Source organism: Patagioenas fasciata, chromosome 1 (genome assembly GCF_037038585.1).
Source record: "Patagioenas fasciata isolate bPatFas1 chromosome 1, bPatFas1.hap1, whole genome shotgun sequence".
In the NCBI taxonomy this organism is placed as follows: domain Eukaryota; kingdom Metazoa; phylum Chordata; class Aves; order Columbiformes; family Columbidae; genus Patagioenas; species Patagioenas fasciata.
The window spans coordinates 94210682-94499039 of record NC_092520.1 but is presented as its reverse complement, the minus strand read 5'-3'; the positions used below and the strand labels follow the sequence as shown (position 1 = coordinate 94499039).

Genomic DNA, 288358 nt, shown 5'->3' with positions numbered 1-288358 from the left:
CCAGGAATATCACCCTCGCTAGCATAGTCCTGAGCTGATCTAAAATGACCATGCAGGTGGTGGCACCCTCTAACTAGTCCATTGTTCCCTGTGACCATTTTCCTAAGAGAATTACCCTTTTGAACTACTCCTGGGGTGTCCTCTGGGCTTTCCAACTTTTATTCGCCTTTGAGGTTGCAGTCTCCTCTGTTCAGCCACCTGCCTTCTCTAATCTTCAGCTCTTCAGCCATGTACACGAGCTCTCAGGGTAGTTATTTTGCTGCTACAATTGTTCCACTTGAAATAGCTGAATTTTGGTGATTTCTTCTTTGCTTAGAAGTGGAGAGTCAGTATAATTTATAACAATAAATTGCTTCAAAGGCTGAGCAGCATTCCGCTTACTATCAGAAGAGTATGAGCAGCATTTTGGCAAGCAGTAAACATAAAATTCTTATGTTTTGCTGAAGTTCAAAATACATCAAGCCATCTCTGAATTGAGTGGAAATGTGCATGCATTTTAAAACTCTGCTTCAAGTTAATACTCTGTTTTAATGTTAAAGACTGCTTGAGAAGGCTATGTTTAAATTCCAGCTGTGTTAAATTCATATCCTATGTCTGAGGTGAAATCAGCATCAAACTTTTTGTTTAGACTACTTATTGGTAAGTCTTACAAGCAATGAGGAATTTAAAACACAAACCAAAAGAAAAATCACTAATGAAGCAAGTTGAGTGTCATAAGGTGTCATTTCAAGCAGAAATGCCTAGTCTACAGAAAGGCAAAAGGCCAAAACTAAGTACTTTGTTAATGTTAATAAAAAAATCAGTCTACTAGTGATTTGTGATTAACTAACTGAGCAGTGAGGCATAAAAATTCAGTAAAAAAGATGTGGTTACAAAATAGCTATCTGCTGGCACAGTTATTTTCATTTTCACAAAGCTACTGGACAGCAGGGATAATAATTTACTGCACAAAGTGCTGTCTAAGCTTCAACAAGTTTACTCCACAGCTCCAACAGTCAGTGTGGCAATATGCAGTTAATGGCTGGACAATGAAACCTGCTGGAGCTTCTGGTTAGTGTCATGTCCCCTCACACAGTGACACCACAGAGGGATGTGGGACTGGCCTTAGGAACTCCCAATTCCGTATCTTGTGCTAAATCTCTGTCTCAAAGGAGGGTGCCAAAGGGGCTGGCTGGGTTACCTTCACCTTACTGGAAGATGGGGCTTAGATGGCCAACTCTCTGTCTGACATGAATCCCATCACCTTGTATTTCCATTTATTTCTAGTCATTGCAGAAACTGAAAGCTTTCAGGTTTTACAGTGCAATGGTAACTGTATTAGCAGTGGTGCTGACATCACTTTGCTGACATTTAGCACTTACTTTGATAACTTCTTTCAGAGGCTATGGAAAAAGTTAGCTTTAAATTCTTCCTCATGACTTCTTTTTCTTGTTACTCAACATATCCTCATTCCTTCACTCAAAGGCAGAGCCAGGCAGGTCCAGCCAGAGACTGTGATTTTGCTGTAGGTCATAGGTTGCTCTTCATCAGGTTATTTCAAACTGGCTTTCTTCGAGCTAACCCAAGTCAGTTCTGCGGTTGTCCTGGAAGAACGGAGCAAACACGGTTCTTCTTTGTCCTGAAGCTGTATGAATCCTGCCACGCTCACATCAGAGCTACTTGAATGGCTTTGTGGAAGTATTTTGCACATGTGCAATTTATCCATAGTTTTCTTGAAGGCATGATTAAGAAGAACTCTTAACTGACACTTAATTAGAATGAAGCTTTAATATAATAAGTAAGTCAACAAACATTAGAGGAAAAAGTTTTTAAAGACAGGAGAGGGAACCGTGCTTCTCTCACTTAATTAAGCTGTAAATACCTAAGTGAACACACAGCAATCTATCTATACCAGAACTTGCCCAGAAAATGTTTTATCTCAGCCTGGCTTTTGTAAGGCCAGCTATATTTACATGGAAGAAACTATGTGATTTGTTGTAAAGTGGCAATTAATTAAACTTTATTTCATAAATATGTCTTTGAACTGACTTTTTGGTATTTAGTTTTATGCTAGCTCAAAGATAATGAGTTGAAGAGTCTTTTATACATAAGAATTCTGGACAAAGCAACAAAAATCAAGAAGTACAATGTAATAGCAAAATTAGAAGTATTTTTTTCACTGTTTGTGATTAATTATCTCTAGAATTACCAGCTCTATGTCATTTGGTCAAAGAAATTAAATGTCTTTCCTGTTCCATGAAACAAACACCGCATTTATGCTTCCTGAATATAGAAACAGGTTTTGCAGCCCTAATTATAAACAATTTTTTATTTTCATCTCAGAATCTACAAGCTGTTTAGTAACAACAAGTAGTATCACTAACAAGTATACTGATCACATACTGAAAGCCTCAGTATTAATGATACGGCAGGACAGAGGAGACTTTGATTTTAGAAGAGGAGTCTGACGCTGGTATCTTAGCTTGAAAACTATACTGTCCTTTTTAAAAGGTACTTCTATTAGTGTGCTTTATGGTGATGCTTGAGTCACCAAGAAGGAAGCATATTTCAGAGCAGGAGGTTTGCTACGAAAAGACAGGAAAAGAAACTGATCTGTATGCTCGCTTCTTTCTTTTTTATTTTTCACAGGAACTGTGGTTTTCACCTGAAACTAGACTGGCTACTCCTCCATCAAGCAGTATTTTTAATTATTTATCACAGAGAGTGCTACAGGTCATAACAAAGATTGGGGTCTAAGTGTCTTTGACACCATAATTCAGGAGAGCTAGTTGGTAATTTTCTAACATCATATTTCTGTAGGGAATGCTTGATTTTCCTGATATTTTCTCATTTCCCAGCAGACCATCCCAAATGAAACATTTCATTGTGGGTGACCTTGAGCTACAAAATAACCACCTTCCTGGCATCCAGTTTTTGGCTGGAGCCCAGTCTGAGATAGGTGTAGCAGGAAGGTCTGTCAAATCAAGCAGGTCACAGGTGAGATGAGTTTGGAAACATCTCATCTATGAATGTCAGCAAGGCTTAGCCATGGGATGAGTTCTCAGACCTGTCAGGACTGTTCAGGACCTTTAAGCACTAGGAGAGCATTTTTGTAAGAAATGTCAGCATTTCTAAGAGTAGGCTCCAACAGAAAGAATCTCTGGGGACAACCTAGGCTGTGATACTTGTCCTGCTTTGTGACTCCAGCCCTGGGTGGCTTGTCCATGCTGCTATACAACACTGGCATCAGAGCAGAAAGCAGTTTTCCAGACATGTAGTCCCATCTCTTACCACTAATCCACTTCTTGTTCACATATTTCTCCCATTGTTACACAAAGAGTGACACGTGGTTGTGCATAAAAAGCAAGGGGGATAGAAGACTTCACTACTTCTTAGAGAAGTGAAATCCCCATCTTTGCTTTCTTCCAAGCTTTCTGTATCATGTCTCAACCTGGGGACCACAGAAGTGGGTGTCCAGTCCTGACCCCATACAAAAGGTTATGCAAGACTTGATGTAATAGCACATTTTCTCTGATGATTCAGATTCATTCTTACCAGAGTTTGCAAAAGATGGGTTTGAATTCAACCATGTTAATAACTGTTGTGACTTTCAAAATATTTGTTTCTTGACATGTCTTCACAGATGTCTTTGTCCAAGATAGGTCTATCAAAGGGATGTTTCTCATGAGTACAAGATCCACCTAATGGATCATGTTGCAACAACCAGAATTTGCCTAATGAATTTTGAATTCCAGACCCTTCCCATCCCAGTCATAGCATGACTTTCCTTTTCATGTGAGAACAGACCTTGCAATGTCAGAAAGCAACATCTTTTCAGGACTTCAGGAAGTCTTTGGATTCAGCAGTGTCTTTCACCATCTGTAAGTTATCATCCACACTGCTTTCAGCCTTGGTGTGTGACCTATGTTTTCTTCCATTTTGGACACACCACCAAATCAGAGTGTGACAAGTCACAAGCTACAGTATTAAGCTGTAAGTAGCATATTGTGTATATTTTATGTCATAAGCTTTTACAGGCAGAGATATCACAGAGTGCCTCTGTGATAGTTCTGCATTGATAAAAATATCAGAGGAGTCGCTTGATTTTTTTTTACTTTTCTCAATAATGGAGACTAGCAATACTAAAAACACAGCTGTTCCATCTTCTTGTCAATGCAAAAGGATTAATAGCAGCACACTTAATAATATCTGTTTAATTTAATAATACCCTTTATTAACATCTAATTAAAATATTATTGCAATAACCCACATTCACAACATCTTAATAACCTCCAAATAAATGGCCCTTCCTTTCAAGCTTTTTCCGTCAGAAGCTATTGACAGGCAACTAGGCCTTCTTACCTCCATGTTTTCCTCACACGCAACCTAAATTTTTCTTCCAGCCCCTTCTGCCCCTTGCAACCCTTCCCAGCCACCTCACTGCCCCTTGGTGTTAACAGGCTTCAGGCTTTGCAAAAAGCTCTGTACCCTCCCTGGCATTGCCTTTAGCTCTGCAAAGTTAAGGTCCTCACTCTGCAAAGTCAAGGTCCTTACATGTTTCCTTGTAAATTAGTTTCTCTGTTCCTTTTCTCTTTGTATTGATATTTGCTGGGGTAGCCCTGCTGAGTACAAGTGAAGTTATGTAAAGGTATCCCCCCCACCCCACCCTTTTTTTTTTAATCCTGTCTCGTATCATGGCATTTAAAGGCTTCTCTCCACCAGGCTTGCTACATCTATGCCATCTTCTGGATGTTCAGTGAATATTTACCCCAGAACATGTCTGGCAGTTGTACATTCTAACTAACATGTAAATCTCTTTAACAAATGTTACCACTTCCTGAAATCAGTAAAGGGCAGATTAATGATATTGGAGGGGGACAAGCTTTTAGGGCCAAGGTCACAGCTTCAGATGCATTTCCTTTGTTTATTCTCTGTAAACTAGAAAAAGTGAGTGCTCTGTTTCTTGGTGAACTGTCACTTCTATGCTAAGAATAGTTACTGAATTTAGAAAAAAAATACTCTTTAATAGGGAAGCTATTTTCACTCATTTAAGTATATATCAACTGGTTTTTTGTTTTTGTTTTTGTTTTTTTTTAAATGCACTGCACACCTGTTCAGAATTTTCTTACGTTTTTTATGTAAAATGTGCAAGTTATAATTTCCTTTCCAGTATTTTCTCATCTTTTATCTCTGGCTTTCATGTCACTGTTTCATCAAGAACTATAGCAAGCCTTCTTTCAACTGTTTTAGAAACAATTGTATCTGAATGAGGTACAATTTATGATTTCCCCAGATGATGAAGGAACATCCTCATTTTGATCATTCGTTTGTTATTATTTTTATATAAATTGAAATAAAAATAATACTGTGATTTTCTTTGATAGAAGCTAGCTAGAATTCTTCAATAGTCCCTCTTGTATAGAGTCCAGAATTAGTGAGGACTTCAGTCAATAAACTAATTATTTCTTGCATATTTAAACATTAGCAACATGCTTAAATGACTTGCTAAATTGCAGCCTGGATAGCAAAGACTCAGGGAGATAATTTCAGCTTTAGACAGAGAGATGATGAATAATACTCATTACTTACGGTTTTCACTTAATCTCCCCCATTGTCTAAAGAAGTGCAAATAATTCATTGGAAAACCACAGAAATAGTAGGCAATTTCATTATTTTTCAACGCTGCTTTTAACAAGTAGGCAATTCTAGACTGATCAGTGGGGCTATGCTTCGGTACAAAAATTTATTGATTTCAAAGTCAAATACTAAACAATTCGGGTTTAGAAATTAATATCACAATTACTACTACCTTAGGAAGGTTGACTATCTCAGATATTAAAAATAAACATATAAAGAAATTGAGCTTTCATTGCCAGAAAACAATTACAGTAACTTACTGTTGAATGGTACATTCAAAGAGTAGTGATTCTTATGGTCAGTTGAAAAAAAAATAATTTTCACTCAATGATAGATTTAGATTGTGGCCAGGAATGAAAGTTTTTAAATTCCTCAATGAGAGTTAAGTTTTTTCTCAGATTATTTGAAGTGGAGAGCATTGAGATGTTACATTTCCATCACATTTTTGTAGATGAAGGATTTCAGCTATGAATCAGAAACTGTAAATTTCTGAACTGCCAGGGACTTACAGAGCCAGAACAAGCTTTGAAATCTTTTTCACTTCATGAATGGTGTCGAGTGGAAAATAACAGCCTCACACACCGATACAGGGGTTGTATGATCTCATTCAACTTGTTGAGGAACTCCTGACACAGAGGTGGCAGAACCCTTACAGAGCTTTGGAACCACTGAAATAGAGACCACAGGGACAGTCTTTGCAAGCTTTATGTGCACATACTGGGTTATTAACTTGATCCTTCTGCTTCTGTGTTCATGGTGGTTTCTCCCTAAACACACGTGTTTCAGTTTCACATTCTTGTCAAGCAAATTCCAGAAATGAGAGAGATTCATATCCCAGCTCAAATTCACCTGCAAACACTCAGATTCCTATATCCTACTTATTCTACTCCACAGATGAAGGTAAAGATGTGGACATAAAAATACTCCTGGTCCAAGTCCTGGATTTCAAGCGCATGGGCAGACAGCTACAAATCTCAGGAAACTCAGAATGATCCTCCTGTTGTCAACCTCACTGTTGTCTCAGGCAAAAGCTCAAACTTTCCCTTCAAGGAGCAGTTTGATGGCAGGCCAACCTCTTACACATTGTGCTTATTTCTTTTAATAAGGAGCTTAGCCAGCATGAGATAAATCAAGGGCAAAAATTTCAGATATTCGGTCTGCCCCTCCCAACATGCCCAGCTCCAACCATGCTAAATCCCTCCTAGACCAGATCCTGATTACACCTCATGGTATCAGGACTAGAACAATGTCATTTGCATGAGGTTCACCACCTGCAAACAAGAGAGCTTTCTAGACTGAGGCATGTAACCTAGTTAGTATACTCACCAGCACTGGTGACAGCAGTTTGTAGCTATAAAGTACAGACAGGAATAGAAAGAGAAATCCAAAGATATGTGAAAATGAAGATGAAACTTTTTGGCTGTGGCACGTGTATTCAGTATTTCAAAACACTTAATGAACTCCAGTTTAGCTGACAACTGTAGATGGAATGAACAGATAGAAGTTAAGGCCAAAATTTCTGAATCGTCTGCTTCTTTTTATGGTCTCACTAATTTTAGAGCTCACCTTTGGGTTCACATGCCAGGAACATATGCTGAAAGTAGAATTCAGCACATCATACACCTGGTTTTCAAAGAAGCTGAGCATCAAGTCTTCATTTACAAGGCAGAGCACCATGGCTGACTATCCCTGAAGATCAGACAGCTCCATGGATATTTTGAAATGGTGAAGCATGGGGATGTATCACCATCCTGGCAAAGTGCAAGCAAGGAGAGCTAGCAACTTGTCTCCACAGTCCATACCAGGATGGGATTCATCTTGCCTAAATATCCAATTAACTGCATAAACTGGTGATCTTTGCACTTTCCAGAGCCAATGAAGACAGGGAACTCCAAGGGGCAATCTACTCCACCTAGTTTAGAAATCTGCATAAATGGGAGTTCACCAGCCTAGTCAAGAAGCTTTACTGGTGGTTGGCAAAACTTACATGGAATGGGACCTACTTTGCACAAATTGCACTCAGAGATTTTAATGGTTTGCAAAGATTAAATTGAGAAAATAAAAGAAACAATGTCAGTACAAATCAAGAGAATTATTACAGTTACAAAATAGTCTGGAGAAGTCAAAGACAAATAGAGAGAACCCCAATCTTCTCCCCCATGACAGAGAAATGAGCAAAGGGTCAGACAGCAGAAGATTCAAAAAAACAGGCTGGTTATATGTCTTAAAATAATGCTAATCCCCCTGCTCTGCATTATGTTTTTATCTAAAGCTAATCAGTCCCAGTCAGCAATCCACCATTATGACTTCTTTGCTCTAAATGTAAGAATAATCCATTTCACTACAAAATGAGTCATAAACTTCTGGAAGGAGGACTGTAAACAGGACTGTTTGATATTAAGCCCTCTGCATTGTTCTGTAAAGAATCATCTCTAATCTAATGATCTGGTCCAGTGTATTTATGGTACTTCTCCCAAATTTACTTTGTATTGCTAATAGATAATTTCTGTCTAAGTAATGGGGCTGTCTCTTCTTTGTTGCATATTCATTATTTCTAAAGTCATAACCCACAGGCTTTTGGATGAAAGCTCTAATAGATTTGCTCTAGGTTTTCAAATTACTTATAAAACCCTGAATACCCTTTTATTTTCAGTCTACATGAAAAAGCTGTGCAGCTAACTCAAGTATGTTCTGCAGCAGGGATCAATGTTTTTAAGACCCATGCAGAAGGCATCAGTCTTGTGACAGCTGACTCAACACAGAAAATCAAGTGTCTTGCCCAAGTTCCCATGCTAAAGGGTTGATCCTTTGAGGAGGCAGGCATGCCTTCACATGCACTGCAGCCAAATAAAGCATGAGATATGCTTAAGTAATGGCTCAACCCAGTTTATTCTTTCTCTTAGCTTAAAATGCCCAGAGCGCTAGAGAACTATGGAAGAGAAAGTGAAACATGTATGAGTTGGAAGTGGAGATTCCCACTCATATAAATGTCTGTGTTTGTATCCAGGTAGCCAAAGAGATCAAAGTCACATTAAGCAGCCACAGTTCTCTAAGGAACCCAAATGCAAGAAGGGGTTTCTTGCATAAGCGGGAAGGAAAGGTTTGGGTGTTGTGCAGGAAGACAACTCCTGAATCAGGTTCCTCATTGCTTTGTTTCTCAGGGAACCATTTTCTATCAAGGCATACAGTTTGGTAGGGTCAGATACCCGCTTTGTATCAAAATGGACTGGATTAAGCAAATGCACCAGATGGAGAACCTCTCCCAATGTTAATTTCAAGCCACTCTAATTAACAAAGAAGTCTTCGTCTTATGTGGAGCCAAATGGCAAGTGCAGTTCTACATAGAGCAAGTTTGTTCAAAAATTGCCAATATTTGGTAGGAAATGTGGGATTGTAAGTTAACGATCATACTGCTCTTATTATCAGAAGGTGAAGATATGTATATGCAAAATACTTGCCACATCTGCGCTGATAAATTCAAAGTGCCCAGGATGGTTCTTTGGCACTGGGCCTAAAGGAGAAAGAGCAGCCACATTTGTACTAATGAACTCTCGGCCTCTCTGTCAACTCAGCTGCTTGCAAACTGTTTATTTGGAACTGTCTCTTGGACAGACTAACTCCCAAACAGGGACTAAGAGGTATTTGTGAGAGTCCTATCTGTCTGATACTAAAAACCATATTAGGGACTGCTCTAGAAGTTATACTGAACAGGAGATAAATTTACAGCAGCTGACAATGTTTCCTGGCACTATTTAATTTGCTCTAGAGGTGTATCCTTTATAAAAAGACATGGTTAGTAATCTAAATAAAATACATGCCATAAACGCAATGTTACAGAAGAGTTTGCAAAAAGTGATAAATACATAGTCAGAGTGGCACTCAAATTGGATTCAAAGGGATGTTTTCTGCCTCTTTTTTAGCTTGAACATCTAGCGTAATTTCCTTCCAATGATTTACTCTTCACATGAAAGACGAGATTCTGGCTAGAAGGCTTTTGTAACTGGAAATTAATTTTAGATGCTGAAGCACACAGAAATTTTTTGACTCTTCAGTACAAACAAAAAGAGAGATACCAACGTCACCTGAGAAGCTTCCAGTGTATTTCCCTCTGAGATTTGTATGGCTTGGCCATTCATGCTATAATAGTTACATTATGTGTAAAATGACTGTCCCTCTTTGTTACCCAGCATGGATGGACTAATTAACTACCTGGGTCTGCTGTGCTCTCGTATATATGGTTCCCAGCTTAAATTTCCACTGGCTTACTGGGATTTGGAACAAGTCCTGCAACTAAACCGGGAGTCTAACCCCCCTCTTACCAGAAGCAGACTTCTGTGCAGTCGCAGAAAAACCATGGCATATTTTATTATGAAAAACTTATAATTTGGCACGCAAATATTCATAAAGAGGTGAGGTTTTACTAACACCTTCAAGCACTGGATAAGATCCACAGAAATTCCTGTTCAACATCTACAGGGTTAAGTCTTCTCAGGACTTCTGGTGAGGAGAGGCTCTTAAAGCACTGCTATTCCATTTTTGACATGGTAAACAGTGCCAAAAATGAAAAAGTCTATGCAAAACAGAGAAATGAAAGCAGCACACGGATGTCCCGAAGTCCTCCTCCATAGCTCTGCTGGCTCAACAGGAATCAGAGTAAGTGAGATGAATGAAGTATTCCCATCATTTTTAATGTAAAAGCTAGCTACTGATTCATCTGTCTATAGCAAGTGTAGTAGTCTGTGTAATCATGTAGAGAGATTAAAGATTCATATTTTAGTAAAAGTGCTTTTTTTTCTTACCTTGCTAGTGGAATCATCTGGAGGCTGAAGAACCTGCTATTTCCATAAACACTCCCTCCTTCTGCATTGGCTAGTAGCTGGAGGATAAGATTATTTCTTGCATCCATTCTTAAGAATTTATTATGGAAAAATCACATAGACATATGCATTATATACATCTTTTCTGCAGAAATACACCCTGCAGTGGTCAGAAAGGATACAGAAGTACCAAAAGAATCATTTGCAGCTCCAGAACAGTTATTTCTCATTACAGCTTGAGTGAAGTCAGGATTCAGCCCTGAAGCGGCCCTACACACCAGCCCATGACAACGCAGTTCATTGACTTTATACACAGTTATATGAAGCAGAGGCATCAAAAGTTGTCAGATGCCAAGTGAGGGACTATCGCTGTTTCTTTCCACTTTGTACTACTCCTGTGCAGATGCGCTGCACTCAGAAAGGACAGTAAGGGCTAAACAGAGGCAGAAATTAAGAAGACAGCAGACTCCATCAGCAACACATCCATGTGCAGGTAACAGCGTTCAGTTTTAAAAAATGAATTTTATGTCCTAGCTGTAGGAAACAATATGTGGTTTTTAAGTCAATGGCCTTTGTAACAGTGTTCTGGTAGCGCTGTTAATAAATCTGAAGTAAGTAAAGCAAAATATGTAATTGTTTTCAATAAAGTCTCATATTCCTTTTGTCTCTCAATCGCTTGCCCATTATAAATTGGTTTTCTATCTGATAAATAAAATCAATTTACCATGTTTTCTTCCTGGCTTGTTTATGTAAATGAAACAGACTGAGGATGAAAATACTATGTGCACCACCCAGCTGCTGTTTAGCTTGCTACTCCAGGGCTGGCAGGATCTGAATTGCTGCTGTAACCACTGACAGAGCTCTTGTCAGACAGCAAAATCCGCAAGGTAAGACAATCTATCCAGAGTGCTCCAATAGCACTGCTCACCTCTAGGACAAAGTTTCGATGGCAAGTTATGAGAGCAAGCTGTGAGAATGAGAAAAATTATTTGTTAGTTTTTTGAAATTTATATAAGCTACAGTGACTATAAAACAAGCCTTTGTTAATCAGCAGCGGGTGTAAAAATGGATGGAGCACCATTTGGTGAAGAGCATTACTCTATGAGAGTCTATATCAGCGTCATCATGGAGTGCAGTGCAACAGGAGCAAAGCAACTGTTTTTGAAAACCTCCAGATTCATGAAAATTTCAGCATCCATGTGCAGCTTCTGGTTGAAAGTAGACTGTTTTGACAGAGATTTTGCCAGTATCTTATGGGTATTGTTATTTTTACTACTCCTTTGCTCTTAGGGTCTTTTGCTAAGGTTTCAAAGCAATGGCTCATGGTAGCTCTTCTACCTGGTACACTGGATGGAATCATACACGTGGCTTAGGCTGGAAAATATTTTGGCTTTGCAGTCATTTTGCAAACTGAGGTATTTTTTTCTATTTTTTTTTTCATCAGCATCAGCTCAGGCCTGACTCCTATATTGTTGAAATAATAATAACAATAATAAGAACAACAACAACAATAATAATAATATAATAACAATAATAATAATAATAATAACAATAACAACAACAACAACAACAACAACAACAACTCCCTTATATTTATACTCTAAAATTTCTGGAGAGAAGAAAAAAGCCATCATCCATTTCTTTTGCCTTGTTATTTTTACCCCCACTCTGTACACAAAGTGCTAATGATCAGTTCTTAAATAAACGACCTGAGAAACATCTTGGCAAGTTTAGGACCAGGCCATGCATTGATCTGTTTTCAGCAGAGAAGGGTGAAGAAAGACCAAAAGAAATCAACACAGAAGGAATAAAGAAGAGCTGTACTATTGCAAAAGCAGACAAAGCAGGCTGAGAGAAGCAGTCCTTGCTGTTCAGGCAAAGAGTGAAGTATAAATAATACCTCTCACACAGAAGGAGTCTGTTGCAGAGTGAACTGCAGCAGGCACTAAGCAAAACAAAGCTCTTAACTGAGAACTGGGGAAAAAAAAAAAAAAAAAAAAAAAAATCTAGGTCTATCTGCTCTTGGAAAACAACCTGCTACTGACAAGATGTCAGCATCAAAAACCCTTCTTTTCCCTGCTCTTTGAATATCTCCCAACTGTTTTCTTTTCAACTGGTGCTGACAGTGACTTGATTGTTTGAGTCAGTGGGACAGAAATAATTTTCACCACTATTGCAGGAGACTCACCTAGCAGAACAGTACTCAGTACCTTTAATACTTTTCAATCTCCCTTACACTAGTAGCTAAACGTTTCTTCTGTGCCAGCTGTGGTGAAGCCAGTTGCCGACAACACATGTCAGCCACACGTCATTCTGTGGTGCAGCTGGTTTCTGGAGTTTTGCTTGTACCATTGGTAACATGGACTCCATTGTGTGAAATGACAGAGCAAACAGACCTTTGGCTGCAACCACCATCTTATGCAATAAGGCATCTTATTCATGCTCAGCAGACATTGGGAGCATCATATGAAACACTGACACTTTTTACTGCAACTCTGGGGGGTAGCAGTTTTCTTGCCATAGGCGCTATGGTTTTACCATGATGGAGAAGTTCTGGTGTGAGACACAATGGATAACTTTTGCAAAATGGATGGAACTCAAAGGAATTGAGGAGTTCTTCCATCACCAAAATATATTAAACTGCAGAGATGATTAGAGACTTGGTCAACCTGAGAACATAAGAGTCAAGTTCTACAAGAAACTTCACCATTCTAGAGACAAAAATGCCTTTAATGTTTTTAGTTCCTGACTCCCACAGGTGGGATCTATAACCCTAGTTTTGGTATCAGGGCCTTCCCTACAGAGTATCAGGAGTCAGAGTCTGAATGAAATGGAGTTTCCAGTATAGTGGCCTCAGAGAAGTCACACAGGACCCCCAGTCCCAGCACAAGGAGCCTGGAGATCTGTCTCTTGTGTAAAACAGCAGAGCTGGGCCAGTTCCCTACATCCACATCCTTCTGCAACTCAAGTCAGCACATTCAAGCTCTTGGCACACAAAATGATCAGGCTTTGCTGATAATAAGAAGAGCTGCTCTAGCAGTGCTTTGGGACCAGGCACTCGAGTATCTATTTATAGACAAAGAGAAAACAGCAACAAGGAAAAGGAAGGAAAAATGGAATTGGCTGAATGTGTGAGTGACATTTTTCATTTTTAAATTATGTACCTGCAAAGTGATCTCTGGAGCTAGCAACTCATGTTCTGTTCTTCAGACATCTGATTTCATCAAGAAATTTTAAGGACATTATAATCCCTTCATTCACAGTTTGGGATTAATAATAAAGATTAAGTATATACATAATGGTCTGGATCTTCAAAGCCCTCTTTGACTGCTAGTACGGTGACCCTTACATCTTTTGATGTAAGAAGAGAACACTAGTCCTGTTTAATGACTAAGAATCACATGGAGATAATCCTGTCCTCAAGATCAGCTCTCATGTCTTGGGTCTCCAGGCACTGGCAAGGTCCCTATGAGTACTTCAGAGCAAATCCTGTCTTGCTCTAAACTGAAGTCAACGAAGCAGCTTCCCAGAGACTAATCTGGAGGGGGGATTGCTGAGGGAAGAGCTGAACCGCAGGGCACTTGTCTGAGCTCCAGAGCCACCCAGTGACTCAGAGCCACTAGCTTCTGCTAGTTCGCCACACCACTCCCACATCTCTGCTACCCATTGGGGTACGACAGCAAATTCCCTCCTGCACCCAGAAGAGTGCAGCACAATAAGGAGCTATATCCCCAACACTTATTATATTATATGGAGATTGATTTGTTCTTGCAGGCACCACATTGTCAGCTGCTAATGTGTTTTGGAAAAAAAAAGTGCAATACTCAGGTATTGATATGAGGATTAAATCAAAACGGCCTCCCACCTCCTCCCTCTCCCCCTCCACTTTAGATTTGGAGGGTGGATTATTCACAACCAACCTGAGCATCTCCATATCTCATGGTATAGACCTCGACTGGCTATCACCTTTTCTGAGAAGACAGGCTGCTCTGAGGTGGACACCCTTTGATTTGCTCCTGTTGAACCTGTTTCACTTGTCATTAGCCCAGAGGTACAAAGCAGGAGAGGGAGGGAGAGAATGACTCCCTGTGCATGAGGCTGGGCTTCCTTGGGACCTTCCACAGCAGGATTCCCCTCCCAGACCCAGGTTTCAAGCACCCTGAGCACAGCTGGTTTCCAGGAGAACCATCAGCAGTTCAGGAATGAAGGAAAGCACAAACCACTTTTTTTTTTTTTTTTTTCTCCCTCCCACTCTGTGGAATACTTTGGCATTCGGGGACCTAGTTCGGTGTCACTGTGTGTCCCCATGCCAGGGATTCGTATGGCACTGGGGCTCAGCTGCCGGCACCTCCCACCTGTGGTGGAACAGGGACAGTGGGTGCCCGCAGAGCCGTGTGAGACCGTCCTTCCTGCAAACAGATCCAGCAGCTGTTCCCACTAGATGGCATCTCCGTCCTGCAAACATCTCCGGCTCCCATAGCGTTATCTAACCCTCCTGGATTTACACGGCTCATTGAACATAATTCTAGCATTTAGCAATTAAAGATGGGCAAACATTTCGTTAGCCTACCTCAGTTCCTATGGCAGGATATCACACAAAAGAACTACAGAGCAGCGGCATTGGAGCATCTTCCTTCCAAACATCATTTCCAAAACACTGGTATGGCTATGAATGATGTGCCGGTGACAGAGAGTTTATTCTCCCAGTACTTCAGCACATGTATTTCCAGGTGTGCTTCCTGATGAGGGTGATCTTTTCAATAATGCTGATAACAATTTTTTGAGATTTGTCATACTTATGAGCTAATCCATTGGTCAAATGGTAGGGGAAAAGAAAAAAAATAGGAAAAAGAAAAAAGGTATTTATTGACACTGCAAAATTTAATCTCAGAATTGTTTTATAACATGTGCAAGCTACATAGTTTGGGCTGTGACTAGATACATGAACAAAATATCAGCTGTAACAGACCTCTCAAGTCTCCTGCACTACAGCCTCATCAGAACCTGTGTAGACTGAAACTTGTAATAAATGCCCAAACTGAGGAGTCTGAAGCAACAAGGATAGCTCTCTGAAACTGGGTCTGCAATAGCTGATCTGTTTGCTGTACCAGGAGGGCTCAGGAGCCTTCCTTTGGTTAAGTGGGTTCATCAAAGTACCTGCAGCTCTGCTGTGACTGATAGACAGCACTATCCTGAAACCAAAGGAATGTATTTTGGTGAACACTCTTAAGGACACTAATGTACGGTGTGCCTGCCCCTTTCCTCTACCACATTATTTACATACTTTGAGTACCAGTAAAGTACACCTAGACTAACAGAAGAGAAGCTGGTCCAAAGAAACTTGAAAGAGATTCACCTGTCAAGGTAGAATAACTCAGATAGAAACAAAGCCCCAGGGCTGCCACACAGAACTGCTCTTCACTAGCAGTTCTTCTCAGCAAAGTCAAGGGGTTCTGATGTTAAACTAATTTTTATATATGTATATGTATATACATACATATCTCATCCTATTCAATCTATTTTCATGCAGGTCCTAAATTACTCACTCTGATACCTTCCCTGAACACTTCCTAAGTAGGAAAACAAATTGTCTGAACCTTTTTGGGGCAAACGCACCAGGAGAAACATCAAGCATCAGCCCAACAGCTGGTGAAAGAAAGACAGACTTGTGCCTAGGGAATTAATCTGTTTCTGCAGCACTTTTCTGGAATCACTGCAGCTGCTGTAATTGGGAAAATGTGCAAGAAATTAGATTAGATTGGCTTCCAATGGTAGATACCACTAAAGTGGATATAGTGGTAACAAGTTGATATGTCATACCAATTGAGATTCACAGTATTTTTAAAGTATTTGAGTTAGTTAGACACAGACAGACCAAATGCCCCTAATGAACTGAACACAAGGAACAGTGCAGATTCCGTAATAACCAAATAAGAATTTAAGCTGTAACCTTCCTCATTACTATTGCAAGAAGGGCAAGAAAGAAATATAGATGCAAAGATATGACACTGTGGCTATGTTTGGGTGGCCACAGGCTATAATACTGAACAGAAGTAACTGGATAAATGTAATTTGATACCATAGAATTTCCGGTGATTTAAGGACTGTATACTATGCAAGAAACCTGGCAGACCCAGTCTCCTTGTTCTTGCAGATTGTAATGAAAACGACAACAAAAATATTGTGATAAGGAGCAAATGTTATCCAAACCTCAGGTGCCAGGTGCCAGCACCACAACTGAGTTACTGAAACATCAGGCTGAAAGCCTCAGGGCCTGTGTTTCAGTTTCTCATGTGCCTCTGGCATACGCTGTCCCCTCAGGCATCTCTTTGTATACCTCCATGCTGTGATTTCCGCGAGCACCTGGAACGCCCAGCACATCTCAGACCCTAAGTGTGACCCTCACCTGACCAGCACCTCTCACACAAGTGAAGGTGTCCTTCTGACAGGCACCTGCCTTTTCAAGTGCAGAGGAGACAGCACTCACACAGCAACAAGTTGTTTTCTAATTCCAACGTCAGGGCTACAATAGGTATGGAGTATGTTATTACTCCTTCCCACAAGCTCACACACCTGTAAGGGTGGAAGATAAGTCTGCAAGCTTAGTGCTAAAACTTTCCATCACTTTAACTACTTCCAGCAGGATCCAATGGATTAGGTATGAAGAGAAAAATACATCTATTGAGTTTACAACCTTGAGGGGCTGAGTTTGAAATCCTGGCAAATCTACTCTGTGCTAGTATATTGCTAACATCTTTGGTCAAAGTACATTTACTTCAAAAAAACTCTTTCTTTTGTAGGGATCTCTATTGTGATGGTAATGCTGATTTGATACTGTTAAAGGCATAAGAACTTCTTCATTCATATGCATATTACTTCTAAGTAAACAATATGTCAGGAGATTTCAGGTATGTTCTTTTGAGAGGAAAAGTTATGCCCCAATCCTACTGTAATTGTTTTGACTTTTTTACTTGGTGGTCAATTCCTTAGAAAAATTAGAAGTATAATGAAGGAAAATGTCACCATCTGTCTAAAACTGGCATACAGAGTGAACTGCTTAAAAAATGCATATTATTCCCCAAAGTAATTTCTTATTTTGATCCAAAAAACAAAGAAAAAATACTATGAACCCAGCATTATACTAGTCACAAAATCTGTGTGCTCGGAGCCTTTGAATCTTTTTGATGTTTCTCAGCACCTGCTGCTGTCAGCGCCAGCAGGAAGGTACTGCAGGTGGAACAAGAAACAGATAAATGAGAAAAAGCAAAACGGAACATGGAGAGCTTGAAACTCCTGACAGTGCAACACTGGCACTTCCTCTGGAACACTTCCCCATACAAGTAAGGTCTGTGTGCAGCCTGCTGTGGGACAATTTGCATGGCCTGCTATGCCCAAGCAAGCTGCAAAACTGAGGTGGAACTTTTGCAATGAAACCATGACTGTATGTAGGGAAGACAAACAAGTTATGATCAAATAAGAAGGAAGAGCACTTCATAACTCTCCTGCCTTGTCTTCCCTTTTCAGTGTAGTAGGCTTTGTGCTTTCCCGTTTTTTGTTCTTCTTCTTTTGGTTACAGCCTAGCTGAAATAATAAACCTCTGTGTGGGAAAGCATTAGTAGTATTTTTATGTCCTGTCCCTAACAGCACAAGATGTTACCAAAGTTATAAAACATTACATAGGAACTTTGGGATTCAGTGAAGTTCGTGTCCGTCTTCCTGTTATTACTTAGGATCACCCTTGATCTCGTCAATATCCTAGAGCTCCATATCTCTGACTCCAGAGGCCATTTCTAAGGATAATGCCTTAGAAAACTATCAGAAAATTATTTCATTCCATTAGGAGGAACAGTAACCATTCATGGTGTAAAACATGTGAGGAACAAGTTGTATCATGAGAAGTTATATTCAGATTTGCCACATGTCACCACTGCATGTTGTGACCAGTCCTCTGATTTTGACAACTACACTGAAGCTATAGACAACAAGCAAGTAACTTCAGGGCTGTCTGAAATGCCTTGATTCCATGGGGGCTCTGTTTGAATTTCTTCCCTCTATTTACTTCCACATTCTGAAATCAAAGCTAAATACATATACAGAAAAGAAGAAAAAGACGAAAATAAGAAAAATAAAAAAGATTAATAATTCTCACTGAAATTCCTGCCCACCCACAAATCCCACATTTTAATAGAGGCAACACTGGAAGTCTTAAGAACAGTAGCACACATATATGGCATTTTATATTCATAAAACCTCACTGAGTTTTACAAAGGAGGTAAATTCAATCCTCAATGTTTTATACATGAAGAAAGTACAGAAGATAAATAACTTACCCAAGAACACAAAGCAAGTAAACAGCAGGACTGAGACTAGGACACAGACATCCAATGGCATTTCCCCCATCTCAGTCCTGGCAATGTATTGTGCTTCCACAGAGATCTCACTGAGCTCCAACCACTTTCAGAATCCAAAGATGATTCAGGGTACTTATAATAAGTTATCACTGCATGAACATTTTCATTCTGACAACAAGTTTTCTGTGACTCAGGTCTTTAGTGCTTCATCATTTGTGTCCTTTCCCTCACAGCTCTGTTTCTGTCACAGTGGTCACGTTTTGTATCAGTGCACGTGTCATCCACGGTGAATTTTGCCACAGATTACATAATTCAGAAATCGCAAATCAAGTCTTTGGACTCTTCCTACAAGCGAGGAAGCTGAGAGAGGTCCCAGTCAGCAGATGGGAAGGATTGTTTGGCACACAAGTTTACCACAGCCACTCCCAGTCTGCCCTACATAGACCCTGTCAGATAGGCTGAATGGCCCATGGTGACTCCAAGGCAGCACTGGGGACCTGTGGTCTGGCCCCTGTGACACAGAAAGAAGTAAGTACCACATAAGAAATGAGCAGGCCCGTAAGCATTTTTGATGCAATAGTCTACCTAAATCTGCAGGAAGCTGGTTTTTGCTGAAGCTCAGTCCTGACACATGAGAGAACTGTGCCTTTATGATCAGCTGCTTCCCTTGCACTCTCTTGATTTGCTGCTTTGCTGCCAAGATGCTGAATTGGTTTAATCAGACGTATAACAGAGACTATGGATATCCTCCTGGAGCACTCCAGACTTGTCCTGCCCTGGAGCAATCACCTACAATCACAGCAGTCAGGCACTTTAGAAGCAAAACTGGCAGTACATGGCTTTTCCTTGGCAGTTTGTTAAGGGAATAAGGGAGCAGCAGTGGAGGAGACAGTGGGACTGCACAGCCCAGAAGGAAACAAGCAGAGGAAGAGAAGATGCATTCCTGTCATTTTCTTGGGCAGAAATTTTAGAGATTGAGAAGAGCAAACGAGCACGGGCTCTGGATCCAAAGCCAGTTCAAGCTGTTTACAACTGCAACAAATCTCTGCTAGCAAGTGAGGAAATGGCAAAATCTCCCAGAGTGTATTTCAACCCAGTATGAATCAGGAGAGTCATGCTGGCTTCTGTCCAGGCTGTATCACATTCCAATCTGTTTCCCAAATGAGGCCCACAGAACTTGGACTGTGCATTGCACTGAGGAGGTTTAGCATTTCTTCCACCTTTTCACCTTACTCTATGTGGCCACTTAAGGTAGACTTGAAGTAAGAACAGTCATATTAGAAAGCAAGTAGGTTTTCCTTCAGATTTGTACTGGGAGGTGTAAAGAAAGCTATCTCAGACAGATTATTGGAAGCCTGCACCACTCATAACATCATTCTCTTTCTCATTTGTTCCTCAGGTCCTGAAATCTCTCTCCTCTGTTCTTTTCTCATCACTCTTTTGAGAAACTCCATCTCCCCCCTGCAATGAGTTTAATATTACTCAGGATGGATCTATGAATCCTGCAGACAAGCCTGCTGTTACCCTTCACTTCCACATTTGATCTAAAATCATAGCTGCTTTTAAAGGCGACCCTTAGCTAATCTGTGAAGCGATGCTGAGCCTCAGGTGGCCAGTTGGGAAACAGAGCTGTACATCCAGTTATGTGGTGGGAACAGCGTAGGGTTCGCCGTCGCCTTTTCACTGTCATGCAGAGATTTTGCACAGCTCATATTCTGCCCTAAAATCTCACCTCAGGAAATAATAAACACAAATAACAAAACCAATTAGCAAGGGTATCTTTGAAGTTGACTCCTAGGATATTGAGATAATTTCTGCATTATTTTATTTCCAAACATAAAAAAGAATTGACAGCAATTAAGTATGGAATGGTAAAGAAGAAAGTCAAGATCAGTTTCAAAAGGGAATTATTCTGTCTCACACATGACTTTGTTATGACACGAAGGATTTGCTCTGTTAAAAATTAGATCTGATCCCTAGATTAATGTAGTAAAAGACATCTTTACATGCATAACTCCAGAGGGATGTAACCATATACCGATTCTGAGAATGGGAGTTGTAGGGGATTAATTTTCTTCATTGTTTGGCAGACTGAAACAGGTTTAGTGAGAGGAGTCTTACAAACTTTGCATAGCTTCTGGGAATGAAAGAGGGGAAATCTTAACAAGTGGGAGAGAAGATGAGTCCAAACTCATCAGTTACACAAGAGCATTGGAAAGGTATTTCACAGGCAGAAGAACCACCTGCTCTGGTGGTCGACCTTGTCCAGCTGCCCGCTGCCCACCCAACTGCTCTCCCTGCTCCTTCTTCTCTGTTCTTGGAGCCACAGGTTTTTTTTCCCTCACTCCTCTCTCTCACAACTGCCACATAGTGGGTTTTTTTACCTTTTCTTAAATTACCATTTCTTAAATACATTTTCACAGAGGCACCACCAGCCTGGGCTCAGTTTTGACCAGTGGTGGGTCCATTTTGGAGCCACCTGGAAGGGGCTGTGTCTGGCACAGGGCAGCTCCCAGCCTCTTCTCACAGAGGCAACCCCTGCAGCATGCCTTGCTACCAAAACGTGTCACCCATAAACTCTGCAGATCTTGGAGAGAATCAGCAAAAGTTGAATGGGTTTTCAGTATTGACTACAATGGATTTAGTTGTTTTCTTCTACCTGTATCTTGTGTCGTATGTCTCTCTAAGTCCCTTCCCAAATAAACAAATCCTTTTCCTCCAGTTGTTTTGCTAACTGAAGCACAAGTGTACTTAACCAAGCACCAGTATGTTGCCCTCCAGCAGTCAACCAAGAAACAGACTCAAGGTTAATCAGAAGAATATTTGAATTGTGCTCTGCAGAGTCTGTGTGCATTTTTGCACATTCACATGCTATCTTCAAGAAAGTCTAGAGTTTCTAAACATCAGGGTGGATAATCCCTGCAACTGAGGGTTAGTCTGTGCTATGAAGTGGAACAAATTGCTGGAGATGACAACAACTCTCCAAGTCTAACCATGTAAGAGGCCCAGGTGGCCAAAAAGGCCAACAGCATTCTGGCTTGTATCAGGAATAGTGTGGCCAGCAGGACTAGAGAAGTGATTGTGTCATTGTACTCATCACTGGTAAGGCCACACCTTGAATATTGTGTTCAATTTTGCGCCCCTCATGATAAGAAGGATATTGAAGCACTAGTGAGAGGACAGAGGAGGGCAACAAAGCTGGTGAGGGGTCTGGAGCACAAGTCTGATGAGAAGCAGCTGAGGGAACTGGGGCTGTTTAGCCTGGAGAAAAGGAGACTGAGGGGAAACCTTATTGTTCTCCATAACTACCCGAAAGGAGGTTGTAGCATGGAGGGTGTTGGTCTCTTCTCCCAAGTAGCAAGTGATAGGACAAGCGGAAATGGCCTCAAGTTGCTCCAGGGGAGGTTCATATTGGATATTAGGAAAAAATTCATCATGGAAAGGGTTGTGAGGCATTGGAACAGGCTGCCCAGGGAAGTAGTGGAGTAGCCACCACTGGAGGTGTTTAAAAGGTGTTTAGATGAGGTTCTTAGGGACATGGTTTAGTGCTAGAGTTAGGTTATGGTTGGACTTGATGATCCTGAGGGTCTCTTCCAGCTGAAATGATTCTATGGTTCTAAGAGATGCTACAATGAAATTCCTGCTCAGAGTGCTGATTTTATGAGCTGATCCCATGTTTAAGTAATATGAATCTAGAGTCCATTTCAAGGGCAGCTAGGCTCATCAAGCAAACAATGTACAATAAAGCAAAAAGAAGAAGGGCAATCAAAAATCATTTACCCTCATGTTCAGCAATTTTTTACTGATCTACTGAGATATATTAACCCAATTTATACATGAACATGGACAAATCCCAGGGGATAAGTTGCCCTGTGTAACCTGCTATTGACAGATCATTGATCATACAATCTGGGTTGATTAGCCAGATTTCTTATGAGCATGTCACTCTCTAGTTCAGATATTAAAATGAAAACCATGTAATATGAAACAAAAGGCTACAGTCATGTCTGTTTTTTTCAAAAAATAGAGTCAGATGAATGTTCTTGTAGAGAGGGAGCTGCCTGTGAAACTCATGGGATTTCAGACTCCCCCTGGTGTTTAGCAGCCTTTTCCAGTGCAGCAGAGGCCAAGATCTGCCTCCGTCTGAAGAGCAAGGTGGGACCAGAATGACGGGAGAAGAAAGATGTGAATCGTCCAAAGGCCACCCAGCCTTCACTGGTAGGTTCTCTCTCACCAGTACCTCTTCGTGCTCTGACTCCTGTGCTTAGAAAGGGTGAAAGGTGGATGGGGTTATGTTACTGAATTCACATTTCAGTCCAGTGTGACTTTCTGTTAACATCATATAAATCTGCAGGATATAAGCCAGATACCTCTGAAATAACTTGTGAATTAAATTATCACACTGGACCAGAAGGATTGGATATAATGTAAAAGATTTTAGGAGAAAATGAGGTGATTCCCTAGACAACAGATCTGGATTTGAACAGCTTAAGGATATTCAGGATTACTATTGCTTTCTTACTTTTATTTCTGGCAAGTTCCAAGAAAGAGAAGAGACTCATTTTGGATGGAGGGAGAACTTTGCAGAACTATTTAAAGAAATATACACGATCATCTGAAAATTAGCACAATTAAATTGCATTCCAGGCTTCCATGGTTGTTATCTTTCATCAGCCCCACTTCAAATTTACCAGTTTTCCCAGTGGAGAGTGTAGTTTTTTCTCCTCTTACTCTCTGTACGGAAAAAACCTAAGCCGACAAATCCAAACAAAACTTGAGTAAAATAAAACTCCAAAGCCCAGCTAGGAACATTTGGCTCATCCAAGAGCCCCAGACTAATACTCTTCCAGTTGCTGCTGTGAAAAATTAAATAGAGGTTTCTCTAACATAGTTTGTGTTTTGTATAAAGGTAAGCATATTTTCTAGAAAGACTGGGCCCACCATTTCCCATTACCCTGGAAAACTAAAGATAAGGCAAGAAATGAGAAACTTGACACAGAAATGTATAGATGTCAGGAAAGACAATTAAAAATTCAGTGTTTTAGCTGACTATAAATACAAGGGGTGTGGTGGGGATGTGGGGGTGGGAGAGAGCAGCAGCAGAACTTGTCTGTGAACATTTTAAAACATGATTTTTAACAGTAGCTGAGCAAGGAGGTGTTACAATGGACATTGTCCTAAAGCTTAGTGCATCTTCTGCCCCCAACCCACACAGAGGAAAAGCCCCAATTTATTTGGAATGAAAAACAAGCCCTTCAAGCCTGTGTCTGACAGAGCTCCCAGGGTAATGCTCTGGTGCTCAGAGCCCTGGGCCAGTTTAGACCTTGCTCTGGGGTGCTCCTTTGCACAGCTAGTGGGTTGAAGGGGACCAGAGCTCTTGGGCCACTAAGAAATAACTCTAGTATCACCTCCAGTTTCAGGGCTAGGAAATGCACTTGCGCAAAGCACAGCTGAGCACAAACATATCTGAAAAGATAAGACATCCTATCCATCCACCCAATAGTACCTCACCTAGTTGTGCCTAAAATCATCAGGATTCTTTCTCTAGTCATTAGACAGGTAGAAATACCTTTAAAATGAAATTAATTTTGTCTGTTTTTCATTTAGAAATGGGAGGAAATCCCACTGGAAATGCCAATTTCTCTCTCATGGAAGAAACTCAGATAATTGCCTTACACAAGACACATACCTTGCAATTGGGCAAGATAAATCCCACCGACAATTATGATCTTAAGAAGCCTCACAGAAAGTCTCCTCCCCTCTTCTGGGATCCTCAGGTGTAATTAAAACTATTCCCTGTGGTTGTGGGAAGAAACTCTTTATCCTGCAGAGAAAAGACACTCAGAAGGCACAACTTACGGATATCTGTAAACCACTCACATCCCCTGGCGCAATTAATTACATGCATAAGCCCTTGCACTGACAACACAGATTTTCATTAAGGACTTGTTTAAACAAGAGGACACCTGTGAAATCAAATATGGGCTGAAAAACAGAAGCTACATGCAGAAACTATTTCCATATAGAAAACTCTTCAGTTTTCATATATCTTGAGACATTTAAAAGATGGTTGTATTTTAAGTCCTAATTTCTTGCATTCCCTGGGGACTATGAACACATTTTCTACCAGTTTTCATGGAAAAAAGGAAGTGAAGGCACTTGAGTCGATTGCAAACATCAACTGATGTTCACTTAACTCAGTGTTCACCTGTGAAGCCTCAGCTTCTTAGCATAGCTGGAGGGCAAGCTGAAAGTAATTGAAGACTATGGTTATATTCCTGCTGACCTTAGGGCAGCTGGACTGTTGGCTGTTTCCATCAGTGCCATAGTTACTTGCCAACCTCCAAGTCCCTTTTGTGAAGGGTTTTGTGTCATCAAAGAGATGTAAAGAAGCAAACAGATATCATAGTGCTGGCTCAGAGCTTCTGTGGAAGGCAGGTGCAAAGTCTTATGACTCCCACAAACTCTCAGTTTTCTGGGGACTCCAGAACAAACCTAGCACAGGCTCAGATTTATCCAGGGAACAGGCTCTGATCCCATTTGAAATGTCTCCATTTGCACAAAATATTCTATAATAGGATGGACACAGCTTAAACCTACATGCTACAAACCCAAAAAGTATTTTGTTGTCTAGAGCAGACAGCTAAAATATCAATTTATTTCTTTCACTTCCTAAACTGAAAGACTGCGGTAGGACTGAGTACTTTGTTTAAAAGCAGTCTGGATCACTCAGAGAAATATAGTACGGTGGAAGAAAGCACAGCACACAGCACAGCAAGCAGATAACATGCAGAGACGCAGCTTTTATTGAAAAACTACAATCCGCTGCAGCAAGCCGCAATGTCAGAAAGAGAGAGGTCTTCTCTTACATTGCTCACAACAAGATCTGTGTACAGAGGACTGATTTTTTCCCTTCAGGGTTGAGCAACTTAAGAGGCTGACGCTGTTAACCACTTCACGGCTGTCAGCAGGTTAAATGAAGATGACTGAAAGTTCTGCCAAGGGTGGGACTTGTCACAGCAGGTAAAGCATCCTGAGGGAACAGCGAGTCCAGGCTGGCTCCTGCTGCAGTCGGTGGGGTGGGATCAACAGCAGGGATGTGTACTGGTGCAATTGGCAGAAAGAGACCTGACTCATTTCCCCTTAAAATCAAGTCCTTATACTAGGCAGAGGGTCTGGGGGATGGGGAACGCCAAGCTCAGTGAATGTGGCAGATTTTCTACGAACTCTATTTGCCTATTGGAAATTGTGCTCCACTTTTTTAGCCAAGGGAAGTGGGACATAGCTTGATTTTATGTATCAGATCAATAGTTAAAGATATGTGTCAAATAAGGAAGATGAGACAAAACCATATTACTTTTTACCTGCTTGATTTAATTCTGGCTTGGGAGCAATCAAGAGGGAATAAAATCACGCTCTCCTGCAGCAGAGCTGAGCAGAACCAAGCTCCAAGTACCGTTTTGGACTGAAAGCTAAAGGAAAACCGAACATGTTTTCTCTGAAGTATCTGCATTGCCAGCACTGGAAAATGCTCAGGATTTCTGTAAGTTACTATTGTGGATAGTTTGGCCAAAGCTGGCACTTCAAAGACAAATCACCCAGAATAAATGGACACTGGTCTTGAACTTTCAGACTAGCTTATCCCAAGAAGCTGATGGGTAAGCTGAACATCAGAGCGAAACTAATAAAGGAAAGGTGAAACTGAGTCTTCAACAGAGGGTTTGCACACAGGCTGTGTGACACAGCCTCAAAACATAGATTAGGCAAAGCCTAAGAAATCTATGAAGTAGATGCTGTGCGTCTGCAGAACTGCAAATTTGTCTCTAAGCAGACTGGCATTTATACAGGAGACAGTGTCCTGCCTAAGAGAATAGATTCAAGTGCTGCAGTAATTCAGCATTTCAGATACACTGTTAAATAATTTTGCATGCCTACCAGCTCTGTTTAAACCAAGGAAACAGAGCAATACATGTATTATCAAGTTGATAACTAAAGTGATTTGATTTCCCTTGTGTGACCCAGTGTTCAGCTTTAAGTTTAGTCATACAAAAATGGATGTAATGGATACAGCCGTTGTGCTGACAACCTGCTTAAATCAGTACAGAAGGTTATATACCTGCCTAACCACTGCAGTCAGCTACAGCTACACAAGTGCATTCATGTCCTCAGAGTTCCACTGTTTTCATTGTATTTGTATGAAACATACATCCATATATAGTAACAAAAAGCATTAATGATTTATAAACAACTATAATGAGGATGTATTTAAACTCAAGCAAACATTCAAGGATGACATATAAATTCAGAATCTATTTCTACAGCATTCAAAGAATATTTTTTTCGTACTATCTTCAGTACCGAGTCTCTCTTTTCTCCGATTTTTGTACAACCTCCTATGTCATCTAAGTAGGTCCTTGCCTCCCCTGAAATTGCTTTTAGAGTTCCTTCATTCTTCCTTATGTCTAGGTACTCTAGAAAGCCATGCAATGTGCTTTTATTCATGAAGAAAGGTCTAAAAACAGTAATTAAACCAAATCCAAGCCTACAATTTCACAACAGGCAGGAAGCAAAGCCAGAAAAACAGAGTCTAGAAAACAGAGGAAGCCCCAGTCCTACAGGAGCACCAATTCAGTCATGTTGCCTACCTGAGACAATCAGTCAAACCCTCAATTATGACATGTAAATATGCATCTTGATGTGCAGCACTTATGCAGTTGACTTTTGAAGTATCAGCCATCAGTTCTAAACGTTAATAACACCTTCCTGCAGGTTACCATAGTTTCTTTTGCTGATGTTCTGAAATTTGGTTTTCCCTAAACATCAGAGTGTTTCCCTGCATATTTCATATTTGTAATGGTTTTCAAATACATTTCTACTTTCTTTAGAGTGCTCTTTCTTTTGGAGAAGTATGTTGCTTTGTTATAACCCTATATTTTACTGTGGCATGCTACTCAATCTTTATTTCAAAGTAAACAGATATGGATATTGATGCTCTTATTTGTCTACCAAGAAGCCACTTAATTAGAGCAAAAAACATAAACAAGAATTGTTGAGAACCATGATATATCACACAAACTACTTCTTCAGGGTTGTTGCAATGTTTGATGTGGTGCCAAGCAACTGGGCATTTAGAGCAGATGTGAAGATGGGCTCTCCTTAGGAAAAATACACAGATCTCAAGTGTATATCTAAATTCTTGTTCTTCAGTCACTCTCATGGCCTTTATGTGTTTACTCTGACCTTAGTAAAAAGAAAAACAGTGGGTTCTTCAAGCCAAGCTGCCCATTTATGGGGAGGTCTGGGGCTGAGCTGGGCTTGCAGTTGAGCCCATAAAAACAGTGTGGATATAGATATCTTGAGTCACAGGGGTCTCAGGAATTAAACCGAACTTGCCCAAAGACAGTGTAAGTGTAATCTCAAAGGACTCTGCATGACATACATCAAAGATCAGTCTGACTCTCAGTGGCAAACACACAGAGCCTGAAAATGCTTTTTTTCTGGCAAATCGAGTTCCTCTCTCTCCCCCTCTGTCTCCCTAAACTCCCTCCACACAGCTTTGAACAGCTAGGTGAGAAGGAGGATGGGCAGCACACGTGTGTTGGCCCTATCTGAAGCGGGCATGCTCTCCCTGGGGAAGCAGAGCCAGCTGAGCTCAGGTTAGAGCAATCCCCAGGCTGCTGCAACCAAAGACAAATCCTTCATAATTGGCTTCCTGGCAACCCCAGCCCCAGTGGACCTCGGCAGCAGCAGAGACTCTGACCCCAAATGCCTTGTTATTCCCAAAGTGTTTCTGCATCTGAAAAGTTTCAGGTCTCATTTTCCATCATTAACCCTTTCTCAGAGAAGGAATTGCTATCCAGGACAGAAAAGTATATTTGCTACACAAAAGCTGCTATTCCTTTCAAATAATACTGTAAAGGAAACCTATAGTCTGTGGTGATCAATGAAATTCATGCTGCCTGTACTGTGATAGAGTCAGCTATGAGAAAACAACCAAACAAAATCTAAAGGCTGGTGGAATCTTGTGAACACTACTCTGTTTTTCTGGTGCTGTGATACCTGAGACAAAGCTGGCAGAGGAGAATTGCAAGAAAGAGAGTTAAGAGATGAAAACGAACTAGTTCTGGACTCCATGACAGGTAATAGTTATGCTCAGTAAACATTTCAGATAAACAAGGGGATGAAAGCAAACCAAATATTGCAGCAACATGAACTCTTCTTTCCTCAATAAGGGATGCCTAACATTTTTCTGCCAAGCCCACAGGCTCCTCAGCAGCATACAATATGGTTCTCCTTGTTCATTCATGTGGACAAGCAATGATTATTGGCAATTAGCATCTCTCTTGATGAAGGCAAATTAAGTACTGTGAAAAAACCAAATGCCATGCTAAAAAAGAAGGAGGAAGAAAGGAAAGAAAGTGCACACTGGCTAAGCTAGCATGCATGTCATTTAGACATTTTGTAATTGGAAAGCTACCTGGGTTTTGCTTTCTGACTTATTCAACAAAACCCTATTAAATGAGGCTCCAGGTGAAATACAGTAGTGATTAACACAATGTCCCACTGTGACAAAGCACTGTACTGTAGGGAGGTAGGGAATTAGTAGACAGGATCCACATTCACAGTACTAATATCCAGGTTCAAAATAGGATTTCTCTGATTCAGAGACACAGTGCTCCAAAGGAAACCAGTCAGTAGCCTATACCTTTGGCTACTTTACAGTCCTCTAGCGTTCAAGGAAAACAAAACCACAAAGTAGTATGGATGTGTTGCCAGAACTTCAGCACTATGCTCACCATAATGGTTTCTGAGCAGCTTTCTAATGTTAGGTGAAATGTTAGGGTGAGATGTGCAGAGAGGAAGGAAGAGAAAAGGGAGCCAGGTGTGCTTAAGAGAGAAGAGAGCGTGGTTGCAGTCAGCCAGAGCACTCAACCCCTGTAGCAGTGGCATGGGTTGGGCTCCACTTGCAAGATCAGAGGCTGAAAGGTAGAGGGGACAGCAGGAGAGGGAAGGTACAGACGCGTTTCTCATGCATCAGGAGGAGGACATGGCATGTATCTGAAGCCAGGAGATTGGTACCTATCAAGGCAGTTTCTTTAAATGTAAGTCCTGCTAGGAGGTGCAAGCATATAGGTGCTCAGCAAGGCCATGGCTTCCCCTTCTGCTAAGAGTAGTTGTCCAAGCAGGTCCTCCTGCTGTACTGGGACCTGCAGAGAAGCAGTAGCCCCTTTCTTAGAAATGTGAGTGGGCAGCATCACAGCAAAGAATCAGGAGATGAAGATGATTTCCAAAAGATCACAGATTAGTATCTGACACTACGCTGCTGGCCAGAAAGCTATGTTAGGTGTTATTCCTGCCCTGATTTCAAGACTGCATCTGCAGACCTTCTCTAGACCTTTGCTATTTTGTCCTATTTGATCAGAGCTGACTATCTCTGTAGCCCACAGAGAAGAAAGATTACTTAGACCTTCTGGGTGAACTTATCTTACCTGCAATGCGCAGTCTAGGAACAAAGCAAAATGACAAAAGACATCCAGAGACTCAGGACATGAAGACTGGAGCTAGCAGCAAAACAAGCAGTGAGAAACAGTGCCATATATCCAAAGCCAAGTGCACCACTCAATCCGCTTAACTAAATTCAGCACTAGTTCATACTGTCCAGGATTGCTCACGCACTCAGCAGCTGCATCTCAATGGAAGTAGTAAATTAACAGGTGACAGTTTAAAGTGAAGCCCAAGACTTGCAGTTGTCATTTAGCTGCAATTTCCAGAACTGCCAGCGGAATAAGGATTTTGGAACAAGATTACCAGTCATATACATGGTGGTGATTAAGTCTGTTCTGAAATCTTCCTTCTCCTGCAGGGAACAGCTCACCAACTTCAGCTGTGCAAGTCTCGTCTTGGCTGTTCGTAGTACATGTGTATTTGTGATCCAGACATAAGAGAAGGTTACAAGGTCTAAGATTTGCAGCCAAAGTATACAATGTAGAGACCCACTTATGAATTCTCACCTCTATCAAATCCTCTTGAGGAACCGTGAGAAGGATACTGTGTACACAGAGGAAGTTAAAGCCTAAAAGGTCCTACAGAAACCTACAGAAACCAGAGTGGTAGCACTGCTCGGAAGCTCAGTGGACACACTGATTATCTGGGGCATGCTCAATTCATAAAAACACTGAAGAGAAAAAAAACTATGTGCTTCAAAAGAGCAGGAACATTCTTGCAGGTGGACTCTGACCTTGGAAGGAAATTTGGCTATGTGTGCGCCCAGCAGTGAGAGGACATAGATACCAGATTGCTGGCAGTCCTGTACCATAAACACCAAGAGGACACAAGCTGCTCACTTTCCACAGAGCCACTGCACTCTCTACCGGCTGAATCTGCCTATCAAAATAGCTGTATCCTCTCAGTGTGGTAACACAATCAAGAAAATGATGTTGTAGGGAGGTTAGCTTCACAGAGCATGCTTTTTCAATGCATGCCTAGAAAAGCATGGCCCATGCAAGTGGAAGACAGGCAGCAGTCACCAATGCCCTCCCTGTCTCTCTCCTCAGGTAATGTCTTTGCCATCACACTCTCCAATGGAAGGAGTTCTGCTGGATGGGGGACTTCAGCAGTGTGGGCACAGCTGTGCTATAGTGCATTGCTGGGCAGATGTCACTGGGATCAAACAGAGGACAAGAGGAGATGCATCAGCTTCCAGTCAAGGTCTCAGGCTCTGGAGACTCCTGAAATGTATTTGTGGGAAACAAGCTGCAAAATAAATCAAAAAATGTGCATATGTTAGCAGAGCAGGAGTCCTTGAATACAAACATCCCCCTCATACCAAACGCCTCTTCTGTCCTGTCCAAGCTTTCCTGTCACTGCTCCTTCTTTCCCCCATGAGCTCTATCCAGCTTTTTCTGCCCAGTCTGCCCTCAGCTAGTCCAGGCAGCAGCTGCACAACCTTCACCAGTATCCATATTTGCCTTCATTTTCTACAGATGAAAGGGTAGGTAGGTGCCTGTCTCAATCCCTGCTTCTCCAGATTCCTCAATGTTCAGACAGGCTTGCAAGGGCTGAGGTGACCTCCAGCAATCAGCACCTCTGTCGCAAGCTCACAGTCACAGACATCAGTGATTACAGACCTCCAGTATGATTCATGTGCTGGGGGAGCCATAAGACCTCCTCCCTCTCTGCATGTCTGGATGTGCCAGTGTCATGCTAAACAACTGGAGTGATCAAATGGAGCAGGACGAACTCACGATGGGTATCAAGTATGTTTGCTGTTGGGTCCTGGAGCAGGGGTAATGGTGGGTAAAATCATTCTTCTTTCCTACAGGTTCCTTTATAGAGCTCTCAGCATGAAAAAAGGATCAAGGGAACATCCCAGTACTTCTTGATTATTTGGCCTGCAGGCTTTGAATTCATTCCATGCTTTGTTTTAGCTATATATTCCATAACAAAGAGATGACAAAAACAAAAAAAAAGCAGGATTAGCATGAAAAATACTACATTGAGTAAGAAAATGGATCCCCATTTTAATCAGGAAAATAGAACTTACTAGATCTAATAAAATACAGTGATGATCATTATCAATTCAGTGTAACAAAACACCAGTTTCTGCTTAGGAGATAAATAATGGATTCATGCCTATATTTAATTCACAAACTAATAATTTCCTCCTTACTTATTCATAATAACTGAGGAATGGCTGCTGCCAAATTCAGAAAAATGCACCCCCAGGAGTTTAGATTTGTTCATTTGGGGTTTTCTGAACTCAGAGAATTGTCTTTCTACTAAGAGATATGTTCTTGACAGATGGGGGTCCTCAGTAACCATTATCATCATAATTTCTGATAAAATTAGTGTCAGTCAGGTATCTAGGTAAATTCTTTCAGAACAAAATCTTGTTCTTTAGCTAAGGGTGTTCATTGACAGCAGAAGCTTATATAAGTTTACATAGCTTAGATCTGATATGCTGGGCCATATGGTACTATCCTTTTATAAAGAGAGGTCTTCACTAAAATGAAATTCTACCTCAAAACTGATGGTATGTATTTCGCAGATTTCCGTAGAGTATCTGATATTGCTGGAAAGCTTAAAATACCACCTTTAGTGCACTGGGAAATAACAACAGGTGTGTTGGGGAGTCTTCATTGTACCTAATTGTAGGCACCAATCCCTGCTGTCTAGTCTTCTCAGGCCAACCTGGAACTACTGGAGGAAGAAAAGCTTTTTTCAGGGTGATCCAGAGGGACCAAGTTAGGTTTTGACTAGGACTTGCTTCCCCAAAATAATATCTCTCACTTTGCAAGACAACCAACTTGCAAAACTAAGTCGCATCACTTCTTTGCTTTAGCTCATTTGCTTCAGGGAAAGCTTTAAAACCTGAGTGCCTAGCAATATCCTGCTACCTACAGTTGGGCATGGAAATATTTGTTCTTCCTTTAAGAACTGTGTGCATGTTGAAGTCTCATTCTGTAGCAGTGTAAAACCAGGTTTCTTCAAGTCTTTCAGGAAACAGAAGGGAGAGCAGGTCCTTTGAGGAGGCCCAGCTAATTGGTGGCTGTGGGATGCAGAATAATGGAGGTCAACCTCCTCCTCTACTGTATATGCTCTAGAGTAGACACTACTTTTCCCAAGTGACAGCCTAAGCCCCTCCTTTGGGATACTTTGGAAGGAAGAGATGTATCTTTCTCTTGATATCCTCCCTTTTACCTCATCTTCTATCCCCCAGATTCCTTTCTGTACTGGAGATACGTAGGCTGATGAACACGTGTGATTTCTGAAAGCAGTACATGCCCGAAAATGTCCCAGTTTTTCACACATTTGACAAAAACACTTCCAAAACCTGAAATACTCCAACCTGCTCAATTCTTACATCAATATTTAAATATACAAGCCAGAATGACCCACTTTTGAGAAGCAGTGAACAACCCAAAATTCAGGCCAAGTACCTAATATTCTTCATTTGAACACATCTAGGAAACTGAAGTCTGATAGTTCACATAAACGACTTGGGAGAAAAAGGCTGCTTGAATGTTTTTGAATACAAGAAATCACCAGGTACAGCAAATCATTGTAGAGCCTAATTCGCTAAATAAGAGGTCTTTTGGCTTATAAAACAATAGCTTTAAAATATAATGACTGTTTCTGTTCAGCTCACATTAAGGTATTTGATGTAGCTTTACATCTTAAGGCATTTAATAATTTTTTTATTATGCCAGTATAGTGTTGATGTCATTAGATTCATCTATTCTACTTGCTAGTCAAACTCCTCAGCTGACAGCTTAAACCCCTGTGAGTGGGAAAATGTATGAGGCATTATATATGAAATGTCTAATAACCATGTCTACAGAGCGAGACAATAAATAGCATTTTGATAGAGAGTAAAAGAATATTTTGAAGAGATAGGCTTATGAAATGAGTGGGAGTGGAGACTCATGATCATACTTGATTCTTCTGAGGTTATGACTGTGCATTCATTTTAACTTTTAAAGAGGCAGGAATAGCACTGCAGACTGTAAGTGAATTAACTTCTGTAATCACTTCCCTAATGAAAAATGCTGAGCAAGTTTTCCGTGATTTGGATCACTAGAATGGAACTAGTATAATATGTTAACAGTTCATGAGTCTGACATTTAAAATGAACAGAATATGGCTAAAATGAGCCCACAGCATTGCATTATTTTGCTATAGGGAGTAGGCATAAACTATCCTGATGTCATAAGAAGATAAACCAAAAACATCTCTTTACCTCTTATCCAAGCTGCTCGGTAGATTTATTAAGGTGCCAAAACAGTTCCTGGCAATGAACTGAAAAACAATCATCTTCCATGCATCCCGATTAAAAGGTGAATCAATTAGTCATCCTTAGTGGGATTCTGCTTTACAATAAAACCACAGCTGGTTTATTTCAAAGTAAGTGAGCTCGGAGTCTGAAAACACTCTGAGTAGAATGAAACACTGTCTGCCACACATTTTTTTAATCCCAGGCCTACTTCATGAAATGAGACGAAATGTACTGATACGAACAAATTCTAAGTCCTTGAACTATATGTTTATTTGTATCACCAGAAAGCGTATTCCTAATACACCGGACCCACTGCACTCTTATAAGACAGCTAATCAAGCTGCTGGAGAACATTCGCTCATTAAAATTATCAGTTCACAACCCCTAGTATCTGGATCTGTTTTCTCATTATCCAGTGAGGCCTGTTCAGTACATTTAGACAGAAAGGTTCAAATAAACAAGCTGCCTTTCTCTAAGTCTTTTGCTGCTGGCCGTGCTGGGAATCACACTTTGCTTGCCTTGCTGTGCTGGTTCTCAGCTTTGGATCAATAAGAGAGGTCCCTTCCTCCCCACGGTACTACTGCATGCAATAGCTAGGCTGACCCTTGGTGTGTTTTTTCATCCTCTCACAGCCTACTTTCCACCAACTTACTCTTCTTTTTTGTTTGTCGCTAGCCTGTGTAAATGCAGTGTACATTTTCTATAAGCTTTCTGCACACCCACTCTTTTGCTGCACAGCAGAGAAGGCCACGCACCCTTTGGACTGGGCCTTCCCTAATGTACACTACTTCTTTCCTATCTACACCACATCTATGCCTTATAATTATCCACACCTGTAAAAAATGCTGTTTCACATGACTTAACTCTTCCATGTGAGGTTATTGAAATCATCTCCAGGAATAAAAGTTTTTCAGGTTGCACCCTCACACATGTATATACATGTATTTTGTTTCCTATGTAGATGATGTTTGTGTTAGAGCCATCACTGATAGAAAGCAACATAAGAAAGATTCAATCCTTCTTTACACTCACCAACAGATGACTCTAGAGCTGGATGGTTTTCTCTTTTGTTAGCACACTGACCCTCCACCCCCCCTCCCCATTCTCAAAGTTGACTCACTGCCCACAGCTGCAGGAGATCAATTTTATTAACACTAGCTTGCCCCTTGTCTCACCTTGCATGACAAGGGGTCTTGTTGTCTGGGACAAGCCAGAGGAGGACAGAAATTGGGAAAAGATGCTATCAGTTAGCTCTTTTTAATTGCTTATGAGAGTTTCTCAGAAGCTGACAGGCAGAGACTTTCTGGCTGATAAATTTATTAGTATTAGAGAAACAGTCAGTGTAGTCATAGCTAGCTCACAAACACTTCTTCAGACACTCACCCCCTTTCCCCACGTGTTCCCAAGCCTCGTAATAGCAAGTCAGCTCTATGCAGACCTTTTCTGAAAGAAAAAAAGAAAAATTATCTTCCAATTCCTTGTGGACTTCTCATGTGCAGTTTTTCATGTTTTGTGGCCTAGAACGTGAAACTTAAAATCATACCCTGATTTCAAGTTCCATATTTCAGTCTTTTGTCCTATACTTGAATACATAGTGAAGAAGTCCAGGTCACTCCATTGGCACTATCTGTGCAGTGAGGTACAATCTGATGCACTTGGATCCTTATCTTTTTATCTAACTTGTTCAAAGCCATGCACTACTGCATAGAACAAACACTGTGGGTAGCTACAAACCCATGTATCTATGTGTGCTGCTTTTGATGACAAACACAATTAAATCAGAAAGAAATTAAAACACAGAATCACAGAATGTTAGGGATTGGAAGGGACCTCGAAAGATCATCTAGTCCAATCCCTCTGGCGGAGCAGGAACGCTTAGATGAGGTTACAGAGGAAGGCATCCAGGCAGGTTTTGAATGTCTCCAGAGAAGGAGATTCCACAACCTCCCTGGGTAGCCTGTTCCAGTGCTCTGTTACCCTCACCGGGAAGAAGTTTCTTCTCAAATTTAAGTGGAAGCTCTTGTGTTCCAGTTTGTACCCATTATCCCTTGTCCTATCATTGGTTGTCACTGAGAAGAGCCTGACTCCATCCTCGTGACACTCACCCTTTATATATCTGTAAACATTAATAAGGTCACCCCTCAGTCTCCTCTTCTCCAAGCTAAAGAGACCCAGCTCCCTCAGCCTTTCAAATACAGGCATACAAATTATTTGCTCTTATAAACAGGCATACCCACTGATGGAGTGCTTCCTAAATAGAAAAAAAATGTGTTAAAAAAGAACATGAAATCGGGGGCAACATAGCTTAAATTTTAATTACCAGGAATAAAATGTCATTATCACATCAATATTGGAATGCTACAGTAATAGACCAGAAATGACACTGGTAGTGGAAGCTGCAGCTGTGTATTCACACCAAAGAGATAATATTTGTGTACACCAAAACTGAGCTCTCCCAAGCACACAGGTCCAAGTTGGTTGTTCTCCTTTGCCAAGTTGAATAGCTTCAAACAAAGAAAGAACTCCTTTCATCTTAACCTACCTTGTAGCCTGGGAGGGCTCCAAGGGAGGAGCTGGAAGTCTGAATCCCTGCAAATATGGAAAGCACAAATAGCTCCTGCTTCCTGGCTGTGTTTCCTATCCACAAGTAGTGGCATCACACCCATCACTATCACTTGCAAGGATGATCATGGCTCTGCTTTGTTCTCAAGAGAAAAAACATTTGAATTTACCTTTCAGAGCCAGGAAAGAAACATCTCTCAGTAGTGCTGGTTGAGACATCTATGTCCCAGGTTTGAGACATATCTTTCTACTATGCTTTTATTATTGACTGTTTGGGTTTGTCCATGGTCTATGTTATGACAGACATGAATGACATGCTCTCTATGTTTGCAGTGCAAGTGCAAGTGATGCCTCTCCCAGGATGAGGGATTATGCAGGAGTGTCCAAAAGCATGAGGCTTTGATGTTCCCCAGCACCACTTTCCCCCATTCTTAGGGGCAGTGGCTCCCAGTGCTTTTTCTCAGTAAGCATGGCAGTTTCCTGATTTCACTGTGCTCTTGTTAGTATAAAAACATTCAATCTGCAATGAGGACAGGGAAGGTCACTCATGCCATTGATGAAGAGTAATAGCTACAGCATGATATTTAATGGTATAGAGATGGGCATTTCTCTTTTTCCTGCTCCTTTTATATGCCTCGAGGTCAATTTCCTTGGGCTATAACCTGTTTTTTTAACAACTCCTCTACAGCTGGATCTGGCTTCAGGGCCTGGATACAACCAGCACAGTTGGCATTTCCTCTGCCGTACAAATGTGGTCTCATAGAAGAAATGTTTCTGCTGTGCATGGATTTTTACAGAAGCCATCTTCCATGGTGTATGTTGTAATAACTGTTTTACTTCATCTCTGGGAGAAATACAACCTTTCTGATACGTGCTTATTATCTTCATTACACGAATAATATTTCTTGTATACATAAAAGATAATACTTTGACAGCTGAGTCATAGAGACTGTGTGTGCCATCTTATTGCTTTTGTGACAACCAGTCGTTTGAGAAAACAATGCCTTTTCTGACAGGTTTTTGCAAAAACTGGGACAGAGAAATCCTAACACATGCTTTATTCAGTCTAGCTGTTAACTTTGATAGTAAATAACTGGACATTTCTTTTTGTCTGGTAGGGCTGCCATCAGCACACACATCAGCACAGCAGAGGGGAGGGAAAATTCTGTATGCTACAAATCAGTCTTAATCTGGTGCAATATAAAACTGCATCAGGGCTTTGCAAAAATGAGACTTCATTTCCCTAAAATGGCCTTTCTAGCGCAAATGGTCCTTCTTACCAGAAAGTCTGTCCCTTTAAGTTGCTGAAGTCATGCATGGAAGCAGAGGACAGAGTCAAGCCAAGTGATTCTTCTCAGTAAGTTATTTTAGAACAAATGAACTTTGGGGAATAATGTACTTGCATACTCCCACCTCCCATCAAGCACTTGTGAGTCATGAGTAGAAATAAATAAAAATAAATAAATAAATAAATAAAAATTAAACCTAAGTTGGAAGGTTACTAGAGCAATTTCTAACATATCATAAGCTACATAAGATAATGTCATAGATTTCTGAAATATTTTATTCTCAACAGTTGAAGCACAAGCTAGGAGTCCTTTCCATCATATACTCTTACACACAATTTAAGAATCCAGCTATGAGGACATGAGAAAGGTAGCCTAATTGTGAGAAGTGTTAAGGTTGTTTGACATGGGGTTGTTCAAAAGGTTTGCTGCAAACATCACCATAAGGCTATTTTCAACCCTTGTTTCAACGGATACTTCCACCTCCATTTAAAACTACAAGTATAGATGACATGAAACCACCGTGCATTTCAACCATCTTTCTAGTCATGTCACAGAATAAATATTAGCATCAAAATTGCAACGTGACTACAATTTCTTTCACCAGATCTGTTAATACACCTCATGAAAATTACAGTCAGTCTTTACAATTTGTTTTTCACTAGCACTGCTTTAACTTCAATGACTGATTAACCTTTATGGAGGAAACCAGCCCTTTTTAAAGATGTAACACTCTCCTCCTAAAATGAGATCAAATCCATTCAACACTCCCACTCACACTGCTATTGAGAAGAACGGGGCAAGAGAGGAGAAAATATATTTTAAAAACATGCCCAGACATTTCTTAAACAAGGTAAGGTGACATAGAAAGCCAAATCTTCCAAAAATACTTTGCATATCACTTTTAATAACAACTTTCTCTTAAGCATGTGTTTGCGTTTCAGATGTATTATTTTCAGACCAGGAAAGGAAACACAGATCTTCTGTCTTGCTGTGTGCCCACCCACAAGTGTTACAATCCACAATGGGCCAGATATTAGGATCACTGTGACTAAATCCTCCCTAAAGAGGAGTCCAGAGCAAAATAGAGAGAGGTAGAGATAAGGTTGAAACAGAAAACAAAGCAGGAGTCCTGAGGCCCAGGTGGAGAAGGGAATTGAAGCAGGAGGCTCATCATGTCAGAATGTCCTATCCTCCAGGAGACCTCCAAGAGGAGAAGCTGGAGAGCACTTCTCATAAGGCACCACCTCGGCACTGAGAGCACTTAGGCATAACAACAGCACTAGGTAGAGCTGCTCTGGGGTTTGGGCACCAGCCGTACAGATTAAAAAGCAGTGTGTCCTGTATTTGTGATTGGGAACCTGTCTGGCTACTGTCTCTGGGGCTCTTTCTGCCCCTCAGACCAAAACCCACACAGGGAGCTGGATGCCATGAATCGTATAATTTCTTGCTACTATCAGCATATCAAAACTGCAATGCAATATTCCAAAGCTGGCAGTCAGAGACTGCCAGATATTGAGCAACATACGTCAACAGGTAATACTACCTGGAACAGGACATCAACCTTTAATGTAAGTTCACCTTCAAAGGCACAGCACCTCCATTATCATCCACATTACTGTACAACAGCCAAAGGCTGCTTCATGTTTCTATCCCTATCATAAGTGCCATTTCAGTTGTAAGCATTCATTTAAGCCCCTTCTAGTCACGATGAGGCAAATTTCTTGGTCAGCCAATGGTACTGCACCACTCTGACACACGTGACACTTTATGATGCTGAAGGCAACTTAAGCTCCCTTCACACAGACCAGGCTCCCCAGGGCTGCATGAGGCATAGTGCTGAGAAGCAAGGAATTGCTGCCTCTTCTGCTGCTGCCTGCAGCCAGCATGCTTCTGGCCTGGAGATGTCCCTCACACCTCTTCCCCTCTGTCCACAACAGGCAAGACCAAAAGCCCTGGCTTTCCCCTGCAGCTCCCACACAGCTGACTACAATGCCGTGGCAGCTGACACCAGAGGCTAACAGCTCAATGGAAATAGCACTTGGTTTGACCAGCTCTAGGCCCACAGGAGAGTCTGAAAGTAATGATCTCCAGAGGAAGACTTGCAAAAGACTTCTTTGATGTTTAGAATAATATACAGCGTGAAAACAATAGCTAATGCAATTTCATATTCATACAGTGAAGGGGAGGGAAGTAATATACAAAAAATTTGTAGCTTTAATGTCTCTTTCCAAAAATTTGGACAATTAGATCAGCAAGATATTTTAAATGGCCCCTGAAAATTAACTTGAGCATCAACTACCCATTAAAAAGAAGCAAAGCAAGAGTCAGCACAAGCTTTTCCTCGGGTATTGCTCAGCGTGCTCTTACCGTTACCCTGACAACCAGCTGGTTCTTGGCTCTTTGGCAATTGCTGTGGATGCAACAACTTTCATATTTCTCATTATAATGTTATTATTGTTATAAGGCACACACACAAAAAAAGCTGAAGGAACAGTTGTGTCAAATTTAGCCTATGCACCCAGGTAAGGAACACTCAGAAAGTCTGACTTTTAAATAGCTCCTAATGATTGGGGCACAGCCTAATTTTAGAGCACTGTCAATCAGCAAAAATGTCTGTAGGTGCTTTGATTCCTTGATGGCAAGAACCCTGTAACTACCTAGACAGTCAGATAGTGAAATGTGAACTCCCTGTCTGGATTTCTGAGTCTGGGACATATCCTTCTCTTCTGAGGCTAATCCTTTTTTTTTTTTCTTTTTTTTTTTTCTGAGGAGATAGGCTGATATTCATACTAGTGATCCCAGTGGCTACATTTACTTTTTTTACAGAGCTTAAAGAAGTCTTTGTGATCTAATGCCTTGACCATAACAATCCTGCCCCAAGAATCCAGAAGAAGTAGTTATTAAAACTGTGAGATTTGAACCAAAATGAAAGCCTAGATTTTTCCAAGGCACCAAAATATTTAAATTCAGTCTTCACCCTTTCCCTCCTCTTCTGGCCATCTAGGAAAATGCAGTTAAGAGTTTATCCCAGGTGGAAATGTTTCTAGCAATACACATAATAATCTAAATATAGTCTGAAAGCAGCTCATAACAATGCTGCTTGCATTTCTTTGACTGTCACCCAGCCCCCGTTACTGTCTTCCCTCCATCCATGAGAAACGGCGAGCCACTGTTCAAAATGTTTCTGGGACACGTTATGCTCCTAGCTGCTCTGGTGTAAACCTGGAGCTCTTCCATCAGTTTCCCATTTTAGATAACTCCACATTTATACCTCTGCACAAAAACAGTTTTTGGCTTTCTATGTGCTTCTATCCAACTCTGTCCAAATATACTTGACAGCACAGTTCCTTCATCAGTCTAACACATCATCAGATTCTGATTTATAATGTGCATTACAGACTCTTGGCCAGCAAAAGCAGACATGAATCAGCTGTGACAGCATGTCTTCTGCTAGCACATGACCATCCACAGGCCATTGGCATAGTCAGCTACTAAGTGCCATTTATATCTTTGCAGGTTTTAAAGTTTAGATGTCATGTGTGTGGAGGTTTCATTTCACTCTCACCCGCTCCTAAGTTTACTCATACAGTCCATGCTCATTAGCATGCACGAAAACATTGTCCTGTCATTCTTCTCACTCCTATTTATATTCATTATATTATTAACAGTTGTACTGTTTATCAAATAGAGGCTTTCATGGATCATGCCACAGAAAAGACAGATAAAGTGATCATTTAATTGTAACTTTAAAGCTCAATTGTTTCACGCTTGATTTAGAACCTAATGGGTTTACTAATATAGCAGAACAAACAAGACCAAAAACCTTATGTCTTTTCAATTCAAAGTAAACCTCACAAAACCTGTCCTTTGTATCATGCCTACCCAAATATACTACCCGTCAAAACGCCATGCTATGAAAGGCCCTTAGCCAAGAAACACAGAAGATGAAAAGTAATCTTCTGGTAAGTTTTAGCTAGGCAGACATTACAAGAAGAGTATGCTTCAGAGTTCAGTCGGCAATCTGTCCCTCATACAAGGTCAATTTTTTATGTAGGACCCTAGGAAGAGTTGCAGAGGGAACAAATGTACTTGATAGCTATCCAGGTTGTTACACAGTCTCTCTAGTATCACCACTGCACTCTGAAGACTGCCAGACTGATCACAGCCTCTTTGCACCTTCTGTACAAAACTGGTTTGGAGCCACAGGATCCACACACTCGCGATTTCTAGGGATGGTCCCCTAACTCTCTGGGCAATGTGATCCCATTATAAAGCCAAAACAACAACCCAGTTTCAAGGCAATAATTGCAAGGAACATCAAAACAATGTTAAGCTAAGAAGAAATAATCACATCTTTGTTCACATGTTAATGAAACAAACACATGACACTGCAAATTCTTATGCCTCTATCCAAACTGATCATGCTCAAGAAGGCGAGAGACATCCAGCTCACCAGATAGAACTGCCTCTTCACTGGCTTCTAGGCAAGCAAAACCTGAAAATGAAATACTGGACAACCAGTATATTCAACATATTTTTTAATTAAGTGCTATAAAAATGCTGCCCTGATTGTAAAATGAAGTGATAGAATTACTCCTGTTGGCAGACTATTTTTGGACCTAGTACAATACATTAAGAATGAACACACTGAACTTCCTCTAAAGCTTATTTTCCCAGTGCATTATAAAATGATAGAAGATATTATTGCCTGGTGATGTGCATGTTCACTACCACAATGAAGTACTAGTGAGAAGTACTTTCCTTCAAAGATAAAAACACCATATGGGAGCCAGGGGGGAAGAGCCCCCAGTGCCCTGAGAACAGGGCGTAAAAGGTTTTCACTGCACAGAGAACATGGTGAGAAAACCAGGTCTACTGTAGGAACACACCCCTCTGGATCATGCAACCTTGTAAGAGCTCCCTACTGTTTGCAGGAAAAAAAGAATGGATGGGGATGTCTTTCCACAACAAACTATTTCCAGGATCCTCGTTGAGCAGAGTCCATAAGTGAGCAGGCATTTCCTCACTTGTCTAAATAATGGCATAACCTGGGGACAAAGGCTTTGTGTCTGTCCATCTTTACCACTGCCCCAGCACTTGAGCAAGAGGTTTTTGTGCATCCCCAGCATGCTGCAGATCCTCTCCTGACAGGCTACTTCAGGCATATCAAACCTGCCCTGGCCTTTCTCCACTGGCATCCCAGTGCAATGTTGGTCACATTAAAAATCTTGGTCCCCTTTAAAAAGGGATGATCAGTCATCTGCATTCAGCCTGTGAAGTGCAGGTGAAGCTTTTGATAAGAAATTCTGCTCCTCCAGCTCAATGGCATTTCCTTCATAAGGCTGAAGACGTAGCAAATTTCTTCCACCTGTCATTCATAACCGTGAACTGACAGCAATATAGACCTTTAAAAATCATTTGTTTAACAATTTGTTAACAAAGTACTATACAAAGAAGAGAGTCAGAATGAACTAAGGAAAGCATCCGAGTACTGTGGTACTGAGGGATGGCGTAAGGATTTTAACAGAGCAGGATAATAAAAACAAACTAAGAAAATGCAAAGGATGAAACTTCAAGTTCAAATAATTCAAATCAAGTTTCTTCTGAATGGCAAATGACCACATCTGTTAAGCACACACCTTCTTTTAAGTTTATAACTTGAAGCACAACCTTCAACTCAGACACAAATTTAATTACTTTGCTCAGATGGAACCCTTGAGAGCTGTTCACCCAAATGTGAAGTGTAAAATAGAGTTTAATAGACACATTTTCAGGCTCTCTTAATTGTCACTGCCATAACTCACTTTTCCCTTAATAACATGCAATGACATTTTCACATCAACACTGCATCCCACAGCTTTCAAGAAAAGCAGAGACTAGCAACAAAATACCTTAAAAATCACTGTCCTATTCAAAGCAAGGTGTACATTGCAGGGAGGCTTGTTATTGTCATTACCACCACCATCACTATTGTTATTTTTATAATATTGACTAGACTGCAGATATAATCAGAAAAAAAAAAAAAAAAAAAAAAAAAAGAAAGACACTTTCAGGTATAAGTTCTGCTTCCCTCAAACTATCATTTCCAATGCAAGGACAGAGACATTGCAGTTCATTACAGATGAAACACTGGACAGTGACAGGACTGTCTTGGAGAGACCAAGGCCACCTGAAAAAACAGCACAAAGTAAAATGCCAGGAGAGAAAAAGGAGCCAGGCAGCATGCTAACCTTCTCTCTGGCTGTTGAAGGAGCTGCATTTTGCAACTAACACAAATGCAGCAAGTGGGATGCTTATCAGTTTTGCTCAGTGTTTGAGGGCAGAGGGAGTAGAAGAGAAGTCCTGCCTTGCAGTACTAAATGACTGAATCACGGTTATTTGTAACCAGGTCTTGCCCTCCACCTCTCTGTGCCCCACTTCCCCACAGCCAACATCCCTGGAGGTGACCCTTAGCACAGGGTGGGTGAGGGGGTGATGTTACAGTGTGTATCCAGAGGCAATGTGCATGGAGCCAGGGGCTGCAGACCCCTGGCGTGCATGGGGACCCAGTGTGCTGGGGCATCAGCTGCTCCGTCCCTGGCAGGCCCGTCTCCCCAGCGCAGCACAACCTCTCCACAACCACAACAAGTGAGTCAGCACCAGAGAAGTCCCTCACTGGCCTCATCCTGCCCCCTCGCATCAGCTAGCCCTATACACATAGGATTTTGCATCTGTAGATTTAAGGTCAGTGCATACTGTGGCTTGCATATTGGTTGTTATATTCAAGTCCTCACTAAACTCACTTATCACAGACTATTCTATATTGATCTTGTTTTCTATCACCTTCTCCACTTTTGTCCCCAGAAGGCAGAATATAAGGAGGAAGGTTAAGATTACATAATAGAGACAAAAATATCATGTGCAAAAAGAATGCTCCTCACACAAATTGATCCCCCTCTGTGTAGCTTCCTTCATTTATCCTTGTGCATTTGTCTTCTAGTAATAGTTAATACCCGGCCCAGATTTCCCTTGTGTCCTAAATTATTCTTTTTCAATCAGAGATACCATGGTTCAAAAAATCAAAGCTCTCTAAAATGAACTAATGTATTAGCACAAACTTCTGTACTGCTTTGCTCTCTTCCTAATTCTCCCCATCAAAGCAATGATCACTAAAGTAAAGCAAAAGAGACTGTAAATACTGCACATGTGTGTGTGTACATCTATGTGCACACGAGGTGATAGGAACTCTGCTCAACTTGTTCTGCAGAGACAAGTTCAGAACAAGACCTCAACAAAGTCTTGCTCAGTGGTGGGTTCCTAACAGAACCCAAGACCATCCACTGCCTGACACATCTGCCATCAGCTCAGTCGTTTAGCCAGCACACTTCTTTCCTGTCTCTGAATGCAGCAACTCCGGCTCTGCTTGGCACAACTTCTGGGAAATGTTCAGCCCAGCTGATATATCTCATCTCATCTCAGACCACTTCTGCCTGAGGACACTAAGCATATACATGATTTCTGAGGTTTGGACAAAATCTCTCATGGACTTTCTGGTACTGTTTGTCTCACTGAGACACCTGTGTGGTCTCTTCATTCATGTGAGGAAATAACCACCTGAAAAATAAAAAAATCCTCTCACACAAAAAAGAGCTGTAGGCTCCAAGCTTGGAGACTGTTTCCTGCTTCTTTTGTGCATACTTACTTTTCTTTTGGATAGCATATTCGCCACAACCAGCTCTAGTGTTCCCTAGGCAAGGATAAAATAACACACTTCTATTTCAGAGTTTGCAGTACTCTAGCTGCTTGAAGTGATAGGGATATGCACTGTGTAACCACAGTCTTTATATATATGCACAGGACTACAGTTAAACTACATGATAAAACATATACTGGTGACTTAATCAGGTTAAAAAAAAAGAAAAAAAATAAAAAAAGAACAAAACCCACACAACTTCTCCAGCTCCACTGAAGTTAGGTGAGACACCACCTCATCATTCCTCATGGGCATCCTAAGACATATCACATTATAAATCTGCAAGTTTCCACTGTTGTGCAGTGACACTGAACATCAGTTGAGGATTTCTTTCTGGTTGTTCTGTACAGAATAAGATGAAAATGATTGTCATACAAATCAAGGAGCCACAGACGGTATTTAGATATCAGGAAGTTCAAGTTAAGCCAAGACTGTATTCCTTTCCTCATACGTTTGCTGTAGCACTTGGAAAGCTTCTGGACAGTCTCTACAGTCAAGTCTATGCCTTGCGTGATCTTTTGTAGAACAGATATTCAAACAAATCCTGAACTGGCATATTTTGCACTACTCTCCCCAGTTGACAACAATGAAATTTAATTTGCACTAATTAGTCTGAGGTGATGGAAGCCTGAAATTAATTTCACACTGTAATTTAGAACCTGATAGTGTTTTGTGTCTAACTCACATGTTAGATTAATATATTCAGATTTCCCCTTTTGTACACCTAAGTGCAGCATTGCAGCACCTAAAATTTAGTCTTCTCACCCTACCAGGGTGATTCAGACTATCTAAATTAGATGCCTATATGATCTTGGAAAAAGAAAGTGTCAGGTGCTTCTAAAAGCCTTCAGAGGGAAGTTCAGTAAACTTAGATTGACAGTGCAGAGTCTGCACTTTCTTGTAAAATGATTGAGTGACCCCACAGGGTAAGCCTTGCAATTAAAGATGCTGAGTTCTCTTTTGGACAGTTGCATGGTGGAAGCAGATGCCCTTTATGAGTTAGACTATTAGACAGTTTAATTTCCAGAAGAGGACACTGTGTCTGATACCTCCCCCCAGCCTGAGTCCAGGACTCCCACTGAACGGTGAGTGCTTTTACTCCAAGGAGAACATTGGCTGTTCATCCTTTTGTTGCTAATGGTAGGAACTACAGTCTTATGTCATGCAGTCTGTCAGCCTGAGCCTCCAGTGAACACCGGCTATACTGAATATTCGTGGTTGGGTGACTAGGGTATTGTATCTGAAATGCAGGCGTTTCACCTGGTTTTTGCACTTGCTGATTGAGGACCAAGTCCATGCTCATCAGCCACTCTGGATTCTCTTCCACCAACTTCATGGAGCACACTTGAGGACTCTGCCAACACTGCTGAATACTGGTGGATATACACCCTTTCTTTTCCATCTTCAGCTTCAATCAGTGTTCCTATTTTTTACATCAGTTTGAGGAAAACACAATTATTTGGCTGATATACTCAAAACATAACATTTTGAGCCAGTTTTGATTATCATCAGGCCCTATCTGCTGCACTGATTCTCAGCTCTGGATTGCCCATGGCATCAGTAAGGCTATCCAACTCTTTTTATCAAAACTCATGCTTAGTTTTTTAAACAAAGTTCAGTTCCACCAACTCGAGTGTTGCAAGTGCTTAACAGGAATAGAGATAAACACATGCTTAAATCCTTTGCTAAATTAGTGTCCCAGAGAGGAAGAAGATTAAGACTCATGTTCGTTGATTGCATGTGATTTTAAACTTTTGTCGGTTCTACTGAACTATCTCATTAGAAAGCACAGCAGGCCATTCAATTTGAAGAGCACTGTTTATTTTATTTCATTATATCAGAATGCAGTTTTATTTTTTCAGTTAGCCCATGAAATTGAGCCTGAGCCTTTATACAGACTCTACTCAGCTTTCTCTACCTATGAAATCTGGAGATTTCCATTTGCTTCAGGGGTAAATAAACCACTAAACTCCAACCTGCAGTGAAATTTTGGAAATTAGAAACATATCCAGTCCTCAGCTGAGCCAGTTTGTCTTCACGGTCCTGGCCGTGCAGTGGGAAGCGATGTGCGAAATCCTGAGCTGTCCAAAGTATTTCAGGACTGCAGCACCGAGCGAATCGCAACAGCTAAAATGCCTACTTAGCCATTCCTAATTGAATATGCAAATTGCAAAGCCCACATTAACATCTCAAAAATGTGTGATTCTGTACCCACTAGTGTTTATTTGCGGTTTGAACAGTTTGTTTCTGGTAGAAGAAGAAGAAAAGAAAAAGCTTCCATTAAATTATTCTACCAGCTGTCACCTTATTAAAAAGTCTGCAGTTATTAATAAAACTAGTTTAAACCACTCACCAGAAATTATAAATTTAAGAACAAGCTCCCTTCCCCCAAGGCTTCCTTGGAAAGGTTCTCAAATTCACTGACAACCTCAAATAAGTATCTCTCATCCTGCCAATATTCCTGTATGCAGTACAGCAGAACCTAACAAGAATATGAATACAGATTTTCAGATTTGAAGGTGAGGGGGTATAGGATGGATTTGGTCTATGATAAAAACTGCCAAAACACAGTACAGAAATTCTGTCAAAAGCTGAAATTCTGAGTAAACATTTGTCCTTTTGTGTATTTATAAGGAAATGTTGTAAATTAAGAAAGAAACCAGGAAGAAAAATAGCACACGATTTATAGAAGATGTGAGAAAAATGAAAGAGATTTGTAAAGTAGATGTAACCCTCTCTTTTACACCATAGAGCAAGATACCATGATGTATCTGAAACTGTAATTTTAGGTCAACAGGAGTCAAGAATGTAAAAATTTATCGCCAGCCTCTGTCATGACAGTTCCTCAGCTGAAAAAAAAGACTTCTAATGGGAAGAAAAAAAAAAAAGTTACAGTAGAAATCCCCTCTCACACACAGGCAAACAAAAATAAACTCAGAAATAAATTATGATGTGAAACTCACCAATTCTGCATCATACAAATAAAGATGAATTGTGGTATCAGGTTATTAAGTTGATACAATTTAAGGTATTGGGCTGTTCTCAAAGCCCTGCTTGCGTGAGGCTTGTGGATTTTGCTAACTCTGCACCTCTATGTTATTGGGTTGCTATCCAGAGCTCATCAAACTAGAACTGGCATAGTTTATGTCCATTTGTTCTAAGCAGGAAACAAAAATGAAACTACTGCTGGACTTGAGCCATGACTATCTCAAGTGTGGGGCAAATGAGGTAAACACCAAACTGAGACCGAGAATACAAGTGCTGGTTAAAGCCTGGAAATGGGGAAAGGAGACAACCATCCACTTTCTGGTACTGCTACCAGCAAGAAGGGGGGAAAGCTGTTACACTTTTCCTATTTCTGAACTGGAAAATAGATCACTGTGATCACAGTCTCTATGATTATATCTAGTTAAAAAAAAAAAAAAAAATCCTTGCAGGGAGAAAGAAAAAAGAAGGAAAAGAAACAGAGGGAGTTAGCACAGATAAGTTTTTTCAAGATGTCTCTGTGATTTTTGCCTGTGAAGAGAAAAATTACTTTGCATATCGAAAATGAGCAGTTTGATCCTGTCTATGGGGAAATACAGCCAGTTAGTGGTTCAACCGCCATCATGCAGGCTAGTCAGACTTCCCACTCATATGCGTTTTCCACTAGACAAATTTTGATTTGTTCTTTTGGTTGTGGGGTTTGGGTTGTTTTTTGGTTTTTTTTTTGAGGGGGAGGGGTGTTTTTTCCAGCATCTTGGTCATTCTTAATTTCTTACTAAACTCATTGGAAAGTTCACATTGTATTCCACTAGCACTGAACAGGATAAACAGTGCTTCCAATCTAGTAAAAATGTACAGTACCGTTGTTCCAGTTGATCAGCTTTCTGTGATGGTGCTTCTATCATGTTCCATAAAGAAAAGTAACACCACTAGACTGGCATCAAAAGAGGGTCTTCCATGTGAGTAACCAAAAAGGCAAAAAGACATTACATCCCACAAGGCATATCTCTGTCTTTCCATTTTGGCACCGCCTCCAGATTTGTCATTCATCTATTTGGATGCCAAAGAGAGCCATCCCACCATCTTTCTTCCAGCCTTATGTCAATTCATCTTCTTTGCTCTGTATTAAGTCAAATGAATTCACATCAAAACTCAGAGTGTACTGTTCTCAAACTGTAGCCCATTTCATCATTCCAAATCGTTTCAGTGCTTTTAGAAACAACGAGTGTTCTGTGGGATCCTAATTTCAGGATACTTAAAAAAGGCCAAGTCTGCCTTTTCTGAGAATCCTACTGTCACTGGAACATGGACAGGCAGATGGAATAATATTCCTTTTCCTCACACTTAGTCCTGAGAATGATAACATTTGCAAGAAGTATTTGAAAGTAACCACAAGGCTTGGAACAGAATGAAAATAAATACAAATCTGTATTATTATAGTAACGATGATATTACAAATATCTCATTCATAGGGCCAGCAGCATCTTCAGATTCTGCCTCAACCAACAAGGCTTCATTCAGGGGAGTGTTCAGTCCTGGGCAATTTGAAAAAAACCTCATTGTTTCCATCTTTGGGTGCTGCAAATTCTTATCTTGATACACTGGAAATGTTTGAGATTAATTAACTCTACTTTCTTTACATGGTAATTCTGCTTGTTTGTCTCCAACAGCTTCTTTGGATTTTAAATAGATTGTCTGATAAATGTACAGAGTGATGTCTGACAACCATTAAGCACTAACCACTCTTTTGCAGCATAGATCAACAACATTCAAATTTAGTCAAATCAGAGGGTGGAAGAGCTGCCAAGAAAATTCCACAATAAAAGAACAAAGAGTGAAAAAATAAATTTAGCTTATCAGTTATGCAAAGAGTCACACTGTGAGATGACTTCTCCATTATCCATGGACATTGTCATGGACCTGAGTATCCCAGCAGGCCTGACAGCCAGCCTTAGCAGGACTCCCACCCACTGGCCCAGGAGCCCCATTTTAGCTCAGCTTGGAAAAATCATTGACTGCCCCAGTAATGCTGTAGTTAGTCTTCCAGTCCCTGCCTCTTGGGTGGACCTCAGCCCTATGCTATAGCAGTTCATCTCCTGGTTGGATCCCTAGAACATATGTTGCAGCTCATCACTCTGTCTCTGGCCCCGGACAAACTTTGGTCTCGCATCATCATCTTGTCTCCAGGCTTGTCTCTCACTCTGGCCCTGTCCTCATTAACCTTCTGGAGCCACAGGATGGGCCCTGGCCCTGGTTCATCTCCTTACTGCATTAGGAGTAGTCAATGGACCTCGTCGCCCCTCAGCTCTGCCTGCTGACCTCAAGGCCCTGCAGGGTAGTGCTCCTTGGAGAGGGAATGGCTGATGCTAGGATCACTTTGGCCCTTCAGGAGCAGCCAGCTCTTGCTGCACCCTGACAGATTTTCTAGACTTGAATGTGCTAACTCTGAGATGTGCACCTTCCTTGAGTAGTTGAAATTGTCCATTTAGAAACCATGACCAATTACTCTTTTTGTTTCTTTTCCCTGCTTAGGCTTTTATAACATTTTGAAACACATCAGCACCAGGATGTTTTCCTCACTTCCTTTTATGTTGTTCAGCATCTTGATTGTAGTAAGGGCCTGAAGGTTGGCTACAATGTCTGTAGTAACTAATTCCTCCAAGTGTGCAACATGTGTACCAGAGGCTCGCACGAAACCTGCAACAATAACAACAAAAATCAAAATGGGAAAGAGGAGAAAGATCCTCTAAAATGTCTTTACAAAATAAGACATTCGGAGAGTTTCCTCCCAAACCTCTTGCACTAAAAGCTCTGTATCTCCAGAGCTTCCCAGAATAAATTCAAGAGCTATGTCTCCTTGTTCTCCAGCCCACTTACTTTTTCAACCTACCTCATTGTCTCCAGCATATTTATGTGCCCTTCTCCAGAACAGGAAGCTCTGCAGTCCGCAAACCAGAGTAAGGAGGTCTTGGTCATACAGTAAGTCCCAAAGAAGGATGAGTTGCCACAAAGCACTGGCAAATGTCAAAAGGAGGCTGTTATGCCTTGCTTGCTGCCCTGTAGTCCTGCCTTGCAGCCCCTACTAAGAGCAGCATCTTGAAATGCAAAACAACTTAGGACTTTGTTCTGTTTTCATCACTCACCTGGGTCACATAGAGCCATTGTGACTTTAGACTAAAATGTTTATGTAACAAGCCTATATTTTTACTTTAACGCCACTACCAGCAAAATCTGGCACGGTAATGTCACAATACTATTACGGGCTAAAACCGGAATATTACAACTAAGGCTGTTGGCCTACAAACACTATGAAATACTGAAATAATTAGGCTTTCAATAGAGTAAGAGGGTGACTAGACTTTTTAATATACACAGACTATCATCTTCAAAATGACAAATCTAAAATTAGGCTTTTAAGCTTGCATACATGGGATTTTCAAAAATACTGGTGTGATTTAAGAATCTCACTAAATTCAAAACACATTTCCAAATTAAAATGTGCAGTTTGCTTAGCTCTCATGACTTGCCAAGGTTATTAATATTAGAAAATGTTACCAGACAGATATGACATGGACAATGTTTATCAATTTCCTTTTTTAAGGATGTTTTATTCACTGGTTTCTCATGGTAAGCATAAAACTAAGCAGTAAAACAATTTATATCAAAGCTGCAATTCTACTAGTTATTACAAATCTAATAGAACAGCTACAATACAAAGAACATTCAAAACTTACAGTTTTAAAGTATGGTAAAAAACCTAGCTGTGTGTGTTTTTCAAAAGTATACAAAAAGGCATGGAGGTTCTACTAGAAGAATGGTTTGCTAAAATGTTTTCCATTGTTCTAGGCATATTTTCTCTGTACTGACCAAGACTAAGTCAGCCTAAATAAAAATATATCCATTATCAAAGCAAGCTCCAATAGGATATACTTTTGTGCATGTAGGTTGCCATAAATACTGTTTTCATTAATTGAAAAAGTTGATATCCAGTGCAACCAGACATCATCAAAGGATGAACTAGATTCAGTGCTAATCGCAGTTCTCTCATTAACTGTTGTGAAGCAGCAATACGCTCCCTGTGATCCAGGAAATCTTGTTCTCCAAAAATGGATGCTGACATGGCAGGTATTGAGTCCATGCAGATCCAAATCTCACCTGCTTATGAAGAACTGCATAAATGCTCCATGCTGGGACCACCTAGCTGGGATTTGGCTGTTCCATGACACATCCAATCTGCGCTGATAAAATAAACCATTCTAATTTAAGAGCTTATGCAACAAGGGTAGATAGAAAATGGGCCGTAGAGAAGATATAGCATACCTTTGATAACCTTCAGGTAGTTTCTTCATGAGGAAATTCTCCCTTTACTAAAACAATATAGGAAGTATGCAGCCTTTGCAACCACAAAGACTTTATCAGAACAGACATATTTTCATTCTGGTAGAAAACTTAAACAGTGAGTAATTTCTGGAACTGGTGGGCTCAATTCTTCACTGTTGTCAAATTGAATTAGCCTCAAAGGATCTACCTGAATAAATATACCTCAAAGGTAACGATAGGTTTCTCAGTGTATCTGCACAGGGGATAAAGTCCCCACATTATTTTTTCCATTCATGTCATCCTATTTCTTTAGTCTACATAGCTAATGTTTTCTTGCTTGCCAGTATATAATGCAATAATTGCAATACACTGCAAATTTTCTTTTCTAATCCCACTTTACTGCCTTTAAAGACTGACCCACTGGGGAAGCCCTCAAGAATATTGTCGTTTGAAAATTGCATATTAAAAACAAAAGACTGTTACTACAGAACACCTTCTCAGTATTTTCTCCATGATATGACTTTTCACATGGGACATTCTCAAATGTTTCCTTGACACTCTCAAACAAGAGTACCCTGGTGGGTTCTGTGGCTAAGCCTGGGTAGCTTCTTCAAGAGGGTATCATCTAACTCATTTAATGTCTAGATGTTAGGGTCCTTCCTCACGTTCCCTCCAAAGATAACAGAAAGCAAGGCACTGCCATAAGGCAACTCATCCCATCCTCAAATGTATCAGACAGATTGGCTGAATGACCACCTGCAGCTCTCTTCATGGGTAGCCTAGAGAGCAGGACTCCACTAGGCACCTGGAGTGGGAAACACTTGTTTAACCTACATCTCCAGTGCCAGCTGAGATTGCCTGTGATGTCCTGTTTGAATGCCTCTCCAGAAGGTCTCTGCCTCTCTCATGGCTCCTGCATCTTTTCTGCTGGCCTCATGTGGATTCTCCAGGTATTCCCGCTGTGTCTCAAACTGCATTACACACTTATACTTTGGCAACTAAATAATTTTCTGCTTAGATGCCACAGGTTTAATCTTTGGCATAATATATTACATGAAAATTATGTCCACACTGCACCGTTCACATTGACAGAACTACCAGGACACATTTTGCTTTAAATAGGGGTTGTTATAATATTCTGTCCAGCAATTCAGATGAACATGCATAAATACAATTTGCAAACAGATCCTGGATGTCTGTCTCCTATCCTCTCCTTATTCTTGGTCTGTAGGCGATCTCATAAGCAAACTCTCAGTCAGGCTGTCTCCTTCTCCTTCATTTCTTCCAGCAACTCTTCACTTCTCTTAAATTTCTTGCCATTAGAAGCAGCGGTAGTGGTATCGTCATGGCCATGACTGACATCATCACTGCTTTTATTGCTATTGTACTGAAGTCATCATTGTTGTTGTCATCACATATTTGTGCTAATGCCTAGAAACTTCAGTTCAAAAAAGTAAACTTGTTCTGCTAGTTTCAAGAAACAGTACCTGTCCTGAAGAACCCAAAATCTAAACAGTTAAGGACACAAAAAGTAGGAAAAAAAAATAATTTGAATGCAGACATCCATCCTCATAAGCAGAGTCTTCATCATAATTTTCACTGGGGTTATTTATCTTGAAAAGTTAGCAAGGCGGTAAATGGCATTAACTGTGCTAATGTATGTCCTCCAGCATATACCCTCACCGTCAGAGCCTCTGCATAAGATTTCCAGCAGCAGGGTGGACTCTATTGCTAGACCTGCCAGACAGCTCTGGATCCACCTGTCCCTAATGCATTCCAGTTTAAGGTCAAGCTGTGATAGATTCTTTAAAAAATTAATGAACAAACAAACTTTGCATGTATCCTGAGAAATTCTTTACCCATGGCAGGATTTAATACAGTTGACAAGATAAAATTGATTAACATTAAAAGACAATAATAATGTAATACAGAGGTAAGCATATCTGTCACCTGAGTATTTTTAATTTATAAGCTTAATTTAATATTTTATGAAACTAATTTAATATTCTTTGCTTCTGTTTTGTGAAACCATCAGCGTGTTTTAATCATCCTGTGTGATTTTCCATTTTCCATTAATTTCTGTAAGAGTAGCACTGCTCTAAGATTTCAATAATCTAATCTGGTTTTTTTCTTGTTGATTTATAATTTAAATTTAAAATTTGGTTTGGACTTTGATAATTTAATCTGGTTCTTAAACAAGTAATATATGGTACTGGAGTCAGATCTCTGTAACAGGAGACAATAATCTTCCTCTCTTTTCAGAGATCATCTTTCAATATTGTAAAAGCTTTATGAAAATGAATAGGCTGAGGGTAACTTGTTTATTCTGAAGTCAGTTTTCTGAGCATCTGCGTAGGAGAGTTCCTCCTGTCACATTGCTGACTCCTACATGGATTGCGGAAGTACTTCACAGTGGACCTTAGGGTCACAAATCTTCAGCATCCTCATATACAATTGTTATCTTACTCCATGTTTTACCTGACATAAGTGAACACACTCTCAAAAACATCACTTACAAGCATAACAGAATCCCTATGTCAGCTCATGTCAACTAAATAAAAAGGAAACAAGTATATTAACTATCTAAAACTGCAGGTTCATAGATAGAGATGTTATTACAAAGCAAGACACAAATGGTGAATAGGAAAGTTTTTATTTGCTACAATTAAAATTGACTAGACCATTGCAAGAAGACTTAATTTAGTCATTTTTTTGTATTTACCTCCATGGGATTCAGTGGCAAGATATAAATTGTTGTAATGACTGACCAGATCGATCTTGTTGAGGCTTAGTATTCAGTGAGTATAATGTTAGAAGACAGCAAGAAAAGGAACACTTTCAACAGAAGTTTGGTGGGGGCAGAGAGTTAAATTGTAAAAGCTTTATTGTAATTTTCAATTCATCTATGTGCAGAAAACTGAGTGGACCTCTACTTTCAAGTCATGGTGAAATCATTGAATTAAAAACAAAGTTAGTATCTTGGTAAGGCTGTACAAAACGTTTTGACATGTGCCATTATAATACGGGAAGACTGAATAACAGTGTAGAGGTATCTAGTGACCAAGTAAAAACGATTTCAGAGCAGTGTGGAATGATTCAGACAGACAATAAACTTCAGTGGCAGCTGAAATAGTTTAGCCTGCATACAAAGCTTCAGATAGTTCAATGTTCTACATCACAACACTACAATTTGCAGTGTTTTATGCATTTCTTTTATGTCATAGGAAACTCTATGTCTGGAAGATTTCAGTATTTTTACTGTAATATTAATGGTTTGCATTGCAATCCCATGACTTGTTCCATCAAGGATCCATAGTAATCTCCCCTCACTCACTTCTCATGCCTGCTTCCAGTCCAAGTACGCTTGCCTAGGCAACCTCTGTGGCTGATAAGTCCTGATATCATCCACCACACTCCTTTTCTAGGCTCCTCGTCCAATTTCTGTTGCAATTCCCACTGTATTGAGTCTGTTTTCAGCTGTGGAAAATAGGTTCTAGATTCAGTAGCAGAGCCCCTGAGAACATCTTGCTTCTCTCCCCAAAGAAGCATGGACCCTGAATAGCTTGAAGGTGTCTGAAGTTGTAGTTACAGGAAAGAAATTGATCAGCTTATCTCTCAGCTGGAACATGCTCATGGACATAAAATTGCAAAAGGATACCTCTTGCTAAAATCCACGTTTAAGGTCCAAGCACATGGGGTGAAGATTTACTTCAATAAAAGATTATCAAGTAATTCACTGGAGAGAAAAATCACATTTTTTCCTTGAGTCTCTTATGAAAGACGAGTTAATTATTTAAGGTCTCCTCTCTCCTTCAAAAATATCCACCTAAGGAATATCACTTGTCTGGAAAAGTTTCATCCAAGTGAAATTCAAGTTCAGTATGCAGATATGAAATAAACACACACTCTTACGTGGGACGTACTAAACAACATGAATAACATCAAATTGTTCCACCTCCACTTATAGCACCAATTTACTTTCTTTCAGTTTCATGAGGAACTGTACCATCCACAGCAGTTTGCAAGTAATAATAGGTTTTTATCAAGGGCATTTTTTTTCCCCCCAAATGAATAAGTAGTTGAGAAAAACTGTGAATATTTCATTTGCTTACTAAAAAGAAAGAGGGTCTGTGTTCATAAATCATCTGGCTACTTTACCTTTGTGAATCAATATCATTCTGTATAATTGGATCCAAAAATAAAGCATAGTGCCAGACTTCCTACTGCATCTACATAGGACAGTCATTATGTGCTACTTTATAATCATTTAAATAACAAGAGAAATGTGAATTTATACTCGGTATGTGTTAAGATAAACAGTTTTTTAACTCCTGTACTTATAGTACTTTCTGTTGAAGTGCTGAAAAATGCATACATAACACAAATGCTCTCAGAACTAACAGAACATTTTACAAACTCAGTGAAATTAAATTGCAATACAAATTAGCTAATAAAGAACTTAATTATGAATTCTTTAAACTCAAACACCTAATAGGAAGAAAAAAAAAAAAAGACAAAAACAAAAGTGACTTCTACCTAGCCCTTCTGTGAAAAAACAATGCTATATAAATAAATACAAAACCAAATCACTGCAGAAAGGCAAGAGATGTTATTCCTTGGAAAGCAAAGTTTTTCCACTGCAAAATTCGGATACCTATGCAGTTTAATCAAAGGCAAAAACACCAATGCCATAAACTGCAAGCAAAACATAACTCTGAAGAATACATAATATTCACAGCCCAAGAGATGTATTAGTACCATTTCTCAATACTTCCCAGTCAACATGATCTCAGTAGCTCCACGTGGCCTATTTTATTAAGGCACCATTACACAGATGAATTCCCTTCAAGAATCCTGGTCCCTCTCTTTGGAAGTATAACTCACAAGGCTAGATGGAAAGCAGTACTCAACAAGTACTTATATTCAGTGTTTGGATCCTTTCAGAAATACCTTTGTGGATTGAAGTAAATCACTCAGCACATAAAGAAATGTATTTACATTTCAGAGGAATGAAGGAAATGGCTGACCCTAGTATCAACCAACGTAGACATATGCAGAGTTCCTAGAGCCACTCAGTTCTAAGGGACTATAAACTAATATTTTTATGGTTAGTTTGGCTACTGTCCTTCAAGGGCAACTCAAGACAGCTGTGGGGATACTTGCCGTTTTTCACCTCTCCATCACAAAAATGCCCATACAGCCTCTCTTGGCTCTCCAAGCAGAATATAGTCAATAATTTTGTAGACTGCTTTCCTGTTCTCCCCACAGTGAAAAGTCAAGGGCAGAGGGATATCTCTGGCCATAAACAGTGGTCTGAGCCCACCAGCAGCTCAGTCCCTATCCCATTCTCCAGTGAGGTCACTCCTAAGTTTTCACCTTGCTGGCATGCATAAATCTCTGCTATTCAAAAAAATATTTAAATCTTCAGTTCCCTCTTCAACCACAGAAGTTATATAGAGGAAGGAAAGGCAGGTTGCTTCTTTGCTCCTCAAGATGCGTACAAAACAAAACAATTTACAGGGGCTGTTACCATACTTAAACACTACGTGTGAAACAATACAAATGGGGCTGGAGAGTATAAACACAATGTGTTTGCTTTCTTAGATGTCCTCTCCTGAAGGCTTTTCAGGTTTAGATGCTAAAAATGCCATGTAATGCCACCATTCCCACAGATGCACTTGTTCCTTCCACAGGCCCCTCAGGCCAGCCCAGTCCCATGATGTGAGATTCACACATGGGGCCACCGGCTGGGAGATGTCCGGTCACATAATGACGGAGCATAGCTACTATACGAGCAAAGGAGGACACAGGGTTTGGCTGCTGGAGGGCATCATAGGGATGTATGGAGCACAGTGCCACAGCTCCTCCTGCCCTTGTGCACCAGACACAGTTGGGGAACAGACTGCAGAGCTGTTGGTCAGGGATGTGTGGAGGGGAGCCCCGAGAGAAGGCAGCAGCAGCAGCACTAATGTGTGAGGTGTGGCATGGCAGCAGGCAAGTGTGAGGAGACAAGTGCTAAAAGATCTCGCACTCACCACAGGAGACTTAACAGGGTTGTTTGACATCTGCACAGTATGGAGGAATAGCAGAAGGTGCAACAAAACCATCTGGGAGCCTTAGTGCAGTAGGGAGTTATAGATCACACAAGAAGTGCCACAGAAAGGTTCAATTCTTTGAATTCAGACTGAGAATCTGCAACTTTCCATATCAACAGAACAAAACAGGAGTGGAGTGAGATTCTCACCCAGCTGTCTGCTCCATACACCTCCCACCACCAAACACCACATGCAGCTGTTGGCAGGTACAGGAGACTACTGCTACAATAAGTAGCAGTAATTGCCACTAATTTACAGTGCACTACAGTTTCTGCATAGCTTTATTTCTGGCTGGCTTGAACAGGTAAATAAACGTTCTGCTTCTGTTTTACAGACACCTTCAAAGAGATCATAAACTGATTCCTAAAACAATTCTAGGATGTCTTCACTCATCCTGTGTGTCCCTTCAGACTTTCCCACAAACCTGTACACTGTCTGGTGGCTTCTAACCATTGCTAATTATCCCACAAGTATTTAATAGTGTGTCCCCAAACTGTTCAGCAAGAGGTCGACTTGTATCAGAGATCCATGTCCCTTTGCTTTGTCTTCCTATTTGACACAATCTGAAAAGTATTAGATTATGGAGATAGCTTCTATTTATACATAGAAATGCTGCCTCTGTTCTGGAATCATCATGTTGTCTTCAAAACAGAGAGTTCATTGCAGGCATTTCTACAGACCATGCCTGTTGGTTTTGCACAAGATACATGAGAACCCCCACAAGGATCCCTATGGAATTGTCTGCATCCATAGGTGGGTGTTGGTTGCAAGAGTATTTTAATGAAGCTGCTCCCAAGCCTGATGGAAAAATGCCAAGGGACTCTTACATTTAGAGGAAAGCACCTCTTACTTACCTGTTCATGGAACAGTCAGTCTTCTGGTTGCAGAGATGATAAAGTGCAATTGCTTCTAAATTGTGGAATAATTATTTTTCTCAAAATGCCCACTATCACTTACCTGGGGACAATCCAGGCCAAGTAAAATGAAATTAAGCTCTACAAGCCCAAGCCATCACCCACTATTAAGTGACTGTGAAAGGCAAAACGTTGCTAGCCTATTAAGAATTCCTAAAGCTCTAGTATATCTTATAGCTGACAAAAGAAGTAAGTTATAGAAAAAGATAACATACCCTCCTAAGTGAGCATGTGGAGTTTCTTTAGAAGACTCTGTTCCCTTATACTTGAGAGGACATTTTTTTATTACAAAACTATGAAGTAGAAAGGATCAGTAAGAATCGAGAAACCATTTAAAGACTCATTTACTTTCAGCTGAGCCACAGGAAAGGAAAAAGCATTTCAGCTTGGAGGAGAAAACTTGAGGAAGGAAATAAAACTGGAAAAAAGAAAAATATCATGTCACTGCAGATAATCTTTTAGTTTCTGGCATCTCATTTATCTTGATAGCTCGATAAAGTAATATAACAGATATTTATTTCCAAATTTAATTCATACATATTTGTTGATAAGGATGTGTTCTTTTGACTTTTTCATAACCTACTGGAGATAAACATCCTTAAAACAGACCTTCCAGCACTTTCAGAAGCCAGCCTTCCATCTATAATTAACAGTGTTTTCTTCACGGAGTTTTGACCTATCTTCCATATGGATTTCAATAATACTCTTTATTAACTTCTTTATTATGTCTAATATGTCAGACAGTCTGTCATAAACAGCCTAAAATGCAATAATGGGGAAAAGAAAGTCACTAGCATTATCAAGAAATAATTTCCCAGTCACAGCCTGTTCTGAGCATACATTGTTTCATCACACAATCCAAAACAACATGATTGGCAAGGAGAAACATAAGAACTTGTCAAATATTGCCAGAAACAACTTAACAGATATGATAATACAATACAATAATTAGTGTTTAAAGCTTGCTAGACATAAAGGAGGGAGAACTGGTGAGGTTGTCAACTGCAGGTAAGGTGGATATGAGAATTACACACCTGAATGCTATTTTTTTCTCTAGTAGAGTAGAAGGGGAGATAGCTCATTAAAACAATCGTAAAGTCAAAACAAACTATGTTTCATAAGAGTAGACTCAAAGACCATTTTTGGAGCTTATGGTGAATCTCACTTTCTAACTTTTTCCATGTGAAGCAGGACTAATCAAATTCATTTCCTACAGATATGCATCCTTCTCCTGGTTGTTGTCATAGTCACAGAATCATATAATCATAGAATGGTTTGGGATGGAAGGGACCTTAAAGGTCATCTAGTTCCAACACCCCTACCATGGGCAGGAACACCCTCCACTAGACCAGGCTGATCAAAGCCCCGTCCAACCTGGCCTTGAACACTTACAGGGATGGGGCATTCACAGCTTCTCTGGGCAGCCTGTTCTCAGCACACTCATAATGAAGGATTTCTTCTTTATATCTAACTTAAGTCTACCCTCCTTCAGTTTAAAGCCATTACACCTTGTCCTATCACTATACACCCTTGTAAGAAGTCCTTCTCCATCTTTCTTGTCAAGCCTCCTTTACGTACTGGAAGGCTGCTATAAGGTCTCCCTGGAGGCTTCTCTTTTCCAGGCTGAACAACCCCAACTCTCTCAGCCTGTCTTCAGAGTAGAGGTGCTTCAGTCCTCTGATCATCTTTGTGGCCTCTCCAGACCCTTTCCAACAGATCTATGTCCTTCTTACATTGGGTGCCCCAGAGCTGGACTCAGTACTGCAGGTGGGATCTCATGACAGCAAAGTAGAGGGGAAGAACCACCTCCTTCAACCTGCTGGTCACTCTTCTTTTGATGCAGCCCAGGTTCCATTTGGCTTTCTGGGCTTCATGTGCACATTGCCGGGTCATGTTGAGCTTCTCATCAACCAGCACCCAAAAGTCCTTCTCCTCAGGGATTCTCTCAATCCATTTTCTGCCCAGCCTGTATTTGTGTTTGGGATTGCCCTGACCCATGTGCAGGACCTTGCACTTGGCCTTGTTGAATTTCATGAGGTTTGCACAAGCCCACCTCTAAAGCCTGTCCAGGTCCCTCTGGATGGCATCCCTTCCCTCCAACATGTCGACTGCACCACACAGCTTGGTATCGTCAGCAAACTGAGGGTGCACTCAGTCCCACTGTCCATGTTGCCGGCAAAGACATTAAACAGTGTCAGTCCCAGTACCGACCCCCAAGGAATGCCACTCATCACTGGTCTCCACTTGGACATTGAGCCCTTCATTCTGGTATACCCTGGCTCTAACATGTATGACACTCCTTTAACATGGAGATGTGAGAAGAAGCGTGGATGGTACAAGTACAAGCCACGGCTCAAGATGTGGTCAGTTAGTTGTAAATATTTTGGCTATCATGAGCATCTGTTAGCAGCTAATCGATTAACAGTGGTGAGTTGTGCCACACTGGGGCAATAGTTTGGGTGTCTCTCACACACACTGAAACTGATTTTCACCAAAGTTCCAGAACTTTAGTTATTTTAATTACTAGCAGGTTAATTTGCCCAACAGATTTAAAAGATGAGAGAGGGGGTTTGACTGACAGATGGGTCATACCAAACTCATTTATTTTGGAAACCAGACTAAGAAAAATACATGCAACTTGCTTCTGATGGAATATATTACTGGGATTCTGATATCTGATTTGTGCATCTGACAGAAGTACAAGGGAAAGCAGGGGGAAGACGAACAACTGATAAAAACGATCTGTGATCTTTAATACCCTGGCTCAGCACGTTCTCTCTTCAGCTGGCAATGCTCTAATAATGCACAAATTTAGGTAGGATCTTTCGAGTCCATAACCAGCTGCTGAATTTTGTCTTCTTAGGCATTTGTTGCACACGGTGTGTTGAGACAGGCTTACATTCCAAAGTTTTACTGGCCAAGCTCACAGTTGATGGCACACATCGGTTCCCACAGAGGCCCGACATAACAGCAGTATCTGGGCTTACAGGGCCCTTGAGGCTCACACCATGAGGGCAACAGCATGAGCCTCACACGGGCTGTCACCAAGGTTCTGGAAGAAACTGCCAAGGAAGCTTAGCTGAAAGGGTGAGAGCTGCAAGCAGAGGGCAGGCTACAAGATGGCAAGAAGAAAGCCTTTAGTGCTACAGGGGTTAATTCATCCAAGGAACTGTGCTACACACTGAACTGTTAGCATTTAACTTGCCATTTGTGAAGGTTGCATGGAGCACTTCAGAGTATGAAAGCCTGTAAACAAAACCAAACTCTATTAGGGCATTCTGCAGCATTGTCTGCTCCCCAGCAGCATAAATCAGTGTCAGGAAACACAGTGCACCTGCAGCTATAAGAACTTAAAAGCATAGAACTTTCTCCTTCCTTGAACACTGTTTTCAAAGCACCAAACTCACCAGTTTGAGTATCTTAGAAACTATGAGTGTCCTGATAGAACCTAGTGCTATGGCCAGCTCTATACAATGTCTCTGCTCTTTCGTCCCCTCTCTCAGTCCCTTCAGTTGTAGCTGTATCCCTGTGATGTGGTCACAGTTCTGGGGCAGCATCTAACTCAGTGTCTGATTGCCAGGTGGGATTGAAGCCCTTTATACATGAACCATGAAGAAGTATATAGTGTAATTCACAAGAGGTGCAGACTCAGATAAAAAACTACTGCCCTTTCTCACAGATGAACCATCCCACTGATTCACTGTCGACAAATGTGAACATGAGATGTGGACTGCTGAAGGCGCTCCTTGACCGAAGATTTAAGAGCATATAAAACCAGCTATGTATATGACGAACACAGGACAAATTACTAAGTCTGGTGTCAAAGATCTGCCTGTCTCATCTCCCTTCTCAGATGTGTAGGTCTTGGTGGGTTTAAGCCTAAGATATGCTGTGGCAAAGTCGTAAAAATGCATGTAACATGAAACAAAGTCCCCGGCTCATTTATCGCAGATGGAATTATTCAATTTCAGTGCAGTCAAGGACCTGGTCATGTTTAGGTTGTCAGTCAAAGGTACTCTGCTCACTTTAGTCTCTTGCTAGGACATATGCTGTTTGGTCCTGGCTATACAAGAGCAGGCAGTCCTCTGGGGCAAATGCCTCCTTCATCTATGTGGGTTATGTGACTTCCATGCCAAGAACATGCCCCTACACCTTCTGCACCTGAAATCTGGGTAGCTGCAGGACAAAGCCACAGTCTCTACCCAGACTGGAAAAATCAAGTGGTCCCAGCAAAGGGCTAGAATACTAATGTGCCTCCTTATTACATTCACCTGCATTTATATCCCAATTAGGGTAGTACTTCCCTCTACCAGGTCAATAGGACACCTGCAATCACTTGTGCCCAGCACAACAGACATGAAAGAGAAAAATCTAGAGAACCACATGCAGCTGTGGTTCTTGTGCCTCTGCCAGCATTCCTTGCCCAAGGTACCCTTGCCAGCAGATGTCCTCTTGCTGCAGCCTGGTGGAGCAATTTCTTGCCCATGATGTGATCCTGCAAGCCTGTGTACACGCTTCCTTCCCAGGCACTGGGGCAGCAGGAGGTTGTGAGTCTTGCTCAAGCTCTTTAGATCACTGCTCAAGGCAATATTTCTTATTCAACAAAACCCTATGTCGGGAGGCAAAGAAAAGCAATTTTACTAGCCCACAAACCCTGCAATCCCCCGTAGGCCTCCAAATAACCCCAAAAAGGGACCCAGGTCTCAGTCCAATCTTGAACCAGATGTTGGGCAGGGTCTTATTTCTAACAGTATATAGTGGGTTGTGTGCCAACACAGACAAAAAAAATTGCTGTCAGTCTCGCCTCTTGACATGCAGATTGACCTCACCTCACTCCTAATTCCTCCACACATTGGCAATACAATGTGTCATCCTATAACACAGTTGCTTGGAAGAAAAAATGCTGTAAAACGTGAATTTAATCTGAAATGATTGTTGGAGGGACAGGGGGAACGGAGGCAGAGCAACTCCAGGACTATGTAGGAAAATAGTGGCAAAGGCTGGAATCATCTATTGTGGTCCTGTTGGAAGTGGCTTGGTCCAATGCTGTAGAAAACAGAGCTGGTTCCCAAACTATCCATCAAAAAGTGGTATGTACCATCTTCATTCCTCTCACTATTGTTTCATCCCACAGCAACAGAGCTGCCTGTGCTTGGTTCAACAGACAACTCCTCCTCTACCTCTTGGTGCTCCCTGCTCTGGTGCGGACCCAAAGTCCTCATCTTATTTGCAGCAGGCAGTCCTTGCTGGGTTCCTGAACTCAAGCCTCAACTGACAGTCCTGCTCTCTTTTTTCATCTCTCCACTCAGGTGAAAGTACTTTGGCAGGAAGATATTCCTGAAACACTGGAGAAACTCATGTCCTGCTGTGGTGTGGAGTGGAGCAAGCATGTCATTCCAGCCACAAGAAGTGGTCTGGGGGACTACAGTCCTCTCAGTCCTCCATCTCTTCTGGCAGTTTGTGCTTGAGAAGATAGACTGTCCCACTTCCCAAGGCTGGCATCCCTTACACACCACACCGACGAAGTACCAGTGTAGCTAGGATGCCATGCTGAACAGATAACTAATTCTATAGAATCTAAAATGAAGAAATGGTTACAGCCTGCAGAACATAAAAATAGTGTCCATGCTGTATACAGCAGTGCTGGGAACATGAACCTAAGCTACTGGTGTCATTGACCTGCCCCCATAGGGGGCTCATCACAGACCAAAACAGCTCGTTTATCCTTCTTCAGATTCATATCTCTTCTTGTATTTCTCTCTGCCACTGTCTCCTAAACTTGTCAGCCTTACTTTTTTTTTTTTTCCCCTCAAACACTTCCATTCGCTAGCTCACCTGCATAGATGCTGAGGGAATATGATAATTATGTTCTCCATCCTCATTTGTGCTATGGGTTGTGGCCACTTGCAATAAACTCTGTGACCAGGGGGAGACCACCATCACTCCACAGCATGTGCAATTTGTAAAGTATTTCAAAAGAAGTCTTTCCGCAGTTGCCTGCCAAGTTACAGGGATAATCAGCAACTCATCATTTGCAACAGTCCACTGTATCTATATCCCATCTAGCAGTTTCCCATCCTGCTCTGTTTTATTAATCCCTAAGAGTGCATCAAGAATGTCTTGGATCCGTTCCCGAAGAAGGATGCTGGCTGCCAAGAGGATCTCCTCACATATGGGCCTCCAGTCCCCTTACACTCACACATGCATGTTCCCACATGTCCAATGAATCAAAAAGCCTAGAAAAGAGTGGGCAGATTCTGTTGAGGTTGCTGTACTCAGCTGCACTTGTTGAAGTTAGAATCACAGATTTATTTAAAAAGCACCTACTAGTTGAATTTAAATCTGATTTCCTCTGGCAGCAAAGTTAATGGGATATATTTGTTCCTCATAGAGCCACAGGTTTCTTACTCTCAGTACTTAGCAAACATGAGATTGGTTACCAGGTAAATTGCCTCCTCAGTTATTCAGCTCTCCCTCTGCACCATATTCTCACAACCCTCAGACACTGGGAGGGAAGAGGGTATAATCCTCTAGCATTTCCCTTTTGAGACACTTTGGTCCTCTCAGAAACAGAAAACCTATATTAGTGCCCCAGATCTACCGCACTAATAATTAAAAGGCATTATAGCCTATACTTAGCCTATATTTAGCTCCTGCTAAAATTCTGCATATAAAGCCTATAGCTCCAGCTATGGGCTCTACCCCTTCCCTCACTGCGAGAAGCGATGTGCAGAAGAGGACTGCACCATGCAGGGGGAGGACATGTGCAACTCACACCGTGCGATGCCCACAACATTAATGGGCTTCTGCCTGTAAGGTTGTGAGGCTGGTTCCCATGCTTGAGTGAGCCAGGGCTTCATATCACAGGGTGGAATTTTAAGAACACTTTTCCCATTTTCCTATTTAGTTTCATAACAACACCAGCTCCACCTCCAGCTTTGGTTAGGCTTAATTCCTCACATTGCTCTTATTGGGCAGGAAGATTTTGTGATGATATTTTCACTGTTTTAGTCCTGGACTAATGTTGAATTATTCTACAGTGATTCATTCTACAGTGCATTATTCTACAGTGAATCAAAGACACACACACGCAAGGCTGATAATTAATTCTGTTTGCTCTTGGCCATCAAAAATTCTGGTTGGGGCAACTGAGAGGCTGAATACATTTGAGTGATTCCTTAGGAATGTTTTAGGACAAAGATTTTTCTAATGAAGTCTATCATTCTCAAGCTTGGGACCAGGATGAAGTGTTTTCCCTGTACCACAAGAATATTTGATATTTTAAAAAATCTGTCTGTCCTGTGTCATGGCACAGTGTAGCAATATAAAAAAAAAAAAACCTCAAAAAATGAAAAAAAAAAGTCAACTAGACTCACATTGTGTAGCTTCTGAGTTATTAGAATGGGGGTTTTCTGATTAATTTTATTGTTTGTTTTGTTTTTTTTTTTTCCAGTTAGTGCTTGAACCTTATGTTAAAAAAAAAAAAAAAAAAAAAAAAGAGAGAGAATAGTCACTAGGATCCCAAAAATGAAGTTTTCTGGGTCAAAATAGTCAAATACAGTGATACAGTGTTGGTAATTTTGAAAGCTTTTTCCAAAACAGTTATAGACAGACTACTAATTAATATCGTATAGGCTTTTGAATGGGCTTGGAATTTTTTGGGGGGAACAAAAAACAAACAGAAAATAACAACTAAAAATGAAAAAGGAAATAAGAGTTGTTCAATGAATTGCTGACAAGCTCTGTTCAAGAGCTTCAAGATATACAAAACACAACATCTGATTCCATTCTGTATCACATCACATCAATAATCTGTAATCAAACCCGCCTATAGCTAGAGTGCTGTGAAGACCTTATTTCCATGACAGTCCATTGAACTGTGGGCCATATAGGAACTAGACCAAAAATGCAAAAAGAAAAAAAGGGATACAAACAGCCAAGTCAGTAGAATATAACTCTTTGAGCTCAATTTTTTAAAAAAGTACTTCAGGAAAGTATATTTGTGTCAGCTGTCTTTATACTAGACCAGAAATAATCGGGCCCCCAGATCCAGGCTAAATCTGGCACAAAGCCATATCATACACTCAGTCTAGTTTAACAAAATGCACTTTGGGATTCATACCTCATCCAGCTGAAACTGAGACTGCCAAGTTAGTGCACTGTCCAATATAGAGAGTTCAAATGGCTATTTCAGGCCGAGACAGTCAAAATGCAAGGCAATATCACACATACACTGCCTCATTAAAAAGCATATGATTGTAATAAAATGCATCTAGTGTTTCAGTATACTATCAAATCCCAAGCTGAAAACTTGGAAGTACCTGTCTAATGATTGAACACAGAAATGAATTCACAAATTCTGTGCCTAGCATTGCACAACAAAAAACCAAAACAAAACAAAACTAAAAAACAAAAACAAAAAAAATCCAAAACACACCTATTTTGGATGGCTGACAAAAATATTCCCTTAGCCTCTTTACAACAAACAGGAAGTGAAGGCTGCAAAATTCTTACTTCTTCTGTTCAATCCTAGAATGTGAAATGACAATGGAAGATTTTTGCAGCCATGCACTAGGCAGATTTAAAAAAGAAAGTCTGTATGTTTCGCATGGGAGAGAATACACAATTTCCAGTCAGATTGCATTCACACAGGCCAAGAGACCTTGGGAGCAGGGGACATAAGCTCAAGGTTGGAAAACAAATTCAAATAAAATGCAAAGTGTGAAAAAGACAGAGGGGATAGAGGGAAAGCCTGGATAAGTAGGGATTGTAGTTTCAAAACCGAGCTGTGATTTCTGCTTTGTGGCTGTGCGGCAGAGCAGTAGCTGCTTTCCTTATGCCTGCAGCCAGCTGAAGGGGGTGAAGGAGAAATTCTGAACCCCAGGAGCTGGCAAGTGTCTGCAGATCTTGCAACACGATGCAAAAGGACCAGGTCATTCCAGCAGAGATGTCCCGTTGAGCAGGTGTGAGCTAAAGGTTTGGCTTCCAAGAGCCTATGCTGGAGGGGAGACGTGTTGGGATTTGACTCATCTGCTGAAGACAGGGTAGAAACTTGCAGGTCCCCAGGGATTTTTTTTTTCCTGCCAGCCTGCAATCTGTGTTAATTTCTTTAAGTATGATATAAAAAATACAGCAAATATGTAGTATCTGCTGAAGCAACGGCAGGACTAAGCAGGAGACCTGCTGGTATTTATAAATCGTCTGTGACAAGTGAACACAGCACCATGTTTCATGGAAACAGTGAATTGGACACTTGCCTGATTCAGCAAAGGAGCTGTCTTTATAATTTGCATTTCACCTAAATTTTATCTGTCCCCTAGTTTTACTTCCAAGAAGTTGGCTTTCAATAGACTGGTTTTTTCCACTCTCTCCAAATTTCATTTCCCTTGAAATATTTTTTCAAATTATTATTTTTATTTAGCAGTTGTCAAGTACAAAACCTAATTTGATTCAGCATAAAACATTGTTGTAATACAGAACAAAGACCAAGGACTGAATCAATATTGAAAGCCGAACAGCTAGTCTTCAATTCACATTAAAAAAAGATTAAACTTTCCAGTCTATTAAAAGTAGAGCTGGCATTGAGGAAATCAAAGGCACACAAGTAAGGTCCTGTTTTTAAAAGAAATTATCAGGAGTCCGAAACTTAAGAAAAAAAAAAAAATCCACAGAAAAATAATCCAAGCCCAAGATGTACTCCATCTCAAGATGCTGAAAATGAAGACGGGGTGGTGGGCAGGGGCGAATAAATGTTTTGAACATGCTTCCAACTATTGGACAGACAGTCTATACAGCTGGCCTTGCCTCTGTGTTTCTCCATGACTAGGGCCAAATGTGATTGTATGCAATCACTGGGTTGCATGTTCCAGAGGTACTAAACTAAAATGTCTGGTAAAGTGTTGCGGATGATTTTCGCTGATGGAATGTTGACAGGGCTGATTTGGAGGAGTGATAGACAGGCGATCTTTTCACTCCCAGATTTAGCTGACTCTTTTGCTTGACAAAGAAAAGATGCATTGTTTATAGTGTACAGACATTTCTGAAACCACGCAGAGCCCTTATGTGTTCTTATTGAACAAACCTGCTTAGAGGAAGAGATGGGACATTGCACCTTAACCTTGTCTAGTACCACTTCTCTGACAGGAATAGAGCAGCTCTAGCAAGAGTTGTTTGTGAGAGAACAGAACCAGCTATGTGATATCGCTTCGTAGTGTTTAAAAAATCGTTGTTATAAAAATTTGAGTGCATGCTTCTGATTCTTCACTGTACAGCAGGGAATACAGTTCTTGGCAACGCAGATGGGGGATACAGTTGGGACTGATTAGAAGTGGTTGAAAGGTTTCCTATTTGTTCCTAGAAAATCACTGTGGATTAGACCAGAAAATGAGAAAAAAAATGCCTAGGATCAAACCTCCCAAAAACCCAAACCAGCCTCCAGAAAGTGTTAAAATGGCTGTGTTTGGTATGAAGAGGGTCTTTACTTATACAAAAGTGAAAAGTCTTGATGGTTGGACTAATATTTCAAAATTATATTTTAGGCTTCATTAAATTGCAACCAAAGAAAAATGACAGCAAGTATTTTTACTGCAGTAAGGGAAAAATGTACAGAGAGTTGACAGACTCAGAAAGCATTTAATACTGCAATTTCTAGAACACACTGAGTCTTAAGGAGAAAATAGAAAAAAAAAACTCTGAAAATCTAAGATGAAATTCTAAAATTAAATGGTGGACAAGGCTATTACACCATGTCTATATGAACTACTGCACAAAAAAAATGCATTTGTGACAGATGAAGCTAAAGCCACAAGACTGCTTGACACAAATCGCAAGCACTGAAGATTTAAGAGTAACATGGGGCAGATTTTTTAATCAAATAAATGAAGTGTACAACAGCCTTTTCAACATGAGTCTAATTTAAACCCAATTTTTATCACTGGAAAGATAACAGTGAGTTTTGCATGAGGGCTCAGGATGCCAGTATAGTAATTTGAAACATAGGCTGTGACAGTATTTGATACATATTAATATTTTGTGTAAAATGAAGAATAAGTGACATCATCTCAATAGAAAACAGTCTAGGCTACATTTTCATGATAGTGAAGAGGGGGTGCCTGTTCAGCTGCACAACATCACCAGCCTGCCTGCCCCCAGCGATCAGTGGGAACCCAGGGACAAAAACCAATGATGTCGCAGTGAAAGCAAAGTATTCAGCAATGACATCACCACCTGCTGGGCACGGATGAATGTCACTGTTATGCACAAACCTGAAACACCCTGTGTATATTTTAAGCAAAAAATTATGGCAGAGTTTTACCTGACACTGAAGACCTTTAATTGAAGAAGGTTTACACAAGCTTCCTCCACAGGCAAGAAATTAGGACCCCGAGCAGACATGAGAGCTACTAATATCAAGTAAGGAAAAGTGAGCTTAGCAGTGATGGTATTAGTCCTGCCTTTGGGTGACATTCGCTTTTCAGGTCACTTTCTCATACTATAACTCAGACATCCCCTCTTAAAAATACACATTTTGGTACTTGTTATTGTTGAACTCCATTTTTCTCTTTTAACTGGGGAACCTTGTTGAGGAATGGTGGAACTGAGGTTAAAATACATCATAGTGAATAATATTACCTGGAGTTCATGGGAAACAAACCTCACTGGGCTGTAACTAGATAAAATGTTTATGTTACAACAAAAGAGAAGGTAATAATCCAGTATGTTGGTCCAGTATGTGTGTGCAGTATGTCCAGTGTATGTGCTTACTCTGCCGTGACTGACCATACTGGTTTGACAGAAGAGGCTCAAGTTAGGCTGCATGTACATCCAGACCGTGAAGTCAAACAGTCTCATTTCTATCATCACCAAAGGCTCCAGAGGAAAACCCTAGAATTCATTTTCAAAGCAAGCTGTCCCATTCTATTTGTAAACACTGAAATAGCCAGTAGGCACTGAGAGGACTTCTGTTAGAAATGTCCTTCATCAAGACCAGATGAATACCCACACATGAGCCAATAACAGACTGAAAGCTTCTTCACATAAAAGACAAATGACAGCTTAATTTGAGTTCTGTAGCAGGTAATAGACTTGTGCAGAAATGTATAGACAATGCACAGCTCCACTGATGGTCATCAGTACCATTTCTCCCACAAGCTCACTGATTCTCCTGCAAAGATCCAGCAATATGATTAGATCCTCCAGACACTTCAAACCAATGTACAAGAGGGATACTATAAAAGCCTTATAGATGTGTAAGAGGGATACTATAAACATGCCCCTCTTTAGCCATAGACCTTTCCTAGATGGGAGAAGGTGAATTTCCAAGGTTTGTTCAAATGCAAAGTGTCTTGTTCATGGCCACACTCAGGAACTGAAGGGCAAGGTTCATTCAGAAACACAGTTCCCAGACTCTTACTGTATCAGATAATTTTACAAAATGTAATTTTCTTTTTCTACAATTTGCAGAAACAGTTGGTGACAAGTATCAGGAAAAAATTTGGCCAACATTCATTTTGTTAAAATTATGTAGTATCATTTTACGCCACTTTAATAGGAAAATCATAAAGCAACAGCAAGTTTCATAGAACATTAATTTTTCTACGGTATGAAGTAACTCTGGCTTTGTTGCATAAAACTTAAATTAGTAGCATGGGAAAAACTTCATCAGTACAAGGCTTAATGAGAGAGTTGATGCTTTCCTAATGCCTCTCCTATTTTCCAAGTTTGTTGCCTGTCAGCCTTCTGGGTTTATATAGCTACTAGCAATTTTTGTCACTCTCTGGTAGAACACTTTATTCCAGGTACTTATGCCTATTTCTTGACCATTCTTTTTTTCTCTACATTTACTTTCACACTCAAAGTATGACATCAGTTTCAACCTTTCAGATGATTAAACCATCCACTAAATCAGTTGTCACAACTCACGTACTGCTGCCTGTAGCCTTCCTATACACATGGACAGTGAAAAAATAATATGTCCACATTAAAAAAGTGGGTGAGGGAAATACTGAGGTTGCAAAATTAGTCCTTCTGTGCAAGGAAATAACAGAACTATGTAATTCCAATTAAGCCTTTTCGTGTGCATGCACGATGATAAGTACCTGGTCATGTACTCCTTTCTTCCCCATGGGAGCCCTATTTCATTTGATATACAAAAAGAATGAAAATTACCCAAAGGGTTGCTCTACGGTTTCTTTTTACTGTTGTAATTCAATCTGTGCCCCAGCCTACATTGCAAAATCAGGACTGAAGAATTAATTCTTATTTTTCTTATTGACTTAAGTATAGAGCTCATGACAAGTGTATGGAAGCCTCTCTCCAGCATGGAAAAAATAGCCTTTAGAGCACTCCAGTGAGATATTATGAGAATTTTTCTCACTTTACACCTGGGCATCTGGAGCAAATAGTTGCCTAGAGGGGTTTTTCTATCTCTATTGACTAGATAGGAAGCCTAAATGACAAATATAGCTTTTAACAGCTTTATATTACATAAGATTTATTGATCTCACCAGCATCATTTTCCTAACCCTGCGATATGGATAGTGATAAGCAGCAGCTCTCTTGTGCAGCATACAACTCTTTACAAAAGAGACAAACTTATCTCTTCAAACTCTCCATCCTCATTCAACATAGAGCTCTCAACTACAGTTGCGAGACAAGTGTCTCCCTTAGAAAGGTCTTTTCTGTCCTTTACAACCAACCAGCATCAATGATCAGGATCACTGGTGGATTAGGAGCTGATTCTCCCACTGCCTCTGCTCATAGTATTCACTGTCAAACCCTCAGAATTCTAAAATTAGTCAACTACATGTTAGGATGTGAAATTTCAGGTCCTAACAAGCTGCAAAACCAGTAATACCTCAGGATGCCAATCACCAGGACAGCCCTACAGGTCTGCCAAGGCATTTCCTTTCATCATGGTCCCCAGGAAAGGATTTAAGCCACCTGCTTTAGATCCACTTACTTAATTTTGTAGTTTAAAGGACCGTGACGCTTATCTGCTGTCACAAATCCATTTCAAACTCTTGCTGAGGTGGCCTTGAAACAACTAAATGGGGAGGATTAATGGTGGCATTGCCATGAGCAACAGTTGTGGTGGTGCCTACCGCCTGCCTGTGCCCCACACAACCAAAGGCCAGCAGAGGCACAAACAAGGGGAGCAGCTAAATGTGACATCCTGGAACACATAGACAATAGTTGTCTCTAAGATGAGGATGACAGATTTCTACCTTTATGTCCGTCTCTACAACAAATGATAAGGTTATGCCTTTTTGTCAGAGGTAATGGCTTTGCAAGAGGGTAGATTCTTTCAAATCCTGTGGCAGCATTTACAATATTTTGTTGATCAAGAAGTCTGGCTTTTGCATTTGTGCAGGAAAAAAAAAATCATTATCATGACTTACTTGCTCAGGTAGAGCTTCACAGAAACTGTATTCAATGAGTATCAGTTACTTATTGGCTGAAATCTACTATTGTGCCACACTCTGTAAATATCATAGGTACCTCTTAGAATATGTAAGCCTGGATGGTAACTGGTGAGCAGATATTGTGTTTGTACTCTACACAAAAGCAAATACCATCCCATAAGCATTAGCTGATGTGCCTTGAATGTTCAAAGCAGATGTTAACAGAACTCTCCTTTCCTAACAGTCCTTTCTGTATTTCGCTGGAAGAACACAAATATTATAGCCCTTTGGCTGAAAACGCTAATGAACTAACAGCAGAAATCCTCCTTATAATAATTCAGTACTCCTCTCCCTGCCATCATAATCCCGATTTTAAACAAAGACCTTAGTCAGGTGACACAGTCTTTTGAGATTACACTTTTGAAGGAAAAATGAGTCATTTTTTCCTGTTGCCATTTTTATAGTTGGCACTTTCTGCAGCAGACCCACTGCAAAAGATTGGAAAACACATGAAATGTTAACCTGCATATTTGAATGAAAGTGTTAGGCTAATAATAAGTGGAGGATGGGCTGTATTTGTTTCGTCTGTTTTAGAATCAAGATAGTCATATAGGCCATGATAGTATAAATGTGTTTACAGAGCAGGAAAGGCCTCAGCAACAAAGGAAGCAAAATACAACAACTCAGGCTGTAGCTGAGGCCTCATTCAATAACCTACGCAACATCAGAAAAACAATGACTTGGTTGATTTCAATGGGAAGAGGATAGGACACAGCAGACAAAGGTCCAGCACACACCAGCGAACAAAGAGCCTAAGTTGAATGGAAAATCTGACCAAGCCTTGAGGATCTACAGGTGCTTTCCATTGTAATTAGATGCCTGCATGTTGGAGAGCTGACTGATCATAAGCACTTGTGGGAGTTGCATGACTGCAGCATCCATCTTGTCAATCACTTAAAATATATCACATAGCAACTCCTTGATATATCTCTCTGCTTGGCATAGATACATAGATAGATGTGGCAATCCCTGGCCAAACATCTCTGCCTTGTGGAGTAGTCATTTTGCTCATTTTCAGCCACTACAGACTGCAGCCTGTTAAACTTGGAACAAGAAAACAGAGAATGTGTGCATGCGTGTATGTGAAATGCTGTTCTCCCTCTCTGACCTTCATGTAATTCAGCCATTGCATTGTGACCATCAGAGCACGCTTATTTTTGAGCACATGAGGAATCATGGTCATGTCAATGCACCTATACAAGTGTCCTACCTTCCCTGTGTTTATATTGTGTTAGCCAGTAGGAGCAACTTTAAGGTGCAGAGAGAGAGAAAGGGGTTTTAAATTTTCCCCATATTCCCACATCCACCCAGGATATGAGAAACATAAATGCCTCTTAAATCCTATGATGAAAACATAAAATCTGTCCTCCTGATGTGCTGGGCCAAGCGTTACCCACTGAGCCCTGCAGCAGGACAGCTTTACTGCAGACAAGCTGTATTTACAGAACAGAGGAGCTCGCCTTTGAAAATCAGAAGAGTACACTGTGTATTCAAAGTGCTTCTTGTACCTGAAGGTGACAGCACACAGTTTTACATGCAAATTCTGGGATTCTCTTTCAAGTAATCATAGAGATGTTTCAGCAGCCAAATGTGAATTCATTCTTTTTCCTTCTGACATTTGGATCTATGACTGTTTACTTAACAGGGAGTGTTTATGAAATGCTACAAAACCTCAAGGAAACATACTAAACCCATGTAATCTGGAGCAAAAGCATTTTGGCAGGAACACTGGTGTGGACAGGTGCAGTGCAATGGACGTAGAGGTGAGTGCTCCTGGTCTGAAAACAGCCATGTCAGAGACTCGTCACACAGTGCCTTTGCAATTCCATTTTTCCCTCAGTTGTTTTCCCTGCAAACCAAGGACGAGACAAGGCCCAAGTCAATGAAAGCAGAAAAAGTGATCTTTGTTGCACAGTCCAAGAAACAAGGGAAGCATCTCATGCAAATCTGAAGGAGGGAAAACTTTTCTTGTTCTTTGCAGTGGAAGGAAGGAAAGCCGTCCTTTTCCTCTCACTCTCTCCTACCTTCACCTCTGAGGATTATGACATATTTATTCACAGTACATAGGTTCTGCCGGGGTTAGTCAGTTAATACTTGCACAATATCTTGCTCATGGACAACATTGTGTAAGTACTATCAATATATGGAAAAGCTTACTGCAAATGTTACCCACAGCAAGTGGGACAAACCAAAAACTTTCATGACAATAACAATAGCCCTGGCAATTCTACTGCTTTCAAATACAAGCATCAGATATCAGATCAAAATTAATAATTGTAACCCTGTTCTAAGGAAAACAGAAATATGGAGTGACTCGTGTGCAAGTACAGAGAAATCAAGAGTCAGCACCGTTATAGATGTCCCTAAAATAATCCAAAATCATCCGGACCTTGCAGTCACTTTCCACCAAGCACAAACAATTCACAGAGTTAAAACAAATGTTACATAAACAAACAAATGTTGAGACTTTTTTTTTTAAGATATAATGATGGGTTGTTCACAAACACATTCAGAGTTTGCTAGAGGATACTGGCTGAGAATATAAAATGTGCCGCTTATTTACATAAAGAGACATTTTTAGCTTGAATTTTAAACCCATTCAAGTCAATGACAGCTGCCAGTTTTAGAAACAGTCCAGTCAGGCCTACCAGAGAAGCAAACATTGGCTTGCCTAGGATATCAAGTAACAATCAAGAGCTCAAATATGCAAGCATTACCATGGGATAATAATTGACTATACACCTGCTGATCTCCTGCAAATCTCAACTAACATGTGCATTGCAGGCAGAAAAGGAAAAGCTATTTGATTTAACTTAACCAGCTTTTATTGCAGAAGCCGTGCTTGCATAAGTCACATCCTGTTTTGCAGGGCAAATATAAAGCGTACATGAATTGCAATCATGTTGTATAAAGATCTGTTACCCTGTGATAACCCGTTTTGTTATGTCCTCAGTGAATATATCACATCTGAGTTTAATTTGGTGTAAAACCTCTTTAGTTCCTTCAACTCTGCTCAAAACCAATTATTTTTTATAAACATAAAATGTATTCCTATATAAAATATAAAGGTAATTTTGGAGGAGTTGTGGTTAGGTCTGTAAGCAGTAATCACAAGCTAGCAACTTTACAGGATATTGTAGCAAGAGCGCCTTTATATTTCACAACAATGAAAGAAAGATGACCTTTGTGGTCCTTTACAGAAAACCTGTGTCTGTCATTCAGTGTCTCCACATACCCACTGGGAAGTTAACATCGGAAATAAAAAATACATTTGTTTATTTTGATCACTGCCATTCTCTACTCCTGCTTCAGGATAAATGGAAAATTGCAAGGAAGCCTATAACTTTTTCCAGCACAGAGCAATTTGAGTGACTTTTCATACTTCTCTTCAATATATATTTTTTAGTTTGTGAGTCTGTCTCACAGCATCTAGCCACTCCCTTGAAAAGTATGCAACAAGAAACCTTGTTACTGCAGCTATTCAGTCATGTGTCAATGCTTTCAGGTCTCTCAGGAACACTTTAGATGCCACAACCAGTTGACAAGATGGTATATATAAGAATCTACTTTTTATATAGAATCATCTATGAATGAGACTCATGTCACATACTTCAGGTACCTCTTTAGTGTCAGACTATTGTCTGGGCTCCATTGTCAGACAGAAGATTGAGACAAAAGTCTCCAAAATTTAACTTAGCTCTATTCTGTGATGATAGACAGGGCCAGGAAAACAGCACAGACTAAACACAAACATGAACTGAACGTGAATAGGTAAGCCAGCTGTATGTAGTGTAGTTAAATCTTTCCTGACACAAAATTATCCATACAGTTTTCTCTGCATGGAAGTGTGAGTTAATATATTGAGGCTATTGTCTTATCCAATTGGGTCGATTTGCCATAAAGTGACACCCATCCCCCCTCCACCGCCCCCCCACCCCCCCCCCCCAAAAAAAAAAACATTTGATGAAGATGCAGACAGTTCTTCCAATAACCAAGAAATCCAGTACAGCATTTTTCAGAAATGTGTAGAAAAGCTGATAGAGCTTTATACTACTGAGCAGCAACACATGGCAGCTTTGAGACTCTCTTGTACTGGCAGTGGCCATGTTGTAACTTACCAATTACTGCATAGGACTAGAAGAAGGAAGGATAAACATTCATGCACACATGTGTAACAGACACATTTTCCTTTCCCATCATCCTTTTCTCATTTTAACTGCTCTGAAAATCCCAGAACAGGTTAGATTTATTTCCTCTACAGCATGAAGGATAAGAAAGTAAATTAGACTCTTTCCACAAGCACAGGTGACAGATGCCATTTTTTTAAATCTCTAAATTGCTTCTAGAAAAGTACACTTTCAAAGTGCAGTTCTGTAGTGTTTGTGGATGCATGTCTAATATGCAATGGTGAGGGTGAAGACCACTTTGCTGCTGGGCAAAACATCAGTTGAACATTTCAGCACCGAGCTAAGCTCCAGATTTAAGATTTAGCTTGCATTTCAAAACAAACATGCAAAATATAGGCCTTTTATAGCTTTATTTTGATAAGGCTTCATTCTCCTAATCAGCCACATTGTTAGAGAGGCAATTAAAAGAAACTGGAGCTATAGCAATCTAACAATAGCAAGATCCACATAGGTCATTGAATCACCAACTTTATCTGAGTCACCAACAGTACAGCACACAGTATCTCAAGGTAATGTTTGGTGAATGATTTTATTTTGACAGGGAGACATATGCTTCATTGTTGATTCACTAGGTGGTGGTTTAGTTGTGAGACATTAGTCTAGTGTTTGCACAGTGCTTTTTTCCAGCTCAGGCTCTATTGAATAAGCTAAACAAAGTAAGCAGGGCTTCCAGGGATCAGCTCTCAGCTCATGGGCTGGCTATTTTTGAAAGAAATCCTGTCTCCAGTCTTCTAATCTTATCCACAGACATAGGTCCCCTTGTCTTTCTGTATACATCCAAAGTTGGGGAATAAAACCTGCTAAATTTAGTTTAAATGGTGGTTTTGGACAGAACCTGAACAAAAGGTGCCACAGTTTTCAAACTAAGCTTTTTTAATGGCTTAGATAATCACTTACCTTGAATTTGAGCTATTTTAACTGTAAACTAGATTTAAAATGAAAATGTTAAGGGCTGGACTCTGGAGGCAGAGATGACAACTAAGGGACTAAGTCCTACAGAAAATGGGCAGGAGCTGGGTGCTTCATTCCCCTACATGACATTAAACATTTCCCACTAGGCCTTGCTATTAAGCACTCAATAAATATTTGCTTTTGTGAACTTCATTATTCTATCTGAGTCTTCTCTTACAAAATCAGTCAAAAATGTTGCTCCAAGTGTCAGAGATTTTCCTTTTCTTTTTCTTGGAAATGGTAAAAGAGAAAACAATCCACAAGAGTTTAATACACAGCTGGTGGTTATCAGCCTGAGATAAAACTTTTGGAGGGATGTATACCATCTGGGTAGATGTCAGGCCTGGTACTTTAGTTCATCTTTGGGTCAGTTACCCAGTACACACTCTGCGAGGCAGCTGCTTCCCAGGCTCTTTGTCCTCTCATGAGTGAGCCATGCTGGGACCTCCCTGTGAGCGGGACTTATAGTCACCCCCCTCAACTGGTGCTGAGTGTCCAAACTACCCTCAAAGGCAAGGGGCATTCAAAGCACCTCGTATTTTATACCTTGAGCCCTGCAAATGTCAGAAAACATACTTTAATCTGTATCCATCTGTATTTTTTTTTGCCGTAAGTATTAGCTCACCTGGTTAGGCTCATGTCCTGGAGCACACTGTAAAGGAGACTGTTTATCCTACACATGGGAGATTGATAACACTCTTGGTAATACTGCAATGAGACTTTCTACTACAGTTGAATTGTCTGGGAATAGAAATAGTCTTCTGCTCTGCTTGACAGGTACACTGTACATTTGTTCCAAATGCACTTTTTACCCCTTGGAAATCACTCTTTGCCTCAATAAATCAGTGCGGCTCTGGCTTACTATTCATGTGGGGGAGAGGGAAGGGAGGGGAGGGAAGCTGGCCACCTTAATTTAATTTCCTCTCTGAAATGGAGCATATTTTGATTAAGGGAGCCACAAGGAGACATTCCCTATAGGGACTCAATATTCAAAATTTAATTTCCTTCTTACTGATCTGTATGTTGTTGTTGTTGGAATCAACAGACAGAACAGCTGACGAAAAGACCAGTGACAAAAAGACCTACCTGAAGGTGCTGCGACTGCAATTTTCATTTGAAAATTTCTGCTAATGTTTCATAGATTTTGTGGCAAACAGTTGCAGAATTTATTATGCAGTAATTTTTAAATAAAATACAGGAAGCCAATTTTGAAATGCATAGAATCAGCTACCTGCGCAGAGTAAATTGTATAGCAGTGTAGGAATAGGAAAATTCCACATCTGTGTGTTAACTCTCATTTATTAAGGAAAGTTTTGAAATCACTGTTAACACTGATTGTAAATAGTGGTTTTGACTGATCAGTGTGCAATGGATACATGTAACCCTATTTCCTTCTGATTTAGCTCACAGAATCACAGAATCACAGAATGTTAGGGATTGGAAGGGACCTTGAAAGATCATCTGGTCCAATATCCCTGCTGGAGCAGGAACATCTAGATGAGGTTACACAGGTGGGTTTTGAATGTCTCCAGAGTAGGAGACTCCACAACCTCCCCGGGCAGCCTGTTCCAGTGCTGTGTCACCCTCACTGAGAAGAAGTTTCTTCTCAAATTTAAGTGGAACCTCTTGTGTTCCAGTTTGAACCCATTACCCCTTGTCCTAGCATTGGCTGTCACTGAGAAGAGCCTGGCTCCATCCTCATGACACTCACCCTTTGTATATCTGTAAACATTAATGAGGTCACCCCTCAGTCTCCTCTTCTCCAAGCTAAAGAGACCCAGTTCCCTCAGCCTTTCCTCATAAGGGAGATGCTCCACTCCCTAGCTCACCAGGCTACATTTTCCTTACCTCTCTACCTCCGTGCTCACTGGGTGTTCAGCAGGTGTTATGTAGAGAACCTAATTTAAAAAAAAAAAAAAAAAAAGAGCTTCCTCCCACTGAGTGGAGGCAAGCCTATCCACATCCAGATCATTTTGTACTCAAAGTACCATAAAACTTCTTCACAACAAGAAAGACTCCATTGTGCTCCACTGTAGGGGACCAGGCTATACTCTGGAGTACAACAGTTCTCCCACTGCTGTGAGGCTCTGTGAAGGTGTGCTTGGCAATGATATTCATTGGGAGCTGTTGTGCAAGCTTGAATTACCTAAGAGCAACAATAGCATTTGCTATTTTACACACACACATCCACACAGGATTACTTATAAACAAGATGATTCCTGCCGATCTGAGAGCATGTTGCTGTACAACATGATGCCATAAAATGTATATGATTCTCAAGCTCTGGAAGAACCTCATACAGTTAGTGGAACAGATATTTATTTTTTTAAGCCTTAATCAAATAAAGCACAATGTCCAATGACATTAACTTTTACACTTCAGGATAAGCACTATATCAGTGCTGTGCCAGACTGGAGTTGTAACATTTACTGTTGCATCTCATTAATCCTAGCAGGGTTTAAGGGAAGCATAGAAAATACCTTTCAATAATTGAACAAGAAGTTTGATATCTGTGCTATAACAAAGATTCCTCAAGTTTGCCCAAATTTACAGGACTATTGCTAAAGCAGATAAAAAAAAAAAAAATAATAATTAAAAAAATAAAATTAAATAAAATTTAAAAAATAAAATAAAATAAAATAAAATAAAATAAAATAAAATAAATAAAATATGCAAACGCAAGACAAAGTATATTAAGTCAAGTAATGAATACAAATCTTAGTTATTTAAATGAGTGAGTAGTTAGAGTCAGGGGTTTAGGTGGATAGCCATTTTTCCAACATCTGTAAAGAACAGTTAATTGGTTTAAAGAAAGAATAACAGAACTTTACCAAGTTTTCCCTTTTGACAGCTGGATTGTACAAGAAGAAATTCATTAGTTTCTCCATATCTCCTTACTTCTAGCAGTGAAAGGAAATGTAAAGGCAACTCTCATACAGATTCTCCCTTAAGGCTCATAAAATAAAAACAATACTCAAGACAGATGCTTAAGTACATCCACGACTTTCATGCTTATCCCTTTTTCTAGTGATGTGCATCACTAGAAAGGCACATATCAGGCAATTGACTGTACAATATTCCCTTTCATATTGCAAGCAAGTGCAGTAAACAGATATAATACATGCAGCAGAATTTCACTAATTCACACTAAAAGCTGACAGATGAATTGTGAATTATCATAGATTTAAAACTGATGAATAATCAAATACATGAAATAAGCAAACATAAAGCTTCTCATAATATACTTTATTAATTAATGCTGATAGCCATCCTGAAGTTCTCTTAGTTAATAATTGAGAGGATAGTTCTGGTAAATGAAGTGTAGTAAATTCTGTGCCAAATCCCAGAGTCCAAATAATAAGACTTCACTGCAACATCTCACTATTATATATGTTACGAAGACATAGCAGAGACTGCCAGAGTCTTGCTGAGCATCATAAAATGCACAGATAACAAGATGGTGTTTCATTTGCATTTTAAAAACTTTTCTCCTTTTTTTCTCTGCCTAAGTTATAGGAAAACCAATTGTTCCAAATCATCTCCTGAATAATGTAGTCTTCTCAAACCTGAATAGGTAATCCCAGAGGATCAACCTGGTAGGAGCCTTTACAATTTATAAAAAAATAAAAGCTATCCCCAAAATGTCAAGTAGGTCTATCATACATGTATTTGCAGCAGTATGCTTTGGAAATGTGCTGTGCTACTGATGTTTGAAGGGTTTGAGTTTGGTTTTTTTAATCACACTGAAAAATCACTTGGTTGCTCTCTGAGGTTTTCACATGGCCCCTCTGCACACTCAAGGTCTTTCTCTTACTTTTTTAAGTATTCATTTTTTAATCTTTCCACCTAGCATCTCGTAAACTGCATTTTCTGCCTCCTGCTAGTCTGACCTGCCTTTCAGCATCATCAAAAACAGTGAAGATTTAAATTGGTTCTTTGAAAGATACTATTATAAGTTTGAGTTCACACTCATAAAATAGGGCTTCCACCTTTGATCTCGAAGATTAAAGAAAAAAAAGGTTGTTCTAGGCTTTGCAATCTTATTCTCAAGGCAAACATACACGAGTTGCCTCTCAGCATATTCCACAGTGACCAAGTTTTCAAAATGTCTATGTGCAAACATACACATAGTTATATTGAGGATGATACAATATAAATGGAAAACTCTCTTGTGGGTCTAAGTTTTATCTTGCAAAGCAAATATTTTATTAAGAGAGTTTTCTAAGTAGCTCTGTACCAGAGATTCACGTGGCTTGTTTAGGTTATTTAGCTTGCAGTCCTTTTTATTTCTATATTATTCCTTCACCTTAACTGCTAAAAGGGGATATAACAAATGCCATGTTTTAGTGCTTGTGAGGCTTGAGGTCCCAGAAGGCCCTTTTATGGTTTTTTTTGTTTTTTTTTTTCTTTTTATAGACTTTTAGAACACCCAAGTTGCCTTTTTTCATCCAGAGTCTGTCTTGCTGCTTGTTGAGCCAGAGCCAGATCCATAGTTTATCCACAACCATCATTAAAACTGAAACCAGGCGAGAAGGAACTAACCCACAACAAGAGTCCACTGTTTACAAAGGCTGTTTTACAGCAATTACTGCTTTCCAGTCTGTGTCCCAGTGCATCCCATCTCCACATATTTTGTAGAAGGATGGGACATCCAGAGCACATTTCTCCTCCTGCCATTTCATAACAACTCCTCTACCAGCACCCTGATACCTTGATCCTTACAGCCTCTATGAAAGCAATTAACATAAGCATGTGACATGAATATAGATTATGTACAAAGGATAGACAAAAATGTGTGTCATCTCTTTTTTGTATCTGTGTCCTCAAAAACCAAAAGAAGTTTCACAGGGTATCCTGCACTTCCAATTTGCTTACATACTGGATTAAGGGATACAGCAGTCAACATAATACCTAAACCTGGAGTACACATTTTGGACCCATCTGTTCTGGTCACCAAACCAAGGAAGCCTTGGTTTGAGTGGAAGTTCTTTGGTGGAATAACTTGTCTACTGACAGCACATCTTGCCTTTATTTATCTGCATGTGTCAGCAGAAGATCCTGCATAATTACAGGTTCAAGCAATTTCTTCCCTGCCTAGAAATAATCTGATATTCCTACCTTCTGGAAAAAAAAAAAAAAGTTCTGCTTGAAGCGCTCTCCAAAGTTTTGAACTGAATAAATGGTGTTATCCACAGCAAACATTTAACATACATTTCTGTTTGCTAGCCTAATAAATTTAATCTCCTTCACTCTTGTTCTCCTTCTCAATTAACCTTCCACAAAGTTGAAGGCAGTACAAACTGCTGTAAGAGTACTTCTGCCTGAGAGAATACTGAAGAAATTCTCAACAACAATCCTTGTGTCTGAGACTACTAATTTAATGCTTTCACTAAAGTAGGCAAAATAACAAATAACAATTATCAATATGCATGAGGTATTTAACAGCACACAATGAACAGTGTAGGTGGGGTTTAGACAGGAAAGGTCTAGGGCATCATTTATCTCATCCTAAGGTAAGACCTGAGGAGTCCCTCCTTAAAAAGACGTGTCTTTTTTTTTTCTCCATTCTTTCACATATTGTAGGTCATACTAGAGTTATTTTTAACAGCTTCTCCTTGAAAACCCCAGAATATATGTTTCAAAATCTCTTGATTTTTCCATAAATGATGTACCCTGTGATTTAATACAAAATGGGTTCTAAAAATGACGCTGTGATGAATTATTTTTCTTGCCTTAGGCCTTGGTACCTGTGGGTACCAAACATTTAAATACCAAGCTGATTAAATCCCTGGTTAGAGTCTTTTCATGTCAGCTCCGCTGTAAATATTAGGCTTTTGCTGATGCTGAACAGTCTAAACCCTGAGTCAGCTATCAAAACTCCACAGCTCATGAGAGATCAGGCTGTGCTTAGTATCTCAACATTCATATCTGAATTGACTTACAGCTCAGATTAAGTAAATATATTCTTAGCTCTACCCATCAAACTCTGTTAAGAGGCATAGAAGCAATGATGAAACCTGTGCAGTAACTTTACCTTTGTTCATCATCTGACTTATTTACTGTTGCTAGGTAAAGTAATTTTCTGAAAGACTGTGTGAAAAATAACCCCTCAAAAACTGAAGGCAAAATGCATGCATGAAAATGCAGAGGGACAGGATGAGTCAGGGTACCAGTGTGAAAAGCTTTTGCAGCTGTGCACTTTTCCCGGACTAACAGTGACTTTTAAGTTAATGCTGCTTCTTTGAGTGATGCTGTAAAGAAAGTTGGCAGATTTGGTTCAACTGTTACAGAAAACGTTTTTCACATCACCCAGGTCACCACTCTAAGATTAACAGCCAGGTTTACCTGCAGTTAGTGAAAGGGAAAAACACTGAAACTGAGGTAGTAAACAACTTACCCCTGCAAACACAAATGGTACCTTCAAGTAACAACTGCCAGGGAAGCACAGAAAGGCTGGACTTTCGCTCTCAATGCTTTATATGCCCTGAAAACCAAAAAGAAAAAAAAAGAGGGGCGGGAGAGAAAGGTTGGTTCTGGGACTTAAGCACTCAAACAGGCTCACAATTATGACATTCTCAGCTGAAGCTGAAAACAGACAAGAATCTCCATACCAACCTTTCATATACATATTTGCATCAAACTCGAGGAAAAACACCAAGAAAAAAAAGACTTGTCTGTAGCCAAGATAGTGAATCCTATCATGCGTCTTTCATTTACATTTGGTGATATGAAGTTTAAAAAAATACATCATCTTCAATTATTCTTCAGGCAATGTGAACACATAGAAATCCTACTCCCACACAACTCATTTGCAAGGCCAGCAATATTTATGACTAAAAAGCCTTAGCAGAATTTAAACAAACATACGCTTTTCTGGGTGAAACTTTACATCTCTTTTTATATTCCGATAGTTCGACCTCAACAGTAACAAGAACAGACCCAGTGAGCTGAGTCTTCAGCTACTGAAAACTAAGGCCATGGACATAAGGCAATTTGAATAAACTAAGCATGTGGGTCAGAGAAGTAATCACTTCAAATCAAGAGCCACTTCATACTTGTGAGATATAGCCCAGTAATTCTACTCAAATGAGACTTTTGTTTTTTGAAAAATCAAACTTTTCCTTACTAAAGAGAACATTACTATGAAAAGAGCCTGCTTAGGCTTTTGCCCTTCTCAGAAAAGAAAAATCAGTCACAGAGCCAAAGATTTCCTTTATTAATAGAAGAATTACATTTTTATTTCTAAGAAAGCTCACTATATTGTCTGTACACCCAGTCATATGAAGAAAAATCACCACACATTCATGTTTTCCTCAACATATCCAATGATATATTGAGATTTTGTTAACAAGGGCAGTTTTAAGTCTCAGGATATATTCAGGTCCACTCATCCCTGCTCATTGTTCTGTGTCCTCTGCAAGAATTGCAGAGGTTTGGTATTTGTAGCTTTTACTGCAGAAGAGCTAAAATCAACGGCCACTTCTTCCGCTCTTGAATTTGTAGTCCAGTCATCATTTACCCTGCTTCAAAGCAGATGTCCCACATTTGAGGATATGAATTGGATCTGTAGGAAAATGGCTGACTGTGGAAGCAAAAGATTACCTGCCCAACTCCAAATAAGCAACTTCAGAAAGCTTGCCAGCAATTACAACTGACCATCATTTCAGTAAACCCTTACGCCAGTCATTGACTATCTATCTTGTCTAAAAGGACCTTGTACACAAAAACAGCGAAAGCAAGTCACCTCTCAACAACTCACAAAATATTATTAAAATCAAACCAGGTGATCAGCCTAGTATCCAGACTCATAGTGCTCAGACGACCCAAGGCACGCACCTCACATTTCCCCTCCTCCTCACTACTCCACTAATTCCCTTTACACACAGCTATCTACAAGTGAACCTTAATTTGATTGTAATTAATTAATTAATTAGCCACCAAAAATCCCATCCCAATATACTTTCTCACTGTTTATTTTTCAGTTGTTTCTAATGGGGTTTTTTTGTTCTCAGTAGCAGGCAGGAGCAAGGAAAACAAACCAGAGTCTTTGTCAGAATCTCACTCATAAGCCTCATATATGAAAGTGTAAACTGATGTGCACTGTTCCAGCCTCTTTTAGCAAGGAAATCTGTTCAATTGTAGATGAAAATGCTGAAATGGACATTAACCATGGCTCCTTCTACTAAATATTTAGACCTGCATTATTTATCACTGCATAAAATTCGTGCGTGAGTAAGGTCTAATTCATACAATCTAACTTTTCTGTATTTCACATTAGTCTAAAATGTAAGTACACTTACGGTAAGGATTTTCTATATATATAGCAGAAATACAATTTACATTATAAGTTTGAATAAACATTGAAAGCAGAGCGTAGGGCTTCTCTATTGTTTTTATCTGGAGGGAGGCTTGTGCAAACATACTTGCACGCATGGAAAAGAACGAGTAAACCCATTAATATGCTGGATGTCTGGCTTCTCTGTTAATCTTATGTTTACAGGATCTTTATGTGTTTACTTCACACCCAGCTCTGCTCAAATTAAATAAATATGTAGAAATACATAAATGTTCAATTTTTACAGTCACTTTCGGGACCCAGTCTGTCACTTTCACTGTTATTAGTAAATATCTGCACACTGGCAGCACAACTGGCAAAATGCTTGAAATTTTTTATATAGTAATGCTGTTGAAGATGCTACTGAGCAACAGTCATTGTGCTTTGTTTGACCTGCAATCAGTATTTGCTGACGATAAACACAGGGATTATATGACAAAAACTAACATGTATGGTTTTTAAGAATAACTGCAGAGGTGCACACCGGAACTTTGGTTCTGACCAGAATTTAGAAAAACACCTAAGTGAAAATTTGTCCAAAATTCTGACTAGTTAAAGAAAATCATCTGGAAATGCAGGTTTCCAGATTCCAATCTGATACACCATGGGAAAACTCTGCATAGACTAAAAAAAGAAAAATCCCACAAGGCATGTTTTAAAGCGTAAAGAGCAAGATAGCAAGTGTACTCAGCATAAACTCTAAGAGTACCTGTGTACCTTAATTATTTCATTACTGAAGGACACAAAGTAGAATAGAGCGCTGCAAATTTCAACACTTATAAGCACCATGAAGCCCAAGATGTTTTGATCAATGCCTTCAAACAATATTTTTCCAACTATGAACTTCAAATTTTGTCGCTTCTGTAGAAATTAATGCCATCCATGTTTTACTTTGTGTCATGTGTCAGTGTTAATAGTAGATACATCATTAAAATGAATGGATTAAAATTAAAAACCACAAAGATCGTAGGAGAAGTGGAGGGAAGCTAGAATGGCGTTAAGAAGCTATGCTTCAGGAATAATGCTTAAAAGACACTCTGTTTTGGTCAATCTTTTATGATTTCAATGAATTCTGAATCACATTCCTAACAGATGTATATACTTTAAAATCTTTAGAGACATTTTTATAGGCATACTGAAAAGTATTATGAGTTTACATTCTAATTGTTACTAAGTATTTTAGTAATACAATCCAACAAATAACAGAAATGGCTGTGTTTTCACATCATAATTACATCATGTGTAATTCACGCCTGTTGTCTCCTTACCAGATGGTGCACTGGTAGAATTTGGTGGCTATATAAATAATGGATTTGGACTGAAATAAAATCAACCTTTGCTTATGAAATGCATTTTATATTCAATTACTGATTTCAGGACAAAACTCTGAAATGTAAAAGGTGGAAAATCAGCAGAGGGAAACAGCAAAGGAGTGCTACAGGGCCATACAAATGAATCATTGCAATTCATGCTCTTCAGAGACTATAACTTTTCTGCACACTCAGCTCTCACTGATGTAGTGAGAGTGGGAGATATAAAATTACTATTTATGAAATTCGTGGAGCACTCAATGAATGGTAAGTAATATGGAGGGCTGATCGCTTATGCAAACCAACCTGAATTGCTTGTTAAGCTGAACATATTGAAGTATGACATTTTAAAAGAGTGGAAATAGTAAAGTTATTGGAGCAAAACTTGTAATGTTCAGCTAGTAAAACTTGTGAGACCTCAAGAATAGCCACTGGATTCTTGACTGGTAGAGTTTGTGCAATGGTCTCGAAGTCACAGGAATCACATAGATTAACAAAAAACACATTAACATGATTTTTGTGTTTCCACAGGGAGAAGTACCAAGAAGATGTTTCTGCAGTGGGAGTGGTAAGAATGATACAGATTTGTTATGATCTGGTCTATGGCCCACATTACAGAAAGAATAAATTAAAAAGGGGAGAGATGTACAGGAAAAATAAATATACCCAATGCCTGGAGAAGCCACTGTACAGTTTGAGAGATTGTGATTTGACCAAATAAAACAGTTACTGAGGAGGATAGGATAGGATAGGATAGGATAGGATAGGATAGGATAGGATAGGATAGGATAGGATAGGATAGAATAGAATAGAATAGAATAGAATAGAATAGAATAGAATAGAATAGAATAGAATAGAATAGAATAGAATAGAATAGAATAGAATAGAATAATAGAGAAGTGAAGTGAAGCGAAGCGAAGCGAAAAGAAGACAATAATTCAGTTGGAAGGGACCTACGATGACTATGCGGCCCAACTGCCTGACCAGTTCAGAGCTGACCAAGTTAAAGTTTGCTATTAAGGGCATTTTCCAAATGCCTCTTAAACACTGACAGGCGTGGAGCATCAACCACCTCTCTATGAAGCCTGTTCCAGTGTTTGATCACCCTCTCGGTAGAGAAATGCTTCTTAATGTCCAATCTAAACCTCTTCTGGCACAGCTTTGAACTGTTCCCCCTTGTTCTGTCACTGGATAGCAGGGAGAGGAGACCCAGCACCTCCCTCTCCCTTCTCCTCCTCAGGAAGCTGTAGAGACCAATGAGGTCACCTCTCAGCCTCCTCTTCTCCAAATTAGACAAACCCAGATTCCTTAGCTGCTCCTCACAGGACATGCCTTGCTGCCCTTCCACCAGCTTTGTTGCCCTCCTCAGGAGGCATTCAAGGATCTTCACATCCTTCTTAAACAGTGGGGCCCAGGACTGCACAAAGAACTCAAGTAGAGGTCAGATCAATGCTGAATACAGCAGGATAATTGCCTCTTTTGATCAGCTAGTCATGCTGTGTTTAATGCATCAAGATAGCACAGTCACCCAACTACTATTTCTAAATATCCTGAGCATGACAAAATAGTTGCTAATAGAGGAAACTTCAGTCTAGTGCAAATGGGTCTTACGAATGATTGATAAATAAATTCACAGCACATTTAAGACACTTATTTTTAACAGAAATGTGACTAAACATGTGAAAAATACCATGATGCTTTCCATTCACAAGAAGTTGAGGAGGGTTATTTGGAATATATGCTTTAATCAAAGATTAAAACCTGAGCAAAGTTCTTTGGTAAAAGTTTTGAAGGATGCAATATTGTAACAGATTTTTAGGTGACCTTTCTAAATCTCAACGTGGTACTTATGGCCCAAAGGTAGCTGACATAATGCTCTTATAGAGACAGAAATCCAGGCAGAGATGCTACTTTTTAAGTAAATGAACTATGTCAACTTTTGCCGTCCCAGAGCAACATAGATAGCAAATGTGTGGGTTTTTCCTATTTGATTTTCTGATCTTTAAGATCCATTTTTTTCAGTAAAAAGAAAATATTAAGGACAAGGTCTATAGCTTTTTCTCCCTCAATTATTATTCATACAATCACCTCCGATGAAATCAATTTAATCTTAACTACAAATGGCATTTGCCACTGAAGCTGAGGTGTTCATGGGAATTAGGATATTTGGTAGGATGCAGACCACTATTTCCCTTAACTCCTCAAGTGCAACAAAGGACTGGAGGATTTGGCCGTTAATCCTGGAGAAATGACAGCCATAAAAATGTTGACTCATCTCACCAATAGATCTATAAAACCACCATTATGCTGTTATCACTAGGAACAACACTGTGTGGGTTGTGCATGTGCAAATGAGCACAAAATCACAGCTGGTATTTCTAATTCTGCACAACCCAAGAGATACATGGTCTCAGAAGTATCTGAAATAATTACACAAACTAAATCAAACCCAAATACTGAAGCCCCAAGTGAAAAAATCTTTAATGTGTGTCATATATAACTATTGAGCCATTTACTTTTCATCTGTGTACTCTCTAATTTTTCTTGTCACATATTCTAATTATGACTAATGCTCATAACTAAACATGTGTTTACACCTCTTCCATCCACCACTTCAAACCCTGCTGAGAGTACAGAAACTTGTTACTTTAGCATCCTGTCCAGAGTAATCACATAACTCAACCTGCAACTTCAGCAGGCATTAAAACAGAAGATGATGCTGTATGACAAAGAACATTGCCAAAAGGTGTTTTGTATGAGCGGAGTGGGTACTACACAGGAAATTGCTTTTGGAATAAATGCTCACTCTTTCACTGGTTTACCACCATATGAGGAAAACCATCATTTTTCCTCACATATTGCATTTCAAGACAGACTTCACTCAGATAGCACGCAATGGTTATAATTACAGCTTTACATCCAGACTGGAGCCAGTCATGTTACGGCGAACATAATTCACAAGAATACGAATAATAGTGACAGTTCATGGAGAAAACCTCTTTTCTAACATAGCAACCCCTATTGCAGTATTTCATCTTTCCACAACACAGAACACAGAGGCTTTTCAGCACAAGAGGGATTTGCAAATTTCTATAAAGCCTTATGCATGTGAGAAGAAGAATTCAAAGCTGGGGAAATGGAGGGAAAGGGTAAAAAGTTGTGGGAGTGTGTATCGATTCAATTGCTAGAGCTCTATTTCTGTTAAATCCAGCCCTGGAAGCAATTGACTCATGAGTACCTCTCATGTTATATGCAAAAAGTAATTAACAGAAAAAGCAGGATGAACACAAATTCTTCCATAATTCAAGTTGTGAAAATATCAAGCTCAATGCTGAGCAGAATTAATACAGTTTATTTTGTTTACATCCATCATCCAACTTCTTTAAAGATTTTTTTGAAGTATTTTTAAAGTCATATACCAAGCAGGCTGTTCTATGAACTTATATATAATAGTATGGGGCATAGATTCTGCAAATACCTTTTAAATACTCATAGCAGTTGTGACAGCTGCGATACATACTCTATAAATACCACCACATATTATACACCTATATTTACATATCATTTTGTAAAAACAAATGCATCATTTTGTCTTGTTTTCCCCAAGTCGTATCCAGAAAATGTACAATCACGGAGTGAGCTAAAGTCCAGCCTTCAAGTGACTCACCCCAGCTGCTGCTGCTTAACTAGTATTACCCATTGTCAGGGCACAGTTCTACCCTGCGATATTCATGCCGGTCTTCTTCTAAATGCATTAAGAGTCACTCAGAATCAGTGACTTTACTCATAATTAAATATGAGAACTGACATTATTCCATGGGCGAGATTGCTTAAATTTTTCTCTTCATGCATGTTCCACTAGGCAGGGAGAAGTCTTTTATTTAGCACCCCTAAATAAAGTTGCTGAGTAAGTGACGGTTTATTTACGAAGCATTGTATAACTTGGCATAACTACAGCTGGCACAAAAGTCCCTTAAACATATGTGACTGTTTGCAAATGTGTCCAGTGGAGGTGAAAACAATAATACATTTTTTCTTTTACCTTTTGCACCTGAAAATGTTGGATGTAAATCACAAAGTTTTACAAGTTACATTTCTTCAAATACTTCGCTTAAAATATGCATAGAAAATATACATTCTATTATCAGCACACACATAAGCACTTCTCATTGCATTGCCTGTTTTGTAAATGGGAGTTGTTCATACTAGGGCTTGGGATGCATTTTCGTAAAGCAACAGGGCTCCAACTCTGCAGTTACTTGAAAGTGGCTTTAGGGCTAAGCTGAAAGGCAAATTGGTAAACCACAAATAAATAAATCATTTGCCCTTAGAAATGTATTAAGGGACAAGTGAAGCGCAAACCGATTAGGAAGGCTGAGAGGCAAACTCCAATGATGCCCAGTGCTGGAGCAGGGCACCCAAACACGCTTTTGCCTGCAGAGCAACAGAGCTCCACCATGCTGTGCTTAACCCAGCTACCTGTAGTATATCCCATCTGCTCTCCAAACTTCGTCACTTACAAGCCTGACACCACGCAAATATGAGGGTTGGTGTCTCTCCCGCATGGCTGCTAGAATCACCTGCTAGCAGAGCAGATGGGATTTGTCAACAGCTCAAACCTATGTAGACTACCTGCCTGACAAAGCTGGGTCTGAAGGAGTTCATTGTCCATTTGAGCATAAAGCTGTGCTTTAGCCTGCAGCACTGTGTACAGAGGCTTTCTTCTGACTGAGAAATTCCTTTGCAAAAGACAATATTTTCCCATGGTCAGGTATCAAATGAGTGACAGAGCTGGAAACAGAATCCTGGAGTCCCAGATCAAAGTATCCTAATTTATAACTAATAGAGATGGAAAGCCACAACAGGACAGTGAGGGTGCCTCTGTCGGCTTTCAGGGAAAAAGTCTTGCTGACAAGGAACACTATTTCAGTATTCAGTGTAAGAGTTTGATTTCTAATTGAACAGATGCTCTGACAAATGATTACTTAAGACTCCCTCAATATTCAGATGTCTCCTGTCTCCACATCCCCAGCAGTTCAGCACATTATTAGAGCACTACTGATTTTAGTGACTGGTTGCCAGGAAATGGTACAACTGGGAGAAAATGAGGAGCTGGTTGCACTAAGTAAACTACTGTCATCTACTTACAGGGTGGACATGGAATCATCAGCACAGAAGGTGCACAAGTTCAGGTTGTCCTCCTCCTGTCATCTTACAAGTCAGTCCTTCATTTTTAGCATAATTCAGACATCTCAAGTCTCAGCAGTAAGTCTGAAATGTAAAAGAGTAAGCATTGCCAGGGTGCAAAAGCCAAAATCCCTGTAAGAGACAAAATGTCCTCCACTGAAATAAAAATGATGTTGTGAACTACAGCAGCTCCTCCTTTCTTTACCATGAATGGTGACATAAAGTACAGATGAACTTCTGAACCCATTTTACTGCAAAGTGCATCACAACTGTTAGGTTAGAGGGAAAAGAAAAACCCTTACAGACAGTCAAGACTCAGTGGCCTGAGAAGTTTCCCCCATCAACAACCAAAAGAGCACTTCAGAGATGATAAAATGCTACATAAATCTTCCAAGAAACAGATAAGAAAATGAGCAAAGTTATAAATACTTAATATTTAACCCATCTCAACCCGACTGAAGAAATACTTTTTCAAAGAGACTTAAATATAGCCAACCAGTAAAATGAATCAATAGAAGCCATAAAAAGATGACCACAAAGGGGATGAGTGGAAATTCTGTCAGTTCATGAAAAAGAACCACAGAAAAGTGAGAACTGCAAAGTTCTGCTGATGTCCCCAGGCAGGTGAGATGGTCTCTTGTAACAGGTGACACAAGTTTTCATCCCCAGATAATTAGGAGAGTAAATATGTTTCTATCAATAAATGTGTGCTGAAAAATAACCTCTATAAATTGACAACCAGTCTTTTTTTCCTACTGAATGCAAATGAAGTTGTGTTATGTGATACAAATGACACCACAGAGCATGTCACACAATTGTATCCAAATATTACCTAATTAGTATTAACCATTAACCTTCAGTTAGTGGATCACTGAGGTCAGGACTGGGGATTTATAATCTAGGCAATTTACATCTGTCTCTGGGACAGTCAGGACTGCAGAAGGGCCTCTAATCAGAAGTGTTCCCTATGCAACCACAGAACCTCTTGCAAAGTCATTAGGCCAAATTAAAATTCAGCTCAAACTGAATAGATGTCCACAGACCAAGCTAAGTTTCCCAGTCAGCTGGAGGTAAACTAAGGCCACCTGAACATGTTTCAATCAATATGGGTTTTCAGCAGGAAATCTGGAGTTTTGACTAAGTGAAATTTAATTACAATTATCTACTGCAGACAGAAAAGAACCTGTTTTTGTCAAACGCTGACTACCACAGAAGTTTTCATTTTTCCAGTAAAGAAAAACCACTTGAAAATTTTGTCATGAAAATCCAGCCTTTCCGATATTCCTGTGCCCTTATTCTGGACTGTGAGCTGGGCCATCAAAATCTCCCAAGCTGTGCTATGGACCCAGGATGCACAAGGGCTCAGTAAAAAACTGTGCTGCACCAGTGAATGTGTATTGCAGTCTATTAGCCCACCCACAGAATGGTGGTGACAGGACATATCTAAACTGTAACATTTACTATGTACAAATACATCTCTTTTCAGCCGAAGTTTTTACTCAGAACAAATACCACCTCCTCAAAAAATCTTATGAATGAGTAAAGCACGATGGTCAAAGACACAAGACATTATCTTGAGGCAGAAGAGTGCAAAATCACTCAAAACCATCAGTACTCTCAAAGGACCTGATCCAAACCTATTAATTCAATGAGACTCTTTCTGTTCACACCAACTGGCTTTCTATTTGATCCCATGCAGCAAGATGGAAGTTATATTCCTTTAAGAAAAACAGAGTGAATTAAAGAGCATTTCCAGCGAAAAAGCCTTCATGCTCTCATATTACAGAAGTTGTACTTCTGCTATTCAACCAGAAATCCTAATAGTCTAGCTCAATGCCGTGTATTTCACTCCATACTAAATTTTTTAAATGTTTTGATGGACAGAGGGGAATGCAGAACCCACACAAGTGGTAATTCCTTTTTTTGCCTGAAAACAAGCTATTTGTTTTTCAGTGCTTGAGGAGCTGCAGTAGGCAAAAAGTTCTTTAGACCCTGGCAAATCAGGAAGAATCCACCAAATTACTGGCAGCTTAAACTTCGGAGTGCTAGAGAAGCCTTGACTGCTTCAGGCCACTGCCTGCCATTTGACAGGGCTACCAAAGGACTGCAAACTTATCACCATCCTATTTCTTTTTTATAAGACATTCTTATAGCCTTTCCACTGAAGAGTAAGGATTCTGAGAAGTACAGGTTATTTCAAAAAGATGGACCCAGTGTGTCCACATAACACAAGGTGTTTTGGGTCCATCTTTTTGAAACACCCTGTAGAAAAAAGCGAGGAAGATATGTGGATTAACATGTGAGAGAGAACAGCCCACAGGGGCAGGGGCACAAGCTAAGTTAAGGAGCAAAAGCAGTGAGAAGAGGACACCAAAGAAAAAACAACCAGCAACAGTGGCAGCCTCTGGATTCCATCCAGGGAGTCTTGCCCAGACTTTTACATGAGTGCACGCCTTGGGAACAAGTCCATGGATACCAGAGGCAAAGCGCTTTCTGCGTTGCTTCCTCCTGGGTGGGAGAACAGAAGTCCACACGGGACAAAGGCTGATCAAGCTAAATACAACAGGAGGCTCCCCACACAGGTCATAGCACTGAAAACAGCCCACATGTGACTTCGCAAATCTAATGAGGCATGGCAGGGAGGAACAAGAGGATATTTCCATGCCTAAGCTCATTGTAGTGTTTGGCTTGTCTCTGGAGGCTACCAGCAAGGCTACCAGCTACTGCCAAGGGTAGCAATGGTGTCATTACAGAAACACCTGTCCATGGGACCACAGCAATACAGCTCGCCCACAAAGGCCGCCAAACAACAGATGGTAGCAAGTTTTGATCACTACCAACATGGACTGTATGTGAACCAGTGAGTTAAAAGTAGAAACATTTCCAGCTCATTTCTTATTCTGTTCAGTTATTTTTTTCCCTTGCTAACATTATATATTATGTATTACCTTACATTAAGTCCTTGGGAAGGACTTGATTAAAATAAAAACAACACAACCTTCTCCTTGCTGTGCACTACAAAATAGAACTGGCAAACTTGGATGCCTACTGTTTACATTTTACAGTGAGAGGGCAATTTCACACTGCCTACTACTGATGCTGCAATATTTCCATACCCACTTTTTTATTTGTTTGTTTGTTTTAACTCAGTTCATGCCAGAATTAAAATGAGAATAATCATCCAAAATGTAATGTCTTCTCCATTATAAGCAGTGGTGTCAGCCACCTACCAGGATTTTTGTTTTGTTCTAACATCAATCCATTTACAGAACCAGGTCAGTTCTGTGGGTGGCCTAGATAAAGTAGCAGAGATCCATCCCTTACCCAGTCTCTGATGCCTGTCAGCCAACCTGCGGCTGTGCCCTCGCCCAGGTGACTTCTTATTCCACATGCTGCTGCAGGTCTGGCCCTACTATCTCAACTGTTTCCACCAAAACTGTTCGAGTCACGAGATCCCTTTTCACCTAAAATCATCCAGTCTGCTCTCGTCCAGACGCCTCTCACTGTCCACCAACAAATCAAAGGCGAAGTAGAAAGCTGGAAGTCAAAAGCATCCGAGCGGATTGCTGAAAGCATCCGTCGTACGGCAGGCATGCTGCAGTGATGTGTGGGTGGCCGGCTGCTCGCCTGGCTGCCTGCCCACCGCTCTCAGCACGCCGGCGGTGCACACCTCCGGGATGCTGCCCTGCTGTCACCAGCCGCAGCGGCACCGGCTGCATACGCCTCAGGAGACGGGCATGGACCTCTCAGGTTTGGAGAGCTTGTGGACTGGCCATTGTTTAGGCTTGTATTTGTGAGGCTGTTGTATAATAAAAAAAGTGTGCCAGCAGACACAGAGTGGTTTTTCTGTTTCTCAGATGTTATTACTTTGACAGAAATGTAATTATGAGCCCTTATCACCATTTAGGAGCAAAAAGCGTTGGAAGCTATAAACCTTCTGTGTGACACCTTAGCCTTGTGGAAAGCAAGGGCGAAGTTACTGTTGACATTAATAAAACCAGGATCTCCCTCTATATGTTTGTGTGTGTTTGTGCATGTATGCGGTTTGCATTTTCACAGAGAATTGTGATTACTTATTAAGTGACATGCAGAAGCTGCAGCAAAGACTGCCCACAGGATCATCAAAGCTTATGGAAATGTTCCCAAGATTCTCACTTCCTTTGAGACTGCCTGTACAAGCCAAATAAGAATCTCCTAAACCCAGTATGTGTTTTGGTTTAGATATGATTTATTTGTAAAATATCACGCTCGAGTGATTACATGCTTTCTTCGCTGTATTCTGAGATTAATATTCACTTGGGAAAATGAAAGTAGGAGTGCATTATTCTGTGTTTTATTAAATCATGTTAGTTACTGAGCTTTGTTACTGGCTGTGGTCTTCTCAGTTGGAAATAAATCTCACAACATTGGCTAGTAAGTTTTGACTGTAGATACCATACAAAGCAAACTGGCTGTGAATGCATTATTTCTAATGCAGCATTTATTATTTTGTATCTGTAATTTCTGACTTTCCCAGAAGTAAAGTGTACCTAATTTTTGTTGTTTTTCAAGCAAAAAATAAGAATGTAAATTTTGTGGTATAATCATTCCTAACTCATCCATTTGCTTATTCTGACATGTTCATGGAACTACATCTGTGGATTTTAGGAAATTCAGCTGCCTGGGTTTTTTGCCTAATCCCATTCTGGCAAAAGCAGATCCTCCAGTGACACTAATGACTACAGATCGTTTGGCATACATAGAAATATAACAAGTAACTCTGCAGGAAATCTGCTGCAGGTAGCCAAAACACTGTTTTTCTTAATATCTGCTAAGTTTCACATCTGGGTAGGAAACAGTTAAAGAGAACTGATAACTTTTTTTAATACAAACTGTGAATTTTTAATACAAACCTTTGCATTTCTCTTTGTCATTCATGTCTGAATAGACACAATATTGCTTCGGAACAGACATCTGTAAAATTTTTTTCTTGTCCTGATCAGAAACATCTGCTTTTCCCAGTTTTTCTCACATACCAACACTTCTGTTCCCACACAACTCCCTGGTGACCTCCTTCTGACTGAATGGAAATGGACCTTTTCTCCAGGTTTGCCCTCTCAGCCCTTTTCCTGCTTCTCAAGAAGCTGTGCTACTCAGTCATCTTTCCATCTTCACACTTTACTGTAACTCAGGACAGCATTCATTTCAGCTAATTCCAGCTGTTCCAGCATAGGTATCTAATTGACACTGGTTATTGAAGCCCTCAGAGAGCCCCCCAGACAGGGAAGTATGAGCAGGGGACAATGCATCTCATTGTTACTGCAACCGTATCCTGAGCTCCCAAGGTTGCTGAGTTGTATGCCTGTACCTTCTCCTCATGTCAACTCCACAAAAAGCTTGAGATGTTTTTAAGCTTCTGGAGGCAATAAAGTAGCTGAATACTAACTAGAGTGATGGACTTTTAGACAGAGAAAGCTGTTATATGGCAAGGGAAGACAGAACAGAAATAGAAATTATTTAGTCACTACTTTTACCCCCTGCTCTTCTCCTTGTTTCCATGGAGGGCCTCAACCAACCCAGGGAGCAGTGGCAGACACTGCCTTATCCTGCTGCTCCTGCACCACTTTTCCTGCTGTCTCTTATCCCCATGGAATGTGTCCTTCCTGATCCTCCCAGCAGTTTCTCAAGTCCACCTGGAACAGCAAGCACTGAGCATCATGAAAGGAATTTCTCCCCTCTTCTTTTGCTTTTCCTGCTCAGTGGAAAGCTCTGCAGCTTCCCTTGAGTAGAGGGTTCCTCCTCATCTGCTCTCTGTAGAGGAATACCACACAACTGGAAAAAAAAAAAAAAAATGTTTAAAAGGTCAAATATCTTCCATTACACTAGGATAGGCCTAGGACACAAAAACCAGAATGGCTGTCCTCCGCTGTTCACAGAGAAAGCCTGTTTCAGTGTGTCCCTGAATTTTAGAATGGAATTAGAATTAATCCGATGGCCAAATATACCACTGCAAAGCAAGCATATAAAATATCTTACTCATAATATGACACAAGGGTTAACAGCTTTTGTTCTATCTGCTTTTCATAGATACAAGTGTTGGTACAATGCACAGAGCACTGGGAAAAATAAGGTTTCTAGTTGTAAGAGAGTTTAGAGCATAAACTCTTTTACAATATTTGGGCCTGTGTTCTTTAAAATGTATCTGAAAACACAGGTGCCTTAGGAACACCTTCAATTTATCAACACTATTTCCACTTTCCATTCATTGACCATGAAAATCATTGATCATGCATACAATAGAAATACTAGATTGGTAACAGAAAAACTAGATATTGCACTCTGTCCTTGGTTTATGACATGGCCTGCCACTGAGTGTTTTTTTGATACTCTGTATCTTAGTGTTGGATATTGGAAGTCCAATGAGGCAGAGAACAAAGATCTAGCACCTTGGCACAAACCCAATCCTGTGCTGTCTCAGAGGTTTTGAAGGCCTCTTCAGCACAGATATTATTTTTATGGATTTATCAAGTTATGACAGTCACAACATTGAACTCTGTAAGCTCCAGCACTGATCCAAATCTTGCCTAGAAACGACAAGTCAAGTCTGCTCCCAGATGGTCCCCCTATCCCATGAGGGGATGGGCACAGGAGTGTGTGTCCTTGTGGGACAGATCTAGGGCAAACCCCTCAGGAGATGTGCCAGGCAAGGAATCCCAGGAGTTCATCCAAAACTTTCAATATCACTTTGCACCATATGAAAGAGCTGGAAGAGGGAAAGATCTCACAATCTGGCCTGTTACTATGAGTAACCAGTTCACCTCCATTTTTTCAGCAGCATATGACTGCAACCAGTTCTTTTAGCTGGATTTCAGAAGGGACAATTTACCAATTGTCTGTTCCTCTTTTTACCTGAAATTATGACAATATATGCCTTCCAATTTACAGGGTCTATTTTCTACAGTGCCACTAGCTTAGTTAGTTTGTTTCCTATAAACAGATTTGTTTTTATTGATACATATCTTTCATAACCTTAAACTCGATGTCAGTTTGCCTGTAGTGTTAGAAGATACCTGCAACGAGACAAATGGCAGTTGTCCGGCCAAGAATTAACATATTGGTAGGTACCTCAAGCCTCTTTAACACCACAAGAGATACAGAACAAATAGAGGCAGTATCGGCTTTCAAATCTTCCCATTTAGGGCAAGGGGCTCCTTACTTACCATGCTAAGTCAGTCTGAAACGTACTGTGTTTTAAAATACTACTATTTTGTAGGAGTATAAGGCTTTAAAACTAGTTATCATATACTTTGGAGCCTTACCAAAGACACCAAGCCCCAGATATAATTGTAATAAATAGTGGTAGGGAGAAAGTAGCTACTTGCAAAGCCTAATTAAGTATTTTGATGAGTTTGTACTTGCTGCATTTTGGCTGTTTTTTATAATTAATTTTATTATCTGATGTCTGTCAGTGCTATTTTTTCAACTACTTCTTTGTTTACTTAATTGAGCAGTTTATAATAAATCCTTTGGGAAAATGCGTTTTCCTCTTTGCTTTTATAACTGATCATATTCACTCAGCCTCTTTGCCCTTTCAGTTCCAATACCCTTCATACCACTGGCAGGATTAATCCCAAGCAACAAACCAGCTTTCAGGTTGCAATGGCAGGGTGCTGAGCATCATTTCTTACCTTCAGTCAAACACAGATCTTCCTTTACCTTCAGCCACCTTTTCCTGCAATATGCAACCTATTCCACTCTGACACGAATTTGCTATTTGAGTCTGTAGTAGTGAATTCTTACAATTCTGATGAGGCCCATGGCAAAGGAGCATCTTGTGGACACAACCACTCAGCCCTGTCATGAAATGACCGCAGAATCAGAGCCAGTACCACAAAACTACAGTGATTTTTGCAACAAGAAAGAGCAACCATCGTTTTCAATACCTTAGTTTAGATTTTTAATGATGAGGCTCGCATTTTTTAGTTTTTGACTCTTGAAGTCAGTTATTCCCTTCCTCCTATTTGGGCATGGCAGTAATTCAGTAAGAAGAGAAGGTGGCACATAGCCAAAACCATTTTATATTGCAAAGTATGAAAGTGCCAGTGAAATGTGAATTTGAGGCACTACTGTCTGTAAAACAGGAAAACTGGGAATATCATAGTGACTTGTATGACCTTGAAAATGAGAGTAATAAGTATAGGATGAGATTTAATAGTATAAAGTGCAAAATCATGAATGAAACAGAAATGCTTGTCCTCAGTTACAAACACGATTGAACTGACAAGGAAAGAGAAGGAATTGACTGTATCCTCCTCAGTCAGAGAATACCAGAGCCATGAGTGCAATATAACTGTAAAGAAGTAAATGTGACCCTACATCCCATCAGCTAGGATGTTTCCTGTAGGGAGAGGCGAATATTGTTTCTGTTGTACATGACACTGATGAACCTTTTGAAGCAATGCTGTCATAATTCTGGTTCCTCCTACACCAGTAAGATTAATTTAAACTGATATTGTACAGAGGAGAACCAACAGGCTGATAAGGAGAATGGAGAGTTCATGATACAAAGGAAAAATGGCAAAAATTGGTCTAGTTCAACCTACGAAAACAAAGACTAAGGGAGTATTAAGTTACATGCTATAAACAGATTAGATCAGATGAAGGGTAAGACGTAAGCGTGGTTTTAAATTAGTGGAAAATTCTCTACCTGAACAAAAATATTTCAGCTAGATAAGCTAAATTTTTAAGTACAATGTCAGAGTGAATTTCTAACCATCAGAGGAGTGAGTATTGTTTCAGGAGTTGTAGCAGGAACTAAAAAACAAAAAAAAAGGGGTTTAGAGTAAACAATCATCACTGGTGGAAGGAAAGAACAATACAGCACAGTGCAGACAGGATCTGATGACCCTGAACGTTGTTTCTAGACCTCTAGTCTTAAACCAGAATAACGCAACAGGGCTGAGAAGTATTTATTAACCAAATTTCAGGAAACAAGAGGCTGAAGTAGAAATGCAAGGCAGAGAAAACAGACAGGAAAGACTAGAAGCAGTGACAGAAAAGCAGTGATGGACTGCTCTATAATATATATAAGGAAGACCACAAATGCAATATTTATCCAGCCCCCCATAACAAAAAATTACCTGTTGAAAATTCAAATTCATAATTGATTAAGAAATCCCAGCCAAACAAGAAAGCTGAAGGGAGTCACTTGAGATTGAGATTTAAAAAGTTGAAATAATTATTTATAAAAGGACTGGAAGGGGATTAAAATTAAACAAGATTTGATTAATTACATTTGCGGGGGAGGAGGGGGAGGGAAGTTTCATATGATTGCTAGGTATCCCATGGTGTACAAAAAAAGAAGAATACCCAAAAAGATATTTGTTGTCCAAGTATGAAGGTACATTATCAGGGAAGACAGTTTGCACATCAAATGGGATACTATGGGAAACATGGGGAGATTTTCTTCTGTATGCAGTAAAATTCCAAGCTTGCCATTGCATCTCTGTGATGGTTGCAAAACAGTTTTATGTAAGCAGCTTCTTTAATGCTCCATGCAGATCAATAGCTTTAGGTTGGGTTATTTGTTTTTTGTTCCCCTGTGTGCTGGTTTTGGGTGGGATAGAGTTAATTTTCTTCACAGCAGCTCATATGGGGCTATGATTTCATTTTGTGCTGGAAACAGTGTTGATAACACAGGGATGTTTTAGTTACTGCTGAGCAGTGTTCACACAGAGTCAAGGCCTGTTCTGCTTCTCACACCACCCCACCAGCAAGCGGACGGGGGGTGTACAAGAAGCTGAGAGAGGACACAGCTGGGACAGCTGACCCCAACTGACCAAAGGGATATTCCACACCATGTAACATCATGCTCAGTGTATAAAGCTGAGGGAAGAAGGAAGGGGGGACATTCAGAGCAATACTCTTTGTCTTCCCAAGTCACCATTACGTGTGATGCAGCCCAGCTTTCCTGGAGATGGCTGAACACCTGCCTGCCCATGGGAAGTGGTGAATGAATTCCTTGTTTTGCTTTGCTTGCATGTGCAGGTTTTGCTTTACTTGTTAAGCTGTCTTTATCTTAATTGATGAGCTTTCTCACTTTTACCCTTCTGATTCTCTCCCCCATTCCACTACAGGGGGAGTAAGCAAGTGCTTGTGTGGTGCTTAGTTGCCAGCTGAGGTTAAACCATAACACCCTGTTACAAAAGTACTTAATCACAGACAGGGAAGTTGCTTCGTTGTGTCAGGTTGTGTCCAGAAATATTGAGAAAGGTAGACTTCACTCTGCAGAATATGAAAGACAAATAAAAGGCAAAGGAGAGAGGTTATTGCAGACCTCTTCATAATAAATCTTGGCAACCGTGACACCTAACTCCATGTTTATAGATGTTCCCTATCTTGACATCCAGAAATTGGAAGGCTAGCAAGTGAAATAGGAGCTTTTGCACAGTATAGCAATCTTAAACATCAGGTAAGTTTTCCAAACAGCTGTGCTAGTTTTACCAGATTGCATTATGGAAATGTTAGACACCAAAAAATCATGCATTGATGTGTAAATAAGGAAAAAATGGGGGTGGCAGGCTGGGAAAGAGAATTCCCTCTGGTATTCTTCCTGCCAGAAAGCAAAATCAGACAGCTTACACCCACTAGTCTCTCCTTATCTCCCTTCAGTTTCCAGTGGCTTGCTCTGCAAAATTTTGCCAACTCCAACAAGCCATAAAATCTACCGAGGATTCAAAACTACTGTTAGATAAGCAAATTTTGACCCTTTGTCAATATTATCAGGTTGTGTGAACCAAAACTGTTCTAGCTGATCTTTAAGCAGACATTTCTAACCATAACTTTTCTTACTGTCGTGCAAAAAAACTCTCACTGTCACCATATGGTCTGAAGCAATATCTAGACTTATACTTCCTAGGCCAGTGAGAAAAAGTGTAATAATGAGAGGAGGAGCAAAAGAAGCTCTAGGCAAGGAGGCTTCTCCAAAGCTGCCAGATTATTTGTTCCTTGTGTACATCAGAAATCCCTCAGGCCTGATCTTTGTGTGCTTTTGGTTTGTGATAGTATCCAAGAGCCATGGATCAGGATCAGCTAACCATATGACTGTTGAGGTGCACATCTTAGACATAAAAACAGATGTTTTTTGATGCATTCAGGAATCTTTTTGATATCTACAGGTAAGTGCCATAATTTTGAGAAGAACTTTGGACAAACTTTGTCTTATAGCCAAACAGCAATCCTTTAGTGAGACAGATTAAAAACCATTGATTCTTTAAGAAAGTTAAAACTCAGAATTTATGTATGAAACACTATTCTGTGGCCAAAATTCTTCTGCAGGTACATTTTTTGATCCAGAGGAAAGGAGACATATACACCAAGAAAAGTAAACACTTCAGGACTTGAAGGGAAGAGCTGATAGCTGTGGCTCAAGTTCATCAGACTTCAAACATGCATGGGATTGTATTTGCAGAATGCACACAGCAAGGAAAACCTATACATGCATGACTGGCATAGGTGATTAAACCTATCCGAAACTACAGTGTAGGCAGCAAGCTGGTAGCATTGCATACACTTACAGATGTGAATTAAAAAATGCTAATGTGAAGTATTCTCACAAGTTTGCAGGATAAGGTCATGGGGACAACAGATGCATTCAGAATTTGTACTGGGAGCTGTAGCTTCACTGAAATACAAGTATCTCCAGTTGACAAGCATACATAAAAATCACTCCTAGAGAGGTGCTGACAAGTGATTTCTCCACATGTAAATGCCATGTAACATTGGCAAAATGAAAACTGGAGGGGGATAATCATGTGCCAGATCCCAGATTAGGCAGTTAGTCTCCATATACAATCCCTATACTATTAACACGAGGTAAGGGAGAAAAAAAGCTCCAAAGGGCAATTCAGAACTGATGTTTATTTTAGGTGCATTGAGTAGCCCTTTGTGGGCTCCTTTCTTTCTTCAGTGGCCTAAGCAGACTCCTGATGTAAATCCCTAAGGTTAGGCATCTGAAGTAGGATGTACAAATCCCTTCCACCTCTTATCAACCCATGCCTCTATTTCTCCCACTGTTTAAAAAAAAATGTACTTTCCAAAACTAATTCCAAAAAACTCAAGCTGATATAAACTTCACTTCTTGACATAAACTGTTCCCTCAGGCAAAGCACAATTCTGGTGAAGTCGTTTCTTGGGCTATCCATCCAAAGGGAGGTGGGAGGGATCTCTGAGTCAAAGCCCATTAACTGAAATCACCCTGAACAAGCAATATGGATTTAGATACTGCCAGTTCAAGTACTGCTTTGGCCTTCAACTGAAATGCAAAGGGAAAATAAATCTCAGCAACATACTAGTCAGGCTTTTGCTTGGGACCTTAAGAAAGTAGCAGGCATCTTTTCTGTGTGTGATAGCATAAGTATTAATGGACTCTGAGAGTTTCTGCAGTGAGATTCAGGGAGCTGGCTTAGAGAAAACTGAAACTGAGACAAATAGATTGAAGGGGGACAGCAGGCTAAGTATAAAATAATTATTTGTGCACCTGTTCAAGAGCCATTTTAGTTTGTGTGCCCGAAGAGAAAAAGTGCCATTTGGAAAGCACAAGGGTTTGTGCAATTTAATGATATTATTATGGTTCCAAGCTCAATGTAACCGTCCATATGCTGCTCCTCCTGAAATATTTAACAATTAATAGAGTTAAAAGGCCCAGGATCACGAAGTCAGGAAGGATAAGCTCATACTTATCTTTGTTCCACATAAACCCTTCCTCTATTTTGAAAATGCCCGCTTTTCCTGCTGTGTTGGCAAATGAAAGCATGAACAACACATAACAAGTGGACTAGGTTCTAGAAAAGCAGCTTCACAGATAATGTTCCAGTACAGATGTTCCTAGCACAAGGGAAGGGATTTAAAGAACAGTAGTTTGCAAGAAGAGATGAAGTCATGCAACTCTCCAAGGAACAAGAGGCCTTGTATTGCTCTTTTCAGTGACGTTCTCTTTTACAGAAAAAGATTAAGAAACTAGAACACAGCCATTTTTTAGACTAGCATGATATAATACATCCACATCCCAAATGCATTGACTCGGATGAGATTAGACAGAGAAAAAAAATTCCCAGAAAGTACATTAGGAAATGTAGGAAGGTGTGAAGAGGAAGGGTGAGGTGAGAAAGGAAATGCAAATAAGGAAATTCTACACACTAAAGTGGTACTGGTTTAAAATATTACTTTTGTCTCAGAAAGAGAAAAAATAAGATCACTGGTGATCCATGGCCATAGAGCACAGTGTTATGTGAAATCATGAACTGTGAAAGTGCAGATTGTTATTATTTGTGTTACCCAAAAAGCCACAACCCCATTCTACTTCCCACTGTATAGGTGCGTTAGTTTGGAATATGGGTAATTTAACACAATGCAGATATGAAAGGGGAAGTGTAAGGTAGAATTGTCTAGAAAGGATGCATCCTACAAGAACATTATCAGGATGATGTCTGACAAATGCCCTCTTAATTGTACTTTTCACCTAGGTTTTCTCTGAAAAGGAGGTTTAAGTTGAGTGTCTCTTAGTGTCTGAACGTGTGCATCTGTCTGTTTGCCTGGCAGCTACCCTTTCTGCCCAGGAATGTGCTATCTGTTGGCCAGCTTCAACCAAACCTGACAGTGGTAAAGTAGCGTCAAAGACACTGCTTTCCCACAGACCAAATCAGGAGGAAGGTGGGTAAAGATGCTGCGAAGTGCCCTGAAGGAGGTTCGCAGTGCAAGATCAGCCCTTACCACGGACCAGAGAAGTCCTGCGGAACAGAAAGCCAGGCCTCCACCCGTCACCCGGCTACACCTAAGGTTCCTTCGGACCCCCTGACGGGGAGGACGCACCTGGGTAAGGTGGGACGGTCCCGAAGCAGCCGGCGGGCCAGAGGCTGCCGGAGCTGGTACTCTGTCTCCCGGGGGGGACACAGCCAGAGCCTCGTCCCCCCCCACGCCCACCGTGTCACCCAGCCCCACGGGAGGCGGCGGAGCTCTCCCACTCCCCACCGTCACACCCATGCTCCGCCTCACTCCCCACCTGGGCGTCCCCAGCGGCAGCGGGGCCTGGCGGGGCGGTGCAGGCAGCGGGCAGGGCCGCCCCCCGTGGAAGAGGCGCACCGCCCCCGCCGCCCCCTGCTGCCCGCAGGTGGCGCTGCCGGCAGCCGCGCTCGGACCCGCCGCCGCCGCGCCGGCCGGGCTAGCGCAGCCCCCCGGCGCCGGCCGCAGCCCCTGGGCCCGCCCGCAGCTGCTTCCGCGGGCCCGTGCCTCCCCCGCCCGCCCGCCGCGCTGCGCGCCGCGCCGCCACCCCCGTTTCCATACACACACACACGCAGACACGCGCGGCGCCGCCGCGGCCGTCCGGTCGCCCCCCGCTCTCGCTGCGAGCGGCGAGAAGAGGGTCGGAGTGGAGCCTCGCAGGCGACGGGTGCTGCTGCGACGGAGTGCCCGTCTGCGAGGCGGCGGAGCGTCGCGGGAGGTGGGCGAGCAGCGTGGGGAATGGAGACGGCCGACAGCATCCACGGGGCCGTGTGACAGTGAGCGGCGCGCACACACTCGCACGCACCCACCGGCTCGGAGCCGGGGCCGGTGCAGAGCCGGGCAGCGCAGCCCTGCCCCGTCCTACGGGGAGCCGACATGGAGTGAGAGCAGCGTGCCGCCGCCAGGTAAGGCGGGGACGGTTACCTGAAGGAAGGCGGAGGAGGTGTTGGATCGGGGCTTGGGTTTTGTTGCGTGTGCCCTTACGGCTTGTTGCCGCCGCGTTTCCCTAGCGCCCCCCAGAAACGCCCTTCCTCAAGCCCCGCGGCAGCCACAGCGGCAGTGCCGGGGTGCGTTACTTATGTAACCGGGGGGCGAGCAGCCTCGGCCGCTTTCCGCTGGGCAAGCGGCGAGGTGACAGCGGGGGTACCGCTGTGGAGGCAGGAGACGGCAAGGGGCTGGGCCGGCACCGAGAGGCCCCTTTTTCACCTGCCGTCGCGGGAGCCTCCTGAGTGGGAGCCTCGGCCCCGCGCCGTCGAGCAGAGCTCTGCCGCCGCGCCGAGGCCCTCACTCGCCTCTGGGTTCGACAGTGGGCACCCGCGGGCGGGGGAGACCACGGACGTCCCACCCGGCCGCCCCCTCCCAAGCGGCGCTCCAGCTGCAGCGCCGAAGCCGGGAAGAACTTCAAAGCGGCGGCGGGCGGGGGGAGCGGGCTACTGTTTTGGCTGCTCCAGCCTCATTCCTCCTCTGGAAGGGCAGCAGGGGACGGCCGCGCTGCGGGGACTTTGGGTCGCGTTGGTCCGAGGTGGGCAGCGCTGAGGTCAGCCGGGACGAGACTGAGGGGAGCCGAGGTAGCGCTGAGGGGAGACGGGGTAGCGTTGAGGGCAGCCGGGGCCGGGCTGAGAGGAGCCCTAGCCAGGTTGAGGGGGCGTCGCAGCCCCGACCCCGCGGGGCAGGCAGGGAGGGGAGAGCCTTCGCCGGGAGAGAGAGGCAGCGGGAGCGGAGGGGAAGGGGGATGCTCACGAAGGGGTACTCGTCTCCTCTTGATCGGAGGGAGAGCGAGCTCGGTATCACCATGGCGACCTGAGGGAGGAAAGAGCTAAATAAATAAATAAATAGGAGATTACTCCCCCCTTCCCCTCCCCCGGCCCCCGCCGCCTCCCCTTCCCGGCCAGGTCCAGTACCAAAGGTGGGGGGAAAGATACCACAGACCAAACTTTCTTCTCGTGGTGAAAGGGGGCGGCGAAGGGCCAGAGAACCGTAGCGGGGAAGGGGCTGCCACACACGGCTCAGAGAGCCGCGGTTGCAGGGAGCCAGGTGCCCCCGAGTCGCCGTGCCCGAAGCCTCTTCTCCGACCGCGGCGGGAGGGCGAAGCTGCTTCGGTGCGAGCTCCGAATCGCTGCTTATTGCCGTGCCAGCCTTGCTCCCCCGCCGCCCTCTCCCCCGCTCCGCGCACCGCAGGGCACTTTGCCGCCGGCTGACGGCCTCGCTTCAGCACCGCGGACAGCGGTGGGAGCGACGGCGGCAGCACCCGGGCAGCGCGGGGGAGCGTGGGCAGGGAGCCGGCGGGGGCTGTGGATCGGGCTCCTGCGCTGGGAGGACGAGGGAACTCCCGCCGGTGTCCCCTCTCCAGAAACCGCAGCCTTTCTCTGCTGGAGCCAGTCTCGGAGCGCAGTGCCGCTCCCAACCGGGTACCAGGAGACGGAGGAAGTCTCACCTAGGACCACTAAACTTTGCTGAGCCAAGTGCATGCAGGAGCTGAGAGCAAACACGTTAACAAATGGCATCTTTTACACGAAGTTGCTCGAGGTTGTTTCTTATGACTCTGCTGCAGTGGTTCTCGGTAACTTGTTATGGCTAACTGGTTCCCCAGCAGGATCATTCACACACACAACATCCATAAAATGAGTCCTGCAGAAATTGTGACAAATGTGTGTTGTTGACTTGTTTTCCTTCAGAAAACTTATTGAGAAATTGCACTGGGATAAATGGCACTTGAAGAAATTGCACTCTTAGATTAGGGAGCTATCCCACTGCTGAGGTGCACAATTACACAGGTGGAGTTTCTGCCAATCAGACAGACATGATCAACTAATCAGAAAAACACCTCCTGGTTAAGAACTGTTCTTCTCAGACTTTTGGTGACCAGTTTAAAGAAGTACACAAAATGAGAGAAAAGAAGTATCCAAGTTAGTGATAATTCACCAAAAGCCAAGAGATACTTATTGCACTCATAGCTTGTAAACTATTGGCTCCATTTTCCTATACATATCTCATGCTAGTAGTTACATATGCAATTATTTCTTCAGACTATGAAAAAATATTCTAGAAAATAGAACAGCATGTTGAATAATGTGCACTGGGGAAGACAGAGATGTATTAGTTACTTTTGTGATGTTCACTATGTCAGGATGTTCTTTTTCATTAAGCAAACAAGATTTATTTAATCTTGCCTTGGTCCTGGTAGACAGTAAACTGTAGATACATGTAGGATCGTTAGTTTTGAATCCAAATCCCCAATCTCTTGAGGTTATGCTCTAACTATAATCAGGCTGTCAAATCACACCAGCTACTTGGTTCTTTCTTTGCCTGCATTCTTTCTTTGTTATGAATTGTCTGTTTCAAGTAAATCCTAGCCTAGAAGAGACAACTACATAGATGAGTCCTGTTCGTACATGGGAGTTAGTCAGCCTTTGTACTTATGCAGGCACCTCAAGCAAATTAATCTCTAAGAATAACAAGTTGAAGTAAAGTCTTTTTAACTATAGATCCACATTTTGCCCTAACTACACTTCTTGACAAACCAAGTGAACTAATGAGTTAAGCCTTCATGGAAACGGAGACCTGAATTTCTTAATGATGAGCCTCTACATTTTCAGACCTGTCTCATAGGGAGTATGGAAATAAAGGACTGGACCGGTAAGTGTGGTCTGGGAACTCATTACTTTCTTGTGGGAAAATGAGGAGAAGTAATAGAATATAGATCTTCAGGGCAGTTACCAGATCATTCATAATACTTCAAGCTATTGATTTTGTTATGTAACTCCTTCAGTGTCAGAATAATTTTATCAGATAATTACAAAATGATTTTGCGCTGTAAGCAACACAAGAAAAAAGTTATAGGAACATAAATAGAAAATCCCACAGCCTTAATCAGTTTAGTAAAAGACAGAATTCTTTGTGGAATTTCTGCCAGTGCATTTACACTACATTCAATATAAGCTTTCCAAGATACATAATTTCACAGCAGAAAATACTTATTTGTTTTTCATAAGCATGTATTTGTAGCCTTGTTTTATATTCATTTTATTGAAACATGGTATTTTGGAAGGAAGACAAATTTCCTCCTTCAAACTATGCAAGAAAAAAGAATTTAATTTCTATTTTCATAAAATATCCATCACAAGGGATTTATTCAAACATTTCACAGGTTAAGCTCTGTGTTATTCTTACTTTCACTTATAAAATATCAGGAACTTTTGACACTCTTGATGTAAGCTTACTGGGTTTGTCATGATCTTCTCATGGTATTTTCAAATATACAAATAGATTTTTAGTCAGGAGTTATTTATATGCTTCTATAAAAGTAAGAAGTAAAAAAAATCATATTAGTATTCTCTCAAATAAATTAAACTGTGTCTTAAGTCGGAGTTGTTGAAGCATGCTACAGAACACATTTCTGGTTTATTATTTCTTTTATTCTCACTGTTATTAAAAGCTTGGAAGCTCTGTTCAGTGTTTTCATCATCTGGTTGCTGCAGAATGTTGCTTTTTAATTGGGACAATTAAAGACTGGCAGTTTTTAAAAAGAGATATAGTTTAGGTTAATGTGCTTTTTACATTTATGTGGTACATAATTTTTACTGGTAGAGACAGTTTGATACTAGACTACATTACTCCTAGTATAATAAGTATAAATATTTAAATATTGATTACGCAGAAAGAGATCAATGCTTCTTAAAAAATGAATGCTAAATTTAGTGAACAGTAAACCAAACAAAATAAGTTTTATTTTTGTTCCTGCTTGGTAGTGAATTCCTGGAATATATTTTGTTTTGTTCTGTTTTTTTGGTTGGTTGGTTGGTTTGGATTGAGGTTTCTTTCCCCAAAAACTGTGCATTAGATGCTTTACTAGAATGCTATTGATATTGGAAATGTAGTTTTATTATAGATTAGTTATGAATAGAAGTACTGAACAATAGGAGGTTAATAACTCCACTTTTTCACACAGCGCTGCAATTTTTAACTATACCCAAGGACGCTGGCTGTCATGGAACCTTGAAGCATTCTGGCAGAGCCTCATGACAGTGTTGTGGAGTCTTTGTCAAAAGGCCAACCCACACCAGGCCACTCCACCTCAGCGTACTGCAGGAGGTGGATGTGAGCAATCCTGGCCATGCAGGAGCTGGAGGAGGAAAACATCTGTGGTCAAAAGTCATGTGCAGAGACTGGAATTTTTCAGTTGTATATGTTGGTATGGCAGCTGCAAAGGCACTGTGCTGCAGATATGAATCATGTCCATAAGAAGGTTTAGAGCACCGTCGTGATTTAACTGATCACCCATGGTCTGCCTTGTAGACTCTCATTGAGGGCCAAGGGAATTAGACAACTAAAGAAACGCATCTTGTTTATATTTTATAGGCTTATGAAAATGGATTTTTTGCTAGTTAGTAGCATGCACTCTATTCTTGAGCTTTTACATATGGCCAGCAGAACATCCTGTCTTCAGAGACAGGACAAAAAAAAAAAAAAAGAGTAAATTTTAAAGTTCTTAAAAGATATGCAATTTCTATCTCTTTTGCAGTTCATGCAAATGGAACCTTCAGAGTTACACAATGCTCAGTAAAATCAATGAAGATTCTGCATGGGTGGTAGGACTGTACACAGTCCTGACTGCAGAAGTGCCAAGTCATACCAGAGATTGCAGAAGAAACTTTGAAATAACTGAGAAGAACCTGTAACAGATGTGTGGTCTGGAATATTAGTCAGTAGAATTTTGAATTAAAAAAAAAAAAAAGTAATTAAAATGTGACACCCTATTGATTCCCTGCTGCTATTTGCCAGTTACAGCTTCAGATCAGTCATTAATGGTATCTGGGTGCGAGGTACAGCATGGTATTTCTGGTATAAGTATCCACAAGAATAGGGATCATACTATTATTGTAGATCTAAGTGACAATAAGATCAGAAAAGCCCTCAGAAGACACATTGCTTTATTACAGTATTATGTATCACCTTAGTATTAGAAAATAAAAGGCTCATTCTACCAGGCTTCAAAATGAATGCAAGTATATGGCCAGAAGTGCACATTCATGATATCCACCATTCTTCAGTTTGATATTATTAACTTCCAAGTAGCATTTATTTTCTTGTCTCACTTCAGCAGGAAAATAACATAGTATATCCAAGGGCAAAACTAACCTTGCAGTCAGAAAACTCTTAACATTTTTGTGCATAGCTTGCAATTCACAGGAGCACGTTTTGACTCCACAGATATTTAAGTTTCTTAAAGCATTTGCATTAACAGCACTGTCTATGTTAGTGCAGGCAGTGAAGGCTCATTCAAATATTTAAGCCAGAGAGTCTGTCATTAATCTTTACTGCCAACGACCTACCCTTTTTGTTGTGTGCATAGTGAGTGGTTCATACTGAGGGAGTTCAGCTTCAGTCTTTGACGTGTGTGTGGACATCCGAGCCTTCCAAGCAGAAAAGCTTCCCAACCAGAGGAGCTATCTGAATCATCCTAACACAGACATTTCAGGATGCTAGCACAAATGTAAATGTCGTCTTTGCTGTTTGGCCTTGAGGCAGTGCCATGGGTCCCACAGCTAAAGGCAGTGGTTGGAGACAGTATGGGTGGGGAGAGGTGCTGTAACACAAGCTTGGATATGGTTCTATATCCCACAACAGGCCTGCAGAAACAGAAAAAGCCTTAACCTTGACTTTTATTTCACTTCATACCCCCTGATGAGACTATGCTGGGTCTTTAAGTTCAACTGTGCCTTTAGAAAGAGAAGTTCTAGGTCTGATTGCTACTATCGCAGCACTGACGGCATTTCATAGGCAAATAAACAAAACAGCTCATAGGTTTATACAGCTGTTCTGTATTATTCCACATTCATTTCATCTACATAGACTGTTGGACCCTGACCTGAAGAAGCCACCATGTGCAGGCTTTGCTGGAACTTGCTGGAGCCGAGTGCTGGGGCTTGTTTTCTCATAAAAGCCAAGTGCTGACATTTGTGCTGAATTCTCAAAAAAACTTCTGGACAAGAAAACTATAATGTTCAGATTGGAAGGGTGAAATAGAAGGCTGAGAGAACGAACAAGATGGTGAGAGAAAGAGCACACAAGAGCATAGTTAATTCAGTGCTCTAATCAACTGTGTTCTGCAGTGCTTTATCATAAGCATTAGGTTCACCAGCTCAGAGTGCTTTGCAGCATTGCAGGAAATCCTCTGCTTTTTGTTTCTCATTTAAAAAAATAATCTCACTGTGTCTTGTCAATACAGACAACTTTGTCAGTGAAAGTAAAGGAGAAATTATCGTATAATTTAGTATTTATCATCATCAAGAGCAAGGATTCATTAGAAAAATGGGAAATTACCAAATTATTTCTCAAAGTATTGATTTGAAGAATGAGAAAATAATGTCATTTCCTACCTTCGTGCTCCTTCTCCCCCTGTCTCCTGTTGACACTCACAGTCTGCAGTTTCTATCAGCTTGTCAGATCAATTGCCCATTCTTGAAAAGAAACATTTATGCTAAATGATTGTAATTAAGAAGTTTTTTCTTCCAGTTCAATACCTGTCTGGACATGGAGAGGTAATGCCCTGTTGATTTTCCTCAGTCCAGATTTTCACAGGAGAAGTGTCAATAGGCAATGCCTGTTTTGGAAGTAGAGCCTCTCTGGCCCCTCTGTAGAATCAGTGGAAGGAGCTGGGCAACTCTAAAAAGCAACCTTAATCTACCAAAGATCTCAATAGGCCTCTAAAGATGTCACATTTGGTACCCCAAGTTTCATGGGATGCATCTCAAGTAATTAAATTAGTGTCGCAATCTACAGTTGCAGAAGGTGGGATGAATCCCTGTCTTCAGAGCTCCCATACAGAACGATACCCACTAAACTTCTTCATTTTCATGGTCCTGCATCACTGTCTTGCTAGATGCCTTACAGAAGTCTCAATATTACGTAGAACTCGAACATATTTTGTTCTCCCATTGTTTCTGACACTCTCGAGGTGCAGCATGAAGTAGCTCGGTGCTTCCTGGTCTCAGAGGTGGCTTTAGACTGTCAGAGCTGAAACCGACAGCAGGAGCAGGGAGAACATAGCTATGCAAGGAAACGAAAGGAAACCTTTTTTGGTAATTAAAACCAGTGGCTGTTTAAGGATATCAAGGCTGTCATTAACAGCAATGGGCTCTGAATCGTGGCCTCTGTGTCAATGCAGAAAGGGAAGGAGGCTGAGCTGAAAGGGAGGTACGGGAAACTGACTGCCTTGGTACAGCCCCAGTGTGGTACCCTCCTCCATATGCTGCTGGCTTTCTCTGGCACAAATGCAGGAAAGCATATGAGTTAGATGGGAAATAAATAAAATGCCTCATTTAATTCTTTACTGAATGGGAACTAGGGATTATCAAATCTTCATCCAGCATCATTTTTATAGGGGAGGAGGAGAAAGGAGACTATTGGACTGCTGACCATTAGTGCTACCCAGTGTGGTGTGTACATCAAACTGGGGCTGTCCCACAAATGCATGCAAATGTCTCACAAAAAATGCAGCGTCTCTCCAGTAGTCTTGCTATACTTGGCTGTTGTGAATTGCTGTATAGGAATTCTAATACTTCAGGTAGTTAATAATGTTAAATAAGCTAGATATATGTTTATCTCAGCCAAGTATCCAGCAGGGATATGAACAATCTTTATGAAGCAGCTGTGTTCTATCTATTAGGCATAATTACATTAAAACATGAAATGCATCAGAAGTCTTTCAGGATTACAAACAGAGTAAGATTAATCTACTTCCCAGAAATATACCCAAGTTACTATTAAAATCAGAAAGTGAAACAAGCAAACAGATCTTACTTATTAAGAAAATATTCCATCACTATCTGCAGTATTCTGGGGATGATGACTATAACTGCATGTAGGATCTTTATAATATGATTTTGTGGTAGTTGTTGGTAAGTGTTGACTTTGCACTTGTGAGAGCTGTGCACTATGTGAGAACACAGCTCTCATGTAACTGTTCTTCAAACATTCATTACCATTACTTTTTTCACTATAACCGGACTTAAAGTTTTAAGAAGCGACCACAAACTTCTGCTGCATCCCAGTGCCAGATTCTGGGTCTGAGTTTCTCATTGCTTGTCAGAGATTGAAAAGCTATGTAAAAATTTAGGAGGTCAAAATCTAGGAGAAGTGGGAAGGAGAAAGGCTCAAAAGAGAAGGGATAAAGACAGACAAAAAAGGGAAAGGAAAAAAACCCCTAGAAGTGGATCACAAACACTCCCATATTCCATCCCACCCATCCATTCCACAGTTCTGGGATGGCTCATTGAAAATGTAGGCCTGTTTGCAACATCTGCATGTTGCAGATCACCATTTCACTTCTCTCTGCTCCTCGCAACTAGCAAATTTATAGTTTTAATTCGAATCCAGTTCTTACCAAATCACAGGGCTCATAAATTAATTTCACAAGAAGCTACAGCAGTTAACACACTCACTTAACACTACCAAGGCTTTTGCCTTCTGGATATATAGAAACTAATTACAAAGGTACTCTAAACTGCTACCCAGAAAAGAAATAGTACCCACTGTATAAACAGCAAAAGTCTGTTATTGTCACACTGCATTCCGGCAGTGTTTGCTGCAGGAAATAGATTTACTCTTTCATGATATAAGAGGTAACAATAGCAGATATGAAGTCAATATATCTTCAACCAGAATTTAGCCTGAAATATTGTATGAAGTCAAACAATTAAAAAGAGTACAAGAAAAAAAAATAATTAGGAAGAGGTTCTCTCTTGGACCATTTGCAAAGAATAGAACTCATGGTTTGTTTGTTGTTTTGTTTTTAATTACAACTGCATTCAGAAGCCATACTGGTGGGTTTGGGGAGTCACACACAACTCACATCTTAGAAGAGAATTAAGCTATGGGCTGGTAGGAAACTCCCGTAGGCCTTTAGAGATGCAGAAGAGAAAAATTGTATGATATTATCATGAGGGAAAATAATGATAACAAAATAAACTGGAGGAAGCCTTGTTGGAAATGTATAAGAATAGTAAATTCTGCAAAGCTGTTACAGAAATAGAATCACAGAAAATATGTGATCTTATATATGCATTTCAGTCAAAGAGCATTAAAGTCTTTCCATTAACTTCAATAGGTTTCATATCAGACCTTAAATGTAAATTTATTTTAAATAGGTTAGTATAAAGGAGAGAGAGATCTGACACAGATCTCACAATGACTTCATTACTTAAAACTGTAATTAGAAATCTTTGTATAATCCAGCCTAAACTTTTTTCATATTTGTGCTACATAACTCTAATGTGCAGCCAGCAGACAGCGGGAAAGCAATCAACTAACATATTCTAGAAATGTCTGCCAGTATTCCTAATCCTTTTCCTTTATGGTGATTTTAAAATGCAGTTCCTCACATTTTTCCTCCGTACAAGCACATGGTACTCCTATGGGAGTTTTGCAGCTCCCTGGGAGTAAACACAGCACATTTTCAACAGATATGGCAGTGTAATAACCCAAAAATTACCAGGAGTTAGACCCTGAGTATTTCTGCATGATCTTTAGTAAAGATCAGCATGCTTTAGGGACAAAGCATGGGTTTGGCAGTCTATATTTCAGACTAGATTATTTTTAAAATAATAGCTGTTGCAACTTGCATGGAATGTTGGTCAACATTGGTCAAGGTGAGCACAGCTGAAATGGTCAAATGAGAAGCATAAAAATTGTCATGTTATATTTCCTCACACCAACCAATGAAATATCATAATTCTTTTTTAAAATTCAGAATAAAGTCAGATTTATGCTTTTGCTACTTTCCCTTAAGTAAGTATTCCATAAACAAGTAGTGCAGATTCAGACCCGTATCAGATTATGGCGATAAGTCTAACCCTTCTGTCAGCTGAAAAGCAAAGCAAAAAGGTGTTTATACAGATCACTATGATCCATGAGAAGCTGAGAGAGGGGAAACTCTATTATTCCTGAGAGAGATATCATGGTTCATAATTGTGTTGAATTGTAAAGGGGACCTTTTCAGTAGTAAACAAATGTTAGATCAAGCCTAATGAATAATTATTTTCTTGAACAGTAGGCCCATTAAAATTCCGAGTGAAATTGGAGCTATTGTACAGGCAGGGCTACTCCGTATGATTCTAGACAAAGACAAACTAAGGAGCTGGGCTGTGCAATTGGGAAAGGCGAGAGCAAAAACTGGCAACTGACATGATAGGAAATCTTCATTTTGTTTGTGAAAACAAGGCTTCAGACTCAAAGGATATATTCCACAGTTCAGCATAGTCACAGTCTAAAGACTGAATTTTATGAGTCGGTTTTGTAGTCACTTGAGCTGCATTGGTAAAACTGTGCCAACAGAAAAAAAATACCAAAACAAACAAACAAACCAAACAAACAAACAAAAAACAACACAAAACAAAAATAACAACAAAAAAGCCAAACCTCAAACCTTACTCTTCAGTTATAACTGTAATCATCAAAGCCATGTTCAGTAACCTAGAATTAGCACTTCTACTTAATCCTACACACCAATGTGGGAGGCAAAGAGGAGGAGAACAGTTTAGTTCTGATGCAGCTAGATAAACATGTATTAATGATTAGCACAGAGGTCAAAATTAGAACTATTAGAAATAAAAGCTAAAGAAAAAAAATTAAAAAGCTTCCCCCCACCACATAAAAATGTTTATACAACTGACTGGAAAATAAAATATTTTACCTTTATATTGCCTGTGAATATTTCCTCTGTGACAATAATCAAGGACCTAATCTTATATGTGCTACCAACATTCAGATTTTTGTCCACGTGAGAAGACTTCTTGTTCAGCATATGGATAATTATTACTCTAACTTAACCCCTATCATGGACCTCTAATGAACTCAGAACAAAACCTAATCAACACTACTGAATAGAAGAATTATGCAATCATTTAACAGAATTATGGAAAAAATAGGTTAGAAGAGATCTCTGTGGGTCTCTAGTGAAACATCACCAGTGCCAAGCAGAAGGGAACAATCCCTTCCATTAACCTGCTTGCTAATTTGTTACTAATGCATCTCAGCTTTCATTGCTGTAAGGGTACACAGCAAATTCACATGCAACTTGCTGTCTGTAGAACTCATGGGTCCTATCCTGCAGTGTTGCTACCCAGCAATTTGGTTCCCAGCATATATTGATCCATGGCTTGCTCTTCCCCAGGTACAGGACTTTGCATTTGTCCTCATTCCACTTCATGAGTTTCTTGATAGTCCATTCCTCTTGCTTGTCTAGATCCTGCTGAGTAACATCCCTATCCTGAGTAACATCCCTGCATCAACTGATTGTTCCAGTTTGGTGTCATCTGGAGACTGGCTAAGATGCCCTCAGTCCTGTTGTCCAAGTCACTGTCCATTAGCACTGGCTCCAACTGGTATCTTCCTCATAGACATATCCTTGTGGGATAATAATTGAAAATGTGAATTAACTGCATTAACTATCATATAATCAGGTTTTTTCCAAGACAGTCAAATTTCTGATTGACTTACACTGTTACAGTAATAACTACTGCCATTTCAGTCCAATAATAAAAGCACAGCAAGAGCATTACAAGGAATTCTAAAACAAATATATCTCTGCCCTGCTTTGCTTTTTATCAAACTGTTTCTCCAGCTTTTTCTTAGTTTCATGAATACAAGTGTCTCTAGACTGTACCCTAGGCCACCACAGCTGTTTCAGGTACTGAAATAAACTACCCACTCATTATTTACTCCCTCTCAAGTGGCTGATCTTTCCCTCACTTATTTTCCCCTTGTTCCTTCTCCTGCTTCTTATATATGTAGAAAACAGCATTTTTTTCTTCATTCAGTTTGTCAAGCCCCACTGGGCTTCTGAAAATGTGCCATGGTTACCCTCCACACTTGGAGGGACTTCCCACATTCCTCCTGAAGGTGTTTCTTTTCCTCATTGTATATTAATGAGAAAGCTCAGGAGTACAACAGTATATTGAAAAGTGGACCAATTATCCTGTTGTGAGGAGCAGGCAAATTCTGATTTGCCCAGATTAGAAGGGAGTAAACTCCATTTTCTAGTACATACTCTCACTTATACTGAAATGGTTTTCATTTCCCCACTGGAATGTTACATATTTTGTCCCCAAGAGCATGCAGGGGTGAAGGGCTAGGAAGTGCTAAGAAACACTTCAGAGCACTAACCACAGGCAGACAGAGTACTCCATTTTCTTAACAAAAAGCAATTATAGCCCTTATTGACCTGTACCCCTTCTACAGGAAATGGGACAAGATCAAATAATACAGTCCTGAAAAAAAAAAGGGGGGGCGAGAGTTTCAGTTTAGGAAGCAAAGCCAGCAGAACAATGGCTGAGAAAGCAGGGTGTTGCAGGGCTGTGTTTATTCTCTCTCAGACTCATCAAAGACTCTGAGTGTTCAGATGACACACATTCAGATTTAAGTCAAATAATGGTTTCTTCTAATTACTAGCACTTTGAACTTTTAAGTAGTATCTCCAAGTGATGCTCTCCTGCCTCTAGCAACTCCCACAGAAAGAACATTTCAAGCTCAGCGTCTGTACAGTAGATGCAGCACGCAGCATCTTACAGGTCTACATTATTGGCAGTGCCATAAAAAGAATATATGATGGAAAGAGATGCAGGCCAAAGTAACTGCTGCTTTACATGCCATGCAATCTCACTGCTGTGTTATGGCATGGACCATATACCGGAGGACAGAACCTCAGAGAATTGCCGAATACAACAATCCTATAGCAGCCAGAAATTGTATCCCTACAGAGATAGTTCCTGAGCATGGGAGGCTGACCTGCAGATGAAATTGTGTTTTCTCAGTCTCAGTCAGATTCTTTGTTGGCACAGACCATATAGCTGCTCTGTACTATATTGCCTGGCTCATAGAGGCTTCAGTCTAGTGCCGTGGATGGGCAACAACATATTCCAAAAGCTTCCAGCATGGTCTCCACAGTTATGTCCACTTGGGGATTTCTGAATGACAGAATAATGCCATGGTCAACTATTGCAAATGATCAACTATTCACATCAAACTGGGGCCACAGGAATCTAGTACTAAGTGCACAATTATGCATGTTTTTTGTCAGATAACTGAATTAAATCCATGGGCTACAGCACTTTATTACATACATGGAGAGATGGACATTTTGTATGGTGCAATTATCCTCTAATTCATAGTCCCTGTTAAAGAACTTCATTCTCTTAGCTGTCACAAACTGAAGCTGTTCACCTTTATAATAAAATTCAGTGCTCTGTTCCACTGTCACTTTCGTCATCAAGTAATTCTTGTCTTTCCATGCTGCTGCAGTATTATATAACCAGCCATGTGCAAAAGCTGGATGCAAACCCAGCTTAAGAGCCAAGCTCAGCACAGCACAGCCACATTCAGCTATTGATTTGGAGATAGGTACAAACTCTCAGTTGACCAGTTCCCATTACAAAGTAACAATGTTCAAGTGCCATAAGCATCATTCTTCCCTGCCATAAACTCCAGGGAGTAATGTATATACTTATGAAAATCAGGATAGGAAAATTTCATGTCAACTTTGCAAGAGTGTGAACAGCATGCAGAAACACTACAGCGGGTCTCCAAAACAGCACAATGGTATTAACGTGAGGTAAAGTAAATCCTCCTTCTCAGTAGGACTCAAGGTGCAATATCTGTATGTGCAACATTTGCACATACAGGGCATGATGGATTGGAGAATCACATCTGCTGTTAATAAAATATAGTAAAATTACAATGAACAAGAGAATAGTGATGGGATGGAGAGAGCAGAGAATGATGTTTTAACCGCAGATTCCAAGAAAACACATTACCTTTTTAAACTTGCTTACACTTCAGAGGAGTTTCAGCAAGGGTGTGAATTTCTTCCAATGTACCTGAACAGAGATTAAAGAAAATATAAAGGTCAAATATCATGAATAGTGACACTGATTACTTATTAAAATCCCACCATTCAAGATGTGTGTAATGCCTTAAGCTCTGTTCTGTGCTTATAAAGCATGCCACAAAATACAGTACAGAGGCAGAACTCTGGTTGAGCTACTTTCAGATTCAGAAGTTCAGTGTGGTACCACTCCCTGGAGAATTAGTCCTATCAAGAGTCAGGACTTCTTCAGACAGAAGCACACCCTCATGCTAACACTGCTATACAATTTTCAGAATGTAGGTTAGCAATTCAGTGCAACAACTATCCCACCCTTAATTCATCACAGTATTCAGTGTCTCCCTTACAACAAAGCAGCAGAATTCATCTAGGCCAACAGGTCAGTAGGCCACTAGCCCGGCAGCTCTCAAAAGCTATCAAATACAAGTTTCAGGAGAGAGTTCTAAATATAAGGTGTTAACAAGTATCACAGTGTACATAACAGAGGGCACTGAACACAGGCAACTCCACAAGAAGTATCTCCTCTCAATTATTTGTCAACCTGCATCAATAAGGACAGTGACAGAGGTCAATGCTTCATCCTAAGCCATGAACTACATTTGCAAAGGCTGTATTTCCCTTTTCTTAAAGGTCAAGAGGGGGAAGATATTCAGCACTGGACATGCCACTTGTAGTAGAATTTCATAAGACTTATGAAGGAAAGCTCTGAGATTGGTCCATCACATGAAACAACAATCATAAACATTTTAACACAGGAAGCCTCCAAAGACAGAGACAGTAGATGACTGTATAGGTTTTGCAACAGTACCAGTAGCAGAATAGGAGGAAGAGGAGGGATAAAGTTGTCTACATCTGTCTTCAGAGACAGACAGTTTCCAGCTCCTGAGTAATCATCTCCTGTGATCAGGAGTAGACACATTGTCCTGGTAGGCAGAAAAAAATCTATTCCAAATCTGTTACGAAAGAACTCAAGAATTCAGAGGATGTGTTACTGCCAAGCAGCCTGAGTCTGAACTAACTGAAAAGTTACTCAGACTTACTTGTACCACTAAATGCACTTCTTACTCCAGGCACTGATACTACCTTGAATGAACAAATAAAATTAATTAGGAAGCTCAAAGATCTGCAGCAAAGGACTCAAGGGAACACAGGGAATGTAACCATCAGGAACATGGTCTTGGCCAGTTCTTACAGCAAAGGGTCAAGTTCATGAAGAGATAAGTACTAGGCTTAAGGCCTTCCTGCTCACATGATATTACTGGGATGGAGTGTGGCGTCTGTGACCACAAAATGGTGTTCCATAAGCTAGTGATAAGAGGAGTGCCACCTCCTGACAAAGAGAAAGACCACCTTTGCTTATAAACTTCCTCTTGGAGGAATATTTTAACTGCTGTTGAAGGGAAGGATTATAGAATCTTTCAGGAAAAAAAAAAAAAAAATCTTCCCTGAAAGGGCTGTAAAGCACTGGAACAGGCTGCCAAGGGAAGGTGTTGAGTCACCATTCCTGAAGTTGTCTCAAAGGTGTGCAGATAGGGTGCTTAAAGACATAGTTTAGTGGTTAGCGTTAGGTTAATGCTTGGGCTAGATGATCTTAAGGATCTTTTCTAACCTAAAGAATTCTATGATTCTAGGTATTTGTAAACACTAGTGATTTTGACAAAGACCTAAAATCAAAGGTGTGCATAGGGCTATTAATGAAAACATCATTAAGGATGAAGTGAATGAGTGAGTCAATCCATTTAATAAGTCCGATTATTTCCCTTTTCTGTTTTTCTTGCATTAGTACAGACCTGTTACTAGATGATCAAGATACAAGTTATCTGGTGCAACAGAGGCTTCAAAAGGTGGCTGACACAGTAGGTTTGTTCGGTGCCTATCCAAACGGATTATGTGTAGGAAAGGACTAGATGCAAGCATCCAGATAATGACAGAAGAGGAAAGCAACAAGGTGCTAATACATTGGGGATTTAAAATAGATCACTGACCTAGAAGAACCAGGAGATGAATTCTTTTGTGGGTAATTAGAAGAATCACCCAGATTGCGAGAGCTGTCGATCATAGGGACTTGAGGGATTTTTGTAGAAAAGTACAGCAAATGAGGAAATCTGTCCTTCAGAGAAAGAGCACACGCCCACACACACACACTCCCACACACAGAGGAATCCAGAAGAAGGGTAAGAAATATAGCAAGGGATCAGCTGATCTAACTCGTGAATTTCACATTGACCTTACAAGAAGGACACATACACAAACTATGTCATAGCATTGAAGATAATTGCTGAAGGAAATGGGCTAACTCTGGAAGCCAAGAAACTAAATTCAGCTAGCAAGAGGCGTCAGTGATAGCAAGAAATTAATATGTAAGTATTATAGATTAGTAGGAAGAGGAAGCGCTGGCAGACTCTTGGCCTGCTTCTCAACAGGAAGGAAAGCTACAGATGATACTCAGTAGGACAGAGTATTTTATGTGTTTTTTGCATCAGCTTTCACTAGAAAGACCTGTGGTGATCAAGAGACAATTACTGTTCAAACCAAGAAGGAAGATCTTACCCTATAATTGGGAAGGTACAGGCTACAATGTAAATAAAGCTATACGTTTTCAAATCAATTAAACCTGAAGAATACATTAAATGACTGTCTGAGATAACATTAAAACTACCTGAGAATTCGTAGAGAATGAGGGAAATTCTAGCAGGTTGGAAAGAGCAAGTGTGGTGCCTGTCTCTAACAAGAAGGATGCTTGGCAGAAAAAGGAAGAGAAGCTGGTGAATTATGGACCACTCACCTTAAGTTAAACTCTTTAAAAAATAGAAACTGCTTTAGGCTCCAGAAAATATATGCTGAGAGCTGCCAAAATGGTTTTATCAACAGCACATTGCATCAAGCCAGTCTAATTTAATTCCACAGTAGATCAACACAGGCAAGGAAAAAGCTGAGAAGGTTATATATTTTGATTTTATTAAGACATTACACCATCTGCCACAGTATTTTAATAAGAACACAGTGAAACTTGGTCTAGAAGTAGTTACCTAGTCATGGTTACAAAACTAGTTGTAAAAGCGTGCCAGAGAACAGTTATCAGTGGTTCACTACCAGTATGGAAGGATGTGTCAAGTTGGGTCTGTAGTGTTCAGTTACAATGAATTGATGCTCTGAATGATGGAATTAACTGCACTTATAAAGTATGCAAGTATTTTAGACTATAAGATTAGCATTCAAAAGTATCTTGGCAAAGTAAAGGTCTGAAAAAACAGATTCTAATTTAATAGCAACACAGGCTATTCACCTATAACAAGAATAATTGGCTACAAATAACAATCTACCTTTCCCAAGCATGTTAGATCTTGCATACTCCATCCTGAAACATCTTATTGTCTCTTACTCTAGGGAGTAAGGCACAAGAAAAGCAGTGCATCCCACTCCTGATAGCAGGCATCTAACAGTTGGATTTGATCATGCCTGATGACTTTTTACATTCTTTCTTATGCTTTGCTATCACAGAGCCTCTGCTTTAAATGGCTTCAAAGCTGTTTTACGTTGCTTTTAGCCAAATGTTTCTTCAAGGTGTTCAGCACTTCAGAAATGTAGGACAGCTGTTTTATCATGTTGCCTGTAAATTACAACAGACTGGCTTTGTCTGCCAGACGCATCCTGCCCTGTGAGCGGATGTTGAGAAAAGATTAAACATGCTTGGCTGCCTCACCAAAACATTTGGCAGAGGAGGAGGTGAGAGGAGGCCTTCATCAAGAAAGGTTCCAGAACACTGACTGTGTCACTCTGGACTTGGGACCCCACAAACAGCTATGACTGGGGAGGAGCCTCGACACCAGTCCTAAAATGTCATTTTCTTGAAGTCCATACAACATGTAGGCTGCATAGGACAACAGGTTGGGAAAAGCATCAGTGCACAAAGGCATATTCTGATAAAGAGGATGCTAAATAATCTAGGTCCTTTTTGGTCATGCATATTGAAGCAACTAAATGTTCCTTTCTCATTTTTGGGTGGCAATCACAAAAAAACAGATGTTATGCTATGTTAATTTTTGTCACTGGCATCTAGCCCCCTGGCAAGATTAAAACAAGTGTTGGCATCTTCGGAGCAGCTGGGCAATAGATCTGCTTCCTTTACTTACACAATACAATTCTGAATAACCTTTGAGCCTAAGACTTTGTTGCTTTGTAATCTGTGTTTTGGCAGCCTTCTCTTCCACTCCTCTTGTTCTAATATAGTATTCCCCAATCCTTACAGAGTCTAGCATGTATCTTTATTACACCATAAGCTTTGATGAAAAATAGATGTAAAATCCATGACATCTATGACACTTGTTTAACTTCCACTGCAGAAGGAAGGACATTTGCAGGGTTATCTTTGCAGTTTAACTTCTTAGTGTCTTTTTGAATTCAAACTTCATCAGTAAAGCAGAATAAACAGACATCACTAGTGTCTCATATGTTTCACCTGGATATCTAACGTAAGTACATAATTTTACATAAAACATTGAATACTTCTGACATTAGATATATGATTTTAAAGTGAAAATGGCAATCATCGGCAAAAAATCATTTGAAGAATGAGTACTATTAATTCCAGCCTTGATAAGTGGAATAAGAAAAATTATTTCTTATAGTTAACAGTTCTTTTGTTAGGAGCTATATGTGATGTCTTCTAGGGAAAAAATGAAAAAAAAAACAGACGTAAAAATGATCTACCCATCAGTCAAGAGTAAATTAGGAATGCATCACTGATATAATAAAAAGAAGTAGAAATACTATACACTTGGTTAGATATCAGACATAACTTTTCCTCTGTTTCAGTTAATTGTCATTAGGAAAGAAAAAGAATGAAACCAAAAGTAAAAAATCTGCAGCTTATTTCTTCTGCAGTCTACACTCTAAGTTGTAAGATGACACAATAAAATACTAGACGGTGCTATATAATGTAAGTCCTATGGGTGGGTGTTACAGCAGTAACATGGGAGATATACTTAGTAACTAGCGAAGAGAATCATGACTCAAGAAAGAAGGGGAAAAGCTAGATGGAACAGTGTTTCAACAAACTTTGAGCATTTGAATGGTTTTTACCATAATGTTTGTAGACAGAAAGACCATGTTTTTTCAAACATTACCTCTTAAAAGTGTTTTTCAGTGAAGCTGAGAAATAAATCAACACCTTTCAACTAAATGACCCCTTATGTAGCCAGCACTGTAGACATTTTATTTTTCCCCATCAAATAAAAAGCTGAGTGAAATAGAAAGTTTAGAAGAATTTTAAATTAACTCAGTTTTCAATCACATAGGTGTAATAGTGCTAGTCTGCTAGAACCAATAGGATATCTGTAATACACTAAAAACAGTTTTCTGTGACTTGGAGTCTGAACATCACCTGACCCGCTATTGCCTATAGGACATGTAGAGTTGCTGTGATAAAGCCCAACAGAAAGGGTTTACTAAAGCTAAAAGTCTCATAAAGATAAGAAGGGGAACACAGCAAAGTAACCCACTGTGATCATAAATTAATGCCTGGGACTGTCCTTTGACACAGAGGCAGTTGCACCAAACTCTCCCAGTCCCCAAAACGCCCAAATTGCTGGTCAGGAGTGGGCTTTGACCCATACTAACTCCCAAATGATATTTGAGAGTGGGAGACTGCCAGTTGACCTAGGCCGAAACTATGCTCGTGGGCACTCTAGCAGTTCAGAATTACAGACAAATGAGTCTCAGTGGCCACAACATTCATGCACATTTTTTACTTACTTGTATAGACAGAGCCTTTGAGGACAGAGGAGATCTAAGCAGCACCTTGATTTGTATTATGCCAACTATTGCTCTTTGATTCCAGAAAGGAGAACACAGCTGCTCTGTGCTAATGTTCATCAAGAATGCATAATGCAATCGTGAAAAATTGTCATAATTTCCAGTATATCTTAATAACAATCAGCCATTTCAGTCATGCTAACTGTCGAAAACATAGGCATTTGGAGTAAGTTGGACTGCCCTCTCTGCAGTGAATCAACAAAGAGGAAATCAATATTTCTTATCTCAAATCTTGTTTTCATTGGGATAAAATGATCTCTGGAAGTGCCTGCTTGTTGCCTGCTTGTCTTTGCTTTCATTGACTACAGAAGGAGCAGAAATGGCATCATCATTCAAGAAGGAAAGAGTAGGTGAAATTAATTCCACCATTGACACCTAACATTTCTTCACCTTCTGCAAACATAGTTGCACAGAAAATTCCACTGCAATATTATTTGGTGCATCCTCTTGAAGAGACCTGTTAATAGAGGGACAGATCAAGTTGTTGATAAAATTAAGGAGTTCCTGGTGCTTATCCTTTCTCAAGTACAGTAGGTCTTGCCAGCAGACATGGCCGTCTATGTTTGGAAGGAGTAGATATTTTAAACGGAGAATGGTGTTGTAAAACAGTTCCTAAGAAACAGTTTGGGGAAATACATTCAATGTAGCCTCATGAATCATTTGTGAATTATCTGCCTATTCCACTCCTGAGGTTTTCAGGCAACATTGTGCTTTATGGAATGAACTTGAAGTGAAATGGTCCTGGTATAAGGATATGCTGTAACTAACTCTTTTTCAGGTTTCACTGGACATGTGTAGGATGGAGAATAACTACTGAACACAGATAACAAAACTTAAGATTATCTTAAGAAATCTAGAAAACTATACTAGATATAGCATATATGTGTATATGCTGTTTATGGCTCTTTGGGAATCATAGAAAAAGATCTGCAGTATATATTTTTAGATTACTGCATGATTTCACGTGACTTGGATCTAAATTTATCCAAAATTTAAATGAATAACTACATTATTTCAAGCCCCCAGAAGTTGGAGACCATTCCAATAGATAATTCAATATCAAACCAAATAACTTGACATTCAATGGATAGAAATGTAAAAATATGTCTTTACTTAACAAAAGAGGTGATTAACTATTTGAAAAAATGACAGTGTGTCACCCAGGGACACAAAGGGGACTGCTATGTAATGAAGAGAGGACTGTCATTGCATTAAGCATTTTAGACACTCTCATTAAAAGCAGGTGATTCAAAGGCAACTTAAGTAATTTATTTGGACTCCCTCTGCCTTCTGGGTTGAATGTGGATCTATAGAAAGATGCTTAACTATTGGCAGAAAGGATCAAAGTCCCTAGGACATCTGATGACACAAGTCCCATGTTTCCCATGAATTTGTGCAGTCAAACCCCATTCATTAATAGCAGCCAGTGCTTTATTCCCTGGTCTGTTAAGCCTTTAACTAAAATTCTACTTTTTGTGGGACAGAACCTGTAAACCAAGGGAAGAACATGACTTATAGATAGATTCTTCTGTTGTTTCTAAAAACAGGGGTCACCATTAGTTAATTTGTACTAACTGCTGTAAAAAGCAGACCATACTACATAATGCTAGAATAGTAACTTGTCTTTGGCCAAAACGTATTTTTCCATGCTATGTCCGGGTCTTGTAATAAGAGCTTAAGAAATGGTGAACCTATGTCATATTTGGTAGCTGGACCCACAGGTTATTATGCAAACATTAGTAAACATTTGTGCTTATATTTGTCTAGCTTTACATTCCCGCTGTTGTTTCTCATTACACGCACCTTCCTACTCTGCATCAGAGATAGTTATGGTACTAACTAAACTCTGATTAATTAGACAACTGGAATCAAATTGTCAAATAATTCCATATAGACAACGTATGACAGAGACTTCCAGGACAGCTTAATCCCAGTGTAAAACACAGGCTTAAAAGAAAAATGTGTTAGCACTTCTTCTAACCTGTACGACCTACTAGTCCATATCCAAGGCATGTGCCCTTTGTACAAAAACAATCTGCCTTCCACTCCAGTATTTCGTAGCTTGCTGTAGGCACCTTCAGGTAGGCTGCACTGAAGCTTTTTTAAGCCACAATACATTCAGTTATTAGTACGTACAGAGAAATGCCAGCTTATAATAAGCCAAGATGAAATATTTAAATATCTACTAATTTTGTCAGTTCTGAAAATGATGAAAGCTTCCCAGTTCCATTATATATGCAGTCCCATGCCTCTGCTTCAGCATTGCGAATCTACAAGAAGCTGTTATTAACTGTTTTTCAGTATTAAAGGTTATGTAGTCAAAAGTCTGTGGAAGGCTTTGTTTCACTGTAAATAGCAAATTTTCCTCACCAGTTATCACTGTGAATCACTCTTATATTACCCTCCGGTTCTGCCAGCATAGGATCCCTTGCAAACATACTGGAGGTACCCTACTCAAGAGTAAAATATTTTCTTAATTTCAGCATGCACCAGAAATGTACATGGTTGTCTGGAGAGAAGGATTTTCCTCAAATTCTTTCTCCATATATTGTCCTTTCTATTCACTTGCCATGAAGGGAATTCAGGAATATGTAACGAGAGAAGAAAAGAGTCCATTAAAATCACTGGCAAGCATAACAAGGAAAATAATTGTAGTAAAACTGAAAATGCAAATTAAACTGTGTGCAGACAGTACGCATGTTTGTGCTCACATGCTTGTGTGCGTGAGCACATGCAGAGCTATGTCTGTATATTCATGGATTAGTGTATATAAATTCAAAGGGACAGTAAATTCAATAGCTTCACTGTAAATGAATTTGAAATAGTCATCTTTTTTGTGGCAGTCAGTTGCTAGGTATGTGTATGATCTATCTGCCCATGTGAAGAGGTGATAGCACAGCTCAGCACAGAGATATGAAAAGATGCTCAAGCAAGTCCTGGAAATAACAGTTCAGATTCTGGCAGTAGAACAGGTCATCCACACAGCATTCTTCAAAAGGAAATCAATCCATGTGTGTCTTTTCATGACAAAGGTCATGGTGCAGTTCTAATATGCATGCTTCATAAAGTTGAATGAGTTCATCACCAGTGTCCATCTAGAAGAGACAGCAATAATATGAGATACAGAGCTACAAGAGAGAAAAAACAGCCTCAGTAAGTTGAAGTCTCACAGGATTCCGCCAGCACAGCAAACTGCAAGATTCAGAATTTCACTGCTCTGATTGATTTCTTACTCCTTGGAGCAATTCGAGGGAAGGGAATGCCACCATGTTCTTCTAAACAGATCATCCTCCTGCCTCCTCAGTTAAAAAGTAAGCAGTGCACCTCTGTGGCACAAATATTGCAAAATCATTGAGTTTTCAGAAATCTAACTGGGTTAAAGCAAATTTAATAAGTCCAGATGATGACTAAGATTTTTTTCTGTTTTTAAAAAGGCAGCATGTTTTGTTCTTGTAGGACGTTGAACCCTTGTTGTGTGCTGCTTCCATCAAATGTGCATTATAATGGAAATGCAGATGATGCCAAGCCCAGCATGTGTTTCCAATTAAGATTCTTCATTTTCTGCTTAGATGTTAGAATATGACCTGATTAGCTCTGCGAATTATCAGAGCTCAGCTTCTGTGACTTCTTATCTCATTCAACAACTAGTGTCTGACTTTGTATATTTGGAGAGGAAAGAACCATATCCCCAAAGATCATGGAAATTTTTTGAAGTCCATTGACAATGTGGAAAATTCGGCATGGGTTGAGGAAAACACTTCCAGCCTGTTTTCTGTCCTTGAGTCTCCCATGCCTTATTACAATGTATTGTAATAAGCGATTACCACAGGCAACTTAGAACCTAACAGCGCAGGTAGATGTCTATTTTTCACGTACAACAATTTCACACTGTAGAATTTACTGCAATAGAATTACTTGCTAATTGTTGAGGCTTAACACAGTAAGAAAAGTTCTTTCTTTCTATCTAGAATTCCTCTGTAATATTTTCAAATAAAGAGAAGAAAAAAAGTCCTTTCTTAAGAACCACTGTCCTTTGTCAGCAATAAAAGAGCAGTGTATTATATATGGAAAGCAAACATTATGGAATCAGAGTGAAAGCAACTGACAGGAAGGGCAATAGATGAAGTGCCAGATTAAGTCTGCGCTTTGAAAATGTATTATATGTCACACATAAAAAATACTTCAATATGTCTGTTAGGTAAATTGTATACGATTATCAGAAGATACCTTTTTGTGTAAGTTTTACTTTAGGTTTTAATTTCGAGTAGTGGTCACTCATATTCAGACACTGTCATAAAAATTATTTTTAAAACACTTCTACATCCTATAAAAGCAACAGCTGCTCTCCTCACCTTCCCCAAAGACATACACATACATATTATGCAGCCGTTTTCAGTGTCTTATTCTGCATCAGCAACATGAAAGAATAGCTAGTGAGACAGGGAAAACAGGAGCAGGTTCTCCAGCTGAGAAAGGCAATGTTTTTAGAATAGACCTGCATATGCAAAGGCTTAGCCTGGAGGTGGGTGTTAACATAACTTTTTAAAAAGTGACAGTAAAAATGCAGTGCCCATAAATGGCAGGCCAGATGGATTTCTCTCTGCTTTCACAGGTTATGCCTCAAATAACACGATGCATATGTATGTGGTGCGTAAGGTGATTTTCCTTCTGGGTGAAATATACTCCTAGTCATTGCACCCAAAGCTTTCAGTATTGATAATGCCATAGATAGACTGGGAGTTTTCCAGGCATTGAGATGACAAGTTTACACTTTATTGACAAAAATGTCTGCTATCTCTAGTTTTGTCCTTATGTTTACCCCAGACAGCCTGCAATACACTTGCCCATACAGAACCATACCTTCAGTGTGAACATGCCCATGTCAAACAGAACTGAGAAGGCTATATATAATACTTTGGGTTTCTGGATAATATTTACTGCATCCAATGAAAGGGAGGAGGACTTGTCTTACCAAGAAGTTAAACCTCTAGGTTCAGCGCCGGGTCTGGGTACCCTTTATAACTAACTGAAGGAGACAGACACCTCCAAAGAATGTTTCCCTGTGCCATCTTTAGGAGGGAGCAAAGCTGTGCATTTTCTTCCTGATTGCCTGTAGAGACAGACAGGATGACCCACAGAAGTAGATGTTTGACTTACAGATGTCTGAAGCAGGGTGAGTTGAATGCTGCCCTGAGCATGTTCACACAGCACATTAGTGCGGGATAGCAAGCCTTCCAAAAATGCTCACCCCAGTGTATGATGCAGTAAATTCCCCATAGAGACCAGTAGAGTCTAAGCAAACACAGTCTGACCTTTTTGGAGTCCAACAGATGAGAGAGAAAAAGCCCATATATTATAATGTTTATATCTGGAATTATTAATGCTTATTTGTTTCAATGCAGTTTAGGATATCTTCGCTTCAGCTTTTCCAAACCTTTTTCAAAAATAATCCTTACTGCTGGAGCTAGCTTTGCAGAGTTGTGTGGGAATGAAGTGATGCAGACTATACTCTACTAGAGCTTTCCAGCCTGAGTTGCATTCCCAGCTCCCACAGATTTGCACTAAAAATTTTAGGTTCATAAGTCTGAATGTAACTTTTCAAAGTGGGATAGCAGAGCCTATATCACTTGCATGCTTTTGTGTATTAAACCACTTCTAGCCTAAGTCTGGATCCTGAAATCTCTTTTATTACCAGTCCTTTCCAGTGAGGTTACGATAACTCACAGTAGAAAGGTTGAAGGAGTGGGTAATTAGTCTGCTTACTGTGTGAGGGAACAAGTGAAAGAAAAATAAAAGGAGCTATAGATTTCTGTGTAACCATGAAGAGGGAAGAAAAAACAAAGCCCTTTTTACTGTACCTTAGGGAGGTTCGTCACGTGTTTCAACAACAGGAGTGTTCTCAAGAAAAGAGACAGAAATGTGCAAGGTTCTGCCTTCAGACTCCTGCTGAGCAATAATGGAAGTATAACTAATTAAGGGCCTGATAGAGGGCCCATTGAAGCCAAGTGAAAGCCTCCCGCTGATTTCAGTGGGTCTTGGATCAGCTCTAAGTGTGTGGAGTGTAAATATGCCTGCATTAAAAACATGATGAGTCAATGTCTGTTGTCAATCAGGGCTTGCTGCATTTAGCTGTGCTGTACCAGAGCTGGCTCAAACCATCTCAGGAGCATTGCAAGGTCAAAGGTTACTACTCTAAAATGGAGAGCTCAGGCAAAGCTGCTCTTGATCTGAGAAGGGTAAATGGGCAAAGCTGGTAGAGAGGCCTTGAGAAAAGCTGTGGTGAGCCAAGCTTGCTGCCACTGTTGCCACTGGGTAGAGAAAAGAGAAGAAATGAGCACATCTGCAAGAATTTACTCAGCAGTGGTAATACCACACCAGGAATATGGTGTCCAGTTCTGTACTCCTCAGTGCAAGAGAAACATGGACATACTGAAGAGAGTTTAATGAAGAGCCACAAAAATTATTAAAGAACTGGAGCATCTCTTCTATAAGGAAAGGCTGGGAGAGCTGAGTTTGTTTAGCCTGGAGAAGAGAAGGCTATGGGAGTGCATCTCATCAATGTATATAAATACCTGAAGAGAGGAGTGTAAAGAGGATAGGGCCAGGCCCTTCTCAGTTGTGCCCAGTGACAAGGCACAACCTGAAACACGGGACGCTTTGTCTGAACATCAGGAAACACTCTTTTACTGTGAGGTTGCTCATGGAGATTGTGGAGTCTTCCATTCTTGGAGATATTCAAAAGCCCCCTGGACATGGTCCTGGGCAACCAGTTCTAGGTGGCCCTGTTTGAGCAGGGCAGGTTGGACAAGGTGACCTCCAGAGATGCCTTCCAGCCTCAATCATTCTATGATTCTGTGAATTTGTTCCCATCTCCTCAGGCATACCAATGTCAACTCAGCAGCCTGAATTTCCAGAGCTCTGGCTAGACCAAGCTGCAAGACAGTAGGGATTTTAAAATTCCCACTACTCTACTGTCTACTCCTCCTGTGCACAAAACCAATCCTGCTCACATCAGCGACAGTGATCTCTCTACCACACTGTACAGGTAGTTCTTACTTGTTGATTTGTAAGAGCTGAAAGCTAATATACTAATGCCTCTGTAAGGGAATGGCACTTATTTTGTAATTTCTTTTAACTCAGAGTCTTGACTAGTTTGGTGCTAAACTGTTTGTAGAGAATGAAAAATCTGTAAATGCCTTATATACTAGTCCTTAGATTCCACAAATGCTTCTTTTTGATCCTTTGGCCATTTATAGTAGATTAGCTTAGTTGTTAGCACGGTTTCCTAGTGCAGACTGACCTACAGCACAGTCTTCAAATGCTTGTTCCTGAGAACACTCTGTAAAGGCTATGACACAGCTGACTACAAAAGTTGATACATCAATATCATAGGAAAAACAAACAAACAAAAACTAGTTTGAAAGGCTATTCACAGTTCACATAGGAGCATGAAGGATCAAACCTTTGATGTCCAGTGCTTTATGGTGTGTTACACCTCTTCTTATATCATGTTAAAAGTGTAAGTTCAAACTGTCTGGGGGCCTTCCTGCATGCACTGCTTCAGAGCAGCCACACCTTTACCCTACTCCAAAACATACATAAATAAAAGCCTACTCGTGTAACATCTGTTTACTCCTTTGTATTCTGAGTCAGTAGATTAGACTCAAAGAAGAAAAGTAATGTAATATGTTAACACCCAGGAGAAAAAAAAAAAAGTTCACTCATGCATAAGCAAAAAACAGAATACAGTTCGTTCTGGTCTTAATTCTGCAATCAGCAGGAAAACTGACACATAGAAGTGACCAATAACAGCTGATCTTTGTAAGATGGGTTCTAGTTAGAGGAAATACGTGATTTCAGATTATCATTGATTTTGTATTGTCTCCTCCAGGTTAACTCATAGCATTGCCTTAAATTTATTCAGATTAACCCCTTAGGTACTATTTAATACACATTTTGTTTTCATTCAGTGACCTATTGATAATTAATTCTGATAATCAATCAATTTTTCTTGAAGAATAGAGAAGTAAACATGTGGGAAAAAAAAGATGCAAAATCAAGAAAAGTCAGAGATAATAAAAAAATCTTTAAAAACAGCAGTTCTCTAGAACAAAAAGCAAGAGATTTTCACCTTTGCAGACAAGAAGCAATTTGTTTTGTGAGGTGATGCATCATAATGCTGACCAAAAAAAAATATGTATCTCACTTGGCAAAATTACCCTCATAGGCTTAAAAAATCTGCACATCAAGCACTCTGAAACCTGATGTCACCACTACCATCACCTTGCTATCACCAACAGAATTCCAACCTTGTCTAGTACTGATGAATCAATCATACCATTTCTCTGCACGATGTGACAATACAGTTTGGGTCTTGATATTATAGGTAGGCATTCATATCACACAAATGTTAGACCAATAGATATATAGATAGATAGCTAGATAGATCGATGGACAGATGAATAGATAGACAGACACTTTCATATATATACACACATATATGCCTTTCATTGTTAAAAGCATGTGACAAGAATCCTTACATTAGACATGTACTGCAGATGGTGGTTTTAGATACCACAAGAAATGCCCTGTTCTCTGTTTAGGTAGATCCATTCAAGCTCAACCTCTCTGCTGAACTTATCGTCTGTGGGAAAGTCAGAAGAGAACCATAGCAACAAAGAAAGAGGGGATGCTAGCAAGAAAAGACGCTGCGTTTTTGAAGTGTTGGCTTCATGGAAAGACACAGAACAATTTTTCACAATGACAAGAAAGCTCCTCTTTTCAAAGACATGAGAACTTTTCAAAAAATGCTCATAAAGCACCAAGAGTTCTTAAAAAACAGGTTCATTTACAAAAGACGTTTCCCCAAATCAAAGACAGGAAAATTGCAAATAGGCAGTTTTTCAGATTATCTTAAGATGCTTGTGCAATCTTTTTCTTTTTTAAAAAAGTTAAACAAACAAACTTGTCTAGTTGAGTTCCAGCACTATCTTTCTGACTGCATCCAAAAGATAGAAGAAACAGTCTCTTTCATACCATTGCTTTCCCCTTTTTCTGAGTAGAAGACAGATACAAATTTTTTGAGATAGAAGACAGGTACCAGTGTGTTTGTTTTTCAAATAAGGTTCATTTTAAAAAAAAATGGAAAATTGAAATTCCCAATTTTATACACATGAAATGATTTGTCCATAACTCATAATCAGTCCATTTATTTTTAGACATAATTGAACACCGTAGGGCACTCATGGAAAAGCTGTATAGATTGCTTTCTGTTCTAGCCAGTTCAGATATTTGGCTCAGAGCCTAAAGAAATTACTTATGGGCAAAAATAAAATGGATATTTCAAAGGTCCATTTTACTCTCAAATCTTTGCTTATTAGGAAGCTTTATTGACATTTGCTACTGTAAGATTTTTATTTGTCCAACATGAAAAAATAAATGTTTTAACCTAATGATTTTTCAAAGAGCAAGAAAAATACAGAACACACTGTTTGGCAACTGATAAGAAATGATAAACACAGGAATTCAGTTTACAGTTTTGCTAATACACACCAGAAAATAATAGCAAACAACATTTGTCAAGACTGTATCGCAATTTGTGTTCGTTAGCTTTACAGTGGTTGGATACATGACAATTTGTTGACATAGCTGTCCTAACAGGATATCCTGGAACAGACACATCCACTCTAACAAGGACACAGTTCTATAATATGGTATCTCATTTCACTTGGGACACATGATGTTGTCAGAGAGGTGATACCTCTTACTGCAACTCCAGACTCTATTTTCCACTAAAATGTGAAAGTATTCTCATAGCAGTAAAGAGATTCTCATGTAAATATAGTCTTATTAATGTGACCTTATTAATGTTTACAAATATATAAAGGGTGAGTGTCACAAGGATGGAGCCAGGCTCTTCTCAGTGACAAACAATGGTAGGACAAGGGATAATGGATTCAAACTGGAACACAAGAGGTTCCACATAAATATGAGAAGAAACTTCTTCTCAGTGAGGGTAACAGAACACTGGAACAGGCTGCTCAGGGAGGTTATGGAGTCTCCTACTCTGGACACATTCAAAACCCACCTGGACACATTCCTGTGTAGCCTCATCTAGGTGTTCCCGCTCCGGCAGGGGGTTTGGACTAGATGATCTTTTGAGGTCCCTTCCAATCCCTAACATTCTGTGATTCTGTGATTAGAATAAAATACATAACACACACAGTGCAGCAATATCCTAAAAACATCTCAAAGTATATTTCAAAACAATTTTTCAATATTGCCAGCACACACTTGGTGTTAGTTGCAGCATAGATCACAGCTCCCACTTTGAAGAATTAGTATTTCTAGTACTAAGAAATGTAGCAATACAACCCTTCCATGGTACTTATGTATTATAATTTGGAGTAGTTTATATGTCTTGACTGTTTTCTAGGAAAAAAATAAAATAAAAAGGCCATTTTTTTAAGGTATTTAGGTGCTGAATAAGTAGATGGGTCCCACAAAGTACCTTCAGAGCTGGATGGACATCTAGTCCCATTCATTTCTCAGTGTCAGCACCTGCCTAGATGAAATTTCTACCAGTCTCCATATGTGCTTCAGACAGAGCAATAATTTTTATAATTTGACACAGCACTTCCGAGGCTGGTAGGGTGTGAAAGAGCAGTGAAAAGAGACCACAAACAGTAGGTAAAAGAAGGTGCCTTTTCTGATCACTGCATCCCGCAAGGTTAAACCAAAGTAATACCCTTCTGAGCAGCCCCAAAGGAGTTAAATAATTGACAAGGACTGGCAGACAGATGAATGAATTCCCTGCAGGGAGTTCATCAGTTCTATCTGGGGTACTCCTAAAAGGAGATTGGCTATCTTTATGGGTTACAGTCTCTTTGAAGAAAGTGATAAATGGCAATAGAGGCCACAAAATCTCCCCCGTCTCACCTCCCCCTTTCAATTTCCACTCCTGATCGACTGTACACATATCAACAGCTTTCTGTGTCTTTCAAGTGTATGTATTTCCGGCAAGGACATATACTTTTCTGTCAAGGTTTACAGAACATTTTGTTCTGCACCATATATATGCATGCTGCTGGATTCTATTACTGTTATATATTCAAATGCCACACGTAAGATTGCCATCACGCAATCTGTCTTGAGCTGTCCCAATGAGCAGAAAAAGTCCAAACTGTGATGTAAAAAAATAATTGACCCTTTATTAATTCTTATCCAGAATCAATTGGACTGGCCTTTTTGTACTAATAGGCATACTGTGGGAGGAAAACACCAAGGTATCTGTTCCTCACCTCTCCCCATACATTCTTTCATCCACCTGCACATGCTCTTAATAACTTCATGGGACCTTATCATTTCAGGAACATCTATCCATAATGGAAGCCTTCTATCAAGACAAGTCCTCATTCCCTTCTCCATTATGCCACCACAAAACAATTTCGTAGCATTTAACCATCTGCTTAAACAGGTGTACAATTGTGTTCCTGACTAGAGAGGTTTTGCTGTATTACTACCTTAATGCATGATGAAGGCTGGCATGCAAATGAATGGGTTTTGTCAAGGATTCTAGACCACCAATAATTTTCAGCTTAGCCAAAAATACTACAGTGCTGTGTACTTTGTACAGTCAGCACCAGGTCATTTCAAGAAGTACTGGAACAAAGGAACTTATACTATTGCAGAAGAAGGGAGAAAACAATGCTAAATTAATTTCTAAAAGGAATTAATTCATGCATATTTTACATTAAACTGCTACTCTAATTCTAGTACTGAATAGCTTCACTTGGGTATGGATAAAATGTCAAATAAACTCATGTTTCATGAGTGATGCAAAACCTAAGAGAAATCCATTTTTAAAAAGTGACAATCTGTTCTAGTCAGAAGAGTTACACAGTGAGTTATTCTCCAAGTCTTATCACATCCAGAGGAGGACATAACTTCATACTCTTCTCAGTAGATAGAAGGCTGTAACAAAATGTATAAAGAGCTGCACAGCAACAAAAAGTTGTGCAAGCAAGGCTCTGTGTGATCCATTTAGATATAAATTGTTCCCTGATTAAAATATTTATCCCACACCTAGAAACTTGTAACTTAACTAAATACACCAAAGACAACTGTTAAGCTAGAGCTGAAATTGTGCCCCAGGGGTAAATATATTGACTGTCATGGCTTACCAAGACCTTCAGAAAGCTACTTGAGTTTAGTGAATCACAGAACTGTCACCATTTGAGCCCCTGAAGGTGCATATTCTGTGCCATCTGTGGGTAATTCTTTGAGTAGCAGAAGGCACAAACTCCTGTGGAACCGTCCCATGTGAATTCTCTACTGCTTAGCAGTAAGTTCAGTTGAAGCAATGTCTCCTTTTCGAATGCTTATTTTCAAAAGTTTCCAATAAACTAATGTGATTGAAACCTGTAACCACTCTGACAAATGTGTTTGAAACTGATCTCAAAACTGTTGAAATGTTCTTAGAAGAGGGAAAAAAAAAGACACTGTAGTCACAACAGACTTCTTTCTGTAAGAAATCAGAATAAAAAGGAATGATAGCCCTGGGGTCATTTATGAATATATTTTATTTTTAAATGGCTGGGAAAAACAAAACAAACAAACAAACATAACTAACAAAAACAAAAACCAGAAGTTGTCATATAAAAAGATATTAGCATAAATGTCTTCAAACAGAAGGAATCAGGCAATTTTTTTGGTCACATCAAATACCAATCTTTGCTGTAGCATCTCCATTAAAGTGCAAAGAAGAAGTCACCCGTTTAAATTTTCCTTCAGCACTGCCAGAAAAGACCAGTGATTCATCCATCTTACTGCCATTGTTTTGTCTGGGGAAAAAAAAAAAAAAAATTACTTGGATGTACATGTCCATGTAATCTATTTGAAACTGAACATCGCTTCATTTCCAGAGTGATTTTATTCAGCTGTCCTCCCTAGTAAGCTGTTTTCATACTCTTCAGTCAAATAAGTGGAAGCAACTTAGACCTTCAAGATTTAAATGTAAACTCCAAAAGCTCAATTCTTTTACTTTTTCCTCGAATATTATGCACTCACCCATCAAACGGTGTCCAGCCTCCTGAGATAGACCTGAATGGGCTGGTACCCTTCACATAGCACATCTTACACAAACAGCTGTTCAAGACCCGAATGCATTAGCATGGCACTATGTCCAAGCTAACAAACTCTGTTTCTCAGCAGGCTGACTTGCTCCTCTAGGAGACTCTGCCATGCTGACACAGGCATTCTGTCTCCACTCTCCAAAATGCAACTGTACTCTGCTGTGCAATCCTCCCCTCTTTGCGTAATTCATGTGTGTTTCTCTGGCCTTTCCATGCCCTTGAGCTCCTCCAAGCATTTCTGCCCCTGCATAGTATTTCCTCTCCCCTCTCCCCTACTCTTGCGGCGTGAGCTGGTTCTGCTGAAGGCAAGTGATTTCCTTAGGGCTAAATACAGAAAGCCAAATTCTGATGTTTCTTCCCACAGAAAGAAACCCTGCTAATCTCTTAAAAAGTAACATACCATTCAGTGTGGCTAGGCTTGGTTAAACAGGTCCTGAAGAAGGAGTTCAAGATTTTTTTAACAAGAAGGATAAGAATAGCATATTAAAATCTGTATATTTCAAATACAACACATTCTGTAGATCATAGTCCTTCATATTTGGAGAACACCAAGAAAATCAGATTAAAATCATGATGCCTTTCAACAAAATATACAACCAACACACAGAGAGTGCCATATTTGGCTGTGTGTCAACCAAGAAATAGGTCTGAATGCATCTACCAGAAAGAGGGTGGGAAAAATGTAGACACTTTGTAGTTCTTTTCAGTTTCTCTCATCTAGTTCAGATTGCTATCGTGACTTTCACTAATGGAGATACTGTGCATAACTTCTGTATTAAAGAATGTCCTGTACTGTGCTAGGCAGAATGAAGAACGGGTTTTTAAATCATAATAATAAAAGTTGTGCTGAAGAGAACAGCCCAGGAGTCTTGAAGTAGTAAGACAGATTTTATTCACTAAAGAGTTGCAGTGAGATGTTTCTCTTTTCAAATAAGGAAGTATAAGATAATTATAAAGTGCTGTGGTTAAATACTCTGTATCTATTTTCTGGAAGTGGAGTTGTGATGTGATAAACCCATTAGTTCTTGACTACTGTTAATTGTGTGTTTGGGTATGCCAAATATCGCAATAATTTCTTTCTCCTTGAATCTAGAATTCTCCTAAAATCACAAAATAAGTGATTTTGGAAATAATGTGACTTTGTGGATAAGGTCAAATAGAACCCACAAACAACAACAACACATAACCAAAGGAACCCCTTGTAAGGAGAAAACTGAAAATTATCCGAAGCTGCTAGAGGTCTCGTACCTGTCTGATAATGTGAGAAAAATTTCTTCAGAGACCTGAGTAGCAGAAAACAAAAGGTAATTGCTATCTGACACCTCTCTCTGTACACAGAGAATTGGTGGGCAGGTGTCCACGTTAGAAAAAACATTAATTAGTACTCTTGTTGGCAGGCTCAGCTGAGAAAAACATGACTAAATGAGCATGGAAACTGAAGTGCCTTCTGTGACGATAATTGCATGTACCCACATTTAATACAGTTTGGGATGTGATTTTCCATTTGGATCTGAATCACTGTAAGGGTCTAGTTGTTGTGACAACATACAGGGGTAATGACTCTATTAAAACACTCAGGGCTTAATTTCTGAAAGTATTCATCACTCACACCTTCAATGGCATCAGAAAACATTTGGTAGCTTGGAAAATTTGGACACTCATCATAATTTCAGTGCAAAAACTGCAAAGTAAGAATTATGAGAAAGCCATGAAGTAGCAATGACACAATGAAAAGCAACACCAAACTTTAAAAGAACAGATTTCAAAAAAATGAGGAAGACAGAGAAGTGGGAGAGGGAATATGTTTTGGGTTTTTTCATTTTACATGAAGAAAAAATGAAGTAGTAATAAATGTTGGTTCTGGGAATTACACACACCAGCAACAGTAGCAGAAACACAAATTTAAATAGGATAGTAAAATGGAATTACAAAGTTCCTAGTAAAGTTGAACGTAAATTGTATTTTCACAAAAATTAATTATAAGCAAGTATGAAATTATATGGAAAAGGCTGGTGTCGTTTAACCGAATCCTCAGAGGTACTGGATGAAACCTTTGACAAGATGTTGGTCCCCAAGGCTGTAACACTGAAATGCCATTATGGGCCCCAGTGTACTGTGAGTCCCTCTGCATAAAAAGACTGAGAATTGTAACCTGGGATCATGTGGGTCATTCTGGTGATGTTCCATAAACCTGATTTATCAAACCATTTGCAGAAACAATTACACACCATCTCATAAAGCCCAAAAAATGTCATTTTCCCTTCATGTAAGTGTTTGGAGTGCCTGTTTTAAATTTTCCAATTGTTATTATAATCACTATAGTAAACATCATGTTCTTTTAACTTGCTTGATATGAAACCCTTTGTAGCCATGATTCATACCAGCTTGCATCAAATTAGTAATTACATAGCAATCAATTTAGCTAAGTGAAAATAATTCTGAGCTGAGGAATTGGATCATCAAGGTTGATTTCGGAGGGTGGACAGAAAAAATAAGATATCTTGTTACTACTGTATACTCAGGAAATGAAAAGAAGAATTGATTTGTCTCTAGTAGAATGCAAACCAAGGCAGTCACTTTAATTTGAGGCTTTTCAAATACCACAGAGGAGAAGGAAGTCAGACCCTGACTCTGCACTGAGACATCTCTGTCTAGATCAAGCCTACCCGTGGTCTGACCACATCCAGCAGCGGTAGGATTGGTTAAAACAATCAACAAAGTTGAAGGAAAAGGCAGAGCTTTGTAATGTCAAAGGAGTAGAACTCCTTTGGAGCAATAGTGAGGGAAGGGTGTATGATACAGGACCTTAGAGGGCTCAAGAAAGAGCAATCATGTAGGAAAGTGAGGGGCAGCCTTCTTAGAAGCATCAAGGAGCCTAGAAGACATATCTGCGAGTGGTAATATAATTTCAGTTTTTTATCTTTGTAATGGAAAAAAATGCTCTATCCAATCCTATCCTACCTCTATTAGAGCATATATTTTTCCCTTTGGAAGCTAATAGCTATTAATATTTTATCACTGTTAACACTTAGATTAAAAGCAACAGAAATGGTTAGCTTCATTTTAGGGGTGGTTAAACTTGGAGAGAACTCCAGCTAGTATATTTTGAAACCTCTTCTTTATATGGCACTGTATATAATGTACACTGTCTATAAAGTGCAATCAGCTGTACTATCTGAAGGAATACATAGATTTGCTATGTCTGACTTGTAAATCTTTAGTCTGATTCACACAGAGTTTGTCCGGATATTCCAGTGAAAATATGTTCAAATCCCCAAGACACAATACATATGTCTACATGGCACAATACAAGACGTCTAGGTAAAAAGCTAACTCAAGCACTAGCAGCTCAGTTTTATTAGTGCAAGGTTCTTGCAGACTAATTTACTTGTTGGCAGTTATTGTTCTTTTAGAGGTTGCTTGGAGATCTCTAGGCAGCATTGCACTGTGCCAAGACAGCACTCCTTTACAGAAAAGAGCCTTTGATTTTAGTTTGAAACAATAAATGTGAATGCTATCTCTAGCCTCAGCTGACAATGAGCATGAATCTCCTAGAGCAGTCAGAACTCTTTTTCAGCTTGACCTTAGCACCAGGAAAATGGCAAGAGCAACAGTACGTTGATTTTCACTCTGTTTTGCATTTTAATTAATGAGCATTTGGCACTTCTCTGTAATTTGTGATCACGTATAATAAAATAGCATCATAGAATCATAGAATAGATTGAGTTGGAATGGAGCTTCAGAGGTCATCTAGTCCAACTCCCCTGCACTGAGCAGGGACATCTGCAACTAGATCAGGTTGCTCAGAGCCCCATCCAGCCTGGCCTGGAATGTCTCCAGGGATGGGGCATCTACCACCTCTCTAGGCAACCTGCTCCAGTGTTTCACCACACTCATTGTAAAAAATTTCTTCTTCATGTCTAGCCTGAATCTCCCCTCTTTCAGCTTAAAACCATTACCCCTTGTCCTACCACAACAGGCCCCAATAAAATTCTGTCCCCTTGTTTCTTATAAGCTCCTTTTAAGAACTGAAAGGCTGCAATAAGGTCTCCCCGGGACCTTCTCTTGTCCAGGCTGAACAACCCCAACTCTCTCAGCCTGTCCTCACAGCAGAGCTGTTCCAGTCCTCTGATCATTTTCATGGCCCTCCTCTGGACCCTCTCCAACAGGTCCATGTCTTTCCTATACTGAGAGAATATCACCACAGCATTTAAAGACTTGGAGGTGATGATATGATTGAGCTTGCGCCATTCAAGCAGTAGACAGTCTGGGCCTCAAAGATGTACAGTCTGTTTGAATAAGATAGTATGTACGGGTTTGAGGGGTAGAGAGGGAGACATGCACAGTGTGATAGCAACAGTGTGCTAGTTTCACAACCATTCTTTTTGGAAGTGTAGGAGAAAGTGGAGAGAGAAGGAGGGTTAGTTATAAAGTTAGATGGACAGAAAAGGGAAGGGAGACAGCATTTTAGGAAAGGTGATGGGCTGAATAAGACAAGAGAGAACAAAAGGAAGAAACAGTATGTGAGCATGAGGAGAATGGGAGGTGAAGGATAGGAGCAAATATTTAGCACAGCAGAAAGAAGACACTCAAAACCACAGCAATTTCATAGAGAGGTGCCCTGTCTTTAGCCATGTAGCAAATAAATACTGAGCCTGACTTAGTCATGTCAGCTGTAATTTAATGAGTTGAGCACTTCCAGCAGCAATTCATCTACTTGACGTACCTTTATTAGGACAGGCTAACTTACTTTTGGAGGTACTGGTTTCCCTCTGTCAATGCTACGAGGAGTCCAAACAACTTGTTTAGACGGTATATCCAAAATTTTAGTGGACTGAACTTAGCTGACATAAACCCCAAGCCATATGTCCGAAAGTCCCTTTTTGACTGTTTCTTCTGCAGCTCCTGTTATTACCTTCATTAGCTCTAAAAAAGCTGGCAGATCAAAGGCCAAGGCTGTGACCTTTGCGTGTTTGGGGAAAGGAGTTTCACTATAAGGTTTAAAGGTCACTAATAACAAAGTAGTCATATGAAAAGTGCTACACTCTCATTTTCTGATTTTTCTGTGTGGATGACACCAACTTGAGAGTGAAGTATCAGTTCTCAAATTCAGAAAGACTGGGTTTACCTCAGCATTTCTCCTTTTTAATGCTTTTGCAGTTCATCTGAAAAATATCTGTGTAAGCGAGCCTGAATATCAGCATAAGCCACAAAAAGGTCCATTTTTCTCAGGGAGTAGTAAATAGGCCGTATTTTCAGGTATTTTTCAGTAGGACAGGCAGGTATTTTCATTGTTAGCATTTTTGCATCATCTGACATGTTACTTGTTCTTTTTTTCAACATATCTGCTTTTGAAGATTTTTTAAAAATAGATTTAACAACAAAAGGCTGCTAAAATTGGAAACTGTGTGAGATACTTGTATTATTCAATTGGAGCCAAATCTGACACTGGAGACAGTTCTTAAGAACTTTCATTGAATGAATATGATCATAGCACAAAACAAAGAAAAATGTCAGTTTCCCTAGTCTTATATTCATCATTTAGGTCTCACAATGTACTTGAGGAAATAGGTTCAATTTGGAAATGTTTGATCTGTTCTATTCAATGATGAGTTATTTTTGCAATGCATCAAGGCAAGTAATAAACAAAACATACTTTATTAGATAATTATTCTCTTAAAAAGTTTAAACAATGGTTTCTAGATTCAGTCAGGCATGCATCTACCTATAATTTTTTGTGTGAAATCCCCAGCCTATAAACATTCTTTGAGTGATACTTATTGAAATCTGGAATTTAATGCTATATGAATACTAACAACCAGTTGAGATTTTCCCTTTGCAGGGCACAGAAGCAATGAGTTCATGAAAAACTAAATCTATGCATTATTAACAGCTGAAAAGATTGGATAAGCATTTTTAAGTCTCTTTTCTATAGTGAATCTGCACTTAAGGGTTTCTACCAACTTTTTAAAATAGGGTAGCTGCTGTTTTCTCAAGATAACTTACATTTCTTCTGTTATTATTCAGAATATATTCATGAATTTTGCCCTAAAAAAGGAAAATAGCTATTTTGTAAGAGTTTGATCCAAGGGTATTTGAATTGGTAAGAACATTTCCGCTGATTACAGAGCTTTTCACCATCCATTAACTGTACACAGCCACCTTACCTGAAGTCTGCAGATTTAGGTGCCAAAGCATCTGTAAGATTATCTACTCTTTCTTGAAGACTGTTTGCTGAGATGAATTTATGCTGGTTTGTCCAATGTAATTTTAATAGCCCTAAGTAAAAATCTTTTCAGTCTTTTTAGTATAGCATCATTACATCACTTTGTTGCCAGGATATTTTTCTCGATTTTCAGCTTGTACTTACACTTGCTTAGTTTCACAATGTAGACTAAAAATGTTATACATAAGACTTAAATACTCCATTGCAATTACCTTCGTCCATAATTTGTTAGAACACCCAAGCTGAGTTTCTCAAAAGCAGGAAGTACATGTAGTTCATTGGCTGTCAAAGTACAGAACTGGAAGCTCTCCTAGTGTTTAGTCAACCCAACTCATTGGCTTAGAAGAGATGTATTTTTACTGGGATTTAAGGGAATTACATAAATCTTCAAACATTCTGTAGGTTCTTTGTAATGGGAGATGAAAATCAAGCTAGTATACTGCATCCTCTAGAGCAAAGAAACTAAGAAAATATACCTACCTATAATCATGTAATAAGGCCACAACATTACTTAACTCCTACCTGTGGTCCTTCAGATACACAAAATATTTCTTCATTTACCTATCCCTGTTCAATGTTCCCATTAGCTCTTTAATGGCCATTTCATATTAATGCGTAAGTGACTCTTCTGCAGTTGACAGCAGAAGCAACAAGTATTTGAAAGCATAAAAATGTAAAACACAATTGTGAGTAGAATTATCTGCATCTTCTGGCACCATTACCACAACAAATTAAGGATACTTAAATGCCTGTAGTTCTGAGGTTTGCTGCCAAAGCTATGATTTTTTAATATTATTTTTAGATTCTTATTCTCTGCAATCAAAGTCAATAGTTTAAAAATATGAGGTTCTTGAGGTTATTTAAGAAAAACTGAAAACCTGAGACTTAGTACAGCTTAGATGTTACTTAAAATGCCAAAACCATAACATTGTTCACTCTCTCCTTTTTTTGCTGTTTTTGGTTTGGTTTTGGGTTTTTTTGTTTGGTGCCTTTTTTTGTTTGTTTCATAGATATCAGTATTCTCTCTCCTGCAAACTCTCAGATTAGTTTTTCTCTTCATTGTGTTCAAACTATTTTTGTATTTATTTGTGTTCTGGTAGATGTAAGTACATTAAAAAATATTCATACATACTCAACAGCAGTCAGTAACATTTATTTATGCTGCTAGAAAGATTTTCTACACTCAGAACCACAACATGCCATCACCACTGTTTAATATGTGAATATTTGTTCCTCCTAGTTACAGAATGACAATGTATTTGCAATGGATTTAATACAAAACTCTGTAGGCTTCGTATCTTGAGTCTAAGGGGAGTTGACAAGCTTTTCCAGAATTGCTGCTTGATTTTCTGCCTGGAAAAAAAACAAAGATTTGTCCATGCATTTTTCACAGACCAAGTGTGAACTATGAGTAAGTTAACTAAAAACTATGAGAAATGTAAAAACCATCTTCCAGAACCCAGAGAAATAAATTCAGTTCCTCCTGCTCTTCATGCAAATTTCCTCCACGTAAGACATCTTATATCAGAGCTACTGAGAGTGCTTTATAACTTCTGAACATATTAATGAGCCATACTCACCCCTACTGCCTGATAACTCTAGTGAACCCAGCTAAGGTACACCCTCAGTGAACTCTGTTCACACCATCTACTGAAATACTGTATTTTAAGCTCGTTCTAATGGATGCAAATGGAAATCACCTCTTCTGCCAAGCACAGGATAGTCCTGTAGAATGTATTCTTAGCCATTCAAATGTTGGGATCACTGCAAGGGAATGCAGATAACTTGCTAGTATTCTCACCTTTAAAACTGAAGATGAAGCCAATTTGCTTGAGATCACACTGTACTGGGTCTTGCACAAGCATAATCATTACAGTCAGTCCTTACCCAAGAGTTAATTCTAGAAGACAAGACGAAACAGACAGTTGGGACCAATCACCTTTCTCGGGATGGGAAAAACAGAATAATAAAAATAAACAAGATAAACACTAATTTTTAGCTTTGGGACAGGGAGGCATGAAAAGCAACTCCCATAAATCTAGGAAGGTTTTACATACAGCTTGAATTTTAGTAATAGTAAAATAATGCAATAACACAGCACATCTCATTGTTAGAGGTCCTAAAGATGAGCTCTTAAGCTATCTTTTTCCTTTGTTGGTTATGTGTCCAGACAGAAATACAAGTTCCTACAGCGTTTTTAAAAGGAAGAGTTCCAACTCCTTCCAACAATCCCTCTTCACCTAAAATAGGCTATGCTTTTGAGAGTGTATGCTATTTCAAAAACTAATAACATATAATGAGTGCTGCATTTGCCTACACACCATTGCCTAACAACCAGTATCTAATTCATTACTGTAAAGCATTTGAGGATGTCACGAGTATGAAAGACACTATATAAAATGAAATTGTATTATTCTCATTTAATAGCGTTTCAAACATAATACCATTTCCATGTAGTTTGAAAAGTAATTTAAGATACCCCAAGATAGATTACTCTAAGCTAAAATTTCCAGAAAGGTTCTCCTTTGCTTCTTGCTCATTGAATTTACATTTAGTGATTGAATAGATATTGCCTTAAAGGATCTATCAATGAAATTACTAGGGATTTGCTACTGAATTACTTTCAAAAGTAACAAAGCTCCACAAAGTGTATGTAATGGAAATAATGTATTTGACTTCTGATCCATAGCTCAGCCAGTACAGGACTGATGAAATACTATTAGAAATTTTATCCAAAGTTCTAGATTACTTGAATAGATTCCTGGCATGTTGATGTACTTGTGAACTGGCAAAAGTACAAGAGATGTTTCAGACATGCAGAAAAAAACTAAACAAAGATCATGGTCTCATCAATTTGTGCCTGGTGATGCTAACAGCTGCTGAAGAGGAAGTTATAGGATGTGCCCATGTCCTTCTATTAGAAAAACTACAAGAAAATTACAAGATTATGCACTCTCTTCCCCAAGAATTTTTCCTTACAAGACAAGTGACCTGGGCACTCCAGGTTTTGAACCCTGTCTGGAATTTTATACAATCCTCACTCTCCACTCATGCATGATACTGAAAAGGTTAAGTCTGCACTGCCTCGTTAGCACTATTGACATCATCTTGTTTGCCTTCTGAAATAACCTGTGGCAGACCATGCAGCATGGAAAGCCAGGCAAGAAGAGCTGTACATAAAGGTGCCTGATTTTCTTTGGCCACACTTTCTGTGTAACCACCTTGAGCACCACATTAAACCCATGGATGTTGCAACAACATGATAATAATTTGAGATTAAATTCAATGCAAGACAGGACACCACAGTCTTTGATATTTAGAATTGGGCAACTGTTTATTTGCTTTAAGGAAGCTTATATAAAGGAAATATCTTTAAATCTATCTGGCTCTTCAGTGAGAAAAGGCACCATGAGTTGATAATAATGTTTACATTTCACAGCAGTGTCAAATTCTTCAAAATAAACTAAGGCTAGGCACACAGCTAAAAATTATCTGATAAATAAATAAATACATAAATAAATAAAAGAAGGGAAAACAGCTCCACTACAAAAGGAGAGTTTGCAGCTTCTTTCTTACAGCCTCAGCTGAATGAAAGACCTCACCAACAGTGCAAAAAGTATGAAGAAATATTTTAAATAGGCATTTCTACTAGTTGAAGTTAACATGCTTCACATACCAGTTTACATTTCACATGTCCCTTCTTGCATCACAACAGTATCATCTGTCACTTACACTTTACGTGCATATCATTTAAAATATGAAGAGCAGGATGGTTTTTTATGCACCCAGGAAGATGGTAGCCATGTCACACAGGTATGCAAGGGTAGCACACTTCTGCACACAAGTCAGCCTCTTACAGGAACAGAAGCTGTCTCTGATGCCTCCCTGAGGTTGTGGAAGATTTGGCTTCTTGGCCCCAGAACAGGTACCCCTGCAGAAATCACTCCAAGCTGACTGACTACATAGCTACAGAGAACAAAATATATGAGAGATGTTAGGAGAGATGAAAAATAAGGCCTGCTTTTCTTGATGTGCTTTCTGAAGAGGCAATTCTTGTTTACCCAGTAATCCCAAGAGGGAATACTACCACAGTCTGCTCTTAAACAAAGTTCTGTCCTGAAAGGAAAAACTGTGTTGTTTGATTTGGGGTTTTTTTCTTTGTTGCTTTGTTTTGTTTTTTAAAAAAGACACCAAGTCTTACTCTACTGTCAAAATCACATCACCTGAAATCAGGACCAAAAGTATATTTTAATATGTTTTGGTTTTTTTTCCCCCAAGTTAATGCTAGAACTCGTTCTGTCAGAAGAATGGAATTCCTTCTTTATCTGCCATCAAAACCAAAATTTCTTAGAGGAGTTCATTTTTTTAAAAAAATATGCCATTTTGATAAAACAGAGAAGTAGATAAATTTGCTTAGAGTTTCCAAAAGAACTTCCTAGTGTGCAAATACTTGTGATCATCATAGAAAAGTAAAAATGCAAAATGTGAAAGAATAATTTCAAAAATATTCTAAACTTCAATAATAACAGTAAAAAAAAGATTAATTTTTTCAATGAAATTCATGGAAAATGGGATGTCATTTTTTAACCTATTCTATTGAGACACAACATTCACACAAGTTTACCTTCTAAAGGAAGATCAGAACTTCGGTAGTCCTGGTCATTTCTGTTAGGAAAAATGAATCAAACTCTTGCAATATTTTCAAATTCAGCAATTAATTAAATCTTGGCTGCCATTTCATGTTCTCTCTAATAGGGGAGTTCACACACGTGACAGTATCATAAACCTGAGAACCTTAGCTTTCTTCTTTAACCTGCTATACTCCAACTACTGCAGTGAAGATAAGCAGTCTCCCTGCATGTAAATGTTTCTGTGCTTACCTGTCAGTGGACTAGGCCTTTACTGGAGGAAAAAGTACATTCTGTTAGTGCTTGCCTTTACAAGTTGCTTCAAAACAAATATTTGATCATTAGCAGAACTCAGAGGCTCAAAAACTTAAAAGCTTCTCCTTATATGTTATATTTAATACTTTCGCTTTAAAAGGATATGACATTCTAGTCTCCTATGTCCTCATGATAGACCACATAATTAGTAAAAAGTATTTAATAGTATGCAAGAGTAAAGTATTAATATTTAAAATTACAGTTTGTTATTAGTCTACTAAATCCAGCCTTCCATCTTCAGGGCACAACACTGATCTTCACCAACCGTTCCTCCCTGATAAACTATAAGTCCTCTAGTGGAAGGAAGTGTTTTGAGGTCATGTTATAAAGCAGCATGGACACAAATTACTGATGATTTTCACAGTGCTGTGCTTTCCTTTGATGATTAATACCATGCAAGAAATTGCTATACAGGACCTTTTTTTTTTTTTTTCTGACAGTTTTGTGCTATTCCTTTCTTCTTTCTGTTTTTCTTTCCTAGTAATGCATGAATCTGATGCTGAATGCTATATTATCAGCATGGCTTAGGGCATTAACCTCACCACAGATTGAGGACCTAACCTTAAACCTTTCTCTTAATATGAAATGCTCTGAGGGGTATGCATACAGCTGTGAAGCATTATCTGCTTGTTTCATGCCTTGCAATGTTTCCTATTACTATGAAAGCTTTTTGTTAGCAGAATTCTAGCTTTCTGAAGTGCAAGTGGTAGCGTATTTGGTATAGAAAATACTTCTTTTAGATATTTTTGCAACAGGTAGAAGCCAGTACTGGGATAAGATGGAGATGGATAGATTTCATCACCTCTGAAGTCATGAGATAATCCTGCTCTTTTGAATAAAGCAGGAGGGGTAGCTCTTGTGACAGCCTGGCATCTCTGCAGTAGGGTCTGCTCATGTCATAGCTAAATAACATTGGAAGACTACATCTATACTGTCGAATAACACCTGTCAGGGACCATTCTCACACCATTCTCAGCCTTGTGGCTTGTCCCAGTGCTGTTTGTTGATACAGACCCAAAGAGAGATGCCTCCATGTTGAATCCTGTTCCCAGCCGTTACAGCAGCTACTTCAGGCCACCTTGCCCAGAAATCCACACCTTGTCCCACAGCTGAGACAGAGGGTGGGGGGGAATCTCTTTGGGGGTGCTAAACATTTAAATTATATTTTGGAGGCAATTCTCTCCACTGCTGAGATTTTTGGGGAAAAAATGCTGCTTCAATCAAGATCTAGCATCTGCGCACCCGTGGCCCACAAGACTCTCTCTCATGGCCTCAACAGAGGTGGAGGCAGGTTCCCACACCCTTCATTAATAAGTGTTCACACCCAGCCCTTTTCCCTTTGACTTTTCCAACTGAATTTGCCAGCTGTGGTTAAAATTAGTGAACATCCAGGCTGTTTGCATTTTGAAGACAGCTGCAGGGTAAGGGACAGGTAACCACTAGCTCTGCTTACCCACAGGGCTGGGACTCAATCTCCGAAGATGCTTGTATAGTCTCAGGGATCATTAAGGGTGAGAGCAGTCCCACCACATCTTCTCAAAACTAGCTAATTAGAGTTTAAAGGGCTTTGAAGGGCTGAATGTTTAAATTCACCCCAAACTCTGGCTCTGAAATCAGGAGATTAGTCCCAGCCTCCATTGCTTTGGCTGAGATGTACTTAAGGGGCATTGGTCCCCGCTAAGAGGAGTTCCATCAAATCCAGGGGCTCTTGAGTGACCAAACATTCTGGCAAAACAGGCTTTGTTACAACAACTACAACAAGTTTCTGCAACAGGAAAACATAATGAGATTTTTAAAATGATACCAAAACAACTGACAAAGAAAAGCAGGTTTGATTTGGAGTCCCTTGTGTACCAAAGAAATAAATGAAGCAGTACTTCAGTCAGTTTGTTTCGGTGTCAGACCCACTACAATACTACTCACTCCAGCTTCCATCTGAAATTTATTTATTCCTTAATAAGTGTTTTCTTTCCTTCAGTACTTTTGTTTTGTGAGATGGTTATTTTCGTATCTTTTGTCAGGATGCCCAACACACTTGTAAGTTTTAATGCCGAGCACAAAACAGAGGACGATGTCATCCTCCATTATCACTTTGATTGAATCACTTCAATTACTCCAAATAGATGCACATACATACACAGAGAGAAATTAATACAAGTTTCACACTTCATAGTTGACACAATCCAGAGACTACAAGAGAAAATCTCTGAGGTGCAAGCTATTTGAGTAAAGTTAAATCCCTAAATACAATACCCCTGAGACCCCAGATGAAGCCAGGTCAATGGAGGAGTTTGCTTTAGTCGATGAGGACTGAGTTAGGGAGCAATTAAATAGTCTGGACATCCATAAATCCATGGGTCCAGATGGGATGCATCCGCGGGTGCTGAAGGAGCTGGCTGAAGTCATTGCTAGACCGCTCTCCATCATTTTTGCCAAGTCTTGGGAAGCGGGAGAGGTGCCCGAGGATTGGAGGAAAGCAAATGTCACTCCAGTCTTCAAAAAGGGCAAGAAGGAGGACCTGGGTAATTATAGACCGGTCAGCCTCACCTCTGTCCCTGGGAAAGTAATGGAACAGCTTATCCTTGGTGTCATCTCAAGGCATATCAGGGATAAGAGGGTCATTAGGGGCAGTCACACGGCTTTACCAAGGGTAAATCATGCTTGACCAACCTCATAGCCTTTTATGAGAACGTAACAAGGTGGATGGATGGTGGCAGAGCGGTGGATGTGGTCTACCTTGACTTCAGTAAAGCCTTTGATGCAGTCTCTCACAGCATCCTCATAGCTAAATTGAGGAGGTGTGATCTAGACAATAGAGTAGTGAGGTGGGTTGCAAACTGACTTAAAGAGAGAAGCCAGAGAGTGGTGGTCAATGATGCGGAGTCTAGTTGGAGGCCAGTATCTAGTGAAGTGCCTCAGGGGTCAGTACTGGGGCCAATATTATTCAATATATTCATTAACGATTTGGATGAGGGAATTGAGTGTACTGTCAGCAAGTTTCCTGATGACACTAAGCCGGGAGGAGTAGCTGACACACCAGAAGGCTGTGCTGCCATCCAGTGGGACCTGGACAGGCTGGAGAGTTGAGCAGGGCATAACCTGATGAAATTTAACAAGGGAAAGTGTAGAGCCCTGCATCTGGGCAGGAACAACCCCAGGTTCCAGTATAGGTTGGGAAATTACATATTAGAGGGCGGTGTAGGGGAAAGGGACCTGGGGGTCCTGGTGGACAACAGGATGACCATGAGCCAGCTCTGTGCCCTTGTGGCCAAGAAGGCCAATGGCATCCTCGGGTGTATTACAAGGGAGATGGTCAGTAGATTGAGAGAGGTCCTCCTTCCCCTCTACTCCACCTTGATGAGACCCCATCTGGACTATTGTGTCCAGTTCTGGGCCCCTCAGTTCAAGAAGGACAGGGAACTGCTGGAGAGGGTCCAGCGTAGGGCAACAAAGATGATTAAGGGAGTGGAGCACCTCCCTTATGAAGAAAGGCTGAGGGAGCTGGGTCTCTTTAGTTTGGAGAAGAGGAGACTGAGGGGTGACCTTATTAATGTTTATAAATATATAAAGGGTGAGTGCCATGAGGATGGAGCCAGGCTCTTCTCAGTGGCAAACAATGATAGGACAAGGAGTAATGGGATCAAGCTGGAACACAAGAGGTTCCACTTAAATTTGAGAAAAAACTTCTTCTCAGTGAGGGTGACAGAGCACTGGAACAGGCTACCCAGGGAGGTTGTGGAGTCTCCTTCCCTGGAGACATTCAAAGCCCACCTGGACACATTCCTGTGCGACCTCACCTAGGCGTTCCTGCTCCAGCAGGGGGATTGGACTAGATGATCTTTTGAGGTCCCTTCCAATCCCAAACATACTGTGATACTGTGATTAATGTCCTTCCATCACATTGCCACTTGCACTCAAGTATATTTATATTTATATATATATTATATACATGTATGTTTGTTTTTTATTTTGTCTGTTCCCCCAGGAGAAGCCCAAAAGAGAAACAGAGATGGCCAAATTGACAGAGTCAATGAGTGAGTACAAATAGGAAGTTCAAACACTTTATTTTTCCATCTGTTCCTCTGTCTTACATAATACCACAAAACCAAAAAATAGTGCTTGCATGCAGGGATCTCATTTAGCCCTGTATTCACTTCTAACTTTATCATAAATCATCCCACCCCTTAAAAAAAAAAAAAAAGAATCCACAAAACAAGGACTGCTATCATCTTCATGCTCTGTTTAAATCACTTTTAAATCACTTGTTTTAGACCTTTGGACATAAATCTAGCAAAGCAGGTACTATGTATTTGACTTCATGAGCCTGAGTTTTATTTAAATAGAACATAACTACTTGTGTATTTTAATTTACTTGATACAAGTTAGTGCATACATTCATTTACAAGCTTATGAATGGTCACACTAAATACAGTGTAATTATTCAGGATTGTTACCTGTGCTAGATTCATCCAAGAGGAATTATGCCCAGAGATATATGTGGAAAGATTTCCATTGATTTCGCTGGTTTCTAAGAAGTGTTGTCTTAAATATGTAACAAACAAGAGAGAGTCTGTACTTCTGCCATAATATGGGTTCTAGATAATGGCCTATAAACACTGGTAGCTGAGAGACTCGACTGTATAATCTATTTCTTAACAAAATTTTGAGACAATTTAGGACAAAATCCTGGCAAACCATTGTCTCTTTCCCAAAACTTATTTAGCTCCACAGCCTATGCAAACTTAAATAAATTGACTTGAAAAGAGAGAAATCTTTTACACTGCTTGACCAGAGACTATAGAAAGACAGAAACACAGACATGCATAAGACTCTTTTACGTTAGAGAAGTTCTTTCCAATTAATTTTTTCTGTTTGTGTACAGAATGACTGTTCCTAAGGCAGCATTTTTCTGCCTTTTTGCTCTCCCAGTTCAGTTCACTTCCTTTTGAAATTGTTCTTTGTATCTCCTTACATATGCCATTGCAGAGCAGAGTCGCCTCTATTAGCTATGAAAAGTTATTCCAGTATCAGAAACAACCTATCCCACAAAAAGGTGCAGCAGACCTGCGAGATGCAATAGAGGCAGCAGAACATCCATGTAGTGTCGTGAAGTTTTGTGTGCAGATACTGGACACAAAAGTCAACCTCGGAGCTCCTCTCCCCGTGGGGAGAGCAATACTATCAGTAAGAGACTACAGGCAATGGCGTAAGATACATGGCAACCTACTGAAAGGTAGTTAAACTCTCATTAAAGCACTTGATGCAGTTCTTGCCATAGAGATGTGTGTTGTTATCTGAGTGTTGTTCTATCCTTTTTTTCTTCCCCCCACTGTCTGCAATTCATACGATCTGGCAAAATTCAGGTTTCTAAGGAAGATTCATAGATGAGATTTTCACTTTTTTGAGCTAAAAGCAGGATCCACATTCCTATACTTTCTGCTGTATTCGTAAGTAGAAATAAACATTTCTCCATGGTGCAGCAAAGCCTATGTGGTTAACAGTGGAAAGATCAACACTGGAGTTTAGCAAGGACCAAAAGGACAATGATACTAGAATCTAGAGAAACTCTCCGCCATAATAAGTGGTAATTTTGTTCCATTAATGTCTGTAGATGTACAATGTCACTCTTTGAAACATCCTGCAATCCCATCACTTCATTGACATTACTAGATGCTGGATAGCTGTATACTTCTGTCTTGATGAATGGGTGGAAGACAGATGGATATGATGGAAGAACCTGCTATTAAAGGTGGTAGCAGATAAATAGGATCTGCCCAAAGTGTGAGGTAGTTGGTGAGCTTTGCACAACATTTCTGTAACAATGTGAAGGAATCTCACCAAAAGGTGTTAGGGGAAGGGAAGCAGACTTTCTGAATGGTCTGAAGAATCGGAGGAGCAGTCTCTGTAAAACTTTATAACTGATCAGGAACATGAGTTCAGAAATACACTGTGCAATTCCTTTGAGATTTGTGTTTGTCTTCTGAATTACTTTTATTTGGCTTCTTTAAGACAGCTGCTTTGTATGAGGATTTGTTCATACTTCATGCAAGCCTTTTATGAAATTTTCAGATGATTTAATGACATTTTTATATAGTTTTAATAAATCATAAACTGTGTTGCAAGCTGGAAAGAAAAGTTTTAGTTAATGTACCACAGTGCTCATTTTAAAGCTATTGCAGATTAAAAGGAGGAAATGGAATGGGGAAGCAACAAGCTGGCATAGGGTGAACCTCTGGTTTGCACTGCAGGGCCTTTTTCTTGGAACTAAGGAAATAAAGAAAGGCCTTTGAGGCCTTAAAGGATTTCAAAGGCCTGAAGAAATAGCTGGATTGTGGTATCAATAAAACAAAGTTATTTGTCTTTCAGTTTCACCCAAGAGCTGTACTTCTTGTCTCTCCTCTGCTCATATCTTTTCACAGTTCCAGAAAAATTAAATCTTCCCTCCACTGCTTTATCTTTTTCTCTCTATTGAAGTGCTCTGATGAAGTTACCAAGCAGTGTTCTCTGCCTCTTTTTCTCTATAAAGATTCTCTGAATGTTTCTGCAGTAAGAAAATCCCTATACCTGAGATTCACGTCACAGTGCATGCTAAGAAGAATACTGAGAGATGCAGTAGTTGTTCCAAGTCTGTTATCTTTGCCAGCAGGGATAGCAGTCTGTAATTTTGTCACATTTTGTGCTTCCATTCTCAGGGGATGTCACATTGTAGGGAACATTAGTAAGGAACAAAATGTTTTAATACTTTCTGTCCTATTTCCATAGGACATTTATGATGATGGAAAGATATGAGGTACCATGACAGAGCCCTGTACTTGTGTGTGTTGAGAGAACAGTCTGCCTTGAAAGTTAAAAAAAAAAAAAGGTGTGTGTGGGGAATCATTTTAATACAGCAGTTAAAGTGCAAACCTGTAAGAAATATTGCGCTAAATTTTTTTGGATAGTCCCTTAGAGCTGATACAGAAGCAGAAATGCATACCGAATAAGACCACTCTTTGCCCCAAGTTGTTATTTTACAACACTTGCACAGTTACTAGAAAGCCACCATAATTACATTGAGCCCCAGGGAGCTGTCCAAGAATTCCTTTATAATGCCTTAAAATCCATATGCATTTTGAAATTTCTTTATAGCCTGAGTTGGACAATTTACCTCATATAATCTCAGAATACTTAAAAGCTGAGCATGTAAATGAAACCGGTAACCAAATTATTTTCTTCATGGTTTTTGTTTTCTTCTGTCCCTGTTGTTATCATGCTTCCCATGCACCAGTGGTCATTTTTAACCAGAATGACGCCATCATCTTGCCTGCGAATAGCTAAAGCACAGCAAGAAATATAGGAGAGCAAATATTAAGCAGTACAGAAAGGTACCAGATGTTCAGCCTGATGTATTTGGGCAATATGAAAGAATAGGTATTCAGAGAAATATCTTGTACAGATCTACCCAGTCCTCAGGAGTGATCACTGTTTTGAATACTTGGAGGAATGAGAATTATTAGAAAGCATTTAGTGAGTAGCCAAATATTGTGATGCCTTGATAGTACCTTAGAAAATTCATTTTAAGGTCCAGTGTTATGATACTGAAAGGAATTTCCTCTCTAGTTCCATCAGTTTCTCCCCTGCTATCCAGCTAGTCAGGGTGTGCAACTTGTTCCTGAGTTGCCCTGGGTCAAAACAAGCTGTCTATATCACAACCCGTAATTGGTATCTGTGGGATGTCTACCTTATGTCAGGGGCTAGCTGGTTGCTTCTTTTGCAACATGATGTTGCACAGACTTGGATAACACCTGCAAAACTCTCCTCAGGGTCCTGATATTTCTAAAAGCCCTGCCAGAGTTGTGCTTATTGCTGAAGACCAAGCGAGAATGTGAGTGTGTCCCTTTTCTTCCATCCAGACTGAGGTCTCCAGGTCACGGGTGTACAGACAAGTTTGTAAAAAATCTTCTCCCTATGATAATGAGGAAGTCCAAGGTCTCAGGTCCAAATTATGCAGAAGCATGGATCTCATGTGCCACATGACGGCTTCAGCATAATCAATGTGTGACATGAGCAGTGAGAACTTGCTACAGGCTAGAATCAAAAAGGGCATTGCTGGCTGCCTTAAAGCATTTAGACAGAAAATGACATCCAATTAAGATGTTCTCCAGCAGCAGGGGCACATCAGTAAACAGTCATGTTTGTGCTGCTACCAGGTTAAGCCACGATACACCTGTGTGAGGAGAGCCAGAGGCAGAAGAGTTGGTTTAAAATAAGGATATTTCTTCCATTATTACAAGAATGTGTACTCCAAACGTCTGTAAATTTACTTCCAAAGACAGTGAAATAATGAATACTGAGACCTTAGATGACTTCAGATAAAACAATCTGAATTATGGATGCCATGAATTTTACTCAGGGGGTGTTAAACAAAGAAAAAAAAAAAAATTAAAAAAGCTAACCTGAAAGAATTTCAGGAGCAGAGAAACCCTAGGAGAGATCTGTTTTGTGAGGAAGTGCTTTTCCCAAAAGCTTTCTTTTTCTTGTTTCTAATGTCTGAATCTGAAGTGTCCCTATTGCTCTCTCCTATTGCTCTCTTATACTTGTAGAGAGGGTTTATAAGGAGGAAAATATCTCTTCTCTTAAAGTCACAGCATTTTAAGTTTTATATGTGCCAGGATTTATATGTTCTGGATTTTTTTGAGCAGTTCTAATTATTTTTAATTATTGTTTTATGGTATGTTAGAAAAACATATGGTGCATTACAGTAAATACATATCCAAAATTCTCTGCCTTGCTCTAGGATATTGTGACCTTTCTACTTCAACTTTTTTTTCCCAGTACTACACCTTTAAACTTTGTATTTTGTTCAGAAAGCTAAGCTTTTTACAATCACATCACAAGTTGGTGATGCATGCATAAATGCTGTCCTCTGTGAACACACCACCAGTTATGCATATATAGAATAAGAACTTTGAAGAACCTATCCTAAAGCTTGAGTTTGCACCTCATCAGTCTAGGGTACTGATTCTTCAGTCTCAGAAAGCATTCCTAAGTACAAAGATCCAGTTTAACATTTTCCACCGATATCAAGTACAACCAAATTCTTTAGAAATAGCAGATTCTTACAACACAAAATTCAAGTGCAAAAACTCCAAAGCATTCAGAAAACTAATTTAAGAGAGACATTTGCCCATGTTTGAGGAAGTTAGAATCATTTATTTTCAAGATATCCAGTTATCCTTTGATGGTTAGCCTCTTCATGAGGGTGTGCCAGAGTAGAATAAGAAGGTCGTTTTTCCCATGATATGTATTTTCATCACCTCTTAGTTTTCAGTAAGAAAGGAGTTCTGTTGTGATAGGTATTTCTGGAGTAGTAGTGTTGTAGAAAATACTAAGCCATAGAGAGAAATGTTTCATCAAGTGGAATAACTAATTACTGTTCATTTGATATTGTATATATAGGTCGATAACATTAATTTCCAAATTAACTTCTTAAATATTTTGTAAAATTTAAATTATAAGTAACCAGAATGTGTACGACTTTATCATTTTTATAAATATTGTTGTTGTTATTTCAGAAGAAATTAGGTGATGCATATAACAAAAAGAATAGAAAAAACAATGTTATTGTCATTAAATGAAAATACAGTCTATTCTCCATTTTAATAGTCAGGTTTTGAGAGGAGAATGAAATTTTAAAACAGGACTTCATTATGCAAGTAAGCAAGAAATCCTATTGTTTCTGCGAAACACTATCAGGGGCTTAGAAGAACCGTGAACTTGTGTATGCAATAAGAAACAAAAGAAACTTGTCTTAACCAGGAAGCTTGACAGTATTTCCAGTCCTCAGAACACAAAAATGTGAAGAATATTTGGTTTGTGTTCTCTGAGCTTTTAAGGGTCTTGTCTTTAACTACTCTCTGCAAGTGTGAGGAACAGAAATGTTTTTTTCTCAAATGAAAACCAAGACTCTCACATAGTCATATGATTCTAGAAGTTTAGATTTTTCAAAAACATATTACATTTTGATAGCACTGTTAATATTACTTTGCTAAGCTAAAATCTGTGTGAAAATTAAACTGAAAATATTGGGGATGGGATAAACAAGAGCTGAATTATGAGTGAAGTAAAAATTTCTGGTTTTCTAGATAGGAACAGTCATTACATATAGGTTACATTGTAGTGCTTTGTATTGAAACACAGCATTTGCTGCTACTTCCACCTTAAAAGACTTTATTCTATTGGGATTGTCATTTTCCATGGTAATATGTGTTTCAATACTTCACTTACTTTTATTAGCTCAGAATCACCACCAACAAAGGCTACGGTCAGTCTGACACTATTTAAGAATTCCCATTGCCTATTGTCCATGACACAGCAAAGCTGAGTTTTTCAGTCACATGTTTTCCAGAGCAAGCCCCATCTACGCTAAACCTAAGTGGTCTAAACACAAAGCTATCTGATAAAACCCCTTGACAGCTTCCCACAGCACTGCTTTCTACAGAACCCCATCCATAGCCATGTTACAATAACATCTTCTGATCAGCAGCAGGGCAAACTTGTGAACCTTTATGAGATCTGGTATGAGATACACTTAGGTATAAGATGGTCTTTAGAAAGGAAATACATGCTCAGTGTTTCTGTGCATGACCAGAATTAGTTTAAACATGTGCAGAAATTTAATATTGAAAGCAGAAGTCTCTTCAGATTTTAAGTACCAGTTTTTAAGGGCCTTGGTATGGGGCTGAGTTGCCAAAAATGTCAGTTAGGTGGCTAAAGCCTTTTTTGAGATAGCTTTTTCTCATCATATCTTGAATAGTATGGGTATGTTCACATCTGGGCCAGCTGCATGCTTAACTGTCTATTTCCAGCTATTTAGGGCTTGGATTCACACTTTCAATACTCTTCTGATGCAGAGCTTTTTCTATATTTATTTAACATGCACTTAAATCTTCCAAAGGTGCTAACCAACAATGGACTTCAGTTGGAGAAGTGAGCAGTGTGCAGTGCTGAAAGAAAAGCCCATACCATAGACATAAAGGGCAGAAAGTTCATATTTACTCCAGATAAAGAAGTAATTAAAAATGTCTAGTCAATTGTCTTCACAGAGAGCAGATGAGTTGAATTAAATGGAGAAAAACAGGATCAATGTTTCTGAAAGCTATAGAAAACTGTTTGAGCTCGATCAGGCTTATTGAGCTATCAAGCAGATAAGAAACTGTAATGGATTTTAGTTGTAGCACATAGCATACTGGTCAACAGCTAAGGGAAAAACAATATAGGGAAAAAAAAGGTATCTGAGATGTACAAGAACAGCTGTTAGACAGGTAGTACCATAAATATGTTGGATTTTGAAACCCTTATTCTTTGAAAATGAGTTGCAAAGGTGTCCAGACTCCATGAATGGAAGATATCATGAAACATGGTAGGATAAAATATTTGATGCGAAAAACAAATACACCACTTCATTGGAAAAAGGTTCTAGTTGCATTCTTCAATTTAAATAATGATAGAAAGGTCTGACTATGGTATTTTTGATAGATGTCTTCTAAAAGCCTAATAATCAGGTATTAAATTAACCCCTAAAGCTGGACTATATTCTCCCTGTATTTTTCACCTGCCTCCATTGCTCTTCAAACATTTGACAGGGGATAACAGGGACCATATTATCCATATTACAGGCAAAATAATGCCTACAAGTCAAACTCTCTTGTGCACAGAATACATGAATTCAAAGTGTATTATTTCTGAACCACTGTCTGTACTCGTAGCTCAGGCTCTTCTAACTATATTTACCACTTTTCCTTTTACCATAAAGTATCTTGAACTACATGGAGGAGAGAACCAAAAAGACTCCAGTGAGAGTCATTGCCAACAGTAAGAGAGCTGTTAAAATATAAACCAACAAGAAGGAAGAGACCTGTAAGTTCTGTTCTCCTTTGAGTCAGTGCAGTCCTTTTTCCAGATGCAAGGATAGTGAAGACTGCGCAATGAGGCTGTTCTGCACCCCATCGGTCTATCCCAGACTCCAGCATTGACCTCTTTGCTGTCTCAGTCCAAGCACGTTGCACAGTCCTATCTCTCTGCAGGAAAGGGAGGACACAATTGTGTGCACCTGCCAATCCTCACCATTAGCATTGTGCACTGCATGGGATTCTGCCATATAACTAGAGATTGCTGTTGTTTCTAGTATCATCCCTCCTGTAAATAATTCCACTGTCTTCCCTCTTCAAATATTTGCCAGCTTGCAGAACCCCTCTATAATCACTTCACAATTGAACTGCAGGGTTAGATTTTGTAGTTCACTTCAACATCCAAGCCCTCCAGTCCTGGTTGCTCTTTGCTGAACTTCCTCCAGTTTCTCGTCACCATACTTCATAAGTGCATTTCTTAATCCACACACCTATAAGCAAAATAGTGGACAGACATCAGAAAGCCTAAATGCCAACACATCTGAGGAAATGCTTTCCATAGAGCATGCAACCTATGAAACACTTTATGACAAAGAACTACAGAGTAAAGAGTTTTTAAAAATCCTGGTAGAGATTGGCTGGTGGGCTACAAACATGCAGCTTAGCAACTCGACAATGAGTTAGAGGGAGATAATCCACTAGGAGGAAGGTTAGAAGGAAGTGATCCTGATCCACTAACCAATAAAGACTAGGCAAAAAGTTCTTCTGTGGATGACTTGAAAAATTGGTTTCTATCTCCCTCTTCATCACCTATTAACACCATCTGTTACCATCACCACCACCAGCCTCACATTAGGAGTATCACTTAGCAGTTGTAAGATAACTTTACCTGTATTCCTACAGTTTTAAGGCCAGAGACCCTTTTAATGCAGTGTCAGTATGGAGCCACCTGAGCAATCATAAGAACTCTAAGCATGGCTACAAAACTGTTCCAGTTTAGTCACAAGACATTAGAGATCCTGTCAAATTCCCAAAGGCAAAGTAGCAGCTTACAAAGAGACAGAAAACCCATAACACTTCTGAAGCTGAGAAGAGTCACTGGCCACTGTTACAAGGGCTCTCCCTGAGCCCTGTCCATTGCCATCTGCGTTCTCTCTCACCCAGCTAGTGTGAAGACTGAGAGTGGTGTGGCTAAAGAGACTGGAGACAAAACCCAGAATGTATTTGACTTGTATAAACACATACTTTCTGCCTCATCTCCATCAAGTCAGTAGAACTTTAGTGGTATGTAAGTGATTAGGTTCAGTTGTTTTGTCTAAGAGGTCAGATGTGATGGTTCTGTTTGACTCCAAATCTGTATCTGTATGGCTTCATGCAGCTCACACTTTCTGCATGGAACAATATCAGGCTCAGTTCTCCTACAACTGGTTGTGATGACTGATACAGAGATGATTATGCTTCCAAATCATGACACTTCAAATTACCATTTTCGTTCATTCACAAGAACTAAATTCACAGAATGATTGTCATCATCTGACATATTTATCATTGTCAAGCTGAGCCTGCTATCTCTACATCGCAGGTTTCCTCTGTTGCTCCTGGGAGCTTACACAATGGAGTCATATCACATGTTGCGAAGTGCTTGCTAACCTAGCTGCAAATCAAAAGGACAACAAATAGCATGATTACTTGTCCTTAAAAGTGGCACATTTTTGTTGAGCTAAGAAAACCTATACTTTCACTTGACAGGTTTGGGAGGCAGTTTAAGTATCTATTCTGCTCTGTTTTCTAGTATTGTATGAATTGTTATTTTAATGATAGGCAGTGAATAACTTCCCCTGAAACCTACAGAAACATAGGATGATGTATTGGCACATATTTTTCTAGCTTTTTTTTTTTTTAATAAGGCAGAGAAGAACTATCTACAGACCTCCTGCTAAGTCAGTTTGTTTCCTACGGCATATTGCTCTTGCATGTGGTTGAGTGTCTTTTTGGTGATAACATTATTATTTAGGGGAGTATTACTATTTAAGGCGCAAGTAACTCATGCTGTTGTACTAATTTGTGGGTGAATGCTGCATATTTTTAGTATCCATTCAATCATATGTGCTAGGCTGCAGTGTTTAAAAATGAATTCATGAAAAGCATGATACAAAACCCATTAAAGTTAACAGAAAAACCTCCTACTGTTCTTCTGCCTCTCTAGTTTTATAAGGTGCCCATGCTGTTAACATGAAAAGGAAGGAGACTCATGAACTCATTTAAATTATTTATTTATGTTAGTAACTTTAAATTAGTCGATCCTTGCATTAAAGTATGACCACACTGACTGCTAGTCAGGTAGAACAGTACACAAAATGGAAAGACTGCCAATACCAAGGTCTTAAATATCATTGTGTTGCCATGTCTTGAGCATTTGATAGGGTTTTAAAACCTGATGTTGTCTTGATTCATTCTGTGCCCCTACTACAAGAGATTCTGTTCTGTTGACTGACATTAACAGAACTCTCAAAGGCTTCTGGAAAAAAAAAAATATGCTTTGCAGATGTAAGGGTAAGGGCAACATTTAAAATTATAATATTTTAAAGCAGATCAAAATGGTCTAATTTTACAGTAAATTCCTTAAAATCAATACAGTTTACCCTTTCTTCTCTTTTGGCATATATCTGAAACAAGCACGAAGAAACCTGTTGGCAAAGAGGTGGACTGGTAGCAAAGCTTGAGTCAGGCTGTTGGCACAACTCTGTTGCTTGCTGTTCAGAAACATCTGTAGAGCTTTGTGTAAATGCCTGTGAAGAACATCCAGGTGTCCACAACTGGGAGTCCCTCCCTTGTAGGTGCAGAGCCATGAGGAGAAGGAGGCAGTGGTCTCTGTGGCCTCTTTCACAGCTGGAAGGGATAAATCCAAATGGTAAACCTCCTGGCCCTGAGGAGCCTGATTTGAAGCCCTGGAGAACATTGTTGGTGGGAGGGATTAACTGTGGGATTTAGGCTTCGTTCTGTGGAATGGATTTAATGAGAGTTGGTGCGCCAAACCATTTACATGTGGGCTATTTCCACTATATGTCAGCTCCATCCCCAAATACCCCAGAGTTTAGGAGAAGACAGTTGATTCCCTCTGCCTCACTAGGAAAGTCCAGTTGTCCAGGAACCATTTAACTCTTGCACGCTTCTATTTTGGACCCCAGCTGTAATCAAACCCTTCTCTTCTCCCTCCCTCTCACCTCCACTTCCAAATCCTTGACAAAAGATCTTGCAGATCTTCATTTTCCCACTCAACAGCAGAAAGCCTGAAAATGTTTCTTAAATGCTGTTGGAATTGGTCAGTGGATTCAAATTTTTTTAAGTTGTCACACTGAATGTGCAACAAACAGACTCCATAATTGTGTATGTCTTAGAAAACAAGCGTAAAAATCCAAGGCCTACCGTTAAACTTGATAAAAGCCTTTCCAGTAATCCTTGCAAGTGGTGTTGTTTTCAATGCAGTTATCCTTTTTCCATGGCATTATACAGACAGTTGTAGCAAAAGAATTTAATAGTTCAAGAAAAAGAGGAGGCAAAAAAACAACCAAATTATACAAAATTTATAATGTACAAAGAAAACTGTGAGAGACTGTGCTGAGACTGTATATTTTTAACTTGAGCAGTGCTGTTAGGTGGTGGGTCTTAATTTTAAGAAACTTTTTTTGAACTTCCCTTGGAACAGAAGACAGGTATAACGCCATTGCAAAACCATTTAATTTAAAAAAAAAAAAAAAAACAACAAGAAGAAAATACACTGACATTGAGAAGGGGGCTGGGGAAGTCTCGTCTTTATCAAGAGATTGTAATTTCAAATTAAGTCTGCATTGTGTGTTACTATAGAAACTCCCATTTTGTAGCATGTTTGTGGAGAAAAAGTCAAAAGTTGCATTTTAATGAAGGCAGATCACACATTGGCTTCCTCAGTAAAACAAAATAAAATATAAGTTTCTATCAGAAATTGAATAATTACCCAAAATAAGATGAGCTAATTAAGGTCATGGGGAAGGGGTATTAAATCCTGAAGTGACAATATGTCATGTTCATTTTTCAACACTAGTCCCCGCCTTACAGATTATATATTAGATACTGCAGGAGTCTGGTGGATTGAGAGGCTTGTTGCCATGGCAATATTTGCTGCTTTGCTGGTATTCCCTACAGAAAGTAAAGGATTTTTTTTTTCTACTCAGTTAGACGAATTGGCTATATATAGTAAGAGATGTTGGAGAACTGAAACAGCAGAATCTGTTGGGAGGAGGCTGGGAGAAGGACTGACATTTATAAGTCTTAAGGAATCACCATAGACCATGTATTGGTGAGGAGTGAGGGGCAGCTGAAAGAGGGAAGGAGAGAAATGGAGAAGGATGGACAGAAGGAAGGAAGGAAGGAAGGAAGGAAGGAAGGAAGGAAGGAAGGAAGGAAGGAAGGAAGGATGCTTCTATCATACATTTCTAGTATATCTTCATTTTAGGGGCAGGGAGGCTAGCAAAATAGAACAGGTAGTGTTGCCAAAGAAGAAAGGTACAGCTGCTGTTGATTTACTATGCTTGAGGTGGTTTATAGCTTCAGGGAGAGCTAAGAGGTAAAAACTTATGAAATGAAAGATTAAAAAATCAACAATGGAATTGCTTACCAATGAAATTGTCAGTGTAAATCACAATTCGAGCTCCCGATATAAGCTGCCTTCTTCTGTTCATGTTTTTTTTTTTAGTCTTTGTTCACAGCATTTTAAAACAAGGTGTTGATACCGTTTCCATCCTCCTCTTGGCACAGTGAAAGCAAACATGCTTCAGTCAGATGTCAGGGAGTACTGTCTCTTATGTATAGTTCAGTCTGTTGCTTGGAGGTGTGGGAAGAGTGTGACAATGTACTTTCATTTTAATATTAGCCCATCTCAGCCAAGCATCTACGGATTACTGCAGAGGAGAAAAAAAATTACTGTTTTGTTTCTTCCTGTTTTCTACTCCTATCCCTTTTATATGCAGAAATGCACCAAGCAATCCATAGTATGTTCCCTGAGGCTTAGAAAGACACTGTTCCAATAAGACTGACCAGGCAGCTCTAACTGTCCTCAGTGCTAATTCACTTGCCGTACACCTATCTACTGTTTCTTCCTCCTTTTCATGCCAGTTATTCATTACAGTTTTTTAATTTTTAGATTATTAGACACATACACTGACCCGTACAAAAAGCAATCTGTGGAAAATCATTAATACAGCTCTTGCACCAGATTGTTCACACAAGAAAGCAGAGTGCAACAAGGAATATATACTTCAGTGACCACGACTCACTGGCAATTTCATTACTATGGGGCATACTCAGGAAATGCACTGTTAAAGGATGCAGGGTGAATAGACAGAGGAGAGAAGAGCACATCTTCAACAAGGTTCTGATTTCTTGTGCTTTCTGAAAGGCAGAAGAATCTTCAAACTAACAATAGAAAAAGTGCTAGCAGAGAGACAGGAAAGGCTGGGAACACAATTGCAGCTTTACAGTATACGTATATTATACAGCGTTTTACAGCAGTTTTAGTAATGTGATTAGATAGAAAAGACATATAAAATCATTATAAAAACTCTTAACCAAGTAGTGAAGAACTGAAAGAAAACCTAGGGAATTAAAGATTATACTGAAATGATGAAATACTATGGAGACAGAAATAACAGAGCCCTCTGTTCACACCAATAATAACTGAGAATGAAGACGAGAGGTTTATTAGAAGGGAGGAGGAGAGTAAGAAATCCTTTTTTAGACAAATTAACCTTCAGCTGTCAGATAGACCTTTAAGAAAATTGGACCAGAAATCAGAGAATTAATTACAGTTCAGTAGAAATGGAGAAAAGTTGGGAATAGTGAAGAGGTAGGTCAGAATCTTAATATCTTATTTTCACCCATTGTCCCGTTTTTGCCGCCTGGTTTATTGCCACCTTGCTTTAAACCTTGACAACCGTATAACTTCATAAAATCCACACCTCTTTGAAAGTACAGGTACTAGAGGACGAGTCCTCACCAGTTCAAAATCACCATGCAGAGGGGTGGGGGAAATGAACAGGGATAAGAAGTAGAGCGACTGTTGGGACAAAGGGATCTGGCTAATGGGAGTGGGGCTAAGCAAGCAATGCTGGCAGGGACAGAGGTAAGCTTTCACTGCTGTCACTAGCAGATCTATATAAATCACACAGTTGTTGAATCAGAAATTGCTGCGGAAGGAGGAGTTGCTTTGGGGTTTTTTGGCTGGTTTGGGTTTGTTTGGGGTGTTTTGTTTTGTTTGTTTGAGGGAAAGTTTGTTTCTTTACCAATAACCTACACAAAATAAATGGAAAAAATGCAGCACATCATGGAAGAAGGCATAGCAGAATCAATAGGAATGAGTGAGAGGTGTTTCTGGCTTTTGTAGGTTTTTTTGTTTTGTTTTTTTTTGGTTGGTTGGTTGGTTGTTGGTTTGTTGTTGTTGTCATTGTTGGGCTTTTTTCAAAAAAAAAAAAAAAGAAAACAATTAAAACAATTAAAGGAGCTCAAAAATGACTGAGATCCAAGGAGAAAGAGCAAGGGACTTGAGAATCAGAAAGAAAAGAGCACAGAAAATTTATTACAGATCTACAAAAACATAGAAGGGATTGGTGAATGCTTTTACTAGAACAAACAAATGAAAGAGGTTATAGGTTTGACAAAAGAAGACAGAGAATTAGGGTTGTCTGAAGTGGACTGTTTTCATTTTGAAATCCTTAGCCACAGTGTGTCTCTCCATGAACAACAATCAGCAGTTCAGAAGCACTAACTACCACTACCTAATCATCATTATGTTGCTGAAACTAACTACAGGGGACAAAACCATGTGTCCCACAAAACTGTACTGTCCCGTTCCTGATATCTGGCTATGAAGTCAATGAGAAATTGTGCTTAAATAAATCCAAGCTGTACACCTATATATACAAGAAGTTTGATTTGCTTGGGCACAAACAGTGAAGATCTTAAGTTTCCACACAGGGCTGTAGATTACTCTGCCAAGATTTTCAGTAGAAAATGTAAAAAAATTGACCAGAACAGGGAGCTAGGTGGGTTATGTAGTATCAGGCATTCCCAAGGTGGCAACAGAACAACAGATGTGGTGTTTCAGCTTTTGTCTCCCACCAGCAGTGGGGAAGCTATTAGAGAAACGTCTGTTATTGATTCACACTGCTTAGAATCCATTTATACTGGCTGATTTTGGAGCCATTATAATTTATAGTCTGTCATGTAAATTGTTCTTAGTCTGTGAAATATTGATCATTTAGATAGACATGCCATGCATGCACACTGAACACATGGACTCAAAATCCTTGGGGATTTTGCTTTTTAAACAACAGATTATTGCCCACGTTCGCTAATTACTTCTACAAACAGCTCAGTAATTTCAGGCTTGAATATCCTCCTCAACTCTCTCCCCACATAACTAGAAGTAATATTTGATGTACTAGGGACTAAAGACCTGAGTTTTTTATTATTATTTAAAATAGAGTAATTTTCATGTGCACAAAGTGTTTCTTAAATATCTTCAATGGAGATATATACACACACATACATGCACAGATTTGTATGTGTAGAAATGTATCTGTATCTTACAGAAGCCTTGATTAGATTGGAGGAGGTGGTCATCGACTGACTGCTTTGGTGAGAATTTGTTTTGGGTTTAAACCTTACACTGCCAATAACGTAAAAGGGGAACTATGTACAGCTGATCTGTACATGACAATAACATATGAGAGCAGCAGGGAAAAAGAAGTTGTGTCTATACATATTCTGTGCCCATCAATCTGCAGTGAAAAGCTTGAAGCAGCTGCGGTTTCAGAACATCCTCAAGCTTGGAAGTACCAGTACTAATACGCCCAGGTCACACCGCTTGCTCACACATTTCCTTCTGTTTCATACTGTGGGAACTTGCAGACAATAAAGAAAGTTATTTCTGTCTCTGTCTTGCAGACAGAAACTGAAATGGGAGCTCAGACTTACCTGCCAAAGGTCACTAGAAGAACCAAAGATGAGGGCTGCAACTAACAATGTTCCGAGCCTCAGTGTGTTTGCATCCTAGTAGGCCTTCTGCCCAAGGTGCTAAGCCTCAGCAATGTCAGATGCAAAGACTTGACAACCAAGATTAAACCCAGAATCTCCAGGTCTCAGCTGAGCACACAGGAAATGAAGAGTGTGTGGTTCTAATGACAGACAACCACAACCTTAAGTATTTCTGTAAGCTTTCAAAAAGAACAACTAAATGAGAGGGACCAAGAACTAAATGGACATCTAATTACAAGTTTGTTATTTGTATACCTGTGATTTTTATGAGTGAATAAGAAATTAGATGTACAACCAGCCACCTTTTCCACTGCATATCCCTGATTCACACACTAAACCTCACTGCTTCTGCAGATGGAGATTTCCCAAAGAAAAGGCAAAACACAATTAGAGATCGTATTATAAGTACTCATGTCCTAATTTTACTAACATTGTGGCTTTAAAAATCTCTTTTAATACAGTTATTTTTGCACACCAACTCTTCTTTTGAAAAGGAAGAGGAAGCTACCTGTCATCGTATGGTGATGGAATACAGATGGGATACATGTGTATGTTCTATCAGCAGCAGATGAAAATACAGATCCCACATTAGTGCAGCAGACTCCCTCCCCCACCCCGTGGCACAGAAATAACTGCTTGAGAGGCAGGAGGAAGCTCTCATCCTGCTTGAACCAACCACTATAGAACTAAACTATGCTGAAATAGCAGTAGATTTGTTGTTAGCAGTACACTAGTAGTTGTGCTACACAATCAGGATACTCAAGAGGAGAGGGGCACAGTTTGCTCTGAAATGCATTGCCAGTGGGGTGGGTAGGCAGAGATGCTGCTGAGCCCTTGATCTGATTCTGCTGCCAGCTCTTCCCCATCCCATGAAAGGCAAGACCTGTCTTTCATTAATGAATTAGTCCCTGCTGATAAACATCTTTTAATGCCAGACCCCTGAATAACGCGCTTCCTTCTTGGTGCAATGGTTTCTGGCAGGAGAAAGCATGACAGTCATGACCAGACATCCCCACTGTGTCTATTTCTTATCAGACTGTCCAGCTCTGTTTTAAAAGAAATGAAGTGCTGAAGCAATGTCTCAAGTGCTATAAACCACTGATGGATTTGCAAGCATGCTGTGTTTTTGTATGGTATAAACTATAGGCAGAAAGTGGCAACCAGAATTCATTTACTGAGGCAGTGTTAGGAACATTAATATCAGACCAGAATGAGGCACTCCTGGCCCCCAGTCAAACATAATGTCTTTGCAAAAAAGTTGCAGATGGTATAACTTTCCAAGGAAGGAAGGAAGGAAGGAAGGAAGGAAGGAAGGAAGGAAGGAAGGAAGGAAGGAAGGAAGGAAGGAAGGAAGGAAGGAAGGAAGGAAAGTTGAGCATTAAGCTACCTCAGCATGACAGATACCTGCACTTGCTATAGGGGTGGAGAAGGCTGTCAGAGCCCTCTGCACCTTCTATGGTGTTCAGAGAAGATCCAGGTTCTCCTCTTTCAAGTTTTGGTAAAATTTCTGGGTTACTTCTGCTCATTAATCCTATAAGAACAAAGAAACCAGTCTTCATAAACTGAAATACATCTACATGGCAAGTGGTTGTTGTTAAAATGCCTACTGGAGATTTAACATTAAAGGAAGAACTGTCAATGTATTTACCTTTGCACATCACGTGAAAAACCATCTGAGAGATTCGCTGGGAATATGTTCTCACAGATACAGTGGAGAAGCACTTATTTTTCATCATTCAGTGCCTACAAGACAAATAATATATCCTCACACCAAGGTGAGCAAGACCAGTTACAACCATGTGTGACAAAAAGCACTAGCACAACATCTGAGATAATGACCTAGAGAAAAGGAATGTGATTTATCAAGCATTTCATGTTCACTTGCAAAAAAACCAACAGCGGTTAACTCATTTAGTGTTTCATTGAGAGAAACAGAAGTAAGTTTCCTTAAATCAGCTAAACCAGTTTCAAGAACACCCAAGGATCTGCTTTCTACGTCAGTTCTCCCAAGTGTGGTGCAGCAGAAAGCCCCTGCCTTTAGAATTACAAGATCTCCATGCTGCTAATTCCCACAGCATTCATGGTAAAATCCAGCAACTATTCAAAGATTATGACTTTGTACCATGTTTCCATCTAAAAATCCAGCATATTGATATGTGTTATTCTCAGACTTTAACTGATGGAGAAGACTCCCCTATGTATTATGAAGAGAACAGTAAGAATTTAATCTTAAAATGAATTTGTAATATGGTCACATGATGGATTAAGAAAACTATCAGTTTGGAAGCTGGATTTCAATGTAAGGAGAACCCCCAATAGATCTGGAGTCACTCCAAGCACACATACATATACATGTTTTAAAATAAAAAGTAATCAATTAGTTCTTCCATAGTACCAATTAATACAAATCAAAACCTTCATTTTTTCTAGTTCTCCCCCGAAAAATTGAAAATATTTAAAAGGATTACAGTTTTTTAGCATCATCTTGAGAATAAAGTGATGAAGCTAACATAGTATTATTTTACCGTAGCAGTAATTTTGTCTATATTAGTGTGTAAAACTGACGGAGTAACTCCTTGTTCATTCTTCCTGTAATCATTGCTTCACATTATTTTATATTCACCTCACTAAATGCAACCCAAGAGCTGAAACATGTGTCAGCAAAGATTATCATTTCCTACTAGCTTTATTATATAAGCAATACAGTTCAGAAAATGATAGAAAGCTCTGCAGCTACATTGCCAATACCCTAATGAATTGTCATTTTAAGATACATTCTAACCAGCTTTGATGGAAGGCAGTACAGGAAATTTATCACTCAGGTTTTTAAAAGTGATAAATACTTTGAAGACTTAAAAAACATGACAAGTAGGAATTCCTACTCTATATAGCATGCAATTATTTATTCCAACTTTATAATATAAATAAAATGCTCCATAAAAAAACCTCTGAAATATTATTTTAAAGCTTTTTCCTGTGAATAGTTGGTGAAAGTATTTATTGCTCTTCCCGCGTTAGAAACAAAAGGTCACCAAACAGGAACTAAACAGTTAAAAGGAAAAATTGATACAAATCTTTTTATCTCCAGTGTGCATCAGACTGAATCATAAGCAGTGCTTATGGAAACACAGTCACATTCATGTGACACCTGCATAGGTGTGTACACCAGCAGGTATGCACACACACCTATGACAAATTTTCTAAATATTAATGTTCATCACTCCATATATCTGGTATTGGTAGAGATATGGCATTACCAAAATTAATAATGTATTAGCTGAAATCCATTTCATGCATATTTCAGCAAAGTTGTATAGTCAGTACTTCAAATCGCTGATGTCTGAGAGATTTTAAACTTCAGTTCTGATTTAGGGCTTATGCAAATGCAAATGCAATGGATAAAGCCAGGAGCAGCTGAGAAAGATGCCTTGCAAGCCTCCCGTGACAAGTTTGCCAGTACAACTCATCCTCATGCTCTCCTGTCCCTCCTGGTCCTGCAGGTCCTGGTTCTCTCAAATGCATGGCAAAGAGTAGGCAGTTATTCCACCTTTGCATCTATGCAGGTTCACTTGCAAGCTCCCCAGCAAGATTCATTTCAGCATGTACGAGCTGTCATTATTTCCCAGTAGTTCAACCACACAGAACATAAGCAGCATGGCAGCGGGCAGAATTTCTGATTCTCAGAGACAACAGCTGTAAATATGAGAACCACCAAGGAGCTTCGTCTTGTCTCAGTGTGCGTTCATATGAAGTTGTTTGCACATATTCTTTGCTCGGCCTAAAAAGCCTGTCATGATACTTTATGGAGACAAACAAGGCGAACAAGTGTCTTCCTTCCCATCCCGCCTCCCTGCCTCTTTCAGCTCCCAGGGTAGCATTACTCATATCGCAGGGTAGCTAGGAAGCATGGCACCAATGCTCTAACTGGGATTCCTAAGGAAAAACAAGTCCACGCTGATAGCTTTCCATCTGTTTGTGTTCCCTTACCAGCTTCTGCACCAAGGAAGCCCACAGGGTTATATGACATACCCACACTATTTTCTAAGGACAAGTGCAGAAATTACAGTTGGCTCATGATGCATTTTGCCCTCAGCTGGGAACACACAAACTGAATCATCACCTCTTTCCTCTTTCAGTGCTTTCCACGCAGCAAATGGTCATATTTCCCACCTCCACTCAGAGCCTGGCATAAATGTCTCAGCGTCTGCGAAAAGCCACCGTTCTCCTGTGTTTTGTCCTAGGTTCATTTGCTGAGAGCTCCCTACCATACCACAGTCAAGACTGGAGGTAAAAGGAACAGGAGGATATTCTCCCATTGCAAAGATATCAGGTTTTCCAAAGGAAGCAGAATATTGCAGTGATGGCACTGTTGTAGGCAAAAATAAAGAGCTACAAGTCTATCAAAAACCTCTTTGGTCCCACTCTTCCCATAAGGAGTTTGGTTTCAGAAGTCACTGCTATGAAGGCCTCTGAAGGTTTCTGATGCCAGCAGTGGTATCCACTGATGCTGAAGTCAGTGCAATAGCATGTCAGAATCTGTTATACTTTCTATTCCAAGGTCAGAGGTATAATCTATGAATGAATTAACAGACAGAAAATAAAATTATCTATAAATTTAAAAAAAAAAAATCAGAGCACATGCTCATTTGGATGGTTCCTCTGGACCCGGTATGCCTGAGTAGAGCTATGTGTTGTATGCCTAGGTCTAGAAAGCCCAAATTTCCCCTGCAGGGCAAAACCACTGTGCCTCCAACACGGTGCTGTCTACAATACTGACAACTATTTGCAGCAGTGATGCTTCCTGGGTGCAACAGAGGTTGATGCACATGAGCATCTTTGCCTATTGACCCTGTCCAGAGATAGCTTCAATCTAGCCTATAAACCAAGCGAGTTCAAGGCAAGCATTATGATTCAACAGTATTTGTACATACTACATAGAGTGAGTGGGAAGCACCAAGAAAAATAAAAAAGGGAATGTTTCTAAAAAATCATTATATAAACAAGAATAAAGGAAATTGAAATTTATGATGATGTTTGTGCAAACAAACAACATGAACGAACTGAGTACCATAACATTTCACATTACAATTGTAATGACTCTGGGTAGCCTGACGTTTTGCTTTGAAAATGTGTTTGTATTTTCCCCTAGGCTAAAACAGCCAACTGTGGGCTGGATTTTGGCATTCTAGCTTTCATTTCTAAGATCTAATAAACCCTCAGGAAAAGATCATAGCATGAATTCACCTGTTTACGAGATGCTTTAAGATATTTCATCAGTCATAATTTTGTTGTTGCTTTAAACTGTGTCAGTAGTTGCCTAGTTTAAATTAATTGCTACCTTCCTAATAAAACAACCTAATACAGAGGTTTAGAACTAATAGCCCACCTAGCCAAACTGACAAACATCTATGTTCCTTCTGCAAGGGACTCTTGAGCATCTTGTTGCATTGGATTGTTGAAAACAGAAGCAGAATGGAAAATCTCAACATCATTTCAACATAAGAAATAGATTTTTACAGTAAGAAGAATCATTCAGTGGAACAACCTCTCCAGAGATGTGGTAGAGCCCCCATTGTTGGCAATTTTCCTTATGGAACCAGACAGGATGCTGGATAATCTCATCAGGCTCCCTTCCCTACAAAAGGTTGGACCAGATGGTCTTTCAAAGTCCCTTCCAACCTGGGCTACTCTACAATTCTATGAATAACATTTGAAACCTGACTCTGCCCTTAGAAATAAATTAAATCATCCATTGTTGTAGACGTGGATGGAGGAAAATGAGACAGATGTTGCCCATGTGAGGGAACACACCATACTGTTAAGGCTATCATCTATTTGCCCTTGCTCCTTTTTACCTGTACCCTTATTTATCCTTTCTCTATTTGCAACTGATCATATCATAACATTACTTTCACCTGAAATGTAGTCTTCATGGATAGAAGAGCCTCCTTCATGAAGAAATGAAAGTCACTTAAGATCTCATGTCTGTTTATCAGAAGTTAGCCACAAAAGCATCAATACAGTACTTATCTTATTAGCCACTATAGGCATTTACTTTTTCCAGTATTCCAGGACAGACTCTAAGGTCCTAATCATGCAACAAGCTTAAATGGTTTATGTGGACCACTGCACTTTTTTTGCTGAACTAGAGCCTCAGGATATATCTGCAGTGCAGTCCTTGCTGTGGCCATAACTCGTGCAAGCATTCCTGCTAGTTTTAAACCAGATGGTTTAGACCTGGCTTGCAGTAAAATAGCAATAGACTGGAAGTTCACACCAGGCACAAAATCTGCCTGATAGTGACAGAACTGGCAGAGGGTGGTAAAGGCTTGTCTTAGGAAAACTAAGGATGCTCCCAGACATTTCTATGGAGGTCATCATCAGGGTCTCTGCCCAGAGCTCTCAGCTGCCTAGCAGGCAGCTCTCCAGTCACTGCAGTTCACAGCATGGCACTTCAAGGCAAATAATCAGCAGTCTCCATGACATTTCAGGCCCAGTCATAGCCTGTCATCAATTAAGAAACTGAGTAATTACTTGAGTGGTTAGTCTAAGCTAAGGTCCTTTGCTTTCAGTGGCACTAAATGCAGCTCAGCCCGTGGATTTTTGTGCATCCTCCTGTGAAGGTACGTTGCTCTCTTCACTGACACAATGGAGACCTGATCACCTCTTCCAGTTCCTTCAGGTCCCTTTCCTAGGACCATCTGCCTGCCTTAATGCTGTACCAGAGCAGGGTTAGAGATACCCTCACAGCTGCACCAGAAATCTTAGGAATGTCATCTCAAATGTGGCTCAAGGAACATATAAATACATATTCTGAGAAGTTCACACTCTCACAGCTTTGACAGAATTACAAGCAGCAATATAATTTGTTTGTAAAGCTGTCTGATAGGGAGCATGATATTCTGTATACTCTATAGAAATTGTGCCCTGGGGCATAGGATCAGGGAAACTAAAACCACTTCTGCAATTCAGAGAAAGAGATAATGTAGCAGAGAAGTATTGGAGTTTTATTTCTCTTACCATTTATTGACTATTAACTCACCTCTTGCAGACATTCCAGATTTTCTGCCTATTTTACTCTGAAGTTACAGATCCAGGGAAACTACTTCATTCCTATTGACTGAAAAATAATAAGGAGGGTTGCAGGAAAAAGACAGGTAACCTGGGAGAAATTCATATCTGGTTCAAGAATGAGTCAAAGGCATCGAACTTACTTGTTCAATTAACTGGTCCTCCAGCTGATCACAAGGCAGTTTCACCAATTAGTAGCATAAAACTAAAGGATGGGCAGTATGACTATAGACAGCAGGGACAGTCTGAAGCTCTCCCAGCTATTGAACAGCAATAGCAACTTTTTATTTACCAGCTGCTATCGAACTTCAGAGAGGTCAATCAGTCAAGCACTGCAGCAGTCCCAGGGCATACATATTATTTTGATCTGTGCTATCAGTGCTGAAAAAAAAAAACCACAAGATCTCTCAGGAAGTCTGAACTTGATATCTCCTTTGTTCTGCCACTTTTCAGTATGCTCATTGCCACTGCCTCCCAAACTCTGCCGATTACTCCACTTCCACAGACATAAGGAGGAGTAACAACACTAATTTGTGCTCAAAGAATTTTGCCACACACATGACATATTATATATACATTTTCAGGAATATTTATAAATATTTAAAGAGGAGTTCAATGACCAAATAACTTTGATGTATCTGAAAATCAATCCAGCTATATATCAATGTATTGTGTGCATAGTTTCTAGGTATCACTACACATGAAAGTTCCCAAGCCAAGGAATTCAGTGATTAAAGCAAAAAAAAGACATATAGAATCAAAAAACTAGAGAGCCTACAGCTTGAAACTTCTGATGTCACCTCAAGCTTTACTTAATTGTGCAAGAGTAAAATAATCAGTTTGTGTATTCCATAAACAATTCAAACTTACATTTTCCATTTATAATTTATACAGCAAGGAAATGTCTTGCAATAATCAGGTAATAATAATTACATTTGTAAATACTCTTTTAAATGCTGGTTCAGAGTGCAATGAGAAGCTCAGTGCGTGTTGCAGTGAAAATGTTCCTTGGCCCATTTGTTGTGATATTGAAGGAGGTTGTAAGCAGCCTATTAGACTTCTGGCATGACAACCAATGTTACCACAGGGCACTACAGAGTGGATTAAGGACAGAATTATTTCCAGCTTCAACTCTGTGTCTCAGTCAAGCTCTTTATATTACTTTGCATTTGTATTTGCTTAGGTTTAATAGTAAATCTTTAGTTGTTTGAGGGAAAAAAATAGTCACTTTACTGAGAATATTTAGCAATGAAACTATTTTATTTTCTTTTCTTTTATTATTTTATTTTATTTTGTTTTGTTTTATTGGTATTTAAAGGCACTGAAATGCTATTTGAGCTCCTCAGAAACATTAGTTTTACCTTTCCATAGGACTGCAGGGTGAGGCAGTGTTACTCCCCGAGGTGCAAACATAGGCTTATATTTTCGAAAAGTCTGAGCTGAGCTGTGGTGCACTGCAGCAGAAGAGCATGTGTTGGAAAAGGGCAACAAAATCTAATGCCCATAGTTTCAATGAAGGTGTGCCAGAAAAAAAAGAAAAAAAAAAAAAAAATCTGCTAATAAGACTTGCTAGAGATCCCAAAAGATGTCTATGGAAATGTGGTGAACAGTTTTCCTGGCTTCTGTGCCTTGAGCACAAGTACAGTCTTCTTCTGGGACACATCACAATATAAATGTAACTAAGGTTGTTAACAGAAATACCTCAGGCCACCTCAAGTGCTCGTTGTGAGCTCTCCAAATAATGTAAATATGCCATTTAGCCTGAGAGGAAATCTAGTCTCATATATACACTCTGCACAGGAAACTAATACAGCATTAATCACTTGACCCTAAGCTTGTTATTCAGCTCACATATAAGAAAGCCACAGCTATGTTTTACCTTCATCAACAGCTATGTTTTGTCTCATTTGGAAAGATGGAGTAGGAATAGGCAGCTGGTAGAACTGAAATATAAGTATGAAAATGATACCTTCTTCACATATATTACCCAGTGGCAAATATGTTTTTTCAGGTCGACAAGCAAAACTAATTTTCTTTTACAAAGTCTGGTTCACCAGGTGCTATAGTTCACATACCATTTAGAGTCTGAATGTCATCACCTTTCCATTGAATTGCAAGCATCCTGGTGTCCACTTGAACTCTAAGTTGGGAATAAAGAACTCAAGTGAACACACAGTTCAGAGGCTTAATTTTAGTTTGCATGACTAGCACATGCACACATCAACTGTTACCTTGCTTGTGTGCGTGCTCAGTTCAAACAAATATTCCAAGCAGATAGATTTCCATGCATATTTGCAACAGAGGCAGATGTCAAGCAGAAGGGTAAAGGCAAAGAGGAATCACAATCCTGCAGCATGAAATACATTAACCAGCTTCCTGACAGGGAGAAAGTCCAAGGCACTTCACAGGCCCAGCAAATCCCCTGGGGCCAGAGATGCAGAATTCTGTACTTGTGCTAGAAAAGGCCCTCAGGGATGTGCCAAAGTGCCATTAACCAATCAGTGAGCAGCAAATACAGAGAAGCTGCTCTTACTGCCTTCAGTCAGAAATGCCCTGGAGTGATTCTTTCATTGGATTCTCAAAGACTGCTTAGGTGCAGGGGACGTTTTTCAGTGTGCTGTGAATTTCTTTGCAGAGAGTAACTATTTTGAAGGCAATTCAGATATAGCTCGAAGTCTCGGGATACAGACAGTACAGCTCCATGTCAGCTGGCAGTCACTCTGACACGGAGATGATATGTTGGGAAAATCCAGAACTTCTCTCTTTCTCCCTCAGGCATGCACACGCAAAAAGCCTAACCACACCTCCTCTACAGTGCTAGAAGAACAACAAAGTCTTTTGGGAGCCTACGATTGTCTGTAACTGCCAGCTCATAGCAAGAACTATTTCAGAAGGAAAGCAGAGGTTTTTTTCTTCTAGATGGAGCTATGTGCTTGGCAGCTGAGTGAAATGTGTCATACAAGCAGAGATATCAGTATCTTGAAGTACCACACCAGCACTAAGGCATGGACAAGAAGAGATCCAAATCCAGCCTTGCCCTGAAACACCTTATGATGTTTGGCACAGGAGCTCCAGCAATGAAATGGGTGGCCATGAAATGCAAATAAAACTGAACTCTAAACTGCAGTAGCAAATATACCAAAGAACCTACTGATACCGATAAAGCGGACATAATGTTCTTACTTATCATTAGTAGTCATATTAATATATGCTGTTTAATTTTAATTCCAAACTGTTGAATTAGCTGGTTTTACTAGCAAAAAGTAATACGTATATGCACACAAACAAATAGATACAGGTATAGATGTACATGAACAGATAGGCATGAAGTGTCCCCAGCTGGTTAGCACAGAAGTAGAAACAGAAGCCAAATGCCTGAAACTTGCTCCCCCTGAAAGGATAACCAGAAAGAGCCCAGCACTCCCAAATTTCCCTGACAAGAGATATGAAGAGGACCTCAGATCCCAGGGAATCTTATCTGATGGCTATTACTGAAGCACTAGAAATAATCCATCCACTCAGAAAAAGTCCTGAGAAACAAAATGCAACCATCGCGTTTTGTTAGGTCCCTTTTTTGTGTGTCATTTTTCATTTTTGTGACACTTTTTCAGCTCTTTGTCTGCTCATTAAAAAAACAAAACAAAAAAAATATATCATACAATCATCAGATTTCTTTCTTCCTTTGTTCCCCTTCCAAAATACAATATTTCCTTTTGGGAGGCAGATAATCTTCACAGTTTTAGTGGCATATGATACTCATATGCAGATCAGTAATTTGCAGGGGGTTTTGGTGTCTTATTTTCATAACTATCACTGAAATCCTTTCCAAGCCTACCACATCAAAATAGACCATCTTTCATTAAATGTCATTTGGATTGTGTCATCAAGAAGGCAATTTTATTAATTTGCATTTTAGAACTACATTATGCCTGTGCATATATTCTTTCTTTCTTCCACTTATTTTACTTATGGTCTTGTAGGCTATAGCTTGAACTGAATGCTTCTCTTACTATTTTACCAACTACTGTACTGGAAACACTGGAGGTCAGACTGGAGGTAAGTCATCAGGAAATGATCCAACTCTTACCCAACATGTTACAGAGGTCAGCAAATGAGAAGTGAATCTGTAGTCCCTTAGAACCACCATTCCTTTACAATAAACAATTCTCTGATTTTCCTGCCTCCATAAAATATGGACAAACAGCAAACTTTACTGTAGCACCATCAAACACTGAGTGGTTGGAAAATCCACCCACTTTTCTTACTGAACAATTTATTAAGTTGGTGTAAAGGTAATTGCTGTTCTGGACTGAGAATTTTAACTCCTTATAACTAGCCTCAAACTCATCTTTATTAATCAAAATAGGAACCATTACAATCAACATATTTTTGCCAATGAGAAAAAGTTTGTTTATTCCTGTAGCATAAAAATCCGTGCTTCAGGATTCAACAAACTCTTGGAAAGCATTTTCTGCACCCTACTGGTTGTGGAAGCATTTTCCCTGCAAAAAGTTGTTGAGATGCTTGAAGAAGTGGTAGTTGGTTGGAGAGTGGTCAGGTGAATATGGCAGATGAGGCAAAACTTCATAACTCAATTTGTTCAACTTTTGAAGTGTTGTTTGTGCAACATGCAATCAGGCATTGTTGTGGAGAAGAACTGGGCCCTTTCTGTTGGCCAAAGCCGGCTGCAGACGTTACAGTTTTCAGTGTATCTATCTCATCAGATATAATGGTTTCACTGGGATTCAGAAAGCTGTAGTGGAGCAGACCAGCAGCAGACCACCAAGCAGTGGGCATGACCTTTTTTAGGTGCAAGTTTGGCTTTGGGAAATGCTCTGGAGGTTCTTTATTGTATAAAATCCACTTTTTATCCCACAGCACAAAATGGTTTGTTGTTGCATAGAATAAGAGAAGATGACACTTCAAAACAATGATTTTTATTTTTTTTTTATTTTTGGGCAACTTATGAGACACCCACTTATCGAGCTTTTTCCACCTTTCCAAATGCTGAATGACCGTAGGTTGGTCAACACTGAGTTCTTCAGCAACTTCTCATGTAGTTGTGAGAGGATGTTGTCCAGTTGCTCATTTATTGTGACAGAAAAAGAAACTGCATGTGGGAAGACAGTAAAATAAAGAAATTAAGTAGTTTCATTGAATATATTGTTGAGGGGCAACTAAGTTTCTTTACTAAATTGCTTCCAAAAACTTTAAACATGAGATTTGCTTAGGAAGTATTCAAAATTCAGTTTGTTTTGGTGGAAGAATAGCAACCCTAGTGCTTGTCCTCTTGGCTTAGAAACCCACCATCTAGACTTTCAGCTCTTGATAAATGCATTTAGACATTTCCACTGTTTTTCTCCCAGCTTTTATTGCTGCACACTAAGTCATATGGTATAGGATATCCCTTTGGTCATTTGGGGGCAGCTGTCACAGCTGTGTTCCCTCCCAACCTTTCATTCACCCCCAGCCCACTAGCTGGTGGGGCGGTGTGAGAAACAGAAAAGTCCTTGATGTTGTGTGAGCACTTCTCAGCAACAGCTAAAACATCCCTGTGTTATCAACACTGTTTCAGTCATAAGTCCAACACACAGCACCATACTAGCTGCTATGAAGAAAATTAACTCTATTCCGATCAAAACCAGTTCATAGAGCCATTCACCTCTACCATTGATGTGGTTGTCTGTAGACCAATCAGAAGAGTGAAAGGAAAGCCTGTGAGGGAAATCCCAGTTCTTGGAGGAAACTTGTAGGAGAAAGAAATGTAGCGGTGGAACAAAGAGCCTGTTGAGTGTAGTGCACTCAGCCCACAGGATCTTCACAATGTTCAATATAGAATATAGTAGAACAGTCTTTCAAAATTTCTGAAACATACATCTGTTAAAACCTTTTGGTAACTTACAATGTCTGCAAATGCAGTGTGCCACATAGTGTATGCTGGGTCTTTGTACCATAATGAGATAGGAAGTGCTTCTGTTCCAATTAATATACAATGTCCATCTCCACTTAAAGGAAGAGACTCATGAGAAAATATTTGTGATGAGAGCTTACCTAAATAATACACAAGGAGATATACCAGTTACTAAGACTCTGACACCATGAGCTGAGGAAGACCCATGTGTGTAGTTTTCCTAGCAGTCTTTTTCTGATGAGCCCTTTAAAATGGCTTTTAAGAGTTTTACAGCCTACTGGCTGAATCCTTCATCAGTCATTAGGACTGGCTTCTTTCATGTGAAAACACATCAGAACTTCTTTATAACTAACTAGTTCAGGGAGGAGGATACAATGTGACATTCTTTGGGTGACATACATTGAATCAGGACATAGCTGTCTCGACTGATATAGCTAGGGATTCAATTTTAATAATGCAGGTTGCATCACAGCTTGATACAGAGTTCTCAGGGTGAAGGAAGAAAACCCAGAACTGAGTGGAAACATTGATTCCCTAAATTATCTTCCCCTTTAAACACACAAGAAGATGTGTATTTTGCACCTATCATCATATTTATGTTACAATGTGATTTCAGATCAAAATCCAGTCCTCCATTTTTGTGAGCCAGCCACTTTATGCTAAAGCTGTTGCTTCCATGCAAGAGGAACATTTAATGAGTGAAAGGTTAAATGTCTGATTTCTGTGCACGAGCTTAGCCTGAAGTCCATGTGATAACTGAGTAAGTAAGCAAAACATTAGTTACAGCAAAGTTTTTCTTTTAGTGTCCAAGCCCGAAGGAAGGTTTGCTCAATGAGGCAAACCAAAGGGCTGGGCAAAATAAAAAGGTACTGATTCCTGAGATAGTCAGCTTTTGGGGAACTGATGTTCTTATTCAAGGAAAATTAAACCTCTCCATTAGGAAATGCCATGGCCTTGATCCTGTGCCATCAGCTGTGCCCGCAGGCTGGAGCTACCTGGGTCTCTTCCCTTCACTGGTCACTAAAAAATGATGGAAGACTATCTCCTACATCCTCACAACTGGATTCTCCAAGTTTAAGATAATGTAGAAGAGGACTCTTAAACCTGGAGAAGATGGCTGGCCTGTTATTTGCACTAGTCATATCAGTGCCAAATCATGTCAGCTTGCTCAGAGTCCCACGAGTCCTTCAGGGAGCACAAGCAAACACAAGAGCTAAAGTCTAGAGTTTATAATCGATTTTGCAAGCTGACTGAAAAGGTAAGCAGGATTGTCCATTGAGTGACACCAGACAAATTTGTTTGGCTTACCAGCACAGTGCAAGAATCTGCTGGCCATTTAAATTACTGTTCTCCTGTCCAAGAGGGAGCTGTGGGAACAGGGGCATTTGCAGTCTCTGCAACCAACCAGCGGTTAGACTACCTCCAAGCACTTTCCTATTTTGAATTACATGTTACAGCCTGGGAAAAGTGCAGAGGGAAGAAGACTGTCATCTCTTCTCAGGGCATTTTTTTTTTCCTTTTATGTTCACTCAGTCACAAGTATCCATTCACATCCATCATTAAAGTTTTACGTCCCAAGCACTGGGACCACTGAAAAGTAGGAAGGCATAGTACAGACCAGGAGTTAAGCCCCATGTTTTGGACTCCAGGGAAGGGACAGAAGATCTCTTGTTGTTCCCTCCTTTGCCGTTCTTAGTCTCATTGTGGGAGAGGAAGTAAATCCTGACTCGAGACCATGAGCATGGATGCAAAATCAGTCCAAAGTTATACATGCTCTGTCACCACCTAGGCACAGCTCTCTCATGCAGATTCTGGTCTCTTGCTGAAAGAAACCCATATTTTCCTGAAAGGGTCCCATGTCTAAAATGTTTAGAGAAATGAAAGGGCTTCCATTTCTTTTCTTTCAGGATTGCTAGTGAATTGAGGCTGTAAATGATTTTAAAGCATAATCTACAGAGAATGTTTAACTGTGAGAGTGTTAAGTGCTGACCTGGGAGAAAATCAGTAATTTTGCAGTTGCATGCTGTTGTCTTGTTGGTTCCAACCTCTACACTACAAATAGGAAACTTAGTTCTGTTGCCTTTGAAATTAAACATCTATATCAGATTTAGCAGTTTGGAACTACAGGAAGACATCAGTGGCATGGCTTTAATTATTCACATGCTCTCCTTGCTCGCTCCTTTCTCCCTCTTCATCTTCTTCCAAGTGATCAAAAACTAAGCTGTTGTTTGTGTCATGGAATACCAAGCAAATTTTCTTATGTTCTCTGGATATCAGTCATGATCTCATACATCTGAGCAGCATTAACAAGACTGCTGCAATGGGAGCTAAGCTGCTCCAGAGACTTGAATGATTGATAAATAGATCACATGAGTGCATTGGGTACAACAGTGCACATTTCTTAAAGAGCTCTGCGATGGCTGTGAAAGTCTTTGTAAGAGCAGAGATGACTTTTTCCCAGAGTGGAGTCACCTAGGACTGACAGATTTCTCCCTTCTGCACCATCTCTCATGACCATCCTGTAAGTCCATCCAGAGCAGGCCAAGCTTCCCACACATCACGTCTTCAGCTCCTTTCACTTGACCATCAGAGGAAGTAAGTTAAATGTGTCCCAGGTTGTCATGTAAACAATAAACAGCTTCACAGGAAATCCTTGTACACCAGAGCCTGTTGCTTGTGCTACTAGCAGGGATTTTCATTACACATAGAGCTTTGTTCTCATTATTATTGTTAAAAAAATGATTATTTTGGTTGTTAACCAAAAGTTGTATTTCAACAGTTGTCACTGCAGATGAGAAACTGATAGCTCACATTATCAGAAAAACTTCTCAAACCAACCTGGGAACAAAAGTCTTGAGATAATATTTCTGTCCTCAGAAACAAGCAAAACTAATATCCAAACCCCTATATAATTCACCAAGATAATTATGAACTGTCAAAATAACACAAAACTAAATCTTATTAAAGAAATAGAAACCATAAATGACAACTGCTCATTGATAGTAGAATCATCAAGTGAGCAGAGAGACATTTTTTGCCAGGCATGACATGTCAGAAGAGGGATCAGGAAGCTTTCTAAGGAAATTGGATCACACATGACATACAGCAAGTGTGAAATTTACAGCAATGCTTTCTCTCTTCCCCAGCACAGTCTTGCTGAGCATATTCCTTTCCATCCAGCTTGGTCCCTATAAAACCCTGTAAGGACAATTCAGCAAAAGCCTTTAAAATACTCCTGAAAGTATGTGAAATTCATGCTCTTGCTTGTAACGGTGCTCACATCCTTGCAATGGCAAGGTGTCTTCTGCTACAACCATGAATGAACTTCAAAAATAGAAAATTCAGATTCATATAGGGTGCCTGACTGGGAACATTCACACGTCTATGAAACTTCCAAATGCTGTTTTATCACAAATGGAATGTACCAAAATCCCTTTTTCTTAACAACGGGGCATTTTTCAATCTGAATCTTCTACTCACCACCTTCTTCCCAAGGCCTTCCAGTCTTTCTTCCTTCATCCTTCCAAATTCTTTGTACGGTCTTCCATCCAGGTACCAGAAAGACCTTCAGGCAAGCAAATCGTTCCTCGATTCAGCTTCCTTTTCTCTTGCACTACCACAGATTTCCATCAATATGCAGCTGCTAGGAAGGGGGAAAAGGTTTTGCCTTGCCCCATCTCATCCTTTATGCAGGGTGGCTTGAGAAGGGAAGGATTCCTGTGGGACACTATGGGATGTTCTTCACTCTGTGCATTGTAACTGACAAGTGCTATACTCCATTTGAGTAGGGTGAATTTGAAAGGGACAGCAAGAACCACACCCCCCTCCATATTTGGTAATAACCAGCCTAAATCAACCTGGTAGCAAAAACTCACATGATGCTCTGAGTTGCAGCTTTCCTGAAAAAAAAAGAGGATGACAGCCTTCTTTTTCTAATAAAAGCAAATAGCTCTGCATCTTGGCCGTTTAGATTAGCACACTTTGATTTTCAGTTTCTGCCACCTATGTTTCATTTGTCCTGTTGGCAACCCCAAAAGCAAACAAGGACAATACAAAGACCTTGCCAGCATGCAGTCATGAGACCATGCTCCCTGGCTGACAGCACTCTGGGAAGCCTGGAAGCACAAGATCAGCCTAGAACCCTTGCACATTTTGAAGAGGTGATATAATTTGAGCTGCTTCATTATAAAAGGGCAACCATTAAGAGAGCAAAGAGACACTACTGAAACCTTGGGCATTACTATGCATTAATCAAATACTGTTTGATGTCTCAAAATGACCAGAAAAACAGGGGCTCAGGGGAGCCCAAACGAGCAAAGGAAGTCAGCAAGGCAAGTCAACCTGTAGTGATTCTCTCATACCAAACAGGGTTATTTTGATAAGAAAATGAAAAGAAGTAATATGCTGCACTATTAGAAATTTTCAAGCATCTGTCCATTAATCCTGATTAAAAATATTAAATGCATTCAGCATGTGTAACAATAGCTTTATTATCTTCAGTTCCCATTCCTGCAGGAGAAAAGAAAGCTCACTAAATCTTCCATCACATGAAGTTCTTCACTTCATCCTTGTTCCTGCATATTATCTATATTTACCTATCAATCACACCTTGCACATCAAAAAGCACTGTCTTCCTTCAAAATAATTCATATCAGACAGGCAAATAATATACAAATACATAGAATGAAATGCAAACCTAACAGCAAATTTATGTATTAATCTGCTACCTTCATCTTCAGTAGACATCTTGAGGATAAATGCAATGTGACTACTCATTTGAATACTCTGTGGGTTACGCCTTTGAAGATCTGAACTCTGGCTAGTTCACAATGTCTATATGGAACTCATTATTGTTTAGAACAACGGCTTTTAGAGCATCAATCCTGCTCTGAATAAACTGAATAATAAAAGACACCCGCAAGTGTTGTTAAGAAAGTTAACTGTACTGACAGTGCCTTTCCTTACTGAGGGAAATCTCATCGCATTTCCAGAAGGCCTGGCTATAAGATTCCGCTCTCAGCTGCTTCCTGTCAAAGGCAGCTCAATGGATGATGAAGGAAGGTTTTGGGATCAGTTAATCTCAGAATACAGTATAGACATGGTACTTGGATTTTCCACTCTAGTCTGGTGATTTATTCATACTTTGAAATATGTGAGCTTTAAACTCTATGAAGATACTAGAAGAGATTATAGTTATTAGCATTTGGGCTTTAATTAATGCTAGAGTATAAGACAGGTGAAATTCCAGTGCAGCAGGAGGACTGACCCCAAACTGGACCACCCCTCTGAACAGCATGTACTTCAGGATTCTCAACTTCCAGTCACCAGCATCTGCTCTGTTCATCTGCAGTAGCTTCTTGCTTGCTGTTTCATTTCTGCTGAGAGGCTGCTCCAGGCCAGCAGGTTGACACATAGCTCAGGATGCTGTGACAACTAAAATTTTCACACTGGCATTTCCTAACTTGTAACTCACAGAAAATGTATTGGCCAAAACGTTCAGCAGTTCTGTTTCCAGCCTGATATTTTGCCCTCTGCTATTACACATTTCTTCAGGCTAAAAGAGGGAGAAAATGTGACATTGCTGCTTATCTGGGGACAAGCAAATATTGGTAGTGCATATCCTAAGCTCTAATCTAGCATCCAGACAAACACAAAGAGTTATGGACCTCTACTCACCTTCACAGTGGATTTAAACGTGGTCAAATTAACCTAATTGAAGTTCCCAGCTGTATCACCTATTGTTAAAGCTGCCTTATAATTCCCATTAGAGCAAAACTTTAAGCTTCTTTTAACTCCCATCAGAATAACTGCTTGGGTTTGGGTCAGCTTCATTCAAATCATTTTACTGGGTGTGACAGTGAGAAAATAAGAGAAATTAAAAAATACGCTTATTCAAAAGGTCCAGGAAAACTTCACATTCGCACCTGCTAGAGCACACACATTATGGAAGAGCATTTAATTACACTACACCACCATCTCTTTTTTCCATGGATCCTGTCTCATTCAGTACACAAATATGAATAGCGCTCACTTGACTGAAAGATACTCAAAATTTTGTTTTAGTCTTTTTATTCAGTGTGGCTTTACACTTTCTTGCAGACCATCTACCCACAGTTTAGCAGACAGAATTACTAACATCCTCATGGACTTTGCTACAAAGTCACAGTAAAACAAAAGAAAACTGACAGAAATTTGAACTGTGCTGCAGAGGCTGACCTTAGTAATAGACTATGTGGAATAATAGATAATTGAGCCAAGCTTGAAAGCATGGCAGTAAAAAGACAAGTGACAGTAGAGAATTACTTCATATTACCAAAGAATATCCCTTTCTCAGTTAACACCCAGGTCCAATTAATGGTTCGATTATACTCTAAAATAATTGGTTACATTACTCTAAAACCATGTATTTTTTGCCTCCTCTTGTCTCCTCCCTCTTAATATCTGTCTCCTCCCTATTTCAAGAATAATTTGGGTGGTGACCTGCAATTTGTTCTGTTCATATTGGCCCCTGCATCTGTGTCAACCCTTACTGAATTCAACAAGGGAAGACAGAGTGGAAGGAAGGGAGAACACTCACTTAAATTTAAAACCAGAGCTCTTACACCTGTTTTCATCATGCATAGCGTTAGCTACCCACCAGAGGGGTCTGCATTAGAAGAAGTATGGCCGTCTTTCATAGACAAAGGAAAGGAGACAGCACATTGGAAAATTAACCAGACATATGGGGCAAATCATCCCCCAATGGTGCTGAACGCTCTCCTTTGACCATATAAACCAATATGTTGACACTGAGCTCTAATCATAGAATCATAGAATCATTTTGATTGGAAAAGACCCTTAAGATCATCGAGTTCAAAAGTAAACATAACACTACTAAGTCCACCACTAAACCATGCCCCTAAGTGCCACATTTACATGTCTACAAGTCCAGGGATGGTGACTCCACCACTTCCCTGGGCAGCCCATTCCAGTGCTCAACAAACCTTTCAGTGAATAAATTTTTCCTAATATCCAATCTAAACTTCCCCTGGTGCAACTTCAGGCCATTTGCTCTCATTCCATCACTTGCTACTTGGGAGGGCAGACCAACACCCTTCATGCAACAACCTCAGGTAGTTGCTGAGAGCAATAAGGTCTCCCCTCAGCCTCCTCTTCTCCAGGCTGAACAGCCAAGTTCCCTCAGCTGCTCCTCATCAGACTTGTGCTTCGGACCCCTCACCAGATTCATTGCCCTTCTCTGAACTCTCTCCAGCACCTCAATGTCTTTTCCTGTAGTGAGGGACCCAAAACTGACCCCAGGATTTGAGATGCAGCCTTACCAGTCCGGGGGGAGACATTCACTTCCGTAGTCCTGCTGACCACACTAGTTCTGACACAAACCAGCATGTTGTTGGCCTTTTTGGCCAGCTGGATGTGGGCTGGCTCATGTTCAGCTGACTGTCAGGCAATACCCCCAGGTCCTTTTCCACCAGGCAGTTTTCCAGCCACTCTTCCCTAAGACTGGAACACTGCCTGGGGTTGTTTTGACCGAAGTGCAGGATCCCGCACTTGGCCTCGTTTAACATCATAGAATTGGCCTCAGCCCATTGATCCAGCCTGATTAGACATATTAGCTGTAGTATCCATACTTATGCAAGATTCAGGCAAGCAGTAGTCAAGAAAAGCAAAAAGGCAAAGATATACTTACACTGACATTTATTTCTGCACTGTAGGCATGGACAATCTGAAATCAGGGTGCATTTTGCCATGACTCTGCTCTGCACATTCTGGTCCTTCAGCCAGTACGCATTATCTTCATATCAAGTACATCACTTGAAACGTCAGGAGGATGTCATGTGTCATCAGATGGCCAGCATTTCATATGAGAAAAATCACATGGTAAAACCACACCAAAGTGTAGACATGTCCTCAAGCGTATGGTGGTGGATTAAGCCTAAACCAAAGCTTGAACAACTGTAGCTCTTTTGCTGAAAGCAAGAGCCATAACACATGAAGAGCCTACACAAGTCACCCCATCCCTCTCCTCTTTCCCATTAAGGCAGTTTTCACAGACTGGCTTCTTGTGTGTTATGGACCGATACATGGTCGTACGTGCACTATAGCGCTTTATGCAGACAACTGAGAACTGGTAAAAAGGACAGCGAAGAAAACAACAGAGTTAGAACACTTCATGTGACTCACACCACACAAGTAAAATAAAACTATTTCAGAGACACCCACCTCCTTCCATTAAAGGAAACTCCCCAACAATCCTGGAAAAAGCAAGTCAAACAACAGGCTACAGAAAAGGGAGACAGTTGTGTAACTTTATAGACCTGCATCATTCAGGCACTGGTAAGGACTGGGGGCAGCCCTAGTGGGGTCAAGGAGAAAGAGAGGGGGATCTTCTTGTGCAACAAGACCAACTTGAAAACACACGTGCTGAGCAGGTCATGCTACAAGCCCTGCTGTTCTTACTCATCTCAATAAATCCATACCTTCACATCAGCAAGGAATAAATACTCTTCTGTGCTGGAAGGTAGATTTTTTTTCTTACTTTCTCTACTGCTTTTAAGGCCAGAAGAGATCAAAAGTTCTTTATAATGCTTGCAAGAATATTTCATCCAGTTACCCCTGCAGAGGGGTCATTACTTTGGTAATGCATTCCTCCTACACTCCATTTCCAAACTAAAAAAGAAGCCTTCTGCCTAAAACCATGTTTGTTTGTTTGCAACTCAAATTATATTACTTGATCTATTAGAAGATACAATTACCTTCTACAGGCAATATGGAGTCACCTTACCTCTCATGTGAGGGCAACTTCAGGAACAATTTCCCACCCTGTAAAAAAAAAATCACTCCTTTCTTGTTTAGATTTCATTTACGGCTCCCAGCCTTGCCAGTCCCATAATTTCTTCCTGTTTCTGATTCTGATTTCTATGCAAGCCCAGAAGAAAGTTGCTAGTATCATGAACAAATACATCTGAGTACTATCTCAGAATGAAGGAGACACAAAAAAGCAACAAAACCCCAGAATAGAAAACCAGCTCTTTTGCTGAACTGTTTCTTTTTGTACCCACGTGTACCATAGCTTCTAAATTGCCCGTCTCATCCTTCCTTGCACCTGTCTCAGCTTTCAAACCCAGTACTTCACGCAAAAGATATGCCTAACAGCATATTTTTAAGTGTTGAGAGATAAGGGGAAAAGCTGCCTCTGATGTCAGACTTGGAGGCAGGGTGTCTGCAGACTGCATTTTCCTCTGTAGGAACCATACCCTGCTTGGCATGCACTGCAGGCTTTGTCATCATTACCACACGCTCCATACAACCGTCCTTGTAAAGCAGTTCAGACAGAGGGCAATGAGCCATTTCCATGGGGGATGGAAGAGGAACACGTACAATATCTGTCTAAGGAAACAAATGGGCAGGATGTGGAATAGATCCCAAGAGAATCCTAATCAAGTCAGTATCAAACAAACCTTCCATATGCTGAAGGAACGTAACACTAAACTCCTTTTGAAGTTAGAACTAGTACACTCCTTTTCTATTAATGCACAAGTAATAAAACTATGTATTAGTGTGTGTTCTGCAGGGGTTTTTTTATTGTCCCACATACTGCAGTATTTGAAATACTTCTTAAAAATAACAAAAGTGGGGAAATTGCATTCATGGTTTTCTGTTTCAAATATTTATGTTTTTACAAAAGTGGGGAGAGAAGTACTGGGTTGTACATATACATGCAAATAAACATCTGGGAACTGATAAAACCATTGAATGCAGGGAAGTTTTGGCAATCAAAGAATATGCATGCAGATCTGGGCACAAAGGAAGAGAAGAATATATCTTTCATGGGAAAAGACATTGGGGAAGGCAAGGCGGCAGCCAGTAAGCAAAGCATGGAGTTCTGTTATTCAGCGATCTCCACGTCAAAGGGAAGCCTGCTTGTCAGGTCGGACACTTGGCACAAGGAGAAAAACAAGAACAATGAAACACAGAAGGATAGACAGGCACTAGTTACAGAAGGGGATTTCACTACTCACCACCACACTGTGCAGTACGGCACACCAGCCCCATGTAATGAAACCTGCTGGGACAGAGAAACCCTCCTTCTGTCACCCACTAAGTGCTGACCTGGCCCTGCAGGCCACAGGACCCAAACCTTGTTTGCAACAGCACACAGCCCTCTATCCACTTGCATAAACCATCTAAAAGCCGTGAGAGGTCTATCTGCAGTAGGCAGAGCCATTGAGCAAATGTCTTTGCCCAGAGGGTGGTGGAGCACTGGAAAAGGCTCCCCAGGGAGGTGTCACGGCCCCAAGCTTGGCAGTGTTCAAGAAGGGACTGGACAACATCCTCAGACACATGGTGTGAGTTTTGGGGTTGGACATGAATTGGACTCAATGATCCTTGTGGATCCCTTCCAACTCAGGAAATTCTGTGATTCTGTGAGTCTTGTTTTGCAGCAGCTGACATGCCTACCTGGCTGGGAAAGCATTTTGCTGATAGCAGTCTTCTATACGCAGGCTTGTACAGCTGGAGCAGGAGGTAGCATTCAGGACCAAACAAGTTAAGTGTAGGCACCTTATATCAAATGTGTGCACAAATGCATGTAGTCTGTGATGGGTGACTTCCATTGTGGAAAGTTTGCAGTACAGCCTAGGCCCAAGGCAAAGAGAGTGATCAGAGGCACATTTTAGAAATCAGGATATTAATGTTGAAAAAATACAGGCAGCAGCAAGAGACTGAGTCAGCACTTCAGCAAAGAAGACTCAGAACAGCTGGTGAAAGAGTCACTTTTTACCACAATTCAAAACTCTCCTTGTGTGATCAAGCAAGCAACATTCAGACAACACCCCAAAGAGATCCCTAGCAATGGCTGACTTTCACCTCCAGAGACCTGCTCTTTGTTATAATTCTTGCTCAGATTAAAGAAAGTGCATTCCAGATGCTTTCGGTCCATTATTCTCTTGAGTATCATATTGGCCATTGCTAATACCTGGGGGATATCATCATGGAAGATGTTAATTTTATGCAAATTTTCTTTTCAGTCTTGTCACCATCAAGGGGTAAAAAAATCTGAGCTATGCATGGAAAGATTTCAAGGAACTTTCTTCTGGCACACAGATATCATATATTTTGCTGAGGTGAGGTACATAAGGATCTGGCTCTTTGTGATAAAAAGCAGGTTCTTCTTGTCCATTTCGAAAACACAGACCAGCTTCCAACAAAATCGAACTACTTCTTCAAACAATGCAGCATCCTTCCTCAATTAAACAAAGTGCATATTTCATGATAGCATCTGGCAGGTGCAGAATTACAAATGACTACCGCATTTGGTTTTGATAGGAACCTTGTTAATATCCCTTTGGCAGGGAAATCTTGTTTTATGCTCCTTTATCAAACAGGAAAAAAAAATCAATATATATATTTGTTCTAATTCAGGCAATATTTAAAGCTGGTGCTGATAGATTTGGAAAGACAAACAAAGAAAGATACATTCCTGATAGTACCTGAAAGGAGACAATTTTCCTGTTGGATATCTATTTTTTAAACTGTGATAAACAGGCACTTTCAGCTCAGCAACCTACTGCACAACAAAGGCAGCAAATCTGATGGGGCAGGGACTTGCATACACTTTAGTGGGAAAGAGTGGGGCCTTTCAGCAAGTTTATGGTCCCAACATGCATTGATATTCAATGGAACCAGCTTTTGATTTTCTGGTGTGGGCCTTAATGATTCTGTTATCATTTTACCCTCAAAGTTTCTACTGTGAAGATAGTTTCTCCAGCTTTATTATTTGAGGCTATTACACAGATTGGCCACAAGGAATTCCAGTTTAGTCAACTTTAAGAATCAGGAAAAAAATAGAATTAGTAAAAGCATATGCAGTTTATTATTTAAATTGAAAGCACAAAGCTCTCTCCTCACTTGAAATCTGATTTTCTTCTTCCCATGGAACTTTAAACAACACACCTTGCATGCAATCTCTAGCTAACATAAATCAACAGGTTTTTTGTGAAGACAGTATCTACCAGCTGGAGATTCATCCCTTATGGTATTTCATTTTCTTAGTCCTTTTGAGAATGACAGGTCTTGACCCATTCTTACCTTACCTTAACACACACTCTCTCATCGAGACAGAGTTACTTACATTTTATTCCATCATTAACTTAGGCTTGGTGTTTGAAAGGTTGGTGTGTTATTTTCACACTTTCATGATTTTTTGTGGCCAGTAAGTTGACGGAGGTGATTCTGCCCCTCTACTCTGCTTTGATGAGACCCCACCTGGAGTCCTGCACCAGCTCTGGAGCCCTAAGTACAGGAAAGGCATGGACCTGTTGAAGAGGGTCCAGAGGAGCCCACCAAGTTGATCAGAGGGCTGGAACACCTCTCCTCTGAGGACAAGCTGAGAGAGTTGGAGTTGTTCAGCCTGGAGAAGAGAAGGCTCCAGGGAGACCTTATTGTGGCCTTTCAGTACTTAAAAGGGGCCTCTAAGGAAGATCGGGACAGACTTTTTAGCAGGGCCTGTTACAATAGGACAAGGGGTAATGGTTTTAAACTAAAGAGGAGAGATTCAGCCAGACATGAGGAAGAAATTTTTTACAATGAGAGTGGTGAAACACTGGAACAAGTTGCTAAGGGATGTTGGAGATGCCCCATCCCTGAAAACATTCAAGGTCAGGCTGGACGGGGCTCTGAGCAACCTGATCTAGTTGCAGATGTCCCTGCTCGTGGCAGGTGGGTGTTGGACGAGATGAACTTTGCAGGTCCCTTCCAACCCAATCTATTCTATGAATCTATGACATGGGGTTTCATGTTCCTTACACCATGCTCTAGCCATGGTGAAGAGAGGGCCTTTTATGCAGCACATGCAACAGGTCTGCACAAGAGGATGTCAGCCCTGGCAGTTGATAATGTTGGTACTGAGCTATAGAGCACACCCTCAGATCTCACACGGCCATGGCTCTCTTGGTCTCAGCAGCAGGACATGGCACCTCTAACACTCCCCTGCATGTGGTAGCCCATAGATTCCATCAGCAACAACGACAGCCATGAGTTTGCGCTCAGCAGTGTCTATGTGTGAAAGAAAAGGACTTGCAATTAGACCCTTACCACCATTTCTCCTAGTGGAGCATCCCACTGCAAGGAAGGGCTCATTGCCTCCTCTCACATCAATTTTGCTCACCGTCGGCTATCTTTCCGGGGGTCCCTGTCCCCCAGCAGTCTTTAAATCCTTGTGCAGCAGGAGAGAGCTAAGAGCTGCTTTGTGCCAGTGGTTACAGAGACATAGGAAATGCACAACTCCAGCAGAGTCATCATAACACTCTCATTTGCCAAAGGCACTCCAGCTGTGCAATGAACCACCAGTGTGCACAAGAGAGATTTCCCCTAAAAAGCACGCAATGGCTGGGAAACCTAGAATTTTAAAATATCTGTCTTGCAATATAGTGTAATAGTTCATTCTCATCTTTGAAAAGGATTTTTTAAAAGCTGAGGTGTCCTTTTGAAACCATAGTAGATTAGGTTGCAGACTGATTTTGCTACAAAAGAGGGAGATACATTATTTTATTTCCTTTCAGAAGCCCTAAGGTTGGAGCTTCAGGAAGAAGGAAGGCATCTACTTATTTTGTCTACTTTCCTGACTCTCTGAATATTGTCCTTTTATTGTCCTACTTTTTTTTGGGGCTTTTGTGTGTGTGTGCTTTGGTCAGCCTGCGACTAAGAGCCTGAATGACTGATACACATGATTATAGAATTGTACAGATTTGATCACAACTTAAGTCCACTGGAAATCTGAAATTCTACATTAGCAGCCTTAAACCAAGTAAATTTCTGAGGTTTGGGTAAATGTACAGTGAATTTATAGTATGACTTGATCTTAAATGTCTTTTCCAATAATTCTGTGATTCTATTCTATTTACCTAAAATTCATTGAATGTTTCAACCCCTCCACTTTCTCCCACAATCCTCTAGAAAACACCACCACATGCGCTTATCCAGGTTCCAGAAAACTCTTGTGTTCAAAATGATATCTTCTTCTCACAAGAGAAGACAAAAATTGGAAATCTCTTTCACCAACTTCAGCATTGTTATGCATGGTCTTGATCAGAAGAGGAATCTCATTTAGCAGTCTTATTTACACCTGGATTATGAAACTGGAAGTCAAGACTCAGGACTATACTAGTTATATGGTTACTGCTCTCCTGGTTAACATTATGTCTTTTTAATTCCTTCCATGAATTATAGAATACAGTCCCGACTGCTTTGGATCTCAGCAATACATGAATTGCATATACAAATGTAGCAGTGAACTGAAATAATCTTTAGGTCAATCTGTCGTGGGGACCTGTGGAGGATCATTATTTAGTTTTGCGAACACAGTGTGTTAACCATCGATGGCTGGTGAAATTTGGCTAAGTAACATGTTGTCAAGCAGCATCCAAAGGAAATTAAAAGAACTCACAGACATTTTTGGGTTGGAAGGGACCTTCAAAGACCATCTATTCCAACCCCTCTACCAAGGGCAGTGACATCTTTCACTAGATCAGGTTGTTCAAAGCCCCATCCAGCCTGACTTTAAACACTTCCTGGGACGGGGCATCCACAGCTTTTCTGGCTGACCTGTTCCAGTGTCTCACCACCCTCATCATGAAAAATTTCTTCCTTACATCCAATCTAAATCTACCCTCTTTCAGTTTAAAACTATTGTCCCTTGTCCTGTCACTACAGACCTTGGTAAAACATCTCTCTCCATCCTTCCTGTAACCCCCCTTTATATATTGAAAGTCTGCAATAAGGTGTCATTGAAGCCTTCACTTCTCCAGGTGAAATTTGAAAGATAGATCCAGTTTTGGTCTTGGGAAGCTGGAGTCAGAGTTAGAGCTGGTGTTTGACACAAAAGCTAGAAACAGGAGCCCTGGCCTTCACTTGCTCTTCTTCAATTAGGAAATGCCTGTTTCAGGAGCTGGGGGAGAGGAGAGTTCAACACGTTCTTCACGAGCCCTGTGGAGTGCAGACAGCATCATAGTCTTATCACCATATTTTAATGCATTTACCGAGTCCTGCTTTTTAATAATTTTCTGTTGCAGCAAATGAAAATCTCATTTGGCTGTGATTTGCATTGCGCCAGCACTAGATATTAGTCTGTGTTAGATCAAAATCAATGCTGTCATTGAAGTATCCATTCCTTTCATTACTCTAAATAGCATTTGGTCCTAATACAGTCATTGCAGTACAAGCAATAAAGTCAGTAAATACTTCTGTTTTATTTCAGGGTATAAACAACCCTTAATTCAGCCCCTCTTCATAGAATGGTAGGACCAAACAGAACAAATTTGGAGAGGCTTTGTTTAGCACAACTTCTGTATTTTCCCCAAGGGGGGAAAAAAAGGGGGAGCTATTTTGGGGAGAGGAAAGGTGAACAGGACTAGAAGAGATGGATGAGGCAGCACAGTGCAGGGGGATCATGACAGTTTGGGTATCTGCCAAAAAATAATGAGTCACCCCATTTGAATGTTGTCATCAGGGATGAGGGACAGGTGTCAGCAGGTCCTGGACTGAATGGATTGAAAGAGTGGATGTGACAATGGGGGAGCTGTAGTGCCCCAGCTAGAACAGGCACTTTGCCTGTCACCCAACAGCATAAATTTTCTGCCTTAGATCATGCCTAATGGGCTGCACACAATATAGTTGACTGGGCAGCCTTGAGAGCAAATTAGATTGACAAATGCATCTGTTGTCAATAAACTTCTGGGATTTTAGAAAGTTCCCAGTCTTTGCTAAGGCAACTATCTTGTGTCCACTTAGCAGATTGCAACCAGTCACAAACCCCCAGGGAAAGCAGATCATCAGCCCAGAGTCTGCCCTGTGGATCAAAGAGGAGCAGATGTGCCCTCATTGGGCCAAGAATACTGAATGATGACTGACTCACAGATCAAAGGCTGCTTAGTGCTTAATAGTCACATTAGTGCCTTCTCATATCAGAGGTAACCCAGAAAACCTCAGCTCTCTGACTGATTAGCCTCCTCGTCCCAGAAAAAATTTCCTTCAGTCCGTTGCTCCCCAGTGGTTAGTTTAGTCTTGATGTAGGGCACAACAGCTGGCAGTTCCTGGATGGAAGACAATGTTCTAAGCAGTGCTCCATCTCATATAGAGCTTGGCTATGTCTCAAAACTTTAGTACAATATGTTACTTCTCATGTGAAAAGACAAAACATCTTGATGTTAGTAACAGCTTGATTAAATATGAGATAGAAAAGGCATAGGAGGGAACAACAGTAAAGCCTTAGAAAGATTTTACACTTCTCTCAGTCAAGTATGTGTCTTGCTCCTCCTCACTGCCCAGGTTTCTCCTTATGCTCCCAGAGTCCAGGCTAGCTCACCAGAGATGTGCAAAATTTCAGCAGTTTCTACACAGTTTGCACAAAATCTTTACTCCACCCTATATTTTCTATAGGGGCTTCATGCTCCAAGTAAATGGGCATAAGGAGAGCCAGAGAATAGTCTCACAGCCCATAGGTCCTTACATCTTATGTCATTTCCTCACATAGCTTGATCAGGGAGCAGGGGCTGAGCGCCCCAGGAATACGAACCTTTTGGAATGGCTCTGACAAAAAGATTTCTTGAAAGACGTTTTTCTTTGAAAGGCAAAATGCTTAGCAAGGTGGGTTCCAGTTTCAGGAAAATTGGCACTGGGAAGGGGTTTCTAAAGCTTTGAACTGGGCTATCAGGTCAGAGGGACTGCAGGAAGGAAGTCAAGTTGAAAAATCCAATCCCATAAGGCAAAAAGGGTTATTTTCCACTGATTCATTCTATAAAGATCATTCTGAAGGATTTGGTCTTCCTTCAGTAGAGAAAAAAAACTTCACAGGCTCAGCAGCTGTCGCAAAAATGGCAGAAGCTGAAATGAAACACAAATTGTTCCCTAGTCAGCTTTACCTGCAAATCTTTAAACAGCCATGGGTTGAAGTTCAGTTTTGCAAAGGTGCACAAAAGTCAGCAAGTGTCTTGCACATTGAGATTTCATACGATGCACCTAATACATCTAGACCTAGACCACTTCTCTTGGGAAATCTGAAGTGAAACCCCTTTTTGGGAAAGCCAGGTGGTTTTCGGAGACTTTCTGACCCACCATGGAAGAGTGCTTAACCCATAACAAACTAGAGCAAGGCATGTAACATCCACTGCAGCTGTAGTAAATCCCATGTGCAGTGCTGAATTGCAGGACTGTGCCCCTGTGACCAGCAAAAGCAACGCATATTGTGATTCGTGTATTGACAGGTAGCAGATGAATAGCTACAAGCCCTACTAACGCTATAGGAATGATCAGGAAATTATTTCCATGTCGAGAGGCTATACCACAGGGTTGAAACAAGAGCTTTAACGGGTTTTAGTGTTAAAACTTTTTTTTCCCAAAATCTCTCTCTCTTGGGGATTGTTTGGGGTATTTTGCTTTCTTTCTTAAATCTTGTCAATTGAACCTAATTTATGGGCTTCCAAAACCAGCAGGTATAACCTCAGTTGCTCAGGCGATTACTTGCAAGGGACAATCAAAATGAAGAAATGTGCATTTGACTTTGCATCTCTGTTGACTCAGGTACTTTTGGTTTCCATGGAATCTGTGGCTGCTAGCTTTGTTAAGCCTTTTAATTTATAGCTTTGAAAACAATCAGCATATTTTAAATGTGTATGTTGAAGTCTTAGGTGAAGTACACCAGCCTGCCAAGTTCTAATGGATGATAAAACATACAACAAAGAAGGTTTCCTGGATTTTGTAGGCAATCGGGTAACAAAAGCAAAGATGTGATTAAAACCATTTAATCTCATTTTTGTAGAATAGCACTTTCAAAGTCCTGTTACCATGTTTTTATGATGAGATCACACTAAAATTTAAAAATACATTTTGGTGGTGACTGGATATCTATTAAACACTGATTTTTTCACATGCGAGTCAACCATTCTTAGAAACAGAACTTTATGAAGCATCTCTATTAATTTTTGCAGTCATCCACCTAATGCATGTTACAGAATGAACGATGACCCAACCACTTCACTGGGCAGCCTGTTCCAATGCTTGATAAGTTTTTCAGTGAAGAAATTTAGAAATTTTTCCTAAAATCCCATCTAAACCTCCCCTGGTGCAACCTGAAGCCATTTCCTCTTGTCCTATCCCTTGTTATCTGGGTAAAGAAACCAACACCCTCCATGCTACAACCTCCTTTCAGGTAGTTTTAGACAGAGATAAGGTCTTCTCTCAGCCTCCTTTTCTCCAGGCTGAACAGCCCCAGTTCCCTCAGCTGCTCCTCATCAGACTTGTGCTCCAGACCCCTCACCAGTTTCACTGCCCTTCTCTGAACTCTCTCCAGCACCTCAATGTCTTTCTTGTAGAGGGGGGCCCAAAACTGAACACAGGATTTAAGGTGCAGCCTCACCAGTGCTGAGCAGAGGGGGGACAATAATTTCCCTAGTCCTGCTGGCCACACTATTTCTGATACACAGCAGGATGTTGTTGGCCTCCATGGCTCTTCTAATTTTCTGCCTAAATAGCCTCACGTCATCCTTGTAGTCCTCCTGAGTTGCCTGCCCCTTCTTCCTAAGGTCATAATCTCTCCTTTTTTTCGTTGTTTCCGCCAAAGCTTTCTGTTCAGCCAAGCTGGTCTTCTTCCCTGCTGGTTTATCTTTTGTCACATAGGGATGGCCTGCTTCTGCACCTTTAAGATTTCATTCTTAAAGAATGTCCAACTTTCCCAGACCTCTTTGCCCTTTAGGACTGCCTCCAAGGGACCCTGTCATCCAGTTTCCTAAACAGGTCAGAGCCTGTCCTTTGGAAGGCAAGACACGTCCTGCTGATCCACACACTGCTGATCCATGTCCTGACTTCTCCAGGAACCAAAAACTTGATCACTTCATGATTGCTATGCCTGAGGTGACCTCCAGCCATCACATCACCCACAAGTTCTTCCTGTTCACTAACAACAGGTCCAGTGGGGCATCTTCCCTAGTTGGCTTACTGACCAGCTGTCTCAGGAAGTTACCATCTTCTACACACTCCAGAAACCTTCTAGACAGTTTCCTCTCTTCTGTATTGTATTCCAGCAGACATCTGGTAAGTTGAAGTCCCCCCACAAGGACAAGGGCTAGCAATTGTGAGACTTGTCCCAGTTGCTTATGGAATATTTCATCTGCCTCTTCATCCTGATTGGGTGGTCTGTAACAGATTCCCACTAGGATATCTGCCTTGTTGGGCTTTCCCCTGATTCTTAGCCATAAACACTCAACCCTATTGTCACCGTCATTAAGTTCTAGACAAAACATTCCCTAACAGGGCTACTCCACTGCCTCTCCTCCATCCTTGCCTATCCCTTCTGAGGAGTTTATAGCATCCATTGCAGCACTCCAGTGGTATAAGCAATCCCACCATGTTTCCATGATGGCAACCATGTCAGAATTTTCCTGCTGCACAATTTGGTCCTGTAGAACTTGCAACAGCTAGAGAAAAATCTTTGATGTAAGATTACAAAGTACAGAAATACAGCAAAGTGCAACTGAGCATTGAATAATCCACTTGCAAGTGAGTTATACAAGCTTTTCTTAACCACTGGTTACCACTAGTTAATGGCTGTTTTGTTGTTCCTTTAAAAGCCTGTGGACATTAGCTTCTGGTATCATTTTACTAAGACTTTTTTTTTTTTTTTTTTTTTTCTCTAAACAGCATCCAGAGGCTAAAGGATGTTAAGGGCAATTGAAATAGTCTTTTACATAAAAATATTCAGCCGACACTTCACAGAATCATAGAATCACGGAATGGTTAGGGTTGGAATGGACCTCTGGAGAAGGTTCTTTCTTGTCAGAAAGGGCTTCACTAAGTGTCAAGTGACTTGAACATCCATGCCAGGAAAGCTATATTGGGTGAGCTCTGTTAGCTCACCACATCCGTGAGAGAATATTCTCAAAGCTCTTTCAAGAAGATGAGACTTCGTTCTTCATAACAAAACAGCAAACAGGACAAGAGTAAGGTTAACCCTGAAGTAGCATGAGCATCTTGCAATAACCTGGTCTCTCTTAAAACAATATCAATCCTCAGAAGCAAAGCTTTTTAACAAAAAATTCCTTTTTGGCTTTCTCCTTCTGACTGTGCTACTTTTCATAGGCATACCCATACCAGCAGACTATCTTTCAGGCAGTTCCAAGGCCAGAGGCAGATCAGCCCCATTGGAAAGCTGCGCTCCTGTGCACCCTCAGAGGATGCCCAGGCACAGAGCATCTCACAGCTGGAAAGGCACAGGTGTAAGGCAAGACTTCCACAAGCGAGAGGTGGCATCCCTGGGTGAGGCGTTCAGGCTTGGCACAGCACCAGTACACCAACAGCTCCTTCAGGAGCCGGGCTGGTGTCCCCATGCAACAGGGCACTGCTGTGACACTGCATGGATGCACGAGCTCAGGGCTCTCAGCTACACTGATGGCCCCAGTGACAAATTCAGAGCTTTCATGTCTTTTCCAACCCATACAGCCAGGCAATGGCAACAACGTCATGGGATTTATGTGACTAGTCCCAGCTGGAGAACCAAGCCCAGATGTCAAACCCAACTTACTGAATATTTACAGCAAACTCTTTAGGATAAGTTCATCAAGGGAAAGTCTAAAGGGAAGAAAGTCCCAGAAATATTTATCAAATGCTTTCAAGCGTGACTGCCAAGAAATCATTAGAAGTTTGTGAGTAGAAAATGAAGGAAAAAAAATCAAATTCTACTCCAGAAATTATCTTCTGCTCTCTTTCTGTTGTAGTTTGGAGGAACTCTAGCTCTCTTGCATATCCATTTTCCATTTGGGGCTTTCCTTATCAGCTGTAAGAAGTCCACAAATAGATAAAGAGCCCTAGCAAAAATCCAATATAAGAAGTTTACTCCAAAAAACAGAAATGTTGAAAACGTGGATCACTGATGGGGTGGTTTTTTTCACTATCCAGCCACTAGACGGGACAGGAGACACTTGGCCAGGGCAGTAGATGAATAAATGAGCAGAAGGCAGTACAATGTGTAGATAATCCATTCTAATAAAACTGTTTATATGAGAGCCCTTGGAAGAACAGAATGGAAAACACAGAAGCCATATAGAAATGCTCTGCCTGAAAAGTAAGTACCTGCAGACAACCTTCAGACTGTCCTTCTCAGTGACAGAGTTTTAATTTCAAACGTGCAGCCCAGGGAAGCATAAAGACTCCTGTTTTTTTTTTTTAAAAAAAAGGGCCTGTTCTGTAGACAGGATGCTCCTGGGAGCAGAGTGTGATAATTAAATTCACACTAAACTCAGTTTTCTAGGTGTAGGGAGTTCTGCGTTTTCCTCAGACAAGAGAAACTGTAATTGGGCTGCCTCTTTCTCCCAAGTACTTCCCTCCAATTCAAGCAATAAAATAAATTAATACCAAGTGATAGGATTGTGGTTTTGTTTGACAATGAAATATAAATTTATTCCCAAGAATAATCTTACCATTGCCATGAAAACTGCAGTTGACATTCTGTCTTCTGCATGGAACATGTTTACAGATATACACAACCAACTAGGTCTGCTAGTGCCCGAAGTTGTAACAGAAGAAGAGCACTGAATGTGCTTGAAAACACAAGATTAAGGAAAATTCTGGAAAAACAGTAGTACGAAACTGAAGTACAAATAGTCACAGTTAATACAACTGCAGCAATGTCAGAACATTTAACTCCCTAATTTCACAACAGGAAAGATTTAATCTCTTTAAGGTCACCTGAGACAAAGCTTAAAAATGAAAAATACTATTTGAGGAGGAGGAAAGGAAATGGAACAGATGTAAAGGAAAAATCAGTAACTCTTGAGTGAAACTCCAGTTTTAGGCTTAAATTTTTCAGACCACAAGACTTCCTCTCTTACCCCCAAAAATGCTGCTTTTGACAAATGTCACATTGGCCAGACAACATTCCAGTCACAGTTACATGGCCAAGTGCAATTTTGAATATGCCCTCTGTCCACAGACAAAGCAGCGGAAGTCTCATCCTCTGTGTCGCACAAGCCACTTGTTTCCCTTTTTAGCAGTTTCTTTGGAGGCAGTTACTTGAGTTTCCCTAAATCTCCTCTTTCTCTACAGTAAGTTTCACGACTGCAAAATATGCCACAGTTCTCCACTGCACTGAACCATTTACTACAGAATGCAGTCTCAACAAAACCAAAAATCCAGGTGTTTCACCTTTCCATTTCTTCAGTGAGATTTTTAGGTTTTTTTGTTCCTGGCAGTTTTGTGTTCAGACCTCTTCTTCTTGCTTGGTGACCAGCCCAGTTTGAAATGGACCATTGCACATCTACTTGAGTGCAGTGTCCTGTTTAAGAGTCCAAAGGGTATCCTTACTGTTGAAGCTTTTGGAGGGAAAGGTCAGTCTAAAAAATATTAGTCAGGGTGAAAAAAAAAAAAAAAAAAAAAAGAAGACGATGAAGCTTGGATGAGGGAAAGGGTAATTATTTTTAACTGAAAAATAATGACTTAGAAGAGTACTTCTGGAAGGACGTGACTGGATTTATAGTGTGCGTGCGCATTAGGTTAGTGCTCAACATAAAGCTGTCAACTGCCTCATCTGAAATGCTATAGCAGGCTGACAGATTCCGCAATAGAAAGTGGGGGTAATATTGATAGTCTTAACAACTACCTTGGCAGGAATAATTACTTTAATGCTAGGTACTGAATGCTGAAAGACATTGTTGAGACAGAGTATGGGTAGTAAACTGTATTTGAAAAGACAGACCAACATCTCCCTGTGACTTCCTTGATTTCTTATTGGCTGTTGCTCATTTTTCCTCTGTGATTAACACCATCTACAACCCAGAGATTTAAGACTCTGTCAGATCTCTTCTACCCACAAGTATGAAGCTCAACAGCTGCTGGATTATTTAGTGTATTTGGTGAGGAAAATTTAACACCTGATAACTTGAAGTGTTCAGTGTGCTTGCACTGGTAAGTTATATTAGCCAGACTGGCACCTTCACAGCTCCCTTGAAAACATGTGAAAACAGTACACAATTCAAAAAAGACCATGACAACACAAGATATTAATATGGTATTAATTTCCACTATTTTTGTAACCAAAACCAGTGCTACAAAGCTCTAAAAATCAGAAAGAGTGATAAAAATGCAAAGGAAAATGACAGGGAAAACAAAAACAGAATATCCAAATTGGTTTTTCATTCAGAGACATCCCAGTGCAACTTGAAAATTAAGAGTATCCCTCTCTTATTTTAGACAGAAAAGTTATTGAGGATGAAAAGCATCATGAAAAGAAATAACAAACAAATCCTGACACACAACCTGCTAAATCTTCTTTGCTGCTTTATTCCATTGCAACTAACATATTATCTCTTGCATCTATTAAACTCTGCTTATGGTTTTCTCCTTCAAATCCCTTCATTTATAACAACAGATTCTTTCCATTTTCAGAGCATTTCACTTTTCCGTTCCAAAGAGTTACCATATATTCACCACTTCATACAGAGCAGAAGTTATGAAGTGTAAGCAAATGCTAATAATATCCCTAGTGAACAGAGTGATCAACATACTTCTCCTACTGATGTTTACAAGGGTCAGGAGAAAAATTAAATTCTTCCAGTACTTCTAATATTCCTTTCCATAGCAGAAGTTTCTTCAGAATTTGAAACTAGAAAGAAGTCTGACTGTCCTCATCAAAGTGGATCTATTAAAGCTGAATATCAGTATGTCCATTAAAATTAGTGAATCATATGTTACTTTCATATATTTGAAAAAAAAAAATGTTAAGGTTTCTAGAAATCCCAAGCAGGAAGATGTGCTCCAACAGTTCAATCTGCAAAACCTTTCACAGTCTTCGAAGAGAGACAATGAGCAGCAAATAGAGAGATGGATATTTTGCAGTCTGTATAACAGCACTGAAGGGACTACATGACAGACACGGTATTAGCAATGTGTGCCTTTCGTATCTGCGTGTGAGCATTTGCAGCCAAGCCCCAGCCAAGTGCAGGAATTTCTTACCTGACACATAGCTTCCTGTTAGGCTAATGCTGTCAAAGCTGGAGAAGGCTAAACCCATCTCTGAACTCCACGGTTCAGTCCCATCCTGCAAAGCCCACCAGCTCCAGGAGGGTTGAAGTACATCAGGCCCCCCACAGCATCCCTCTCTCTAAATTGGAGAGATATGGATTTGATGGGTGGGCTGTTCGGAGAGTGAGGAATTGGTTGGATGGTCATATCCAGGAGGTAGTGATCAATGGCTTAGTGTCCATCTGGAAATCAGTGATGAGTGGTGTCCCTCAGGGATCTGTTATTGGGACCAGTACTGTTTAATACCTTCAACAGTTACATAAACAGTGAAATCAAGTGCACCCTCAGCAAGTTTGTGGATGATAGCAAGCTGAGTGGTGCATGCCTGAGAGACAGGATGCCATCCAGAGGGACTTGGCCAAGCCCAAGAAAAGATCTCATGTGAACCTCATGAGATTCAGCAAGGCCAAGCACAAGGTCCTGCACCTGGGTTGGGGCAACCCCCAGTATCAATAGAGGCTGGGGGGTGAAGGGATTGAGAGCAACCCTGCCAAGAAAGACTTGGGGGTACTAGTGGAGGAAAAGCTGGACATGAGTGGGTAATGTATGTTTGCAGCTCAGAAAGCCAACTGTATCCTGGGCTGCATCAAAAGAAGTGTGAGCAACAGGTTGAGGGAAATGATTCTGCCCTCTGCTCTGCTCTGGTGAGACCCCACCTGGAGTCCTGCACCATCCCTGAAGCCCTCAGTACAGGAAAGACATGGACCTGTTACAGCAGAATCAGAAGAGGGTCACAAAAATGATCAGAGGAATGGAACATCTCTCCTATGAAGAAAGGCTGAGGGCCTTGGGGTTGTTCAGCCTGGAGAAGAGAAGGCTCTGGGGAGACCTTTTTGCAGACTTTCAGTACTTAAAGGGGGCTTATAAGAAAGAAGGGAACAGACTTTTTAGTAGGGCCAGCTGCAACAAGACAAGGGGTAATGGTTTTTAACTAAGACAGGATAGGTTTATATTGGACATAAGGCAGGTATTTTTTTACAATGACGGTGATGAAACAGTGTAACAAGCTGCCCAGAGATGTTACATATGCCTCATCCCTGGAAACATTCAAGGTCAGGTTGGAAGGGGCTCTGAGCAACCTGATCTATTTGAAGATGTCCCTGCTCATTGCAGGGCAGGTGGACTAGATGAACTTTGAAGGTCCCTTCCAACCCAAACTACACTATCATTCTATGATTCTATGAATCAGCAAGCACTTCACAGAGAAACCAAGCAAATTTGCCAGTAAACCCACAAAGTATATTATAGCAAGTGTAAATCCAAAGCAGGCACCTGTGTGTATTTTCTCATATTAAGGCCAAAGGGTAGAGAGGTTTCGGGCACTGACTGTCTTAGACAACCCCATGTCCCTTTCCTTTTCTATTGCCCTCATTTGTAAGCAAGCTAGATGGATAGAGGTGAGTTACTCTCACTATTTTACAACAGATTTGTATATGGTTTCCTACTTTCGTTTTGCTTATCCAATGTGAGTTGGGTTTGAAGCTATAAAACACTCATAAGCAAAGGCTTACAAAAATGAAGACTCACCACTCTGTAAGCAGGCTGTGCTGCACCATCAGTGGAAAGATCTGTGTGAGCTGCCTTTCCCCTGTCCTCCCATCTGCACATACAACTCTGAACAGACTTACAGGGAGAATCAGATGAACCCAAGATCCCTTCACCAAGACAATTATTTTTTCCTGCTTAGCATTCTCCCCTTGTGCACTATGGACAGATCTTCCTTTTCAGCATCCAGGTACTAATGGAAAACTGTGTCCCCTTGTGCCCCCACACTTTGTGAACTCTCTGTATGCTTTACTCTTATGGGCAAGCAGCTGGCAAAGCAGCTTCCTACACCTCCTCCCTGGTAACCCTCTCTGCCTTATGCATGCACTGCTTGAGGTGAGCAGGCACAGAGAGTCGAGGAGTCATCACCAGCAACCAGATACCCCCCACAGCATGGAGCGTGGCAAAGCCTCGTTCATAGGAAATTATCTGTCCCAGAATTTACTGCATTACAAAGACTACTTTTACATTCTTTCTTCTCTGCCGTTGTGTCTTGTAAAAGGGCAGGAAAAAAAAAAAAATCTCCCAAACCATGATCGTTACAGCTCAGAGCTGGCTACTGCTTTCTGACAATTGCTGGCTTCCAGTTTCCAGTGCCAAACCCCACTGCATTATGGCAGTGTATCTTCTCTTGTAGCCCACTGTGAAAGCACCAGACCCACTTCAGCAACAGTCACTTGGACAAAAGTGTGTAAGTGCCAGGAGTACGAAGTGTCCAGGGAAGGTTCATCCCATGCTTTTGGATCTTACAAGAATTTGAGCACTTAATCAAGTGAAACAGGATTCAAGGCCAATCCAGTCTTAAGTGCCTTGCAAGGTCAGAGATCCCATGCTGCATAATTGCCAGTCTCCTACTTTATCCACTAGTCCTGGCTTTACATAGGAAAACAGGGTGTAGGTGTTCTCTCCTATGGATACAGGCTTGTTCTACAGCTCTAAGTCACTTGACCAGAGGCCAACAGTTCCAATTTATTTTAAGGAGGAAGAGAATGGAACAGAAGAACTGAAAGCACAGACAGCTTTATGAGGAGGTGGAGGAGAAAAAATGCTGGGAGTCTTTTTAATCAAAAGGTCAAAAAGGGCCTTTAAAATCGCTAAATCTGATGCCCAGCATAGTACGCCTCCTGAAATTACACCCTACGATTCCTGACTAAGCTATGACTTCTCTTACAGGAGATTCCAGGCCACCCTTATTCGCATTAATGTTCCTAGGATAACACCACAGAAGATTAAATGTGTTCAGCCTGCCAAAGAAAGGGAGCATTTTGTGAACAGCACTGAGCACTGCTTTTCCCCTGCCTATGTGAAGATAAAATAATACATCGCTGCCTCCTACAAACACACTTACTAGTTTGTCCAGCTGCATTTTTTAGTTCCTATTATTAATTTTGCCTGGGCCAAATAACATCAGCATACTTAAATAGTATGATGGGCAGGATGAGTGAAGCAGCACTGTTCCTTATTGATTTGACAAGGAGGCTTTACCAGAGACAAGGCATACTAATGCTAAATATAAAAACAAATAAACAAGGTAATTGCAAGAGAGGGAAGGTGAAAGCAAGCAAGTCATGTAATTTGTTAAAACTGATCGCAGATGAAAAGCAAGAGGCTGACCATTTAGTCACAGCATCCCTTCAATAGGAACTTGTACTTAATTTACATGTGAATAGTATTATGGTCTGATTGCCTATGCTCAGGTCAGCCACAAAATGCTGAAATCGATTGTAACTAATAGACATTTACCACAGTCAGCTGTTATTAATAGCTTGCCTGATGTTGCTAGCAGAGCTTGCTCTGTATAAGACAGTAATAATAAATACATTGATGTGGTAAAGGTGTAGTTCCTGTCATACTGTGCACTGGGGGCAGTCCTGTGGCCATTCAGGACATCAGCTCCTTGTACAGATCAGAGCTCAAAATGAAGATTAACTCAGAAATGCATTTGCAGCTTCTTTGGTACTTGCACAAGTAACATCCAGGGTGGTCTATATGTTTCCTTCCTCTTTCTGAAGGTCCCTGAGATTCTCTCTATTTTAGAGGTGATCATGCAGCAGCAAGTGTCTTTGTTCCAAATCCCTCATTTACCAAGTCTCAAAGAAATTTGCTGGGGACCCTCAGATAAAGCTCTCTTTAGGGTCCCTATACATACACAAAAATGAGAAATGTCATCAGCATCTCCTATCACATAACAGTCTACAGAAAGTACATACATCTGTACCTTTTTTATTCCAACATTAGCAGAGGTGTCAAGAGAGTTAATGTCTCATTGCATGACTATTTCACCCTTATCCAGGCTGTCTTCCCAGTGTTCTGTATGGGAGCAGGTAAATCCTGCTGTCTGCTTCTGACACCCTCCACCAAGAGAGGCAGTCTTTGACTAGAGAAGCAGTGCTTTTTCCACTTTGCTTTAGCTCTGCTGATCATTTCAGGTTCCTCCGGGAATGCTGATTTACAAATGCACTGCTCTCTTGGGCTTCAGAAGAAAGCAGAAGGTCTGGGGCTACTCTCCAGCAGACAGACACATCAGGCAGAAGGAAATGCTTGCTCTGCTACTGCTCCCTGTTGCCTGCTTGAGGATGCATCAGATAAAACTTTCTCTGATGCAGCTTCATGTACTGGCCTTCCGGAGCAAAATACCAGTCTCACAAGCTGGAGGAGGAGTTAACAGCCCCAAAATAAATGGTTTAGTCACTGTTTCAGAGCTCAGTATCCAATGGAGAAAAAAAAAAATCTGTTTGTATACAGATAAGAGGTTCCTGTGTGTCTCCCCCACTCTTCCTGAACACATATTCATTGCTTTATATTCCATGTATCTCAGGTTCTCATTATTCATTTCACACATGACTCCCACATATTCTGTGTAGATAGAAATAAAAATGCATTTGTTAACACAAATAAGGTCTGTATTGTGATATATAGGAGGTGTGAAAGTTGGAGACAAGCTCAAAATCTTAATCCAGTCTGTATAAAAATTGTAATGATAACAATAAAACTTCACAAAGTGACAAGGCCAGAGTAAACTGGCAGATTTTCCACTTTCTTCCCCACAGGTTGTGTCTGGGTAACTCTCAGCCACACTGAGCCTTCCACAATTGATATTGCAAAGAACTTCTCTTTTATAGCTTCTCTGTTAGCATCATCCTAGATGTGCCTGAAAGTTACATTGAGACATAGCCTATGAGGCATTTTAATGGCAAATAACCTATTTACTGAAAAAGTGGTGTTTTAAGTATTCTAGCTTAAAATCTGTACATTTAGGTCAACCTAGGTAAATATTTTTCAACTTTTTTTTTTTTTTTCCTGAGGAGGAAAATACAGCTATTATGTACAGAAACAGTATTATATTTATGAGTTAGATTAGTAGAGAAATGCAGGTGGCGTTCCCAAGAGAGTCAGTAAGAGTTAAGACCCTTCTTACCTCTCCTTCACCCTTCCTCTCTCCCAACATCCATAGTAAGCATCAGGCTTAAATGACAGCCCAAATTCAAATCCTGTCTTTGCTTTACTCAAAGGCAAATCCAAGACTCCTCACCCCATGTACCAGCTAAGTCTGTGTAGGATGAAAACAGGAACATGTTATATGAATGGCACTTGCCTTTGCTCCTCCCTACCTTATGACCCTATAATTTTGCTGAACACTGTGTTATAAATCCAAACTATTGTTATTTATGGGCAGGCAGAATAATTTGTTGGATCCTATTTTTAAATGCCAGATATTCTGGAAAAAAAAATCCTATCCAAATCAATCTGAGGACATTTTTCATTTTTCTGTTTAACCACCAGTCTGAAAGCCAGTTGTTTACAAGATCATGCTGTGAAGGCAAATGAGGATGCCTGTTCAAAGTATGAAAAGAACTGATCAGATTGCTTCTGCATACTAGCCATTAAAAGAAAGAACTGCTTTGAAATTTTGATTTCTACCAACAAGTTCTTTCTGTCCATCTTGTTCATTGCTGGTTAATTACCACCTTTGCAGACAATCTACATGGTTAGATCTCCTTGACAACTAGCAAGGCTAAGAAAAAAATAAGTCTAAGACTCTATATTTGAACTCAGAAATCATAGCAGTGAAGTAAGGCCAAACCACCTCTGATGTGAACTAATCACAGCATTTACATGAACAAGAAAGTTATCCCATCAGAATGGAGGTAAAATATCTTTGTGAGCATCTGTCTGCTTCTTCTGAACCCCCCCCGTTAACCTCAGGGGATGTGTCAATGACTTCAAAAAGAGAAACATGTATATTATACCACTGAGAGAATATAAGTAGAAAAGTGCTCTACCATGCTGCGGTAGGGAGAGCATGAAAGCCTGGAGGTACATTTCCCACCTATTCCCCTGCAAACCTACCTCCTGCATTAACCCTCTTGGAGGAGCATCCCTGCCCCATCCTTGCACTGTCTATTCAAAGACCTCTCATCTATGGGCTTGCCAAACCACTTTCAAACTTCCTGACATTGTCCAACTCCACAGTCTTCCAGGGGCAGCAAGCCTCTGAAGCCACTACTTGGTGTTAAAGGAATACTTTCTTGTAACTGTTTTAAAACCAATCTCCTACTAGTTGTGTGGGATCCACGATACCCTGAGATTCTCCGTTCTCCACCTCCATGACATCTCTCTCAGCCTTCAGCTTCTTTAAACTGAAGAGTTCAGGCTTTTCTTACCATCTCTTTGAGTAGCAAGTGCTGAGACTCCTCCACACCTATGGCTGCCCATCTCTATTACCACCTCCAGGTCTTCCATGGCCTCCTGAGGTCCAGAGACCATGCAAACACACGGTACAATACTATGTTACCTGGTTTTTGAAGGTGGCTCCTGGCCCTGAGAACAAATGAAGCTGTGACTCTCATCTGTTTTTTTTTTCCATTTTGGAAGCAAAGCAGCCCTCGGGTCTCAGGTCTCGAATGGGAAATAAGGAATCTTAAGATTCATCTTGACTATCCATGGGATGCAGGGAATCTGTGCAGGTCCTCATTGGTCCTGAGGTATCCAGCGCCAGCTGAGACCCCAGATGAGAGTCAAGGATTTGAGTAAGACCTTGGGCAAATCACTGAAAGAAATTGATACCTGCTTTTCCTTGTCTCGTCATACTTCACCCCATCACCTTTTGTCCTGTAACACAACAAATGAATCTCATCCTACAGACAAACCCAGACAAGTGTGAATACTGCAAGCTCTTCCTTTCCCATCACCCTCTCAAATACAAAGCCAGTCCCCTATCTCTGTTACTGTAGTGTTACTGTAGTTACTTTCACACCAGCTGCCTGCCTGCACTTTCTGTTTCTGCCTTCTTAAACATGCCCATGCCTGTGTCCACGTATTTCACTCTGCCTGACTATCATCCCCCCACATCTCTGACATCCCAGGATCTTCATTTCTTTCCCAGACACTCATGCCCTCTGATGTTCCCACATCAACAGGCACACCAGGATAGCACAATCAGACCTCCTGGGAAGGCCCTCTAAAGCTTTTGTCATTTCATTAAAAATGAATCCATGCGCATTCCTGCCATTTTACATGCTCTGATTTGGAAGCCCTCTCTTACAACTGCTGTCCCTATTGAGCAAGCCTGGGCATCTACAAAGCCACTAGTCACATCCTTTAGACAAGCCAGGCGGGCTCCTGTGGTGCTTGATCTGCTGGAGGACTCAGGCACTAGGGTGAGCAGCTGAAATCCTCCATCGTTCCTGGCAAAGCATTACCCTTCTGCCACTGGCCTCAGCCTCACAGATGGGCTCTGAGTTAGTTCTAAACAGAATAAAACCAGAAACCTACCAATACACAAGCTGATTTGTTTGCAAATGTTCCACTCTTATTTCATGCATGAAAACCTCTCTGAAGCAGCCAAGTTCTATCTGCTTTCCATTTAATTTTGCTTTGGATACACAAGAAGTGTGTTCTTGTTACAGTCTATTCATTTATCAAAAGCTGTCCTCTGTGGGCTCAATACTTTTGTTTACTGCACAGGAGCTGTTTTCTCTTTAAAAGGTCAGCTCTTTTATCAACTATTTCTTTAAGTGAGTCCAACTACATGTACCTGACTAAAAAAGACATAGAATTCACATTTTATTCCAGCATCTTTATTGTTTCAGGTAGTAGCTCTAACAAGAACGATCTGTATTTCTGATGCTTATGAGCAAATCCCTGAAAGATAGTTCATACCTTTCAAAAGCAGATCTTCTCCCTATACAAATCAAGAGATACGTGAAAAGCAGAACTACTCTTTTCTCTCAAGACATATAAAGGCTATTAAAACTTTGGATTACTTGTGCTCATGCCAAGCTTTGCTAGGTCCAATAAAGATAGATGGGCTTTGCTAACTGAAGGCTAATGTACCATCTAAAACATCAGTTATTTAAAAAACGTAATACTGGTTCAGCCTGTTCTGATAAGATCCATCCATACTGTAGAAAGATAATTTAAATCTACACTAGTATTTTATTTTCATGTTATACTCTACATTCAGCCACTCAGAATCAAATGCCATCAAGAATCAAATGCCACCAAGATCCTTAACAGATTTTCAGAAACTGGATGTTGCAAACTAGCCAACTGGGATAACATGAGATCCTGGTACCTCCAAGTCTTTCAGAAACGTTCCAGTTACCTCTCAAAGTACCTTATTTTTAGAGAGGAAACTGATGAACTATTGACTCATGCATGGGACAATCCTGATGAATGATGAGTTGTGTTCACTTAGACTAAAAAAAAAAAAAAAGGAAAAATACTATAGGAAAAACTAAGAGCAAAACCAATACTTTTATATACTTTTTAACAAAGTTAAAAAAAAAAAAAAGAAAACCCCTACCTCACCCCCAAAACAGGCATTACAAAGTCTTTCTTATAATCCTTCCATTTTTAGGTTATTTAATCCTTTTGAACACCTTTGTTTCCTAAAGTTAAGTAAAAAGTTACTGTGAACAAAGAGTGAAAATGTGAAGTCTGACACTGTTGCTAAAAGCACCTAGACTTCAGTATTTCACAGACAAAATGCCACATTTCTGAAAGTCTGAAATTAAATGTCTTTTCCTTCATAAAATATTTTGGAAGATCCTGTTGGTCAAATTGAATCCAATTTACAAAATGTTTCAGGGCTTACAATTCTTTTTTTGCTACCTATTTCACTCTAGAAAAGGATAATAGCAATTATAGCAATTATAGCAATTTCACAGCAATTCCATTGATTCTTTTTTTTCAAACAAGTTTATAGACCTATTTAGTTTATTATGTAAGCTGAGTGAAATAACATAGCAAGTGGTTGTTTAGACACCATTGAATTGCTTATTTCAAGACAAAAAGTTGGTATTTATTGACATGGAAACATTTTTTTGTGGTTTTGACTTACATTTTAAGTCCTTTTGAGTCTGACATTGTACTTGCCTAAATACGTCTTTTAACAAATTCATTTGTAGATGGGTATAAAGTCCTGTATAGCTGATGTTCATTGCAGAGAGGGTAAATGGGTTTTGATTCAAATTAAACAAAGGTAAGAGAAAATCTGGATTGAAACAAAATATCAGTCGATCTTTTGTTCTTATTCAACTAAACAATGTATTAAAAAAAAAAGACGTAAGTCGAGTCAGTTTTATTTTCTTGCACTCAGTAGACAAAGCCACAAATTCTGACCTAAACAAACCTGTTGTTGTCTGTTGAAGTCTTTCTATCAAATATGAGCATTAGGTAGATCCAACCTGTGGCTGCACTCTTACTGCCTGAAAAATAAAAGCAGAAAACTCTCAAGCTCCACACAAAGCAGGAACATCTTTTTTGAGGAAACTTCTCAGGGCCATTAAGTGGAATAGCTATTTGAAAAAAATATTTGACTGTAGCTTTGGGTGTAGCAATCGCACTCATGACAAAGAAACATTTCTTGTAGCTCTCTCTTATACAGATTCCTTGGCATCTGATAATGTGGTTAACTCAGTCTGTTTTCATGGTACTGGTAGGAATTTAGCATTTCTGAGACCTTCACACCAATGTCAAATGCTGCTATGTCCATGTTTCAGAATCTATCTCAATATCTGAAAGAAAACTAAAAGGCTAAATATCAGCCAAAATTTCAAAAGTGATTGGGGAGGAGTACAGGCAGTGATGGATAAGCTCATTTCCTTAGGAGACATGACTAAAGTACTATTCTGCACTATTTCTAGGCTATCAAAATACCATAACCTGAAACAAAACATTTACCCAGTTGAAATTATGGAGTTTTTTAAAAATTACTTTTTCTACATGTCTTTTAAAATGTCACTTCCAGGCTTATTTCTCAGTTTTTTTTTTTCTCTGCAGTCTATAAACTGGGAAGTCAGTAGCAAGAAACTAGGTCTTTGTATTTCACTGTGACTTCTTTTGGCAGGGAAAGGGGATGAAGCTAGTGATGGCCTAATTACTTAGCTTAAAGAAAGCAGCTGGAATCCCAGTATCAACTGCAGTAAGAAATGGAAGAGGAAGGGGATGTAAGGAACATGGCAGCAGTTCAGATTAACTAAGTAACAGAAGTAACTGCTTGGTCTCAGAGACAATGTTATTTGTGAAGCAACGACTGCATGCAAGAGTTAGATTTTGTATGTCAGGCCAAATGAAAAATGTCAGTCACATCAGCTGACAGAAAACTGCGTACATCCAGCAAGTCACCACCATGAGAGACAGCAGCAATCACAGAAATGTTGTTTCCCCAGCATCTATGAGAAAAAAATTAATAATTTTTTCTTCTGAAGTGTGCAAAAACATTGAATTAAAATTCTGGCTGATTTTTGTAAGGGAGGAGCAACTGATTCTTCTGAAATACGTTGCCTAGAACAAAAGCCACTGAAATTCTCCTTTGACTGCAAAGAATTTATCAAGAAAAAAATCTCTGTTGACAAAAAAATAGTTTTTGGCTGTTTCAATTTTCCCAGTCTTTCCAATTCCCTTTTTAATTTCGTGTAACAGTAACAGAAGATGGAAATCCAATACACTCTAGGCAATGTCTGTGACCTGGGCACAGCCTGTTTGGGGTACAGCTGGATGTAAACTGAGGGGATAAAAAAGATAATTTAAGGAAGGAAGTTTGTGACATTTTTTCATTCTTGTTTTGAGAATTGAGGGTGGGAGGAATCAGGTATCTGTGCTTCAAAGTCACTCTGTTCTCTGTAGTCCATGTTTCTTGAAAAAGACGACATAGCAAGTGACAGTTCTTTCTAGTTCAAATACCTCATCTTTACCAATGGCATTCAAACTGCACTCCAAAAGCCTTGCTTCACTAGAAAGACACTGATGGGTAAAATCAGCCCATATACAGAGTAGTGTCAGTAGTAGCTACTTTGCATTGTCACGCATACACGCACACGCTAGCCAGGGTGCCAATGCCAGGTGGTTTCCCCAGTGAACTATCATCTTGGCCTAAGGAAAGTTTACTCAGTGTAGATGATGTTTTGCAGAGAAAAAATAAACACTCTCAAAGTCATCTCAGAGCCCCTAACCCTTGGTCAGGTCCAAGATCTGTATCAACATATAGTGTCTTCTGCCCATTTCTGTAGGAAAGTACTAGAAGTTCTCGTGCTTGGTCTACAGGCGTACTCCATTCCATAAGTTATTGGCTTCAGTCGACTGGTACAGAATATTGATTGAATCAAGTCCTTACTTTCTGACAAAAATATTCTTCTCCATTCTTCCTATGCCGTATTTATGATAGTTCATTGATCAAAGCAAGCTGTCAGAGAATGTCTGTGCAGCAGTCAAGATGGTTCCAACACCTGTCCAAGGAGCTCTATGAATATTCAGGCACAAAGCTGTCTCAAGTCATTCAGTAATGCAGTAAAAAATTGTATTGGGCTATCCCAAGGATGGAGATTCAAGTAAAGCCACCTTTACTTCAGGAAGGGGAGGAAAAAAGGACAGGAATATAGTTGAAATAAAAAACAGCAAAGAGAGAGAAGGTCTGGGAAAACTGGTGGTATCAGCTCCTTCTGTGACAGTCTGTTTCTCTCCTCTCTAATGACCTAACTGGACAAGTAGACTTTAACAAGGGCAACAGCTGCCTGCCTTGATTTCTAAACTTTTAACTTACTGGAACATGCACTGGGCCCATCACCAATCTGACTACATCTACAATGCTAAATAAAATCAGAAATTGTTCTTCAACCTTGAGAGCAAGTGGTACAGGATGTGCATGCCATGCTGCAGAGCACTTGGCCCTGAATCTTGTGTGGACTTCATAGCTCTTAGTTTTAAGGCTATTAAATTAGGATATTGACAGTGATTTTTTTTCCACTTTAAATTATCTGAAATAATGAAAGATCTGTGCTGCACACTGACTTTATATGTTGCTGGACACAGAGGTGGCATGAGGGCCTACAGAGATGTCTGAGGGAGCGAACCCTGCATGGACAGTGTTGACAGATGAGAATAAAAGAAGCAAAATCTGATGCAGTCTCATCTGTTCTGTCTAATGGAAATAGTCCCTGGCACAGACTGTCTCCCAAACCATTCCCATGTGTTGTCTCAGAGGACTACAAGGCACGGGCCATAGCCAGAACAGGTAGCTTGCTAACGTTTAGCAGTACAGATAACCAGCATTAGACAGGCCAGCCAAGCTCCTATTTGCACTTCAGCTTCCAGAAACAACCAGGAGCACTCCCCAGATATACGTGTCATTAAAGATGCAGAATCAAATGAGTCAGAATTACCTATATGAAAGGTTCAGCTGATCAGCTAATTTTTGTTTCTAGAATTTTCTGTTGGGAAAATTTTAATGGGAAAAAATCATGAGAAGAAGGAACTGATTCTCCCCATCTCTTCTCACAAAACTTGAGAATACTGTTTTTCTACATAATCAGTAAGGAAAATATATGGAGACACCAAATTTACCCAGCCCTCACGCAACTTCTCCAGAAGGCTGAGCTATAAATCAACAGTTAGATGCAAAAGCAGAGCTGCAGAGAAGATGGAGCCATACTATTCTCAGAGGTACACAGGGAAAAACAAGGAGCAATGGGCACAAGATGCAGTGAGGGACATTCCAATAGGATATAAAGAAAAAAAAAATCCCTAATGTGAGAGGTGCAGCACTGAGACAGGACCCAGAGAGGCTGTGGAAACTCCCAACCTTGACCCTAAGCAAAGTAATCTAACTTTGAACTTGGTCCTTTGTTGAGCAGGAGGTTGTTCAAGAGCCCTTTATATATACTTATATAACCTAAAATATTCTATGATTTTAAGGAGGTTTTAAAATTATTTTTATGTCTAGCAGTTAGAGCACATAAACAAAACCAGTTCGAAACTGATAACAGTCAGATCAGTATGCATTCTTCGTGCTTTCTCCTTTTTCCTGGTACATCCCACAGAGATGAAAAGTTGAGTTCTTAGCAAATCTCTGAAGAAATAGTGCAACTGACAACTAAAAATTTGGGCATTAGTACATGTGATAGTAACTGGCAGAAATAGTTGTAGTTGAGTAACTGCAAAAAAGAAATCTCTCAGGGGGCACGTCAGACAATGACATATTACAGCAACTCAGGGAGACCTATATCTGATGCAGAGGCATCAGCAAGAAAGCATGTGGAGAGTATTTGCACCTATTAAGGACTGTCAGCACTGTGAATCATTATAATCCCTATTATCCTTACTACAGAAGTTGCCAGTAGTTTTGCCACATGGAAATGCTAGACATGAGCCAAGGTTTGATGTGGCCAGGTGGCATGACTCAGGGTGGGACACCTGGGCTGTCTCTGCCACTGACCTTGCTTCACTGCTTGCAGCAGCAGTGACAATATTATTCATTTTCCAAGTGCAAAAAAAAATGCATCCTTTCTATCTTTCTCACCTTCTGAGAAAGACATCAAAAACAATAGGTTAATTTGAGTAGATTCAGAGTTTTTCAGAACTCTTTCCTGCTCTGAACCTCTAGCTGAAGCTTTTCCGGAATCCAAAATTCTGGTAAAAATCATGTATAACTAGGCTAATGATAGAGGAGCAGGGATATGTAACAGCAAACTTTCCTTATTCCAGAAAACTACTTTTTATGCCAGACATTTGCACTAGAGATGGCTCTGAATTGACACTGAATCCAAGCACTCAGACTTCAGGTAGTAAACAAGTTTCATAATTCAATTCTTCTGCCTAATGATAGGTAGAAGATGTTGATAATCAACTGTCTCCACACTTCTTCACAGGTTCAGAATGTGTAGTCTTTTTACACTGCCCCATATACATAACAAAGCTGAGGTTGTTTGGCTTCCCTGTACTTCAAATGAAACTACATTTAGCAGAGCAGATGTAAAAACAGCATTCTGGAGCCTTTAGTGCTGAGTTCTGTAGCAAAATTGGTTAGAATCCAATATGAAAACTACAAGGTCAAATGACTATCAAAACCAGAGACTTCTTTTTAAATTCATGTATCAGCTTCATTTTCCATCCTGTGTTATAAAAGGGCCAAGAATCAGAAATGAATGGAAATGTTTGTACTGCATGGAGGCAAAGCATTACTCAGGCTGATTTTTTGCAGCTGCACAGGCTTAAAAGACATGAAAATACAGAACATTATTTTTATCAAGTTGGATTAGAAGGCAACGATGAAACAGGTAGTGTGAAACAACAAGGTCTCATCCTTACAGCCTCCTTTCTAATTATAAATGTACTTCAATTTGCATCTCGTTTCTAGTGAAAACTGCTGCTGAAATAAATTTAAATCACACACGTGCTCTCTCTGAAATTATATTTATGATCCTATGGGTGCAAATAAGTAATTTTGTTCTTGAATTAATTTGCCAAGTCAGTGTTTATTGAACATTTCAACATTTCAAAACGAAGACTAGACAATGTTCCCAGCCAAGTGAATAGAATATGTTGTATTGATTTCAACAGCACAGGACCAGATCCTAATTTCTTTCTTTTTCAGAAGGAAACCTGCATTTTGTGATAATGACGGCTTAGAATTGTTAGTTGATCATAAAAAGCTCAATTTTTTTATGTAAACAAGACTCTTTCTCCTCATATCTACTGATAATACACAGTGTCTTGCAGTACAGATTACCTGATCTCACTGAGAGCAATACAAGCTGAGTTCATCAAACAGGCAAATCCCTCTCTATTCTGAGAATATCTGTTCCTGTGCCCTCACTGCTCATCAGACACAAGATTTTTACAAAGCTCTGCAACGATGGCTAAAACCTACCAGCGATCAGGCAAAGCATTTTGAAAGCTTCCCGGCTGCTTCCTCTCTCTTGCATCACAAGCAAGAAAGAAAAAAAACAGGAAAGACCCCGACGTGTTGAACATTGCAGAAAATGCCCTGTGCTGCGCAGCGCTATGCCACCTTCTGATGTCAAAGCCTCACAACCTCACAGAGGCAGTGGGGAACAGAAAGAGCCTCCAGGACCTCCAGATATTCCACAGATGAGTTCAGTGTCAGGGAGGCTTGTGATTACAGCAAGTGAGAGGTGAATGCTGAAAAATGTTCACAAAAAGCAAGCTCGGACCTTACAAATGCAAGTGCCCTCTTAACTTACAAGTTGCTCTCGTCCTATTAGGACGGTGGGGAATGACCTGTGTGCAGATAGAAATGACAGTTGAAATGATGTCTACTCAACATTTGTATACGTGCGATAAAGCCCATGAGAACACTTTGTAGTTTATAAATGATTTTTTTTAAATAGTGGATTTTCAATAAATTTGCATACAAACTACTCACAACTATATTACAAGAGATATAATTAGTCTACTAAATTACAGTGAAACATTCACTAAACTATATCAGTTTCTGTTATGAAAAGGTCAGTCACAATTTTTAATATTCTCTGTTAAACCTCCTAATTATTTTGCAGGTCATCCTACTGCTCTAATACAGTATATAATCAAAGCAGGCTACAAGTATTTAAATTAGACAAGTATGCTCTTTACATGCCTACTTTTGCTTTGTATTTGTACAGTACTATGAGAAGATCTCTGAAGCACTACCAATGTACAAAAAAATCACATTGCTAATGATAAAATTATTGCTAAGGGACTATAGTAATACATAACATTCAGAGCCCTGAATGTCATGAGAGCATCTCCTGTACAACTCATGGTCAGTTGTTGATACTGGATTCATTTTATTCTTCAGACTCTAAATACAAATATGTGCTTGGAAATACTGGATTGTTCCTTTCCAATGCTGTTCTGCAATAGACAAGACCAGGACACCAACACTGGTTGCATCTTTACTAGAAAATAAAATGTTCCCAAGCACCGGCACCCAATTCCTTTTATGGTAAAATTCCTAGAAAAGCCCCTGGCATGCTTTTGGCCAGTGCAAAACTGAGTACACACAATTCCTGGCTATATTTCAGGTGTTAGCATGGGATACAGACTATTCCTAATAAGCAGATTGCATGAGACTACCCTGCTTTGAAAACAACAGGAGTTCAATAATACAAGTGTGGGCTGTACCACTCCATTTAGCCTCCATGCTAAAGAATAGGTCTGGGCACATTTAATTTACTAATGTAGCCATAGACAGTCCATTTTGCTATGATGAAACACAAGTGAACTATTCAGGGAGTTATTTAGGAGAAGTCCTTGTCATTTGCTGGGAAATGAAACAAGTCACTCAAAGCTCATACTTGTTGTATGCATTTGCTTAAGGGACTCATTGAAACAAGTACTTTGAATGGAATAGTCTAAATTGGCCTAAATTGGCATGGTATTACTACCTGGCCATTGTGTTCAAACAAACGTAATGTTTACTGGCAGAGGGGGAAGCATTCAGAAGAGGTACAATTTTTTTTGCAGCACAGATTAATAATATGTATATATTTTTGTAATGAAGAAAAGCTGAGAGAGTAAAAATAGCTCTCAAATGAGATAGCTGCTATTCACTCCCTTGTTCTTGGAACCATGACAGCCATTATATAACCAGAAGGAAAATTAAATGAAATAAACAGCATAAGCTAATTGGGTTGATATCAAGTAAAAATATAATTAGTCAAACTGTTTTGTGGCAAAGGCACTGACAATATGTGGCTGTTCCTCAGCCTTAGTGGTGAACAGGGATCCTGCCATGTGTTTAAAACTTATTCATCAAGCATTTCCATGGAAACACACAGATGCACAATCCTTGGATCACTTATTTCAGGAATTGCTGCTCCCAAGGTTCACTTTGTAGTGAGAACTCAGGCCAGGAGATAGTGTCATGCTGTGATTCTGATCTAGAAACCTCCCTATGCAGGTATTTGATGGGTCTCACAGTAGGAGAATTTGGGCGAGGGAAGGAGCAAACAGACATCTTGCATAAAGAGAAAAAGACTAAAAACTTGACTTTAATTTTTCCTCTCAAAGACTACCTGAGAGCTGAGAAATCACAGTTCTGGAAAGAACCTGAAGCATTTACAAAATGGCCAGATGCTCCCAGGGAAATTAAAATGTCCACAAGAGTGTTAACTAGATGTTATAACTGAAAGAGACTTACGTTAAATGCAGCCACTGACTTTGGTGGTCCAAAGTTGCCCTCTTACATACCCACATGACTCGAGGCTGGTACAACCTCTCAAGAGTAAGAAAAACTGCCCCATGTTGGAAGGGGCAGGTCTCTGAAGTCCACTTTCAGTGATAGTGATAGCCTACCACCATGTTCTGGAGAGCACAGCCGGTACCTTGCTCCTGCTACAAAACCTGTGGCCGCTTGAGAAACTGTGGCCTTTACCTCTCTTTGTGTGTCAGCTCTGGTACTGCAAAGGATGGGAAAGCCTGGTTATGGTGCTCAAGGGCTTAATCAACATGAAGCATTTTGAAAGCATGACTAAAATTTGTTGTATGGATAAAAGGTGCTTTGTTGCTAGCAAGTACTCCTATAGGAAATAAACATCTTAAGTAAAGCAGGGTATATGGGTGCAGCATATGCCTGGTAGGTACGTATCCCTGTATGGGGACATACCTTTGGACTTCCCCTGATGCCGCTAATAAAATTAGCACCTGTGTCGCCTCCCAGCCCTGTTATGGTTTTCTGTACATTTTGCCATTTCTGGTAAGAGATGCTCAGGCAGGGAGATCTGGGACATGATTGCTCTTAATAGCAAGGTTGAAAGTAAGGTGTATTCTCAAAGGCAACAGGAGACAACTGCACACTGTCTCTGTGTTCATTCCAGACTCTAACTGGGAGAGGAAAGCAAAATATTTGTAATGCCTTAAATACAATGAACGACACTAAACCAGCATTACTAGTCTAACATACAGTCCCTTAATGCCTCAAAAGCCAGAGCCTTCATAGGGTGTTCATAAGTATTTAAGGGGTCTGTTACTCCAGTGATGTGATAGCTCCTGTGGACTAAAATTTCCTTAGGCGCAATAGAGGGTTAAGTATAAAGTGTAAAGCCTTAACTTCAAATTTTCTGGCTTAAGTCTGCCTCACGAAGTTTCTGCAATGCTTTTTCATTGTGTTTGTTTCGTCATGCATTATATAGCATTAGTGATAATTCAAGTAGGCACACTGTCACCAATTGGGGTAAGTTCATTCAGAACTGACTGCCTTTGAACATGACTTCCAGTGCTGACGCTACCATCAGTCTGAATAATGCTCTCTTTAGACACAGCAGCAAACTGAAAAAGTGACACAGGATGGAATGCACAGTCTTTAAACACAGAACTGCTATCAGGTTTCCATGCTACTGTTGGTCTTTGAGCCTTTCTTTTAACACAGAAAAGGCTATGTGGCTGTCAGAGGTTTGGGTGGCAGTGGAGCTGGCCAGGAGAGGCAACCTGTCTCCAATGGATTTTTTTTTTTCTGTGTAACTTCATCTAGGTTCCTGCTCTGGCAGGGGGATTGGACTAGATGATCTTTTGAGGTCCCTTCCAATCGCTAATGTTCTGTGATTCTGTGTGATTCCACCCCTAAAACTTTACAAGGGTCTGTGATGTTCCTCCACAGGGATGAGTCTGCACATCAGGAAAAAGCTACATGTACTGTGAGACTCCACAGATGATCTGCTATGTAGTGCGTATCTCCAACAGTGAGACACTAGAATGCTCTTCAAGCCATACTGTGCCACCAAGAGCAGTCCCTTGTGCAACCTTCTCTCTGGACAAGAGCCCAGGCTTCCCTTGTATCTTCCCCACATGAAAGGGTTTGGGTCTACTGCCCAGGGCAGTGCCAGGTGGAGACATGGAGCCAAGCAGATACCACAGCTCATTAATGTAACTGTGGCCATTACAAGGCACACTGACAACATGCAGGTCAACACCCTGACTGTTCAGGAGGAGCAGCTCTGTAAACCAATGGTAAAACATCACATCAGTGCTACTATATTCAGAGCCAAGTGTCTAGGCAGAGCCAGCAGAAGCCTTTTCTTTCCACAGCCTGGCAGCAGAATGGAAGCAGTTAGCCAGAAGAGAGAAAATCAGGAGTTCAAGAGCTGAAATTCCTGAAGGAACAAGCCCCAGAGTCCGGAAGGGTTTCCAGTAAAAGGAAAACAGTTACCCCAGACCTCACTGGTTCTTCAACTTCATGCAAAACTCTTCTTTCTTGCACAAAAGCATAATGAAGCCATTTACGTCAAAGAGTTGGGAAGCCAGAAAAAGTAAAAAAAAGGCAGTTAACTGTCATCTCTGGTTTTACAATTCTCATAAGACGCTTATGGGGGAACACTGGGTAGGCCCATACAGTTAGAGAAAAAGGCACACTTGAATTAAAGGCCACAGGCATACTGAATTAAAATGAAATGTTCTGAAGTACTGTATGTATTATGTTACTGGAAGGATGCATAATTTCCTGACTTGGGAATGGAAATGTGTTTGAGTTGCTCTTGGTATATATTGCATTAAAGCCTGTCTTTCCTTCAACAAGTGCAGGACTGGTTCTTTCTAAAAAATGTTGGGTTTTTTAAAACTCCTTATACTTATTTAGTACTTTCCCCATAGCAATGCAATTGATAGAAAAAATAGCTCAATAATTCCTCATTTTCTGTACTCATCTTGTTGACTGAAGCCCCCAAGCATTTCTTCATTTATATCAGCTATCTCCCAGAAGATCATTCTTGGTGCATAATAAACGTCATTTATTAAACTGTAAAGGGGGCTGGGGGGAAGAAAGATCTTTTTGAACACATCTTGCAGAATTTAAATATGGGTGTAGATAGGATGACCTGATACAAGAATGAGTTTTCTTCAAGGTATTTCTATTTAGCAACAAATTGGGAATGCTTGACATCGTTTGACTTTTGTGTTGTGCATCTAATAGGTGAGCAAAGAACAAGGATGATAATTTTATTGATTAAAAGTGATTTCATGCCAGTAATACAGGAAGAAGTTGTGTGTTGACTTAGAGAAATAATAAGAAAAATAATGCCTGCCTTTTTCTTGTTTTTTTGTTTTTAATGGCAGCTAACGTACTGGAAGAAGACTCGATGGAGCAGGACATAGAGAGCCCTGTCACTATTCATCAGCCAAAGTTGCCCAAACAAGCTAGAGAGGATCTGCCAAAAAATATAAACAAAGAATGTGCCAAGAGAAAAATCCAGAGGTATGTTAGGAAAGATGGGAAATGCAACGTCCACCATGGGAATGTCAGAGAGACTTACCGTTACTTGACTGACATCTTCACTACTTTAGTCGATCTCAAGTGGAGGTTCAACCTGTTGATTTTTGTCATGGTTTACACTGTGACCTGGCTCTTCTTTGGAATGATTTGGTGGCTAATTGCCTACATGCGAGGAGATATGGATCACATAGGGGACAGCACGTGGACCCCATGCGTCAGCAACCTCAATGGGTTTGTCTCAGCCTTTTTATTCTCAATCGAGACAGAAACCACCATTGGGTATGGTTACCGGGTCATCACGGACAAGTGTCCCGAGGGAATTATTCTGCTTTTAGTGCAGTCTGTTTTAGGTTCTATCGTCAACGCTTTCATGGTTGGCTGCATGTTTGTGAAAATATCCCAGCCCAAGAAGAGAGCAGAAACCTTGGTTTTTTCTACAAACGCAGTTATTTCCATGCGGGATGGAAAGCTGTGTCTGATGTTCCGAGTAGGAGACCTTAGGAATTCACACATTGTAGAGGCATCAATACGAGCCAAGTTGATCAAATCCAAACAGACAAAGGAGGGGGAATTTATACCACTCAACCAGACAGATATCAACGTAGGTTATTACACAGGGGATGATCGTCTCTTTTTGGTTTCACCACTGATCATCAGCCATGAAATTAACCAGCAGAGTCCTTTCTGGGAGATTTCCAAAGCCCAGTTGCCCAAAGAGGAGCTAGAAATTGTTGTAATCCTAGAAGGAATGGTGGAGGCAACAGGTAACATTTCTTATACTTTGTATAAGGTAAATGCTTTACTTTTAGAAAGGAAAATCAGTGGGTTTGCTTCACGTTAAAGGAATCACTTCAATAGTTATTATATTTGAAAAAGGCATCAGTTATCTGGTTAGCTGCAAAATTAAAAGCATGCCCAGTTTAATTGTCTGTTCCATCTTGCCTAATGGAATTAGTGTTGTTTCTGCTCTGTTTGGAAAATGGGATAGCATTTCTCATTTTCTAAATTTTTCACAGCATGTCACCCGGTTATTTGTCATTCTATTGCAGGAGCAATTCACCCACTAGGACCTTGTGGGATAAAATGATTTAGAAAAATATTCAATACAAAACTCTCTTTATGATTAACATGGAAGCACCATAATTCCTGCTGCTTCCAGTCACATATGGGTAACTGCAAAATAACTGCCTCACATGTGAAGTTCCTAACTTGTTTGGATGCAGTAGAAAGTGATAATGTGTTCAGTTTTCTCTTTTTTGCTTGTTTGCTTGTTTTTGTTTTAACTTGTAACGTGGGGGTTGTTGCACTTCAGTTCACAAAAGATCTGTCTGATTTTGTATTTCACTGAGGCTCCCTACACACTGCGGAAGTGTACAGAATGCTTAAATCTGCTAATATAAATAAGGGATGTTATGTCACCAGAGTCTTGCTGAGAGGCTGTTTGGTCATTACCTACAATTACACAGCAGAACATCAGATATCACTCGACATGGAGAAAATAGTGCTTGGAATTCACAGCAAATGGGCTAATAATGTTTCTCCTTTGTGTTAAAGCCAGAATAGTAGGAGGATGCTTTCTCTAAAACTGCTGTACCTTGTGCAATCAGAATGCTGGTATACTTTTTTTCCTATTAATGACAGCATCAGTCTCTGGAGTAAATATGATAAATACAAGGGAATTGAAAGTACAAAATGAAGAAAATATGTGCTTGGGGAGGAGGAAACACTGAGTACAGAAAACAAAGAACAAGATTTGCCATTTTTCCCCACTACTCTAGCATAGCTAGGAAAGTTTGAGGATGCTGATTACACATCTCTGACAGAGGTATAACCTTTCTAACCCTGACTCATGTTTTGCAACTGGAGCCAGGAAATAAAGAGCAGTCTCTTACTAGAACATCTGTGTGTGTTTCACACATCTATTACGTGGTGTCAGAAGAAAACTGCAGTTGTCACCATATAATAAACGTGTGAGACAAAAATGGAGCAAAAAACAAAAACAAAAACAAAACAAAACAAAAAAAAAGAAAGGAACTTGGCAGAAAATTTGAAGTGGTAAATGCAATGCTTCCAAATTTTCCAGGAAGTAGGTGGTACTGAGAGAAATCAAGATGAAATGTTTAGTGTTTCTGATAGGTTCAGTGGGTGCAGAGATTTCAAACATCTGCATCACCTTCACGTGAGATGATGAGGAAATTACTGTTTGTTAGATGAAACAATTTTGAAATTTCTGGGTTGCAACCAAATGAACTTGACATCCTAAAGAACAGTGGATATTTTCAGGTTTACTGAACATCATGTTTTCCAGAAAAATGATTGGCAAGTAGTAGAAGTATAAAAACCATCTCACCAAAAATACCTACAAGATCAGAAGCCAGTATACTTCTGCAGTGCATCAAATGTAGCTTTGTGGTCTTCCTCAACCCTCTTCATTGTTTAACCCTACCTCCTGCCTTCACCTCATTTGCACCCCTGCACGCCCACATGGCTCTCTGGGCTCTCCTTTGCCGCTCTGATACTGACCACAGCTTCTACTCAGCCTCTGTCAGCCTTCACCAGAGGGGGCTGCTTGGGCTGGCAAGTTCTAAGTTGAAATGCTAGAAGAGTCCATATTAGTAAAGGAACTGGATGGAGTGATTTGAAAACCTGCTGAAGCCACCCGGGATGAAGGTGTTACCCTAGCACTGGATAGGTAGCTACATTTGCCATTTGAAGCTGCTCCATTTTGTTCTGTTTGGGTCAGCTCTCTAGCACACAGTTGCATGAGATCAAATAATGCCCCTTAACTATGGCATCAGAAAGATTACTGTTGTAATTACCAGTACCATTTCTAAAACATGCTTGTGCAGAAGTAGCCACTTGTTCTGTGCTTTGCACACATGTATTGGGTTGTTTTTGTTGAAGATACAGTCAGGCAAACTTTCTACTAAACCTAGATGTTTTCCCTTTTTTAATTTTCCGGTTACATCCTGACAAATACTGAATGCAAATTTGGGCCATCGTATATTCACTTTTCCTTCTTACACCCAGTGCAGAATGAAAGCAGCAAAATAAATTGTTTGTAAGATCTCCAGCTCCAGCAAGCAATATACTACCCATCATAGCTGCCAACATTGGTCGAAGTCATGGGATATAAAAACATTAAAACTGAAGCTAAGAAACTGTGACCTCTGCTATAGCGATATCATCACTCAGTATCATTGCTCATGGGTCAAAATCAGATTGAGATCATTACTTTACGTTATTCATCAGAAAATCCACTCCCAGGTTTGACCAGTGAAAACAATCCTTTATTTCATTTCAGAGTTTCCCCACTCTGACAATACCCCTTTAATGAAAAGGAACACTGTGGAAAATGCTAAGTATAAACATTTGCTATTATTTTTATTAATCATTGATATTACTCTGTTTAAGATTACTGAGCAGGTGATATCATTTTATACATATATAATACTTTCCATCTTAAGGGTTCCAAAAGCACATCTGCCTCTAGTATGAAGCACAACTGTTTATGCAGTGTCATGTGAACTCTGCATTGCACATTGGGACAGGAAAGGAAAAATAATGCATCTTATTATTCATAAATGAAATTGAAATAATTAACCAAACTAAAATTCAGCAGAAATCTCACTGCGATGCAAGGATTTATACTAACTCTGCAAAAACGAAAGTAAAACATCCACCTTTAATAGAGAAGCCATTTCTGAGGTATGTATGCTTCTTTTGGCGTCAGACTACAGCTGTGGTTTTGACAAAATAGCCTCATACCAGCAAAGGCTCTGATCCCACCTTTACGTAGCCTGATAAAGCAGGATTCTGGCATCCCTTAACTCCTTATGGCAAAGCTGTAACATCAAATGCAAATGAACTAACTGGAAAGAACATGACTAACATACTGATCTCAGTTCAGCAATATTTGATATTTGCCATTCCAAATGGTTGGTTTATATTAAAGAGCCACTACTGCTTTCATAATTTTTTCTAGAGATTTGTTAGAGACCAGTTAAGATATTTGTTATAGTATGCACATATATATTAATAGTAATGGAATATAAGAATGTTTTTTTTTTCCCTTGGATCAACAAAAACCTTAGACTCAAATAAATAAATAAAATGAGAAAGAGGAGTATCCTGAAGAGCTCATAGCCTTGCTGGTAATGCGGTTCCTATGTCATAAGCAGCATAAGCAGCTTGGTTCAAATCTCTTCTCTAAACCTGCATTAATTTACAGAAGACAGCACTTTCTAACGAAGGAAAGGAATATGAAGTACTGCAACCTAAGCCAGCAAGACCCTCACTCTTAGTGAAGTTGTATCTGGCCAGTAGGGAGCACTAGATGACACTCTGACAATTCCCGGTCTGAAAATAAAAACATGAAAATTGGAACACCAAGGAAAGAAAATGATCTACACATTTATAAATGTCAAAGCTAGATGGATAACTTTAGATTCACATGCGTAATTTTACAAATAATCTTGTAATAGTGTGCATTTGTAATTCTGACATAGGGGCAGCTTGAGAGCGGTATTTGCAGAATGGTTTCTAGATACGTAAACAAACACACTTGCCAGCTGTGGATATGTGTATAGAAAGCAATAAAGTGTTCACATAGATGGTTATTTATATAGTAAATGATGCTATCGACTAGACAAACATTGGAGAAAGCTGTTCCCACTCTTCACTACAATCCCTTTGACTGACTGATTTATTGTCTTCATTATTTCTCCTGGATGATTTGCCATATTTACCCCTTATCCTGGCCCAATCTTAACAAATATCTCCCTTTGATATGTAAGCTAGCAGTTCCAGTCTTTCAAAACATCTCAGCGGACTTTGCTCTCTCTCAAAATAAGCATTGCTTGCGTTACAGTTTTCACTACCATGTTTTACTGCTCTTCAAAGTAGAGATGTTTATGCTCTCAATTTGCTTCTTAAAGGGATCTAGACAAAAGGAAGAAAAGAACCAGGATTTCTCTCACCCAAGTGTTTCTGCAAAGTAATTGGGGAAAGGAGATTTGATTGTTGCACTCCGGGATTGACCAACATACATTGACTGAAATGCAATTTAAACAGAAGAATTAAGAATAAATGGCTTCTGCTCTAAACTGGATCGTCACCATTTCAGGAATGGTCAGAATACAATGACTCTCCAGTCTTTACTTTTCCTTTTTTTTCTGTTTTAAGAGTTTTAACATCTTTGATGCTAGGCGCTACTAGGTTTACCTTCTCATATATCTGCTTTTCCCTAGTGCTTTTCACCAGTCGCTTTCACTTCTGTTCCTTGCTCACATTTTCATTTTGTTAATTCTAAGAAAGTGTTTCATTGTTATTGATTCAAACAGAAAACTAAGGCTGTTAGCATACGTGATTGCAGTCGTGAGCTGGAGTTCTGAATGCCAACAAAGAAAGGCACTCCGGCTTCATTGTGGTGTTTCTTGCAGAAAACTTTCTCTACAGTTGGAAAAGATTAGTCTGTTTGGTGAAGGAGACTCTAAGGCTTAAATGAAGCAATTACAATTTCACAATAATCAAAATAATATGCAAAATAGTAAGTTCATGAGAAAAGAGATATGCTGATGATGAGTATTTCAACCAAAGTTTTGGTGAGAGCATCTATATTGCTTTCAGGGAAGTCAGGGAAAAAGGATTACCCACTTTGTTTTACAGCTTTATTCTCCAAGTAGTGGTATACTATACAAACATGTTACCGAGAGTTTGACAATAGCTTATTGTCCATCTTTCATACCTACATTCAGATATAATATTCAGATTCAATCAGTAATTCACGTTAGAAAGTAAGATCCCTAAATAAGAGGTTTGAAACCCCTCTGTGTTAAAAAATACTTTTGTATAGCAAATTAGATATTATTAAGCAATTCTGTTCTGAACACAAATCAAACTTGCAGAAAAGCTTCATCATGTCCTTGCAAACCATATTAGGTCATCCTGAGCACAGAGAAAGGGCAGTTTCTAGTTGTTTGCACACTCCTGCAGACTTCTGCTGTCAGCATTGCTCCTTTCCTAGCACAGTGGCAAGCAGAGAGGCCCAAAATTTCGTCCTTGCTCACCACTCCTTCTCACTTATGACCCTATGCACATTATCCCTTGCAAGGCCCATGATCTCTATGGCCAGGGGAATGACAGGATCACAAAGTTGTGCTTTAACACTGGCCTTGCTGCTGTTTCCCCAGCAGAAGGGCACAGTGGGAAGCTGTGCTGGCAGCCTCCTCCTTTACCAGCCCGGCCCTCACTGGCCACCACCAGCAGACTCCCCCTAATACCCTGGGATGCCAGACTCTTAACAAACACCACTGCCTCCAGCATAGCTTCAAGCAGTTGTGTTTTCCATCAGTTTTAGCCCAGAAGCAAGGCATCTGTGAAGGTAATACTGCAGAGTCCTTGGGTCTCCAGACCCAGCTTGTACAACAAGGAATGACTCTGTATTGCTGGAGGGACCAAGAAAGTAGATGCCGAGCTGCACTGAGCAGTGCTTGTGTCCCCTGTGCCCACACAGTCTCCACCACAAAGATCTCCACTTTGCAAAACCAAAGGAACTATTCTCTGCAGAGGGCACAGCAGTGTTATCCAGGTCAAAGGATCCCCCAGGCGGAATTAGCTCACTGAACATTTTTCACCTACTTACAAAGAAGAGACGTGATTTCTGAGCCCTCCTGAGAAATGCTTTGGGACAATGAAGTGCCTTTTATACTTCTGAGCACTGGTCATCCAAGGCTGCTGAGCACCTGCAGTGAAATCCTAAGCACACACTGATTTGAGTCAGAGCAGTGTCTGAGCCCTGGAACTTTTGCCAAAATGAACTGATTCTTTCATGTTGATTACCTTGTTCACTCGTGTTTGATCTCCAGTTATGAAGAATACTTAACTAGCCTGCAATTCAAATCCATGGGAAATACTTTTGGCAAACTCTGTTCTTGCCCATATTTCTAAAAGATCTTTTCACTTCTGCCCATGATGCTTATTTATTTCCAGCTGTATTGTACTGTTTCCTCCTCTTCTGTCTCACCAAATTGTAATGAAGGATAAATACGTTACATTACACTTCTTAATAATAGTAAGGTCTCCATACTTGACATCGGTTTCTAATGAATGTAAGCAGACAGATCATTCATCTTCAGCACGAAGTTTTCACAAAATTTAATAGAGCAGTAACAGTAAAGTCAAAATCGACCTGAAAGACTGAAGAATGTTTCAAAAGAGCAAAGCTATGAAATGCAGCTAACACCACTGGCTACGTAATATACATGACAAAGACAGAGAAGACTTATGAGTACATGCTTTCTATCCTAGGAAGATGTTGCCAGCACTAAAATCTCCCGCTATGGCACAGCTTCTGGGTTTTCCAAGGCCACTACAAAGAAAGTCCTCAAGGGGTTCCAGCACAAACCAATTACAAAGATTTGCAATGGTTTCAATGGTCTCAGTCAGAGCATTTCAAGGAAGATTGAACACAAGTTCGGACTCGCTGCTATGCGCTGCCTGTTTGTTACCACCCTGACACTACAAAGCAGCTGAGCTCTAGTTTATCCATGTAACCAAAGGGGAGTCAGAGAGCTGGTGTCACTGAAGAGGAGTCAACTAACACCAGCACTGATGAATCTGAGCCTGAGTCCAAGCAGCAGCATCACAGGCACCGGATACAGTGTAGGCATGTGGACTGTTCACACAGAGCAGCCAAACATTTCTCAGCTCTCCCACCTGCAGCTCATAGCAGCATTTGTCTGTGCAGCACACCTGGAGGGGGGCTGGCCTGCTCTGTTCAGTGGGTGAGGAGGGCAATCCAAGTGTGTCAGCCTGAGAACATGCTACCAAACAGCCATATTCTAATGTGGCATGCTCAGACAGCAGTCAGATTAGTCTAAAAAGTAATTTAATGTTAGGCACTAATGTCCCAGTAAGTGATGCTGAACATCTATGGTTTATTATGACAAAGTTGATTTTGATATAAAAAGCATCTCCTCATGTGACAGCCTGTATAACTGCCAAACAACCCACATTATGTTCTTCCGGTTGTACTCCACTCTGCACTTCTCCAAACCTGCTGTATTTGCAGAAGAGATGGAAAGAGGATCTTCTGGGAGCAATGAGGCAGCTGCTGTGACAATGAATGTGAACGGCTCAAAAAGCTCATGTGATCAGCCTTGTGCTCTCGCTCACTCACTCTCTCACCTTCATTCCCACCATTCTTAAGAAAATTAAACAAAAATGAGTCATGACACTTTCCAAGATTTCTATTCTTCCTGGTTTTGACAATTTTCACTTACTGGGATTTCTGCGGAATGGAAGAAAACTTTTGCTAAAAAAATAGGATTTAAATAAATACAGGATTGTTGAATTTGAGATATTCCATTCTAACAGATTAGCCAATAAAGAAACACTGATTTAAAGAAACACTGAAAACATGAAAACAAAGTAAAAACAAAAGAGATCACCCAAACCAAATTTTCAAAGGTTATGAGAAACCTGTTTCAGATTTCTGAGGAATTAATATGTTTCATTTGGAAAACCAATTCAGAGGCAATATTTGGATCAGCTCCACTACATTCCCAGAAATAAATAGCGGGAAGGGTAACACACACTCTAGGGGATTCTCTGCTCTGCAAAGAACACGAGGTTGTAGGTTCCCAGGCTCCTCCCAGCAGTTTAATTTTACAAAACCATGAATTGTACAAATAATTTCCAGACAGACCTGATCAGCACCTGATCTCACACCATGAGCACTTGAGGAGGGCAATGTTGTATGGTTAGGTCAGTGTGAATGAAGGTCACTACCATAGCAAGGGAAGGGGATGGGGCAGCCAACATGCCTGCTTCAGGACAGTTCCCGGCTCTGCCCAAGGCTAATAGGGGACCCAAAGGGATTTGTCATTTAATTCACAGCTGTTACTGAATAGAGTTGGAAGAGGCCAGGATGTCCCTGATGTCACCAAAGTGATAAGGAGACTAGAAGATGAAAAAGGCAATATAAGGAGGGAAACTGTCAAGCACCGCTGCCGCCTCTGCCCTTAGGTACAGGCTTTCTGAGATGAATGGTCTCAGACTCACGTGTACAATGAACACTGCTGCCCATGCTAAATTCATTGGAGTAAAGAGAGTAAAAGTCTGTGCAAACACAGTTCTAAGCAATTCATTCAACTACAACTCTTAGCACAATCTTTTCAGCTTGTGAATGATACACACAAAAATAAGTCCTTCTGGTGAATAAGGCCCAGTGTATGCTGGACTGTGTTAGTGAAAGGATAGCCATCAGCTTGAGGAAAGTGACTGTTCCTCTCTGTTTGCCACCTGTGAGGCCAACTCCTGTATGTTGTGTCCAGTTCAAGGCTCCCCAGTAAAAGACAGACATGGATTTACTGCAGCCAGTCCAACAGGGCCACCAAGATGGTCAGGGGCTGGAGCACAGGGCACACACCAGGAGAGGTGAATGGAATTGGGACCATTCAGCCTGGGGAAGAGGCAGTGCAAGGGGGTCTTATCACTGTCTGAACCTACCAATGAGAGATTACAGAGAAGATGGAGGCAGGCACATCTCAGAGGGACAGGGTGACAGGACAAGAGACAACATGTACAAGTCACAATGCAGGTAATTCTGATTAGAACTAGGAAAAGCTTTTTTTTTATTTTTTTCAACCATCAAGCTGGTAAGACGTTGAAATGAGGGTCCAGGGGTATAACGGAATCATCAGCCCTGGAGATATCCATAACTGGACTGCGAAAGCCCTGAGCAACTCATACTATTTGGCTCTGCTTTGTGCAGTGGGTAGGACCAGATGACTCCATAGATCTCTTCCAGCCTAAATTAGTCTGTGATTATAAAACTGAAAGCCAGCTCCTCCTAGTATTTTATAGCTGTGAAGAACTGAACGGCTTTGAAAAATGAATAGCCCAGCTAATAGCTTCCATTGTTCTCTCATGGCACCATTTAAGACATTGTGTTTTATATACTTGAAAGCTGTTCTGTGGTCACCATCGAACCACTGGAGCAGCAGTGCCTCAGAAAGGGGAGGCAGAACTGTGTAAGGAGCATGAGTTCATTGCTTTGGGCAGGCAGGCAGCCTATACAACGCAGCTTTGCTCCAGGAGGTCTGATGGAAGAGGAAATCTTAGACTTGTAAGGCTGCGCTCTGTCAGACAACTAGTCTTTGAAGAGTGACCCAAAGATTGCCCTAATTCACAGCATTTCCTACTTGACCTGGATTTTGTCCCATTCCTCTGGCCACAAGCAACCTCTTTTGCATCTTTTTGCACCTCTAGAGAATAAGGGAGATTGAGATGGGCATCCAACATTACTGTGATTGCCTGTTTCTCTCCATTGGACAGGCTTTGTGTGATTCAAGCTGCCAACACAAAATCCAACTACAAGCAATTGCTCAGTTATCATTGTTGTTATTATCGTCATTGTTGTTGTCATCATCATCACCACAACTAGTAGCCTTGTATCCAGTAACAGTCAAGACATTTAAAATTTGTCTTTAGGGGGAGCCCTAAGGCACATCAGAGTTGAAAACTTTTATTCCACATCTCTGACTGATGCAGACTAATGTGAACTGAAGAGACAGAGGTTTACCACTAAAGGCAAAAAATCAATCTGACTATGGAAGAGCTGCCAGGCACCACCATAACAAAAAAAAAAAAAAAAAAAAAAAAAAAAAAAAAATTAGGACTCAGTCAGTCCAATTAAATTGTGTTGGCACTTTTTTTAACCAGTCATTAGGTTCAATTTTTTTTCACCCTTGCATAAGAAGTATTAATTTATTACACTTAGATACTTATATCTCCAGGATGGGAAAACCCCCCTTCCCTCTTCATAATTTTCAGATTCTTTTATCATTAGTATCTTTTTACAGTGAGAAGACAAAAAGGAGCTACTTCTTCAGATAATAAGTGCAGCAATGAGTTTCTAATTGCCAATAAGGCCATGACAGATGCTGTGAAAAAGTGTAGAAGAGTCCAAAGCCAAAGGTTTTGAATCATTCAGGGATTCTTGTCTGGCCAAAAATCTGCTTCAAAAGCAGTAGCCACATCTACAGAGCTGTGAAGTGAAGGAGGTTCAGCTTTGCAGTCTGAGGAAAATGCCCTTCTCCTGTCACAAGTCACTGGCAAGCTCTCTTGGGAAGACGGAGGCCAGCAGCTGCCTTCACAACACAACTGCCTCACAGTTTGCCAGCACCTGACTAATCAAGTTTGGTGCTTTACGAGTGATTGATCTGGCCTCGTGTTGGGTGCCCTTATGACAGCAACTCAAGCCTTCCCAGTGTATTTTTCTGCAGAGTTATCAGCTCAAGGGAGGCACCGCAGAATCTAGTGCAGAATGAGCACAAGCCCACCCTTCACAACTGGCCTCCTGCAACTATTGCCCTGAAAAACAACTGGTCTGTTCTCCTGATTTTACAATTAAACCCACTTTCTTTTCTTTCTGTAGCGAAGAATAATGATGCAAAGATCTTAGTCCTTCTAAAAGACAAATCTTTCAAAATAGATTCAGTATTCATTTTTCAACTTACAAATTAATTAGAAACAGTTGAATGAAAGTTGCTTGTCTGCGCTGCAGAACAACTTATTCTGTAACTGTGCTCAAATTTCTTTTAAAGACTCTCCCCTCAGGACCTGAACACAACTACAACAGCATTTAAAACCCTGTTAAGTTAGTCAAGATCCGGGGTTTAAGACACAAAACATGAATTTTAACCTTGCTACATCTGCTTTCCTTTACCCTCCACAGGGATATAAAATACGGTTCTAGTATTCAAAAGCCATCAGTGATAGAAATCCACTCCAGAAACACCCCCTATCAATGTGTATCAAATGTTTAATCCCCAACTTTGAGCCTGATCCAAAGCTTTCCCAAACCTGTGGAGTAGGTCTCAGTCTCTGGTGGCTTTGAATTAGGACCCTAAAGGAATAAATTGAGCCATACAGTGCCTGTCAGCTCCCTAATGGCCTCAGAGAATAAACAATTAAGACTCCAATTAAAAGGCAAATGGAAGATTAGAAGCAGATGAATGTTTATAATCTAGATAAAGTACCCATACTGCAAGTTTTAGAAGGGGACTTCACGACATTTGAGGAGACTCCACACCTATGGGAGGAATGGTGGTATCAGTCAAGGTATCTTTCCCTCAGGCACGCCATACTGCAGCAGTCCTGCAGCCGTTCTGTTCTCCACAGCCACTGTTCCTTCTGCGTATGGATGGAACAAGCCGTTCCACAAAGACAGCCCCAACAAATCTTGAATATTTCATCATACAAACTGTTCACGGCAAATACAAACACTGCTATGTACGAAAATGCTCAGCCCATGAAAATACACTTTACTCCATCTTCCTCTCTTATGTACTCAATTCACCACCTCCTACCATGCTTTCCATCTGTCATATGTGGCTTAGTGCATCATCTGTCACAAAGAAAGGAACTGAGAGCCAAAATTTCACCAGGTATAGCAGGTCCATTACAAATATGTGCTAATGATTTCATTTAAAAGATAACAGAACTAGAGCAGAGAGCTAGGGACTCTTGTAAACACACAGATCTCACGCTGATCTTCTTTATGGCAGCCAAAACAGAGATCAGATCTCTCTCTCAAAACTCTTTTCACTACACTATGTAAATATCACTTCAAGCAAACCAGAAGAGTACTGAGAGCAAAGAAATTAAAATATCTCCAGGAGTTGCCCTGGAAGTTTTTTCCAGATTGATCCCTTCTCCCTTTCAGAAGCAAGGAGGTTTCTTGACCATGAAAACCTGTTTATAATATGAGGTCTGGGCATCACACATCTGGAATTGCCATGCTCCCCTCCTCCTCAGTTTTTTATGTTCTCACTTATTTTTAGGAGGGCCCAGAAGGCAGACAATTTTAATATTTCAAAGTAGTCTTCTGAAGAGCTCAACAGTCCAACCTGTGATGCTGAAAAGACAGCAGGCGAGTTTTACTGATGTCTACAAAACAAACAAAATAAAATGCACAGAAAGAAATAAATAATCATAGTAATTTCTATCAAGCAGCTCATACAGCATCTTCCACTTGAGGACTGCAGAACAGCATGGGCGTGATAGATTGGTGCTGTTAGCCTCCCATTCCCACGTTCTTCAACTAGTTTGATTTCCAGCTTTGTGCAATGTCCCACTGTGACACAGACACCTGTGTGGAGGGAACACAGAACAACCACAGTCATCTTTTGGGGGTCAAAACAGTGATGTAAAACTCCAAGGATGCAATATCAGCAGCTAAGCTAGAGATGAAAAAATATAGGCTGATTTGCACTGAGCTCAAAAGGGATTTGTGTGACTGAGGAAGACTGGTATAAGGAATTTCAATAGGGGGACGGCTCATGGCACTTGAGAGGCTTTTAGACATCGGGTAGGAGTGATGTCTTTAACTTGCTATGGCAATGCCATATCTTCTACATCACTATAGGTAAAGAGTGTGTGTGTCTATAAAACAGCTGGATGAAAATTTATACAAAATATTTAAGTCACGCTGTCTGTCCCTGAGGATGTGAGAGAGTTGCTCAGCTGAATTCACTTCTGGTATGAGTTGTTTCTTCTGCAATCTCAGAAATTATTTATGCTAAGCCTACCTCAAAGCCCCTGAACTTCTGAAAAAAATGAAGATGGAGTAAAAAGTATCATCTAAAACCCAAATAAATAAATATCCAGTGTTCTTTGAGCTGAATATGAGCCACTGCTTTGAGTGTGTGATGGAAACGTGAGATTGTTCAGCACATTGGTGCCAAAACACTCAGTTCACAGGACAGCTGTTTCCTTGCTGCAGTGTGGTCAAACAAAGGCTGATGGCTTGAGAGTTCAGAGGAGGGAGTCTGGGGGCTGAGCAAGGCAGAATGCAGCAGCCCCAACAGGAGAACAGAAGCTCAAATTGTCATCCTCTCCAAGCAAAGCTGTCTACATCTAGTTTGCCTCCCAGCAGTCTAATTAACAGATACTGTGTGATGCTACCCAATTTTTATGGAAACCTCTACATCAGGCAGCCAGGAACTTCCCTCCCTCCTCACAACCCAGACCCTCAGCAGCACACTGCACTTCCCCCCAGGCACCTGGGAGGATGTGAGGACACCAAAAAAATGTGCACTGTGCTGCAGGAATGCAGGAGATATCACACCTGTGTGACCCCATGGAGGTCCAGGCAGTGCTGCAGCAGCTGGAGTCTGCCCTTGAGTAGCACTCTTCAGCCTTGTTTCCCCAAAAAAGCCAGAACAGAGCTATCACTGACCCCTGAGAGAGCAGTACACTTCAGCTAGATACCTTCCAGGTAAAAACAGCACAATACAGTACAGAATGCCTTACCTCCACTGTCTCAGCTATGCAGGACTTGAGAAGATTAGGAAAAATCAATTTTAAAGCAATTTAATTTGAGGATGGACATAGCTTACTTAAATGGACAAAATACATAACATACCTGCAGGTTGTTTAAGCAAAAAGAGCAGGAACAGGTATACAGCAGAAGATTAGCACTCAGTGTAGAATTGGTACTGTGAAAGCAAAAAAACACAGGTTGGCTCATAAATCCATACTGGCATTTTTAATACATGTTATAATGTCTTTATCTTGAGACCCTGTAGCGTCACACTACAACTGAATGATGAAGCCATGCTGATATAAAGAGGATTTTCCAAGCAGGTAGTGATAATGTACAGCAACTGTATTTTCAATATATGTCATGTAATTATAGTAAGCTCAGTCTAGAATATCTTGTAAAAGTAATATTTGTACTGGGGTAGTACCCTTTTATTCTCCAGACTGTAAAATCTTGAACTTTCATTATCATGAGTTTGAAGGCCTGGTGCTAAAGGGACCCTGAAGATAGTCGTAATCTGCCAAGGAAGAAACACAATTTTTTCAATGAATTTTTAACCACAGATTGTTAGAAACACTGAGTTTGTAAGATTGCAAGATACACCAGGAAAAGTGTTTGGGCAGAGGACACTCAAATATACATGATCCCTCAAATCCCAGGCAAGGTGATGAATGAGTAACAGGATCCTCTAACTCATTTTGTGGATATGGTGGTTACATACGTGGGAAAAAAACGCTAGAGAAAAGCAGACTGATACAAATCAAAATATACTTGCTAATGCAGAACATCTTGTGGGCTCAGAGGCTGAGTTACACAGCAGTTGGTTGTCATCCTGATTATAGTTCAGGGTCAATTATCTCCTCCACTGCAAACTCAGAGACCAGTAATTCTGCTAAGAAAGAAAATAGCTGCTTTCTGTAATGTGGCATTAAGTATTTAGAGCACAGATTATGTTTTACCTTGTTTTTTCTACTAGTTTGAAAGTTGTACAGGTTTGTCAAAGAGGACAAAAGGAAATTTGCCTGTGGGTAAGTCTCATTTGCAGCACAAAACCATTTTGATAGTAAAATATAGTATTTTGAATGGTATTGCTGTGGGCTGCTACCCAGAGGGCATTTGTTTATACTAAAATGCTGAGACCCTAAGATGAAGCAGGACCCTGTGTCTGTGAGAGCACCTGGAGTTCACTGAAATCAACAGAAAATTTCCTGTTGCATTGAGTTAGGTCTAACTGCATCATCACCAGGGCTTATTGCATTTGCATAATCACTACACTGAGATTTTATTGCATCCAAACCATGAGATATTACACTAAATCTACCTCAGATGCCAAATTTATTAGGTTTTCAGTGCAGGTTTTCTACTTCCTCCCCGCTTTCTCAAGTTAGGGTAATTGAAAGCAAGACCATTTGGTTAGTGGGAAAAAAAAAAAAAAAGAAAAAAAGGTACCATATCAGCAATACTTCAAGCCTAAATATGAGTACATCAAGCTCTAAATTTGAACTCCCCAATTGTGTGCAGTGCTCTTTGCTTCCACATTGGAATAAGATCTGGGAGGGGAAAAAATGCTCATATCTGAGTCTTTTAGCCTCATTTAGATTTGGGTTGGGCCCACAGGGAGAAACCAGGAGTAGGCCCAGTGAAGAAGCCATGCGCCAAAAGCAAGACACCTCCAATGGGCCGCAAAGAGAGCAGCAGGGGGCCTGAAGCTTCAGAGGTGAAACCTGCTTCAGAACAAGAACAGAACTTTCAGCATCAGCCGGTGCCCAGCTGCTGTAGCTCAGGCACAGCAGCACATCTGCCCAGCGGTGCTGCCCCTCCCTCCAGCTGCTCTCCCTGCACCGGGATGCCTGCAGAGGTGCGAGCTGTGGGCAGCGGTGCCAGATGTGGACACCGCTGCACGTTGAGGTGCTGAGCATATGCCGTAAGGCAAGGTGTAAATTAAGGTGCTGTTTTACACACACCAACACAACAGCCCCTGTAAGGCTGCTGGGCTGCAGCCTCAGAGGCCACTTTGAGAGCCCTATGTGACTCAAGAACCCTGGAAGGGACCAATTATTTGTGGTGGCTTGTGTAGCAGTATCCCTCTGAAAAAAAGGGAACAACATTGTGCAGGTCTGACTCCGGGCAGGCCAACAAGAATAAAACAGACCTTCTGAAAGATCAGAAAACAGGTCCCTGGGCTGCTACATTACAGACAGACAGGCAGACGCTGGCATAACCCAGATGAGACCCAAATTTCTTCCTACCTCACCCTCTGCCTCCTTGTTTCTACACCTGAAAAAGTGAGCACATAGTTCCCCTACACCTCAACTGTACAACTCAGTAACAACTTAGACTCATTTTATAGTTAATTTGCATGGATGTGAACAATTACAGAAAAGGCACATCAACAGAGTATCAAGCCCTGCATCTAATGTTGGTAATGCACTTAATAATAACAACCTCACTTTTCTGGAAGAGAACATTACATTAAACCGTTCAAAATACAGTATTTTTTCCAAATGATAGTATTTCTTCCCTCCTACATCGTATCTACCTTAATCATCTGACTCCCACATAACTGGCTCGACTTCAATGACAGTCTCCTCTACTTGTTTAAAAGTCATGTTATTTCCACTGCCATCAAAAAGGCATGATTTTCAAGTGAAGTTATTAAGTTTCGAATACAAGGAACAGTGCGTGGGTGCTACTGAAGTAGACTCTCAGGAAAGAAATAGATATTCCCTTCCTTCTAACAGAGGTCTAAGTCTTCTTTCTCTCTGAAGCCAAGAGACACCTTTATTTACTAGGATGTTTTGGTTCTCCCCAAAGAAGTGAAGCCCATGTCCCACTTTCAGTCCAGTGATCTAACCCTCCATCAAAAAGAAACCGGAGACCTTTCCTCTGAGTGTCCTTCATGGTGCTGGATGAACAGGAAAATAGTTATTTTAACTTTCTTGATTATATCCAAAATCTTTTAGCCAAAACATCGAAGTTGGTGGGCAGTTTACAAACCTAGCTTTCTCCTGAAGGATGCATAAGGCCATCCCATCTACCCATCTGCAAACCAGAGTCCAAGTGAATCTGAGCCATTAAAGCTAAGAGCAATTAGGTCTGACCCACATGTCTGATTCCCATCCCTCTGCTAAGGCCCTCGTACAGGCGAAAAATTTTTTTATGACTTTCAGAGAAAGTTCAAGTGAAAAAAAAATCTCTTCAGTTCTGACCCACAGCTTTTCACCTCAAGCTTTTGCTGACAGCATTGTGGATTCTAGTCAACTTTACTGAGTTTCAACTAGTTTTATACCAGCCCCCATGTGTAAGTATGGACTTTGTCAAGTAACACCAGTTTATTAATTTTGTGACCCTGATCTGAACTGAGAGCTGAGAAGGTAATCTCAAGCCAGTTCTGTGTTTTGTGAGAGTTTCAGCTTCTTTTCCACATAGATCTCTCAGCAGCTGTCAAATCACTGCAGGTCTTCATTTGCTGAATCCAGTCTCCCTGAAGTTTCACTTCATTACCTGCCCCTTTCACAAGATCTTTCAGCTCTATTCAGTCCCTCTGAATTCAGCAGGATGAGTAGATGGAGGGATGTTCCAGCTGCTACAGCAGGAAAGGTTTATGAAAACTGTATTATGCAGCACCTACACCATGAATGAAATCCTCCACGTTCAGTCTTAAAACACTGCCATTGTTTCAAAATCTGTCAGAGCCCCTTAATCAAATTACAGGCTTCATTCAGCTCAAGATTATACTTGATGGTGTGTCAGTTTGACATACAGGCATCTGTCATTCTCTGACAAAGACAGAAAGAGGAAAGAATAGGCAAAAGGAAAAAGGAAAGATTTCTCATCTTCCTCACTGCTCTCCTTTGAGGCAGATCTGCCACACAGAGGCCAGATTTACCTGAGCTGATCACCTCAAAATGCTGAATTGTACAACCAGTAGCAGGAGTGTTACCAACACCAGGATCAGAATGGCTGAGGACACAAAAAAATGCATGTATATCCTTCCTGAACATGTGAAACTTGCTCTTCTCTGGTAGCTCACATTGATGACACAGTTCAAAATTTCTCCATCTCTTGTTATTCACATTCTAGGTTGTGTTCTGGTGCTGACAACCTACAGGTGCACCCTGAGAGTTATGCCTCTCCATGTTGCCACAAAACACTGAGATTTAGGACAAACATTTTCTGGAATCCGAACATCTTTTTCAGGTTCTCTGTGACATGTTGTGAAGCTGCACTCACCTACAAGGCAGAAGGGGCACCTCTGCTCCTATGCCAGCCTCTTCTCTACAGCTTCAGTTTTCCACCATACAGCATTTTTGTTCAGCCTGGATGCTACCTGTGCTGTTCCTGCATGGCAATCCTTCAGAAATGCAGCATGAGAGTCTGTTAGCAGCAGTCTTTGGGTTAGCCTAGAGATTTTTGTCCCCTCTAAAGTATCAAAGCCTAATGCAAAACAAAGAATCAGCCCTCAACCCCACCTGTTTAGATGCTCACGACCCCTGAGGGCTGGTCCCACTGAGCCATCCACTCTGCTCACAGGTGGCCCATCTGATTGACCTTCTGCTTCCTCACACTTGGCACAATAGGAACAAAAAAGGAAAATTCAGACATGCCCTTCTGTCTTGTCCCCAGCAACTCAGGTACCCTGGGGTAAAGAAAAAAAAAACTACTCTTGACCCCTCTATTGCTGTTCTGCCCTTCAGATTTCTCAGTGCTGTATCCTTTGCCACAGCCCCTTCCTGACTGTCCCAAGAAAAAAGACACCTTTAGTAAGCGACGCTTTTCCCCAGGAAGAAGTGTTCCCTGTTGGTCTCATTACTGTCTACCCAGGAAGCTCCTTTTTGTTCCGTTCTCAGACAGATTCCTGCTGCTGTAGTGTCTAAAGACTTCATGCAGCATGACTGAAATGTATCAGAAGTGGTCTATAGCCTCTCTGCATCAGAAGTGTGTGTCAGATGTGATGGCTGGTTCTTTTTTATCTTTGATCCATGCTATTCTGTGCTTATATTAAAAAGACAAGGTCAAAAATGCCTGTCTGGCATTTCAGATGAAAGCTGCTGAGTTTTAGTTGTCATTGGAGTTTATTCCTCAGTCTCTTGCCTCTGTAAAAACATAAAAGTTTCATGTTGACCATCCTTACCCAAGATGGAAAAAGTCCACCATTATTCTGGTCTCAGGTAATGAGCACCTTGAAAATAAGCACAGGTTTTTGTTCTCACTGTAGAGATGAAATGACAGTTAAGATGTGTCTCTCGAAGTGCTTCAGCATTTGGCATGGATTGGACCCATGGTTTTATGCCCTACTGAACTAAATTGCATTGCCCAGGTGGGAGATGAAGAAGGAATATATAGACCCAAAGTGAGTGCCTTTACCTGAAATGGAAGAAAACCATCAGCTGTGCTTAAGACCTGTCCACATCTCTGATTTCAGACTAATCCTGATGAGATCATTCCTTCATCTAAAAAAACACAAAGTTTAAGCTCTTGTGCGGAAAACAACCAGTCTGAATCGGGAAAGCTGGGAGCTTGTTTAGTCTCTCAGATGCCAACAGAATTAAGTGGCAGGAAGTTTAAGCTATTGCTATATGATGGCACCAAGTTGGAACAGTGACCTATCTGATTGCCTATTCACTTCTGTTTCCTTTTTTAGATGCCCTGTTCATGTTGGCTAACCGTGATTTGTACTCTCATCAGAAGGGCAAGGCAAACAGAGAACTGAGTTTGGGGTTCTTCTCCATGCAGTCAGTTCCTCTTTCAGTGTCTTTCCCTGACTTGCAGTCAGACTAACTTAAGACAGCAGAGTGAAACTGGCCAGCTAAAGTTATTACTGCTTCCTGCCAGTCTTCTCTTTTCTCTGTCAAACGTTATCACAGTTGATGCTGTTGTAATGGACACCATTGCTGCAGCACCCTGTGTTTTTTCAGGGTCTCTACAAAAACCTTCCAAAAACACCTGGTTCTGATCATATGAGCATGTAGTGTGTGCATTGCAGGACTGGGGTAGATGGTGCAACCCACAGCACTAGCCTTTCGTTTAGACTCCCCTTTGACTGCACAGTGGATGTGTTGATGCCCAGCTGGCTCAGCACCGCTTCTGAGGTCCAAGAGCAGCTAGTGTACCAACCACAGCCACCTGCCAGTAAGTGTAATTCACACACAAAAAAAAAAGGAAAAAAAAAAAGCAATAAAAGGGTACTGGTTGTCTTGTCAGCACACCTGAGGAAACAAGTTTCAGGGAATCATTTATCCCTCACTGTCTTTCATGCTTTCTTCCAAGTATGCAATCAAAAGCGGCACAGATCCACATCTGCTGATGGGTAGAGGAATGGTGGTAATGCAGAACACCACTCCCAGTTTTTCTGTGCTCTTCTAGTCTTGGGTTTGTTTGCTCTATCAGCAGCTTGTAAAATTATTTTGCTATCAGCCTACAGCCCCAAGGCAGTCATCACCCAAAATCGAGGTGTAAGGTTATGTTTCTCATCCCACTTCTTCCCCAGAAGATTTTGCTCCAGACATGTCGGGGCTCATGGAAGATCCCTTCTGGCTGACCCATATTGTCCAGCAGTTCCCTGGGACAGGAGAAAATCTCCAGCGACAGAAGGAGACTGCTTTAGTGCTCTTTTATGCCATGGAAGCACTACAATGCAGCATTAACACACGGAAAGATTTAGGCCATTAACTTTTAAAATTAGCTTACCGAGGGAGATGGAAGCACTTGTAGGAAAACAAGACACTCAAAGCTTCTTGCAAATCCAAACTATCCTCCTCTAAAGCATCATACTTAATCAGTTATACTTGTAGCTTTCTCTCTTAAATATGACAGCGTAAAAAGGCTGCAAAGTGAATTTTCTTCTGCAGCTGCCATCTTAATCTCTGTCTTTCTCCTGTTAGCAACAGTGAGAGCTACAACATTATTCAGTTTTGCAATGTCAGGGCTCTGATTGTGCTCCTTCTTTTGAGATATTTGTTCACAGCATTTTAATTCAAGGTACAACAATAACCTAAACAGCAGCAGGCCAGCCTGATCTGACTTCATTGTGGTACTGTATGTAGTGGAAAGCTGATGTGCTATTGTTGCTAGGTATTACAGAGTTCATGAAGCTGAATTATAATTTAGATATGAATAACCCAAGTCATGACATCCTCACTACCTTGGGCTGACTTCCTTTGGATGAGTTCTTTTGCTGAAACTCCATATGGATTCCCACACTTGGGTTCACAAGCATTAATGTAAATCAGCAGTTAGACAAAAAAAATGGAGAAACTCCACAAAGGTAAGGGATCTTGAAGAGCAACCCCATTCCTATAGAGACTTTTGCAACCCACCCCCATCCAGACTTAAACCACTCTCTTCCAAAAGCCAAGAAATGCAGCCAGAAGATACTTTTCACTTTTGTGAAGCATGGATTAGGCCATCACCTTGTTGTTGGCTTTGAACACATCAGCTGGATAGCTGACAGCTACAGAAAGAGGATGACTGATTAGGCCAAAAGGCACATATCACAGCTAGAGCAGGCAGTTCACAAGTAGACCATATAATATTTCTCTTTCTCATTATTAGTCAGGAAGGTGAAAGAAATATTAATTGGCTTCTCCTTCCTTCAAAGGGATTTGTTAAATGAAAGCCTTCATACTTGACCAAACTTTGAGGAATGCTGCCTGAAATACTGGGCCTGAAGCTTGTATTCAATCACGGGAGCAGCATATGATTAGCTGTGCTTTTATCCCTGTGCCGGCATCTGAGAGTATCATAGGGTTTTTTTTTCCATTAGTATTCCTGGTGAAATCAGACCAAACCCTTTGTTATGTGATTAATAATGTGTTAAGCCAGAGTTCCAAATTATTTCAACTTTTCAATGGTTTCGGGAACATTTGCAAGACTGATGGCTGGGCTGTATACTGCCAACAGGCTGAAAGAGCTATCATTTATTACAGGCCTTTCTTGTAGCCAAAATGTGTAATACTACCGTGGTAAACTGTGCAGAAAACTAATTATGAGTTTTGGTACAGCATTTTCTCAAATTAGAAATCAAGTGAAGCTTTCTGTACTACAAATGCCTTCGTGTGTGAGGAGAGCAAGGAAATCCCATTGAACTTTTCCAAAAATATGAACTCCAAATGTTTCTGCACTGTGATGGTGCAACAGAGCTTCACTCATTGTGTTGGCCAATTTAATCCCATCATACCATAGTATTTTGTGGTGATTTGTAGTTCAGTTTCAGCATACACTTATAATAGCCTGATCTATCCATCATTTCCCAGTTATTTCCTTTTAACAATGTCTTAACTGTCCCAGTGCCTCTCTGAAATCTATTAATTGTCTCACTGCTGACAGTTAAATTCTCTTCTCCTCCCCTTACACTACTGAAGTAATTTTCATTTGATGATAATCAACCTATCTCACTAAGCCTTTGAAGGGACTGAGGATTTTTAGGGATCACACATCAAGGATTTGCTATTTTGGGTACACGAGAACCACAAAAATCACTTACTTCGGTATCTCTGTGCATCTCTATGTATCTGCATGTGTGCATGCGTGTGCACATGCCACAGGCTCATGTTATCACAGCACCCACAGGCAAAATCGCCATTATTCTGAGAGTAGAAATTTTTCATTTGTGATTAAAAGAAGAGGAGAGCTCCACTGTGCAGAGAACAGGAAAAGGCTGAGGAAGCACAACTGCGACTCCAGGAAAACATGTTCATGTTCCATGACGTGATCCATCTCATCTGCCTTCTGTTCCTAAAACAAGCTTGCTCTACCCTGTTCTGCTTAAAGTAAATGAGAGAAATGGTCTTAGGAAAGATATTGAGCTCTGCTGAGACCCTGGTAACAAGCAAAAGCTTGCCTGTGTTGAAATAACAGCATCTGAAAAAAATGCTCTTCCGAAACATTAGCTCTCCATGAAAACTGCATCAGTGTTTTAGGTCAAAAACTTCTCCTGGCTCGCATCAAAGGACAGCAGATAGCCAACATGCCCCCAAATGGCTATCAAAATGTATGTATCTTTATCAAAGTAGCATTTCTTTGCTACACACTTTCTATGAGGCATGAGGGCAAGTCACCATTCTCTGCCTCAATTTCCCCATTGGTAAAACAATAATAATATTTCCCTTCTTTTGAGACTTTCAGATAAAAGGTCACAGGAAATAAGAGCCAAACATTACTAGCACTATCCCTTCTGAGCCTCAGCAATTTGTTCCCTGCTGGCCTTCTGGATTCTGATGCAAACTTATTGGCATAACACATTCTGCATTTGTATTGTTGTTTTTCATTGACCTCCATTTCCAGCAAAACCAGAATAAAGTCTAATTTTTAAAACTGATAGGAATCACAAGAGGCAAATAATCTGGTTGTATCAAATGAGTAGCAGCTAATCATCTATGCACACAGGAGTCAGCATGTGCCAGTTCTGTAGTTGCTTCTTGAACTAATTTGTAATGTCAGGGTTTGGGATTTTTGGGGTGCAGTTACATTTTTTATTTTGTTTCCAGTACTCACATCTGTGCTGGGAATAAGCTATTGCAGGTTTTTTTCTCCCTTTTCTCTTCAGAAACATGTGATTAAAAAGAAAATGGTCTTCATTCTTCAAGACTGCTCGGTTCACACTGGTCTCAGATTAGCCAGGCAGGAGTTCAGCCTCAGGGGGGTGATGAACATCAGGGCCCAGATCCTCAGCTGTACTTCAAGGAGAAACAAGGGGAAGAAGCCAAGGTGGCCCTAACAATCTGTCACCTGTCCCAGGAGCACCTCCCAGGTTTAGTTAGATAGTAAAGTGCCTTGTGCACAGTTTTTGCTTCTTTTATCTTGCTGGTTAGAAAAATCTCTGCCTGGAGTAAGTACGAAGCGAAGACAGTGGCAGCATATTTCATTTGGTAGCCAGGAGAAACATGTCATGATGGGAGCAGAGAGAAGGGCTCACTGTAAGGCACAGAGCTGGTTGAATTCAGCATTCTTCTGATGTCTTCTTGAACTCTAGCCAAACTCATGTCCCCTTCTTCAGCCTGCCTTGTCTCCAAACCTTTACTCCTCCCAGATACTGTGATGTACACTGTCTGAAGGAAGCACAGGTAAATTTAAATCTGTCCCTGAGCTTTCCTACTACCCAAGCCTGGTTCACTGCAAGCATGAAGGAGAGAAGGGATCAGCAAGCTTTCATACGAAGCATGCCAAGTTTTATTTCTCTTTCCCATCCTGGAGGGTAAGCATGCCTCAGGAACACAGCAGGAGCCAGAGGATGCTGCCTCACAAGCAGACATCTGCTAGATTGCTTGAGACTTAGCAAGGAGCCCATGGAGGTGTAAAACTGTGGAAATCTGATTCAGGCCCACAGTCTGGAATAGCTATATCCTGATGGAAGAGGGTCCTGGGTTGAACTGCAATGCCTGGGTTTATTATTTTTCCCATTTACTTCTGAAACTGGGAGCCTGGTCTAGTTTATTTTCTGAAAGGTAGGATACCATCAGAGTGAAGGATGTCCAGTTTCAGCCAAGCGGTCATTGTACAAACCATATATCAACAAAGTGCTCCAAATTAGCAGTGGTCTGGCAGCAGTAATAAAAGCTCCAAGAAAGAGACTGTGTAATTGTGCTTGTCACGAAGAAGAATATAGTCTGCAGCTGGTGTACAGAAATGCCTCGAATCTGTATGGGGATCAGAAGAAAATCAAGTAAGCTACTAAGCTCTAGCTCAAAGAGAATTCAGCAAGGTATCTCCTTCAAATACTACATTTCTGCCACAAACACACAGCATCCTGGTGGTGTCTCATCTGCCTACCTGCCCAGACATTTTGAAAGTAACTTTTGCAGTCATATCTCAACAATATTTTCCTGGTATTGTTTTGGGGTTTTTTTCTTAGTTTACATACATACATACTTCAAAATCCATGTAAGCTATCTCTTCTGGTAGAAGAGTGCCACCTCACGACTGAAATAGAGGAATGAAACAACGCACAGTGGCAAAGCTGAAAGCAACTCAAATGCTCACAGCCAGGGAGGACTGGAGCAACTCGTGGCCCTGTGGACCCAGCCAGCTTTCATCCAGCACCACAACACCCAGGACAAATAATCCTTTTCCACACAAGTGCTTTGTGATCATCGTTCCAGGAGAAAAAGCTTAGCATCCGTGCTGAACACCAAGCCCATGTTCAGTGTTGAACACGAATCACAGACATTATTCAGGCTTTTATACACGGTGCTTCTTGCTTCAAAAGCCCAGTCACTTTGTTTCAAATTCCTCTGCAGTATCTTAGGTACCTCTCCGCTGGGAACTCCACATTTTTAAGTGTGAGCACTCTCTTTTCCTTGCTTCCTCAGGCAGCTTATGACATGCCTAGCCACCTTGTCTCAAGCTCGTTATTTTTTCCTTATCAAAACAACTAATTTTTCTCATCAGATGAGATAAATATTGTCAAACTAAGGAGAATTCGGGTGTGATAAAAAGTCCCAAGGACTCTTTGTTGTTTCCATAAATGAGGTGCACACATCTAAGAAACTCAGAATTCACGTGCTCCATCACCGGGTGGAAATATTTGAGGCAGAATCAGACACATATTTTCATGCATTGATTTGTCTATGCTCCTCTCAGAAATAGCCAGTTTAAATACTTACAACACATCAAGAAGGAACAGAGCAAAATAACTTTTGGCCCGGTTTTTTCTTCTTTTTTTTTTTCCTTTTAAATGAATTCAGACATTGAAGAAAGTGCTACATTGAAAAGCCTAGAGCTTGAAATGTGTTGTTCCTATTTTTTCCCAGAATAGAAATATCAGGAGAGTAGTACTGAAGCTTTCCTAAAATCCCAATTCTACTGCTGCTCGTCTCCTTTATTTGGCTCATTGCTAAAGGTTAGGCAGTAATTAAAGATCAGAATCAGTTTCTTCCTTACCACCTCAAATAAAACCAAAGTCAATTAAAACCAACCTAAATATTAATTTTTCTAAAATGGTCATTGATCTACTAGCAGGTATATTAATAGCACCTATTATCAGGCAGCATGCCAAGCAGCTAAAATATAGATATAAATTTTGACATAACTCGAATATTAAATAGTGTTTCAGAAGTGAAAGATTTTGCATCTCATTCCCTGAGGCAAACAGTTTTTGCTCAGTCCTTCATTTCAAAAATACACTGCTAAAGTTGACAGATAGCCAATATTATTAACCTGAAAGCATCAACTTAATAAGTCTCATCCTATGAACTGAAAAAAAGAAAAAAATCAAAACCCACTTTCTATTCAGTGGGAGGATTTTAACAGCGCAGATGATTTTTCTTTGCATAACTGCTAGAAGGCCTGCAAAAGTTCATCAAAAATCGGAGCTGCGTGAAGTGTGGGACTGGCTGATTCTTTTGTTATTATAAAGATAGCAATAACTGAATCAATAAACCTAATTTAAATTTTAATTAAAAATTATTGTTATGACAGATGAATTTTTAAGCTTAGCATGTTTAACAGTTTCCCCTAAAATATTTTTATAAAGGAGTTGATCAAGCACAATAAATAATAGCATGAACGAATATTTGCTTGCTTAAACTCTCTCCTATTAAGAAAATGAAAGAGTATAAGGTCTACTATCCAAAGTCATCATTTGAAATACTAGCAAAATTAGCCTAGATATTCCTCCTCCTCCTTAGCAGGTAAGCCTAGATATTCCTCCTCCTTACTTCGCAGGTAAGTTAGCTCTGGGCCATGTACAGTGTCCTTCAGACAGGACCACAGCACTGAGCTCCTTCAGCCCTTACACTAAAGACTCATAAAACCAGATATGTGCTTCAAAACACTTGAGCAAAACTTCTCCACCTTCCAAGCGTTATGGTGCCAACAGGTCATTGGAACTGGACTGGGGTTAGAGGTAGGTCCAGGCTTAAGCCACCAGAGAGAAGAGAAGAGCTGGCAGCTCAATTAAACACAGGTACAACAACCATCTGCTAAAAGGCTATGCCTTCAAGGAGCTGAGTTTCATCCAAAATGCCCAGAGAAAGGGCTGATTGCTTGTTTGGTTGGCTAAAGAGCCAAAAAGCAGCTGTGCTGTTATTAGCCAGTGCTATAGAGCTGAACTGATCCAGCTCTCACACATCCCCATGCCCAGGTGCTTTTTGCAGGCTGATGTGTGATAATAGCCAGCGTTCTCAAATGGCAGCTATGATGATTTCAGCAATGCCATCAAGATTTAGAGCTTTCTTCTGTAAACCACGGAGCACCTCTACACCAGTCCTCTCAGTTCTCTTTCGGGTGAAATATAAAACTAAAATATAACCTCTGAAGCTAAGGTATCTTTAGAAAAGCTGATTTCTTCAAGCTGTCTCTTCTAAAAGCAAGTACCACCTCCCCACGTGTAGCTTGTTTTCCAGCCCACCTAAAAGGATGCACTGTTATGAAACTGCCCAGGCAATCCCACTAAAATATTTTGTTGCTTACCAAAAATCCAAATGGTTTTGGATAGAATATGATTTCTCTTTATTTGTGTTGCATTTCCAAACATCGCTTCTCACCAGCATCCGCCTGGCAGAAACAAGTCCTTTATCCTGAACTCTCTTTCATCTCCTCCTCCAATTTCACAACAGCTAAACCAGGTTTCAGCAATGCCATTAGCCACAACCAACCACCAGAATACTTTGTGGGTGATTCACAGATTTTGTTGTCAAAAGCCTATTGATCTTCCTTATTTCCTGAAATTTACAGCATACCAAGCTGCGTGTTCACACTGTTTTGTCTTTAATCCTGGATTCACAAACATTTCCCCAGTAAAATGTGACATGTTTATAAAAAGCTCTAAGTCAGTGAAGTTCAGGATTGAAGAGACCTTGGATGTTCTCTTCTCTAAGTAGCATTTTAAGAAGAGAAACAAAAGCCATCTGAATATGCAGACTCAAATTATTTGTTCAAGAAGTCTGCACAGCAAGAGGTGAAATAGATCACTAATCTATTTTAATTAAACGTTTATCTCACAGTCATGACAGCGTAAGTGTGCAGCAGGTACAAGCTGCTACAGAAAATGCTTCTTTCACAGCAAACATCATTCCATCTGAAGGGGTTTTTCTCCCAGGCATCCCTTGATATTAATGCTAATGTGGGATTTCAGCAATGCCTAAACAGTCCTTGTTCTAATCTCAGTCCCAGTTACTACTGTGTGCTTAATATATGTTCCTTAAGAGGGTTGCGTATGCTGTGCATTACATAGCATAGAGCCAATATAGCAGTCAGCTATATTTTCCACAAAAGATTGGTTCTCTGTATATACGTCTTAAAGGATAGAATCATAGAACCATAGAACTATTTTGGTTGGACGAAACCCTTAAGATCATTTGGTCCAACCATTAACTTAACACTGGCACTAAATCATGTCCCTAAGAACCTCATCTATACGTCTTTTAAAGACCTCCAGGGATGGTGACTCCACCACTTCCCTGGGCAGCCTGTTCCAATGCCTGACAACCCTTACTGTGAAGAAATATTTCCAATATTCAATCTAAACCTCCCATGGTGTAACTTGAGGCCATTTCCTCTTGTCCTATTGCTTGTTACTTGGGAGAAGAGACCAACACCCTCCATGTTACAACCTCCTTTCAGGTAGTTGTAGACAGCATATAAGTTCTCCCCTCAGCCTCCTTTTCTCCAGGCTAAACAGCCCCAGTTCCCTCAGCCGCTCCTCATCAGACTTTTTCTCCACACCCCTCACCAGCTTCTTTGCCCTTCTTTGAAATCTCTTCAGCACCTCAATGTCTGCCTTGTAGGGAAGGGCCCAAAACTGAACACAGGATTTGAGGTGGGGTCTCACCAGTGCCCAGTACAGGGGATCGATCACTTCCCTAGTTCTGCTGGCCACACTATTCCTGATACAAGCCAGGATGCTGTTGGCCTTTTTGGCCACCTGGGCACACTGCTGGCTCATGTTCAGCTGCTGTTGACCAACACGGCTGGGTCCTTTTCCACCAAGCAGCTTTCCAGCCACTCTTCTCCAAGCCTGTAGTGCTACCTGGGGTTGTTGTGACCCAAGTGCAGGACCCAGAACTTGGCCTTGTTGAACCTCATACAATTGGCCTCAGGCCAATGATCCAGCTGGTCCAGATCCCTCTGTAGAATTTTTCTACCCTTGAGCAGATCAACACTCTCACCCAACTGGGTGTCATCTGCACACTTACTGAGGGATGCCATCTTGGAAGAGCTTTCACAGAAACAATGCTTCTATTCCTTTGCAGAGGCAAATGCATTGAGGGTGTATATTCTCAGCAGCTGAGCAGGAAACCTGCAGAGCATCCAGCTCTACTAACGCCATCCCTGGACATCACCCTGGGAGGCTTGCTGCAGGTGCATCTGAGCGATGGCATCTTGTGATGTCAGCCTGAACATATTTGAGAAAAAGCAGTTCCCACCTGAACTGCACATCAAAGCTGGGGTTTTCAAAAGGGCATAGGGTTTTACCAGTGAAGCTTATAAGTGTTAGAGGATGCATTTTGTTTTCTTCATTTTCCTACATGCAATTATATCTCTCCGATTCCCATCTTCTGCCTCCCCAGCAAGGAGTGGAGAGAAACAAACCTGCTTCTGAGGTGCTGAACTCATTTAGACTTTGGGTTTATGCAGGACAGAGAATAATAGGAGCTGTTCTACTGCTTTCTTTCCCAAGATGAGTAATGCAGCAGCTCAAGCAGCTCCTTATTCACCCTTCTTTTATCCAAAGCTAGATTTTCCCATTGGCCCTCCAATCCATCATAAAAGGTGAGGGAAAGGGCTTTAGCTTCTCTCAGCCTGACATCATGCTGCAGGAAGCCGGCTGTAGAACAGTATCACTGCACACCAGTGTGCAGCTGGGTGTCCCCCATCCTCTCCAGTCTTAGTGCTTCTCTGAGATGTTTTTCCCCAGAAGCACTGAATCTAGTGACTGGAGAGAGACCATAAAACAAACTGATCCCAAAGTGGTCTCAAATGTAAAGGCAACCAAACTGGAATATTTGCAGGAATTACATATTTCCTGAGGTTCTCCGGAATAAGAATTAAGATGTTGCTTATGACTGTGGAAACAAAATAAGAAGCCAACAAGAACTCATGCAAAAGCCTGTGGTTCTTGCTGACTGGTCATTCTCTCTGTTACAGAAGCAACCTAGCAAGACAGCTGGATAGGTCCAAAACCATAAACAGGACTGTCAGCCTTCATGTACTGCCAGGGGTCTTCCGTACACCCCCTGCCACCTCGGATCCTCCCTGCTCCATGCTGCCCTGATGGGTCAGGTTGTGCTGCTCAGAGAAAATTCCTGCCAGGACCCTTCCTGTGCGAGGCAGCAGCAGGCAGCTCAGCTGGAGCCCAGCGCCTTTGTTGCCTGTTCTCGGCTGTTTGTCAGGGAGCTGTGGAGCAGGCTGCCCACGCACCACACCAGAGGAGCATGTCCCACCTGCAGGCCAGGATTCAGGAAGAAGCCTGTGAATTAATAGCAATGCATTTTCAAAAGGTCAGGACAGGTCTTTCTCTTACTCAGCACTTTGCATTTTAAAAGCAGAGCCGCCGTAGATACAACCCATGTACTGTGGCTTCTTTAAAACAAAATTCTGCTATGTTCTTTTGTGCAGGTATCTGCTAGGAGAAATAAAGCACTTGTGCAGTGCTGATTCAATGCCTGAGAAACCTCTGAATCTATAAATGTATCCCAACAGTCAAACGCAGAGTAGGGTGAAAAATCCTTGTACTTCATGTTCTAGCTTCGCCGAATTGAGTCTCCTGTTTCCAAGGACTCCAAGTGCCCATTCTGGAACAAGCTTGTCTCCCTGGTCAGACTCTGTGTTATTTTATATATTAAATTTCACAGACTTAGTCGACAGAAAAATGTAATCATCATCCATTTGAAAAAGCACAGCTGAAAAATGATTAAAATTCATACACATCAGGCAACTTGATTTGCTGGGCATGGCCTGAATATAAGGCTAAATGAAGGTTAAATATTGGCTGAATAGTAATTGTACTGTCTTTCTGAGAAGCTATTTATTGAGAATGTATATGGTAGTATTAGCTAAAGGTGGCAGCACATTTGAAATTAAATCAGACAAGCTTTTCTGTCTTATCATGTACCCTTTCAGAGACTAAGCTACATTCAGTTAGAAAGCAAGAGATTAGACACAAAGTACTCAGTGAAATATATTTAATTCCTGATATATTTCTAATATTTCTAACTCAGCATTTTTCCACTGGAAAATATTATTTCACTGGCATTGAAATCTACTGGGGGAAAAATGTGTGCATTTTTTAATATTTTGAAAAAGACTAAAACATGGACGACTTTTTCTGATTTAGATGCTGTATTATACAATATATCACATTGGAAGAAGTCAGAATGAAAACAGAAAGCTTTGAACAATCCATGTTATACTCTGTTTAGAATTTAACTTAATATGAATTCTATTTTTTTATATTTGCTATTTATTTTCAGCTTGTTCAGAAATAAGTAGATTTTTGGAGTGTCAGAAAGTCCCATTGACTAGGAATTATGGCTTCTCATCAGCTCAGTTTCCTATGCATATTCACCTCTTGTACAAACGTGACCTAATAATATATGCCTTCTCCCACGAGGGTGTAATTTTATTACCATTGGTGATGGTCAGGCCAGCTGCTCCAGCCCACTCCATGGCAACTTGCATTTTCTGATGTGCAGCTTGTCCCTGTGCCAGTCATCAGCTGTGTGATGAAGGTAGCAGCTACCACAAAGACCTCTGATCAGAATTCACAGATGGTATTAGATCAAAGCTATAGAATTTCAGAAATAGTGATCAGCTTCTTAGTCTGATTAAATAAGAAATATGGAAATAGAAATATCAAATAAATCATTTACAGAAAAAAGCACCATTTTTAATGTTAAAGAAGGGAAAATAAAACAAACAAAACAAATAAACAAAAAATTTAATTCCTTATATTCTTATAGGAAAAAACATCTTTCCCTTCCTTTCCTCTTCCACTCACACACACACTCATCTCTCCAGCTCCTGCACCAGAGCCAGAAGTGGCCATGCTGCATAGCTGGGACACGGAGAAACACACACCATTCATAACCCACAACACAAGGATGTCATGCACCAGTAGCCAGGCACGCTGAAGCAAAGATGCTTTGAAATTCTCACAGACACCTGTCCAGTTTTTACAGCTTGCACGAACTTTGGACATTGCTCAGGATGAGATAAACATCCAATTTCCAGGTGTGTTCTGAATCAAGTTATCAGAACCCCTGGGAATTTCCCATTGCTATCTTTGAATGAGAGTTTATACATACTTATAGGGGTTTTTTACTCAAATAAAACTGGGAAAAAAAAAAAAAATCTTGCCAGATGTACATACATACAAAAAGGAGGGGAAAAATGTCTTACCAGAGCATGGTATTTGCAACATTTTCCAGCAATGACAACTGATGCTTCAGGCTTTCCAAAAAATGGTGAATTCAGGGTACAACATCAGTTTTTTCTTGGTTTGGTTTTGTTTTTTAGCTTGATTAAAGAGAACCAATTAACTAATATGGAGTGTTTCTGATATGAACTTGGTGGCACTACTGACATTTTATTCTAAATCTCTCTACATTTTTGAGGCAATATTATTTTTCACACCAGGGAGAACTGTTTAGTACAAATTTGACAGTGAAGATCTAGATGAGGAAGAGAATATACTACAAGCACATCTACTGCCTCTAAATCTCAGCATGTCCCTTGTGGCACACCAACAAAACAGACTCAGCAAAGCTACGTAATTTGCCAAAGCCCACACAATGTCTGCAGCAGAACCAAGATATCAATCATGAGTTCTTGACTCCTAGCCTTTTGCTTGCTTTTAATAGCACACATTGCTTTCTCATTCTCGTTAACATCTAAAAATAGCAGACTGACGAATATTGCACCCAATATATTTGAGACCAAAAGGTCATCAGGGCAGAGACCATTTCCCTGCCTTGTAGGTCACTGCTTGGTGATACTTATTGAGCACAGGAGCAATGCTCAGATACAAACCTAGAATCATAGAATGTATTGGGTTGGAAGGGACCCACAAGGATCATTGAGTCCAACTCCTGTCCTTGCATAGGACAAGCCCAAAATTCACACCATGTGTCTGAGGGCATTGTCCAATTGCTTCCTGAATACTACCAGGCTCGGGGCCGTGACACCTCTCTGGGGAGCCTGTTCCAGTGTTCCACCACCCTCTGGGGGAAGAACCTTTTCCTCATGTCCAACCTAAACCTCCCCAGCACATCTTCCTGACATTCCCTCGGGTTCTGTCATTGATCACCAGACAGAAGAGCTCAGCGCCTGCCCCTCCTCCTCCCCTTGTGAGGAAGCTGTAGCCGTCATGAGGTCTCCCCTCAGTCTCCTCTTCTCCAGGCTGAACAAACCAAGTGACTTTAGCCGCTCCTCATATGGCTTCCTCTCCAAACCCTTCACCAACTTTGCAGCCCTCTTCTGGACACTCTCTAGCAGCTTTATATCCTTTTTATCTTGTGTTGCCCAGAACTGCACACAGTGCTCCAGGTGAGGCCGCACCAGTGCAGAGCAGAGCGGGACAATCACCTCCCTGGCCCGGCTGGCAATGCTGTGCTGGATGCACCCAGGACACGGGTGGCCCTCTTGGCTGCCAGGGACACTGCTGGCTCATGTGAACCTAGAAAGTCACTGAAACCTTTTTGAGCACCATATTGGAGTTTCAGACACTAGGTCTGCATTCATCTAAGTACTTCAGTATTAGTGTCATTATCACAGTGTTTAAGTAAAATTCTCCCATCTTCACTGTTGTCCCAGGCAAGGTGCAGAAGTCAGCTCTAACACTACAGGTCAGCGCTTTCCCTCCTTCATAATTCCTACAGCCAAATGATTTGGCTGTAGGAGCACTGACACAGAGGCTGTAGGAATTAATGTCAAGGGGTGGAGAATTTCCTACATGCTTACGTTTGTTTTTAAAAGATTCTTGTGATACAAATGAACCTTTTGACAAAGCAGATCAAAACCTCTATAGTGATCCTTCAGCAAAGGATGTTATGAGTAAAAACAGGGTGAAAGCAATATAATAGGAGCATCACACATGCATGTGGAAGTCTGAACTCCCAGCTGGATACCCCAGACCAAATTCTGTAGTGAAACTCTACTCACCCTGGGAATGGGGACACCACTGTTTTCTGTGCACACTTGAGTCTTCTGCTGCTGAGGTCTTACTCCAGGCTGAACTGTGAAGCAAACTTCCCATGCAGTGATTGAAAATAGGTCATTCTTATGGGACATCCCATTCCATTTGTGCAACGGAAAGTCTCCCCCATTCTGCTAAGGGCCAGCAGGAAACTGCTGAACCTTGAAATCAGCTTGACATTGTGGCTGTCAGACAAAAAGATGCAATCAGTAGTGGGCTATAATTCTTGCCCCCTTCTTTTTGAGTACTTTTTTTATCACAGGAGTGCAATTTAAAAATAAAAAATCCTGTTATAATAAAGACCACCTCAAGTGATAAAAAAGACCTGAAGAAGGCTGTCCCTGTGTGTAATCTGCAGTAGGCTGACCTAGAGCTGAGAATCACTGTATTTCAGCCCAAACACGTATTTGATTCCATTATTCCGAAGTACCCTTTTCCCTCTAACTTTTTCATAGCATTTTACATTTGATAGCTCCCATGACAAAGGGAAATAGTATATGGTAAGAGTGCATGACACAACATATTCTCGTGTAAGCTACCACAAAATCTTAAATTAAGTGTGCTGTGAAGAAATGCATCAAACCACTCTGGGTCACTGCTCCAAAGCCTTGTAGCACTGTAAGACAGTGCAAAGCATAAGCCTAAATAGCAGTAGACAGCATGAACAAACTGTAACCTCGAAATAACTGCACAAGGCAACTTTTCAAGAGTAATGAATTTGGAGGTGGCATCAACTTTGTTATTAATTCTAATCAGTCAAAGGTGGGGTTGTAGCCTTACCCGCATATCAGCAACAGCTTAAGGGAATTTTTCTGTCATTTTCAGAGACTGCATGGTGCAAATATTAAGTTTGATAAAACCTTTCATTCTATCCGCAAGAAAAATTGCTGATGAGGTGCACTGAAATAGTGTCCACGCTCCCAGTCAGGCAGAGGGAGCCACCACAGCCTGTGCTCTGGAGAGGAGTAGCCCACGTGTTATCAGAACCCAGAGCCTGGTCCCAACTTCTTGTTGAAGCAAACAGGATATAATGTCATGGATGTGATCAAGCCCCGCAAAGCCTTACCCATGGGCAGGTGCCCACCATCCCCACCCCAGCCCAGGTACCTTGCAGCAGGAGCCCGGCCATGTGTCAAATGAAATACAGACACAAAGTGGCTCAGCTGGCTGGTTTCTGCTCACCAGCTGCCCTTCACTCTGCAGCACTGCTCAAGTCTCTGTGCTGTTCAGCTCTCTACCTGTTGAACAGGAATAATAAGCATTTAGAGGATAAATTAAAGTTTTAATTACACATTTTAATTTAGTTAGTCTTGTATGATGACAGGACTATCCAAAGTAGGAACTAATTGATGATTCCAGGTACGTGGAGCTAATAAGCACACGGAGCTAGTAGGACCTGTTTTGTTCCCATTTGAAAGCAAAGCAATTAAAATGTTGCCATGTTAGACTGGCTGCCTAAAAAAAAGTCTCCTTCACCTAATCCCCGTAATTTAGTTTGCCTTCTGCCATAAAACAAGGAACAAAATTAATCTTGCAACTCTGACTGCATAGCTCTGAACCAGGAATGGGAACAGGGGAGTGACAGAACAGTATCCACCATGGTGTGTGTCTTTCACAGAGAAGTGGCAACTCTTATGACGCTGGTCACAGCACACAAAGCTTTAACCGAACATTAAATATAGTAATAATAAAGAAAAACACAATGAAGTAAGATAGCAATTAACTACTGCTTAGGTAACTTGCTCAGCAATCAAGTATTTGCACAACACTCAGTCATGATTCCCTAGCCTGTGCACACGTAAAACAAACAAACCAAAGAGCTGTCATTAAGACCTAACAGAAACCTGCAACATATACAAAGGCTCATTACAGCTGATTGAAAATGCTTTGAGTTTAAAGGCGTGAGACAGCCATTAAGGGTAACCATCAGAGGTCTCACCAGCTCACAGTGCATTTAAAATACAGTATGCAGCGAGGGGAACAGGTGCAAGTGTCAGCCCGCTGCGCTGCAACCTAATCACACCACTGCCATCCCCCATGCCAGGCAGCGGGGACAGATGGACAGATGGCGCGGGGAGCTGCAGACCCAGGACAGGCAGGGGCAGGTAGCTGCTCCTCCACCACCACCCATCACAGCAAGGCCTGATACACAAGCCTTGAGGTTTTTGTTGGTCTCCAAAACACCTTCTCAACTAGACCACTCTTTCCAGTTATAGTTTTAGTTAATTTAGAATGAATTATTTGGGTCTCTTAACTTCCCAGCTTATTTTGAAGAAGTCAAATTAATGCTGAGCTAAGTAGCTCCAAAGGCTCCCCAGCTTTCATCCTCCCTGAAGAGATCCAATTAAAGCAGACACTAGTCAAAATGTCAGACCAAAATCATTTTTAAGTCATTGTGCAACAGAACTATGGCTACATATAAACCATTCAATTACTGAATAAACCATGCAATACTTGGAAACCTAAAGCCTAAAACTTCCTCATGCAAAATGCAGTTTCCTCTGTCAATCAAAGGCATGCACAGAACTTATGGCAAATAAGTCACATTTCCTTTTACAGGGCAAATTAAAACATGGAGTATAATAAAATGTGTGTAAATTACACCATAATATATGATAAGGGTGTAAATGCAGAGAAAACATTCCAGAAACTCTGCTAACTGCAGAGCTGAAGGACCTCTGAGCCAGCACAGGCAGAGGCTGCTGAAGCTGCACCATGCAGACCTGCAGAAATCTCTCTGTTCTGCTTCCAGAGCCATGCAGGTCACACTGGCAATCACTTCAAGGTTCTCCGCAACTGTGGCATGTTTTAATCTGGAATCTTTGTGATCCACTTACAATTCTTTTTTTCGTGTATTACCTTTCTCAAACCCTTAGAGACATTATAAGGTCTCTCTCATACACACATCCCTCACTAGGTAAGTCTTTTACTTGATTTCAACTTACTTGCTTGAAAAATCATAACTCTTTAATTCTAGTTCTGAAAGTATTTTATCTATCCTCTGTAGAAAAGAAACAGGTATCAAATCATTGCTGAATGAGAGACTAAATTAAAAACTGAGGTCAAAATTTCAGATGCACCTTTGTTTTTAATGAGCTGTAACTCTAACATAATTCAATTCATCTTCTCACCTCCTGCAGAAAATTGACCCCCTCTTTCCCACCAGACAAATGAATGTTCCCTAACCAAAGCCTCAGGATCACTGAGTCCTCGGTCTGAGCACAGGAAGGTTTCAGAGGAAATTCAGGGTTGTTATGGGTTTTTTTTATTTAACTTCATCACCATTATAATGAAAACTCCAGATTTCCTGATCCCTTCAAAATTAAATTTCTGCAGCAGAAAGAGGGATTAGAAACACTAGTCTGAGGAAGGGCACACTCCTTTGGGGAAACCCATCTAAAGGGTCACTGATCTCATTGCGCCACCGAGGAGCAGCAAAGGAACTGGTAGGAGAGCAGCCCAGAGGGGCGCCTGAGATAGCAGTGGAGACACCGCAGCCAGCCCTCTCTGTCCCCAGCCTGCTGATGCCCTCCTCCTGGGGCAGGGACATTCTGCCCAACACTGCACCCATGATTCTGGGTCTGCTAGAGCACTGTAAAACTAATGACCCTGTGGGGAGGCTGCTGCACAGCTTGTTTCTCATATGTATAGTGCTGTGTGAGCTGCAAAGTTCCTCTCCCTCTGTCATTTTGTGGGAAAGAAGATCTCCTTTGGACTAAAAATTGCATAGGAACTCTAACAAGAGATGATTTTGTGTCCTTTCCCCGCTTCCAAACTGTGAAATGAACAGAAAAATGGTAAGATCTTTATATTTCCATTGGTGCATTACTTGAGACTTGAAATAGGAACATGCCTTGTTCTGCAAAACCGAGAAAAACGAAGGCTTGAGTATTTTTGTCAGGCATAAGGAAAGAGAAATTAGATGAGCAAGAAGGGTTGAAGTACAGTCGTATTTCTGCCTGGCTGTAGCAGGTAGGTATGGTGCAGCAGTTTTCGCGCTGAAGCTTTCCCTGACAGTCACCCACTGCTCTGCAGAGTCTGAGGCACTGCAGCAAGTGCAGGGAAATGCTGGAGAAGGGCTGAAGTACCACAGGGTGGTAACAGTGGGTAAATGCCTTTCCAAATGTGATGTTGTCAGTGCAAAAGACAAGAAACGGCAGCTTTCACCTATCAGAAGCAAGCTATCTGAGCTTGGAGAGGAGGCTCAAGAAAATGAAGGCAGAATTATGTGAAGCAGTTTGCACAGCCCTGTAAAAGGGCAGAGATATTAAACTACCGAAGTTTCCCCTTCCTGAGACTTTCTGTATGACTTTATATGATGCCAGCAGTGCATAGAAACAATGTGCATTTCTACGGACTACCATTTCTGCCCCCAAAATTAAACTTTTTTTTTTTTTAATTGTTTATGATTACCTTCTAAATAACTGATGTGTGGCAGGCTTGTCCAGGGGTTATGTAACTGTATTTACTAATTATTTGACCTATACCGCTCAGCTGAATTTTGCTTGGTAATACTTAGCTAATAATGTGCAACCAATTAAAGGAAAACGGTCACATTCTCTCCACATACTCCTTTTTAGTTGGCAGCATGTTTTTGCTTCTTTTTCCTGGTCCACTGGGTTCCCCCTTCACTCTTGAGCATTAATATTTTATTGTAGTGCTCCCCTGAGTGGTTTACCTAAGATGGGGCAAGTTCTCCAAATCACAGGCCCCTGCCATGGCTGGTGTTTCTTCACCCAGAGGACACCCTAGACTACACTTTGAGCTTGGAACAGCTGCCTCTTTGCATGCCTCTCGACAAAATACAGTATCTTTACAGATTTTTTTTTTCCCTATAGCAGCTCCCAGAGCTGTAAATGGAAGGTAACAAAGAAGTTAGTCCCTGTTATCTGAAGTCAACATCACACACTATCACAATGTCCTTCAGGAGTTTTGCTGGTATTTGTGGATTGACCACCAGCCCAAACCTCAAAGCAGTGTAACTAAAAGGCCACTCCAACCTTTAGAGGAGCCAAGTCAACCCATGGATCTCAGGTTCAGGGCTTGGTTCTGGCAGAGAAAAGCTTTTGTATAAATTCCTCAGTTACCCTGGGTAAGTGCTGAACATAGCAGCATGGGTTTGTTACACATTGGGGAACCAAAGGATGGCATGGTGCAAGTCCCATACGCTCTAAAGAAACCATCTGAGACTCATCAGTGGGTGAGTTACCTATTGATGAAATATGGGAGAAACTGCATTTAATAAAGCAATGTTAATCTTTGCTCACAGACTCAGAACTGCCTTTATGTGCATGCACAGAAGGAAAGGACATGAAATACGTTACACACTGTAAAATTGCTTTCTAAGTTTGACCTCATATGATGTCAAATCTAATTATTTTCTGGCATGTGCCTTTTTACATACGCTTCTCTGCCTGTAAGAAAAAATGATTAAGGATTTGGGAAAGCTGTGGGTCCTTCTTACATCACTTCTTCCATTTCTGTTACAGGAATGACCTGCCAAGCTCGAAGTTCGTACATCACAAGTGAGATCCTGTGGGGTTACCGTTTCACCCCTGTCCTCACTCTGGAGGATGGATTTTATGAAGTTGACTACAACAGTTTTCATGAAACATATGAGACCAACACACCAGTTTACAGTGCCAAAGAGCTGGCAGAGATGGCCAGCCGAGCCCAGCTGCCCCTGACGTGGTCTGTTTCCAGCAAGTTGGACCAGCATGCTGAGCTGGAAACTGAAGAGGAAGAAAAGAATCAAGACGACCAAAATGAGAGAAATGGTGATGTGGCCAACTTGGAGAATGAATCCAAAGTGTAGAACCACCAGAGGCACAAGGGCCACACCATCTCCTTTATCTTCTCCCTCTTTGTTCCCCTTTTCTTTCTCCAACATGCCTTTTTTTTTTCCTTGTTATTCTGAATTCCAGGAAAATAAATACTTAAGATGCGAAATATGTACCTGCCCAGTTTAAACTTAAGAGGTTCACAGACTAAGCAAAGGCATGGGTTAAAGCTGCAATACCCATTATCGATGGTGGAATATCAATCCCCACCCTGGTAATGACTGCTGGTTTCCTCAGCACCTCTCTGAGTTCATACCTTCAGGTTTATCCACATCATCAAAAACAACAACAACAAAATAAAACAAAAGCAATGGAAATATATACAAGGGATTTAAAAGGAAAGACTAATGAATGCTCATCAAAGTAATGGGCCTTGAATCCAGTTCTTATGTATTTTAGGATGGTTTCACAAATCAGGTGACAAGCCTCTACAAAATGGGCCTTGCAGCTTTAAGAGGAAGGTGAGCAGAAGGATCTGCAATCCAACACGATACTGTACATATGCCTTATGTAATTAATTTCTCTTTACATTTAGTAATAAACACTGCATGTACAAAAGTACTGTAGTAAAGAACTTCTAAATAATGTACATAGATGTGTAATTAATGTAGGGTTAGAAACAGAGTTCTAGAAATATTGGGATGCAAAAGCTAACTACCCACCAAGTAGACATTTCTCTTCAAATATTTGGAGTGTAACTGGTTTTTTTCCCCTATATCTATGGCTCCTCTAGTGCATGACATTTTCTTCTGCGTACCAGACTGGCAGCTATTTAGAGTACCTCACTGTTTGCCAAACAGATCATTTCACTGACTCTAAAAAGCCATAAGTCTGGGAGAGAGCAGGGTAGAGAAATTGTAACATAATTACTAATATACTGTGAAAATGTTTACAAATAAGGCAAACCATTCCTGGTTATTTTTTTGGCAGTTCAACCTAAACTTTAGACTGTGGCAAATCGGAATTTGCTATATACTTTTAATATAGCAAGTATGTTTCATGTGGAGCTATTATCCTTTATGTACAATATCTAGGTAAACTTTTCCCTTCTCCCCACCCAAAACCATGGGATTTCAGCAGAGTAATTTGCTACTCGAACAGCACAAGCCATTGACAACCAATGTTGCATCTTAGCAAGTAGATTTTAGCTACTCAGCTGAGAAAGAAACAGCTGAATTTCATCTGAAGCCGTGATCAATGAAATGTATTTGTTGACAGCGCCGGTGCTCAGCCAGTCCAGTAGAGTCATGGATAGTGTGACATCCCTGTGGGATGTGCTTTAAGGGGGTTTTATCACATGGTTCCTGCCACCCATGCTCAGGAAGAGTGGTTCCCTAATGACTTCCTTCACCTTAGGTTAGCTCCTCGGCTGTTGTAAATCAGTGTAAATCCTGTATATTCTGACTTGACAACTTTAAAATTACCAGGGCAGTGATAATTTGCATAGCTTACACAGCAACACTCACGTGAGCGAAGGAGCTGACGTGTACGGTCATGGTTTTACAGACGTGCTCCATAAGGGGCTGCTCACACAGTGTGGCATTGGCCAGCACTAAGGACCACTCAGTGAGGCCCGGTGTACATAAAATACTACCTGTTGAAAAAAGCGTTGCTTTCAGTGGGCTTCCACTCAGGCCCATCAAGAGCAGCCTTTCCATCTGTGAAGGAGAAGAAGCTGCAGCCTTAATTTGGTTTTGTTTGTTGGTTTTTTTATACCTGCCTATTCCAGAAAGAAAGAATACACTGAAGAGAATCTGAAGCATATTTGTACAGAAACATTTACATTAAAATAGAAGAGAGAAAAAAAAAATCACCTCAGGAGAAACTTAGTGGGCGGGTGGAAATTTTGCACTGTGATATAGCTTTCACATTAAATTCACACCTATTTTCCTTTTTCTTTGCTGAAACAACTACCCCTTGCTAATTTTCACAGAGAGTGGGTAATAGGTGGGGGGTTTCTGTAAGTCCTCTAGCTGTGCTTCGTGCTGAAGTGAGCAGAGTCAGGTGCAGGGAAAGAGCTGCACACCAGGGACTGGCAGGCAGGTCAGGCTGCATGGAAAGTGGTTTTTGTTTCAGCTCTGAACATTTTCCCTAAAAGGCTTTCACAAAGCAGCATGATGTAAGGAATGGTGCAGGATATGGATTCTTGTTGCCTCCACCCAGGATGGCTGGTTATGAATCTTGGTAAAGGTTACTTATGCTTAACTCCTCTGAGATAACACTCACATGGCCACAGACTTTTCAAAGCTCATTCTTCTGCCCCAGCACTGCCAGCTGCCAAGTGCTCCGGTTCATCCATCACAACCCACCCATAAAGCCACCCATGAGGGGTACCGAATGTTCTTAAGGAAGGGTGGCTCCAGAGCTCCACTGGAAGACAGAAACCTTCCAGCAGAGGAGTCAGGGCTACCATGGCGTCGGTAGCGACGAGCCGCACGCACGCATCAGTCCTAGTGCAAGGTGCATGAGCTGAAAGCAAAGCAGTCCTTTGAGGATAAACCTGCTTTTTGCTCTTGTAATTTACTGGGCCACTCTATAATTCGTTGCTGCAGTTTAACAAAAGTTTGCATTAATTAGAACAGCAGCTCAGGGCCCTAATTAAACCTTTTTTGTGTCCTTTAGCACAAAAAAATAGACTTTCCGCCTCTGGGGCATGCGCATGTGTAAGCTATATTTTTGTGAATAGGGAACTTAAAGCTTAAGATGTGTGTGTTTGTCTCTTTCTCTCTCTCTCCCTGTATTTTATTGTCTTTGGTATTAATGTAGTATGGACTGTAAAGTTTATGAAATTTCAATTTTGTAACATAAGCTTAAAAAAATAATAGAAGCCTCCAAAGCTTTCAACTGGGAAGCTTCATGTAACTTTGTACTAGAATGTCCCTATCAAACACCTCTATTTTTCTACAATGATTGATTAAGCAGTTTAACAATGTATTTTGTGTCAATTATTTCAACTGAACTGGTAAAAAAGACAATTAAGAATTGAATGCTGTTAATTAACAATGGATTTTCAAGCCGTATATACTGAGTGGTGTTTTCATTAAGAGTAAATAATTTAACCTGGGAAATTCATCACCTAATCCTAAACAATATACTATGAAATATCCGTGCCCTATAGGAACTTTTTTGGCAAATCACATTTAAGGAACATGAATATAGCAACATTTTAATATAATTGCCTACATAATTAACCGAGACCCATTCCATTTCTATATAATTCACTAATATATTTGGATGTCTTTTTCTCAGAGTATCTTGTGATTTCCAGGAGCAAAAGAATTTCCGGAGATAAATGTGAGCTCTCCATAATCTAGTGAAGCTCTCAGTTCCTTCTTCAATGAACACTGGAGTGGAGCATCTTCCTTATGAGGAAAGGCTGAGGGAGCTGGGTCTCTTTAGTTTGGAGAAGAGGAGACTGAGGGGTGACCTCATTAATGTTTACAGATACGTAAAGGGTGAGTGTCACGAGGATGGAGCCAGGCTCTTCCCGGTGACAACCAGTGATAGGGCAAGGGGCAGTGGGTATAAACTGGAACACAAGAGGTTCCACTTAAATATGAGAAGAAATTTCTTTACAGTGAGGGTGACAGAGCACTGGAACAGGCTGCCCAGGGGGGTTGTGGAGTCTCCTTCTCTGGAGTCATTCAAAACCCGCCTGGACACCTTCCTGTGTAACCTCATCTAGGTGTTCCTGCTCTGGCAGGAGGATTGGACTAGATATCTTTTGAGATCCCTTCCAATCCCTAACATTCTGTGATTCTCTGATTCTGTGAACAGAAGTGCTTTATACAGACTTCATGCATAGTGTTGCACAGTCCTCTCTGGATCCTTCTCCTTCTCACTTTTTTTTTTTCTTTTTTCTTCTTCTATTTTTTTTTTTTAAATAACATACTAATTTCTTCCTTGCCCAGATCTTTCAGATATTGATGACAGACATAGTTATGCTGCTTTTAATGGAGCAGCAAAATTTTATACCAGGCAAGAATTCTACCTTCAGCAAGTACTTCAAGCTTACTGTTTAGCAATAAATACCATCTTACCAACATTAAAATAAATTTCAGAAATTATTTCAAAATAAACATTAAAAAGGCAAACATTCTCTTAGATGTGTATAGCTGTTATGATCTAGATCTTTGCCCTATAAAACCATAGTCATTGGCATTGACGTGAGCCATCCCAACAAATGTAACTTCTGTGATCAAAGTTGAATGAATGCTTCTATGAAGGGCCTTGCTGCAATCATGCAAGTACCTGCAGCATATGTGGAGAGGATTGCATAGCCCTGAGGAAGAGCCCTGCACATCCCTTGCAAGGCAGATAAAGGAGGTGACATGCCAGAGAAAAGTCACCAGCAGGCAGCTGCCCAGCCAAGTAGAACAAGGTGCTGGCAAATGCAAGACAAAAATGCTTGATGGGTGGTTTGAAGTTAATTTCAAGTCAAGCTCTGGCTTTAACTCTGGTACATGGAAGTACTCACATCTGGGGTTGCCCATGTTCCTCTGCTGGACTTAAAGCAGAAAAACAGGGCTCTCAAAACCAGGCAGAAGTTCCTTATTTCTTTCACTCAGCTGCATGATATTGGGCTGCCTAGGAGAGAGAAGACCTGGATTCAGTGCCCTCTTCAGCCCAGAGAGATTCAAAGCTGCAACCCTCTTCTCCCAAGGAACTAACTCTGCCATAACAGCAATGGCAGAGCCTCAGCCCCTGTGCCAAGGGCTGACTGGCTCTTGACTTCTCCTGCTAGCCCAAAGAAACTTTAAATCTTTGTGTTTTTAAGGGAAGAATGGGTCCATAACATTCTCCATCCTATGGATCAGGGTGCTCACTGGCTAAATGGCAGGGAAAGACATGGTGCTCAGGTGTCTCATCTCCTAAGCCAGCACAGCCATCAGACAGCTGCTGTCTTCAGAGGTGCAGCACCACGATCTTTGCCTGTGTTTCTGAACACAACCAACTACCACATCTCCTCAGGGGACAAATCCAGCAAGTCCTGCATTTAATGTGCTCTGAACACCACTCACCAGACCAGCCTTGCTATGAGGTGGAGGTGGAGGTGGAGGGAAGCCAAGTAATTTTATCTTATTCCAATTTTGTTGTCAGATGGGTGCAATGGTACACAGCCCTGAGAGGATGCATGATGTTACGCTCAGAAACCCTGGCCAGCAGGATGAAAGGGTATTTGGGGCTCCTGCTTTTTGCAGATTTGAATGTAAGCAAGTGGTGAATTGGTACCATTTCCTCCAGTCATTTAATGTGGTTGTGGCTCAATACTGAAAACATAATTTGTCTAAATGGCAGTGGAAGGGTTGAATACTTTGGGTAGGACATTTCTTAGCAGCTACTGCCAGAGCTTCTGATGGTGAAACATAAACTTTTTACTATACTGGTTCTCTCTGTCCATCAAAATAAATTTCTTTTCAGAATGTCAGCCTCCTTAACAGCTACATTACCTCACTCAGACGCTTTTTAGGCTATAAATCTTAATAAAACAGGAACAAAAGTTGGCTTCTCTTCTGCTCTTTTTCCTTCAGCTCATAAACACGTTGTGTGGGAATGCACTTGGAAAGCAGGCATAAATTTGGGCTTTGTACTGTAAATAATTCTTAAAGACAAGATCTGAAAGCTGTGATTTATTATTCATGTTAAGTGATGCTCTTTTATGCTTCCTGAGTGAATTTTAAACTTCTAGGATTTGGCTTTTTGGAGGGGAGAGGTGATGTTAAACATTCCAGGGCACACTTCATTTTGTACATTTAGTTTGAGCATACTTCTAGCAATTTCCATTTTTTCAGATCCTCTGTATTTCAATAAGTTATAATTTAGTGGCAACTTCAGTGTAATGGCATAAGTATTTTATCACTTGCCACTCTCCCATTTATTGTCTGTGTACTGATGCTCTAACAGTTTCGCACAGATAGCATACAGACATCACATCCAAAGATAGCATTCTGAAGAGACCCATATATCTTACTGCTTCATCTCAAGTGTGAAATCTGTTTTCTATTCTAAGCAAATTCACAAGTGTAAACCACAGTTCTTCCCTCATCCTCCCTAACTTGGGTGTCATCCACATAGAATAAAAACTTCAGAGTTTCAAATAATACCAGATGCTTTGAGGTTTTTTTCTCACAGAGCAGGACTGGGGAGAGCCCTCCCAACCTTTTATTCTTTTTTTGTTTTAGACCAAAGGCAGCAGCTGCAAATTCACAGCTGCACCTCATGGTCAGTCCTCTGGAAGCTATGGGCACCACCCCGCTACCAGCTTGCCTTGAAGTCTGTATTAGCCACTCTTCCAAGCCATAGAGCTCTTTTTCCTCAAATGATTATAGGCAGCCACTTGCACTAACTTTTCTGGAAGGTTTAAACTGGAAGAACTGGTGGAGAACTGTTACCTCACCACACTTTCCTCCACGTGCTTTCCGCAACCTGTTGGACTGAAGCTTCCAGCCCAGGAAGCCTTCCCTGGCTGCTTCCCCATCGTTGTGACCAGGAGGACCTAAATTCCTCACTGAAATATCCATACTAAGGATGTGCAGCGTGGTGCTTGAGATGGCACCATTCTAGTTCAGAAAGGATAGCCATGAGACATACAGTTTTCAGCCCAGTTCACGTGCGCAGCACATCATACGCAGCCTTTTGCTGAGCTGAGCCAACAGCGCTGGAGCATCACACCACTTGCAGAGCTCTTTAAAAGCCTAAGAAATCTTCCCATGAATGTAACTCTAATCAAAATAAACTCAAAGGAAAAAGGACCTCTTCTAAAAAAAATTATGATATCTTAATGAGAAATCTCTAATGTGAAAATAACAGTAAGATTGGGAATGGGGAACCCAAACTGAGTATTGCTCAGACAGTGATAGAAGTTGTTTCCTTTTCACAGCAGCATCTTCGGTTTAGATGGATGGAATGCTACAGCTAACCTCCTTGTGATTTTCAGAAATGCTGAACATTTACCAGCTCTTACCAAGATCAGTAGGAATTAGAAGGCATTTCTGTGAAGAGAGACCATCTGCTCAGATGACTGTGTAAGAACTTTGTGCTGCCTTTTGCTCCTGCTTTTAGGCTCCCTGGGAGATGATGGAGTCAGGGAAGGTCTCCACCTCACTGAAATACCATCCACGTCAAATACATGCCAGACTCCCAAAGAACCCACGCATGTTGCAGTAGGTTTTAGGCACACATTTTTAGGCACCCTGGGGACCACTACAGGCACTGCCAAATGTGTTAAAGATGCTACGAAACAAGATTGAAGAATGACTTGACTCTCTTAATGGCATTTTATTGAAATCGGTTTAGGGAACAATAGTGGGACAAGAGGAGGGGGCTGCACAGCTTGCATTTTGCTGTAGGTTCTGTTGGAAAAAATGGAAGCTGTCAGCAGAGAAGACAGCAATCCTCATTTCTAATAAGCTCAATACTTAAAACACAGGAAAACAAGATAATGCACTTTCTAATCAAAAGGTAAAATGGTTCATAGCAAATACGAAAGATCCCTGGTAAGGGAAAGGAAGGAATACAGAGAAGCAAAGAGTTGACAGATGAAACCTAACAAAAGTCTTGGCCAAAGGGCAGGGACACGGAATCAAGAGTTCAGAGCTAAGGCATGCTACTGGCCATTTTTTACTTTTTATACAAAAGTATAATTTCTTTGACATGTGCAAAATTACTATTAATAAATACAGTAAAGCATGACCAAAACTATTGCTTAAAATAGTTGGCTAGCCAAATCATCAAAATGAAATCTGCATAACAAGAAGAGACATGGGAGAGAATTCATCACTTAAACCCCATTCAGCACTTCTCCCCCACTGTGAAATGTATTAAAGTAAAACCAACAAGAAACGGCATTGGTTTTAAACTTACTGAATTCAGAAGAAAGGAGAAATTGTTCAATGCACAAAACCATTGTGCCTCATCAAGACCCTGTCTTTAGAGTCTTTTGCCACCATCTACATGACAAGGAAGAAATACTGATTCTAGAAAAGCTTTTATCCCTTGAGGGGCACAAATTCAAAATAAACTCAAAGAAAAATCACAGCAAGACCACCTAATACGATAACTAATACATGTAAAAAGAGTCCAGTTTGTACTTAGCCTCATTTCTCAGAGAAGAAACAGGAGAACAGAAATAAATAAAGAAAATTACCTAGAAATTTTCCTGAAAAAAAATGGAAAAGAAAAATGTGGCTTTATGTCATAAATTTAAATAGTTATTTCCTTTTTATTTTTTAATGACAGTGTTTGTTCTCTCTTTGTTTCTGATTGATTTGCTAAAAATCTACGTGGCCATAAAAATACAACCTCTCAAAAGTAATTCTAGTTTTGTAAAAAAATTATTTATTTGGGGTTTTTCATTATTAATTATTGAGTAATCTGTGGATTAATACTGATAATTAGAAGAAGATCAATACAGTGGACTGCTTCAGAGAAAAAAATCACAGAAAGTGAAATACATCTCTTTACAAATCAGAAGGGAATATTCTATTCACAGTTTTTTCCCCTCACATTTCCAAAATAAAGTAATGGAGCATTTTTATATTAGAACAAAATGTTTTGTTCAGCTGGAGACTTCCTTTGAATAAGATGAAAAATCCATTTTTGCTCATCTTTGCAGATAATGAACAAATTCACACCATCAAATTAATGTCAGTTTACCTACTGTAAAAATGAATAGGTATTAATGTTTTTTTTAATAAAATACACTGCTGGAGATATCTAGCAGTGAAGAAATCCGCCACCAAGCCCACCCTTACAATATGAGTCAGTCATTGCCTTGACTCTGATTACAGCTAAAATTAAATTATTCCCAATATGACGTTCTGTACATTTTCACAAAAATGGACTTGTGAAGGGTTTGGACCAAAGTATCAAGGACCCACTTGGGATTTGGGATGTGTAGGCTCAATTTCCTGCTGTAACAGACTTAGAAATTTTTAATGTTAGATCATCTTAAATACAGAGTTGCAGAAGCTCAAGTCAGATCTCCTTCCTCCTCTGGCAGTTTCTGCCCGTGAGGTTACAGATTATCAATCAGTCTGTTGCAATCTCTGAAGAGCTATCCAGGAAAAAAAAAATGGGGCTAAGGTGAAAAATGTTGAGGAGATCTACCATAAAATTCGCACACAGATACAAAGACTTTCTCAGTCACTGGCTGAAACTGGAGCTGTGCCTCTAAAGGCTAAAAGGCAGTACTCTATCCTGATCTACCTGAAATGACTGCATAGCCATCTAAGAAATGAATGATTAAAAAAATGATCATAGCTGACACCCTGTGAGCAGCAGGAGAAAGGAGAAGAGTTACACGAGCACACTGGCAGAAATGCCAATGTCCTCCTGCAACAGCGCCACCGAGTAGAACCCTAAACACTGAGGAAACACCAACTGCCTTCTTCTGCATTGTGGCTGCCCCATGATGGAAAAATTCCATTGTCAGATAAAACAGGGAAAGAAGAGGGGAAAAAAAAAAGAACAAGAGGAAAAAGGAAAAAAGGGTCTTCCTCCCATTTCCCCAATGGTGCTCTGAATATCTCACTAGTTTGTACACCTTAGGTTTTATATATTGGGTTTTGGTTTGGGTTTTTTTGCTTGGTTTTGGGGTTTTGTACCACTTCAGCATGATAACTGTGTTCTTGATGTTGCTCTTGACAAACACGGTGAGAAGCCCACTTTTCCTAAGGAACAAGCACCTGTCTGATGGTGAACGCTGTGACCTTAGAGTACCTTTAGCAATAATAAAATTTAAAACTTACTATCAAGGTTTTTTTCTTGACAATTCAAGTAAGTAGTAGCAAATAATCAAAGCTTTTCTTGGAAGCCCTAGGTAGAGCCCTCAAAACAAGGAATATTTTCCTCTCAGCTTGCTGGCCCTTCGGTAATCTGTGCAGCAAGCAACCCACTGGTAACAAGCCCTCAACATTGCATTCCTCTCAATGTTTTCCATGTGCCACAGAATGAACCTCACACGGCTACAGTAAGGACAAAGGCCAACATCTTCAAAATGATGTGCCCAAAAATCCTCAGGGTATGGATCAACAACGCCCACTTGACACAATAAATACCTAAAATCACTTTTCTGTTGTTTAGTATGATCGTTTTACAAAAATTAACTATGGAAGTTAATGTTGAATATCAAAATGGGAAGTAGCTTAGCTGCTAAACAAACCAGCAAATGACAGTATTTTAGAAGTGTGAGACGGTATTTTAGTTTCCTGTAAATAACATCACATTTTAATATCACTAACGGATGGAGTCAGAATCTGAGAGGCAATTACTGCCATCTTTTCTTCCATTTAATCCAGTAAGAGGACAAACAGAAATTAGAACAACTACAATGGGTGTTGCAGCAACTGTGGGTGAGCAAGGACCTTTCTGCAGCCTCAGGTCTAGAAGTGGGCCACGACCTTCATCGACTCAGATTCTACCCACCTCAGCCAAAGGCAAGTGACGTTCCTCATCAGTACATCATATTTCACTCTTGGTGGGTTTGGCAATTGTTTTATTGGAAAATTAACAAAATGTTATCTGAGTTAATGTGGCCAGTTTGCCTACAAACTTACTTTCCTGCAAATGCTCCAGAGGTGTCTGAGGGTCTGTTCTTGTGGGTGCCTTGCTGGGGCTGGAATCAGCCAGTTCAAAGCTGGTTCAACACGCATACACAAACCTCAGTCACTGTTTTTATGGTGCTACAGGAATACGCACCAACATTAGCATGAAGACAGAGGATACTCTGTCACAGAAATTAACTGTCAGGAATCTACGGGTGGTCGAAAGTGATGAGGTTTGTGTGTTATGCTCCTGGGTCATATTTCTTCTATAAACAAAGTTCTTCATCATTAGCCACTGGGAAGTTGTACCATTTCACAGAAACACTGATAATTTGCTGGAAGAAAAGAAGCAAGGGAGAAAGAAAATGAGAAAAAAAACCTGTCACACTCTAACAAATAGCTTTTGAGAGGATGAAATACAACCACTTTTAGTTGGTGCTTTTTCAATTACCCAATCTTACAAACTCTTGTATTTAAAAAGGTAAAAAGTTACAAAATTATCTTAACAGGCACAATATTTAAAATGGTAAGATACTTTTCAATAGGTCTTGTGCTCCTAACTTGGTAAGATGGCTATAAAAGATCTGCCTTGAAGAACCATCCTAGTAAGAGCTTAATTGTTACTACTAGGATACTTTAAACTTAATAGTGCTTCATTGGGTTACAGGACAATAGGATTAAGATATTTTCTACAGAACATATGTCTGTGGAGTTCTGCTTTGATTGATGGGGGAAACAGCTAATAAACTGTAAATAAAACATTTTAAATAAGCAGTTTTGGTAGGTAAAGATCTCAGTCACTTTAAAAACTGCTTTTTAATATCTTTAGGTAGTACTTTCTCACATCATATCAAAGTATATTTTCCTTTATACTTTCTTTAAATGTTAAAACACTAGATATTATCACACAACATACTATAATCTGATTTCAAATGAACAGATACTTCTTTAAACGTGCTTTATGCTTAAGCAAATTTTGATTTACCAGAACCCAGTTTTCTCAGTGAGAACTCAGTTTTCTATTCTGTTCTCTGTCCCTTGCTTCATCAATTATTTTGCTAGAATAAATCCTGGTCACCTACTGAGCTACATCCCAAGGCAAATTTCTGTTTCTCATTGCTCAAGTCCTTTAGACTTTCCTTCTTCTGAAAAGCCCATAATGATTAACTCTCAGCCTTGTTTGATCATTATTTGGAAAGTGGTATAAACTGAATCAAATTAAAGCCATTTAAATTTTGAGTAAGTGCCATGACCTGATTCTGTGTAACTAAAATAATCCACTTCAAATTACACCATTAGATAATTTAGATTAACTTCCTAAGTAGACAAGTCTCAGCTGTTAAGATAGAGACAACAGACAAATATGAAAAGAAAGTGATGCAGCATTATTGTTAAGTTGGGCACAGCTTCAACATGTGGACTAACCAGTATTAAGGTTTTGGTTTAGCCACCTAAAAAATAGAAGCTACAAGGAGGAAGATCAAAGCTGTACATAAAACTTTTGTGTTACTGTTCACAGAGAGTTATTCCCAAATGCAATGGAGAAACACAAAGAAGATGAGAAGACTTCTGGTAATTTACACCCAAATTTGTGATCAATGCCCTCAGACACATGACATGAACTGTGAAGTTGTCATATGCAGGGACAGGAGCTGTACTCGATGGTCCTTGTGTGTTGCTTCCAACTCAAGACATTCTGTGATACAGAAATTCACATTTAGATATAAATTTGATTTGAATTTTTGGGACATAAAGTTGAGTTTTAGTGATGTTGACCCTAGGGACAGACAAGGCAGGACTGGCGCAGGGAGGTAGATTACAGAGTTTTCCACGCAGATTTTTTTGTCAAAGGACAGGTTGGGGATAGGAAGGCGAAGGGGAAGAGAAGAGGTACAAGAGGTTTGATAAGCTCCCACAGTAAGTTCTGGAGGGTCTGAGGTATACCTTTGCAGAAATGTTAAGAACCAACTTTAGAGAGCTGATCTCTAGGAGACCCCACACAAGAAAGCCAGCAGGAGGAAGAATTCAAGACAGCAGCAGTCTTGCTGGGAGAACAACCTCCTTATCCCTGTGAGGGTGCTTCTGCCCAAGGGAGATGGGGTGATGAGGGACAGCACAGAAAGCTGACAGTGGCTACAAATAGCACATCAAGAGATGGACAAGGGAGTAAGATGGGCAAGAGCACCTGTGCTGTGATAAAATACCAAAAAAAAAAAAAAAAACACCTCACAGTTCGGAAGAAAAAGGTGAAGATAGAATAAAAAATGTGTCTGAGAGATCAGAGAGAGGAGTCCTTTTGGGCACAAGGGAAGGAAAAGAACAAAAGCAAAGGTCCTTCTACCTTTCCATAAGCCATTTCTTCTGTTCCCCAAAGTTCTAATTAGTTTTCACCTTTTGACAAATATTTGGTTCGTGTTTGCTTTTTTGTACAACAGGAGAGTGGACTTCAGAATACTTGAAAGTATCATATCGCCTCTAAAATGAATATCCAGATTGAATGATTGGATTCAAACTGTTTTTCATAAAAATCAAGAAAAGCAGGTAGGAATCTAAGCAAATTCAATGTACCAAAATGAACAGAGAAGGAACTTGGGGTTATGAACAATTAAAATACACAGCAACTCCCACACCTGACTTCTAATACACATTTTTCTTAAGTTGGTAAATAACTGAAAATAAGTTTCTCAGATTTGATTTCGTTATGAAAACAAAGAAGAGGAGAAACAGCATTAGCCATGATTCAGTCCCCTGCTGGTATTAAAGAACTGAGTATACATAGATATAGTTTTATATTATGTCAATAGATTATTACTCCCTTCATGCTAAATTTTACAGCACATTTGATGACTTCTATAAAAGGACCAAGGATAGCAAAAACATTAGCTAACTCTTCTGAGAAAAGTATCATCTTGCAAAAAAAAATAAGAAAGCAGTTGTTGTTATACAAATGAACCACCAGCCTACAGCCTCCAAACAACATGCATGTTTTGTTAGCATAACATGCAGCAATAATGCTTTTTGTGTTTTGCTAAAATAAGCTGGAAGCAGAGCAAGTCAGTAACATTTTCATCAAGATTTTCACCTTAATTCTATAATTTTTCCTATGAGAATTGAGGGTATTGCGACACCAATTTAGGAAATTTTGTCTCTAAGGATGGGACTGGAGCCTGCGTGCTTAAGGTCATGGGTGTGGACAAATACCTTTCCCAAATTAGACTGTGAATGTTATAAGAGCTACTCAGCACATTGCAGGATCATCTTAAAACCATTTGGTTTTGTAAGTGACACATCATTGAATTCCATTTAACATGGTGTACTACAAAGATGTTATGTTTACTCCTCACTAAACAATAATTACCAGGGTGTGCAAGTTCCCAGCCTAATTCCAGAGACACGCACAACCTGCTGCCTGTATGTAGATGTTTCTGCCCAAGAGATCAGCAAGGGGAGTCACATCTCCATCCAAGTGAGGGATGCTCTTATGCAATGACCAGGAGCCATTAGCAGAGCTTGCTGAAGTCTTTCTAAGCAAATTTGCTTCAATTGGAACCAAAAAAAAACCAACCTTGTTGGTTTGGTAAGGCTCCCCTGGTTCTCACTCAACAGGAGTGAATAGAAGGATTAATGTGTTCACTGTTAATGTGAAATAATCCATTTCATAGAGGGACTTTTTTTATTTTGCCTTAGTCTTGTCGTGATGCATGTAAAATGATGCTTTCCTTTAGATTTCTTAAGACTCAGGTAACTTGGAAGTTGAAGGTCTAAGGGACATGCAGGAAGACCTCTGTGCTATTTGGTACTCTATGTAAAACGTTCATGCAATTGCTGGTTGACAATTTACCATAATGACATCCTGTATTACTATATTAATACTGAAAAGGAAAGATTTTTGTTGTTGTTTTTGGAAAATATTTCTCCTATAAATAACATCTCAGGCCAGAGATGCTCAAATACATGCAAACAGATTTCTTTAACTTTCACTGTGAAGAGGGAACTATCAGCCCGACAGCTCTTCTTTCAGTTGTACTTCATCAAAAAAACCTCTGTTATCAGTCAAGCCAGCTGGCACATTACCTTTTCCACTGAGCCTGCATAATTTTTTTTCCTTCATAGTCTTGTCTAGACTCAATGACTGGGAAAAGAAAAATGGTTCCTGCCCATTAAAAATCATAATTTCATGAGAAGACTAGGTGGTTTTCATAGGATTTTTCTTTCTTTCTTTTTTTGGGGGGAGGGGAAGGGGTGCAGGGAGGAGCTTAAATTCCTCACTTTCTTTGAGCTTTATCCACTCCTTTCTTCGTGTCACGTTCCACTGCTGACTGATGTGTACAAGCGTTTCTGCTTTCCATGCTATACCAAATGTAGTCTCACTGTGGTCATCTGATACAGCAGTTCAGCTGTTTCTGTAAGGTTTTTCCTCTGCTGTGGATTTTGGTTAGCTCCAGAGATCTAACTTGCTTATGGGCCTCCAATGTGCCACCTGTAGAAACTTGCATTTTATATTCCATTACTCCACCGACATGACTGAGAAACATCCCCTGCAAACATATCTTACTATTTTTATAAATCCTTTTAATAGCATTACAGTCTCCAATTTCTTCCATCAACGGCTGTGGGATTTTTTCAATGTCTCATTATTATTAATAGCTGATCATCCTTCATATCTCTTACCTCAAATTCACTTTCAGTTATTTCTGTGCTGACAGTTGCAGCCCCTGCACTTTATCTGATCTACTGCATACATCTTCACTTTCTTGAATTATGTTCTCCTGAAGCATCATAGACTGAGTTTGCAATTTTGTCTTCTGCCCCCAGAAACACAGCACAAATTCCACCTTCAGTAGTTTGTAGCAAATGGCTTTTAAAATTCCTTCATGAATGCCAGAATATCCTTTTAGGTTTCCCAAGATGAGGAATTCATCCTTGTGAGGTTTCTTTTTTGGTCATGGTACGCCTAGACAAAGTCCAGAACTTCTCAGCTCAAATATACTTTCGCTGGTTTTCTTGTTTCTCCAGCAGACGGAGTATTGTAAGCTTTTGCTTTGTCTCTTTACTTGAGACTAGTCACTAACTACACAGTTTTTTCCCTCCATTTCCAGAGTGAATGGAGATACTCAGTCAAGAGAAGTATAATATTTTACCTTATTTGCTATGGTGTCAGTTTGTGCCCATAAGAGAAATTATTCAAGCTTCTTGAAGAAATCATAAACAAAGAGATGCCAGACTGAAAGAGACCTTTAACAAAAAGCTTCATTATTATAGATTTTTGCAAGATGAGTAACTCTGAGACAGAAGAAGTTAAGTAGTTTGTCTAAAGCTACGCTGCAAATTTGGCAGAGAGGCGAGTATAAAGCTTAAATTTCGAGAATCGGCTTGGTGCGTTAATGCTCACCCCACACACACATGAATAATAACCAGGGGTCGACATTTCTTCAGCACAAACAGAAAAGGGGCTGCACACACGTAAATTTACTTCCCCTCACAGGCCCAAAGGCAGGTACCGCTCCAGCCTGTGTCATTGGGAGAACGAAGAGGTTATGTGTCTGTAGACATTTCCTTCACTTCTCTTCAAACCCAAATTTAAGAAATATTCTCTCCTTCTTCTAGATTAATACTTGAGAGGAAATCGCATTGACTGCATGAGAAGTGTACTGAATTTTAAAAGGTAGGCCTGTTTAATAAATGCATCTTCAGTGTACCATATCAAAATAGATTTTACTAAAAATTTCCCTTAAAATTTCCCTTAAGGGAACATGTTAAAATGAATTTAAAAAAAAAAAAAGAATGCTGAGGCACTTGTTTTAATTGGCTTTAACTTCTGCAGTCTAAATGCAAAGTATGAGGCCCATTATAATTTGGATGGCTGGTGCTTCTAAACATAGTGTCAGAATTCAGTGAATGAAGAGCAGGGTGGCAGCCCAACACACACTGCCAAGCGAAACAGCTACTCCAGCCACCCTGCAAAAATCAAACACACACACAGAGCAGTAGCTATAATTAGACATGAGCAAATCATGTCAGATGTGTTAAGAACCCACTTCAACTATTTCATAAGGTTTTCTAAATGTGCCCTTCCACTGAGTCGGACTGAAATGTATTTCAGAGAGTGATGAAGAGTTACCTTGTCAGGGTTTTCTTGCTAAACTAGGGAAAAACAAGTCAGTAGAAATGTGCATGCTTAGATCTACTTTTTACTGGTTCTCCAATTACCCCTCCTAAATCCTTCTCTGTCTTGTTCGGATTTTAAAACACGCCTTCTTGAACTCACAGCTGTGTGAGTTTGGCCAACATTCAAAAACAAGGGACAAGAAGCTTTTTATGTAGTGTGGATTCAGTGATGAAGGAGAAAGTTGCAGGACAGGCGGGCTTTGATAAAGCCCTTACATAGTTATCTTGTCCCCAACTTCAGCAAGCACCCACGTTTCAAAGGGAGCAGCTACAGTAGAAAAGAGCACAGGCAGCTTTTTGTATCAAGAAGCAGCAAGGAAGTTTTCTCCTAACTTTCAATAATTGGAACTCATTAATGTCTCCAAGGTTGGGGGTCCTTTTCCTCTTCAGTACCTGTCATTAATTTTAATTAATCATTATCCATATACTGCCCAATGCTTTTTTCAGTCCTTGGTTCCAATGAGAGTTACAGCAACTTTAGTTCAATTTCAATTTTCCAAGCAAAACAATTTCACAATATTTCACTAATAAAAGGTGAGTGGAAGGTTCTGCTAGACCATACTAGGTTATATTTTTAATTCCTCTACATATTTTTTGTCCCTTCTCATTTAACAAAAAGCCTGAGTCTTTTCAGTCTCCCTCCATGAGTATTTTTCCATTCCCTT

At 40.4% G+C, this 288358-nt stretch overlaps 1 protein-coding gene across 2 annotated transcripts; it reads left to right on the top strand.

Moving 5' to 3' along the window:
- Nucleotides 1-109154: 109154 nt before the first annotated feature.
- On the top strand, nucleotides 109155-271570 carry KCNJ6 (potassium inwardly rectifying channel subfamily J member 6). 2 transcript variants are annotated; one of them, XM_065862058.2, is made up of 4 exons: nucleotides 109424-109551; nucleotides 157629-157677; nucleotides 230522-231442; nucleotides 270631-271570. In XM_065862058.2, the coding sequence occupies exons 2-4, from the start codon at nucleotides 157653-157655 to the stop codon at nucleotides 270954-270956; spliced, it is 1272 nt and encodes a 423-aa protein (XP_065718130.1). In that variant the 5' UTR covers nucleotides 109424-109551; nucleotides 157629-157652; the 3' UTR covers nucleotides 270957-271570. The 2 variants fall into 2 exon arrangements, with proteins under 2 accessions (XP_065718134.1, XP_065718130.1); XM_065862062.2 differs by lacking the exon at nucleotides 157629-157677 and having other exon boundaries at nucleotides 109155-109551.
- Nucleotides 271571-288358: the final 16788 nt, after the last annotated feature.

Coding starts and splice junctions, on each gene's coding strand:
- KCNJ6 (XM_065862058.2), top strand. CDS start 157,653: ATGGCCAAATTGACAGAGTCAATGA. Junction 157,678..230,521: donor CAAATTGACAGAGTCAATGA/GTGAGTACAAAT, acceptor TTTTAATGGCAG/CTAACGTACTGGAAGAAGAC. Junction 231,443..270,630: donor AGGAATGGTGGAGGCAACAG/GTAACATTTCTT, acceptor TTTCTGTTACAG/GAATGACCTGCCAAGCTCGA.